Below are 278759 nucleotides of genomic sequence, written 5' to 3'. Positions count from 1 at the left end.
GGGAGGGGCGTGGCCCAGAGAGGGAGCATCTGGCCAGAGGGCTTCCCGGAGGAGGTGGGCTGGAGGGTGGCTGTGAGCCAATGAGAGGCAGGTGCAGCCGGCTGGCTGCCGGCAGGAGGGGGCGGCTAAGGCCGCCAGGGCCCAGAGCCCCCCTCTGGATGCCCACCCTACCCCCAGCCATCCAGACTCCCACCCACTCAAGCACAGAGGGTTGCCGTGGCAACCGCAGGCTAGGGCAGGCGAAGGCTCCTCCCCGCCTCCTGTCACCCTCCCGCCCCACCCCAGGGCACCCGAGGACAGGCCCCGGGCCCACCCTGCACTCAGACACACGCCCCGAGGCAGATGTGCGGCCCAGGTCGCATGGACCTGGGACCTCGTTCCCACTGCCGCAGGACAGCAGCTGGACCTCTGTCCACGGGTGAAGTGGGGCCGCCTGGGACCGTCAGGGTGCAGGGCAGGGCAGGCGCGGCCTGCAGCTGTCTGACGTCACTTATGTGGAGCCAGGGTGAGCCCCGTGGGGTGCACGCCTGTGATCACAGCACCTGGGAGGCAGAGGCGAGGGGTTCGCAAGTTCAAGATCAGCTTCAGCAACTTAGTGAGCCTCTCTGACTTAGCAAGACCCTGCTCAAAACAGAAAATAAGCCGGGCATCGTGGCGCACGCTTGTCATCCCAGCATTCGGGAGGCTGAGACAAGAGGTTCGCGGACAGCCTCAGCTACTTAGGCCCTCTGCGACTCGTGAGACCCTGTTTCAAAATAAAGAATAAAAAATAGGGCTGGGGGTGTAGGTTTGAGGTCGAATTCCTCTGAGTTCCATCCTCAGACCCGCAAAAAAAAAAAAAAAAAGAAAGAAAGAAAGAAAGAAAGAAAGAGGGCTGGAGATAGAGCTTGGAGGTAGAATGCCCCTGGGGCCAATCCCTGGTAAACAAACAAACAAACAAACAAACACAGCCACAGCCTGGGAGAGGGGTGCTCCTCCAGGTCCCTGGTGTCCCTAGCTCGCTGGGCCCGGCCTGTGAGGCCGCCAGGTGGGTACCCCAGGTAGATATTTTCAATACCAAAGCCTTGCCTTCCTCCTCTGTAAAGCGTAGGTACAGGTAACACTCCTAATAAATTGTTATGGGGGTTAAATGAGATACGTATGTCAGGGGCTCCGCCGATGCCCCGGGCATGGACAACAGTGCCTCCATGGAGAGCCTAGCTGGAGCCCCCAGGACTGGTTCCCCAATTCATACTTCCCAGGGCCTGGTTCTGCCCCCTACCCCACAATGTGTGCTGAGCTTGCTAAGACCAGTGACCAAACATCCCAGCCAGGACCGCTACGACAGTGGATACAGAAACGCACAACGCGCGTCTCCCAGTGCTGGAGGCCACAGTCCGAGATCCAGGTGCGGCAGGGCGGACTCCTGCTAAGGGTCCGGGAAGCGAATCCCGCCCGAGCCTCTCCCCCGGTTCTGCTGGTTTGCTGGCCATCTCTGACGTGCCTTGGCTTCTGGAAGCATCACCCGACACCTCTGCCTTTATCTTTCCAGGGCCCGGTGTGTGTGTGTGCAAAGCCCTTCCTCTTTTTTTTTCCTCTTGGTGGTGCTGGGGATAGAACCCAGGGGCATTCTACCTCCAAGCAACACCTCCAGCCCTTTCTATTTTTTTTATTTTGAAACAGGCTTTGCTAACTTGCTGAGGCTGACCTCAAACCTAGGATCCCCTGGTCTCTCTCCTATATGCCAGGATTACAAGAGTGCCACCATGCCCAGCACAAAGTGCCTTTTTTTTTTTTCAGTACTAGGGATGGAACCCAGGGGCATTCTACCTCTCAGCTCCTCCCCCAGCACTGATTTTTTATCCTTTATTTTAAAATACGGCCTCACTAAGTAGCTGAGGCTGGTTGTGAACCTGCGATCCTCCTGTCTCAGCCTCCCAAGTACTGGGATTACAAACGTGTGTGCCACCACGCCCGGCTCAGGTTCCTCTTTTTGTAAGGACACCTGTCCTGTTTGATCAGGACCCACAAGCAGACCTCACTTTAGTTTGGTCACCATTGTAAAGATTGTCTGGAGATAAGACCACATTCTGAGATGCTTAAACACAGCTTAATGTAGACCACCGCCACACCCCAGGGTCTCCGGCGTCCGGCTGGGTCTTTCAGAGGGAGCAGCCTCGACCCCTGAGGCCCAGCTGGGTGCACAGTCTCTGGGAGGAGAGGACAAGCAGAGTTCCCTTAACAATCACAACCCCCCCCCCCGGAGCTGGGGCCACTTCCGGGGTACTCTGAAGGCCCTGGGTGGGCCTCCCTGGGGAGAGGACCCCAGGCTTGGCTCCCAGGACGCAGGGCAGACGCCTCCGTCTCAGTCATCCAATCTGTATTCGCACAGGAAATGGTTCTGGGGGACCCGTTTGCATGTTCTGGAGCCCCAGAGGCAGCAGTCGGGAAAGCTGTGTCCCAGCCTCAGGAGCCGCCCTTGTAGCTGGGAGCAGTGGCGCATGCCTGTCGTCCCAGAACCTGGGAGGTTGAGACAAGAGGACTGCGGGTTTGAGGCCCGCCTGGGCAGCTTGGCAAGGCGCTCAGCGACCAAGTGAGACCTGGTTTCCAAACAAGAAAATAAAAAGAGCTGAGGGTGTAGCGTGGAGGTAGGAAACCCCTGGGTTGGAGCCCTAGTGCCAGAGGGGAGGAAGGGAGGGAGGGAAGGAGAAAGAGACAGAGGGGGGGTGTTTACATCCTCCTGAGGGTAGAAATAAAATGTAAGTGGGGGCAAATGGAAGACCTCATCAGTGGTGTTCAGTACTGAAATGGTTCCTCTCCAAATTCATACTTTGAAGCCCTAAACCCCCAAGGGGCTGTATTTGCAGGTGGGGCCTGCAGGGCCTTTGGGGAGGTAGCTAAGGTCAAGCGAGGTCACAAGGGTGGCTGTAACTCCAGGAGCATGGGCGTCCTCACCAGGGGCCGGAGGCTGCCCAGGGCGCAGGGGAGAGGCCGGCCAGGGACCCGAGGAGGCCGCCTGGGAGTCTGGGAGGGGCCTCAGCAGAAAGCGAAGCCGCCGCCACCTTGCGTGGATTTCTGGCATGATCTTTGCACAGGACCTACTCGCATCTTCCTGTAGACTTTCAACCATCTCCAGATGACTTAGAAGGCTGGGCGCAGGGGCACAGGCCGTCCCAGCGCAGGGGAGGCTGGGAAAAGGGGCGGGGCGTGGTGGCCGCACTTCTAAGTAATTCCAGCATTCGGGAGGCGGAGACCGGAGGATTGCGGTTTGCAGACAGCCTCAGCTCCTTACGAGGCCCTTCAAGACTCAGTGAGACCCTGTTTCAAAAAAGTAGGGCTGGGGGTATAGCTCGGAAATAGAATGCCCCTGGGTTCCATCCCCAGTACCACAAAAAATAAAAAATACAAAGAGGATTGCAGGTTCCAGGCCATCCTCAGCAACTTAGACCCCATTTGAAATAAAAAAAAAAAATACAAGGGATGGGGTTATAACTCAGAGATAGAATGCCCCTGGTTTCAACCTCAGTGTCCCCTCAAAATGTATCTAATAATATAGTGTGTACTTGAGGGGTGCTGGGGTTTGAACCCACGGGACTATACCTGTAGGACCCCAGTCCAATTTAATTTTTTTTTTTTTTTTTATTTTGAAACAGAGTCTCACTAACTTGCTGAGGCTGGCCACAAACCTGCAGTCCTCCTATCTCAGCCTCCCAAGAATTCAAGTGTCCCTACCACTCATGAACACACGTGAAATCGTAACCAGGTGAAGCGCTGGATCTGTTGTTAGTTTGATTGTGATGGATGATTGTGTGTGTGTGTGTGTGTGTGTGTGTGTGTGTGTGTGTGTTACCAAGAATGGAACCCAGGAGCTTTCTACCTCCGGCTATACTCCTAGACCTATTTTGTATTTTATTTGGACACAGGGTCTCACTGCGTTGCTGAGAGCCTCACTAAGTAGCTGAGGCTGGCCTTGAACCTGAGCGATCCTCCTGTCTCAACCTCCCAAGCCACCACGCCCAGATGTCTTTTTATTTTTTTGCAACAGGGTCTCACTGAGTTGCAGAGGGCCTCGCTAAGTAGCTGAGGCTGTCCGTGAACCACGATCCTCCGGTCTCAGCTTCCCGAATGCCGGGATTACAAGCGTGCGCCACCACACCCGGCCCTAAATGTACATAATTTTTATTTGTCAACGGTGCTTTAATGGCACGGGAAGGGAGAAAGAAACCCTTCCATGGGAACAATTCAGAGGTCCATCAGCAATGAACAGATGAAAGTGTCCATTCACACAGTGGAATATTATTCAGCCATTAAAAGGGATGAAGTAGCCGGGCGCGGTGGCGCACGCTTGTAATCCCAGCATTTGGGAGGCTGAGACCGGAAGATCGCGGTTCGCAGACAGCCTCATCTACTTAGTGAGGCCCTCTGCAACTTAGTGAGACCCTGTTTCAAAATAAAGAATAAAAAAAAATAGGGCAAGGGGTGTAGCTTGGAGGTCATATATCCCTGGGTTCCATTCCCAGACCCACCAAAAAAAAAAAAAGGATGAAGGACCTCTTGCTGGAACCCAGAAAACACGTTGCTGAAATAAGCCAGAAATAAAAGGCCAGATGGTGGCGGATCCCACTGTATGAAATATCCTAACTGGCAAATCCACAGGCAGACCGGCTGAGTGGCCGGAGGGCGAGGGCGGGCCGGGAGTTATGCTTCATGGGTGGGGTTCTGTTTGGGGTGATAAGACAGCAGTGGTTGAGAATTTAAACACTGAAGATGTTATGCTGCTTATTTTGTGGCCCTGGGGATTGAACCTGGGGCATTCTATTTTCCAGCCCTATTTTGTTTTATTTTGAAACAGAGTCTCTCTAGGTCATTGAGAGTCTCACTAACTTGCTGAGGCTGTCCTCAAACCTGCAGTCCTCTTGTCTCAGCCTCCCAAGTACTGGGGTCACAAGCGTGCACCATCCTGCTCAGTGAATGCCACTGATTGTACAAGTAAAAGTAGCTTAGAGCCGGGCGCGGTGGGCACGCTTGTAACTCCAGCACTTGGGAGGTTGAGACGGGAGGATCGCGGTTCGCGGACGGCCTCAGCTACTTAGGCCCTTCGCAACTTAGCGAGACCCTATTTCAAAATAAAGAATAAAAAATAGGGCAGGGGATGTAGCTCCGAGGTCAAATGCCCCGGTATTCCATCTCAAGACCCGCAAAAAAATAATAAAAATAAATAAATAACAGGGCTGGGGGGGTAGCTTAGAGGATGCCCCAGAATGCCCCTGGGTTTCATCCCCAGTACAAAAAAAAAAAAAAAAAAAGGCTTAGGAGTCGAGCAGGGTAGTTCACACCTGCAATCCCAATACTTGGGAGGCTGAGACAGGAGGATTGCAGGTTTGAGGACAGCCTCAGCAAGTAGTGAGACTCAACCTTGCAAGACCCTGTTTCCAAATTTAAAAAAAATAATAATAAAATGGGCTGAGGGTGTAGCTTGGAGGTAGAATGCCCCTGGGTTCCATCCCTAGCACCAAAAAAAGAAAAAGGTAGTTTAAATGGCAAAGATTGTATTTAACCAGGCTCCACCTCCAGCCCTATTTTACTTTTATTTGGAGACAGGACCTTACTGAGTTGCAGAGGGCGTCACTAAGTTGCTGAAGTTGGCTGTAAACCTGCGATCCTCCTTCCTCAGCCTCCTCAGTACTGGGATTACAGATGTGCGCCATCACACCCAGCTCAGATACACGTGGTACTGGAAACTGAACCAAGGGGCTTTTTAGCGCCAAGATACAGCCCAAGCCCTATTTTTTAAATTTTGAAATAGGGTCTCCCTAAGTTTCTGAGTGTCACTAGATTGCTGAGGCTGTCCTCAAACCTGCAATCCTCCTGTCTCAGCCTCCCAGGTACTAGGATGACAGGCGTGTGCCATCATACCCACCAGCTCATTTAAATTTTATCTAGCCTGCAGTCCTCTTGCCTCAGTCTCCCGAGAGGCTGGCATGACAGGCCTGTGCCACGGGGCCCACTCACCTTCCTGAATTTAAAAACGAAATGCAGCCGGGCGTGGTGGCGCACGCTTGTCATCCCAGCACTCGGGAGGCTGAGACAGGAGGATCGCAGGTTCACGGCCAACCTCAACTACTTAGTGAGGCCCTCTGCAACTTAGTGAGACCCTGTTTCAAAATAAAGAATGAAAAATAGGGCTGGGGGTGTAGCTCGGAGGAAGAATGCCCCTGGGTACCATCCCCAGTACCAAAAGACAGCTGGGCATGGTGGCACAGGCTTGCCGTCCTAGTACTTGGGAGGCGGAGTCAGGAGGATCGCAGGTTCAAAGCCAGCCCCAGCAACCTAGTGAGACCCTGTTTAAGAGAAGAAAGGGGGAGGGGCTAGGTACAGCTTAGAGACAGAACGCTCCTGGATTCAATTTCTAGCACCACCACCTAAAAAGGAAAAAAAAGTCCCTCTGTCCTCTGGGGAAGTCTGGTGTTTGGGGGCTAATGGATGGGGTGTGACCCGGGCGTGGTGGTGCACGCTTGTGATCCCAGCATTCGGGAGGCTGAGACAGGAGGATCGGGGTTCACGGACAGCCTCGGCCACTTAGGCCCTCTGCAACTCAGTGAGACCCGGTTTCAAAATAAAGAATAAAAAAGCAATAGGGCTGGGGGTGTAGCTCAGAGGTAGAATGCCCCTGGGTTCCATCTGCAGTACCAAAAAAAAAAAAACCCATAAAAAAAATAAAGGGTGGGGTACGGGACAGCTGCTGTGGCTAAATGGGTAGACAGATGGGGCTTACACCCGAACTGGGTCTAGGGGTGAAGAAATGGAGTCAAGGATTTCGCGTTCTAGAGTTTTGAGGGTTTGGGTTTTGTTATTGGTACCAGGGATTGAATCTAGGGGCTTTCTATCACTGAGCCTAGCCTCAGTCCTCTTTTATTTTTTATTTTTATTTTTTTGGTGGTACTGGGGTTCCTGGAAGCCCTTCTACCTCCGGGCTACACTCCCAGACCTATTTTATACTTTTTTATTTTTGGAAATAGGGTCTCTTAAGCCAGAGGGGCTGGCTTCGAACCAGCGCGATCCTCCTGTCTCCGCCTCCCAAGTGCGGGGATGACAAGCGTGCGCCACCACGCCCGGCTTAGTTTTTATTTTGCAACAGGGTCTCGCTAAGTTGCCGAGGCTGTCCTCGAACCTGCGATCCTCTTGTCTCAGCCTCCCCAGTAGCTGGGATGACAGGTGTGCGCCACCTCGCTGGGCGCCAGGGTTTCGGCCAGAGGACCCTGGAGGTGGGGCACTGGCGACGGAGGAGCGGGGCTTTGTTTGGGTCTGGCTGCAGAGCTGTAGACTGAGAGGGGAGCAGCAGGACTGGGGTGCGGTGCACACCTCCTGCTCTGTTGCATTCGAAGCTGTAAGACTGGAGGGGGCAGGGGCTGGGGACCCCGCTGGGGTCTCTGCATTCTGGGGTGCCCTGGCAGGAGGAGAGGCACCACCATCTGTGATCTGTGCGCTGGCGCCCAGGTCCACACGTGGGCATGGACCGACGTCCGTAGCAGCACCCTCAGCGGAGCCACCCCAAGGGCACCGAGCAGGGAGCTGAGCCAGGAGGTGCAGAGAACCAGACCCAGGCGGGGGGCTGCCCCGGACCCCCTTCCCCTGAACCTGTCCGGACCCGATTAGCTTCAGACACCTAGGGCCGCAGACAGGACGCTCGTGAGCCAGGCAGAGGGGTGCCACCTGAAGGTCAAGGTGGCTGGGAAGGGGGGACGAGCCCTAAGGAGCTACCTCTCCTCTGTGAAGACTGACCTGCGCGCACCCTGCAATCCCAGCACTCGGGAGGCCGACGCAGGAGGATCGCGGGTTCCAGGCCAGCCTCAGCTACTTAGCAAGGACAGGGAAGCTCAGAAGGTAGAACACCCCTGAGTTCAATCCCTAGTGACACGCACACGTACGCACGCGCACACACTTTAGGTTCTTGAGAGCTGTGAATTAAAAGCAAAGAGAAGCTAGCCTGGCCTAGTGATGCAGTCCTGTCACCCCAGTGACTCGGGGAGGCCGGGGCAGGAGGATCACAAAGTGGAGGCCCTCCTCCGCAACTGAGTGATACCCTCTCTCAAGAAAAAGGAAAGAGGGCTGGGGTTGTAGCTCAGACGTAGCGCGCACCTGGGTTCAATCCCAGCACCACAAGCAAACACACTAGGAACGCCAAAACAACAGCAGGGCCACGCAAGGGTGTGGAGGCCGCGAGAGGGGCCGTCTTGGGGGGCCTTGGAGTGGAGCCCTGAGAGATGAGGGGGCGCTGCCGCCGAGGAGCAGGGCTTCTGGGGAAGCTTGAAGGCTTGGGATTCTGGAAGGTTCCGGGAGCAAGAGGGCGGGGGAAGCGGATCGGCAGGCTGCACAGGGCCGGGGTGCGCAGCCCCGGCCACGGGGAAGGTGGGTGCTGGGATCAGAGCCCACCCTGATCCCTCAGCTCCACATGGGGGACGGAGGCCAACAGGCCAGGAGGCCGGGGCGGTGTCTGGGGATGGCAGGGCGGTGGCAGAGCTTACGAGGAAGATGGCGGAGATTCTGAATAAGGTCTGAAGTTCGTTCAACAAGTAATTCATTGCTGAGTACCAGGCCTATTCTGAGAGCTGAAGGATGAGGCGGGTGCAGTGGCTTAGAGGTGAGAGAGAGAGAGGGAGGGAGGGAGAGAGGGAGGGAGGGAGAGAGGGAGAGAGGGAGGGAGGGAGGGAGGGAGGGAGGGAGGGAGGAAGAAGAAGACAAAGGAGCAGGAAGAGGAGGAGGAGGAGGAGCCAGGTGCGGTGATGCTCACCTTCTTATAATTACAACTACTCTGGAGGCTGCTGAGACAGGTGGATCGCAGGTTCCCACTCAGTCTGGACAATTAGCAAGACCCTGTCTAGAAGGAAGGAAGGAAGGAAAGAAGGAAGGGAGGGAGGGAGGGAATAAAGGAACTGGGGACACTCACACAATGAGTTGAACCTGTGGGTCAAGGGGAACAAAGGTTTCGCCAGCGTGGGGCGCACACCTGCAATCCCAGGACTTGGGAGGCTGAGACAGGAGGATCACAGGCTCGGGGCCAACTCGGGCAGTTTAGTGAGGCCCTCTGCAACATAGTAAGAACCTGCTCAAAATAAAAAATAAGATAGAGCCAGGGGTGTAGCTCAGAAGTAGAAGGCCCCAGGATTCCACCCCTAGTACTACAAAAACAAACAAAAAAAAAGAAAAGGCCAGCCGGGCGTGGTGGCGCACGCTTGTAATCCCAGCGCTTGGGAGGCGGAGACAGGAGGATCGCGCAGGTTCGAAGCCAGCCACGCTGTCTTAAGAGACCCTGTTTCCAAATAAAAAAATATATAAAAATAGGTCTGGGAGTGTAGCCCGGAGGTAGAAGGTCTTCCAGGAACCCCAGTACCACCAAAAAAAAAAAAAAGGCTAAGAGAGATTTTAAGTGTTCCCACCACAGAAAAGTAAGTAGAGTATGTATAGGGGCCCTCACCTGTAATCGCAGCAGGGGGAGGCTGAGGCAGGAGGATCTCAGGTTTGCAGCCAGCCTCAGCTGCCTAGGCCCTCCGCAACTCTGACCCTGTTTCACAATACTAGAACAGCCTGGGGTGGTGGTGCTTGCCTGTAATCCCAGTACTTGGGAGACAGAGACAAGAGGATGACAGGTTCTCAGCCAGCCTCAACTCGCAGCAACTTAGTGGAACCCTGTTTCCAAATAAAAAATAAAATAGGGCTGGGGGTAAAAGCCAGAGGTAGAAGGCCCCTGGGTTCCACCCCTAGTATGAAAATTTAATTAATTAATTAATTAATTAAACGGCTGAGAGTGTGGCTCAGAGGAAGAGCCCCCTAGGTTCTATCTTCAGTACCACAAAAATAATAAATAAAAATAAACACTGGGGATAAAACAGTCCAGTGATTCCTGCCGGGGACTTTCTGTACATGGGAACCAATACCCAGAGCAGCCAGTCACGTGGGCAACTTGTGGCCACATGGTCGCATGCAGGCCTGCACAGTGACACCCACCTGTAATCCCAGTTCTTGGGAGGCTGAGACAGGAGGATTGCAGGTTGGAGGCCAGCCTCAGCTACTTAGGTCCTTCAGTAACTTAGTGAGACCCTGTTTTAAAATAATAAAAAGGTCTAGGAGTGTAGCTGGGAGGTAGAAGTGCTCTGGGTTCAACCTTCAAAGGTACAAAAAAAAAAAAAATTGTTGCTTGCAGAGAAAAAGTACACAGGCCCTGGGGCAGGGCCTGGGTGGCGCAGAAATGGCGTTGGGATCTAACTGGGCAGATAAGTGGGCTTTGCAGAGGCTTTGAGGGGAGGCAGCAGTTAGGGGTGTGTTGAGAAATTCCACACCGGAGAGGAGAGATTGGGAGCGTGTGGTGTTGAGTGGGCGAGGACAGAGCCTGGGGTCCCGCTCAGCGGCGCCCTCCGGCTCTCTCCAGCAATTGAGCTTTAGCGAGCTTTGGGCCAGGCCCACGGAAGTAAAGCAAAAAGCTGAGGACAGAGACCTGGCTACGCAGCCCCGAGAGCATCCGCGGGGGGACTGGGGCAGCGCGGAGGGGGAAGACATGGTCAGAACACAACTCCGCCCAGGGAAAGACACCCTCGTCCCGACCCTGCATCCCCCAGGGAGCACCCCCTCCGCCCGCCCGCCTGCCCGTCTCCAGCATGCCCCGAGGGTCCCCTGGAGGGAAAGAGGGGACTCGGGCATCCTGGTCCCTGATCTGTGGCGCCAGCCAGCTGGATTCTAATTAGCTGCCAGGGTGCGGGAGACAGGAAGCAGGGGGCTGGGGCGGGGCGTGGGTCCTCCCTGGAAGAGGTCCCCTCCCCTCCCTCCATCCCTCCCCATGGGTCCTCCCTGGAAGAGGTCCCCTCCCCTCCCTCCATCCCTCCCGTGGGTCCTCCCTGGAAGAGGTCCCCTCCCTCCCTCCCTCCCTCCCTCCCTCCCCATCGGCAGGGATGCTGGGTCTTATGAACCCAAGCGGTCAGTCTTAGGGACTCGGAAGGGCTTCGGGTACAGGTAGGCACCGGCGGTGACGTCTCACCGAGCTGGCCTCTGGCGCTTCTGGTGGGGAAGAGGCGGAGGGCTGTTTGGTTGGAGGCCCCGACCCGGTGGGTGCCGGGATGCACAGATGGGCAGCTTCTGTCTGCTACGGGAGGCCCAGGAGGTGCTGGGCGTGAGGCGGGAGCCCCCAGGCATCGGCAGGGATGAGGGGCGCGGCCGGCCCGGCTCACGCCTGTGTCCTCCTCTAGGCTGGTGGGCCAGGCCGCGGTGTCTGCTGGGTGATGCGAGGAGCGGCCTTTCACACAGGCCACTGAGAGCCCCGGACGCTCTCCGGACGCCGCCATGGCCCGCCTGGCTGCAGTTCTCTGGAGTTTCTGTGTCACGGCTGTCCTGGTCACCTCGGCCACACAAGGTAGGTATTGCTGGAGTCGGGTATTGCTCTGGCCGTGTCTCCAAAACCCAGCCAGAGGTGGGATGAAATTGGAGATCCCTTCTGACGGCTTGGTAAGGATCCACAGCCCCGTCCCAGTCCCTGTTCCCAGGCCTCTGCTGGATCAGGGTGGGGGCACACCGGGATTTCGTCCCCAACCCAGGCCTTCCTACACCCCCAGCAAGTCAGCCAGGCCAGGGTGACGGAGGCTGGCGCACGAGGCCCTCTAGGACCAGGACGGGCCTTCCTGGGGGGCTGGTTCTCCCTCCCTCCCTCCCTCCCTTTCCGTCTGATTACATCTCCAAGACTCTCACTGGGAGGAAAGCTTAATTAAAGCATGCCCGCTGACGTTTATTTAAAAACAACTAATTACCCGGCTCGGCCCTATGCCGGCCCCGGGATCCTGCACACGCCACAATTAGTGCCCAGAGCTTGCCCGCCCACCCTCGCCGATTACCAATTACGATGCCCACGGTGGCCCCAGGCGGGCGTGAGGGCAGGCTGGGAGACGGGCCTGTGAAGGGGGCTCTCGTCTCGCCCCTCACTCCTGGAGGTGCCCCCCGCCTGCCCCGTCTAGAGGCTGTTGCCCATGGAGCTGACAAGCCGGGGCCTCTGCCGCCAGCCCTGACCTTGGGAAAGTACAAAGGCGGACGCTGTCCAGCTGTGCCCGGGGCCTCGGCTCCCCTGGCCCCCCCAAGTTCTCTGCCCATCTGGGTCCTGCCCCACAGCCCCAGCTGGGCTGGGAGGGGCCGCCTCCACCCCCAGACCCGTCTGAGCCAGCCCTCCACCCCCGGCCTCCCTTCCAGGCCTGAGGAGGCTAAATTTAGATGGGAAAGCAGATGGTGTTAGAGGAACACATGTAAAACTTTTTCCCAACTGAGACTCAATTCACCCCAAAAAACCCCGGGGCCTAGCTGTCATAACCCCGTGGGGACTGGGCAGGCAGCAGGGGGACCAGATCTCTGCAAAGGGGCTGCACGGCTCTGCTGCCGTCACGCCCCTGAGCCCTACCTGGAGCTGCAGCCCCACCCCGGGCCTCTGGAGGGTGACATAGATGAGCCGCCAGCCAGGCGGTGGCTGAGCCCGTCTCCAGCTGGCATCTTGATCCGGGCTGTCTGGCTCCCAGGTCCGAGCTCCATGTCCCGGATGCGGCATGATGTCTGGGAATCAAGTCTGTCACAGCAGCCCCGAGATGTGTCCCCCAGATAAAATACCGAGGAGGCCTTTTCCTGGGCAGGCCCCAGGCTCACAGCTGCCTTCTAGACCATTCTCTAGGAGGGCCTGGGCTCCCTGCAGTACAATCCTGGGCTGTGGGGCCCATTTTGCAGATTGGCAGACTGATTCCCCGGGAGTTCGGACTATCTCATCATGAGCAGGCCTCAGAATCGCCGCCTGTTCGCCTAACTCGCAGGCTTCTGGTTTCAGGCTCGGGTTTGGGGGGCCTGGGGTGGGGCGCCTGCAGCTGGGAAGCAGTAAAGCCAGTCTTATATGGTCTCATCTGGAAACATGGGCACACATTTGGAAGCCCCGACACACTCAGGCTCGGGGATCCGCTGTGGGGACTGGCAGAACTTCACCAGAAGCCGTTATGCTTGGACACAGAGTCGCCAGCAAATGAAGATGCACAGGGAAGTGAGGGCCGTCCGGGCACGGGCTTCCGGCTGTCCTCTTCCGGTGGATCGTAAATAGCACCAGCTCCAGCACCAGGCGGCAGGCACGCGGAGCGCACCGCCAACCTGTCGTCTCCGACTTTTTTTTTTTTTTTTGGTGATACTGGAGACAGAAAAGGGCAGTCTGTTTCCGGGCTACACCCCCAGCCCTATTTTTATTTTTTATTTTGAAACAGGGTCTCACTAAGTGGCCAGGGCCGGCTTTGAACCTGTGATCCTTCTGGCTCAGCCTGGGATTACAGGTGTGTGTCCTCGCGCCTGGCTGGTGTCCAGGGTCTTCGCTGGCGCTCCATCGTGTACACGTGGCTGAGCCTCCAGGGGTCGGCTGATGTCCTGCCTCCAGGGCCCCCACCACGGTTAGGAGGCCCATTTGCTAAGGCTGTGTGATAAAGCACCACAGTCTGCATGGCTTCGACAACAGAATTTATTTATTTTTGGTGCACTAGAGATTGAACCCAGGAGCATTCTACTTCTGATCTACTGCCCAACTCTTTTTTTTTTTTTTGAGACAGGATCCCACTAAATTGCTGAGACTGACCTCAATCCTGTGACCTCAATCCTCCTTTCTCAGCCTCCGAACTCTTAGTATTATAGGGGAACATCAGCCCGGCGCGGTGGCGCCCACCTGTAATCCCGGTACTCGGGAGGCTGAAACAGGAGGGTTGTAGGTTCGAGGACAGCCTCAGAAAGTAGTGAGACTCTTCTCAACCTAGTGAGACCTTGTTTCTAAATAAAAATAAAGTAGGGCTGGGGGTATAGCTCAGAGGTAGAATGCCCATGGGTTCAATCCTCAGTCCCAAAAAATAAAAAGAGAGAGAAGAAGAAAAGAAAGTTAGGAGAATATCACCAGGCTGGGCTCTCTATTTACTTTTTGTGGTGAGAACACTTAAAATCTCTCTTAGGAGCCAGGCATGGTGGCTCAGCTCGAAATCCCAGCATTCAGGAGGCGAAGACCGGAGGATCGCAGTTCGCGGACAGCCTCAGCTACTTAGCGCGGCCCTTCGCAACTCACTGAGACCCTGTTTCGAAAATAAAAAAAGACTAAGGCGGGCGTGGTGATGCACGCTTGTAATCCCCGCACTTGGGAGGCTGAGACAGGAGGATCGCATGGGCTCGAAGCCAGCCTCAGCTACTTAGTGAGACCCTGTTTCCAAATAAAATATAAAATAAATCTGGGAGCTGGGTGTGGTGGCACACACTTGTAGTCCCAGCATTCGGGAGGCTGAGACAGGAGGATTGTGGTTTATAGACAGCCTCAGCTACTTAGTGAGGCCCTCCGCAACTCAGTGAGACCCTGTTTCAAAATAAAGAATAAAAAATAGGGCAGGGGGTGTAGCTCAGAGGTCGAATGCTCCTGGGTTCCATCCCCAGACCTGCAAAAAAATTTTAAAAATAAAAAAATAAAATAAAGTAGGTCTGGGAGTATAGCCGGGGGGTAGAAAAGCCCCTAGATTCCACCCCTAGTACCACCATAAATAAATAAGTAAATACATACATACATACATACATACATACTAGCTGGGCGTGGTGGTGCACACTTGTAATCCCAGCATTTGGGAGGCTGAAACAGGAGGATCCAGGTTCAGGGACAGCCTCAGCTGCTTAGTGAGGCTCTTTGCCATTCAGTGAGATCCTGTTTCAAAATAAAGAATAAGCTGGGCTTAGTGGCGCGCGCTTGTAATCCCCGCGCTTGGGAGGCTGACACAGGAGGATGGTGCAGGTTCGAAGCCAGCCTCAGCTACTTAGTGAGGCTCTCAGCAACTCAGTGAGACCCTGTTTCCAAATAAAATAGAAAATACATCGGGGAGCATAGCCCAGAGGTAGAAAGCCTCTGGGTTCTACCCCCAGTACCAATAGATAAATAAATAAACAAAGAATAAAAAATAGGTCTGGGGGTGTCGTTCGGAGGTAGAATGTCCCTGAGTTCCATCCCCAGTACTGCAATAATTAATTAATTAAAAAACAGGGCTGGAGGTGTAGCTCGGAGGTGCAATGCCCCTGGGTTCCATCCCCAGTACCACACACAAAAAACCCCACCTTGTAGCCATTTCCAAGTTACCGCACTGTCACTAACTGTAGTTTGCTATGTTGCCTAATGTATCTCTTGAACTGCCATCTCTGTAACTTTGTATCCCAGACCCACATTGTACCAATGCCTCCAGTTTGTTTATTTATTTATAGTACGGGTCCGAGCTATGGCCCCAGCCCTAGTTTTTATTCTTTTTTTTTGGGGGGGTTACTAGGGGTGGAACCCAGAAGCTTTCTACCTCCGGGCTATACTCCCAGACCTTTTTTTCATACTTTATTTGGAAACAGGGTCTCACTAAGTTGCCGAGAGCCTCACTAAGCAGCTGAGGCTGGCTTCGAACCCGCGCGATCCTCCTGTCTCAGCCTCCCAAGCGCGGGGATTACAAGGGTGCGCCACCACGCCCGGCTTATTCTTTATTTTGAAACAGGGTTTCACTGAGTTGCGGAGGGCCCCACTAAGTAGCTGAGGTTGGCCCTGAACTTGAGATCTTCCTGTCTCAGCCTCCCAAGTATTAAGATTACAAGGGCGCGCCACCACACCCAGCCCACATTTATTTTTTTATTTTGAGACAATCTGGCTAAATTGCCTAGACTGAGCTCAGACTTGAGGTTCCCCTGCCTCCGCCTCCCGAGTAGCTGGGATCACCAGAGTACACCGCTGAACCTGGCTCATGCTCTTTCTCTTTTGTGTGGCACGGGGATTGAACCCAGGGGTACTCTACCCCTGAGCCACACCCCTATCCCTTTTTACTTTTTTCTTTTGAGACAGGGTCTTGCTAAATTGCTAAGGCTGGCTTGAAACTGTGATCTTCCTGCCTCAGCCTCCCAAGTCCTGGGATTACAGGTCCTATCAGGCAGGACGGGGATGGGTGCCCGGGAGCCCGGGGAAGGGCGGCTCTCTTGGGGCTGGGGATCATCTTTTCCATTCAAGCAGCCGCACCAAGAAGCCATTTTACCGCTGCATAGGCTGATGCTCACGCAGCCGGCTTCCCCGGCCTGCTGACACCACCCATCCTCCCTGCAGGCCTGAGCCGTGCCGGGCTCCCTTTTGGGCTGATGCGGCGGGAGCTGGCCTGCGAAGGCTACCCCATCGAGCTGCGGTGCCCGGGCAGCGACGTCATCATGGTGGAGAACGCCAACTACGGGCGCACCGACGACAAGATCTGCGACGCGGACCCTTTCCAGATGGAGAACGTGCAGTGCTACCTGCCCGACGCGTTCAAGATCATGTCGCAGAGGTGAGGCTCCGTGCGCCCGGCCCCGTGGCTGCCGCTTCCCATCCACGTGTCTCCTCTGCAGAGACTAGGACCTGGCTCGTCTCCCTAAGCTGACCTGCACCCACAGGGGCCCTCGCCCACCCTACCCTGCCCCATCACCTCAAGGGCTTGTTCCCGCGGGGCAGGTAGGGGCAGCAAGACAGCCGGGCGGGGTGGCGCACGCTTGTCATCCCAGCATCTGGGAGGCTGAGACAGGAGGATCGCTGTTCACCGACAATCTCAGCTACTACTTAGGCCCTTTGCAACTCAGTGAGATCCTGTTTCAAAATAAAGAATACAAAATAGGGCTGGGAGTGTAGCTCGGAGGTGGAATGCCCCTGGGTTCCATCTCCAGGACCGCAAAAAATAAAAGAAAGAGGGCACCAGGCACAGCGGGGTCCATGCCTGTAATCCCAGTGCTTGGGAGTCTGAGACAGGAGGATTGCAGGTTCGAGGCCAGTGTCAGCAACTTAGAAAGACTCTCAACAACCTAGCAAGATTCTTTTTCAAACAAACAATAAAAAGCACAGGGGACATAGCTCAGAGGTAGAATCCCCCAGGCTCAATCTCTAGTTTCCCCCTATACCTGCCCCCCAAAAAAACAGGGGCAGCCAGGGCCAGGGGAGAGTGCCGTGCGAGGCTGAGCTGTCCTGCACGCCCAGAGGATGGGAAGACTGTGTAGCTGTGAGTGTGTCTACGTAGTAGTGTTGCTGCGTGTACCTACGACTGCCTGTGTTAATATCGGGTGTGTATTTGTGCCTATGAGTGTTTGAGCGTTTGTCTTTCAAAGTGTGTACTTATGAGTGGCTCTGGGTCCCCATGTCTGAGTGTGTGTGTGTGTGTGTGTGTGTGTGTGTGTGTGTGTGTGTGTATGCAGGTGTGTTTGTGTTGGGGATGTGTGCTTGGAACTGAGTGTGCTGGCATGTGTTTGCTGGTATGTGTGTATGAGTTTGGGTGTGAATGTGTGTGGCTGTGCTTTGGAGGGCTGTTTGCTGGTATGACTTGTTTGTGAGCAGGTGTGTGGCTCAGTGTGCCTGTGGCCAGCTGTAGGCTGTAGGGGTGCTGGCACGACTAGGCCCCAGCCAGCCCATCTGGGACTGCTAGCATTTCCTTCCGGCCACACCCAGCACCTGGCCACAGCCACCTCCGCCCTGGATGCCGCGGCATCCTCCCTCGACCGCCCTCATTCCTGCTACGATCCAGTCTCCCCTCAGCAGCCAGCAGGTGCCTGTGAACACCGCCTTCCACCCAACCCTTCTCTGCTCAGAACTCTCCACACTCCCCCTCTCTGGGCAGAGGCCTTGCACAGCCAGCCCATCCGGCCGCGCCTGCCTGCCCTCACACAGCAAGCAGCTCAGGCCCTCCTCTGGTGGTGCTGGGACTGAGGCCAGGAGCATTCTACCTCCGAGCCACACCCCCAGCCCTATTTCATTTTTATTTTTTTATTTTATTGTTTTTTATTTTGGGTGGTACTGGGGTTTCTGAAGCCCTTCTACCTCCGGGCTACACTCCCAGACCTATTTTATACTTTTTATTTGGAAACAGGGTCTCTTAAGCCAGCGCGGCTGGCTTCAAACCTGCGCGATCCTCCTGTCTCCGCCTCCCAGGCACGGGATGACAAGCGTGCCCACCGCGCCCGGCTTTCATTTTTATTTTGAAACAAGGTCTCAGGTTGATGAGTCTCGCTCCTTGCTGAGGCTGTCCTTGAACCTGCCATCTTCCCGCCTCAGCCTCCCCAGTGCTGGGACGACAGGTGAGGCCACTGCTGCCGGCAGCAGGACTTCCTGTGGGTCTCAGCACGAACTGTTCACTCTGCCTGGATTCTGCTCCCTGGCGTCCAGATGGCCCTTCTTGATCCTTACTTGTGACTTCTGTTTTTTGGTGGTACTGGGGATGGAACCCGGGAACGCTCTACCTCCGAGCTACATCCCAGCCTTTTTTTTTTTATCTGAAACAGGGCCTTGTTGAGTTGCCAGTGCTGGCCTCAAACCTGCAGCCCTCTTGTCTGAGCCTCACCCCTGTAATCCCGCACCTGGGTCGCAGGTGTGGGCCCCGGCAGCCGGCCTGGCTACTTGTGGCTTTCTTTGCCTGACTTCAGGGGGCTCTTTCTGAACTCTGAGATTGCCAGCGCCCCTCCCATTTCCTCTTCCCTTCCCGGCTGGTCTCTGAGCCCTGCCATCCACCATGTTTCCACCCAGTACTCTGCCCCCATGTGGTGTCCGCTCATAGGTCTTCCTGCCTTGGGCCATCAGCCCACGGGGACAGGGGCGACTCCCCATGGTGCTGAGGTCAGGTGCCTGGCAGGCACTCCCCGAATGGCCTGACAGCTCTGGGGCGCTCCGGGCCCTTGGCAGAGAATGGGAAAGGGGAGGGGGGCTGGGGCCAGCGGCTAGGAAAGGAGGCCACCAAGACCCTCGGGAGTGGCAGCAGGGCCTGCATCCTCTCTTCAGACTCCACCCCGACGCCCCACTCAGGGGCCTCCTACTTCTCCAGACCCCCCAGGGCCTCCCCACACCTAGGACAGCAGCTGCCTTGGCTCCGCACCCCTGGGAGGCGTGGTGAGGCCTCTGGAGCGGCGCAGCAGGACCTGGGGCCTGTGTCCCAGCCCAGTGCTCCACCACCAAAACCTGGAAGCCCCCAGTGTGACGCGCACCTGGAATCCCAGGACTGGGGAGGCTGAGACAGGACGATTGCCTCAGCCACCTAGTGAGACCCTGTTTCAAAATAAAAAGGGCTAGGGTGGGGTGTAGCTCAGGCAGAATGCCCCTGGGTTCCATACCCAGTACTGCCACACACACACACACAAAAAAATAGCCATTTTATTTATTTATTTTTGTTTTGTTTTGTTTTTGGTGGTACTGGGGTTCCTAGAAGCCCTTCTACCTCTGGGCTACACTCCCAGACCTATTTTATATTTTTATATTTGGAAACAGGGTCTCTTAAGCCAGCGAGGCTGGCTCCGAACCAGCGTGATCCTCCTGTCTCCTCCTCCCAAGTGCGGGGACGACAAGCGTGCACCACCGCGCCCGGCTAAAAATAGCCATTTTAAAGTGAACACAGAGGAGTGCGGTGGCACACACCTGTATTCCCAGTACTTGAGAGGCTGAGACAGGAGGATCCCAGGTTCGAGGACAGCCTCAGTAAATGGTGAGATTCTCATCAACTGAGTGAGACCCTGTTTCAAAATAAAAATAAAAGTCAGGTTGGGGATGTAGCGTGGAGGTAGAATGACCCTGGGTTCCTTCCCCAGTTCCCCCAAATAAAATAAAGTGGACATATTCCATGACATTTAGTATATTCACAGTGTTTGCATTTATAATGCGAGGCTCTCAGCCCTCTCTGCTTAGTTCCGGAGCATCCCGTCACCCCAGAAAGCCACATCCCCACCAGCAGTTGCTCCCCACTCCCCTTACACCAGCCCGATGGCCGCTCCGCTGCTCCTGTCCCTTGGGCTGGTCTGTCGGGACCTGCCCTGTAACTGCGCCAGACACTGGCTCTTTCAGGCCTGGCTTCTTTGACTTGCATCTCTGTCCAGGGTTAGCCCTGCTGTAGCAGGGACCTGCGCGCCGTTCCTCTGTGTGGCCGAGTGTTACACACAAACACACACACACACACACACACACACACACACACACACCTGGGGAGCGCCAGGAGTTGAACCCAGGCCGCTACACCCCAGCCCCTTTGGGTCTTGGTAAGTTGCTGAGACTGGCCTCGAACCTGTGATCCTCCTGTCTCAGCCTCCCAAACTGGGATCACAGGCTGCACCACCACACCAAGTAATATTTTATTGTATGGATGGCCCCCGTTTTGTTCATCCGACGGTGAACATTTGGGCCGTCGCCCCCTTGGGTGGATGAAGGTTGTACAGTCGTGAACACGGGCGCAGGATTTGCTTGACCACCAGGCCACTGGCCCCTAACTAGGAGTGGGATTGCTGGGTCGTGCGGTCGCTCTGTTTCATCTTTTGAGGCCAGTTTTCTGCTTTTCAAGAAGGGGGTGACATGGGTGGATATGGTCAGAGCCTCTGACCAGCTCTTTTCCGTGTTGGAAACCAGGGCCTTTCACACACTACCCACGAAGTACATCCCCAGCCACAGGATTCAGCCATCATTTTTTGGTACTAGGAATAGAAGTGTGTGTGTGTGTGTGTGTGTGTGTGTGTGTGTGTGTGTGTGTGTACTGGGGATTGAACTCGCGCATTCTACCTCCAAGCTACACCTCCACACCTATTCTTTTTTTATTTGAAACAGGGTCTCAGTAAGTTTTGGACAGCCTCACCAACTTGCTGGGGCTGGTCTCAAACCATCAATCCTCCTGTTTCAGCCTCTTCAGTACTGGGGTTACAGGCATGTGCCATCACACCTGGTTGGGACTGGGAATCGAACTCAGGGGGATTCTACCTCTGAGCTATATCCCCACACTTTTTTTATTTAATTTAATTTATTTATTTTTGTGCCTGTGTGTAGGGGTGGGTCTGGGGATGGAACCCAGGGGCACTTGACCTCTGAGCTACACCCCCTGCCCTATTTTTTATTCTTTATTTTGAAACAGGGTCTCACTAAGTTACGGAGGGCCTCACTAAGTAACTTAGGCTGTCTGCGAACTGTGATCCTCCAGTCCCAGCCTCCCAAATGCTGGAATTACAAGCCTGCGCCACCACGCCCGGCTCTAATTTTTTATTTCAAAACAGGGTCTCACTAGGTTGCTGAGGACCTTGCTAAGTTGCCGAGGCTGGCCTCGAACCTGCAATCCTCCTGCCTCAGCCTCCTAAGAACTGGAATGACAGGCGTGCACCATTTGCGCTCAACACCATCTTTCTCCTTGTCCCCCTGCAAGACTCTGGGACCTCTGTTGAGTTTCTGCTTTGCACTAGCACTCCATAGTTAAGGGCCGGGCCGAAGAAGATACAAGGGCTTCTGATACCCCAGGCTGTCGAGACCGTGGGAGGCCTCTCCAGTTCTTTCCCGCACGCCCTGTCCTGCGGGCCTGTCCTGTTGTCTATGGGGATGAACGGCAGTGAGAAGCATCTTTTAGACCCTGCTAAGCAGGCCCACCTGAGAAGCCGGAGGAGACTGGGGGTGGGGCTTCCTGCAAGAAACAAAAACATCAGCCAGGTACATGCCTGTAAATTCCAGAATTTGGGAGGTTGAGGGAAGAGCATGGCACATTTGAAGCCAGCCTCAGTAGTTTATGATAAGAAAATAAAACAGGGCTGGGGTTGTAGCTAGGAGGTAGAATGTCCCAGGGGTCAATCATCATTACAGAAAAGAGAAAGGGAAGGAAAGAAGGGAGGGGAAGAGAAGGAAGGGCGCTAGGGCACCACAGGACCCCGGCTCAGGCTGACAGCGGCAGGTGTGGGGCGTGGGAGGGCTCTTCCATCCCATTCCCAAGTGTGAGGCTGTGCGGGGCCAGAAGCAGAAGCAGCGGCGGGCGTGGTGGCGCGGCCTCCAGTCCCAGTACTTGGGAGGCCAGAGGCTCTCAGGTCAAAGTCCAGCCTCGGCAACTTAGCAAGGCCCTCTGCAACTTACCAAGACCTTGTTTCAAAATAAAATTAGAATAGAGCTATGGACAGAGCTCAGAAGTAGAATGCCCTTGAGATCAATTCCCAGTACCCTCCCCCGCAAAAGAAAAGTAGAAAAAAGTTTCCATGTGGTAGGAATCGGAAAACAGTGCGGATCTGAGAGCTCTGGGCTGGCCCCCAGCTCCAGCCGCCTCCCACTGACGGCGTCCTCCCCCTGGCCCGGAGCTGCTCCCCGCGGCCCTCTCTAGCGCCTCCTCTCTCCCGCAGGTGTAACAACCGCACGCAGTGTGTGGTGGTCGCCGGCTCGGACGCCTTTCCCGACCCCTGTCCCGGGACCTACAAGTACCTGGAGGTGCAGTACGACTGTGTCCCCTACAGTGAGTCATCTTGTTCCTCCTGCGCACGCGGCCCCCACCGAGTGAGCGAGGAGGAGACACCTTGACCCAACACACTCGTGTGCTCTCACGGGGAAGCCAGGCCCGCTCCCTCCCTCCCTCCCTCGCACGCTCCCAGACACGACATGCATCCACACTGATGCCCGCTGCCCTCGGCCCCTCCCCACGGCACGGTCACGTGGCCGCCGCCCTCACCTGCCCTCACCTGCCCTCACCTGGGGATACCCAGGCCGCGTCCTGGCAGGGTTGCACCTCTCCCCACCTGGACCAGCCGCCTCCCGCCTTCCCTCACACCACTGACCACACCCACCTGTTCCTCCCCCACCCCCTCCCTTGAGCGCTCACACCAGAGGGCCGCTGCCACCCCCCCCCTTCCCAATCACTGAAGCTGGACTCCATCCCGCGGAGGGGCGCACCACCTCTGAGGCCCCCTGGCAGAGCTGATGTGAAGGGCTGGGGACATTCTGAATGGCTCCTATCGCCTGGTGGGTTTGCCCATTACCACAAGAGCACTTCCTGTCTGTAAAGAAAGTGCCACCATGTTGGATTGAGAGGGCCCCCAGGAAGCCTGAGGAAGGCCATCTGGGGAGCAGGAACCTGGCCATCTTGCACCTGGCCAAGGGAAGCAGACAAAGACAGGGTCTCTCCTCCTCAGCACCCGCCCTCAACATCACCCTTCTTTCCCGCCACCCTCTCCTCCCTCACCTGGCTCCCAGAGCCAGCCTGGAGGGGAGGAGGCAGGGCCACCAGGGTGTGTGAGTGAGGGGCGGGGAGCAGGAGGCCCTGTGACTCTTCCCTCCTCTCCCCTCCCGCCCTCCCTCCCGGCCTCCCCACCTTTGGTTTCTCCTGCAGGTGACACAGCGCTGCGGGGGACGCAGGACCGCTCTGTGCTTCTGTAACTTTCTCCTTTTAGCCCTCGCCTTTCCTTTCAGCACCTGAGGACTTCAGCCCAGGTCCGAGGGGACGCCCACGTGCTCCCTGAAGCCTCCCCACAGCACTGGGGACACCGCCCACCTCGCGGCTGGGGCGGCGGGGAGGGGAGGCCGAGTCAGTGAGAGTAGACTCAGGGTGCAGGGAGGACCTGGAGCCAAGGCTTTCATCCCCCTCCACTGAGGGGCGGGGCCTGGGAGATCCCGGGTGTCAGTGTGTCCCGAGCCCGTCTGCACCCAGTGCCCGCCCTGTGCCTGGCCCATGATGTGCTCAGTAAGGGAACCAACGATGCCCCCGTTCCCTCCAGCTGAGCCGCAGTCATCTGCTGGGGGGTGGGGGTCCCAAACCTCTCCTGGATGTTCTGAGGAAAAGAACAGGAAGGGAAGGAGCCCGGGTGTGCCCAGGCCATAGCTACCCACTGCTGCTTCGGCCACCCGGCTTCGCTTCCTTGAGCCTCAGTTTCCCCGCAAGTGGACGGGGCGCTGGGAAGACTGCCTGCGAGGCGCCTCCCAACACCTGGCTGCCGGACACTGCTCGGACACTGCTCGCAGCTCTGGTGGTGACTGCTCTTTACCGCCCCCCAATGGCTGTCATGGCTTTGGTGATCAAAATAAAAACAGCAGTAGATGGCAAACCCAGCTCCTCCCAGGCAGGCAAGGCAGAGGGCAGGTACAGCCCCTGGGCCAGGGAGATGCCACTCGGGTCCGGAAAAGAAACAGCGCCCAGGGCAGAGGAGCTTAGAAAGGCCTGGAGCCAGGCGCTCCGAGTGCAGTCCTGGAGACAGCCCAGGATCTGGGCCCGAGGCAGAACAGTACCCTAGGGAGACGGACGCCTTGTGTGTGCTTAAGGAAGTCAGGGACAGGGCTGATGGGCTGAGCTAAGCTGGCTCCCGGTCCTCCAGAAGAAGGGGCTAGAGTTTAGGGCGGTAGAATCTAGAAGCCAGGCAGGCTGGACATATTCCCTGAGCATGTCCTGAGTGCCAGGCCCCGGGCAAGCGCTGGGAAGGGAGCCAGAGCCCAGGCCTTCAGAGGGGCCAGGAGCACACCCCTCCTGGCCACGCAGCCGGCTTCAGAGGCCGGGGTGGCCCCAGTGCTGGAGAGGGTGGGTCGGGGAGGGGAGGTAGGGGTCCCGCAGGGAGGGGCACGGGACGTGGGGACCCCGACACTGTACTAACGCCTGATTTGCTTTGCAGCTGAGCACAGTCTAACCGCCCCTTCCTCCCCAGGTGCCGCCCGCCCACCGAGGGCCGCGGGCTGGCCGAGCTCTGCTCCTGGGCCCTGGGTGGGCGGGCTGGGAAGCCCCAGGCGTGTCCCTGGGGGAGCGGGGAGCAGTGTGCCATCCCGCCCGCCGCTCCTGCGCCCACCCGACTTCCCCGTCTCCCCCCGGGGGCGTTGCCTGCCCACCTCTGTCGTGTCGCTCTGCCGCCCTCTCTGTGTTTGCGTTTTCTGGGTCAAGGGTTTGGGGGGGCACAGCCCGACCTGGGTGAGGCCAGCCAGCACCGGGTTAGGAAGCCAGCCCCTCCTCCTGGCTGGGAGGAGGTGCCAGGCCACGGGAGACACTGAAACCCTTCTCTGGCCCCAGTTCCAGCAGGAGGGCAGGAGGGCAGCCCCGGTGTCCCCCTACCAGAGCCGCCTCCCAGCTGGGGCCCACCCCTCCCGCCCAGGGCTCTGTGCACCCACTGGCCCGCCCCGCCCCGCGTCTCTCTGTCTCTGTGCCCCCCGCCCCATGTGTCCTCCCTGTCCCCTCTGACTGTCTCCCCAGCACCCCACCCCCACCCCACAGGAAGGGACTTGGGGGCGGGGGCTAAACAGATGCCTCGGAAGGGGTTGGGAAGCAGGAGCGAGGAGAGGAAAGGAAAGGGGCGTGTGGCCAGGAAAGGAACGAAAGCAATTTAATCTCTTTTTTTTCTCTTTTTTTCTTGCACATTTTTTTTCAATTTGTTTTCTCTCTCTCTTCCGATGCTTAAAGTAGAAGTGGAGCAGAAAGGTAAACGCACTGGCACCAATGCCCACCCTGACTCAGCTCTGTTCCGCTGTCATTCTCCTGTGACCTCCCTCCCGCCCGTCTTCTCCCCTGGTGGTCGCGGCCCCACGCGGGCGCCCGGCGGCTCCGCCCTCCAGATCCCCCGTGCTCTCCCGGGCGGACTCTGCCTCCCTCTCTTCCTGTCCCCCTTCCTGGTTGCCCTCGGGGACCTGACCTGTCTCACTGCTTTTGCCTCCTTCAGGAGAAGTGTGTAAGCCTCAGGGCGGTGGGGAGGGAGGGAGGGACTCCCTTCTCCAGCCCCGGGCACTGGGTGAGCTCTCTCCATCTCTGCCCTCTCCCTCCTTTCCCCCTCCTCTTTCTCTTCTCTCTCTCTGTTCTCTATCCTCTCTCCTTCTTTCTCTCCCCCTGCACCTTTTGCAACGGAGTCTGGTTTCTGGGGGAGGCGGGATGGAGGGGCCTCCTTTGTTTTCCTCTCGGGGAGCAGATTCCTCCTCTCTGGGCTGCTGGTGGCTAAGTTCTTCTGGTTGGCGGTTCCAAGGCCCAGAGCTGTTTGTGGTGGACCACCGAGCACCGTCCTCCTGCCCGCCCAGCCCCCGCCTGACCCGGGGGCCCAGCCCTGGGAGGGTGTCAGCGGTCCCCAGCCCCGGGAGGGTGCGGGCGGGCCTGGGGGGCTCGGGCGGGCACATGTGGTTTCTCTCGCACTTGCAAAGCTGCAGTCAGGGTTCCTTCTGGGCTGTGGGGCAGGACCAGGGAGGGGGGCACGGATGCTCCGGGGACCTCCACAGGCACCATAATTTCTTGCAGAGCTCCATTGTGGACTGGGCTATGCCTTATGAGGGTGGCGGGTGTCACGGCTGAAGGGCTTCGGGGGTGGCAAATTGGGGGTGGTTATTTCCTCCCCAGGAAGTTTCTGGAAACTGACAGATCTAGGGCAGGGGCAGGGATGGAGTGGCTCTTCCAGGATCCCTTCGGCCTTGAAATTACGGTGGTCTGTGGAGCATCCCCTGCGTGGGAGGTGGGGATCCCTCTGAGCTGCTTCCCTCCCACCCCATCTCCCCATCTCAGAGAGGCCCCCCACTCCCTGCTCTCCCCTGGAGTCTGTCCCCCGCACCAGCCACTCTTCTTTCAGGCCTGTGGTTTGGAAACCGGCGCACGGATCTCTCCTCGGGTGGGCTGGGGCAGGGAGGGAAGAGGAGGTGCTGGGAGCTTGGTGCTGGGGAGGGGTCCTTGCCAGCCGAGGCCCCAGGCAGACCCGCATTTCTCCCATTCCCTTGGGATGACCTCTAACTGTGCTTTTCCTCCCCTGACACCCTCTGACCAGCTCGGGCTCTCAGACCCTCCACCCCCTTCTCACACACAAACCCTTGGGCTTACTTGTCACACCTGGGGGGGGCCCGACTGGGCAGCGGGGAGACCATGAGGCTCAGAGGGAAAGGGTAGAGGCCAGATGTGCTGGACAGAGGGTTCAGGCCAACCCCAAAGGGCCCCAGGGACAGGGAGATGGCCGTCCCCCAAGCCCAAGCCAGGATGGGTCTGGCTCCAGTCCCACTCCATGTACCAGGCACCCCTCCTCCTGCAAAAAGGGTCTGTGCTCCTGCCTGCTCTGGGCCTGGAGACCCTGGAGCCAGGCTGTCCCCGTCCTGGTCCTGGCCCCACCCCTCGCCACACACAATTGCTGGAGTGGAGACTGAGGGGTGCCTCCTGCCCAAGCCCCTCTGGCCACGGGGCTGGTGCCAAGTCCCAGCCCTCCCTGTCCCTTTAGGGCCAGCTGCTTTGGTGACAGACCAAGCAGGAGCAGAGAATTCACGCAGACCCCACCCCAGCCTGAGCCCTGGTTTGCCTGTGGGTTCTGCTGGCACAGAGGCCAGAGGGAGAGGGAGACTGAGAAAGGCGCAGTCGGCCCTCTGGGGAGGAGGGGAGGGGAGGATCCCGAAGGGACAGGCCAGGAGCAGGTGGCGCTGGGACATGAGGGCTGAGGGCGGGCAGGCCAGCGGCGGCCAACGAGATGCAGTTGAGGTTTTCCTCTTTTCAGGGAATGGGGGGGTGGGGCGGGGCCCCCCACCTTTCTGACATCAGCGCTGCCTTGGTCCCTCCTCCCGAGCCGGGGATGGTCGCAGGTAAATCGGGGTCCGGGGCAGGGGAGGTGGGGGCGGGCTGGGGTGGGCTGGGTCTTTATCCTAGCACCTGGTTCCCTCCCTTGCCCCCTCCGAGCTGGACCTGGGACTGCCCCCGGAGGGACCCCAGGCGGGCCTGGGCCTTGGAGTGAATTCTCTGCTCACCCCTCTCTCCTCCGCCAGCACTAACCCTTTCTTCCCAGGTGGTCTCCGGCGTGCCTCCCTCGAGCCAGGACTTCGCAGAGCCCCACCCCCACCCCCACCCCGTCTCTCTTCCCTCGGTGCAGCTCTCCTCTGCCCTCCCCCAGCTCTCCTGGGCACCCCACCACTCCATGCCCCCTCCCCGTGCACCAGTGTCAGTGTCTGCTGCCGAGTCCAACTCCGAGACCCTGCTGGCTGGGGCGGGGCCGGGCCCCCTAGCCTCGCTGGGGGCCCTCTGGGAGGCCCTGACTAGTTTAGGGGTGCCAGTGGGTGAGGGGCACAGGATGTACTGGGAGTGCCAGCAGAGCGGGCGCCCCTTTGCCTCTCGCGTCCTGCGCTGGGGTTGCCCCGACACCCACAGTGGCTGTGGGCACATCATAACCTTGCAGTATCTGCAGGAGGAAGAAATTTGAAATAAACCGGACCCCTCTGTCCTGGTGTGGTTGGTGAAGGGCCCTGGACTGGTAGTTCTTCCACAGGGCCAGAGAGGAAGGACAGGAGCCAGGTGCTGAGCCTGGACTTGGAGGCCCCGGAGGCTCACTGTCCTCCGGCACGCCGGCACTGGCTCTGGGAGGGATCTTGCCAAGCCCCCAGCCTGTGGGGTCTCTAGCAGCCAGGGAAGGGAAGAGGGGTACCATCTCCCCACTAACCCTGATCTTGATGGCCTCCAGGGTGGACAGCTCCAGGGAGAGGGGCAGCTGGGGGGCGGGGGAAACCCCCTTCCCATCACCAGCCCTACCAAGCAACCGTGACTGCAGCAGCGGGAGGGGACAGCCCGGCTCCCCGGCTGCTCGGCCAACTTGCCTCTCTCTCCCCTCTCTCCCGCCGCCCGCCCGCCCGCCCGCCCGGCCCAGTCTTCGTGTGCCCCGGGACCCTGCAGAAGGTGCTGGAGCCCACCTCGACGCACGAGTCGGAGCACCAGTCGGGCGCGTGGTGCAAGGACCCGCTGCAGGCAGGCGACCGCATCTACGTGATGCCCTGGATCCCCTACCGCACCGACACGCTGACCGAGTACGCCTCGTGGGAGGACTACGTGGCCGCGCGCCACACCACCACCTACCGGCTGCCCAACCGCGTGGACGGCACCGGCTTCGTGGTGTACGACGGCGCCGTCTTCTACAACAAGGAGCGCACACGCAACATCGTCAAGTACGACCTGCGGACGCGCATCAAGAGCGGGGAGACGGTCATCAACACGGCCAACTACCACGACACCTCGCCCTACCGCTGGGGGGGCAAGACGGACATCGACCTGGCGGTGGACGAGAACGGGCTGTGGGTCATCTACGCCACCGAGGGCAACAACGGGCGGCTGGTGGTGAGCCAGCTCAACCCCTACACGCTGCGCTTCGAGGGCACGTGGGAGACCGGCTACGACAAGCGCTCGGCGTCCAACGCCTTCATGGTGTGCGGCGTGCTCTACGTGCTGCGCTCCGTCTACGTGGACGACGACAGCGAGGCGGCCGGCAACCGCGTAGACTACGCCTTCAACACCAATGCCAACCGCGAGGAGCCCGTCAGCCTGGCCTTCCCCAACCCCTACCAGTTCGTTTCCTCGGTCGACTACAACCCGCGCGACAACCAGCTCTACGTCTGGAACAACTATTTCGTGGTGCGCTATGGGCTGGAGTTTGGGCCGCCCGACCCCAGTGCCGGTGAGGAGGGCTCGCGTCCGCTGGTACCCGCGGCCCCCGGGGTCTCAGGATGGGGTGCCCACTGCAGCTCTTGGGGACCTGGAGGTGGGTTCGGGGCCGAGCGGTGGAAGGAAAACAAAGGCAACGCTTCCTGGTTGACTCACCCGGTGCTCACTGTACGTGAGACACCAAGCCCGTTTTACAGAGGAGAAAACAGGCCCTGGGTGACTAGAGGGTTCTCTTATCTAAGGCTTTGAGCCCAGAACTCTGAATTCCTGATGGCTGAGCTGCATGCCTGTGCCAGGGTCTCGGAACCCTTGAATCCAGCAGAGTCCAGGGCGGGAGCCTGGTATCTTTAGCGCAGGGAACGCTGAACTGCGGGTGGGAACGGAATGGAGCCCCGTGCTATCTCAGTGCACGGCCTGACGCCAGCCCTGAGCAGCCCCAGGGCTCCAGCGAGCTTCAGTCCAATTTCCTTTGCAAATGGGGAAACCAAGGCTCCCAGAGGGGAGGAGTGCTGCCAGGTAACAGACCAGGTAGAACTCAAATGGGGCTGAGCTGTGTTCACAGCCAGGCACACCCGTCCTCGCCGGATCTCCCTTGACCCCAGGGTGCGTGTGTGTGTACTTTTACCACTTTTGACACTCCACATGGCCCCTTGGGCGTGGGGCCTTCTGTGGGTACATAGGCTTGGGCAGACCAGCACCCGGACTGAGCAGGGCCAGCACACCTCCCCCTCCAGGAGGGAAGAAAGATGCCAGGATGGCCATTGGCATACCCGGCATTGTTTCATGCTGTGCCTGGGTATACCACGGTGGAGCCCCTTGTGGGTGACCTTGCCTTGTGTCCCCTCTCCCTCCAGGCCCAGCCACTTCCCCACCCCTCAGCACCACCACGACAGCCCGGCCCACACCCCTCACCAGCACAGCCTCACCTGCGGCCACCACCCCACTCCGCCGGGCACCCCTCACCACGCACCCAGTGGGCGCCATCAACCAGCTGGGTCCCGACCTGCCTCCAGCCACGGCCCCAGCACCCAGCACCCGGCGGCCTCCAGCCCCCAATCTGCACGTGTCCCCTGAGCTCTTCTGCGAGCCCCGAGAGGTACGGCGGGTCCAGTGGCCGGCTACCCAGCAGGGCATGCTGGTGGAGAGGCCGTGCCCCAAGGGAACTCGAGGTGAGTGCAGAGGTTATAGCCGCCGCCGCTGGGCTGGCCTGGGGAGGGACGGGACACCTGGCTTAGCACAGACAGCTCACCCATCCTCCCGCTGCAGCTGGCGGGTTGAGGGCAGGCTCAGGGCCCACCTGCGTGTAGCTGGGTCCTCAGCGCAGGGCACGGCGCAGCTCAGTCAGCGCAGGGGCTGCGCCCAGGGCGGGGCCTGGCTCCAGCACAGCTGGGCAGCAGCCGCCAGATGTCCTGACGCAACGCGCAGCTGGAGGGCCAGAGGAGGCAAGGCCAGGTGCTCTGGGACCTGAGGGCAGGGTGGGAGAGGTTTGTGGAGAGGGTTTGCGGAATGGGCTTTGCTGAAAGCTAGGCAGAGTCAGAAGAGGGTCCACGGGCACGCAGGGAGTGAGGGCTCGCCCTGCCACCTCTGGAGCCTCCGTTCGCTGTCCGGCCCGCTTCAGGTCTTCCTTTCCATGTCCCCCACCCTCTCTCCTGGCCCGCTCATCCCCACTTTCTGTTGCCTCTGGCCCATCCTCCTCTCCTTCCCTCTGGCTCCCTGTCTGTCCCGTCTGTCTGTCCCTACAGGAATTGCCTCCTTCCAGTGTCTACCAGCCCTGGGGCTCTGGAATCCCCGGGGCCCTGACCTCAGCAACTGCACCTCCCCCTGGGTCAACCAGGTGGCCCAGAAGGTACCAGCAACCGCTGCCCTTCGAAGGCAGGCGCGTTTACTTGGTCCTGGGCCCTGGACGGCTGGGCCCCACAGGGATAGTGGGAGCAATGGGGGCGCCTAGGGGCTGGCAGGTCCGGAAGGCCGGACTGTGGGGGTCCCTCCCACAGGAGAAGGAGAAGCAGAGGGAGGAACGGGAGGGGCCGTGCAGGCCAGGCGTGTGGCGGGAACGTGGGAGCAGGCAGGACAGTCCCTGACCGACATGGGGACCCTCTTCCTCCCCACCTTGTACAGATCAAGAGCGGAGAGAATGCGGCCAACATTGCCAGTGAGCTGGCCCGCCACACCCGGGGCTCCATCTATGCAGGGGACGTCTCCTCCTCTGTGAAGCTCATGGAGCAGCTGCTGGACATCCTGGACGCCCAGCTGCAGGCCCTGCGGCCCATTGAGCGCGAGTCAGCCGGCAAGAACTACAACAAGGTGGGCCACTTGGTGGTGGGGGGTGTGCCCGGCTGGGGCGCCCGGCTGGTGGGGAGTGCGCCCGGCTGGGTGGGGGCTGACTGGTGGGGAGTGCACCCGGCTTGGGGGCCCAACTGGTGTGCCTGAGCCAGGCAGGCAGGGAGGAGGACCTGTGGGGCTGCTGGCTTTGACTCCAGGTCTGCCCTCGACGGCCCAGGGTATCCAGAATGTTGGGGTTTGAAGCACGGCCGCAGCCCAGGCCTCAACCACCTCTCTCTCTTTGCCTAGATGCACAAGCGAGAGAGAACCTGCAAGGATTATATCAAGGTGAGACCCAGAGGCCTGCCGCCTGAGGGGAGAGGGGCTGGGGTCGAGAGGAGAGACACAGAGCACACCCCAAGGGCCTGGAGGATGGGGACTCAGCACTGTCCCCACTGCCGGTGCAGGCTGTGGTGGAAACGGTGGACAACCTGCTCCGGCCAGAGGCGCTGGAGTCCTGGAAGGACATGAACGCCACAGAACAGGTGCACACGGCCACCATGCTTCTGGACGTCCTGGAAGAGGGCGCCTTCCTGCTGGCGGACAATGTCAGGGAGCCCGCCCGCTTCCTAGCAGCCAAGCAGAATGTGGGTGAGTGCTGCAGCCGCCCGAGGGCCAGTCGGGAGTGCCTCAAATCCATGGCCTGCCTAGCCCGGGCGCCACGGGCCTCACGTTGTAGCCCGAGCCCGTGTGGGGCAGACCCTAATGGGATGTGTCCTGCCGTACCTGTCCCCACAGTGTTGGAAGTCACAGTCTTGAACACGGAGGGCCAGGTGCAGGAGCTGGTGTTCCCCCAGGAGTATCCCAGCGAGAACTCCATCCAGCTGTCTGCCAACACCATCAAGCAGAACAGCCGCAATGGTGAGCGTCCCCACGAGGCCACGGCCAGTGCCCAGCCCCCGGCCCACCGCCATCTCGGCCCCATTCATGCAGGGTAGCGGTTCTGAACTTCTGCCATGTTTTACCTGCTCAACTAGTATAAAATATCAGGGGACACGTGGATCCCCCAAAGACCTGTGGAGCCCTGGGTGTGCAGAGCTGTCTCAAAGATGATAGGGATTCGCCCAGGTCACACAGGAGGGAGGGACCAGTGAGGAACCCGCCCCCTGTGTCCTGGCCACTTGGCTGCTGCCCCGAACTGCCCATAGCCGAGGGGTGGACTCATGGGAAGGCGCCGGCCTGGCCTGGACTTGGGGTGCTGGTGACTGCAGCGCTGGGCACTGGGTCGCTGGGCAGGGTGTGCCAGCAGAGGCATCAGCATGTCCCCTTGTGCCTGTGCTCCTCAGGGGTGGTCAAAGTCGTTTTCATCCTGTACAACAACCTGGGCCTCTTCCTGTCCACGGAGAACGCCACGGTGAAGCTGGCAGGCGAGGCAGGCGCGGGGGGCCCAGGTGGTGCCTCCCTGGTGGTAAACTCGCAAGTCATCGCGGCCTCCATCAACAAGGAGTCCAGCCGCGTGTTCCTCATGGACCCCGTCCTCTTCACCGTGGCCCACCTGGAGGTGAGCGAGGCGCCCTCTGCGGTGGGGGTCCAGTACCCTCCTGTTTCTGGACTGTGCGCCCCACTGTGTGATCACCCGCTCCAAGAGCAAGTTGCCTTCCTGCCTTGGGTCACCCGCCCTAGACCCTTGGTCCCCGAGATGCGGCCATCTTACAGGGCCTGTCATGCCTGTCACTGTCCATAGCCAGGCATGGGGGCTAAGATGGCGTTGCCCAGTTCTGACCCCATCCATGACCACATAACAGGCCAAGAACCACTTCAATGCCAACTGCTCCTTCTGGAACTACTCTGAGCGCTCTATGCTGGGCTACTGGTCAACCCAGGGCTGCCGCCTGGTGGAGTCCAACAAGACACACACCACCTGTGCCTGCAGCCACCTCACCAACTTTGCTGTGCTCATGGCTCACCGAGAGATTGTAAGCTGGCTGGCGCTCTGCCCTGCCGGGCGGGCCGTGTTGGTAGCCCGGCTTTGCATGGCAACCTAGAGAGCTCAGCATGGGCAGAGCCAGGGAAGGCCGTGTGGGCGTGGGGGCTGGCAGTCCTTCCTGCAGCGAGGCCTTGCGGCTCTCTGGTCCCAGTCCCACCCTCTCCCAAGGCATTCTGGAAAAGCACACCAGTGTTGATATCTCTCCACGGGCCTTCCAGAGCATGAGGAGGAGAGCGTGCCGCCTGCAGCGGGTGGGGGCCGGCCAGCTGGCAGGGTGGACAGCGCTGGAGGTCCCTGTGGCCCCAGCTGAGCCCTGAGCATGCCTGGCTGTGTGCAAAGCCAGGGCCTGAGTGTGCCCTGCTCCCATCCCCAGTACCAGGGCCGCATCAATGAGCTGCTGCTGTCAGTCATCACCTGGGTGGGCATCGTGATCTCTCTGGTGTGCCTGGCCATCTGCATCTCCACCTTCTGCTTCCTGCGGGGCCTGCAGACCGACCGCAACACCATCCACAAGAACCTGTGTATCAACCTCTTCCTGGCCGAGCTGCTCTTCCTGGTCGGCATAGACAAGACTCAGTATGAGGTGGGCTGGGGCTGGGCAGGGGGGCCCAGGGTGGGTGCGGCCGGCGTGGGCCTTACCCTGCTGCCCCCGCAGATCGCCTGCCCCATCTTTGCCGGCTTGCTGCATTACTTCTTCCTGGCTGCCTTCTCCTGGTTGTGCCTGGAGGGCGTGCACCTCTACCTGCTGCTGGTGGAGGTGTTTGAGAGCGAGTATTCCCGCACCAAGTATTACTACCTGGGCGGCTACTGCTTCCCGGCCCTGGTGGTAGGCATCGCTGCAGCCATCGACTACCGCAGCTACGGCACCGAGAAGGCGTGAGTATTCGCCCCACCTTCCCTAGGGCCCTCCTGCCTGGCTATGCTCATCAGCACTCTCTGGGCCAGGACTCTCGGGTCACCAGCCTCTCTCCTGATCCCAGAGGCTATAGCCAGCAAAGTCTCTGGCCTCCTGGGGTCAGAAGAAGTGCCCCTGGCTTCTCTTTACCTGGTCCTGTTTCTTTTCCAGCTGCTGGCTTCGAGTGGACAATTATTTCATCTGGAGCTTCATAGGGCCTGTCTCCTTTGTTATCGTGGTAAGTTTTGGAAGGCGGCCGCTCTGAGCACTTCCTTCCACCAGGCTGCCCTCGGCCCCAAGCCCCCAGCCCTGAGGCAGCCAGGTCCCCAGCCACAGTGATTGGAGCCCCTCCTGTGTGCCGGGCTGCAGCCCTGTCCTCCCGGCAGCGCCTCATGCATCTGAGGCTCTCCCAGCAGAGGAGGCTATGAGGAAGGGAGTTGGGAGCTGAGACCTGGCCCCACAGCTGGGAACGGGACCGGGAAGGACTCAGCCTCGCCTCCCCTTGCTCGGTCCCCAGGTGAACCTGGTGTTCCTCATGGTGACCCTGCACAAGATGATCCGGAGCTCATCTGTGCTCAAGCCCGACTCCAGTCGCCTGGACAACATTAAGTGAGTTTCGCCCCAGCCCCGGCCCCAGGAACCCCACGCTGGGCCTAGCCTCTGCAGGTTTCCCAAAATGTGGTCCTGTAACTGTGCCATCATTAAGTATCCAACCGGGGTTTGATTATGCTCACTGGGTACCTATTTACCAGTACTGGGAAACATCACCAGCGACCTGGCCTGGGGTTTTAGGGATGTAAGTGCAGAGAGTGAGGCCAACAAAATGGGAGCCTGGTTCCAGTCAACTTCAAGGAAAGCAGCAGTGTGCAGCTAGTGGAAGAGTGTGTGCCTAGCACGCATGGTTCCCTGGGTTCCATCCCCGGCACCAGGAAGGAAGGGAGGGAGGGAGGGCGGGCGGGCAGGCAGGCAGGCGGGCTGCAATGTGTAGTTTGACTCAGGAATATGGCAGAACGATAAAACTCGCCAGGGAATGACTGATGTTCACAGAACCCTGGCTGCCAGCCGGGCCCCTCTGCTTCCAATACCCCTGGTTGGAGATGTCACCACGAAAGCCCCTCCTGCAGCCTGCCTGGCCCAGCTGGGTCTCTGAGGATGGCACCAGCTGCCTGAGTGCCCCTCTTGGCATGGGGGTGCAGGGCATGGCCAGGGCCGGGACCACCTCTGGTAGTGCCCTGATCTGGGTGTGCCCACGCCCCAGGTCCTGGGCCCTGGGGGCCATCGCGCTGCTCTTCCTGCTGGGGCTCACCTGGGCTTTCGGCCTCCTCTTCATCAACAAGGAGTCTGTGGTCATGGCCTATCTCTTCACTACCTTCAACGCCTTCCAGGGGGTCTTCATCTTCGTCTTTCACTGCGCCTTACAGAAGAAGGTGAGGTGGGGCAGGGTGCCCAGGGACTAGGCACCCAGGGGATCCCCACACATGCCACAGGCCCCTGCACTCTCCGGCACAACCTGTGTCCCCTGGGAGGGGAGAAGAGGCTCTGAAGGAGGATTCAGCCAGGGATGAGAGGATCCTAGAAAAAACAGCAAGAGCAGGGTACAGTGGCGCACGCTTGTAGTCCCAGTACTTGGGAGCAGAGACAGAAGGATCACAGGTTCAAGCCAGCCTTGGTAACTTAGTAAGACCCTCAGTGACTTAGCGAGACCCTGTTTCCAAATTAAAACAAAAAAGCAAGCTACAGCCGGGTGTGGTAGCACACACTTGTAATCCCAGCACTTGGGAGGCTGAGACATGAGGATCGCACAGGTTCAAAGTCAGCCTCAGCTACTTAGTGAGGCTCTCAGCAACCTAGTGAGACCCTGTTTCCAAATAAAATATAAAATAGGGCTGGGAGTGTAGCCCAGAGGTAGAAAGCCCCTGGGTGCCATCCCCAGTAACACACACACACATACACACACACACACACACACACACACACACACACACACACACACACAAACAAGCTACAAGTTGGGCATGGTAGCGCATGCTTATAATCTCAGTACGTGGGAAGCTGAGACAGGAGGACCCAGGTTCACGTCCAGCCTCAGATACTTAGCGAAGCCCTCCTTAACTTAGTGGAACCCTGTTTCAAAATAAAGAATTTTTTAAAAATCGCACTGGGGCCGGGCGTGGTGGTGCACGCTTGTAATCCCCACGCTTGGGAGGCAGAGACAGGAGGATCACGCAGGTTCGAAGCCAGCCCCACGCACTGGCTTGAAGCCAGCCGCACGCACTGGCATAGGAGACCCTGTTTCCAAATAAAAATGTAAAATAGGTCTGGGAGTGTAGCCCGGAGGTAGAAGGGCTTCCAGGAACCCCAGTACCACCAAAAAAAAAAAAAAAAAATTCGCGCTGGGGGTGTAGCTCGGAGATAGAATGCCCCTGGGTTCGATTCCCAGCACCACACATACACACACACACACACACACACACACACACACACAGCCAGCTCCAGCTGCTCAATGGAGCACAAAAGCAGAACAGATGTAGTCATGAGCGCTCACTGTCACCACAGCACGGGGCGCGACTCTGGCCTGCCGCTGGGAGGTGACAGGGCACCATTGTGATGGAACATTTTCCCCCATAGTATTTCTGGAAAGAACTGTAAATTCTGGGGTGACAGAAAAGTCCTTTCTGAAATAAACGTGTTAAAGTCAGGATCTCAAAAAGAAACAGGAGACAGCAGCAGAGGCGCGCGAGGGAATACAGCCTGAGACTCTAGTCGTGGGAGTGGGCTGGGGCGTTTGTAGCATCGGCGTAGGGCTACAGGGCTGCCAGGCTGGGGGACTGTGGGGGCCAGGCCACAAGAATCCCTTTGGCAAGGGACACTGACCTTGCACCTGCTTTGCCCCAAACCCTCTTATGTGAGGCCCTCGGTTTCATCCCCAGCATGGCAAGGAAGTGCATAAATATATAGGAGAATGTGCGTGTATTCTATGCCGAGTGTGCCATTTTATGGTTTTTTTTTTTGGGTTTTTTGGTTTTTTTGTTTTTTTTGGTGGTACTGGGGATGGAACCCAGAGGCTTTCTACCTCCGGGCTATACTCCCAGACCTTTTTTATATTTTATTTGGAAACAGGGTCTCGCTAAGTTGCTGAAAACCTCACTCAGTAGCTGAGGCTGGCTTTGAACCCCTGTGATCCTCCTGTCTCAGCCTCCCAAGCGCGGGGATTACAAGCGTGCGCCACCACGCCCGGCTTGTGCGCCATTTTATGTAAGGGAGTTGAGGCCCATTCTCCCTGGGCCTGACCTACGTGCCTGGTACATAGTGGATGCTCACTGAGGATCTGCTGAGCCTGTGAGTGAATGTCTGAGAAGTGGCTAGCCGAGGCAGAGAAAAGAAGACAGGCCCCAGTGAGACGAGGGTGAGCTCGAACAGCTGACCTTTGGGGGACAGAAGAGAGCCAGGTTTCTGTGGCTGCCAGGCGATGCCCGGAGGCCACCCGTGCCGGGAGCGGGGGCTCTGGTCCCGGCCAGCTAACCGTGCCCTCGCCCCCAGGTGCACAAGGAGTACAGCAAGTGCCTGCGTCACTCCTACTGCTGCATTCGCTCCCCGCCCGGGGGCGCGCACGGCTCCCTCAAGACCTCGGCCATGCGGAGCAACACCCGATACTACACGGGCACCCAGGTACCGGCGGCCGGGGAGCACGCAGCCTGGGTCTCTAAGGGTCCGTCAGGAGCACAGGCTCAGAGAGATGCCAGAGGGTGGTGGCCCCTGGACCCCCTCACATCTGGGCTGTGTCTGCAGAGCCGAATTCGGAGGATGTGGAATGACACCGTGAGGAAACAGACAGAATCCTCCTTCATGGCGGGCGACATCAACAGCACCCCTACCCTGAACCGAGGTGAGAAGGCACCCCTGTACCCTGTTCCTGTCCCTTAGGAACTTTGGGCAGGTACCATGGGGACCCCCTGCTAACCTCTGAACTTTGGGCAGGTACCATGGGGAACCACCTGCTAACCAACCCCGTGCTGCAGCCCCGGGGGGGCACCAGCCCCTACAACACTCTCATCGCCGAGTCGGTGGGCTTCAATCCCTCTTCACCCCCTGTCTTCAATTCTCCAGGTGAGGGTGCTCTGGGGGGCTGGCCCTAGGGGCCTCCACTTGGGGCACCTCCACCCTCAGCTGGAGCGCGGGCTCTGCACTCTAAACTCACCTGTTCTCTCTCCTCTCCTCTCTCCTCCCCCTCTCCTGTCCTGTCCTGTCCTCTCCTGTCCTGGCTGGAACCTGCAGGGAGCTACCGGGAACCCAGTAAGTAGGACTGCTTCCTGGTAGTGTTTCCAGAGCTGGGAGGAACACTGGCTTTCTCGGGTGGGCTCACATGGGAACAAGCTCAGGATGTGCCCCCGACAGCCTCTGGCCTGGCAGCAGGGCGGGTGGAGCCACTGAGTTGGTGATGGGAATGGGGTGGTGACGGCCAAGCACGGGCAGTTGGTCCAGACGCCCAGGCTTCCAGCTGCTGAGATTCCGAGACCCCTGATGCCCCCCACCCCCAATGCACACTGCTTGGCTGCTCTCCCCACAGCAGGTAAGGAAAGAGAGGAATGTCAAACCAGAGTGCGCAGCAGCCAGTCCCCGCCTCTCCTCCTGACCTGCCCTCTGCCCGCAGAGCATACCTTGGGTGGCCGGGAGGCCTGTGGCATGGACACCCTGCCCCTCAACGGCAACTTCAACAACAGCTACTCCTTGCGAAGCGGGGATTTCCCCCCGGGGGACGGGGGCCCGGAGCCGCCCCGTGGCCGGAACCTGGCCGATGCAGCCGCCTTTGAGAAGATGATCATCTCGGAGCTGGTGCACAATAACCTGCGGGGTGGCGGCGGCACCAAGGGTCCCCCGCCCCCCGAGCCCCCTGTGCCCCCCGTGCCAGGGGGCAGCGGCGAGGAGGAGGCCGGCGGGCCCGGAAGCGCTGACCGGGCGGAGATCGAACTTCTCTACAAGGCCCTGGAGGAGCCGCTGCTGCTGCCCCGGGCCCAGTCGGTGCTGTACCAGAGCGACCTGGACGAGTCGGAGAGCTGCGCTGCCGAGGACGGTGCCGCCAGCCGGCCCCTCTCCTCCCCTCCGGGCCGGGACTCCCTCTATGCCAGCGGGGCCAACCTGCGGGACTCGCCCTCCTACCCGGACAGCAGCCCCGAGGGGCCCAGTGAGGCCCTGCCCCCGCCCCCACCCGCACCCCCTGGGCCCCCCGAAATCTACTACACCTCGCGCCCGCCGGCCCTGGTGGCCCGGAACCCCCTGCAGGGCTACTACCAGGTGCGGCGGCCTAGCCACGAGGGCTACCTGGCAGCCCCGGGCCTCGAGGGGCCAGGGCCTGACGGGGACGGGCAGATGCAGCTGGTCACCAGTCTTTGAGGCGACCCCATGGACCAGGGGCTGGTGGCCCGGGCCAGGGAAGGACCTCTGGGCAGGCTCTGGTGGGAGAGGGAGATGGACAGAGGCTGGTGGGCCACTCTCCCCAGGCACCTCTGCCCCGGGCCTGTGGTACCCACGGGAGCTCTGCGTGGGGCCAAGGAGCCGGGTCACAGGGTTTCCCACCAGCCACATGCACCAGCTCTAGCTCTACTTGGGAACTTGCAGTGAGGAGGAGCCCAGAGCCTCCAGGGGAGGGATGACTGGCAGGGCACAGCCCACTTCCGGACTCGCCTGCCCACTCCGGCCCCTGGAGGGAGGGAGGGAGGGAGGGAGGGACCCCTCTCCTGGGCATAGAGGCTGCTAAAGGCCCCACGGGCCCACCGTCAGCTGCTCTTCTCTGGCTGCACCAGAAGGGAGCAGTGGGCAGGACAGACAGGTTCCTGCTCCTGGGAGACGGGGTCTCTGGCCCGGGAGCAGGCCCAGGCCCAGGGAGCGGCCATGGTGGCTGATGGTTTAGAGGTGGGACTCTCAGAAGCTCCTTTCCCCTTGCTGTTGTCCCTGCCTCCCAAACAAGCCTGTCCCCTCGGCCTCCCAAGAGTGCACCCCACGACCCCTCCCTTGGGGTGACTCCTGACGAAGCACAACTCCCCACAGGCCCACGGGGGCCACACTCGGGCAGTTCCCGGTCCTGTGGGCTCAGCTGTCTGGGGAGCAGATTTGGGTCTGGATCTCCCTGGGGAGTGGGTCCCGGGCTTGGATCTTTCCCTAGGGAGGCCCTCTCACCCTTTCCTCTCTCGTCCTCCTCCTCCCCCATTGCTGTAAATATTTCAACGAAATGGAAAAGAAAAAAAAAAGACAAAAAAAAAAAAAAAGAAAGAAAAGAAAATCTCATCACTTGAAGCCACCGGGCACCCGTGGCCCAGGCCAGCCCGGACTCTCCGGAGCAGAGCGGCGCCGCCGGCCCCGGCAGCCAGGACTTCTCCGTGTACGTGTGCATCCCCAGCCAGGGCGGGCGGGCCGCCAGAGCAGCTTTTTACAATCCAGAGACAGAAAACAAAATCTAGAAGCAACAGCGAAACAAAGAACCCGTCTCCTTCCCAGCACCTGGCACCCAGCACCCGTCATGGCCTCCCTTCCTGCTCTGCCTGCCCTCCTGGGGCGTGTACCTCACTGCCTGCCCCAGGACCAAAGGCCTGCCCCTCTCCACTCCCACTGGCCCAGGGGAGGCACCCTCACACCCAAAGATGCTTCTGCCAAGATGGCTGGCCACCCCTCAGAGTTCCTACTCCTTGTACATTGCTTCTGGGACTCTGCAGGTGGGAAGAGGCTGGCTTCCCATCTGGAGAGGGAGCTGGGGAAGGAAGGTGGGCGAGAGCAGCAGCGGGCGTGGCGTCCCAGGCTGGTGGCAGTGGTGATGTCCTCTCTGGGGGAGGAAGGGACTGAGGTGAGAGGTCACCTTCCCTCTTCATCCTCCACAGGGGAGGCAAAGCCAGGTACCAGGCCTGGGCCAGGATGCCCATGTCTTGGGGTGTCTCCGGCAAAGCCTCAGGCCTTGGGATGTCTCAGTACCCCTGCTCCTCTCCAGCCCTGCAGCCCAGCCTTCCCAGACCCCACCCATCTCGGGGTGGTGCAGCCCCTCATTGCCATTTCCCCAGAGGCACCCCCTCTGCTCTGACCTCTCCTGTCTCTTGTCCTCCCTCTTTTCTCACAAGTGCCATGAGTTCTCAAACATCTTCGGGTCTCAGCCTGCTGCTGCCATGAACTTCTTTGGGTTAAGGGGGAGGGGCTCTAGGAAGGAATTGGGGGGAAGGGGACAGGCAGGTGGCTGGAGGGACCCTTTTTGCTGCTAGAAAGCCCCCTCCCTCCTAGGGAGCTGGGGCTGGCTTGTCCCCACCAATCAGGGGAGGAGGGGTCAGACCAAAGACGGTGGTTTGTCCCATGGAGGGGAACAGGTGCAGGAAGGCGAGGTTGAGTTCCATCTCTAGCTCTTCCTGGTGGGAAGTCACCCGGTTCACCAGGAGAGTAGGGGGAGATGAAGGGAGAGGAAGGCTAGGGACAGGCCTGCCAGGTGACTCCAGGGGGCAGCGACGGTCCCGCGGGCCTGTCTGTCTTGGCTGGGCCTGGAGCTCCGCTGTGGGGGTCTGGAGGTCTGTGAAGGGTTGGCCTAGGGGGATGGAGGAGCTGGCCCAGAGCGGCCCACTTCTCTCCCCTGCCTGGCCCTCCATCTCTCCAGACACGGACAATCACGGGGAGAGAGGGTGTAGCTGGGCACTTGGCTCCAGTAGAATTGATAACCAAGGTGGACTCCCAGGCCTCAGAGCTGCATGGCAGGGTCCCCTGGTGGGGCTGCACACCCCTGTAGCCTAGCGCAAAGCCACCCAGAGAGCCCAGGTGTCCCCCACCCCAACCAGACCTGGTGCCTTGATGCCCCACCCCTGCTGGGACGGCGCAGAGAAGGGTCTTGGCTTCCTCTCCTACTCCCTTCCTTGGGCTCCTGAATTCATTTGCTCCTAAATCTTGGTTCCTTTTCTCTGGATCTATTTTCTTTTGGGTCTCCTCCCTTTCCTCCCATTCTGTCTCCACCTCTCACCTGGTGTCTTTCTCGCTGTCTGTCTCTCTCCCACTCATCCTTGATCTCTGTTCATTGGGCCTCCGCCCCGCCCCACCCTGCCCCACCCTCCGTCTCCTTTTCGATATGCCAAACCAATTTTGGGTCGAGTGCATTTAACGAGAACAAAACAAAAGGCTCATAACAAGAACGTTTCAGAAAAAAACAAAAAGTTTAAAAAAAATTGTTGAGTCAAAAAGTCAAACAATAAAGAAATTAAGATTTCTTGGAATGACGAGTGGTGTGACTCAATGGGAGCTGAGACGGAGTGAGTCTGCACAGGGCGCCTGGGCCTGAGCCACAAGACGTGCCACTCGGCACCCCGGACTCGCGGGCCTGGCCACTTGCGGCACTGAGCGCTCGTGTGCTTGGGCCTGGCAGAGCCTTTTGGGTCCCCTTGGAGTACCCACACGTGCTCTGCGGTGGCTGTTCTTGGGGCCACAGATTGCACCCTCAGGTCTCGATGGCCAGGATGTGCCATAGCCTGGATGTCTGTCCCTAGGCTGCTGGAGACCACGGCATGGGCATGGCACTGCTAATCTCAACTGCCCACCCTGGTCTTGTGTGTGCTGCCACACGGGGAAATTCCAAGCTCAACCACACGGTGGAATCTCATGTCTGTGTCACTTCACCCAAACATAACCGATGCGAGTGCTCTCAGAAGTGACGTTCAAACACTGAGGCGCTCTGTGTCCTCAGCTTTAAAGACCAGTGTCCAGGACACCTGGCTTCTCTGAGTCTTTTTGTCCCCATCCCAACTATTCCTGGAAGCTCTCTACCCATCTCACTATTTATTTATTATTTATTTATTTATTTATTTATTTATTTATTTATTTATTACGGTACTAGAGATGGAGCCCTGGGACGTTCTACCTCCAAGCTACACCCTCTGCCCTATTTTTTGTTATTATTATTATTTTTTTTTTTTTTGCAGGTCTGGAGGTGGAACCCAGGGTCATTTGACCTCCAAGCTATGCCCCCTGCCCTATTTTTTTTTATTCTTTATTTTGAAACCGGGTCTCACTGAGTTGCAGAGGGCCTCACTAACTAGCTGAGGCTGTCCGTGAACCGCAATCCTCCGGTCTCAGCCTCCTGAATGCTGGGGATTACAAGCGCATCTCAGTTTCAAAAACCACCTGCAAGCTGGGCATGATGGTGCACACTTGTAATCCCAGCACTTGGGAGGCTGAGACAGGAGGACTGTGTAGGTTCAAAGCCAGCCTCAGCTACTTAGTGAGGTTCTCAGCAACTTAGTGAGACCCTGTTTCCAAATAAAGTATAATATAGGTCTGGGAGTATAGCCCAGAGGTAGAAAGCCCCTGGGTTCCACCCACAGTACCACAAAAAAAGAAGAAAAACCACCTGCAGCCGGGCATGGTGGTGCACACTTGTAACCCCAGCATTCAGGAGGCTGAGACCAGAAGATGGAGGCTCGCAGACAGCCTCAGCTGTTTAGTGAAGCTCTCTGCAACTTAGTGAGACCCTGTTTCAGAATAAAGAATAAAAAAAGGGGAGGCAGGGGTGTAGCTTAGAGGTAGACTACCCCTGAGTTCTATCCCCAGACCCGCCAAAAACAACACCTGCAGGCTGATGACTCCCAAGTTCAATCTCCCACTTGACCCTGGAGCTCGATTTACACATACCCCCCTCCTCCTCCAGACACCAGCTCCTCCACAGGCTTCCTACCTTAGTCGCTGAGTCCCTTTGTCCCCATATACACATCTGATCTGACAGTAAAGGCACCAGTCACCCTAACTTCAAACTGCCAGAGTTAACTAGCTCTCACCTCTTTGCCTCACCAGGACCACTGCGACCAACTCCTAAGTTGTCTCCCCCACCCTCCCTCCTCAGGCTTTTCTCTACAAAGAAACCACAGTGACCTCGGTAAACAAATATATTTTGTCCTTGCTCTGCTCAGAATCTCCAATGGTCTCTCGCCCTGACAAAAGACCCAAGTCAGCCCAAGGGCCTACAAGGCCCACAGTGTCGAGCCTGGTTTCCCATGACTCCCTCCGGCCTCACCAGCCTCAAACGTGCAGGACCCTCCTGCCCGCCCCGGGCTTTGCAGGGGCTGGTCTCCACCCACAGCCCCTTTTCTGCTCTACATCCATGGGAGTCACTTCCCGTCTAACAGGCTAATGAAAAGCACGTTCCACTTAAATCACAGCCCGAAGCCAGGCTTGGTGGCATACGTCGGTAATCATCCCTCTACTCGGGAAGCTGAGAAAGGAGGCTCTCAGGCGCCAGGCCAGCTTCAGCAACTTAGACCTTGTTTCAAAATACAAAATAAAAGAGGCTGGGCGTGTTGCTCAGAGGTAGAATGCCCTGGGTTCAGTCTCAAGTACCCCCCCAAGAAAAAGAAAATAGAATTTTCATATTGACCCCAGAGTAGAATTTCTTGCCTCAGGATAGTTAAGTCACAAACCCCACAGACCATATATTAAGTCTGATTGGCATTAAAAATAATAATTTTGTTCGAAGCCAGCCACGCTGGCTTACGAGACCCTGTTTCCACATAAAAAAAGTATAAAAATAGGTCTGGGAGTGTAGCCTGGAGGTAGGAGGGTTTCCAAGAACCCCAGTACCACCAAAAATTAAAAATAAAAAAATAAAAATAATAATTTTTGAGCCGGGCGTGGTGGCGCACGTTTGTAATCCCTGTGCTTGGGAGGCTGAGACAGGAGGATCACGCAGGTTCGAAGCCAGCCTCGGCTACTTAGTGAGGCTCTCAGCAACTTAGTGAGACCCTGTTTCCAAATAAAAAATATAAAATGGGTCTGGGAGTATAGCCTGGAGGTAGAAAGCCTCTGGGTTCCACCCCAGTAACACTAATAATAATAATAATAATTTTTTATAACTCTGAACATCAAGACACTATAAAAATGAAAAGGCAGTGATGTGAGAATTCCCATACTCAATAAACTAAAGGCGATCTCCAAGAACACCAAGGACATGGAAACTTTGCTCCCGGAAAAAAGGCCAGCGATGAATAAACATGAAAAAAAGCACAGCCTCACTAACGCACACCCATCAGAACAAAAATGTCAAACTCCTAAAAGCAAGTGCTGATGACACGAATGAGAAGAACACTGCTGGGGGAGAGCTGGGGCTAATTCTGAAGAGCAAATTGCCAGTACCTACAGAGGTGAGTACTCCCGGGCGGGCCCATCATCCTGCAATTCAAGCCCTAGGTATAAATCCAAGAGACAGTCCTGATCATCGACGCCAGGAGACTCCACAACGGATGTAACAGTAGAAAACGACGAACATCCTGAATAGCAACCTAGCGGGGACTGGACAAGGGAATCCTACCCAGCAAAGCTTTGTGTGGTCGTGCAGTGCTCTGTCTGTGGTGTCTGACATGGTAGCCACCAGCCGCAGGCACCTACTGAACACGTGAAAGGTGGCTATTGCGACTGGGGAACCGAATTCTTCATTTGGATTTTAGCTACTTGAAATCTAAATAGTCAAGCCGGGCGTGGTGGCGCACGCTTGTCATCCCAGCATTCGGGAGGCTGAGACCAGAGGATCGCGGTTCGCGGACAGCCTCAGCTACTTAGTGAGGCCCTCCGCAACTCAGTAAGACCCGGTTTCAAAATAAAGAATAAAAAATAAGGCAGGGGGTGTAGCTCAGAGGTTGAATGCTCCTGGGTTCCAGCCCCAGACCTGCAAAAAAAAAAAAAAAAAATCTAAATAGTCACATATGGCTACCCTGTCAGATCACACAGCTATGTAGCAGTAAAACTAACTTCCAGTTTCAACATAGATAAATCTCAAAAGTATACCACCTCCTTAAACTCCAAGCCCCAGCACCTTGCCTGCCTCATCCCAGCACCAGCTCTGTCAAAAAAAAACCCAGCATGATACTGTCCCACAGGCCTACTGCCAGGCTGAATGATTCAATCCCAGATTCAATGATTTGCAAGGATTCCTGCGGTTTAGCATACAAATGTATGCACAGCTATGTAGAGAAAGGCTACAGAGCACAAAGCGTGGGGTGAAGTCCAGAGGAAACCGGGCACAGGCTCCTCTCTAGTGGAGTCACATGTGACATTCCCGCTGCAAAATTACCACAAAACGTATAACATGCTACAGGGAAGCGCAGCAGGGTCTCAGTGGCCAGGGTATTTACTGGGGGCTGATCAAATACCAAAATCAGACCCCAGAAGGAAAGCAGGTGTTCAACAGAAACCACATGGCTTGCACAAACATTTTAGGCAATCCTTTTTTTTTTTTTTTTTTTTTTGGAACCCAGAGGCTTTCTACCTCCAGGCTATACTCCCAGACCTATTTTATACTTTATTTGGAAACAGGGTCTCACTAAGTTGCTGAGAGCCTAAGTAGCCGAGGCTGGCTTCGAACCCGTGCGATCCGCCTGTCTCAGCCTCCCAAGCGTGGGGATTACAAGCGTGTGCCACCACGCCCGGTTTAGGCAATCATTTACAGAAGAGTAGGGAGCCCCTGAAATCCAGGTTCCTAGATGGCAGCCAATGGCCAACCTGGTCAACTAGACGCTTCTTAGAACGGCAACCTCAGGCCTGCGGTGTTAAGTGTCTGCACAGATACTGTTTATACAAAAATTATAGAACACGATGTCATATATTGTTTGAAGACATCCATATAAAGATATACCAATATGTAAGGATTTATGTAATCCCAGTGGCTCGGGAGGCTGAGGTGGCTTAGCAAGACCCTGTCTCAAAATGCAAACTAAAAAGGGCTGGGGGATCCGGGCATGGTGGCGCACGCTTGTAATCCCAGCATTTGGGAGGCTGAGACCATGGGGGAGACTGGGGGTGTGGCTCAGTGATAGAGCAGCCCTGGGTTCAGGCCCAAGTACTGAAGAAGGAAAAAAGAAAGAAAACTGAGCTGAATAAAAGAGGAAAATGAGGCAGCCATGATGCAGTTACCCGGGGAAGCACATCTCAGGCAGAGGCACAGCAAGTGCGAAGCCCTGCAGCAGGAGTCAGCTAAGTGTGTTGAAAGACAGAAAGCACGCCAGCAGGGCTTGGTGTGCCGACGACAGGCCTGGGAGGTTAGCTGAGGCCACCGTGCAAGGCCTCCGGAGCCACAGTGAAGATCTCAGGTCGGATTCTAAGTCAGATACGCTTTGAAGGTTTTAAACTGAGTAAAGACACAATCTGCTTTAACGTTGAAGATCATTTAGCTCGCTGAATGAAGAATGTGATATGGACGGGCCTGAGCTTTTTGGGGGGTATGAAAAGCTTGAGGCCAGGGAAAAAAGGAAGAAGAGTTCCATGATGCAAAAGGGAACTACAAAGTTGGAATGAAAACATGTTTAACTGAACATCTAGAAAAAATACCACAGCAGCTTCATTCACCAATAAATTTGGTATGCATAAGCTCTCACATTACACTTGGGAGTCAGGCATGGTGTATGTGCCTGTAATCCCAGTACTTGGGAGGGTGAGACAGGGGATCACAAGTTTGAAGCCAGCCTCAGCAAATTAGTGAGACCCTGATTTCAAATATAAAATAAGATAGGCTTGGGGTGTAGCTCGAGGGTGGAACACTCCTAGGTTTGCCAGGTGTGGTGGCCCACGCTTGTAATTCCAGCATTTGGGAGGCTGAAAAAGGAGGATCTCAGTTCGTCTACAGCCTCAGCTACTACTTAGTGAGGCCCTTTGCAACTCAGTGAGACCCTGTTTCAAAATAAAGAATAAAAAATAAGGCTGGGGTGTAGCTTGGAGGTAGAATGCCCCTGGGTTCCATCCCCAGTACTGCAAAGAAAAAGTAAAAACAAAAACAAAAAAAAAAAACCTCCTAGATTCAATCCCTATAACTAAAACAAACAAACAAAAAACTACATTTGAATTTTTTCTTGTGTGTGGTGTGTGGGTCTGTGGAGGGAACCCAGGGACATTCAACCTCGGAGCTACACACCCTGCCCTATTTTTTTTATTCTTTATTTCATTTTATTTTATTTGTGGTACTGGAGGTAGAGCCCAGGGGCTATCTCTAGGCTATACTCCCAGACCTATTTCATACTTTTTATTTGGAAACAGGGTCTCACTAAGTTGCTGAGAGCCTCACTCAGTAGCTGAGGCTGGCTTCGAACCTGCGCGATCCTCCTGTCTCAGCCTCCCAAGCGCTGGGATTACAAGCGTGCGCCACCACTCCCGGATTATTCTTTATTTTGAAACAGGGTCTTACTAAATTGCAGAAGGCCTCACTAAGTAGCTGAGGCTGTCCGCGAACGGCGATCCTTCAGTCTCTGCCTCCCAAATGCTGGGATTACAAGTGTGCGCCACCACACCCAGCTTACATTTGAAAAAATTTTGAAAGAGATTGTCTCAAGTCATAGATTCCCAAGTATGCCCAAGATTATCAAGAAACAAGCCAATTGCAAATATGAGTTTTCCTTTAGCCAACTTTTTTTTTTTTTTGGTACTGAGGATTAAACTCTTGGGCACTAGTATGTGTATGTGTAGTTATAGGAATTGATCTTAGGGGCATTCTTCTCCGAGCTACACCCCCATCCCTACTTTATTTTTATTTTGAAACAGTCTTGCTAGGTTGCAGAAAGCCTCAAACCTGCTGTCTTCAAACCTGTGATCCTCCTGTCTCGGCATCCCAAGTACTGAGATTACAAGTGTGTACCATCATGCCTGGCTCTCATCCCTATTTTTTATTTTGAAACAGGGTCTAAGTTAATGAGAATGTCACTACTTGCTGAGGCTGTCCTTGAACCTGTGATCCTCCTGTCTCAGCCTCCCAAGTATTGGAATTATAGGGGCATACCACCACACCTGGATCTCAGCCCTATTTCTTATTTTTATTTTTTATAATGTAATGGAGTATCAAATCCATGACTTTATTTAAAAATTATTCTGAAATAATAATACTTATTCTGAAATAATACAATTTTCAAATATAGTAATTTTATTTGAAAATTATTCTGTCCACTAAAAAGTAATATTTGAAAACATAATAGTAATTGAACTTAATTTAAGAGAAGATCAACTTCCATTTGTTTAGACCTTAATACTGGGCATTAGTAAAGGAGACACTCAATATAATTATGGTCAAAATTATTCTGTCAAACCCGTCGTAATGGCACACGCTTATAATCCCAGCATTCAGGAGGCTGGGACACAAGAATCGTGGTTCATGGTCAGCCTCAGCTACTTAGTGAGACCTTGCTTCAAAATAAAGAATTAAAAATTATAGCCAGGCATGGTGGTACACGCTTGTAATCCCAGCATTCAGGAGGCAGAGACGGAAGGATTGCGGTTCGCGGACAGCCTCAGCTACTTAAGCCCTTCACAACTTAGTGAGGCCCTGTTTCGAAATAAAGAATAAAAAATTGGGTAGGGGGTGTAGCTCAGAAGTCAAATACCTCTGGGTTCCATCCCCAGACCCGCAAAAAAAAAAAAAAAAAAAAAAGAATAAAAAATAGGACTGGGGGTATAGCTCAGAGGTAGAATGCCCCTGGATTCTATTCCCACTACTGCAAAAATAAATAAATAGCCGGGTGTGGTGGCACACGCTTGTAATCCCCACACTTGGGAGGCAGAGACAGGAGGATCGCGCAGGTTCGAAGCCAGCCGCTCTGGCTTAAGAGACCCTGTTTCCAAAAATAAAAAAATAGGTCTGGGAGTGTAGTCCGGTTATAGAAGGGCTTCCAGGAACCCCAGTACCACCAAATAAATAAATAAATAAATAAATAAATAAATAAATAATTATTCTGTCAAAAACTTATCAATAGGGCTGAGACAGAAGGACTGGTTTGTGGACAGCCTCAGCAACTGTAACTCAGTGAGGCCCTTTGCAACTCTGTGAGACCCTGTTTCAAAATAAAGAATAAAAGGCCAGGTGTGGTGGCGCACGCTTGTAATCCCCGCGCTTGGGAGGCTGAGACAGGAGGATCGCACAGATTCGAAGCCAGCCTCAGCTACTTAGTGAGGCTCTCAGCAACTCAGTGAGCCCCTGTTTCCAAATAAAGTATAAAAGATATCTGGGAGTGTAGCCCAAGGCCTCTTCCGGGAAACTGGACTCATGGTGGGGGGGCTTTTGAGGTAAGAACTTAATCCATCTAACAGAACCCAGGGGCATTGTACTTCTGAGCTACACCCCCAGCCCAAATTTTTTTCAGTCTTTTTTTGAAACAGGGTCTCACTGAATTGCAAAGGGCCTAAGTAGCTGAGGCTGTCCGCAAACCACAATCCTCTAGTCTCTGCCTCCCAAATGCTCTCATTACAAGCGTGCGCCACCACGCCTGGTTCCTTATTTTTATTTTGAAACAGAGTCTCACTAAATTGGAGAGTTTCACCACTTGCTGAGGTTGTCTTAGAATCTGTGATCCTCGGCCGGGCGTGGTGGCGCATGCTTGTAATCTCCGCTTGGGAGGCAGAGACAGGAGGATTGCAGGTTCGAAGCCAGCAGCGCACGCTGGCTTAAGAGACCCTGTTTCTAAATTAAGAAAAATGTAAAAATAGGTCTGGGGGAGTATCCCGGAGGTAGAAGGGCTTCCAGGAACCCCAGTACCACCAAAAAAAAAAAAAAAAAAAAAGGAATCTGTGATCCTCCTGTCTCACCCTCCCAAATACTAGGATTATAGACGTACACACAATGCCTGCCTCAGCCAACATATTTCAAAATAAAAAATTATATATTTTTTATTCTTTATTTTGAAACAGGATCTCACTGAGTTGCAAAGGGCCTCACTAAGTCGGTGGCTGGAACCTGCAATCCTCCTGTCTCAGCCTCCAAATGCTAGGATTACAAGCATTTGTCACCAGGCCCAGCTAAAACTTAATTTTTTCACAGCAAAAAAAAAACCCAAGCCGGGCGTGGTGGTGCACGCTTGTAATCCCCGCCCTTGGGAGGCGGAGACAGGAGGATCACACAGGTTCAAAGACAGCCTTTCTGGTTTAAGAGACTCGTTTCCAAATTAAAAAAAAAAAATTGTGTGTGTGTGTGTGTGTGTGTGTGTGTGTGTGTGTGTGTGTGTGTGTCTGGGAGTGTAGTCCAGAGGTAGAAGGGTTTCCAGGAACCCCAGTACCACCAAAAAAAATTTTTTTTTTCATTGTGATACTGGGGATGGGGCCCAGGGGCATTTTACTTCCAAGCTGCAACTCCAGCCCTATTTTATTATTTTATTTTGAAACGGTCTAAGTTGCCGTGGGTCTCATAATTGCTGAGGCTGACCTGGAAACTGCAATCCTCCTGTCTTAGCTTCCCACGTACTGGGATCACAAGCATGCACCACCACACCCAGATGAAAAAATACTTTTAAGTTAAAATGACATGTAAAAGCCAGGTGTGGTGGCACACACTTGTAATTCCAGTGCTTGGGAGGCTGAGACAGGAGGATCGCACAGGTTTGAAGCCAGCCTCAGCTACTTAGTGAGGCTCTCAGCAATTTAGTGAGACCATGTTTCCAAATAAAGTATAAAATAGATATGTAGTATAGCCCAGAGGTAGAAAAACCCCTGGGTTCCACCCCCAGTACTAAAAAAAAAAAAAAAAAAAAAAAAAAAAAAGACATGTAAAACTGGGCGGGGTAGCATATACTTGTAATCCTAGCAGTTGGGAGGCTGAGACAGGAGGATCGTGGTTCACGAACAGCCTCAGCTACTGTAACTCAGTGAGGCCCTTTGCAACTCAGTGAGACCCTGTTTGAAGATAAAAAAATAAAAAATAGGGCTGGGGGTGTAGCTCGGAGGTCAAATGCCCCTGGGTTCCATTCCCAGTACCGCAAAAAAAAAAAAAAAAAAAAGGATATGTTGATAAAATAGAAAAAAAAAAAAAAAAAAAAAAAAAACCTAGCAGTATAAGGTGTTAAAATTCCAGGAAGGCCACAGAGGTAGCCAGATGAGAGGTGCCAGTGACTTGGATAATACTATGCAGGCTTACACTCTGTAGAAAATATGGTACAGGATGCCCATTTGATCTTTGATAGAGTCCTCTGAGGACCTTTGAACAGAGAGGCCGAAATGTTATTTATAAGGCAGCAGCCATGCCAAGAGCTGGGAGAAGAAATTTTAGGTAGAGACTTCACACTGGGAATGGTTTGTCTCATTGTTATTTTTTTTTTTTTTTTTAAGAGGGTTCAGCTGTTTTGAAGCTGGGGCTGAGTGGGCAGTAGGAAGCGAAGCATGTAGGGTCCCTTGAAGACAATGTTCTCATTCTGGGAGTGACCTGAATCTCTTCCAGATCTGCACTGTCCAGTAATACAGTAGCCATTCCTCAAAGGGGTTTGTAAGCACCTGACTCTGGCTAGCGCAACTGTAAAATGGAAATTTTGATTATACTTAACTCCGATTAATTAAAAGTTAAATTAAGCCAGGCGTGGTGGCACACGCTTGTAATCCCAGCCTTCGGGAGGCTGAGACCGGAGGATTGTGGTTTGCGGAAACCTCAGCTCCTTAGTGAGGCCCTCCACAACTTAGTGAGACCGTTTCAAAATAAAGAATTAAAAATAGGGCAGGGGGTGTAGCTCCAAGGTAGAATGACCCTGGGTTCAATCCCCAAACCCGTCAAAAAAAAAAAAAAAAAGTTAAATTATAGCTGGGCATGATAGAGCATGCTTGTAATCCCATTATTTGGGAGGTTGAGCTAGGAGGATCGCAGGTTTGAAGCCAGCCTCAGGAGGCTCTCAGCAACTTAGAGAGACCCTGTTTCCAAATAAAATATAAAATAGGTCTGAGGGTGTAGCCTGGAGGTAGAAGGCCCCTGGGTTCCATTTCCATTACCACACACACACACACACACACACACACACACACACACACACACACACGTTCAATTATAATACCTATACCCTATTTGAGCTTTCTTTTTGCTGGTACAGGGGATTGAACCCATGAGTATCCTAACCCCTGAGCTACACCCCCAGCCTTTTTTTTTTTTTTTTAATTTTGAAACAAGCTCTTACTAAGATGCTAAAGGTCTCACTAAATTAAGGCTGCAACTTTGAAACTGCAGCCTTCCTGTCTCAGCATCCCAAATACTGGGACTGCAGGTGTGTACCACCTTGCCTGGCAGTGAATCTACATTTTTTTTTAAGGTACTGGGGATGGAACCCAGGGGCATTCTAACTCCGAGCTATACTCCCAGCCCTATTTTTTATTCTTTATTTTGAAACAGGGTCTCACTGAGTTGCAAAGGGTCTAAGTAGCTGAGGCGGTCCGCGAACCGGGATCCTCCTGTCCCAGCCTCGCAATGCTGGGATTACAAGCGTGCGCCACCACGCCCAGTTCGTGAATCTGTATTTTTTGGGTGTCATTTTTGAGTGTCAATCTTATGAAACTCAACAACCCAGATTAACTATTTCCAGTGAAAATGGTTATTCGAATGCCTGATAACAGCAGCGCTGAAACGGTAAGACACACACAGGACCTTGAAGACTTCGCCCTGGGTAAAATGTGTGTGTGTGTGTGTGTGTGTGTGTGTGTGTGTGTGTGTGTGTGTGTGTGTTACACTGCTCACATGTTAAAACATTTTGGTTACATTGGATTAATTATATTAAATATATTTCACCTGATCACCTATTTTTAACTTTTCTAACACATGCTATTACTGAAGACGGTAAGCCTAAGTGGCTCGGTTATCTTTCCACTGGAGGGAAGATGGCAGGGCGACGGTGGCCAGCCACACAGGCGAGGGGCCAGAGCAGTGGCAGGTCGCATTATGGAGTCATGAATCAGCCCGCGATCTGCACGGCCCCTGCAGTGGGCCAGGAGATGCTCCTCGGGGCCGAGTGGCAGGGCCGGGTCTCGAACCCTCGTGCATCCCAGAACCCGCGCTGCCGTCTTCCGCTCTGTGCGGCGGGGCGAGCGCGGGGTTCCCGGCGGGCCGCCTCCGAGGCCGCAGCCCAGGCGCCGCGTCACCGCCGCTCCCCTCGGGGCGGCGCCGAACGTTCGCAACGTTCACAACCGTCTTCCGGGCCGCTGGGCCTCACGGCTTGGGACACCCAGCAACGGCCGCCCGCAGACAAACGCCGGCGACGCCAACACCGCTGCTCCTCCCTCACGCCCCCGGCGCCACCGCGCAAGCCCACAACTTCCGTGGCCCGCCGGCGAATCCCTAGCGCAGTCGCCCACTGCTCCCGCCTCCGTAGCCAATCCAGCCAATCACCTCTCAGAAACCTGCTTCAGTCCCGCTCACTTCCCCCTTGTCAATCACCGCGGGCGCGAGCGCCTTCCTTCCCGCTCTCTTAAGCTAGCGCCGCGCGCCACCGCTCGGCCGTTGGCAGAGCTGCCCTCCGCGAGTTGCGTCTTCCGGAAGAGCCGGGCGAGAGGCGGTCCACGTTGATGCGGCAAGCCTCGGGATTGGCCCAGAGGAGCTTCGCGTTCTGCCTCCACCCACCCCCGCCCGCGACATCCGAGTCGGAGACGCTAAGGATTGGTTCCCAGTTGAGACTCTCAGAAGCCGAGAGATGATCCCGCCCCCTCCGCAAGACGCGGAGAGGGAGCTCCTCTCATTGGCCTGGGAAGTCTGAGCGCGCTCCCGCCGGCGCACCAGGATTGGCTGACCGGTGCTCGCGCCGCCGGGGAACGTGGGCAATGATTGGTCAGAGGGTGGGGCCCGCTATTTGAAGGCGGCGCGCGGACAAGGTGCGCACTTCAGTCGGCGGAGAGAGGCTGCGGGAGCGGCTGCAGGCGGCGCTGCCTGGCTGAGTACCCGCCCCCCGCTGGACGTGGGCTCCGCCGCAGCTGTCGCCGCGGCCCGACTAGGCGATGGCCAAGGTGTCGGTGCTGAACGTGGCGGTGCTGGAAAACCCGAGCCCTTTCCACAGTCCTTTCCGGTTCGAGATCAGCTTCGAGTGCAACGAGGCCCTGGCGGATGGTGAGGCTGGGCCGGTGCGGGGACCCCCCTCCCCACCCTCTTCCCTACCTCGCCGGGAGACCCGCCCTAATGGCCAGCCGAGGCTACCCAGGAAACCCTCCTGTCTCCCGCTTCTGTCAGCCCCAGTCTTCCCACGACCCTCCCCCGCCATGGCCATCCCAACCTCCCCGAGGAGACCACACGCCACCTCCCCACCAGCCTCCCAGTGACCACCTCTTACCTCATTGTCCGCCCAGACCTTCCTATAGAAACGGCCCCAGTTACTCTTGAGTCTTCCCAACCCCACTCCCCGCCCTATGGCATCCTTCTCTTCCCCTCTCCCTCTCTTCCTCTCTCCCCCTCTCCCTCTCTCTCTCTTTGTACTGGGGATTGAACCCAGGAGTATTCTACCTCCAAGCTACACCTCAAGCCCAATTTTATTTTTCTTTGGAAACAGTCTCACTTTTGAGGCCGTCCTCCACCTGTGATCTTCCTGTCTCAGCCTCTTAAGTACTGGGATTGTAGGCTTGCACCACCGCCCGGCTAGGTACTGAGGATTAAACCCAGGGGCACTTTACCTTTGAGCTACACCTCCCTCTTTTTTTATTTGGAGACAGGCTCTTACAGAATTTTTGAGGCTGGCCTCCAACTTTTGATCCTCCAGTCTCAACCTCTAAAGTTTTAGAATTACAGGAGTTGGCCACCATGCCCAGCTTTAGGCACTTCCTTTTTTTTTTTTTTTTTTTCCATTTTTGTGGTAGTGGGGATTGAACCCACTACCTTTGAGCTACCCCAGCCCTATTTTTTCCTTCTTTACTTTGAAACAGGTTCTCAATAAGTTGTGGAGGGCCTCACAAGTTGCTGAGGCTGGCCCTAAACCTGTGATCTTTCCTGTCTCCGCCTCCCAAGTACTGGGATTACAAGTGTGTGCCACTACGCCAAGTTTAGGCACCTGTTTTCTACTGAGAGACATTCTTACCCTCCTTTTTCTATTTTTTTCTCTTTTTGTACTGGAGATTGAACCTCAGGTTTTTCTACCTCTGAGCTACACCCCCAGCCCTATTTTATTTATTGCGGGGCTGGGGAGGGAACCTAGGGGCATTGGACCTCCGAGCTATCCCTCCGCCCTAGTTTTTATTCCTTATTTTGAAACAGGGTCTCACTAAGTTGCGGAGCGCCTCACTAAGTAGCTGAGGCTGTCCGCGAACTGTGATCCTCTGGTCTCAGCCTCCCAAATGCTGGAATTAAAAGCCTGTGCCACCACTCCCGGCTTTTATTTTTTGAAGTACTGGGGATTAAACTCAAGGGCATTCTACCTCTGAACTACACTCCCAGCTCTATTTTTTATTTTTATTTGAAACAGGGTCTCATGAAATTGTAGAGGACTTCACAGGTAGCTGAGGCTGGCTGCGAACCTGTGACCCTCCTCTCTTAGCCTCCCAGGTACAGGTATTACTGTAAGTGCGCCACCATGCCCAGCTCTTGGCCTTCATTCTTTTTTTTTTTTTTTTTTTGTGGTACAGGGGATGGAACTCAGGGGCATTCTACCTCTGAGCTACACCCCCAGCCCTACTTATTTATTTATTTATTTATTTATTTGTTTGTTTGTTTGTTTATTTGTTTATTTATTTATTGGTGGGTCTGGGGATGGAACCCAGGAGCATTCAACCTCCGAGCTACATCCCCTGCCTTATATTTTATTCTTTATTTTGAAACAGGGTTTCATTGAGTTACAGAGGGCTTCACTAAGTAGCTGAGGCTGCCTGTGAACTGCGATCCTCCTGTCTCAGCCTCCCAAATTCTGGCATTACAAGTATGTGCCACCATGCCCAGCTTTTTTCTTTCTTTCTTTTTTATTTTTGTGGTACTGGCTTTTTTTTTTTTAACCTCTGGGCTATACTCTCAGACCTATTTTATACTTTATTTGGAAATAGGGTCTCACTAAGTTGCTGAGAGCCTCACTAAGTAGCTGAGGCTGGCTTTGAACATGTGCAATCCTCCTGTCTCAGCCTCCCAAGTGCTGGTATTACAAGTATGGCCACCACACCCAGCCTTATTCTTTTTTTTTATTCTCTCTGGCTATGGGCTTGGATGGACAAACTCCAGTCTGAGTGGCAGCATAGCCAGGCAGCCATGAGCCAGTTCCCAGGGGTTTTCCCCAGGTTCCAGCAAGCAATTCTTCTTTTTTGCAGTACCAGGGACTGAACCCAGGGCATTCTACCTCTGAGCTACACTTCTAGCCCTATTTTTATTATTTTCAAACAGGGTCTCACTAAGTTGTGGAGGGCCTCACTAAGTAGTTGAGGCTGGCTTCAAACCTTCAATTCTCCTGTCTCAGCCTCCCAAGTAGTTTATTACAGGCGTGCGCCACCATGCTCGGCTTAAGTGTTTTTGATGGTCTGGGCAGGCTGAGGGCTGGGCTAAGCTGTGATGGAATACAGCTTCAAACAGTTACCTGGAAGGTCACAGCCTTTTGTGCATCTTTCCCAAGGTGCTTTCACAGAGGGACCTATTCATCTGTGCACCACAGAGGCAGACAGGGCTCTCATCTCACAGATGAGAGGACAGGAGCCACCAGAGCAAAAGACCTTTCAAATAAAGGTCTGTGCACATCTGAGAGCTAAGTCACCCGGGGAGCCTTGGCACAACTATAAGGCGAGTCCTGCTTTTAGGAAGAAGTACTCCATTAGACCATTTCTCTACTCGTAGCTAAAAGAGAAGGGGTAGCGGGTGAGGAGGTGATCTACAGCTGAGGTGTGCCAACTAGTGCCTCTCAGTGACAGGTGGGTGGTTTGTGGGGCAAGCCAGGCACTGGGCTCGGCTCGGAGCCGGTGCAGTAGTGAACTGTGTGTGCCTGCGGGTAGGCCAGTAGGTCAGCCTCTCGCTCTGTCACTCCTTTTAAAACTCAGGAGTCTACTTGTGACTAGCTGTAGAATGAGCCAAGTTAAATCCTTTCCGGAACGAGGCAGGGTGTAAATAAATAAATAAAGTGTAGAATGACACTGTGTAATAAGATTTAATTTAAAAGCCAGGAGGAGATGTAAGGAGCTAATAGGTTAAGGGAGCCACAGTTAAGGGATTCGCAGTTCCCAGATGGCAGGAGATCAGGTTCCAGTCAGCCCACTTGTGCTCCTGGCTTTTAAAAATGGTTGCACAGTCATTACCAAGTACGTCTATTCCTTATTTATAGAACCAGAGCAGGAAAGGCTACGGTCAGCCTGCTGGTCATGTTTTAATAGAAACAGGCAGTTGGTAGGCATGTTGCACTAGAGCTTCTCTGAGTTCTGAGTACAGGTTCTTTCTGTTCTACACCTGAAAAGGAAAGAAAACATTCTCTTTTATTATACATACATACATACATACATACATACATACATATATATATATATATATTTTTTTTTTTTTTGGTGGTGGTACTGGGGTTCCTGGAAGCCCTTCTACCTCTGGGCTACACTCCCAGACCCATTTTTACATTTTTATTTGGAAACAGGGTCTCCTAAGCCAGCGCGCGCGGCTGGCTTCGAACGTGCGCGATCCTCCTGTCTCTGCCTCGCAAGCGCGGGGATTACAGGCGTGCGCCACCACGCCCGGCCAATTTTTTTTTTTTTTAATCTGTATTTGTTATGTATGGGTACTGGGAAATTGGACCCAGGAGTATTCTGCCACTGAGCTACCCTCCCAGCCTTTTTTTTTTTTTTTTTTTAATGGTCTAAGTTACTGTGTGCTGGCCTTGAACCTTCCATCCTCCTGTCTCAGCCTCACAAGTATGTGACACTGTGCCTAGCTATTTATTTATTTAGTGGGACTGGCGATTGAACTCAGGGGCATTTACCTCTGAGCTATACCCTCAGTGTTTTATTTTTATTATTTATTATTTTTTAATATTTACTTTTATTATTTATTTATTGCGGTACTGGGGATGGAACCCAGAGGCATTCTACCTTCTAGCTACACCCCTAGCCCTATTTTTTTTATTTTTTATTTGATACAGGCTCTCACTAAGTTGCAAAAAGCCTCACTAAGTAGATGAGGCTGTCCACGAACCACGATCCTCCTGTCTCAGCCTCCCAAATGCTGGGATTACAAGTGTGTGACGCCATGCCCGGCCTATTTTTATTTTGAAACAGGGTGTCATTGGGTTGATGAGAGTCTCTACTTGTGGACACTGTCCTCAAACCTGAAATCTGCCTGTTTCGGCCTTCTAAGTACTGGGATTGTAGGCATGTGCCACCACACCTAGCTTTCTATTTATTTGTTTATTGGTACTAGAAATTGAACCCAGGGCATTCGTCCTCCAAGCTACACCCATAACCCTATTTTTTATTCTTTGTTTTGGAGCAGAGTCTCACTGAGTTGCACTAAGTAGCTGAGGCTGTCTGCCAACCACGATCCTCCTGTCTCAGCCTCCCAAATGCTTGGATTACAAGCGTGCGCCACCACGCTTGGCTTTTCTATTTTTATTTATTTTTGTCCCAGGGCCAAATGCATGCTAATCATGTGCTTTATCACTGTTGCATCCCTAATTCAGCATTTCCTCCTTTATTTTTTTTATTATTTTTTTGCGGCTATGGGGATGGAACCCAGGGGCATTTGACCTCCGAGCTACACCCCCTGCCCTATTTTTTATTCTTTATTTTGAAACATGGTCTCACTGAGTTGCGGAGGACCTCACTAAGTAGCTGAGGCTGTCCGCGAACCGCGATCCTCGGGTCTCAGCCTCCCAAATGCTGGGATGACAAGCGTGCGCCACCACTCCCGGCTTCAGCATTTCCTCCTTTAGAGGTAGAGCATAAGTAACAATGAACATAGGATTTCTTGCCAAATCGTGATTCTCAAAAGAAACAGAATGAGCGTGGTGTGGTGATGCATACCTGTAATCTCAATACTTAGGAGGCTGAGACAGGACGGTCACAAGTTCTTAGCCAGCCTCAGCAACGGAGTGAGGCTCTCAACAGCGTAGGGAGGCCCTATTTCCAAATAAAAAACAGGGTGGGGGTGTAGCTCAGAGGTAGAACACCCCTGAGTTCAATCCCCAGTACCAGAAAAAGAGAGAGAATGATGTGCTGTTACTAATTAATTTCAGACACAAAATAGCTTTTCTTCAAAGAACTTTCATTTGGAAATACAATTTGACTTTGTATAGATGGTGCTGGGGATAAAACTAAGAGCTTTGCTTTGTGCGTGCTGGTCAAGCGCTGTAGCACTAAACTGCATTCCCAGCCCCCCCCCCCCAGTACTGGGGATGGAACCCAGGGGCATTCTACCTCTGAGCTACACCCTCAGTCCTGTTTTTATTCTTTATTTTGAAACAGGATCTCACTGAGTTGCAAAGGGCCTCACTAAGTAGCTGAGGCTGTCCGCAAACTGCGATCCTCCTGTTTCAGCGTCCCAAGTGCTGGGATTACAAGTGTGCACCACCACGCCCAGCTTCACAGTCCTTTTTATTTTGAGACAAGGTCTCACTGAGTTGCCCAGGCTGGCCTTCAACTTTGAATCCTCTTGCCTGGGCCTCCTGAGTAATCTCCTGAGATTATAGGTGTGTGCTACTTTGAGCTTCAAAATCCACACTTGATTGCACATGCAGGTGTACGTGTTGAGGAGGAGTGCTCTGGAGATTGAACTGAGGGGCATTCTACCTCTGAGCTTGACCCCCAGCCCTGATTTTTTTATTTTGAAACAGGGTCTCACTAAATTAGTGGGTGCTGGCCTTGAACCTGTGATCCTCCTGTCTCAACCTCCCAAGTACTGGGATTACAGGCGTGCACCATTACACCCTGCTGAAATCCAGACTGCACTTCTGTTCCTTGGGCTCTCCGTTATTTAACTGCCAGATTGCTTTCTTCCTTCTGTGGCCTTCCTAAGAAGCACAGAGAATTCTGTTCCTGCCTCCTTGTCAGTACCACCAAATAAAATCTGACAAAATCCCCAACCCTCAGTCAGGTGACTCCCATTTCCCAAGGGCTTCCGGCCCTTTGTGTTCTCTCCAACATCTGGAGTGGATGGTTCCAAGGCCCAAGTCTATGTTTAACATATTAGGTGTGCTTTTTGCACATTTTAGTTGAGAAATTCAATAGAACCAGCTGAATAAGTCATAGAATCCAGATGTCCTGACCCAGAGCCAATATGCTGTGGTAAGACCAAGATTCATCTATGTATTTAAGAACAAAGGCAAAGCAATAAACAGAAAAAGGTCCTGCTGCATATGTTAAAAAGAAAGCAAGCTGGGCATGGTGGCTCGTGCCTGTGATACCAGTTCCTTGGGAGGGTGAGGAAGGAGGCTCGCAGGTTTGAGGCCAGCCTGGGCAACTTAGTGAGACCCTTTCTCAAAATAAAAAACTGCTGGTGGTGCTTGCTTGTAATCCTAGCACTTGGGAGGCTGAGCCAGGAGGATCAGTCACAGGTTTATAGCCAACCTCAGCAACCTAGCAAGACCCTGTTTCTAAACAAAGTAAAAAGGACTAGGGATATAGCTCAGAGGTAGAATGCCCCTAGATTCAATCCTCAGTGCCACACACAACACAAATTTTTGTTGTTGCAGAACTGGGGATGGAGCCCAGAGGCATTCTACTTTCAATATCCCCAAAGAGAGAGAAAGAAAAAGAGAAAGCAGGCTGGGGTGTGGGAGGCCCTGGGTCCCATCCCCAGCACTGCAAATAGAAAACAGAAAACGGGCTCTCCAGCTAGTGATGGTAGTCATTGTTGACTTTGGGTTTGTCTTCATACGTGATGGAGGTATCTCGTGTGGGGGTCAGCTTGAAAAGTTAGGGCACCAAGACAGTGTAGTGCTGTCAGGGTGGCCTTGGCATTGCCCAGCTTAGGTGCATGTGTCACATTTACAGTCGTAGCCTATATTTGATGAGAGTTTACACTGTCTGGCAGTCAGTATCTCATATGTAAAAGTTATACAGTCTTCCCTTGGAATTGATTCCAGGACACACACACACACACACACACACACACACACACACACACACACACACAATGGTATAATATTGCATAGAACATCCTCCATATGCTTTGTGTGTGTGTGCGCGCGCACATGCTGAGGATGAAACCCAGGGGGGTTGTACCTCTGAGAAACACCCCCAGGTCTATTTATTTTAAACAAGGTGTCACTAAGTTGTGAAGGCCTCAGGAGATTGCAGCTGCCCACTAATCTGCAATCCTTCTGTCTCAGCCTCCCAAGTACTGGGTTCCACGCACACACCACCACACCTGGCCCTTTCGTAAACTTTCTATCATCCCTAGACGACTTAAAATATTTAATATGATCTACATGGTATGGAAATAACTGTTATACTGTATTGTTTAGGAAATAATGACAAGAAAGGAAAGCCTGTTTTGTGTTTAATGAAAACGTTTTGTTTCTGTTTTGTGCGTATGCTACTGGGGATAGGACCTGGGGCCTCTTACATGCTAGATAAGTGCTCTGCCACTGAGCTCTGCTCCCAGATCTCCCCCCCCCCATATTTCTCATCCATGGTTGGCTGAATCTATTGCTATAGAACTGGCAGGTATGGAGGGCTAGATATATTTAGAAATGAAATCGTTTAGTGTGCCCCTGCTTGAACTACTTAAGCAAACTTAAGACAATTGCAGTTTGTAGGCCTCCTTGTCAGTCATCCTTCGTCTCCTCCCGGTGGTTTTATCAGCTCCTCTAACTTTGTGTGTATGTGTAGTACTCATTGAGCCGTGGAGCATTCTCCCTTCAAGCCACACCCCCAGTCCTTTTTTATTTAGAAACAGGGTCTCACTAAGTTACTAAGGCTGACCTTGAACCTATGGTCCTCCCATCAGCCTCCCAGGTACTGGGATTTTGGGTATGTACCGCCACACCTGGCTTTCTCTTGTGTCACTGTTTCTCTGTGGTCCCAGTTGGTTCTCTAGTTCCTCTCTGGCCTGTGTCAGGACAGCCATTGCGTCCAGTTTGCCTCCACCACACGGGCTCTATTTGCTCTCTGGATCAGCAGCCACCATTCTTCGTTTAGGTTTTGCCAATAAGTACTGACTAGGAAGTCAGGTGTGGTGGCACACACCTCAGTGCCAGTACTCGGGAGTCTGAGGTGAGGATCTCAGGTTCAAGGCCAGCCTCAGCAATTTAGCAAGGCCTTCAGCAACTTAGTCTGTTTCAAAATAAACAATAAAAAGGGTTGGGGGTTAGGCCAGGCGTGGTGGCACTTGCTTGGGAGGCTGAGACAGGAGGATCGCACAGGTTCAAAGCCAGCCTCAGCAACTTAGTGAGGCCCTCAGCAATTTAGTGAGACCCTGTTTCCAAATAAAGTATAAAATAGGTCTGGGAGTATAGCCTGGAGGTAGAAAAGCCCCTGGGTTCCACCCCCAGTACCACTAAAAAAAAGGGGTTGAGGTTGTGTCACGTGCCTTGGGTTCACTGGGGGTGGCTCTGCTTCAGGCTCTTTTATCCATCCCATGCCCATGTATCATTAAGTGCACAAATACATGACTCCACTGGTCATGGAGGCCTGAAGCAATGCCACGTGACAGAGCCATGTTAGGACAGTAAGAGCTAGGCTTGCTTGTTTTTCTGTCCTTCCAAGAAATGTGTGTGTGTGATACTGGGGATGGAACCCAGGGGCGTTCTACCTCCGAGCTACACCCCATCCCACGTTGTTTATTTTGAAGCAGGATCTCATTAAGTTGCAGAGTCTCAACTGAGTAGCTCAGACTGAACGCGAACCTTGGATCCTCCTGTCTCCGCCTCCCAAGTACTAGGGTTAAAGCGTGCACTACCACACCCGGCAAGAAATTGGATCTACTTATTTTGTGCTGGGGATTGAACCCAGGAATGTTCTACCTCCGAGCTACACCCCCAGCCCTATATATTTGGAAATAGGGCCTCACTAAGCTGCTGAAAGTCTTGCTGAATTGCTGTGGCTGGCCTCGGGCCTGTGATTCTCCTGTCTCGGCCTCTGAAGTACTGGGACTACAGGCAAGATTCATCACGCCTGGCTGTGTCGCTGCTTTTACCAAAAAGAAACCCCAGAGCTGGGGTGCAGCTCAGTGGTAGAGGCCTTGCCTGGTATGGATGAGGGCCTGGGTTCTGTCACCGGCACCACAAAAAATAAATCTATAAATATATAAATCTTACCTTCCCCCAGTAAGCCAGGTGGTTGCCCGTGTCACACAGACCTGGGGTTTCTGAGCAGAAGGGCCTGGGCGGAACTGCAGAGACAGGAAGCAGGTGTGTCAAGGAAGGGTCTGGGGCTCCGGTGACAAACCTCCATCGTCATGGCCCAGCATCAGAGCAATTCCAAAGTTGGATGATTATGCTTGTGTGATGCTGGACCAAGGGACAGGGCAGCTTCCAAGAGTTTGCTTCCTGTGAAAATCACAGCTTGTGAAACTTCCCCCAGCTGCTGGAGCTGTGGGTTGTGTAATTTCAAAGAACCTAAAATAAGCTTTTCGTCCCCTGCCAAGCTTCCCTGTACTAGCATGACCTTGCCCCTGATACACTTGGCCCTCCTGCAAGAGGCAAGAGTCACTGGAGTTTCCTGTGATTGGCAGGTAGGGTCTCTGTACACGTTTTTTTTCTTTTCTTTTTTTTTTTTTTTTGGTACTAGGGATTGAAGTCAGAGGCATCCTACTTCTAAGCTACACCCTAAGACTGATTTTATTTTTTATTTTGAAATGGTCTCGCTAAGTTCTTGAGGTTAGCCTTGAACCTGGGATCCTCCCGTTTCACTCTCCAAAGTGCTGGGATTACAGACATGTGCCACTGCCACTGAATGTCCATACATAGGCGTGACATGGCCCAGTTTGGAGGGCCCGTGGACAGGCTGGTCCCCCCGCCTCCTCGCCTTGCCCCTCCTGCCCCTGGCGTTCCTGCCCAGTTGGAATCTGTGGCCCAGCCCCAGTTGTCGAGGGATCCGTTTGGTGGCACCAGTCCCTGTGTGTGAAAGAGGATGCTGCTTCCTATCCCAGCACCCAGTGGGCAGGGCCCAGGGTGGCCGAGCTCCCTGCCGTCCGTCCTCGGCACGCCTGTGTCATGTGGCTCTTGATTCAGCCTCTGCCATGCCGTTCACTCCCAGGCTCTGAGAGGCCAGAGTCAAGGTCGCCTGGCAAAGCCAGGCCCACGGGTGAAAGTAGAGCGTCATGCCTGTCCTGAGACTTGGACTCTGGCACCCGGACTTGGTGCCCACTAAACATCAGTTCACAGAATCTTTTACTGTATTAAGGATCTGTCCTAAACTGCACAAGAAGACCCTCCCCCTGCCTGGCATAGTGGTGCCACCTGTAATCCCAGTACTTGACTGGGACAGAAAAATGGCAGATTTAAGGCTGGACTCAGCAATTTATCCAGATCCTTTTTTTTTTTTTTTTTTTTTTTTTTTTTTTTGGCGGGTCTGGGGATGTAACCCAGGGGCATTCGACCTCTGAGCTACACTCCCTGCCCTATTTTTTATTCTTTATTTCGAAACCGGGTCTCACTGAGTTGCAGAGGGCCTCACTAAGTAGCTGAGGCTGTCCGCGAACCGCAATCCTCCAGGTCTCAGCCTCCCGAATGCTGGGATTACAAGTGTGCGCCACCATGCCTGGCTTAAGATCCTGTTTCAAAATGAAAAATAAAAGCTGGGCATGGTTGTAATCCAAGGATTTGGGAGGCCATGACAGGAAGATTGCAGTTCACAGCCAGCTTCAGCAATTTAGCGAGACTCTGTTTCAAAATAAAAAAACACAATAGGGAGCCGGGCGTGGTGGTGCGCTTGTAATCCCAGCATTTGGGGCTGGACAGGAGACAGGAAGATCGCGGTTCACAGCCAGCCTCAGCTACTTAGTGAGGCCTTTTGTGACTCAGTGAGACCCTGTTTCAAAATAAGAAATAAAAAATAGGGCTGGGAGTGTAGCTCGAAGGTAGAATGTCCCTGGGTTCCATTCCCAGTACTGGAAAAAAAAATAGGGCTAGGAGTGTAGCTCAGAGGTAGAATGTCCCTGGGTTCCATCCCTGTTTGTGCAAAAAATAAATAAAAATAATATAAAATAGGGGTGTGGGTGTGAGACAAAACACCTCTGGATTCAATCCTGTGTACCACAAAAGACCCTCTCCCTCCCTGTCATCGTGCAACCTGTTGAGCTATCTCAGTCCCTAAACCCTTGCGTCCTTGCAGATCTGGAGTGGAAGATCATTTACGTGGGTTCCGCGGAGAGTGAGGAGTTCGACCAGATCCTGGACTCCGTTCTGGTGGGCCCTGTCCCGGCGGGAAGGCACATGTTTGTCTTTCAGGTAAGAAAGATGCTACCTTAGCCCTTGACTTCTAGAGATAACCTCTGCTTTTGCAGTGCTAAGGATGAAACCCAGGGACCTGTACATGTTAGAGAGGCACTAACCACTCAGCTCTGCCCTCAGACTAGAAACATCTTCTTTTAAACCAAAGGACGCATTGTAATTCAGCAGTCAAAAGTTCAAGTCGGGCGTGGTGGCACACGCTTGTCATCCCCGCGATTGGGAGGCAGAGACAGGAGGATCGCGCAGGTTCAAAGCCAGCCGCGCGCGCTGGCTTAGGAGACCCTGTTTCCAAATAAAAATGTAAAAATAGGTCTGGGAGTGTAGCCCGGAGGTAGAAGGGCCTCCAGGAACCCCAGTACCACCAAAAAAAAAAAAAAAGTTCAAGTCGGGCGTGGTGGCACATGCTTATAATCCCCGCGCTTGGGAGGCTGAGACAGGAGGATCGCACAGGTTCGAAGCCATCCTCAGCTACTGAATGAGGCTCTCAGCAACTTAGTGAGACCCTGTTTCCAAATAAAATATAAAATAGGTCTGGGAGTATAGCCCGGAGGTAGAAAGCCTCTGGGTTCCACCCCCAGTACCACCAAATATATATATATAAAATATGGGAGGGGGTATAGCCCAGAGGTAGGGTAGAATGCCCCTGGGTTTCACCCCCAGTACCACCAAAAAAAAGTTCAAATCCTGCCAGGTATGGTGGTGCATGCCTATAATCCCAGTCCTATAATCCATGCCTATAATCCCAGTGATTCTCCTGTCTCAGCCTTCCAAGTTTGGAGGGCAACCTCAGCAACTTAGCAAGACCTTGATTTTTTTTTTTTTTTTTTTTATAGTACTGGGGATGGGATCCAGGGACATTCTATCTCCAAGCTACACCCCCAGCCCTATTATTCTTTATTTTTTATTTTATTTATTTATTTATTTATTTATTTGTTTATTTATTTATTTATTTTTGCAGGTCTGGGGATGGAACCCAGGGGCATTTGACCTCCAAGCTACACCCCTTGCCCAATTTTTTTATTCTTTTTATTTTGAAGCAGGGTCTCACTGAGTTGCAGAGGTCCTCACTAAGTAGCTAAGGCTGTCTGCGAACCTTGATCCTCAGGTCTCAGCCTCCCAAATGTTGGGATTACAAGCGTGCGCCACCATGCCCGGCTTTCTTATTCTTTATTTTGAAACAGGATCTCACTGAGTTTCAAAGGGCCTCACTAAGTAGTAGCTAAGCCTGGCTATGAACCACAAGCTTCCTGTCTCAGCCTCCCAAGTACTGGGATTACAAACATGCACCACCACTCCCAGTTTGCAAGACCCTGTTTTAATGTAAAAAACGAGTAAGGCATGATTCCTATAATCCCGGTATTTAGGAGGCTGAGACAGGAGGCTCACAGGTTTGAGGAAAGATTCTCATCTATCTAGCAAGACCTTGTTTCAAAAGTAAAAAACTAAGCTGGGCTGGAGGTGTAGCACAGGGGTAGAATACCCATGGGTTTGTCCCCAGTACCACAAAAATTAAGCCATCCTGGTAGTACACATTTATAATTCCAGTACTTGGGAGACTGAGACAGGAAGATCGCATTTGGCGGATAGCCTCAGCTACTGAGTGAGGCTCTTAGCAACTCAGTGAGACCCTGTTTCCAAATAAAGTATGAAAATAGGTATGGGAGTATAGCCTGGAGGTAGAAAAGCTGCTGGGTTCCACCCCCAGGACCACACACACACAAAAAAAAATTCAAAACCCAGCTCAGCTCTCAGGAGGTGTCTGACCTCTCAAATGTTCTTCAGACACCTCTTACCCTTCTCTGCATCTCAGTTGTTATCAGGAGCTACCAACTTACAGTCATTTCTCCATCTATCTCCCACCACCCCCCCTCTCCCTCTCTCTCTTTTCTTTGCAGTACTGGGGATGGAACCCAAGGGCATTCTACCTCTGAGCTACACTCCCAGCCCTATTTTTTTAATTCTTTATTTTGAAACAAGGTCTCACTGAGTTGCAAAGGGCCTCATTAAGCAGCTGAGGCCGTCTGCTAACCCAGATTCTCCTGTCTCAGCCTCCCAAATGCTGGGATTACAAGTATGGGCCACCATGCCCCGGCTCATTTCTCATTGTTCACAGGAGTCATGTTGTACAAAGTTGCCATGAACACTGAATTACTAAATATCAAAGTATTACCCCTAAAGGAAATACAGAGTTAGGTTCTTGCAAGTCACTTTTTTTTTTTTCTTCAGAACTAGATATTGAACCCCCAAGGGCATTCTACCTCCAAGCTCTACTCCCAATGCTATTTTTTTTTTTTTTTTTTTGAAAAAGGGTCTCACTAAATTGCAAAGGAACTCACTAAGTAGCTGAGGCTGGCCATAAATCTGTTAGCCTCCCAAGTACTGGGATTACAAGCGTGCACCACCACGCCTGGCCAAATCACACTTTTATCAACAAATCAACACATAACCTTGTTTTGAGTCAGATTTGGTGGTAAACACTTGTAATTCCAGTACTTGGGAGGCTGAAACAGGAGAATCTCAGGTTAAAAGCCAGCCTTGGCAACTTAAGGCATACTGTGGAGGTAGAATGCCTCTGGGTTCAATCCCCAGTACTAAAAAACAGCCTTGTTTTATGTGTTTCTGTTTAAAAATACTGTGTTAGGCTGGGCATGGTGGCACACACCTGTAATCCCAGCTACCAGCTACATAGGAAGTTGAGGCAGGAGGATTACAAATTTGATGAGGCCAGCCTGGACAGCTTAGTGAAACCAGCTCAAAACAAAATAAAAAGGGCTGCTTACGTATTTTGGAGGTAGAATGCCCCTGGGCTGATTTCCCAGTACCGCACACACACACACAAAATAAAAAACACCTTACTTAATATCTTAATACCACACCTAATCATCTAAGTACCGGGAGGCTGAGCCAGGAGGATCTCAGGTTTGAGGACAGCCATAGCAACTTAGTGAGACTCAGCAACCTAGCAAGACATGGTTTCAAGAATAAAAAGGCCTGGGGGTGTATCTTGGAAGTAGAATGCCCCTGGCTTCAATCGCCATAATACAAGAAATAAGTCAATAAGATTCTTTGTTGATTCATTCACCTTAACTCACAGCCTACATTACTATAGCCTTTGCCTGAGCAGGTCCCCTAACGGTTTCTCCTTAGGCCCTCCTTCACCCAGGGGCTCTGTAGCACTGTGCTCAGGACTGGGGAGGGCAGTTTTGTGGTGCCAGGAATGGAAGCCAGAGCCCGTGCAAGCTGGCCAAGCACACTTCCCTAAAACTTGGTTTGTTTTTTATGTTACTGGTGATGGAACCCAGGGGCGTTCTACGTCTCAGCTACATCTCCAGCTCTTTTTTTATTTCCTACTTTGAAACGGGGTCTCACTAGGTTGCTGAACTTGTGATCCTCCTATCTTAGCCTCCCAAGTACTGGGATTACAGGCTAAGCCCTGCCCAAACCCTTTTTTATATTTTGTTCAGAGACAGGGTCTCACTAGATGGCCCAGGCTGGCCTTAAACTTTGGTCCTCCTGCCTTAGCCTCCCAAGGAGCTGGGATTATAAGCATGTGCCACAATGCCTAGCCTTGGGGGTTCTTTTTTGTGTGTGTGGGTGTGGGGATGGAACCCAGGGGCATTTGACCTCTAAGCTATACCCCTTGCCCTATTTTTTAATTCATTATTCTGAAACTGGGTCTCACTGAGTTGCGGAGGGCTTAAGTAGCTGAGGCTGTCCGCGAACCGCAATCCTCCTGTCTCAGCCTCCCGAATGCTGAGATTACAAGTGTGCGCCACCACGCCCGGCTGGGGGTCATTTTTAAATGGCCAGCTTGCCAACTAAAAGCAGAAAATGTGACACCAAAGGACCGGTTTTCTGTAAAAGAAGTACAACACAAAGGGAATGTTCCTTTATTTGGCCCCAGGGTGACTTCAGTTTTTCCCTATTATGTGTGAGTCTGCAAATGACCTATAATCCCAGTACTTAGGAGGCTGAGGCAGGAAGATGGCACATTTGAGGCCAGCCTCAGCAAATTTAATGAGACTCTGTTTCAGAATAAAAAGAACTGGGGAGCCAGGCACAGTGGCACACACCTGTGATCCCAGTACTTGAGAGGCTGAGACAGGAGGATCACAAGTTTAAGGACAGCCTCAACCACTAGTGAGACTCATCAGGCTAGCAAGATTCTGGGTTTTTTTGTTTGTTTGTTTCTTTTGTTTTGTTTACGGGTCTGGGGATGGAACCTAGGGGCATTTGACCTCCGAGCTACACCCCCTGCCCTATATTTTATTTTATTTTATTTTATTTTATTTTATTTTATTTTATTTGGTGGTACTGGGGTTCCTGGAAACCCTTCTACTTCCGAGTTACACTCCCAGACCTATTTTATACTTTTTTATTTGGAAACAGGGTCTCCTAAGCCAGCGCAGCTGGCAGGCTTCGAACCTGCACGATCCTCCTGTCTCTACCTCCCAAGCACGGGGATTACGAGCATGTGCCACCACGCCCAGCTACTTTTTATTTATTTTGAAACTGGATCTCACTGAGTTGCAGAGGGCCTCACTAAGTAGCTACGGCTGTTCACAAACCTCCCGAATGCTGGGATTACAAGCATGCGCCACCACGTCCAGCTTGATTCTGTTTAAAAAAAAAAAAAAGCGTATGATTGTAATATCAGTACTTGGGAGGCTGAGACGGGAGGATCTGTTAAAAAATAAGAGCTGGGTGTGGTGGCACACACTTGTAATTCCATTACTTGGAAGGCTGAGACAGGATTGTGGTCTTCAGCAGCCTCAGCTACTTAATGAGACCTTCTGCAATTTAGTGAGATCCTGTTTCAAAATAAAGAATAAAAAATAGGGCTGGGGGTGTAGCTGAGAGGGAGGTAGAACGCCCCAGTACCAAAAAAAAAAAAAAAAAAAGGAGCTGGCATGGTGGTGCATGCTTGTAATCCTAGTGTTTGGCGGGCTGAGATAAGAGGATCGCAGGTTCACAGCTAGCCTGAGCTACTTAATGAGGCCCTCTGCAACTTAGACCCTGTTTCAGAATAAAGAATAAAAAATAGGGCTGGGGCTATAGCTTGGAGGTAGAATGCCATTGGGTTCCACTCTCAGTACCGAAAAAAAAAAAAAAAAAAAAAAAAACCAGGTGTGGTGGCGCACACTTGTAATCCTCACGCTTGGGAGGCGGAGACAGGAGGATGGCACAGGTTCATAGCCAGGCTCCACTGGCTTAGGAGACCCTGTTTCCAAATAAAAATATTAAAAAATAGGTCTGGGAGCGTAGCCCGGAGGTAGAAGGGTTTCCAGGAACCCCAGTACCACCAAAAAAAAAAAAAATAGGGATGTGGGTGGGGCTCAGAGGTAGAATGCCCCTCAGTTCTCTAGTATAAAAGAAAAGGAACTGGGTGTGCTGGCCCATGCCTCTAATCCCAGTACTTGGGAAGCTGAGACAGGAGGATCGCAGGTTTGAGGAAAAAAGACCCTCAGCAACTTAGACCCTGTTTCAGAGTAAAACAGGTTTGGGGCTATCGCTCAGGTGCAGCGCCTCGCGTCCAACCCCAGCACCACAAATGAGTCTTTTTTTTTTTTTTTTAATTTTTGCAGTACTGAGGATGGAACCCAGGGGCATTCTACCTCTGAGCTACTCCCCAAGCCTACTTTTTATTCTTTATTTTGAAACATGGTCTCACTGAGATGCAAAGGGAAATATATTTTTTTAAAGTACTTGGGGCCGCGCGTGGTGGCACACGCCTGTAATCCCGGGATTTGGGAAGCTGAGACCGGAGGATCACGGTTCACGGACAGCCTCTGCTACTAAGTGAAGCCCTCCGCAACTCAGTGAGACCCTGTTTCAAAATAAAGAATAAAGCCGGACGTGGTGGCACATGCTTGTAATCCCTGTGCTTGGGAGGCGGAGACAGGAGGATCACGCAGGTTCGAAGCTAGCTGGCTTAAGAGACCCTGTTTCCAAATTTAAAAAATATAAAAATAGGTCTGGGAGTGTAGCCCAGAGACAGAAGGGTTTCTAGGAAGGAACCCCAGTACCACACACACACAAAAAAAAGAATAAAAAATTGGGCAGGGGGTGTAGCTCGGAGGTCAAATGCCTCTGGGTTCTATCCCCAGACACCCCCCCCCCCAAAATAAAAAGTACTTGGGGCTTGTCGGTGGTACACACCTGTAATCCTAGTGCTTGGGAGGCTGAGACAGGAGGATCAAGGCGAAGACCTTCGGCAACTTAGTGAAACTCTTTAAAATAAAGCCGGGCGTGGTGATGCACACTTGTAATCCCATGCTTGGGAGGCTGAAACAGGAGGATCGCACAGGTTCAAAGCCAGCCTCAGCTACTGAGTGAAGCTTTCAGCAACTTAGTGACACCCTGTTTTCAAATAAAATATTTAAAAAAAAATAGGTCTGGGAGTATAGCCTGGAGGTAGAAAGCCCCCCCCACACACACACACACAAAATCCTTGGGCTGGCTGTGGTGGTGTACACTTGTAATCCCAGCATTTGGGAGGCTGAGACAGGAGGATTGCTGTTCGCAGACAGCCTCAGCTACTTAGTGAGGCCCTTTGCAACCCAGTGAGACCCTGTTTCAAAAATAAAGAATAGCCAGGCGTGGTGGCGCACGCTTGTAATCCCAGCGCTTGGGAGGCTGAGAGAGGAGGATCGCACAGGTTCGAAGCCAGTCTCAGCTGGCTTAAGAGCCCCTGCTTCCAAATATAAAATATATTCCAAATATAAAATAGGTCTGGGAGTGTAGCCCGGAGGTAGAAGGCCCCTGGGTTCCATCCCCAGTACCACCAAAAAAAAAGAATAAAAATAGGGCTAGGAGGTGTACCTCAGAGGTAGAATAATGCCCCTTGGTTCCATCTCCAATACCACTAAAAAAAAGTACTCAGTACTAAGTAGCTTAGGCTGTCCATGAACTGTGATTCTCTTGTCTCAGCCTCCCAAATGCTGGGATTACAAGTGTGTACCACCATGCCCGGCTCCTAAGAGAGATTTTAAGTGTTCTCACCACAGTACCAAGAGAGGAAGAAAGACTGAGTCAGAGCTCTCCAGATAATTCTTAGGAAAACTGATGCTTGGGCATCTCTCCTCAAATCCATTTACTTACTCCCCTCTCCTATTACCCCAGCCCTAATCCAAGCCACCACAGTTTGAACCTTTCACCTCACCCTGCCAAATCCACCAGCCGGCTCCACCCACTCTACTCCAGACCAGGGCCGGCCAGCTTCAGCGGCTGTGTAACCCAGGCAGTGGCACCGGGCCTTGTTTGTAATGTTCGGTTGATGTCTGAAACGTAATAGCTTTTTAATAAAGGGCCCTTGTGTTTTCATTTTGTGTGTACCGGTTTCATTTTGCACCAGTATAGATGGTCCTGGCCGCAGAAGCACACCAAGATCTGTCCTCCACTGCTAGGTCTAGGCTCCCCGCCTCTCCAGGGCGACTCCGGCCTGGCCTCAGCCTCTGGCCTCCACCTATCACTACTCCATGCTGCCAGTCTTCTTTGAACCACAAGGACTCTGTGACGCTTACCTCCTCCCAAACATTCCTCCTTCCCAAGCCCTGCCCGGCCCAGCCGCCATGGGCAGCCTCCACCTGCCCTCCTGTCAACCTCATTGAGCGCCACGTTCCTCCAGGACTCTGCACTTCTGCTTGCCCTTTTTTTTTTTTTTTTTTTCCAGTATTGTGGATGAAACCCAGGGGCATTCTTCCTCTGAGCTACACCTCCAGCACTATGTTTTATTCTTTATTTTGAAACAGGGTCTCACTAAGTAGTTGAAGCTGACTGCAAACCTGCGATCCTCCTTTCTCAGCCTCCCAAGTATTGGAATTACAGGTATGTGCCGCCACACCTGGCTTCTTGTCATTTTCACCATTTAAAAAGTTATTTTTGTAGCCGGGCATGATGGCACACGCTTGTAATCCCAGCATTCGGGAGGCGAAGACCAGAGGATCGCTGTTCATAGACAGCCTCAGCTACTTAATGAGGCTCTTCGCAACTCAGTGAGACCCTGTTTCAAAAATAAAGAGGCGGACGTGGTGGAGCACGCTTGTAATCCCCCTGGGCTTAAGAGACCCTGTTTCCAAATTTTAAAAATAATATAAAATAGGTCTGGGAGTATAGCCCAGAGGTAGAAGGGTTCCATCCCCAGTACCACCAAAAAAAAAAAAAAAAAAAAAAAAAGACTAAAAAATAGGCTTGGGGATGTAGCTCAGACATAGAATGCCCCTGAGTTCCATCCTTGGTACCACAAAAAAATAAAAATAAATAAATAAAATTAAAAGTTATTTTTGAGTCGGGTATATGGCACACACTTGTAATCTCAGTACTTGGGAGGCTGAGACAGGAGGATCGCAGGTTCGCAGTCAGCCTCACTTGGTGAGACCTTGTTTCAAACTACAGAATAAAAGCTGGGTGTGGTGGTTCACACTTATAATCCCCGGGCTTGGGAGGCGGAGACAGGATCACACAGGTTTGAAGCCAGCCGCACTGGCTTAAGAGACCCTGTTTCCAAATAAAGTATAAAAATAGGTCTGGGAGTGTAGCCTGGAGGTAGAAGGGTTTCCAGGAACCCCAGTACCACACACACACATACACACAAATAAAATAAAAATAAAGAATAAAAAAAATAGGGCTGGGAGTGTAGCTCGGTGGTAGAATGCCCCTGGATTCAATCCCTAGTACTGAAAAATAATAAAATTATTTTTGTGGTACTAAGGGTGGAACCCAGATCCATGCAGGCCAGGCCAGCACTGACCCCTGAGCTAAGCCCTGAGCCCAGGCTCGCCATTTTATAGTCATTTGTATGATCAGCTCTGTCTAATCCACATTCTACTGAAAACCCCTGAGGACAGAGAACATACTCTGTGCTCTTGTTACCTGTGACAGACTGTAACCCGCGAGTCTTTGTGTCAGTGATTGGTAGTGTTAATGCCAGCGTGTGTCTCCCCCAGGCCGATGCCCCCAACCCATCCCTCATCCCGGAGACTGATGCTGTGGGCGTGACCGTGGTCCTTATCACCTGCACCTACCATGGACAGGAGTTCATCCGTGTGGGCTATTACGTCAACAATGAGTACCCCAACCCTGAGCTGCGGGAGAACCCACCCTTGAAGCCAGACTTCTCTCAGGTGGGTTCTCGCTACACTTCCTGCCCCAGACTCCAGTTCTCATGCACCAGTGGGCGTCGAGCCATTAGCATTGGGAGCCAGGAGCTTGGTGTGGTGGCTCACTCCTGTAACCCCAGTTCTTGGGAGGCCAAGACCAAAGGATTGCAAGTTTAAGGACAGCCTCGGCAAGTAGTGAGATTTTCAGCAACCTAGAACTTGTTTCAAAACAAAAAATAAAAAGGGTCTGAGGGTATTGCTCAGAGGTAGAATGCTCCTGGCTTTCTCCAGAACCACAAAACAGAAGAATCTCGGGAGCCAGGATCACTTAGGTTTCTAAGAAGTGCTTTCCTCTTCAGTGCAAAGCTACAAGGGAAGAGAGGAATGCCCGTCTTTGCAGTTCCGAGGCATGTGTGACAGGATTAACGCGGGGAGGGGGCCTGCGCCTGAGCCTGGCGCATAGGGGTCCCTGGACTTCCGCAGGTGGTTGTCGGTGGGGTGGAATAAGCTACGTTCGCGCTTCTGGGCTCCAAGCAGAGCCAAGGGGCCTGACTACAACTAACAAGAGGGCGTGGTGACAAAGATTGACGTTCCTTTTCCTGCCCCAGCTCCAGCGGAACATCTTGGCCTCCAATCCCCGGGTGACCCGCTTCCACATCAACTGGGACAGCTGCGCAGACAGGCTGGAGGCCGTGGAGAGCCAGGAGCCCGCCCTGAGCTGCGGCCTGCCCCTCGGCTGCGCTCCTCTCAAGGGCCTGGGCCTCCCGGGCTGCATCCCTGGCCTCCTCCCCGAGAACTCCATGGACTGCATCTAACTGGGCAGCCAGGCCCCCCAGAGAGTTGTGCAGGGCACCTGGAGGACTTAGGGCCACCAGCTGCATCCAGGCCTGTCCCACGGAGCTCTGAGGAAGGAGGGGAGTCAGGTCTCCGCCTGCCTCTGCTGGAAGGAGCACCCGCCTCCACTGCACAGGTCTAAAAGAAGCAGGCACTTCCCTCAGTTCTTTCTGCCTCGTGTCACGATTTTCCTACACTATGAATTCACGTGCAGGCCATTGTGCCACCCAGCTCCTGTGGTGCTGTGGACCCAAAGCTCTTCCACTGGCCTTCCTGCCGTGCGGCTCTTTGGGTCCCTGCCTGGCAAGGCTGTTGGCCAGGGGCTCTGTCGTTCCTTTCCTTCTTCCAATATCTGAGCAGATCCACCACCTCCTAGCACTGCGGGCTGGGCATCCTGGTTAGGAGGTAGTCTCAGATACAGTTTCTGCCCCTTCCCCAGTTGGGCATCTCCCCGTTTGACTTTTCAGCCCAACAATTCCTAGAAAACTTCCCCAAGTGTGATCAGCAGGATGCTGAGGAACATGGGTGCCTGTTGAGTCTCGGCCACCTTGTCATCTAACTAGGTTTGGCTGGCCCTGGAGGCAGCCCTGGGAGAAGGTGGCATGCTGGGGGCCTGCTGTGCTTGGGCCAGCTCAGTGTCACCATCAGGGGCTGCCTCTGTCTGCCCTCTGCTGAGACACAGGCTTTCCTAGGCCACGGTGATTTGGGGCACGGGAACCATTCAGCACCCTGAAAATCCTCCTCAATCTGCTCCCTTCTGTGCCCGTCTCCTCGCTGCTATGCAGATGCTGTTGTGATTACAGTTTGTATATTAAAGGGTTTTTATATTAAAGTGTTTGGTTGCTCAAAAAATAAAAAGCACTTCGCCTAGACTCTGTTTCCACTTGTGTCTCGGGTGGGCCGCGGTAGCTCCCTGCCCTCATCTGCGCGGGACCTCTCGTGCGTCCCCTTGCTCCGCGCTCCGGGGCTGAGAAGCTTGCACTGCAGACTGAAGGCCAGGGAGAGGTTTTCTTTGTCAAAACTTAAGCAAACGGGCTGTTCTGTAGATAGATCAAAACAAGTGCTTTTTCAGAGTTTGACCTTGATCTGCAAAGAGAGACAAGCGTGGTAGTATATGCCTGTAATCCCAGTACTTGGGAGGCTAAGACAGGAGGATCACAGGTTCTAGGGCAGCCTTAGCAAGTAGTGAGACTCTCATTAACCCAGTGAGACCCTGTTGCAAAATTAAAATTAAAATATTGGACTGGGGGTGTAGCTCAGAGGTAGAATGTCCCCAGGTTCAGTCCCTGGTACCAAAAAAAAAAAAAAAAGTGGTGACCCAAGTGCACAGACATCCAGACCCGCTGCTGTTAACTTTTACTTGCTGTACTATGTAACTCCTTGGCGGGGCTGTGGGCACTGGTATAAACACTGCTGGGTAGACAGCAGGCGCTGCAGTTCTGAGGGGAGGGGCAGTGGTGGGCTTATCTGAGACCAGCTAGCCTGCGGAGTCCTGGAGAGCTGGCTCATCCCGGCTGTTCCCACCTCCCTGACTTCCGTGGTCTCCCCCCCCCCCGTCCCCGCAGGGGGGCCATGGCTGCTCCACACAGCAGCTCAGCGCTGTCTGGAGGTGGTTTTGGTCGCCACAGGTAGCAGGAGGATACAGGCACTCAGAAGATGGGGGTTGGGGTGTGGCTGACCATCCCACTGTGCACAAGACAGCTCAGCACAGAGCGATCCAGCCCCGGAGGTCAGTAGCGTGGCTCCCCTGGGGGAGGGGTCCAATGCCTTTCCCAGCTCCCTTAGGGCAGGTCTCCGGGGATTCCATCAGCCTGGTTGTGCTTCAGATCCCTGTCTGAAAAGTGGTAGTAATGGTATTGTACCTGCCCGACAGGACTAAGTGTTACTAAGTAATGTATTGAGTGACTTTTACCAGCAAAGGGGTGGATGCTGAGCGCCCCCCCCCCCAGCCATCCCGCCTTCCGAGGGCCAGCATCCCCGTGAGGCTCCTGCTGTGGGAGGACCCTGGCCCGGACCCCAAGCTGGCCGGGCCACTTGTGCCCAGCACCAAGCCTTTATGAATGATGACGATCGGTGGCCGACGACCTCTGACCCGTGGCGCCGGCCGCACCCCTCCCCCGCTGGCAGGTGGACAGCGGCTGCGCCAGGCGGGCAGTGGCGTCAACCTCGGCTGGCCGGCCTCCTCTGCCGCACTGGGCGGGGGCGGGGGACTGCGGCGCGCACGGGGCCTGCCGGGCGCCCGCCGGGGCCGCCTCTTGGGCCTCGGAGCCCGGCGCGGCTGCCCGCCAGCCTCCACCGCCCCGCCCGGCCGGCCCGGGGCCGCAGTCTGCGCCTCGGCCCCGCCCTCTCACCCCGGGATTGACACTGAACATTCTGCTGGGGGCCTGCCGGACCTTGCACCTCCGCCAATCGGCAGCCTTGCAGAGTGAGCCCCGGGCCCTGTCGGGCGCCTCAGCCAATCAGGAGCGTCTGCCCACCCAGCTGAGGCCTCGCGACTCTGTGAGTGGCCAGGCGTCCGCGGAGCGCGTCACGGGGCTAGGAGCCTATAGTAGCGCGGGAGGGTTTCAGTGGGCCAATGGGCAGCGGCGTGGTGCCGTCAGTCAGGAAGGCCCCGGCCAATGATCAGCGAGCTGCGGGGGCGTCACGGGCAGCAGCAGCGGACTTGGGCTGAGGTTCCCGGGCGGGCGGGCGCGGAGAGACGCGGGAAGCAGGGGCTGGGCGGGGGTCGCGGCGCCGCAGCCAGCGCAGCCAGCCCGAGGGGCCGCCGCCGCCGCCGCCCAGGGCGCTCCGGGGCCGCCGGCCGCCTCTAGCACCCGCCGCACCGCAGCTCCGGGACCGGCCCCGGCCGCCGCCGCCGCGATGGGCAACGCCGCCGCCGCCAAGAAGGGCAGCGAGCAGGAGAGCGGTGAGTGCTCGGGCCCTGGCCCTGATTGCGGCCTCGCGCTGCCAGCCCCAGCCCTGTCCATCACTGCCTGGCCCCTCCCCCCGCGAGGCCCCCCCATTGCTCTCTGCGTACCCCCACCAGCGCCTCTCCCCTCTGCCTGTGCAAGGCTAGGGCCCAAGATCCCGCAAAGAGGCTCTACCCTCCTTCCATAGGGGCCCTTTTCCAAAGGCCGGGCAACCCCACTGCAAAGCCGATGACCCCCCCCCTCAGCTGTCACTGCCAACCATGGCACGTATGACCGCTGGGGCCCCACCTGGGGCCCTGTCACCCCCTCCTTTTCTGGCCCTACTCTCAGATTCCAGTCCCCCCGCTTCCTCACTCACCGTCACTGCATGTGGGAGCCACGGCCTGACGCTGACCCAGGCTTCCACCAGCCTAGTTGTGCTGTGGGGTCTGCCTCCGACCCCGAGACCTGGGCACTTGGCGACCACGCCCCTCCCCCTCTGGCCCCCGCCATCTTTTTCCTGCCCTTCCCTCTTCACCTCAGCCCCCTCCAAGCCCACCGACCCTCCTCCCTTGGTCGTTTCCCAGAGCCACCTCCAGCCTGTGTTCCCTTTCTGAGTCACTTGGCCTGGGGACCAGACCGTCCTGGGCCCCTCTGCCCCTCTCATCCCGCCACTCTGCCTTTCTGCTTGTACTCCTCCAAGCTTGCGTCTGTCCCTGGCTGGAGTAGCAGACTGTTTATGAACCTAGAGAACTGCTTCAGTACTTCCAAAGTCAAGTTTGAGCTGGTTTTGCTGGGATCCCTCCATCCTCTCTCCGGGGCTTGGGGGACTGCAGATCCCCCTCCCTTCGCCCTCCGGTGAGCTCTAGGCTCCTTGGAGGACCTCTCAATACATGGTTGTTTCACAACTGAGGCTCTGTCATTTACCCGGCCCTCCCGGCTGCTGCTGCTGCTCCTGGCTCCTGGCCGGGGACCAAGGGTCTGGGGCTAGCAAGGCTCATTTGGCTTGAACCGGGATGGTTAAAAGAGGACTTGGGAGTGGGGGGGGGCAGTCAAGGAAAGTAATGGGTGACATCTAGTGATTTGTTTTGCCAGGGGACAAATGAATTCTGGACATTCCCAGCCAGAGGGAGGTTTGTTCTACTCCTAGATAGTTGGCCTTTTCCAGGGTGAGAGAAAAAGACTGTTTTTGGAAATGCGTTCAGAAATGGTCTGAGCCCATCCCCAATTCATCCAGCTCTTACACTGTTGACTTCAGGCCCAAAGCCGGGCCTCAGCTGGCAGTCCTCATCTAGAAAACCCAGAAAGCACTGAGAACTGAAGCTGGTCGTGGTGGTGCGCACCTGTATCCCAGGTTCAAGGCCAGCCTCAGCAACTTAGCAAAACAGAGCAGAAGAGCAGCCCCGACGCGGCCTGCCGTGTCACCGGTGGGCGGGGGACAGGCAAGTGCCCACAGTTGAGTGCTTGATGACAGAGAAGCAGGTGGGTAGTGTCCAAAAAAGGCCTGGGCATGAGCTTGGAGGGGACCAGGCTGGGAGGGAGGGCCTGGCCCCCAGCAGGTGAGGCCTGAGGGGGCTGGAAGGTGGAGGCCACCAGCTATATATCGCAGTGGCTCGTTGAGAGTTGGAGAGATGACACAGTCCTGGAAAATCTTCAAGGCATACCGAACACATGCGGCGGGGGGTGGGAAGCCGCATAGGGAAAAAGATACCAAGAAAGAGATCAGAGGCTCCGGAAGGAACTGCTGATTCTCTCAGTGCGCAAGCAGACACTCGGGAGTGAGCGGTGAACTCGAGCTTCTCTTTAGTGGGCATCTCGGATGTGCCAGGCTAAGTGGTCCCCGTAGACGTGTCTGCTCCAGTGATTTTCATAACAGCTGTTACCCAAAATTTCCAAATGAGCCATCCGAGTTTGACATACATGATGTCACGGAGGTACTGTTCAGACCCAGACCCAGCTACAAGCAAACTTCCCCATCCCAAATTTCCCAACTCAGATGTCCTGAAGCTGCTCCCCAAATTTTTACTCCATTCATTTACATTTTCTTAATCTAAAATAATAAAAGCCAGCCGGGCTCAGCGGCAAACGCCTGCAGTCCCAGTACTTGGGAGGCTGAGGACAGGAGGATCGCAAGTCAGAGGTCAGCCTGGGCAACTTAGCAAGACCTTCCTCAAAAGGAAAAATATAAAGGGCTGTGGAGGTATAGCTTGGTGGTAGAGCACCACTGGGTTAAGTCCTCAGTGCTGCAAAAATATAACAAGTAATAACTAATTTTATAAACAATACATTAATAACAAAATACATTTTTTTTGTGGTGTTGGAGATGGAACCCAGGGGCATTCTACCTTTGAGCTACACCCCTATTTTTTTTTTTTTTTAATTTGGAAACAGGATCTCACTGAGTTGTGGAAGCTGTAAGTTGATGAGGCTGGCCGCAAACCTGCAATCCTCCTATCTCAGCCTCCCAAGCACTGGGATTAAAGGTATGCACCATTACACCCAGCTAATAATAAAGTAACAAAAGCCAAGCCAGGTACAGTGGTACACCCCTATAATCCCAGCAACTTGGGCGGCTGAGACAGGAGGATAACGGGTTCAAGGTTAGCATGCAGTAACTTAGTGAGAACTTATTTCAAAATAAAAAATAAAATGGGTTGGAGATGTAGCTCAGTGGTAGAATGCCCCTGAGTTCGACCCCCAGTAACACAAAACAAGAATAATAATGATAATAATAAAACCCACGTGCAGCCGGGCGTGGTGGCGCACGCTTGTAATCCCCGCGCTTGGGAGGCTGAGACAGGAGGATCGCACGGGTTCGAAGCCAGCCTCAGCTGCTTAGTGAGGCTCTCAGCAACTTAATGAGACCCTGTTTCCAAATAAAATATATTAAAAAAAAAGGTCTGAGAGTATAACCCGAAGGTAGAAAGCTTCTGGGTTCCACCCCCAGTACCACCAAAAATAAATAAATAAATAAATAAAAAACAGGTGCAGTGGTAACTGCCTCTCGTCCCAGCTAATGGTCGGGCTAAGGCAAGAGGATCTGTTGAGCCCATGAGTTCAAGACCAGCTTGGGCGAGATGGTGAGACCTCATCTCAAATAATGAAAACTTTGCTCATTTCTGTCCAGAAGTAAGCTATGATCCCAACTTAAGCAGTAATATAAATGAAATCATAGGATTGCCAGGCCGGTTTCAGTCTCTCTGATACACATTCAAATAAAGCGTAACTAAGCTAGACATCTCGAATACTCAGGAGAATAACAGGAGAATTACAGGTTTGCGGCCAGCCTCAGCAAGTCATTGAGGCTCTCAGCAACTTAGTGAAACCTTAGTTTCCTAAAAAGAAATAAAATAGAGCTGGGGGTATAGCTCAGGGCTGGAATGCCCCTGGGTTCAATCTCCAGCGAAGGGAGGGAGATAGGAGAAAAGGAAAGAAAAAAAGAAACATCCCTGAAATGACATGCATCTTTCAGTGGCCCATGGCACTCACTGCAAAACGGGCTGAAGCTATAGTTCTTCCTAGAGGAGGAAAGAGGATGAGAGGGAAGCCCCTCCTGCGTCCACGCTCTGTGATCCTCAAAGGATGGACCAGACCGGTTGTCCTCCTGGCCAGGGTGGGGCAGGCCTGGGGCAGTGGCCATACCTGCCTGCAGGGGGCATCTGTATTTCTTCTACCACCTGCCACCCAGCTGGGGTCAGGAAAGTGCCCACGCCTGAGTAGGCAACAGTTAAACGTCCTGCGTTCCCCTGAGCTGCCATGTCTGTGCCAAGGCAGGTCCCCGTCCAAGAGTGCAGGGACGGAGAATCGGCACAGGATGAGGTTGGAGAGGGGAAATCTGCACCCAGAGATGGCGAAGCCATTGGCAGGGGCCAGGGCAGGAACCCGGGGCGGGGATAAAGGAGAAAGATCAGCCTGGCTCAGGCCCGGCTGGAGGCACTGAAAGAGGGCTGTGGCCCCAGGAGGCTCCCAGGACACAGAGCCAAGTGGGGCTCAGGTCCTGCCTGGCACTGACCGAAACCCACTCCTGGGAGTTGGCTTGCAGGAAAAAGGCAGGACTGGCCAGAGGGAGCCCCCAAGCCCCATAGACAAGCAGATCCAGGCAGCAAAAGATGCCCCTGGAGCTCCCGATGGGGAGAACTGTAGTCCTCTGACACCCTACGGAGGCTCAAGAGGGTCAAGCTCCCTCCGAGCTTTGGCAGTTGTATGGGTACCAGGAGGGTCCTGTCAGCACAGCTTTGCTTTAGCTCAGTCACGCTAGGAATGATTCTGAGGGTCCTTTCTCCCCTTCCTCTGCACCAGCGGGAGTCCAGATAGGCTATTTCTTCCTGCTCCCACCCCACAACTCCCTGGCTCCCCCTGCAGGCAGGGCTCTAGGGATGGGCAGCCAGGCTGGGGTGCCAGGTCTCTTGAGCCTTCCCAGCCACCGTAGCCCAGCTGCCCAGAGAGGAAGACAGTGATGGCTTCCAACTACGATGGTGAGGCTGAGCCCTGTTGCTATAGCAACTTCCCAGGCACTCTGTGCCCCTGAGTCAGAAGGGGCTGCAGTAGAGTTTTGGGGGGAGTCTGCAGACCTCTGGGTGTGGGGCTTGGGGGAGAGCAGGGAGGAGGCATGAATGTTCTGGTTCAGACAAAAAGGGGCATGGTCCAGCCCCTTGTTGGGGTCCAGCTCAAACTGAGGCAGTGGGACAGTCCCACCCAGGCTACGGAATGGTCAGCTCAGTGTTGGAGTTCAGCTCAGACTCGGGAATCTTCTAGTCAGAATGGAGACCCGGTTCAGAAAGGAGAACAGCTCAGTTCGGTGTTGGGGCCCCTTTCAGCCTGGAGAGTGTCATGGCTCAGAGAATGGGATCCAGGCTAGACGGATCAACAGGGTGAGGGCTCCCGGCTGAGGTCTGGCATGCCCGCCTAGGATCTCTAGGACTGCCAGGCTTCAGAGGGTCAGAAACTACTGTCTCGGAGACCCCTTCTGAGGAGTACCCCATGCTCTTGCTTAGCCGGTACTCTGCTGTTGCAGTCCCTCCTTGAAACCCAAGGTGAACTTGTAGATTTCTGCTTCCTGCTATGGTCCTGGCTTTTCAAGGGGTGTCCAGGGTGTTCTCCGAGCCCAAAGCAGATCCAGACCAGAGTGGAGGCTGGTGGCACCCGCCGCCCCCCATGGACAGCAGGCCCCTCTGGCCAGCCATTTCCTGTTGCCAGCAGGGACCGCTGGTGCCCGGGGCTCTCGGGGAGGCTGCTGCTGACCCTCTGCTGCTTTGGAGATCTGGAAAGAAGGAGGAAGAGGGTCAAGGTTGCCTTCCCCTCCCCCAGCCCTGGGCTTAGCCATCCGTTTCCGGTTTAGACTTTCATGGCCGAGAGCAGAGCCAAGCACTGGGCAAGGTTTGACAGAGGCCAAGGACATCGCAGGACACTGTCCCCTCCGCCCCCACGTGGGAGACAGAACTAGATGTGCGCATTTGTCTCCCCCAGTAGCAGAACTCGGGGCTCCCCTCGTTGGAAGGGACCTCGGGGAAGGAGCTGGGTGGCACTTGTCCCCACTGCTCCCCAACTGTTGTCTCCAGCTGTTCCTCCAGCTAATTAACAAGCTCTGGGGCTTCTTCACTCCCCAGGGAGTCTCTGGCTGTGGCCTCAGCCTGGGCCTTAACTCTTTCCCCTCTCTCCAGTGGGCAGTGCCCTGGGCACGTAAATCACCATCCGCTGGACAGGCCAGCACCCTCTAAGGGCGGCAGAGACTGGCATCCTGGGAGCAGCTGAAGTCCTTGAAGGGGAAGTTAGCTTTAGTGCCCCACCCCGGGCCAGGCCAGCCAGCCAGCCAGCCAGCCAGCCGGGGGACACCCTCGTGAGAGAATCTTCCCATCTCCTGGTGCCAAGCAGCGCCTCTGTAAACATCGGCCAGCCGGGAGCAGGTACCTTTAAGTGCTTCCATGGCAACCAGCTCCTCCCTCTCAGTCCCGGAGGCCTTCCCAAGGAAGCCAGCTCAGAGGCTCTGCATCTTCCTGGTCCCCCAGCCAAGGGAGAGCCCAGGGCAGTCTGGGATGGATCTGGGGTCTGGCAGCGGCCAGGGTGGGGACTCGGAGATCACCTTCCAGCTGTGGCTGCAGCTGTTCCTCTGGGCCCACCTGGTTCTCCGTTTCCTGGGCTACCTGCGCCACACCTTCCGGAGACCTAAGCTGCAGCTGGCACTCTGAGCCTCCCTGGCCAGGGTGAGCAGGCCCCAGATCACCCCACCCAGCCCCCAAACCATCCTGTGGGGAGCAGGAAGCAGAGGTGAGTGGGGGAGGGGCTCCTGGCTGAAATACCCCCCCTCATGCGTCCTGCGTGTATGTGCGCGTGTGTTAGGGGATTGAACTCAGGGGCGTTATACTTCTGAGCTATGCACACTCCCAGCCCTTTTTTAACTTTATGTACTTCCCCACGTGCTGCTCGTTATCCACCTTTTATTTGCCTACCCCCATGCTCCATCCCCTAATCTGACAGGCAGATGCTGCAGTTCCCCCCCCCCCCCCCCCCGCCCGTGCTCGGGCAGCCTGAAGGACTGAGCCAGGGACAGGGAGCCTGGAACCACTCCGCGGGGCCCTGGAGGACCAGACCCAGGAGTCAGGGGAGCGTGGCCATGGCTGAGGGCTGATGCAGGCCCGGGCCTTCTTGTGGATCCCTCCAGACCCAGCTTCTGTCTGCCTTCTCAAGTAGCCAGGGTCCCAAGATGGCACCCCCGGCCCCTCATCCCGGTCCAGAAGTCAGCGTGAGTGGCTCTGAGCTTGCCGAGAACGGTGTTATCCCTCAGAAAGGCTCTGCTCGTGACAGTGTTGGGCGTGTGCGGCCCCCAGGCTCAGAGCAGTCTCGTGGCCGTTGGTGGCCCAGTCAGGGCTACTGGCCATTCAGCGCCCACCTCTCTCCGCTCTGCGCCCCTTGGCAGGGTCTTCCTGGCCCGCAGTCTCTGCCCACTCTTCTCATCCCAGGGAGGGAAGGTCTTTGTCTTTGAAAGTCACGGGAGTGGCTTGGGGACAGCGGGCAGTGGTGCCCACCCGTGAGGCTCCTGGCCGCCGTCCAGGTACGTCGGGCGGAGGACAGCCCTGTCCACAGGCCACCCTGCTACTGCACACGACTGGTGCGGAGCCATTAATCTCCTGGGTAGTGGGGCCGGGCAGGCAGCCGCAGGCCAGAGCGGTGTCCCATCTGTACAAGAAATGGGGGGAACAGCAGCCCCCACCTGGTGGAGGCAGAGCGCCAGCCTTGAAAGCACACTCAGCATGAGGCCTGAACTGTGGTTACAAGGACGGATCCCGGTCAGAACTCACCAAGCTGCGCGGTTCAGATCTGAGCGCCCAGCCAGGCGCGGCACCACCGGCCCGTGGTCCCAGCAACCTGGGAATCAAAGGCAGGAGGATCACAAGTTCAAGGCCGGCCTGGGCAACTTAGCAAGACCATATTTCAAAATCAGAAAGTATTTTAAGAACTGGGGGTGTCGCTCAGTGGTAAAAGCTGGGCACATTGGTGCCCACCTGCAATCCCAGTGCTTGGGAGGCTGAGACAAGAAGATCTCAGGTTCAAGGCCAGCCTCAGCAACATAGTGAGGCTGTCAGCAACCTAGCAAGACCCTGTTTCAAAACAAGAAATAAAAGAGGCTGGGACTGAAGCTCGGAAGTAGAATGTCCCTTAGCTCAATCCCCAGCACCAAAGAGGGATTTAAAAAAAAAATCCCCAGCCGGGCGTGGTGGCGCACGCTTGTCATCCCAGCATTCGGGAGGCTGAGACTGGAGGATCGCGGTTCGCGGACAGCCTCAGCTATTTAGTGAGGCCCTCTGCAACTCAGTGAGACCTGGTTTCAAAATAAAGAACAAAAAATAGGGCAGAGGATGTAGCTCGGAGGTCGAATGCCCCTGGATTCCATCCCCAGACCCGCAAAAACAAAAACAAAGAACTCAAAAAAAAAAAAAATCCCCATCTCCTTGGCAGTAAAGTGCCCCTGGGTTCAGTTCTTAGTACCAGAAATAAAAAAGCATAAACATAAACATATAATTGTAGCTGATATACGACATGAACCCACCGAGCCAGCCAGTGTCCAGCCACCTTTGCCCAGGTGAACCCATTCACTCCGCGACAACTGCCCCGCCGGGTCATCGCTCTGCTATTCCCATTTGGCAGATAAGGAAACTGAGGCCAGCAGAGGTAGCCAGTTCGCCAAAGCCGCACAGCTCTTCGGAGACCAGACAAGGATCTGGACTCAGTCTCATACCCAGGTCCTGCCCTGGGCTCTGTCTCTGTGAGCGACCTCAGCTCAAGCCTCAGTTTCTTGGGCTGTTAAGCAGAGAAGATGGATAGAGGGCAGGGTGCAGGGTAGACGGAGCAGCTCCCGGCAGTCCGCCAGGGAAGCTCCTGTGCTGGCCCGTGTGGTACTGGCCTGGCTGCTGTGGGGCCGGAGCCGGCTTTGGACTTGGCTTCCTCTTACCCAGCTCTGAAGCAAAGGCACCCACAACTGGCAAAGACAGGCAGAGGGCCAGCTGGGGGCCAAGGTGACAGCTGACCCCCCCAAGGACGCCTGCTGCGAGAGCCCCAGAGGCCTCCACCCCAGGCCCGCTCCCCAGAGAAGGGGCCGGAGGAGGAGCCGTGGGATCCCAAGGCTATAAATACCTCTGCTGGCTGGCGCTGTCCCTGGCCAAAGAATGTTGGTCAGAACTGGGGCGAGTGGGGGTGGGCTGGGCTGGGCATCTCTCTCCATCCCCCCGGGGCAACCCTAAGGCTCCCCATGGTGGAGGCTGGATCCCCCTCTCTGTAGTTAGTGGTACCTAGGCCTCAGTCTAGATCAGGATCCCCCAAGGAAGAAAGGCACAAGGAAGAAGAGGTCAGGCTCTGGGTCAAGGCATGTGCACCCCACTTTCTGGGCATCACCCCAGAAAGGACCTAAACCCACCCTGCTGAAACGGGCCTCCATTTAATCCTTCCCCTCTCTTCCTTTCAGTGAAAGAGTTCTTAGCCAAAGCCAAAGAAGATTTTCTTAAAAAATGGGAAAATCCTGCTCAGGTAAGCTCCTGGGGTACCGAGTCCTGGGAGGGCGGGCTCCTTTTCCAGGCCTGTGCCCCGCCACAGAGCTAAAACTTCAGGACGCTGTGGGGGTCCCGGGCCACTTGCCCTGGGCCCCACCTGCCCGTACCACCGGGATCCCCAACCCCCTTGCAGGCGGCCCTGCCCCACACACAGCTGCCAGAAGGCCTGGGCCCCTGGCCAGGGCCAGATCTGCCCTCACGGCCCGGAGGAATGCGCCCTCCACCATCTTGTCCAGCCCTGGCCCGGCTCTACCCACTGCCCAGGGCCCCCTCTGTGGGGGCCCAGGGGACACCCCGGCCCTGTCTGACTTCCCCTCCACCCACAGAACACAGCCCAGTTGGATCATTTTGAGCGGATCAAGACCCTCGGCACGGGCTCCTTCGGCCGAGTCATGCTGGTGAAACACAAGGAGACCGGGAACCACTACGCCATGAAGATCCTCGACAAACAGAAGGTGAGCCCCGCTGCCAAGCTGGCCCCGGCCCCCCAGCCGGCTCTGCACATGCGCATGCAACCAACCACAAAGTGGGCCTGGCCCCTCGGCCGGCCCGCGGTCCGCCTGTGCTGGGGCATCTGGCATCAATACTTGGGAGGCTGAGACAGGATTGCGGGTTCAAGGCCAGCCTCGGTAACTTAGAGAGACTCAGCAACTTAGCAAGAACACTGTTACAACTTTAAAAAGAGCTGGGGGTGTCGCTTGGAGGTGGAATGTTCTTGGATTAAATCCCCAGTACAAAAAAAAAAAAAAAATTCTAGAAAGTTCCAAAGGTGAAACAGGAACTTGCCCCATGCAGGTACTGTACCGACTTCATGTGAATATGTAATATGCAGACATCACATCAGATATTCTAAGTACCAAGAGGTGATTTAAAATACACAAGCACTGGGCGTGGTGGCGCACACTTGTAACCCAGCGCTTGGGAGGCTGAGACAGGAGGATCGCACAGGTTCAAAGCCAGCCTCAGCTACTTAGCGAGGCTCTCAGCAACTTAGTGAGACCCTGTTTCCAAATAAAGTATAAAATAGGTCTGGGAGTGTAGCCCGGAGGTAGAAAAGCCCCTGGGTTCCACCTCCAGTACCCCCCCCCACACACACACAAAACCAACCAAACAAACAAACAAAAACCACAGGCTGCCAGGCGTGGTGGCACACACTTGTAATCCCAGCATTTGGGAGGCTGCGATAGGAGGATCTGGGTTCGAGGACAGCATCAGCTATTTAGGCCCTTTGCAACTCGGTGAGACCCTGTTTCAAAATAAAGAATAAGAAAAAATAGGGCTGAATGTTTGGCTTGGAGGTAGAATGCCCCTGGGTTTCATCGCTAGTACCTAAAATAAAATATGATAACACAAACAGGCTAAGAGCTAAGCACAGTGGTGCACACTGGGGATCACGGTGCTTGGGAGGCTGAGACAGGAGGATCAGGGGTTTATGGCCAGCCTCAGAAACTTAGTGAGACCCTCTTTTAAAATACAAAATAAAGCTGGGCGTGGTGGCGCACGCTTGTAATCCCCGCGCTTGGGAGGCTGAGACAGGAGGATCGCACAGGTTCGAAGCCAGCCTCAGCTACTGAGTGAGGCTCTCAGCAACTTAGTGAGACCCTGTTTCCAAATAAAGTATAAAATAGGTTTGGGAGTGTAGCCCAGAGGTAGAAAGCCCCTGGGTTCCACCCCCAGTACCACCAAAAAATAAAATACAAATAACATAGGGCTGGGAGTAGAGCTCAGAGGTAGAATGATCCTGGGTTCAATCCCCAGCACCACTAAAAAAACAAAAAGAGCCAGGACTATAGCTCAGCGATAGTGCCCCTGAGATCAATCCCCAGGACTGCAACAAATTAATTCATTAATTATTTAATTAATGCCACTTCCTCCGGGAAGACTTCTGGTGTCTTTTCCACAAGCTGGGTGTCCAGCTCCGGGTCCTTGTACTGGGATTACGGGCTTGCACCACAGTGCCCGGCTCCGGCCCTTTTTTTATTTTTATTTTTTAATTCGAAACCATCTCGCTAAGTCTCCCAGTCCAACGTGCCATCCTCTGGCCTCGGGCTCCTGCGCGGCTGAGATGACAGGCGCGCACCATGCCACCATGTCTGGCTAGGAAGTGGGTGTCCTTGGGTTGACTGTCCGTGGGCTGGCTTTTGCTGCCCTGGGGGTTGACTCCAGGGGTGTTCTGTCTCTGAGCTGTACCTCAGCACTATTTTATTTTTTTTATTTTGAGACAGGGTCTTGCTAAGTTGAGGCTGCCCTCAAATCTGCAGTCTTCCTGTCTCTGTTTCTCAAGACATAGAATTATAAGCGTGCTCAGCCACACCCAGCTAGCTTGATTTACCACTTTATTTTATTGTTTATTTATTTGTGGTACTGGGGGTGGAACCCAGGGGCATTCTACCTCCAAGCCACACACCCCCCCCCCAGCCCTATTTTTTATTCTTTCTCTTGAAACAGGGTCTTACTGAATTTTGAAATGGTCTAAGTTTTGGAGGGCCTAAGTTAATGAGGCTGGCAGTGAACTTGTCATCCTCCTGTCTCAGCCTCCAGGTCCTAGGATTACAACCGTGTGCCACTATACTCATCTTAGCCACATTTTAATTAAGTCAGGAAATACACAGTATTATCGTTTCCCTATGTTAGCAATAGAAAGATTTGTGGAGCCGGGTGTGGTGGCGCACGCTTGTCATCCCAGCATTCGGGAGGCTGAGACCGGAGGATCGCGGTTCCAGGACAGCCTCAGCTACTGTAGTGAGGGCCTCTGCAACTCAGTGAGATTCGGTTTTAAAATAAAGAATAAAAAACAGGGCAGGGGGTGTGGCTCGGAGGTCAAATGCCCCTGGGTTCCATCCCCAGACCCAGGGGGAAAAAAAAAATTTTTTTTGTGGGCTTTTTGGAAAGCTAAGAAAAAGTAGAGAAGTTGAAAAGCAGATTCACCTACCAGAGTTGTTCTAAACATCCTTAAAAGTTTTCCAAGCCAGGCGTGGGGCACAGACCTACAGTCCCAGCAACTAGGCCCATGTCCCGAGGTAAATCAAAAGGGCCGGGGATGTAGCCCAGGGGTCGAGCGCTCGCCCAGCACAAGCTATGGAAGGTTCGACCCTCAATCCTGCCAAGAAGAGCTCTGCAGAGAGGGTGGGGTGCGGCTCGGACAGCTCGGACAGCAGCGCCAGCGTCAGGTTCCCTCCCCAGCACCACAAAGGAGAAAAATCACCAGTGCCCAGATCAGGTGTCAGTGTTGACATTTTCACTGTCTAGGGCTGGGGTGCAGCTCAGGGGTCAGACACTTGCGCAGCTTGTTCGAGGTCCTGGGTTTAATCTCTAGCACTTAGAAAGACAAACCAAAGTGAAATTTTCATTCTAGACACTTGATTTTTTGTGGGGGAGGGTATTGAGGATTGAGCCCTGAGTAGTTCTACCTCTGAGCCACACCTCCAGTCCTCTTTTTTGTTTGTTTGAAACAGAGTTCACACTAGGTTACTGAGTCTTGCTACATTGTTATCGAAGCTGATTTGTTTTGTTTGTTTTTTTGGTGGTACTGGGGTTCCTTGAAGACCTTCTGCCTCCCGCTACACTCCCAGACCTATTTTATACTTTTTTATGTGGAAACAGGGTCTCTTAAGCCAGCGAGGCTGGCATTGAACCTGTGCGATCCTCCTGTCTCCACCTCCCAAGCGCCGGGATTATAAACCTGCACCATCACTCCGCCCCCGAAGCTGTCCTTGAACCTGCAGATCCTCCCATCTCAGGCTCCCAAGTACTGGGATTACAAGTGGGCCACACCCTGCCAGGCTAACCCAGGGGCATTCTATCTCCAAGCTACAGTGTAGCCTGATTTTATTTCTTATTTGGAAACAGGTTCTCACTAGGTTGCCGAGAGCCTCACTAAGTTGCCAAGGCTGGCTTTGAACTCTGTGATCCTCTTGTCTCAGCCTCTCAAGTATTGGGATTACAAGCATGTGCCACTATGCCCGACTTTTTATTGATTGATTGATTGATTGATTGATTGATTGTGGTACTGGTGATTGAACTCAGAGGCATTCTACCTCCAAGGTCTACCTCCAGCTTGTCTTTTTGTTTTTTTTTTTAAATAGAGTTCTCCTAGATTGAGGAGAGTCTCTCTACTTGATGAGGCTGTCCTCGAAAACCTGCAATCCTCCTGTCTCAGGCTCACAAATACTGTGATTACAGGCATATGCCACCACGACTCCTGGCTTATTTTGTGTTTTATTTTATTATTTTATACTTATATTATATTTATTAAATATATATTATATTTTTGCAGAACTGGAGATTGAACTCAGGGCCATTCTACCTCTGAGCTCCACCCCAAGTCCTATTTTTTATTCTTTATTTGAAGCAGAGTATAAGTTGCAGAGGGCCTAAGTAGCTGAGGCTGGTCACGAACCTGTAATCCTCCGTCTCAGCCTCCCAAGTACTGGGGATACAAACATGCGCCACCACACCCGGCTTCTTTTTTATTTTTGAAACAGAGTCTCACTAAGTTACTGAGGCTGGTCTTGAACCTGCAATCCTGTCTCAGCTGCCCAAGTACTAGGATTCCAGGCCGTGCGCCACCACACCTGGCTCAGGTACTTGACATTTTAAATGTAGCTCCTTAGCTGACCGACCGCATTCCCAGGCTCAGCAGCCTCCATGGCTCAGGGCCGCGGTGCCTAGCACAGGCGTGAAGCCTGAGGGTACAGCTGTGTGAGCAAAGAGGAAGACCCCCCAGGACGACGGCAGCTCAGAGTTGACGGAGAAGCCAGGCTGCTCTGTCTGTGTGCCACACTGACTGGCCTTGATTTTATTTAATTAATTAATTAATTTGTTTATTTATTTATTTATTTTGTTTTGCGGGTCTGGGATGGAACCCAGAGGCATTTGATCTCTGAGCTACACCCCCTGCCCGATTTTTTTTTTCCGGGTCTGGGGATGGAACCCAGGGGCATTCGACCTCCGAGCTACACCCCCTGCCCTATTTTGTATTCTTTCTTTTGAAACCGGGTCTCACCGAGTTGCAGAGGGCCTCACTAAGTAGCTGAGGCTGTCCTGGAACCGCGATCCTCCGGTCTCAGCCTCCCGAATGCTGGGATGACAAGCGTGCGCCGCACCCGGCTATTTTTGGTACTGGAGATCCAACCTCGAGGTGGTCTACTACTGAACTCTACCCCCAGACCTTTCAGTTTTTCATTTTGAGACGGGGTCTCACTAAATTGCCAGGGCTGGCCTCAAACTATGGTCCTCCTGCCTCAACCCCCCAGAGGAGCTGAGATGGCCTGCGCGCCTGGAGACACTGGCCGGACGCTGGTCAGCTCGGAGGCCCTACGCGCGTCTCTCCCGCTGTGCGCCTGCTGCCTGCCGGTGCGCTCCCATCGTGATTAGAACGAGAGGCCGTAGGAGCCAGGTATGGTGGCGCATACCTATAACCCAGCCACTCAGGAGGCCGAGGCAGGAAGAACAGCCTGGGCAAATCAGTGAACCTCGGTATCAAAAAGGAGCCAGTCAGGGTGACAAATGTCTGTAATACTCCTATTTTGGGAGGCTGAGACAGAAGGATCGATCAAGATCTGCAGCAAGTAGCGAGTCTCTGAGCAACCTAGTAAGACCTTGTTTCAAAACAAAAAAATAGCCGGGCGTGGTGGCGCACGCTTGTAATCCCCGCGCTTGGGAGGCGGAGACAGGAGGATCGCGCTGGTTCAGAGCCAGCCTCACTGGCTTAAGAGACCCTGTTTCCAAAAATATATATAAAATAGGTCTGGGAGTGTAGCCCGGAGGTAGAAGGGTTTCCAGGAACCCCAGTACCACCGGGGGGGGGGGGGGGGAGCCAGGCGTGGTGGCACACGCTTGGAATCCCAGCATTCGGGAGGCTGAGACAGGAGGATCATGGTTCTCGGACAGCCTCAGCTACTTAGTGAGGCCCTTTGCAGCTCACTGAGACCCTGTTTGAAAATAAAGAATAAAAAACAGGGCTGGGGGTTTAGCTTGGAGGTAGAATGCCCCTGGGTTCCATCCCCAGTACTGCAAGAAAAAAAAAAATTGGATTAGGGTATAGTATATAGCTTAGAGGTAGACTGCCCCTGGGTTCAATCCCCAGCATCAGAAAAAATAAGTAAGTAATATATAAATAAAAGCCGAGCACAGCACACACCTGTCATCCCAGTACTCGGGACACTAAGAGAGGAGGACCGTAGGTTAGAAACCAGCCTCGGCAATGCAGCGAGGCCTCGGCAACTTAGCAAGACTCTCTTTCTTCTTTCTTTCCTTTTTTTTTTTTTTAAACAGGGTCTAAGTTGCTGGGGGAGGTGTTGGGGTGTGTGTGTGTGTTTGTTTTGAAGTATTGGGTTTGAATCCAGGGATATTCTACCTCTGATCTACATTCCAGACCTATTTTTTATTTTGAAATAGTCAAGTTGTGGAGGGACTTACTAAGTAGCTGAGGTTGCCTGTGAACCTGTGATCCTCCTGGCAAAAACCCCCTTTCAGGTAAGGTGAGCGCCGGGCATGGGGGCCACACTTGCGATCCCAGTGCCTGGGAGCCCGAGACTGGAGGCTCCCAAGCCTCAGCTACTTAGGCCCTTGCAACTTAATGAGACCCTGATTCAAAACAAGAAATTAAAAAATAGAGCCAGGGGCATAGCTTAGAGTAGAATGCCCCTGGATTCAGTCCCAAGTATCAAAAGAGAAACATGAGTGAATGAATGAGTGGAAGAGAGAAAGAAAGAAGGAAAATGTCCAGCTGGGCCATGGTAGCACACACCTGTAATCCTCATGTTTGGGAGCTAAAATAGGAGGGTCACAAGTTTGAGACCAACCTAGGTAATGTAGCAAGACTCCCAGGAACTTAGCGAGACCCTGATTCAAAATAAAATAAGGTTAGGAGCTTAAGTTGGAGGTAGAATGCCTCTGGGTTCAATTTCTAGTACCAAAAAAATTAAATTAAATTAAATTAAATTAAATTAAATGGGCTAATCCCAGCACTGGGGAGGCTGAGACTGGAGGATTGCACAGGCTTGAAGCCAGCCTCAGCTCTTTAGTGAGGCTCTTTGCAACTCAGTGAGACCCTATTTCAAAATAAAGAATAAAAAATAGGGCAGAGGGTGTAGCTCAGAGGTCGAATGCCCCCTGGGTTCCATCCCCAGACCCGCAAAAAAAAAAAAAGTAAATGGGCTAGGAGTATATCTCAGATAGAGCACCCCTGGGTTCAGTCACCAGTATCATCATATACACACACACATACATACGTATATACACACACACACACACATATATTCATACATACACACATATACACATACACACACATACACACACATATGGCTATATGGCTGGGGATGGTGCTTCCCCCCCAGTCCTATTTAATTTTTGAAACAGGGTTTGCTAGGTTGCTGACAGTCTCACTAAGTTGCTGAGGGTAGTTGTGAACCCCTAGTCCTCCTGTCTCAGCCTACCAAGTATGGGGATTACAGGCATCACCATGCCTGGCTTCATGGCTTTTTAAAAAATTTTTGTTTGGGGGAGGGTACCGTGGATTGAACCCAGGATCATTCTCAGGTGTGTGTGTGTGTGTGTGTGTGTGTGTGTGTGTGTGTGTGTGTGTTACTAGGGATGGAACCCAGGGGCATTCTACCTCCAAGCTACACCCACCCCAGCCCTATTTTTTATTCTTTATTTTGAAACAGGGTCTCACTAAGTAGCTGAGGCTGTCCGCAAACCGTGATCCTCTGGTCTCAGCCTCTCTAATGCTGGGATGACAAGTGTGCACCCCCACGCCCTGCCATAGCACTTTTTTTTTTCTTGGTGGTGGTACTGGGGATAGAACCCAGAGGCTTTATACCTCTGGGGTATCCTTCCCAGACCTATTTTATATTTTATTTTTTATTTACTTTTTTGGTGGTACTGGGGGTGGAACCCAGGGGCTTTTCTACCTCCGGGCTATATTCCCAGACCTATTTTATATTTTATTTGGAAACAGGGTCTCACTAAGTTGCTGAGAGCCTCACTAAGTAGCTGAGGCTGGCTTCGAACCTGCGCGATCTCCTGTCTCAGCCTTCCAAGCGCGGGGATGACAAGCGTGCGCCACCACGCCCGGCTTGCACTTTCTTAACATGTGTGAAGCAGCCCTGGGTTGCGGCTCCAGCATTGTCAAAATGAGAGTGAGACTGCACTGAGGGCAGCTCCGGGTGCCGGGCAGTGAGCAGCCCAGGATGAGAGCGATCGGCTTGTGGCCGGGTCAGTGCAGGGTGTTCAGGACAAAGGGAAGGCAGTCTCTAGGCCCCTCCTGCTCCGGCGGCTACGCCGGCCTGTTTATCCAGTTCCCCCAAGCTGTCCCTTCCTCCAGGAAGCCTTCTCCATTCCTTCTCCCGGAGGCCCCACAACAGCTGGCCACTGGGCCCGAGGCTCAGTGACTCATGCCCCTTTGTCCTGGCCTCTGTGGACACGTAAGGACAGGCAGTCTCTGGCTGCCCCTTTCCTGCGTCCTCAGCACCATGCGGGGGGAGGGGGGGTGCTGCCACACACAGCGTGTGTGTGTGTGTGTGTGTGTGTGTGTGTGTGTGTGTGTGTGTGTGTGTTACTGGGGATTGAACCCAGGGGCATTCTACTTTTGAGCTACACCCCCTGCCCTGTTTTTTATTTTGAAACAGAGTCTCACTAAGTAGCTGAGGCTGTCCTGGAACCTGCAGTCCTCCTGTCTCCGCCTCCCAAGTACTGGGATGACAGGTGTGTGCCATCAGGCCCAGCCAGGCCACAGCACATGGGGCCTGCTCAGCCCAGGCCCCCCGTCCACTCACACCCCGCTCCCCCCACAGGTGGTGAAGCTGAAACAGATTGAACACACCCTGAATGAAAAGCGCATCCTGCAAGCGGTCAACTTCCCGTTCCTGGTCAAGCTCGAGTTCTCCTTCAAGGTGGGTGCCCCAGCCAGGACTGGGGTGCTCGGCGGTGGGTCCCGGTCATCGGGGACAGCGGGGGTCAAGGACAGTATCTGCCCGCTTCTGGGAGGAAAAGCCCCTGGAGATGAGGTGCCGGGGATAGGGCCGGGCCGGGAGCCGGCAGCCCCAAGCTTAGCTCCCAGGCCGGCCAGTTTGTAGCAACCCTGAGCCCGTCTCTCAACCTCGAGGACATGCCTGGGAATCGCCACCCTGACACTCGGCCAGCCAGGAGCACACACTGCCACAGGCAGCCTGGGACCGGCCGCCCCTACGTGGCCCCGACACGCAGGCCTGCGAGGAGGCTGGTGGCCCGAGTCGAGGTGTCTTATCTGCCGTGGGAGCCAGGGCGGCCCCGCCTGGCAGGGCCCTGGGGACAGCTCGGGGCACATCGTGGGCCCTGTGAGCTGTGTGGTGCCACTGAAGCCATGACTGCGGGGTCCTGGAAAGGCCTCTGGGCCCTAGTGTTGTGGGCCTGAGTCACAGGCCAGAGGGTCACAAGATCTTGTACCTTGTGTGTTAAAAACGGACCCAGAGCCTGATGTGGTGGGCACGCTTGTGATCCCCGCGCTTGGGAGGCGGAGACAGGAGGATCGCGCAGGTTCAAAGCCAGCCTCAGCTACTTAGTGAGCCTCTCAGCAACTTAGTGAGACCCTGTTTCCAAGTAAAGCATTAAAAAAAAAAAAGGTCTGGGACTACGGCCTGGAGGTAGAAAAGCCCCTGGGTTCCACCCCAAGTGCCACAAAAATAAATAAATAAATAAATAAATAAATAAATAAATAAATAAATAAATAAATGGAGCCAGAGCCCGGCGTGGTGGCGCACGCTTGTAACCCCAGTAGTACTTGGGAGGCTGAGACAGGAGGACCCAGGTTCACGGCCAGCCTCGGCTACTTAGTAAAGCCCTCTACAACTTAGTGAAACCCTGTTTCAAAATAAAGAATTAAAAAAAAGAAAATCGGACTAGGGGTATAGCTCAGAGGTAGAATACCCCTGGGTTTCATCCCAGCACACACACACACACACAAAAACAGAGCCCGTACTCAGAGGGGCCCTGGCTTAACGCTGTGTTTCTGTCTTAAAATTCATAACCAGTTGCCGGGCGTGGTGGCGCACACTGTAATCCCAACATTCGGGAGGCTGAGACCGGAGGATTACAGTCCGCAGACAGCCTCAGCTACTACTTAGTGAGGCCCTCTGCAACTCAGTGAGACCCTGTTTCAAAATAAAGAGTAAAAAACAGGGCTGGGGTGGAGCTCAGAGTACAGTGCCCCTGAGTTCCATCCGCAGTACCGCAAAAAAAAAAAAAAAAAAATCATAATAAGTTGCTTTTTTTGTTTTGTTGGGTTTCTTTTCTTTTTTTTCTTATAGTACTGGGAATTGAACACAGGGGCATTCTACCTCTGAGCTGGCCTTTTATTCTTTGTCTTTGTCTTTTTTTGTTTGTTTGTTTGAGTACTGGGGATGGAACCCCAGGGGCTTTCTACCTCCAGGCTACACCCCCAGCCCTATTTCTTATTCTTTATTTTGAAACACGGTCTCACTGAGTGGTGTGTGAAGGCATCGCTGAGTAGCTGGAGCTGGCTGCGATCCTCTTGTCTACAAGTCCCAAATGCTGGGATTACAAGCGTGCGCCACCACACGCAGCTTCATGTTTTGTCTTTTGAAGCAGGGTCTTGCTAGATTGCTAAGTCTCACTGCGCCTCTGAGGCTGGCCTCGAACCTGCAATCCTCCTGTCTCAGCCTCCCAAGCGCTGGGATTACAGGCATGTACCGCCACACCTGGAGACAGGGTCTCACTATGGTGCCCAGGTTTGGACTCAAAATTCCTAGTGATCCTCCTGTCTTCGCCTCCTACTAACTAGCTGAGGCAACAGGAGTGGGGCACTGCATCCCACTCCTTTTCATTTTGGGCAAATACTCCAGGGATTGAACTCAGGTGTATGTTCTACCTCCAAGCTCTACCCTTCAAAACTGTGTGTGTGTGTGTGGGGGGGGTGTCTGGGGATGGAACCCAGGGGCATTGGACCTCCGAGCTACACACCCCCTGCCCTATTTTTTATTCTTTATTTTGAAACCGGGTCTCACTAAGTTGTGGAGGGCCTAAGTAGCTGAGGCTGTCCGCGAATCGTGATCCTCCAGTCTCAGCCTCCCGAATGCTGGGATTACAAGTGTGCGCCACTGCGCCCAGTGAGAACTTTTTTTTTTTTTCCTTTTTGTGGTACTGGGGATGGAACTCAGGGGCATTCTACCTCCAGGCTACACTTCCAGCCCTATTTTTTATTCTTTATTTTTATTTTATAATTTTTTTTGCGGGTCTGGGGATGGAATCCAGGGGCATTCGACCTCCGAGCTACACCCCCTGCCCTATTTTTTTATTCTTTATTTTGAAACCGAGTCTCACTGAGTTGCAGAGGGCCTCACTTAGTAGCTGAGGCTGTCCACGAACCGCAGTCCTTGGGTCTCAGCCTCCCAAATGCTGGGATTACAAGCGTGCGCCACCACGCCCAGCTTATTCTTTTTGTGTGTGTGTGTGTGTGTGTGTGTGTGTGTGTGTGTGTGTGTGTGTGTGTGGTACTGGGGTTTCTGGAAGCCCTTCTACCTCCGGGCTACACTCCCAGACCTATTTTTACATTTTTATTTGGAAACAGGATCTCCTAAGCCAGCGCGCACAGCACAGCTGGCTTCGAACCTGCGCGATCCTCCTGTCTCCGCCTACCAAGCGAGGGGATGACAAGCGTGAGCCACCACGCCCGGCTTATTCTTTATTTTGAAACAGGGTCTGAGTTGTGAAGGGCCTTGCCCTTCATTCTGTCTCCAAGCTATACTACCGGCCCATTTTTTTTTATTTTTTGTTTTGAAACGGTCTTGCTGAGAGTTGCTGAGGCTGGTCTTGAGCCTGCAATCCTCCTGTCCCAGCCTCCCAAGTACTGAGACATGCCGTGTGCTCACCACACCCAGCCCCAGCACTTTTTATTTAGTTTTCATTTTCTGGTGGTACTGGGGATTGAAGCCAGGAGCTCCACTCCCGGCCCTTTTACGTGTTTTGTATTTCAAAACAGGGTCTCACTAAGTCCCTGAGGGCCTCACTAAGTTGCTGAGCGTGGCCTTGAACCTGTGATCCTTTTATACCATGCCCAGCTACCAACCTTCTTACTTAGAGACAGTCTCCCCACGTTGTCGACGCTGGCCTCCAACTCTTCATCCTCCCGCCTCAGCCTCCCCGGGAGCCAGGATGACAGGCATGCACCGCTGTACCCAGCTCTGGTCCCATTTGCAGACCAGAGAGCTGTAGCCTGGAAGCGTTCCTCAAGCTCCCAGCTTCCCTCTTCCCCTGGGGCAGGTGCCTCACACGCCTTTGAGACGGCCCCCATTTCTGCCCCCACCCCACCGCCCCTTGACCTCGTGGGCAGAACGAATTTCTCCACGTAGCTGAGGCCATGTGGCGCCTGGTGTGTGGAGCTTCCAGCTAGTGTCGTCCCGTCAGGTCTCAAGCCCTGCCCTCCTCTGCCTCCGCAGGACAATTCAAACCTCTACATGGTCATGGAGTACGTGCCTGGCGGGGAGATGTTCTCTCACTTACGGAGGATCGGGAGGTTCAGGTAAGCAGCCCCCCCACCCCGGGACGGGACATGGCGGCATCCAGCTCGTGAGGATGTGGAAAGGGTCCCTCTCGGCCCCTGGGGGGGTTTCTTTCTGCTGTGCTGAGGAATCTGTGATGTTTCAACCTCCACAGAGAAAAACAAGCGGACCAGTCATAGTGACTCAGATGTCAAAATTTAGGCTAGCTTCAGGTGGGACTGGTGGCACAGGACTCTCAGCCCCCAGCAACTCAGGGGGCTGAGGCAAGAGGATTCACAAATTTGAGGCCAGCCTGTCTCGTAGTAACAGAAGAAGCCAGCCGTGTGGCACAGGCCTGCATCCCAGTACTTGGAAAGCTGGGACAGGAGGATTGCGGGTTCCAGAACAGCCTCAGAAATTTAGTGATACAGATAGACCTCACATACAGAAAGTACAGACCTTCGCGCCGGGCGTGGTGGCGCGCGCTTGTCATCCCCGCGCTCGGGAGGCGGGGACAGGAGGATCGCGCAGGTTCGAAGCCAGCCACGCTGCCTTAAGAGACCCTGTTTCCAAAAATAAAATAGGTCTGGGAGTGTAGCCCAGAGGTAGAAGGGCTTCCAGGAACCCCAGTACCACCAAACAAACAAAAAAGTACAGATCTTCAATATTTCATTTTATGTGTTTTCACAATTGTATGTATTCTGGTAACTTCCACCCAAAACACCGTCACTCGTCTTTGATCCCAGAAAATTTTCCCATATTTCTTTCTTTTTTCTTTTTAGTGGCCCTGGGAGCTGAACCAAGAGTTGTTCTGACACTGAGCTACACCCCAGTCCTTTTTGCTTATTTATTGTTGTTTTATTTTGCTTTTGGTTCTGGGGATTCAATCCAGAGGAATTCTACCTTCAAGCTATGCCCCTAGCCCTTTTTCTTATTTATGTATTTATGTATTTATTTATTTTCTTTATTTTACGGTACTGGGGATTAAACCCAGGGCATCCCACCTCTGAGCTACAACCCCGGCCCTAATTTTTATTCTTTCTTTTGAAACAAAGTGTCATTGAGTTGAAGAGGGCCTCACCAAGTAGCTGAGGTTATCCAGTCTAAGATCCTCCAGTCTCAGCCTCCCAAGTACTGGGATTAAAGACATCAACCACCACTTCCCTTTTGTTTTGAAGCGGGCTCTCACTAAATTGCTGAACCTGTGACTTCCTGTCTCAGCCTCTGAAGTGCTGGGAGCACAGGTGCACACGCCATGTCTGCTGCTTCCTGCCTGCGTGGCCGTCCTGCAGACTGCACCCAGGGCCCGCGCATGCCAGGCCGGCCCGGCCTTCCTGACCCTTTCCTGCCGGAGCCTCTCCTCCCACCCAGGAGTCGTCCTTTCTGGCTACAGGCTCCACTGTTCGTTTTGTCTGGGTTTGAACTCTGTGGAAATGGAGCCCTGCAGTTCAGACTCTTCTGTGCCCGTCTCCCTTTGCTTGACATAACGGGCCTTGTGTTGCAAGGGATGGAGTGCGTTCAGAGCTGATCCCGGTGAGCCAGGCGTGGTGCACTCTTGTGAGCCCATGCTTATTAGGCTGAGACAGGAGGATTGCAGGTTCAAGGATAGACTCGGCAATTTAAAGAGACAAAAAGCCAGGCTTAGACATGTAGGCCAGAGGTGGAATGTCTGTGAGTTCAGAAGTTAACCTGGTGCCGGGCGTGGTGGCGCACGCTTGTAATCCCCGCGCTTGGGAGGCGGAGACAGGAGGATCGCGCTGGTTCGGAGCCAGCCGCGCTGGCTTAAGAGACCCTGTTTCCAAATAAAAAAAAAATATGTAAAATAGGTCTGGGAGTGGAGCCCGTGGGAGTGTATCCTGGAGGTAGAAGGGCTTCCAGGAACCCCAGTACCACCAAAAAAAAAAAAAGAAGTTAACCTGGTGCCGGTGGGGTACTACGCGGGCCAGTCCCACCGTGTGGCCTTACCCCAGTCCACTCCCGTGAGATCCCAGTGCCTGTTCTCCTTGGGATACTGGGGATTGAACATAGGAGCATTCTGCCTCCGAGCTACATACACCCCTTGCCCTATTTCATTTTTCCTTTTGAAGTTGGGCACGGTGGTAACACGCTTGTAATCCCAGTACTTGGGAGGCTGAGACAGGAGGATCATGGGTTCGCAACCAGTCTCAGCAACCTAGTGAGACCCTGTTTCCAAATAAATTATAAAATAGGTCTTGGAGTATAGCCTGGAGGTAGAAAAGCCCCTGGGTTCCATCCCCAGTACCACAATAAATAAATAAATACATAAACAAACAAATAAATAAACGGGGTCGCATAGCCTCACTAGGTTGCTAAAGCTGGCCTCAAACCTGGAATCCTCCTGTCTTTGCCTCCCAAATCCTGGGATTAGAGGCATCGTCTCCACGCTCAGCTACTTGTTTTGTTTTGTGTTTTGTTTGTGGTTGTTGCGGGTCTGGGGATGGAACCCAGGGGCATTCTACCTCTGAGCTACACTCCCAGCCCTATGGTCTCACCTCCAGAATGCAGGGAATGCAGGGACTACAAGGGTGCGCCACCTTGCCGGCTTTGTGTTTTTGCTTCTGTTTGCTGTACTGTTAGTGGAACCATGCTAGGCGAGCCTAACCACTGGACCTCCTTCCCCTCCACTCCCTCCCTTCAGTTTTGGTACCACAGACTGAACCCAGGAGCATTCTGCCTCCAAGCTACACCCCCAGCCCTTCCCACATATGCTGGGGATTGAAGTGGGGGCATTCTACCCCCTAGCTCCACCCACCACAGCCCTTTTACTTTTTATTCAGAAACAGGGTCTTTAGGCTAAATTGCTGAGGCTGGCCTTAAACCTGCAAGCCTCCTTCTCAGCGTCCCAAGGACTGGGATTATCAGTGTGCACCAACACGCCCGTCTCCCAGCTCTTTTCTCTTTCTTTCTTTTTAATTTTTTTTTCTTATTTATTTATTTATTTTTTTGGCGGTACTGGGGATGGAACTCAGGGGCATTCTACCTCCAAGCCACCCCCCCCCCCAGCTCTATTGTTTATTCTTATTTTGAAACAGTCTCACTAGGTTGCAAAGGGCCTTATTAATTAGTAGCTGAGAGCTGGGCCTGGTGGCGCAAGCTTGTCATCCCAGCATTTTAGAGGATAAGAACAGAGAATCGCAGTTGAGGGCCAGCCTCAGCTACTTAGTGAGACACTGTTTCAAAATAAAGAATAAAAAACAAGCCGGTCGTGGTGCTGCACACTTGTAATCCCAGCTTTCCGGAGGTTGAGACCAGAGGATCAGGGTTCAGGGACAGCCTCAGTTACTTAGTGAGGCCCTCTGCAACTCAGTGAAACCGGTTTCAAAATAAATAAAAAATAGGGCAAGGGGTGTAGCTCGGAGGTCAAATGCCCCTGGGTTCCATCCCCAGACCCCCACAAACAAAAAAAAAGAATAAAAAAAAAAGGGGGCAGGGGTGTAGCTTGTATTCCCCTGGGTCCATCCTGAAACCCACAAATAAATTAGTGGATGAGGCTGTCTGTGAACCCCAGTCCTTCCTGTCTTAGCCTCTTAAATGTTGAGATTACAAGCATGTGCCACCACGCCCGTCTAAAGCCCTGTTTCAAAATAAAGAATAAAAAATAGGGCTGGGGCTGTAGCTCAGAGGTAGAATAGTCCTGGATTCCATCCCTAGTACCAAAAAAAAAAAAAAAAAAAAAAGATTGAGGTAGGATCTGGCTTTGCTGCCCAGGCTGCTCCTGCGCCCCTGGCCTCAGCCCCCACCCACCCCCCGCGCGCCTCTGTGCACAGTAGCGGGGACCACAGGCCTGCGCCTCTTTGTCTGGCCTCACCGCTTTGTTTTCCCCTCCAGCGAGCCCCACGCCCGCTTCTACGCGGCCCAGATCGTCCTGACGTTTGAGTACCTACACTCCCTGGACCTCATCTACCGGGACCTGAAGCCCGAGAACCTCCTCATCGACCAGCAGGGCTACATTCAGGTGCTGCGGGGTGGAGGAGGGCAGCCCGGGCGGCCAGGCCAGGCCCGCCCCCGGCCAACCGCCCCCTTCTCATGTCTGCAGGTGACAGACTTCGGTTTCGCCAAGCGTGTCAAAGGCCGCACCTGGACCTTGTGTGGAACCCCCGAATACCTGGCCCCCGAGATCATCCTGAGCAAAGTAGGTGCCGCCCTGGCCCCCCGCCCTCACCCCGGACGGCGCCCCTTGGCACCTGCCTCACTCCCGCCCCCATCCCCTCCAGGGCTACAACAAGGCGGTGGACTGGTGGGCTCTCGGAGTCCTCATCTATGAGATGGCCGCTGGGTACCCTCCCTTCTTCGCTGACCAGCCCATCCAGATCTATGAGAAAATCGTCTCTGGGAAGGTGAGGCTCGGGTGGGGTCAGACCCGGAGGGATGGGAGCCGGCGCTCCTGGAGCCCTGCTTGTTGTCAGAATAGCCTAGAAGCTCAGTAATCAGGCTGGGCTTAGTGGCACACGCGGGGGGCTAAGACAGGGATGGCAGGTTCGAGGCTGGCCTCGGCAACTTAGCGAGCCCCTCAGCAATTTAGCAAGACCCTGTTTCAAAATAAAAGAATAAAAGAGAGCTAGGGGTGTAACTCAGAGGTAGAGCACCCCTGGGTTCATTCACCAGTAAAAATAAAAGAGTGCCAGTGCCTGGAACAGCTGCCCAATTCAGGGTGTCGGATTCCACGGGCCCCCAGGACCCTCCAGCTGGGCTGAACTCTGGCCACAGGAAGCGCCCGCCCTGACACTGGGCGCTTCCGCGCTCCCTGCTGACCTTGAGGGGCTTTGCACCCGTGTCCGTGCGGGAAAGCAGAGTGATTTGGTTGACAGGTGCCGCCCTCCCGACCTGCTAGGGAGCCCCGTCCTGGTGTGCCGGGACACACGGGTCCCTTCCCGAATGCAGGCACGGTCGTTCACTTTGCAGGTTCTCCTAAGGGTGCTGGCCACTTGAGCAGCAGTCTGTGGGTTTGTTGCCCACCGGCCTCCAGACCCCAGGTTCTCCCCCTCAGTCATACCTTGAGAGCGAGAGGAAACCCGGTCCAGAAGGGGGCATGTCAGCCAGGCAGGTGGCACACGCCTGTCCTCCCAGGACTTGGGAGGCTGAGACAGGAGGAACACAGGTTCGAATCCAGCCTCAGCAACTTAGTAAGGCCTTGTTTCAAAATAATCAGTCAGAGCTGAAGGTACAGCCTGGAGGTAGAGTGCCCGTTTCCAATCCTGTTCCACACGCACACAAAAATAAGCGCACACAGGCTGCTGTTGGCTCAAGAGCCCCATGGAATGGCTCCACCAGCCAGGAGCAGCCCAACTGCCTCCTCTCCTGCTCCCCCTGCTGCCTTCCCACCCTCCTGGGAACTGGGGCTCTGCCACACGCCCCTCGGCGAGGCTGAAGGGGTGACCAGCCCTAGTGCAGGCTGCTCTGGCCGGCCACAGAGTCGCACAGAAAGATGAGGCGTCTGTCACCGACAGGGCAGAAACCGCTGAGAGGGTGTCCAGAAGAGATTGCGAGGGGGAAGATGAACATAATTCCCTTCTTTGTAGCATTTCACGGTTCCCACGCACCCTCCGCGGTGTTACCCCCTCACAGAACCCTGGATGCCTGCCCCAAGGGGAGGCAGGGAGGCAGGCAGGCAGGCACAAGCCCAGAGAGGTGAAGGCTGTGCCAAGGTCAGTTCCTGTGGCTAAAAACCTAGTGGCTATTTGCATACCAGGGAGCAGGCTCGTATTTGCCGGTGTTTCCAGAGAACTGAACTGGGCCTTAGAAGATGGAAAAGCCAGGGAAAAGCCAGTTGGGCGTGGTGGCACACACCTGTAACCCAGGACTCAGAGGCTGAGAGAGCAGGTTCAAGGCCATCCTCAGCAATTTAGTGAGAACCTCTTTTGAAATAAAAATAAAATAGGCTGGGGGCATACCTCAGAGGTAGAATGTCCCTAGGTTCAATCCTTAGTACTGCAGAGAGAGAGAGAAAGAGGGACAGAGAGAAAAGAAAGAAAATAGAAAGGCCATCACTGTGCTGCATGTGTTGGTGCATGCCTGTAATCCCAGAACTTAGGAGGCCGAGACAGGAGGATCGCAGGCACAAGGCCAGTCTCAGCAATGCAGTGAGAGCCGTAAAATGCTGTGGGTTCAAATCCAAAGCACCAAAAGAAAAACCGTAGCTCTGCAGAGATGGAGCTTGCTCACACACACAAGCATGTCGGAAGTCCTGCAGTCCTAGCAGACCTGCCTTCGGCAGCAGCAGCTGGGCTGGGCATGGTGGCCAGTGCCTCCAGTCCCAGTAATTGGGAGACTGAGACAGGACGATCACAGGTTCCCAGCCAGCCTTAGCACCGGAGACCCAGTTTTTTGGTTTTTGTTTGTTTCTCTGGTTGGTTGGTTCATTGGTGGTTGGTTTTGGTACTGGATTGAACCCAGAGGCAGTCTACCCCCAACCAAACACCCGTAGCCCGATTTTATTTCTTATTTGGAAACAGGGTCTCACTAGGTTTCTGAGCCTTCACTAAGTTGCCAAGGCGAGCCTGCGATCCTCCTGTCTCAGCCTCCCAAGTACTGGGATTACAAGTGTGCACCACCACTCCCAGCGAGAAACCCTATTTTAAGATAAAATAGGGCTGGGTATATAGTTGAGAGGTAGAGTGCTCCTGGGTTCAGTGTCCAGAACCACACAAAAAAGCAATAGCTAAGAACACAAGTTCAACAGACCTGGGCAGGAAGTCACCCTGGCCTGCAGTCCCCTGTGACCTTGGGGTGGCTATTTAATCCTCCCAGGCCTCATTTCCCCCCCCTTTTTTTTTTGTGGCACTGGGGATTGGACCCAGGGGCATTCTACCTTAGAGCTACACCCCCAGCCAGATTTTTTACTCTTTATTTTGAAACAGGGTCTCACTAAGTTGCAGAGGGCCTCACTAAGTAGCTGAGGCTGGCCATGGACCTGCAATCCTCCTGTCTCAGCCTCTCAAGTACTGGGATTACAAGCGTGCGCCCCACCATGCCAGGTTTCCCTTTCTTTTGCCTCAGGACAGTGGCTCTCCAGGGAGTCCCCCCTGCAGCAGCTCAGTGGGGGAACCTCTTAGTGACCACAGTACTCAGGCCTCCCCGGCCCCAGGCCTGCACCGCCGAAGCCGGCCCAGTGTGCCGCGTTAAGATTCCAGCGGGCGCTCGAGCTCAGGGACCTCTGCCCAGCAGAACTGCCGGGTGGAGAGGGCGGCATGCTGGGCCTTCCAGGCTCCCGACCAGCGCCCAACTCCGTCCGCATGCCCCTCCTCCCCAGGTGCGGTTCCCGTCGCACTTTAGCTCTGACCTGAAGGACCTGCTGCGGAACCTCCTGCAGGTGGACCTCACCAAGCGCTTCGGGAACCTCAAGAATGGGGTCAACGACATCAAGAACCACAAGTGGTTTGCCACGACCGACTGGATTGCCATCTACCAGAGGAAGGTGGGCCTCCCCCTCCCCGGGTGTGCAGAGAGCTTGAGCAGAGGCGAGGGTGGGGGACAGCAGCCCATGGAAACGGGAGCAGGTGCGGTGGCCCAGGCCCGAAATCCCAGTTCTTGGGAGGCTGACAAAAGTGGAGTGAATGTTCAGGGCCAGCCTCACCAGCTTAGTGAGACCCTCAGCAACTCAGTGAGACCCTGTTGTGAAATAAAATATTTAGCCGGGCACGGTGGCACATCCGTGTAGTCCCAATACTCAGGAGGCTGAGACAGGAGGATCACAGTTCGCAAACCTCAGCTACTTAGTGAGGTCCACCACAACTTAGTGAGAGACACCCTTTTTCAAAAAATAAAGACAGGCTGGGCGTGGTGGCGCACGCTTGTAATCCCAGCATTCGGGAGGCTGAGACAGGAGGATCGCGGTTCACAGACAGCCTCAGCTACTACTTAGTGAGGCCCTTTGCAACTCAGTGAGAAGCTGTTTCAAAATAAAGAATAAAAAATCGGGCTGGGGGTGTAGCTCAGAGGTAGAAAGTCCCTGGGTTCCATCCTCAGTACTGCAAATAAATAAGAAATAATAAAGTAGCCGGGCATGGTGGCACACGCTTGTAATCCCAGCGTTAGGGAGGCTGAGACAGGAGGTCTCAGACAGCCTCAGCTACTTAGTGAGGCCCTCTTGCAACTCAGTGAGACCCAGTTTCAAAATAAAGAATAAGAAATAGGGCAGGAGGTGTAGCTCGGAGGTTGAATGCCCCTGGGTTCCACCCCCAGACACACACACACACAAAAAAAAGAAGAAATAATAAAGACAGCCGGGCGTGGTGGTGCACGCTTGTAATCCCAGCATTTGGGAGGCTGAGACAAGAGGATTTGGGATGGTAGACAGCCTCAGCTACTTAGTGAGGCACTTTGCAACTCAGTGAGACTATGTTTCAAAATAAAGAGTAAAAAGTCAGGCTGGGGTGTAACTTGGAGGTAGAATGCCCCCCCCCCCGTTCCATCCCCAATACTGCAAGGAAAGAAAGAAAGGAAGGAAGGATGGATAGATAGATGGATGAACCTGGCAGGGGGTATAGCTCAGAGGTTGAATGCTCCTGGGTTCCAACCCCAGTACCACAAACAACAATAACAATAATAATAATAATAATAATAAGATGATGATGATGGAAAAAGGGGTATAGGGGTAGAACACCCTGGGTTAAAGTCTCCAGTACCCCCCTAAAAAAAATTCTAAACCCTAACCCTCACCACACAGACCTAGTCAATTATTTCACTGATGTTAAGCCATTCACATTTGTTGTTGTAATAGTGATGCTTATGGCCACTGAGGTCCACATGGTTCTCAATTCCTCTCCAGGTGGAAGCTCCCTTCATACCAAAGTTTAAAGGCCCTGGGGATACAAGTAACTTTGACGACTACGAGGAAGAAGAGATCCGGGTGTCCGTCAATGAGAAGTGTGGCAAGGAGTTTGCTGAGTTTTAGGGGTGTGCCTGTACCCCCATGGGTTTTCTTTTCTTTCTTTTCCTTTTTTCTTTACTTTTTTTTGGGGGGTGGGAGGGTTGGATTGAACAGCCAGAGGGCCCCAGAGTTCCTTGCATCTAGTTTCACCCCCACCCCCGCCCTCCAGGGAAGGGGGAACAGGAAGCCCAGATATCTGGAGGGACAGAAACACCGAATGCTCCCTCTTACTCCCTGAGCACCTCCCCCTCTCCAACCCCAGACCTCTTCTGCCTGTTTTAAATGAGTTTCTCGGCTCTGGTCAGACCAGGTCTTGCTGGCAGAACCAGGGATGGGGTGAGGAAAGGGCGGCCCAGACGGAATCCCAGCCCCACCCCTGGCACCGGGTACTAAGGGCAACTGAATGAAAGGCCAACCTCCCCCCAGTGCTGTACTGCCCAGGAAGGAGAGATTTTAGCAACATTTTCAGTAAGCTGCTTGCTATAATTTTTTTAAAACAATTTAAAATCTTAAGGTCCACCAGTGCCTCCCGCTCCTTCCTGCGCCCCCCCATCCCTCTTGTGCACCCCTACTCCCCACGTCCATTTTAACAAGGCTGAGCAGCAGACTGACCCTGTACAGGAAGGAACTGGGGTTTGAACCTCGGCCCTGAGCTGCTAAACCTCCTGGTCCTCCTCCTCAGGGGGGTCCTCTGCCAATCCTGCCGGGTATCAGCCCCCACCCTCTCCCGCAATGCACCGTTCTCCACCCATGGGCTTCAGGAGCCAGACAAAGCAGTTGCCCTCTCCCTGCTGAAGAGGAGATGCCCCCAAAATAGAGGGGGACTGTACTCCCAGCAGCCATGCCCCCCAGTACTTAATTTTATTCTCAGCGAGATTTTAAAGCCCAGCCTCCTTTCAGCAAAGCTGGGAGGAGGGCACTACCACAGGACGAGGAAGCGGCCAGGTCCCCCACCCCAGGGTCCAAGGCCAGCGTCGCCCGCCTGCCCTGCGGGGAGGCCCTGCGGTCCCCACCCAGCAGCTGCAGGGCCTCCGACCTGGCGCCCTTCCTCTAGGTGACCCGGCAGCCTTCTCTCCCCCCTTCTCCGCTCTCCTGTCTGATTTGTGCCCTTTTATCTCTTCTTGGAAAGATGGGGAGCCCGCCCCCCCAGTTCCCGTATCTGTCCTTGTCATGACTTCTCCCCAACCCCGGAGGAGTTCTCAGGTCTGGGGTGGGGCCCCGGGTGGGCGCGGGGGCCATTCTACCTGTGTGCTGCGAAGGACGAGACTTCCTCTTGGAACAGTGTGCTGTTGTAAACATATTTGAAAACTATTACCAATAAAGTTTTGTTTAAAAAAAAAGTGTCTCCGGTGTTCCCGACTTCGGTCACCCACCCGCACACCCCCAGGGGGCTGGGAAGGGAAATCGGGACCTGCCCGTCCAGGCCGGTGAGGCCGGGGTCCCCGGCACGCCCCGGGCCGCCGAGCTGCCCCCCGACCCCGCCCCGGAGGGCTCCCCAAATCCGTGGCGCCCCCCCTCCGGCCGGCCGGGCCGCCAGGGCGCCCTCGGGGGACGCGGGGCGGCGGGGGCGGCCTGGCGGGGAGCCCGCGCGCCCCCCGCCCGCATCCTCGGCGCGGGCCCGGGCGCGCCGCAGGGGCGCGGGGCGGCGGCGGCGGCGGCGGCGGCGGCGGCGGCCGGGGGTCCCCGCGCGCCCCGGCAGCGCGGCCCGAGTTCCCGGCCGGTGCGGTCCCGGAGCCGGCGCGCCGGGAGGCGTGCGGAGGGGGCTGGGCGCCGGGACGGCTGGGTCCCGCGCCCAATGGCTGGAGGGCGGCCGAGCGCCGCCCGCCGCCCCGCCCGCCGCGCCCCTCCCCCCGCCCCGCCCCCGCGCCGCGCGCCCGCCCCCGCCCCGGCGCCAACTCCGCGGCGCCTCCTTAAAAAGCGCGCGGGAGTTGTAGGGGGGGCCGAGCGAGCCGGAGTGAGCGCGAGCGCGGGGTAAAGGGGCGCGGCGGGGGGCGGCCCCGGGGGCCGGGCGCGGGGGGGCGGCGGCGGCGGCGGCGGCGGGCCCGTCCCGGGCGCAGGGCGCGTGCGGCGGCGGCGGCGGCGGCGGCGGCGGCGGCGGCGGGGAGGGGCCGGCCGCGCTCCCTCCTCCCGCCCGCATCCCCGGCCCCGCGCGCGCCCAGCGGAGCGGGCTGTGTGTGCGTGCGTGCGAGTGAGTGAGTGTGTGCCGATCTTCTCCTCTTTTCTTTCTCTCTCACTGTTTTTCCTCTCTCTCTCTCTTCTCGCAAAGAAACAGCAGCGCCGCCGCCGCCGCCGAGGCGCTGCGCCCCCGGGGGAGGCGGAGGAGGCGGGCCCGGCGAGGGCGGCGAGCCGGGGAGGGGGCGCCGCGCTGGGAGGGAGGCGGCGCGCGCGGTGCAGCCGGGCCGGGCGGGAGGCATGGCGGGGCCCCCGGCCCTACCCCCGCCGGAGACGGCGGCGGCCGCCACCACGGCTGCCGCCGCCTCGTCGTCCGCCGCCTCGCCGCACTACCAGGAGTGGATCCTGGACACCATCGACTCGCTGCGCTCGCGCAAGGCGCGGCCGGACCTGGAGCGCATCTGCCGGATGGTGCGGCGGCGGCACGGCCCGGAGCCGGAGCGCACGCGCGCCGAGCTCGAGAAACTGATCCAGCAGCGCGCCGTGCTCCGGGTCAGCTACAAGGGGAGCATCTCGTACCGCAACGCGGCGCGCGTCCAGCCGCCCCGCCGCGGGGCCACCCCGCCCGCCCCGCCGCGCGCCCCCCGCGGGGGCCCCGCCGCGCCGCCGCCGCCGCCGCCCGCGCCCGCCCCGCCGCCGCCGCCCGCGCCCGCCGCCGCCGCCCCGGCCCGGCGCCCCGCGCGCCGCGCGGCCGCCGCCGCCGCCACAGCGCCCCCCGCGCCCGGCCCCGCGCCGCCCGGGCCCCGCGCGCCGCGGGCCGCGCCCCTGGCCGCGCCGCCGCCCGCGCCCGCCGCGCCCCCGGCGGTGGCGCCCCCGGCCGGCCCGCGCCGCGCCCCGCCGCCCGCCGCCGCCGCCGCCGCCGCCCGGGAGCCGCCGCAGCCACAGCCGCCGCCGCAGCCACAGCCGCCGCCGGAGGGGGGCGCGGCGCGGGCGGGCGGCCCGGCGCGGCCCGTGAGCCTGCGGGAAGTCGTGCGCTACCTCGGGGGCGGCGGCGGCGGCGGCGCGGGCGGGCGCCTGACCCGCGGCCGCGTGCAGGGGCTGCTCGAGGAGGAGGCGGCGCGGGCCCGGCCGGAGCGCACCCGCCTCGGAGCGCTCGCGCCGCCCCGCGGGGACAGGCCCGGACGGGCGCCGCCGTCCGCCAGCGCCCGCGCGGCCCGGAGCAAGGTGAGCGGCCGGGCGCGCCGCGCGGGGCAGGTGCGGGCCGGGGGCCGCGCGCGGTGACCTTGGCCGGCGGCCGGCCTCCCGAGCCTCAGTTTCCTGGGCCGCGAGCGCCCTCGCCGACGCAGCGACCCCTTGGGGCTGCGCGGCGACTTTGGCGAGCGCGGCCGCCGAGGGCCGACACCGAGCCTGGCACGCCGCGGAGACGTAAAAAGTTAGTCCGGATGGTTGCCGAGGGCGGCCCCGGCACGCGGCTCAGCCCGGGACTGCGGGGCCCCGGCCAGGACCAGGACGGCCGCTCGACTCCCCGGCTTCTCTCCCCGGCCCCAGAGAGGTGGAGAAGAGCCCGTGCTGGAGAAGGAGGAGGAGGAGGAGGAGGAGGATGACGACGAAGACGAGGAAGACGACGTGTCGGAGGGCTCAGAAGTGCCCGAGAGCGACCGCCCCGCCGGTGCCCCGCACCACCAGGTCAACGGGGAGCGCGGCCCTCCGGGCGCCAAGGAGTGGACGCCCTGCGGCCCCCACCAGGGCCAGGACGAAAGCCGGGGGCCCGCACCTGGCAGCGGCACTCGCCAGGTGTTTTCTATGGCCGCCATGAATAAGGAGGGGGGTTCTGGTAAGGACGCCTCTGCCTCCCGTGCGGTGCCGAGTCGGGCAGGACCGCAGCTCCACAGTGATGCCACGGGCTGCTGTCTTTCTTTGCCAGCCTCTGTTGCCACCGGACCGGATTCCCCGTCCCCTGTGCCTTTACCCCCGGGAAAACCAGCCCTACCTGGGGTCGACGGGACCCCCTTTGGCTGCCCGTAAGTCGGGGCGCCTGAGCCACGGGGATACTGCTCTGGTGCGCGTGACCACCGGATAGGCCCGGTGTTGACTGGTGCCTTCTGTTTGCAAGCAGTCCGGGACGCAAGGAGAAGCCGGCGGACCCTGTGGAGTGGACCGTGATGGACGTGGTAGAGTACTTCACCGAGGCGGGCTTCCCCGAGCAGGCCACCGCTTTCCAGGAACAGGTGAGTTCCGGGCCCGGGTTCCGCACGTGCTCGGCACCCGCAGGGCGGCGCTCTCATCCAGCCCTCTGTCTGTCCCGCCCAGGAAATCGACGGCAAGTCCTTACTGCTCATGCAGCGCACAGACGTGCTGACGGGCCTGTCCATCCGCCTGGGCCCCGCCCTGAAAATCTATGAGCATCACATCAAGGTGCTTCAGCAAGGCCACTTTGAGGAGGACCCCGATGACTTTCTGGGCTGAGCACCCAGCCTTGCTCCTGCCCCGGCCCATCCACCCCCAGATCGCCCCCAGAGACTCTAAGAGCTGCTTGGGGACACCCTGACCCCTCCTGACAGATTCTGGGGAGGGGGCGCCCTTCTCCCCTCCCCCTTCCCTTTGTCTCCCACACCTGCCCCCCACAGGCCTCCTCCGCAGCAGTGGAGTGGGGCAGGACTCGGCCTGCTCGTCCACCCTAGAAAGCCAATAGCCCCCCAGCCCGGGACATTTAAAAAAAAATAGGGGAGCTTTCTTTGTCCCCAAAATCTTCAGTCCAGCCAGGTGTTTCCTATATAAATGTTTTGTTCTGCCTTCTTCATTTTAGGGGGTGGCCTTTCTTTCCCCCCCACCACCACCCATGACCCTTTCTAGCCTTCTGCCCCTTGGGGAGCAGTTGGGGTGGGGAGGTCCCTGGGTCTCTTCTCCCCTCCTCTCTCTGTCAAGTCCTCGCTCCAGCTGGCTGTATTGCTTTTTAATATTGCACCGGAGGTTTTTTAAATAAAATTTTAAAAAAAGGAAAAGAAAAATACAGAGTCCATTTGATGAATGGAGCGCGGAAGGGGTGTCGGAGGGCTTGAAGGTTAGGACCCAGTTGTTTCCGGAGGGAGAAAGGGTAGCGATCCCAGCGTCTCGCAGCTAGACATAGTAGCCTCACGGTGGCCAGGCACTGGGTTTTGATTCCCGGCGCTGGAGAAAGAGAAAGAAAAAGGGTTGGGGGGGCGGGGCTGAGGAAGGAAATATTTGCTTTATTTTTTGCCGTTTCTCCTGACATACACAGTAGGTGCCCAGATATTTGTTGAGTGACTAACAGTTAATTCCGAGATTTATGAGCATTTTCTTGGTTGTCCAGTCTGGAGCTCCAAGAAGATCTCATAAAACCCACTTTATAGCGGAGCCAACGAGCTGAGCGCAGCAACGCTCTTCTGGTGGGGCAGAGTCGGACGCCTGTCCACTCTGTTTCTAGAACCTTCAGTGTACTTACGGCAGGCACGCTTGCAATTCCAGCACTTGGGAGGCTGAGACGGGACGACTGCAGGTTCACTACCAGCCTCGGTGACTTGGGAGGGGCTCCACAATTTAGACCCTGTTTCAAAATAAAATAGGGCTGGAGGTAGAGCCCAGAGGTAGAATTCCTCTGGATTCAATCCCCAGTGCCACACACACCCAAAAAAAGATCAGTGTGCTTGGTTTTATACCTGTTGCTGTAAACCTGTCATACTGCTCAGAATCCAGGCTACAAGTGTTGGAGGTAGAGAGCTGTCTTGGGACCAGGGCAGTGTCGTCCATTAAAGAAGCTGGGGGCCATCAACTACACCACTCCTATATTACAGGTCCCTACTTTCTGGGTTTTTTTTTTGTTTGGTTGGTTTTGGTACCAGGGATGGAACCCAGAGCTACACCCCCAGCCCTATTTTATATTCTTTATTTGGAAACAGGGTCTCATTAAGCTTTGGAGGGCCTCGCCAAGTAGCTGAGGCTGGCCACGAACCTGTGATCCTCTTGTCTCAGCCTCCAAAGTACTGGGGTTTCAAGTCTAGCCACCACCCCAGGCTACCCCGGGGCATTCTACCTCGGAGCCACACCCCCTTCTCCAGCCCTATTTTATGGGTGTGTATGTGTATGTGTGCATGGTACTGGAGATTGAACTCAGGGGTCATTCAACCTCTGAGTTACACCCCCAGCCTTTTTATATCTTAGAAACAAGATCTCACTAAAGTTACTGAGGGCCTTGCTGAATTGCAGAGGCTGGCCTAGAATTTGCCATCCTCCTGTCTCAGCCCCACAAGTACTGAGGTTACGGATGTTTGCCACTGCGCGGGCCTGAGGATTTGTCTGTGGGGAGGGGGGCTGCCGGGGAAGTGGAACCCAGGGGCTTTTCTACCTCCGAGCTATACTCCCAGACCTTTTTTATACTTTATTTGGAAACAGGGTCTTACTAAGCTGAGGCGGGCTTTGAACCTGTGTGATCCTCCTGTCTCGGCCTCCCAAGGGCTGGGATTACAAGCGTTCGCCACCACGCCCAGCTAGCCCGACAAATGTAAATAAGTGGGGTGGGTGGAGTGGGAGGCCCCGGGTCACAGATGGGGATTGGGTGTGGACGCCCTGGTCTATAACTCCGCTCTTCTCCCGTTTGGGGCTCACATTAGGGACCCCCTCCTCCCTAGGAAACTTCCTGGAAGAGGAAAAGGCGCTGGCCCCCGACTGCACCCCTAGGATCCCCGGCCCCTGCCCGGGCCTGGGTCTCGCCCTCCGCCCCTCGCCCCTTCCTCGCGCCGGGTCCCCGAGCTCGCGGGCGCACGGGCCGCAGGTGCGCGGCGCCGTCGGAGCGGCACGCCCTTCGCGGGTGTTGAGATTCAAAAGAGGCGGATTCCCCCGGCGCTGCGCGGCGCCCGCGGAGAGGTCGAGGCAGGGGCGAGTCGGGGGGCCGCGGACCCGGCCCCAGCCAGCCCGAGGCCTCCCGGGATCCTGGGGCGGGGTCGACCCTCGGCCTACGAGAGCGGCGGAGACTTACGGAACGCGGACCCCCGGCCCCAGCCCCTCCATGGCCACCGAGCCGTGGTTCATGGGGCCGCTCCCGCTGGGCCCGGGAGAGGCGCCGCCGCTGGACGCCCTGGAGCCCGGGCCGCAGCCCTGCGGGGACCCGGCCTGGTCGACGCCACCGGACCGGCCTGAGGACTCGCCGGAGCTGGAGCCCAAGGACTCCCAGGGGCAGCTGCTGGAGGCCCCCGCCGCCGCCGCGCTGGCCCCGGAGCCGCTGGCCCCCGAGCGCGGGCCAGCCCCGGCTCGCCTGCCCCTGGATGCCATGTTCAGCCCCCTCACGGAGCAGCTGCGCTACCTGCTCAAAAAGGCGGACGACTTCCAAAGCTACCTTCTTTACAGGTGCTCCTGGAGGGGCCCAGGCCCCCACAGCCTCGGCGGCCACAGCAGGGTCGCAGACTTAGAAGCATCAGGGGCCGGCCGGAAAATGAAAATTATTTAGGAACCCAGTTTCTTTTTTTTTTTTTTTAACTTTTTTTTAGTACTGGAAATTGAACTCGGGCATCCTACCTCGAAGCTACTCCTTTTTGTTTCTTATTTTGAAACAGCCTTGCTAAATTGCTGAGGCTGGCCATGAATCTGCCATCTTCCTGTCTCAGCCTTCCAAGTGAGATTACAGGCGTGCCTCACCGCTCCTGGCTGCGAACCCAGTCTCTGAGGGTGATGGGGACGGTGGACTTGGGGTGGGGTGGGACACAAATGCTAGGCCTGCCCAAAGCAGTGCAGGCCGGGGGCTGGCAAGTGTCTGGGACTTTTTCTCCCGGCTTTTAAATGCTGGCTTAATTTTGAACCTCATGCCAACAGAATAAAACCCATCTGAGGCCGATTAGGCCTGCCAGTTTGAGACCCCAGCGGACAAGCAATTCCCAGACCAGGAGAAAAGGCACTCTGATCTCAAATTTCATTGTCCATTGGAATCCTCTGAGAGGTTCCTTTAATCCCAGGTTTCTGAGCTTCACCCTGCAAAAGTCAGTTGTCAGGTGTCAGAATATTTTTTCTTTGCCGGGCGTGGTGGCGCACGCTAGTAATCCCCGCACTTGGGAGGATGAGACAGGAGGATCGCACAGGTTCAAAGCCAGCCTCAGCTACTCAGTGAGGCTCTCAGCAACTTAGTGAGACCCTGTTTCCAAATAAAGTATAAAATAGGTCTGGGAGTATAACACAGAGGTAGAAGGCCCTGGGTTCCACCCCCAGTTCCACACACACAAAAATATATTTTTTTTTATTTTAGTGCCAGGGGCCATTCTACCTCCAAGCTACACCCTCAGTCCTATTTTTTTATTCTTTATTTTGAAACAGGGTCTCGCTAATTTGTGGAGGCCTCACTAAGTAGCTGAGGCTGTCCTGAAACCTGCGATCCTCCTGTCTCAGCCTCCCAAGTACTGAGATTACAAGCCTGCGCCACCACGCCCGGCTTCAGGTGTCAGAACTGACAGGTGTTCCAAATAGGTGTGATGTAGGGCGGGCCTGAAAGAGCTCTGAGAAAGGCCTGGCACAGGATTTTTTGGTTTTGCCCCCTCCCACCTCATTTGAGGAATAAACTCCCGGGTGTTCCACCACTGACCTACACTCCCAGTTCTTTTTCTTTTTCTTTTATTTTCTTTTATTTATTTTATTTTGCAGTACTGGGGATGGAACCCAGGAGCATTCTACCTCTGAGAGACACCCTCAGGCCTGTTTTTTATTCTTTATTTTGAAACAGGGTCTCAGTGAGTTGCAAAGGGCCTCACTAAGTAGCTGAGGCTGTCTGCAAACAGCAATCCTCCTGTCTCAGCCTCCCGAATGCTGAGATTACAAGCGTGCGCCACCACGCCGGGCTCCCATTTTACTTTTTGAGACAGCGTCTCCCTAACTTTCCCAGGATAGCCTCCAACTTTCGATCCTCCTACCTCAGCCTCCCGACTGGCCAGGATCGCGAGCGTGCACCACCAGGCCTGGCAAACACTCAGGGACTTCTGTAATGGGAGTTGAGGCCACGGATAGAGGTGGGGGGTGAGCAGAGTGAGAAACCAGGGCTGGGGTGTGAGGGGGTCCCGGGTAAAGGCCCCCTTCTCCCTTTAGCAGGGACAGAGTACAGAAGGAACAACTGGCCAAGGCCATGCCCACCTTCTTAAAGATGTGCGAGCCTTACTTCCTGTACCTGGAGGCCGCCGCGCGGAGTGTCCCCCACATCTATGGAGCCCTGCAGGAGCTGGTTCGAAAGGGGGTGTGTGGAGTTTCGCAGACCCCATGCCCCGTCTCTGCTCTGGGCTCAGGCAGGCCTGGGGGTTGGGGAGGGGCTGCCTGCAGGCCGATCTCACCGTGCCCCCCCCTTTCCCCGCAGCTGTTGGAGATCTCCCAGCAGCTGACCCTGCGCCTGGAACAGTTGGTGCTCATGTATGCCTCTTTCGGCTTCGTGGACCTAGAGGAGACAGACCCCTTGAGGTAGAAGCATGGGAGGTGGGATGGGAGCGGTACCAAAGTCTGGGCCCCGGTCTCATCTTCTGTCCCCCTGTCTCCTGCAGCATCTCCTGCTTCTTCTGTGGGAGGTTTTCCATCAGCCCATCCCACCAAGTGTCCATCTTCAGGTACTGCACCCCAGCCGCCTACACGGCCAGCCGCTTCCCCCGATACCTGTACAAGAAAATGCGCTGGAACCTGGAGACCAGCCCAGAGCCCGGCAACCCCGGACAGGACACCCGTGTGGAGTAGTGAGTCCCCTTCCCCAAATCGAGCCCTCCCCGGCCCATGTTGAATGCTAATATGGGCCTCTGAACTGCCACCAAAGAGTATAGGAAACCAAGGGTTTGTTGTTTTGGTTTGGTTTGGTTTTTGTTTTTGCTACAATGGGGATTGAACTCAAGGGCATTTTTATCTCCAAGCTATACCCCCAGCTCGCTTGCTCGCGCGCGTGCGCTATCTCTCTCTCTCTCTCTCTCTCTCTCTCTATATATATATATATATATATATAATATATATATATATTATATATATATATAATTTTTTTTTTTGGTAGTACCATGGATAGAACCCAGGGGCATTCTACATCTGAGCCCCACTCCCAGCCCAATATATATATTTTTTTCAATACTGGGGATGGAACCCAGGAAGCATTCTCTGAGCTACACCTCTGAGCTACACCCCCAGACCTATTTTTTATTCTTTTTTTTTTTTTTTTTTTTTTGCGGGTCTGGGGATGGAACCCAAATAGGGTCTCACTAAGTTACAGAGAGCCTCACAAGCTGCTAAGGTTAGCCAACCTACGATCCTCCTGTCATAGCCTCCAAGTACTAGGATTACAAGGGTGTACCACCATGGCCTGGCTTCTTATTTTTATTTTGAAACAGGGTCTTGCTGCAACCTGTGATCTTCCTGTTTCAGCCTCCTAAGTACTTGGGTTATAGGCCTGCACCACCATGCCCAGCTACGTTTTTTATTTTATTTTATTTATTTATTTTTGGTGGTACTGGGGTTCCTGGAAGCCCTTCTACCTCCAGGATACACTCCCACAGGCTACACTCCTATTTTTTAACTTTTTTATGTGGAAACAGGATCTCTTAAGCCAGCGAGGCTGGCTCCGAACCAGCGCGATCCTCCTGTCTCCGCCTCCCAAGCAGGGGATTACAAGCGTGCGCCACCACGCCCGGCTACGTTTTTTATTTTTTTGTGATACTAGGGATGGAACCTAGGGGCTTTCTACCTCCAGGCTATGCACCCAGACCTATTTTTATATTTTATTTGGAAACAGGGTCTCACTAAGTTGCTGAGAGCCTCACTAAGTAGCAAACCTGAGTAATCCTCCTGTCTCAGCCTCCCAAGTACTGGGATTACAGTATGCATCACCACGCCCGGCTACCTTTTTATCTTAATGAGAGGGTGGAATTTATTTTTATTTATTTATTTTGTTTATTTTTTGGTGATACTGGGGTTCCTGGGAACACTTCTATCTCCAGGCTACACTCCCAGACCTATTTTATATTTTTATTTGGAAACAGCGTCTCTTAAGCCAGTGAGGCTGGCTTTGAACCAGTGTGATCATCCTGTCTCCGCCTCCCAAGCGCAGGCATTACAAGCGTGTGCCACCATGCCTGGCTGAGAGGGTGTGATTTAAAAAAAGAGTCCTTGTGTTGGGCTGGTGGTACATGAACACTGTAATCCCAGCATTCAGGAGGCAGAGACTGGAGGAGGATCACGGTTTCTAGACAGCCTCAGCTACTTAGGCCCTTTGCAACTCAATGAGACCCTGTTTCAAAAATAAAAAGACAAAAAAATAGGGCTGGGGGCGTGACTTGGAGGTACAATGCCCCTGGGTTCCATCCCCAGTACTGCAAAAAAAAAAAAAAAAAAAATCCTTGTGCCAGGCGTGGTGGCGCACGCTTGTAATCCCAGCATTCAGGAGGCTGAGACTGGAGGATCACGGTTTCTAGACAGCCTCAGCTACTTAGTGAGGCCCTTTGCAACTCAGTGACACCCTGTTTCAAAATAAAGAGTAAAAAATAGGCCGGGTATGGTGGCGCATGCTTGTAATCCCAGCATTTGGGAGGCAGAGAGGAGGATCGCGCAGGTTCGAAGCCAGCCTCACTGGCTTGGGAGACCCTGTTTCCAAATTTTAAAAAAGTATAAAATAGGTCTGGGAGTGTAGCCCAGAGGCAGAAGGGTTTCTAGGAACCCCAGTACCACCAAAAAAAAAAAAAAAAAAAAAAAAAGGGCTGTGCCAGGGATGGTGGTGCATGCTTGTAATCCCAGTATTTAGGAGACTGAGACAGGAGGATCGCAGATTTGTGGCTAGCCTCGGGTACTTAGTGAGGCCCTTTGCAACTCAGACCCTGTTTCAAAATGAAGAATAAAAAATAGGGTTGGAGATGTAGCTTGGAAGTAGAATGCCCCTAGGTTCAATTCCCAGTGCCACAAAGCCACAAAGAAAAAGAAAAAAAAAGGCAGGCTGTCACCGGGTATAGTATATACCTGTAATCCCAGTACTTGGGAGGCTGAGACAGAGGATCTTGGGTCCATAGCCAGTGTCAACTTAGGCCCTCTGCCACTTAGACCCTGTTTCAAAATAAAGAATAAAAAAATAGGGCCTCCCTGGCATGGTGGCGCATGCTTGTAATCCCAGCATTTGGGAGGCTGAGACCGAAGGATCGCGGTTCGCGGACAGCTTCAGCTACTAAGTGAGGCCCTCTACAACTCAGTGAGACCCGGTTTCAAAAAAAAAAAAAAAAATAGGGCAGGGGGTGTAGCTTGGAGGTCGAATGCCCCTGGGTTCCATCCCCAGACCCACAAAAAATAAAATAAAATAAATAAAATAAAAATAGGGCCTGGGGTGCCGCACACTTGTCATCCCAGCCTTCAGAGGTAGAGACCAGAGGATCGCAGTTCTCGGACAGCCTCAGGTGTTTAGCGAGGCCCTTCTTAACTTAGTGAGACCCTGTTTCAAAAGATAAAAAAAAAAAAAGACTAAAAAAAATAGGACTGAGGGTGAAGCTCGGAGGAAGAATGCCCCTGAATTCCATCCCGGTACCACAAAAATAAATAAATAAATAAATAAATAAATAAATAAATAAATAAATAAATAAATAAAAATAGGGCTGGAAGCTGGGTGTGGTGGCGCACCTTGTAACCCCAGCATTTGGGAGGCTGAGATAGGAGGATCACGGTTTGCAGACAGCTTCAGCTACTTAGTGAGGAGGCCTTTTGCAACTTAGTGAGACCCTATTTCAAAATAAAGAACAAAAAGTAGGACTGGGGATGTAACTTGGAGGTAGAAGGCCCCTGGGTTCAATCCTCAGTACCACCAAAAAACCAAGGCAAGCTGTTCGGGAGAGACGGGTGTCACATCTTTACCTGGGAGCTTCAGGGCGACTTCTGATGATACCTTATTCCTAAAATTGAATCTCTCAACTCAATAGCTAGGAAACTAATCACTTTGTATGTGGGGGGCAGAGGATGACAGGGCTATTGAGGACTGAACCTAGGGGTGTTCTACCTCTGAGCTACACCCCAAGATTCTTTTTGCGGTGCTGGGGATGAGACCCAGGGGCATTCTACCTCTGAGCAACACCCCCAGTCCTATTTTTTTTATTCTTTATTTTGAAACAGGGTCTCACTGAGTTGCAAATGGCCTCACTCAGTAGCTGAGGCTGGCTTCGAACCTGCGCTATCCTCCTGTCTCAGCCTCCCAAATGCTGAGATTATAAGCGTGTACCACCAGGCCAGGCTTCTGATCGCTCTTAATGGCCGCTCTCTCCCCTCGCAGCTACTTCCTGTGCTACCGAGATACTTGGGAGGACACAGGCCAGAGTCCAGCCAATTCGTGCCCCCAGATCCAGAAGCTGTGGTCCATTGGTCGATGGGTGCCCTTGGGACCAGCTGAGGATGATCTGTACTCATGGTAGGAGCCAGGGCGAGGGCAACGTGAGCTTGGGCTCGTGAGGGAGGAGGCAGAAACCCACCCAGTGCTTTGCTCCCCTTGGTAAGAATACCAGTTTATCGTGTTAGGATAACATTTTATTGTGCCTTGAATGTGCTTTATGCAAACTCATGTAACAAACCACTGAGGTCTAGAACCAAGGCCCCATTTTACAAAGGAAACAGGTGGTCAGAGAAGTTAAGTTACCTGCCCAAGGGCATTGCAGCCAGCCCAGTGGCCGGATTAAGACCAATGCGTCCACTTCTCGGAGACATCACTAAGTTTCTCACCGATAGCAAGGAAAGAACTTCTCTTAACCCAAGAAAGCCTCTTTCAGCAGCCACAGCGTCTCACTCGGGGCAGGGGCTCCCGAGGGGCAGGGGGCCTCTCACGTACGGGCCTGCCTGTCCCCGGCCCCCAGGATTTTGTGCCCGCAGCCGCCTGGGGACTACCAACAGCTACTGACTATTGGCTTCGAGGAACCATCGCACATGCTAGCCACCGACCTGCTGGTGCAGATTCTGATCGGCCAGGCAGGCCCGGCCCGGCCCCCGAGCGCTGCCGGACCCTCGGCGTGGGCCTCGCAGGGGCCTTGAACGGGAGGAAGGAAGAAGGCGGGGGCCGGGCTTGACAGTTCCAAACTCCAAGACAGAGGCCCGGGGAAGGGTCCAACGATCTTCCAGCGCAGCCCGGCCTCGCCTTCCAGGGATGGACCGAGCTCTCCTGTCTGCACCGAGTCCCGCCAGGCCGACAGTGCAACCCCGAGGGCGGACTCACACACCCGTTTTGTGTTAAATAAAAGAAAAGGTCACAGGCTCAGCGTCCGCTCGGAGCGCCGCGCCCCGCCCCTTGGGGGAAGGCCACGCCCACCCGCGCCGTCTTCTGGGAAAGGTAGTCGCCGGGCTCCGGCCTCTAGCCCGCTGATAGGCTAGGGCCCGCGCATGCGCAGAGGGCGCGTGAAGCAAAAGGGGAAGTAGCGGCGCCGGTCGACAACCGGAACCCAGAAACCCTCAAGTTTTGGGTAGCAGGGAAATTCAACGCCCCCGAAGGAAGAGGCTCGGTGTCACGCCCACGCGCCCCGGTCCTAACCCGGAAGTGGTTCCTTTCTCATGTAAAAGACTACATTTCCCGACGGGCACGGGAGAAAGTGCGGGCGAGCCGTTTCCGAAGGGCCGGGCGGGGCAGGGCGGGGAGCGGGAGGTTCGCGCGGGGCCGCGGTCTGGAGCGGGGCGCCCGGCCGGTCTCGCTGTCCTTCGGTGGGGTGTCCGGGGCGCGGGCGGGACAGGGCAGTTCCAGGAAGCTCCAGCTTGGGATCGGTCGGACTCCATGCTGGGACCGGAGAGGAGGCTCCGGTGAACTGAGAAGCGAACTCACCTGTCCACGCCGCGCCACCCGGGACTCGAATCGGCCCTCCGCGGCCACACGCTCTTCGAGGAAGCGTGTCTTCTTTCCTGGCGTCGTCATTTCGCTGTCTTTTCTTTGGGGGAGCAGGCACCTTGGGTTGAACCAGGGGCATTCTGCCTCCCAGCTACACCCCAGCCCTTTATTTTGAATGTTTTATTTTACTTTATTTGGGGGTACTAGGGATTGAACCCGGAGGAATTCTATTACTGAGCCACACCTCTAGCCCTTTTATTATTGGTATACTTTTTCAGTGCATTATATCACATAATGTAGTTGTCACAGAATTCAGTCCATAGTCAAGGACACGCGCACCGCACCCGGTGGGCGCCCCTCACTCCCCGCGCTTCCCAGGCAGCATACTGAGGTCGACACTGGTCCCCTCACATCTGTACATTATGTCCATGGGTGTGACCCCTTCCTCTGGACCGCCGTCCCGCTCCACGGAGGTCCCCCATTATCTGGAGGCCCTGTGGTCTCCCAGTGACTCTAGTTTCCCCGTATGAGAGAAAACCTAGGACCCAGCTGATTGCATTTAATGTCATGTTCTCCAGGTCCACCCACTTTCCTGCAAATGACATTATTTTGCTCTTCTCAGTAGAATTCCACTGTGTGTATATCCCATAATTTTGTAATCCATTCATCTGTTGAACACCTACCTTGGTTCCATAGTTTGTATTTTCTTTTTTTCTTTTGGCGGGTCTGGGGATGGAACCCAGGGGCATTCGACCTCTGAGCTACTTTTTATTCTTTATTTTGAAATCGGGCCTCACTGAGTTGCAGAGGGCCTAAGTAGCTGAGGCTGTCCTCCAACCGCGATCCTCCAGTCTCTGCCTCCCAAGTGTGGGGATTACAAGCGTGCGCCACCACGCCCGGCTTAGTTTGGATTTTATGAATTGTGCTGCTATAAACATGGATATGCACATATTACTATAATTTCCTGATTTCAGTCCCTTTGGAAAAATACTCGAGTAGTACAAATGGATTTTATATGTGTGTGTGTGTGTGTGTGTAGTGTGTGTGTGTGTGGTGCTGGGGACAGAACCCAGGGGCATTCTACCTCCTAGCTACACCCCCAGACCAGTTTTTTATTCTTTATTTTGAAACAGGGTCTCACCAAGTTGCAAAAGGCCTCACTAAATAGTTGAGGCTGTCCACGAACCCCTCCCAGGTACTGGGATTACAAGCGTGCGCCACCATGCCCGGCATGGATTATATTTTTTATTTTTGTTTTTAATTAATTAAAAAAAATTTTTTTTGGTACTGGGGATTGAACCCAGGGGCTTTCTACCTCCGGGCTATACTCCCAGATATATTGTATTTGGAAACAGGGTCTCACTCAGTTGCTGAGAGCCTCACTAAGTAGCCGAGGCTGGCTTCAAACCTGTGTGATCCTCCTGTCTCAGCCTCCCAAGCTCGGGATTACAAACCTGCGCCACCACACCTGTCTTTTCTCACTGAGTTTTGAATGGCCTTGTTAAGTAGCTAAGGCTGTCTTCGAAATATGATCCTCTGGTATCCGCCTCCTGGATGCTGGAATTACAAGTGTGGGTCACCACACTCCGCATTTTTTTTTTTTTAAGTAGTCTTGCTAGGTTGCTGAGGCTGGCTTTGAACCTGTGATCCACGTGTCTTCAGCCTCCCACATCCTGGGATTTAGAGGCATGTGCCGCCACATCTGGCTCATTTTGTGTCTCTTTACACTGAGGGACAGCTTTTAGTCCCATCCCCAGTAAAAAAAAATGAAAAGTAAAAAAGAGCCAAGGCCAGGCATGGTGGCACATGTTTGTAATCCCAGGACTTGGGACCCAGGAGACGGGAGGACCACAGGTTCGCAGCCAGCCTCAGCAACTTAGACGCTGTTTCTCATATGCAGAAGCTAGGGAGTATTCAGAATACAAGAGGTCTTCATCTAATGGAGGAGAAACTCCAGTGGAGTCAGGGAGGTGGACTGGGGAAGTGGAGAGGGGAAAGGTCAAGGAAAATGACTTCCATTGACATAATGTAATACGTCAGAATACCAGTGTCAATCTCAATACCAGGCGTGGGGAGGGGGTCAGGAGTGGTGTCCACGTATGTCCCTGGCATTCTGAGCCACATTATGAAGTAAGTCTCTAATGCCCCAATAGAAGCATAGAAACAAAGCCGGGCGTGGTGGCGCACACTTGTAATCCCAGCATTTGGGAGGATCGCGGTTCGAGGACAGCCTCAGCTACTAGTGAGGCCCTCTGCAACTCAGTGAGACCCTGTTTCAGAATAAGAAAAAATAGGGCAGGGGGTGTCGCTGGGAGGTAGAATGCCCCTGGGTTCCATCCCCGGTACAGAAAAATAAATAAATAAAATATAAGGCTGAAGGCGTAGCTCAGAGGTATAACGCCCGAGTTCAGTACTCAGTACCACAAAAATAACCTGATGTCCACATCCCCGGTCCTACTTGGCAGAGACCTCAGTTGAATGTAATATGCAAGGAAATTAGAGAATCTCCAGTCTATACATAAACAACCCTCTTCACTTTCTCCATACGGGGTTCCTACCTCTCCCTGAGAATTCACACAGGCTTTTTTTTTTTTGTATTGGGGATTGAACCCAGGGGCATTCTACGAAATACACCTCCAGTCTTATTTTTTTTTTTTTTCAGGTCTGAGGATGGAACCCAGGGGCATTGAACCTCCAAGCTACATCCCCTGCCCTATTTTTTTTTCCTTTATTTTGAAACCGGGTCTCACTGAGTTGTGGAGGGCCTAAGTAGCTGAGGCTGTCCGCGAACCGCGCTCCTCCAGGTCTCAGCCTCCCAAATGCTGGGATTACAAGCGTGCGCCACCACGCCCGTCTCCAGCCTTATTTTAATTTTTATTTTGAAACAGGGTCTCACTAAGTTGTTGGCAGACTTAGTTGCTGAGGGTAGCTTCAAACCCAAGATCCTCCTGTCTCAGCCTCCCAAGTATTGGGGATTACAAGTGTGTATCACCACACCCAGTATTATTTTTATTAATTTTTTTGTGGTACTGGGGATGGAACCCAGGGGCCTTCTACCACGAGGCTACACTCCGGAAACAGGGTCTCACTAAATTGCTGAAAGCCTCACTAAGTAGCTGAGTTGAGGCTGGCTTCAAACCTGTGTGATCCTCCTGTCTCAGCCTCCCAAGTGCTGGGATTACAAGCGTGAGCCACCATGCCTGGCCTTATTTTTATTTTTGAAAGAGGGTCTCATTTGGTTGATAAGAGTCTCTCTACTTGCTGAGGCTGTTTTTTTGTTTGTTTGTTTGTGGTGCTGGGGACTGAACCCAAGGAGATTCTATATGTAAGCTATATGTAAGATTCCATATGTAAGAGACTCTTATCACTAAGTTGAGGGCCTCACTATGTTGCTGAGCCTGGCCTTGAACCTGCGATCCTCCTGTCTCAGCCTCCCATGTACTGGATGGCAGGCATGTGCCACCACGCCCCACTCAGAACAGGCTCTGAGTGTGTCCACCCCCCATCTAGCAGCCGTGGCTCTTTCCTGCCTTTGTCTGCAGACTTCCAGGGTCACCCTCAAGCCTGCAGCCAACCACAAGCCTGGAAGGCCCCCTCAGGAGGCAGGCCCTTCTTGGACTAAGTAGCTCTGGCGTGCAAAGCCTACAGATCTGTCCGCTCTCGCTTTCATCATTTGTGTTTCACTAGACACTTGCTGTTTCGACGTATAGGACAGAATTGAAAGCTCAAGGGGTTTAAACAACAGTTCTAAAATGTTACCGGGTCTCACCTTCTCTGATCTTGGTGCCCTTTTCTTTTTTCCAGTATTGGGGATTGAACCCAGGGCCATTCTACCTCTGAGCTATACCCTGCGACCCATTTTTTATTCTTTTTCTTTCCTTTTTTTTTTTTTTTTCTTTGCGGTACTGGGGATGGTACCCAGGGGCAGTCTGCCTCTGAGCTCCACTCCAGCCCTATTTTTTATTCTTTATTTTGAAACAGGGTCTCACTGAGTTGCAAAGGGCCTCAATAGGTAGCTGAGGCTGTCCTCAAACCGCAATCCTCCTGTCTCAGCCTCCCAAATGCTAGGATTACAAGTGTGCACCACCGTGCCTGGTTCTTATTCTTTATTTTGAAACAAGGTCTCACTGAGTTGCAGAGGGCCTCACTAAGTAGCTGAGGCTGTCCGCGAACCTCAAACCTTGATCATCCTGTCCAAGCCTCCCAAATGCTGGGATTACAAGCATGTGCCAAACATCCAGCTTCTTGCTGCACTTCTGAGAAGCTGTAAAAGTATAACCACAAGCCCAGGATGCTGGCCCAGGCCTGTAATCCCAGTACAGTGGAAGCTGAGACAGGAATATTGCAGGTTCGAAGCCAGCCTCAGCAATTTAGCGCAGCTCTCAGCAACTTAGTGAGATCCTTCTTCCAAATAAAAATTAAAATACAGCTGGGGGGTAAAGCACCAAAAATAGTAAAAAAGTAGAGCCACAGAATGTGAACTGCATAGATTCAGTTTGGCAGACAACTAGGGTGTTTACTGAACCCCACGTCGGGGAGAGAAAATAACCAGGGTTGCTGGCGTGGTGGCGCACGCTTGTAATCCCATTGGGAGGCTGAGACCGGAGGATCGCGGTTCGCGGACAGCCTCAGCTACTTAGTGAGGCCCTCTGCAACTCAGTGAGACCCGGTTTCAAAATAAAGAGTAAAAAATAGGGCAGGGGGTGCAGCTCGGAGGTCAAATGCCCCTGGGTTCCAATCCCAGACCTGCAACAAAAAAAAGAAAGAGCCGGGTGTGGCAGCGCAAGCTTGTAATCCCCGCGCTTGGGAGGGAGGCTGAGACAGGAGGATCGCTCAGCTACTTAGTGAAGCTCTCAGCAACTTAGTGAGACCCTGTTTCCAAATAAAATATAAAAAAAGGTCTGGGAGTATAGCCCGGAGGTAGAAAGCCTCTGGGTTCCACCCCAGTACCACAAAAAAAAAAAAAAAAAAAAAAAAGAACTAGGGTTGGAAAACTGACAGCTACAGGCCCGATTACAGATAAGTGATATTGCCACCCTTCCTCCGGCCCTCCTGAACACCACTTGTGCACTACTTAATTACTTATTGGCAGTACTGGGGACTGAATCCAGGGGTGCTCTGCCACTGAGCGACATCCCCAGCCCATTTATTTATTTATTATTTATTTATTTATTTATTTATTTATTTATTTATTTATGGTACTAGGGATTGAACTCAGGAGTTTACCTCTGAGCTATACCCCCAGCCCTATTTTTTATTCTCTATTTTGAAACAGGCTCTCACTAAGTCGCTTAGAGCCTCATTACTAAGTCGCTGATGCCGGCCACAAACCTGCGATCCTCCTGTCTCAGCCTCCCAAGTACTGGGGTTACAGGTCTATGCCAGCACACCTGCGTATTAATTTATTTTCATGATACTGGGGATTGAACCTAGGCGAATTCTACCTCCAAGCTACACCCGCTGCCCTTTTTAATTTTTCTCTTGAAACAAGGTTTCATTAGGTTTCTGAAAGTCTCACTGAATTTCTGAGGCTGTCCTTGAACTGGGGATTTTTCCCGTTTCAACCTGTCAAGTACTGGGATTCCAAGTCTGTACCACGGCATCCATTTATTTGGGAACGCGGTCTTGCCAAGTTGCTGAGGCTGACCTCCAAACATCCACCTTCCTGTCTCAGCCTCCCATGTACTAGGGTGAAGTGTGTACCACCATGGCTCCTTTTTTATTTTGAGACAGGGTCTTGCTAACTTTCTAGGCTGGCTTCAAACTTTCAATCCTTCTGCCCTGGCCTCCCGAATAGCTGGGAGTGCAGGCATAGGCCACTGCCTCCTCCTCAAAACTGACCCCACACAATGACCTGGTCCCAGGGAGGAAGGAGGTGGAGAAGGACGGCCAGGAGCTGCAGACATCCAGGAGGGGCTTGCATCCCTCACTACTACTTTTATTTTCCAATTATTGTTCACATATCTCAAGCAGGAACGGCCTCACATCATCGCCTCTGTCTAGCCAATGTGCCGGACGGGGCAGCCGTTGTCCCTAGTAAAAGTCTAGAAAAGAAGCTGGGCGTGGTGGCACAAGCTTGCAATCCTGGCACTTGGGAGGCTGAGACAGAAGGATCGCAGGTTCAAGAACGGCCTCGGCAAGTAGTAAGACTCTGATCAACGTAGAAAGACCCTGTTTCTAAAGTAAAAAATAAAATAGGGCTGAGGATGTAACTCGGAGAATGCTCCCGAGTTCAGTCCTGTACCAAAAAAAGTCAGAATCTGAGTGCCGCGTTTCGCGCCTGTGCCGCCAGGGGGCAGTAGGACCCGGGCCGGTGGGCTTGGCTCCAGCCAGGCGGGCAGGCTGGCCGCCGGGCCACGAGCAGATAAGGGCGCATTCCGGCATTCCGGCCGGCGCCCCTAGTGGCTTTCTTAGCCCTCTCTCCACCCTCCTCGTTCCTGCCCACCTCAGACAAAGTGGACCGAGAAAAAACAACAAAACAAAACAAAACAAAACCCAGCTTGCACTGCCCAGAAAAAGAAAGAGGCTTTATTGTGTGTGTGCCGGGGCGGGGGCGCATCCCTCCAACAGTCCAGGGAAGGTTAGTTCAATTAGGCTGAACCGGGCAGGTCACTCACGGGCTTGTGGGTGCTGGTCAACTACGGGCTTGTGGGTGCTGGTCAGTTTCCCCGTTTCGGAGAGGGCACTGGTGAGTTTCAGAAAGTCGACGTCGAGGATGGGCCTGGTCGATTTCGAGGTCCCCAGGGCAGAGGCCGCACCCCTCTCCAGGCCTCCCGCCGATCCGGGCGGGGGCACTGCGGGGCGTCCCCACCCGGTGCTTGCACAGGTATGCAGATGAGCCCAGCCTACTCGAACCTCAAGGTTTGCGCTCCTCCTGAGAAGAGGGAGACGGAGTGCGAGGCCGCCCTCAGGGACCCACGCGTGGCATCCAGGGAATCTGGGCACCGGGGCCCCTCCGCACCCCGGGCTGCAGCCGGCCAGGGCAGCGCTCCTGGGGCGCAGGGAGGCACCTTTCCCTCCCGGGGCGCCCGCAGGGAGGGGTGCGAGGAGCTCTGGGGAGGGGACTCGCACCTGCTCCAGGCCGTTCTCCGAAGCCTTTCCGCGGGGGGGCCATATCACTGCCAACTTCCCGTCGCCCCTGCTCGCTGCGGGGGAGGGCACCCTCAGCCGGGCTGTCTCTGCTCTCACCAGCTGGAGGCAGCCCAGGCGGAGGCCGGCCGCACCCCCTAAATACATACAGGTGTTCACCCTCCCTTTCTGCTCCCCGGGGAGGCCTCCACCCGGTACCGGGGATGCGGGAACACGAGGGAGGCGGACTCGGAGTGGAGAGACAGGACCCGAAAACCAGGAGGAGTGCAGGGTCGGGGTTCGCAAGAAAGGCTCCCGAGAGCCACGGAGGGCGGACCCGCGGATCCATCGCGGCCCGCGGGACGGAGCTCGGGGACTAGCCCGGGGGGAGGGGCGGGGCGGAGCGCCAGCGGCGACCCCGGGCCGGAGGGCGGCGCGGGCTTACCCGCGAGGCTGGGCGCGGGCTCGGGGGGCTCGCTGGCGCCGTAGACGCAGAGCCGCTGGCGCCGCAGCTCCTGCTCGCGCGCGCGCACCTCGCGCACCTCCTGCTCCAGCAGCGACGGCGCGGGGGGCGGCGGGGCGCGGCCGGGCGGCGGGGCGCGGCCGGGCGCCGGCCCCTCGAAGAGCCGCCGGAGCTCGCCCAGCCGCGGCGGCCGCTCGGGGGGCGCCAGCGCCGCCTGCCGGTGCGCCTCGCGCGCGATGTCGCGCTGCATCTGGGCGCCCGCCCGTGCGCGCTCCCGGGCGCGCGGGAGCGCGGGCCCCGGGCCGGGCCGGCCGAGCACCGGCCGCACGCGCAGCTGCACCAGCTCCTGGCCCGCGCCCCGGCTCAGGCCCCGGCTGCGGCGCAGGCTCTCCTCGCGCTCGCAGCTGCGGCGGATCTCGCGCTCGATGGGCGTCTCCATGCGCAGCTCCGCCTCGGGACGCGGTGGGGAGCCGGGCTGGGGGGCTTCCGAGCCTGCCCCGGAGGAGGAGGGGGTCTCAGGGCCGGGGGACGGGCGCTGCCCCGGGCCCTCCGCGCCTCCCGCTGCAGGCAGCGCAGGGGCGTCGCTACCTGGCCAGGGGCGCCCGGTGCCCAGCTCCGCTGACCGCTGCGCGACTTCGCCCTCTCGCTCCGGGGTCTCCGCTCGCTGCCCCGACGGGGGCCCCGCGACCTCGCCTTCCAGCCCGGGGCCCTGGGTGTCCCGCTCCGGGGCTTCGCTGTCCGGCCCGGAGGGCGCGAGGCCCTGAGCCTCAAACGACCCCAGGGCTCCGCTGTCCGGGGTCTAGGCGCAGGAGCAGCGTGGAAGCCTCGGCCCCCAGACCTAGGCTTTTGATGCCCAGAGACAGGACGCCGCGCCCAGCCCGGCACCTGTGGCTCTAAGGCGTCGCCCGAGCGCCCGGCTCTGACCCGCCTCTGGCCTCCAGGAACGGCCCCGGGGGGCCGGGCTGGGCGCCGCCCCCGGCACCTGCCCGAGCACTCCGGCCCCGCCCCGGCCCGCCCTCGCGGCGGGGGCACCCTGCCCGGGCACCGAGTTTCGTCCACCGGTGCCCTGGGTCAGCCCAGGGCACAGAACTTCTGGGGAAAACGTTTCCCTAAGCCCTGCTGGCCACCTAGAGGACCACGCTGAACTCGGGGTCCTCCCGCCGGCCGCACCTGGGCACCTGCTGGGGCCAGCGTCCCTAGCATCGCCCAGGAGACCTGGCCGGGAAGCGCAGCACGGGGCCTCTGAGTCACGGGGCCTCAGGGGAAAGGGTGTCCCCCGAGGGGTCCCCAGCCTGCCCCTCCCCGCCCAGTCCGTGTCCGCGGCGGCGGGCGGCGCCCATGGCCTCCGCGCCCTCCGCGCTGCACCGCACAGCTCGGCCCGAGGGGGCGCCCGGAGCCGCCTCTCCTGGGCTCCCCGACCCCCCCCCCCGGAAAAGTGTGCGAGGGATCCGCCGCCAGGCTCGCTCCCTCGCTGAGGAAGGAGAGAGGACTCGGAGTGGACACGGTTGGAAGAGGGTCACCTCCGGCCGCGCCGCCGGCTGGAGAAGCCCCGGCAAGGGGAGCAGAAAGCATCCGGGCCAGAGCGCTGTGTGGCCGGAGCCACCCGCGGGGACATTTTCCCCTCGAACTTCGGCCGACTTCCACCTGTTAGAAGCAGGTTTCCCTCAGAACCCGCCCCACCCCAACATGCTATCCGGGATGGCCCGGAAACAAGACAGATACCTAAAGAATACGCGTGGCACCCGCCTGTCATCCTAGTACGTGGGAGGCTGAGGCAGGAGGATCGCAGATTCCAGGCCGGTCTCACCAACTTAGTGAGACTGTCAGCAACCTAGTGAGACCCTGTTTCAAAGTAAAAATTAAAGCTAGGCGTGGTGGCAAATGCCTGTAATCCCAGTATTTGAAAGGTTGAAATGGGAAGATCACAGGTTCGGGGTCTGCCTCGGCAATTTAGTGAGGTCTTTTCAAAGAAAAACATAAAATAGGGCTGTGGGTATAGCTCAGAGATAGAATGCCCCTGGGTTCAATCTTCAGTACCACACACACAAAAAATAAATAAATAAAAATAAAAAATAAAAAAGGCTAGGATGTAGCTCAGATATAGAATATCCTTGGGTTCCTTCCCCAGTACCTAAAAAAATAAAAAAAATAAGAGGAAGCCCTAAGTGGTGGCGCAGGCCTGTGATCCCAGTACTTAGGAGGCTGAATCAGGAAGATCTTGGGTTAGAGGCCTGGCTCAGCAATTTAGGGAGATTCTCCGCAACTTTGTAAAGACCCTGTTTCAAAAAAGGGAGAACCCAGGTGTGGATGGCACATGCTTGTAATCCCAGCATTTGGGAGGCTGAGACAGGAGGATGGCGGTTTCTGAACAGCCTCAGCTACTTAGGCTCTTTGCAACTCAATAAGACTCAGGTTCAAAATAAAGAATAAAAAAAATAGGGCTGGGGTGTAGCTTGGAGATAGAAAGCCCCTGGGTTCCATCCCAGTATGGCAAAAAAATGGGGGGAGGGAGCAGGGCAGGACATAGAATTCCTCTGGGTTCACTCTCCAATACCAAAATTACTTAAGTAATTAATTTTTAAAAATAAAAAGGGCTGAGCCGGGTGTGGTGGCGCACGCTTGTAATCCTCACTCTTGGGAGGCTGAGACAGGAGGATCCCACAGGTTCGAAGCCAGCCTCAGCTACTTAGTGAGGCTCTCAGCGACTTAGTGAGACCCTGTTTCCAAATAAAATATAAAATAGGTCTGGGAGTGTAGCTCAGAGGTACAAAGCCTCTGGGTTCCACCCCCAGTACCACCAAAATAAATAAATAATAAAAAACAATAAAAATAAAAAGGGCTGAGGGCTAGCTCAGAGGTGCAATCTCCCTGGGTTCAATCCCCAGTATCACAAAATAAAGAATTAAATTAAAAATAGAAAGGTCTGGTGGGTGTAATTCAGAGATAGAATGCCCCTAAGTTCAATCCCTAGTACCAAACAAATAGAAATAAAAGGAAGATCATGCTGGGCGTGGTGGCGCACGCTTGTCATCCCCGCGCTTGGGAGGCGGAGACAGGAGGATCGCACAGGTTCGAAGCCAGCTTCGCTGGCTTAAGAGACCCTGTTTCTAAATAAAAATATAAAAATGGGTCTGTGTAGCCCGGAAGTATAAGGGTTTCCAAGAACCCCACCCAGTACCACCAAAAACAAAAAAAAGATCACATACTGTGCATCTATTTAAAAGTTATAAAATCAAACTATGAACAATAAAATAAAATGTGTTATCTGATGAAAACATCCCAAATTCCCAACCAAATCAGACAGGATGTTGCATACCTGTAATCCCAGTCCTTGAAAGGCTGAGACAGGAGGATCACAAGTTTAAGGCCAGCCTTAGCATTTAGCGAGATCTAGTTTTAAAACAATGAAAAATAATGTCAGGCTTGGTGGCGCACGCTTGGCAACCCAGTACTTGGGAGGATGAGACAGAAGGATTGCCCAGGTTCAAAGCCAGCCTCAGCTACTTAGTGAGGCTCTCAGAAATTTAATGAGAGCCTGTTTCCAAATAAAATATAAAATAGGCTGAGGGTGTAACCCGGAGGTAGAAGGCCCCTGGGTTCCATCCCCAGTACTACAAAAAAAAAAAAAAAAAAGAAAAGAAAAGAAAGAAGGAAGGAAGGAAAGGAAGAAAGAAAGAAAGAAGAAAAGAAAGAAAGAAAGAAAGAAGAAAATAAAAAGGCCTGGGCCGAGCGTGGTGGCCCACGCTTGTAATCCCAGCATTTGGGAGGCTGAGGGCTGAGACAGGAGAATTGCGGTTCCTGGACAGCCTCAGCTACTTAGTGAGGCCCTCTGCAACTCAGTGAGACCCAGTTTCAAAATAAAGAATAAAAAAATTGGGCAGGGGGTGTAGCTCAGAGGTCAAATGCCTCTGGGTTCCATCCCCAAACCCGCAAAAAAAATAAATAAATAAAATAAAATAAAATAAAAAGACTAAAAGATAGGACCGGGGTATAGCACAGAGGTAGAATGTCCCTGGGTTCCATCCCCAGTACTGCAAAATAAATAATAAATAAATAAATAAATAAATAAATAAATAAATAAGGAAAAAATTGGGCTGGGGGTTTAGCTTAGAGGTAGAATGCCTCTGAGTTTAATCCTCAATGCCACACACACACACACACACACACACACACACACACACACGTGAGCCGGTATGTAAAGGGCAAACCGGTAATCTCAGTGTTTAGGAAGCTGAGAAGGATTGCAGGTTTGCAGTCAATTTCCTCAATTTAGTAAAGCTCTCAGCAATTTAGTGAGATCCTGTTTCCAAATGAAAAATAAAAGGGTCAGGGGTATAGTTCAGAGGTAGAACAGCCCTGGGCTCAATCTCTAATACTAAAAAAAAAAAAAAAATCCAGGTGTGGTGGTACACACTTATAATCCCAACTAAAGGCTGAGACAGGAGGATTGCAGGTTCAAATCCAGCCTCAGCAACATAGTAAGACTCTCAAAAAATAAAAAGGCCCGGAACATGGTGGGATTACACTTGTAATCCCAGTACTTGGGTGGCTGAGACAAGAGGATTGTAGCCTCATGGCCAGCCTCAGCTATTTAAGGAGGCCCTTTGCAATTTAGTGAGACCCTATTTCAAAATAAATAATAAAAAATGGGCTGGGGATGTAGCTTGAAGGTAAAATGCTCTGGGTTCAATCCCCAGTACTGCAAAAAAGAAAGAAAGAATAAAAAATTAAAGCTGGAGATGTAGCTTAGAGGTAGAATGCCCTGGGTTCAATCCCCAGTTCCAAAAATATAATATGAACAAATAAACAAATAAGATAAAAATGAAAAGCATTGGGGTATATCTCGGATTTAGAATGCCCCTGGGTTCAATCCCTGTTACCCCCCCCCAAAAAAAAAGACAAACAAAAGACAGGCATGGCTGGGCATAGTTTCCCCCACCTATAAGCAATTTATCAACACACTGTTTCAACATAAAAAATAAAAAGGAAGCCGGGCATGGTAGCGCATACTTATAATTCCAGCATTTGGGAGGCTGAGACAGGAGGATTAGGGTTTGCAGACAGCCTCAGCTACTTAGTGAGGCTCTTTGTAACTCAATGAGACCCTATTTCAAAAATAAAGAATAGAGCTGGACATGGTGACACGAGCTTGTAATCCCCGTGCTTGGGAGGCTGAGACAGGAGGATCACGCAGGTTCGAAGCCAGCCTCAGCTACTTAGTGAGGCTCTCAGCTACTTAGTGAGATCCTGTTTCCAAATAAAGTATAAAATAGGTCTGGGAGTATAGCTCGGAGGTAGAAAGCCTCTGGGTTCCACCACAAGAAAGAAAGAAAGGAAGATAGGAAAGAGGAAGGAAGGAAGCAAGCAAGCAAGCAAGCAAGCAAGCAAGCAAGCAAGCAAGCAAGCTGGGCATGGTGGCACAGGCTTGTAATCCCAGCATTCAGGAGGCTGAGCTCAGAAGATGGCAGTTCGCGGACAGCCTCAGCTACTTAGTGAGGCCCTCTGCAACTTAGACCCTGTTTCAAATAAAAAAGAATAAAAAATTGGGCAGGAGGTGTAGCTCAGAGGTTGAATGCTCCTGGGTTTCATCCCCAGACAGACCCGCAAAAAAAAAAAAAAAAAAAAAAGAAATAAAGAGTAAAAAATTAAGGCTTAGGTTGTCATTCAGAGGTAGCCCCTGGGTTCTATCCCCAGTACCTAAATAAATAAATAAATAAATAGTACTGTGGGTATAAAAATTAATAATAATAATAGTAATAGTAAATAGTGCTGGGGGTGTAGCTCAGAAGTAGAATACCCCTGGGTTCTATCTCTAGTACCACAATGAATGAATGAATGAATGAATGAATGAATGAATGAGTATAAAATGGAGCTGACTGCTGGGTGTGGTGGTGCATGCTTGTAATCCCAGCATTTGGGAGGCTGAGACTGGAGGATCGGATCGTAGTTTGCGGACAGCCTCAGCTACTTAGTTAGGCCCTCTGCAACTCAGTGAGACCCTGTTTCAAAATAAAAAATAAGGCCGGGCGTGCTGGCGCATGCTTGTAATCCCCGTGCTTGGGAGGCTGAGACAGGAGGATCGCACGGGTTTGAAGCCAGCCTCAGCTACTTAGTGAGGCTCTCAGCAACTTAGTGAGACCCTGTTTCCAAATAAAATATAAAAAAGGTCTGGGAGTATAGCCCGGAGGTAGAAAGCCTCTGGGTTCCACCCCCAGTACCACCAAAAAAATAAATAAATAAACAAAATAAATAATAAGGCTGAGCATGGTGACGCACACTTGTAATCCCCATGCTTGGGAGGTGGAGACAGGAGGATAGCACAGGTTCGAAGCCAGCCTCGCTGGCTTGAGACCCTGTTTCCAAATAAAATATAAAAAATAGGTCTGGTAGTGTAGCCTGGAGGTAGAAGGGTTCCATCCTCAGTACCACCAAAAAAATAAATAAATAAATAATAAAAAATAGGGCAGGGGGTGTAGCTCGGAAGTCAAATGCTCCTGAGTTCCATCCCCAGACTGTGGGAAGCCATTAAGGTTTTACCCTAAAAGAATATTTCTGATTCAGCTGACTGTCCTTTGCCCAGAGTTAACAAGGTTTGGGGTTATGGAAAGTTCAAAGTAAAAGGCCTGAGAGAAGATCCGGTGGTGCTGGCACGATGGTACTGATTACCCTACTGTAATGTATGTGCTTTGGATTGGTCTTTATTGTATCCTGGTGGCGATAGCACAAGGATGTTGATTGACCTGTAACTCTAAATACCCAGGAGTGGAGAGGTCGGCCAAGAGAGATGATATTGACCCAGAAGTAGGCGTCGGCCAGTAGGTCGGCCAGTAGAGATACTGACCCAGGAGCAGGGGTCGGCCAGTAGACATAGTAGGCTGGCGGACCCCCACGTTAGAATTTAAAAATTCTTGGAATCAAATTCTTAAGAGTTTAATTCTTCATCCCCATGCCTCTCTTCGGAACCCGTACTTTTGCTGGCTGGCTCCGGCACCAGACCCACAAAAAAGTAAATGAATAAATATAAATAAATAAATAAATAAAACAGGGCTGAGGATTGTGGCTGGGAGGTAGAATATCCCTGGATCTCATCCCCAGTAACCTCCCCAACTGTGGGATGTGTGTGTGTTTGAGAGAGAGAGAGAGAGAGAGAGAGAGAGAGAGAGAGAGAGAGAGAGAGGAGAGAGAGAGAGAGAAGAAAAGAAAAGAAAAGAGAAGAGAAGAGGAGAGAAGGGTGGGGAGATTTCTAAGCTGGGCATGGTGGTGCGTGCCTATAGTACAGCTACAGCTACTCAGGAGACTGAGGCAGGAAAAAAACTTTAGCCCAAGGCCAACCTGGGCAATTTAGAAAGATCCTGCCTCAAAATAAAATTGATAAGAGCTGGGATTGCAGTTTAGTGGTAGAGCGTGTGCCTAGCATGTTCGAGGTTTGGGTTCAATCCCAGTACTTCAACAAAAACTGGGCGCAGTGGTGCAGGCCAGTGATCTCAGAGTCCTTGAGAGACTGAGACAGGAGGATTGCAGGATGGGGAACAGCCCCAGCAACTTAGCCGGGCCCTCACACAACAAGTCACCAACACCTTATTTCAAAATAAAAAGGGCCAAGGGCATAGCTCAGGAATAGAACACCCCTGACTTCAACCCCCAGTACCACAAAAATACTTTATACATACATTCGCACGCACATGCTGGGCCTGGCGGTGCACATGTGTCAACCCAGTTCTTGGGAGGTTGAGGCAGGAGGATCACAAGTTTAAGGCCAACCTGGGCAATTTAGCAAGACCTTATCTCATAATAAATTAAAAAAAATTTTTTGGTGGTATTGGGAATTAAATCCAGGGGCATTCTACCCCCAGGCTATATCCCCAATCATTTTTATTTTTGTTTATTGATTGATTGATACTGGGGATGGAACCCAGGGGCATTCTACCTCCAAGCTACAATCCAGCCCTATTTTTTATTCTTTATTTTGAAACAGGGTCTCACTGAGTTGCTAAGGGTCTCACTAAGTATCTGAGGCTGTCTGCGAACCATGATCCTCCTGTCTCAGCCTCCCAAATGCTGGGATTTCAAGCATGCGCCACCACGCCTGGCTCAGGACCACTTGTTATGTAGCATAACCTCAGCTAGTTAGTGAAGTGAGGTCCTTTGCAACTCAGTGAGATCTGGTTTCAAAATAATGAATAAAAATAGGGCCAGGTGTGGTGGCGCACGCTTGTAATCCCCGTGCTTGGGAGGCGGAGACAGGAGGATCACGCAGGTTCGAAGCCAGCCGCACTGCCTTAAGAGACCCTGTTTCCAAAAATAAAAATATAAAAAGATAGGTCTGGGAGTGTAGCCCAGAGGTAGAAGGGCTTCCAGGAACCCCAGTACCACCAAAAAAAAAAAAAAAAAAAGAATAAAAATAGGGGGGGTGCAGCTCGGAGGTAGAATGCCCCTGGGTTCCATCTCTACTACTGCAAAAAATTAAAAAATAAAAAACTGCTAAGGCCGGGCTCAAACCGGGCATGCACCACCACGCCTGGCTCTGCCACCCCCAACTAACCAGTATTTTGAGAAGCCTGTGTCTGTACCAAGGAACCCTCCATCATGTATGCCTATGCCCTTTGCATGCCCTTCACAGCTGACCCCAACCCCCAAAGTAGGGTCCAGACAAGGGAGGTGTAGGGTGTGGGTGGGTCTGCTCCCCTTGCTTGGGGGGAGCCTGGGGTCCATGGCAGGAAGGGCCTTTCTTGTCTAGGCCAAGGTCAGAGTGGCACAGCGTGAGTGCCGGGAATGTGACAGGTCAGCACCAAGCACCGTGGACACCAGGGCGACTCCTGCCGGGTCCTAGAAGTGACTGCCCAAGAGGGAAAAAGAAGCATGCGGTCGGAAGCCGGGCGTGGTGGCGCACGCTTGTAATCCCCACGCTTGGGAGGCTGAGACAGGAGGATCGCGCAGGTTCGAAGCCAGCCACAGCTGCTTAGTGAGGCTCTCAGCAGCTTAGTGAGACCCTGTTTCCAAATAAAATATATGGGAGTATAGATTCTCTCTGATCTTAATTTATCAGGCAAGCAATCTCCGAACAAAGATGCTTCCAAATACATATGTATATATGTATGACCTGGAGGTAGAAAGCCCCTGGGTTCCACCCCCAGTACCACCAAAATAAATTTAAAAAGAAAGAATAAAAAGAATTTAAAAATAGAAGAAGAAAAAAGAAAGATGCCTTCAGCTAATGAAGGGGTGCTGGCCCTTTAAGAATGGGCTGGGGGTGAAGCGCAGGGATCTCAGGTCTGGGCGAGGGGTGCTCCAGGCCTCCCTTTTCAGCATCCTGCCTCTAACCCTTGCTCCATCTAAAGAGTGTCCAGTCCTGGCGGCCACTGGAACCCAATCTTCCCATTTCACAGGAGGGGAGACCGGGGCCTTGAAACCAGACACAAGACGCAGTTAGCTCTGGCTGTGGTGCGGGCCCTGGGCTGGCGCCCCTCTCCCCCAGGGAGCCTGGGTGCTGGCAGGACGCGGTGCCAGGTGCTGCGGTGAAAACAGAGGTGCCCAGAGGCCCGCACGGCGGGGTCAGCGACTCCCCACCGTCCTCAGCGCACGCGTGTGACTGTGTTTGCCGGGAGGCAGCCGAGTGCAGCCAGGAGGCCGGTGGCTGGTAAATAATTTATCCAGATAGCTGATAGTGCCTCCCCAGACAGGCCGCCAGCCCCCCCCCCACCCCCTCCGTGCACCTCCCACCTCCCAGCCCAAACCAGCTGGACCTGCTCTCCCAGTGCCGCCCCGCAGCCCCCCCACTGCCCGCCAGCCAAGTCACAGCCTCCAGGGCTCCTCCAGGAAAGCAGGTAGTGGGTCTCGAACTCGGAGACCTCAAAGTGGGCTTCCGGGCAGAGATGGCCCTGCAGAGCCAGGCATGGTCCCCGGCCACACCCATGTAAGTGCGGGGTCTGCAGGGCTGGTGGGCAGGGCTTGGAGGGGCTGGGGGGACGCTGGCCTTGCCTGGGAGCCAAGAGCCCTGCCGGGGCTCCTCTAAAGAGACCAGGGCAGCAGAAAACTTGGGGGTCGTGGTGGTACACACCTGTGATCCTCAATCTTGGGAGGCTGACAAAGGAGGATCACAGGTTCAAAGCCAGCCTCGGCAACTTAGCAAGACTCTGTTTCAAAATAAAAAATAAAGTAGGGCTGAGGGTATAGCTCAGAGGTAGAACACCCCTGGGTTCAACCCCAGCACTAAAAAAAAGGGGGCCAGCCTCACAGGCTGCTTAGAGTCCCCCCCCCCCGCCCCACAGCCTGGGTGGGCGGCATCACTCTCCCTGAAAACCCCTCTTCTTCTTCTTCAGGGAGGTTCAGCTGGCAGCCTGGGAGCCCGAAGTCCAGCCTGGGGGTGGAGCTATTACAGGGCTGAGGGGCGCAGAGAACGATGGAGTCCCTGGTCTCCACACCTGCCCCTGGAGTCACCCTCCCTCTTCAAGTGTTCAAAGTAGGAGGGGGCGTCCGCCATCGGACACAAGAAATGACAGCTCCCAAACTTGGAAAGGAAAACGGAAAATGAGAATCCACCTACATAAATGGCCACCAAGTGTCCCGGTGACCAGGGGCAGGCTGTGGCCCCCCCAGTGACCTTGTAGTCAGAGAGAAGCCAGACTGGAAGGGGTATGTGAGGTACTTTGATATTCCATTGGGGGGGCTTTTTAATGCAGGAGGGTAAGGAGCTCTGGGGTTTGTGAAAAGCTCTGCAAAGGGGGCTCCCCCACTGAGGACCCCAATTTGGTTGCCCAGCCTTCTGGGTCCTTCATTATTCACCAACTACAAACCTGGCTGCCTAGCAACGGCAATCTGATCCTCCCCCCCCCCCAGTAAGGGAGAGGCACAGAGATATCATCTTGGGGGTAGGAGATTGCTGGGGACTTGAGCCCTCCCCCAGAGACAAACTCATAAGCAGGGACTGTGGGCTCCTCAGGGGTACCCAGCAAAGCATCAGTCCAGTCCCCTGCCCCGAGCGGGGTCAGGACCCCCAGGCTGGCCTCCCCGCTGCCAAGGTGAAGCTTCCTGGCCCTCTCCCAAACAGTGTGTGTTCCCGACAGGTCTGAGCCCCTCAGGCTCTCCCCTCCTGGGTTCACGGCTTTAGGCAAGTCTTTTCACCATGCTCAGAGCCCTGGTTCCCCAATCTGTAAAATGGGGACAAGGCTGCAGCAATCTCCTAGGACCCCTGGCAGGATTAAGTACAATGAATTGATAAAGCTGTGTGTGTGCCCGTGTGAGTGCTGCCGGGGATGGGACCCAGGGGCGTTCTTCCTCTGAGCTACACCTCCAGCCCTACTTTTTATTTTTTCTTTGGAAACAGAGTATTTTGAGGTGACGGAGAGTCCCACTAAGTTGCCGAGGCCGGTCCAAACCTGCGATCTTCCCGTCTCAGCATCCCAAGTGCTGGGACCACAGGCGCGCGCCCCTGTGCGCAGCTCGGGACAAGCACAAGCTTTGTGCCCGGGTGGGCCGATCTGTTCTCTGTAGGAATGTCTGCCAGCTGGCAGCCAGTGAGGGGGAGGTGGAGAGGTGGCGAGCGGAAACCCAGGACACTTAGGTGCAGGAGGTCCTGGCTGGAGTGTGGGCAGTGGGGTCCCGATTCTCCCCAAAAGATTACTATTCCAACCAATACGTTTGAGGGTCTCTGCACCTTCTTCTGGCTAGGAGTCCCAGGGGCAGACGTCACTTTCTAGACATTGGCCAACAGAGCATGCCCAGGTGCCGCTTGGTGCCTGTCCACGAGGCTAAAAGGTCGATGTGCTGGGCATAGTGGCACACGCCTGTCATCCCAGTCCTTGGGAGCCTGACACGGGAGCATCACAGGTTTGAGGCCAGCCTTAGCAACTTAGTGAGACCCTGTTTAAAAAAAAAAAAGCTGATGTGACTGTGACTGTACTGCAGTTGTCTCCAGCACCAGCCAGCCTCCAGTTTCTAGTGTGGGGGCCAAGCAGGGGCTCAGGGCTGGGAAGCAGAGGTGCTCAAGGGAGAACAGACTGAGGAATCTCAGGTTAAACCTTAAACCAGCAGTCCCACTCCTGGGAGCGCAGAGTCCAGTGCTAGGCATCTTGACCCAGTGACCCTTGCCCCAGGGAGGGGGTGGCAGGTGGAGGAGGCAGCTCTGTAGTTACCATGGTGATGGTGGGTGGCCACCCACCCCCATTCCCTCATCTCCAGCGCTCAGGGGACCCTGGCTAGAAGCTGAGGTTCAAAGAGGGTGTAAGACAAAGACACACAGCATTCAAGGGGAGGATATGAGGAGTCTGTAGGACATCCTGGGAGTGGAATTATAATTCATCATAAATAGCATTAATCCTGGGGATTATTTAAATTATGATAAAGAATAGCCGGGCGTGGTGGCGCACACTTGTAATCCCCGCGCTTGGGAAGCGGAGACAGGAGGATCGCGCTGGTTCGAAGCCAGCCGGGCTGGCTTAAGAGACCCTGTTTCCAAATAAAAAGTATAAAAATAGGTCTGGGAGTGTAGCCCGGAGGTAGAAGGGCTTCCAGGAACCCCAGTACCACCAAATAAATAAATAAATAAATAATAAATAAAAATGAAAAATAAACCACAGTGCTCTTTTCAGAGCTCCATGCCCACATTTTTCCCTGTATGAATACTATCTTGCATGATGACCCCTACCCAGCTGTCTCTGGCCATTTGATAGATGAGAACACTGAAGCCAAAAAAGATGAGCTCAGACCCAGGGAGGGTTTTAGCTTAACCTTCATGGTCTCTACGAGACGCTCTGTTGCCATCCGCCAAGGCTCCTACCAGGTGCAGAGGGGAAACCCTGGGCTCTCTGTGGGCAGCACCGGGGTCTTGGCCAAGAAAAGCGAATCCAGGCCGGACATAATGGCACATGCCTGCAACCCCAGGACTTGGGAGGCCAAGAGGGTAAGTTCTCAGGTTTGAGGACAGCCTCAGTAACTTAGCAAGATCCTATTTCAAAATAGAGAATAGGGGCCAGGATGTCACTCAGTGGCAAAGCGCCTGCTTTTCGGGTGCGCTGCTCTGGGTTTGATCCTCAGTTCCAAAAAGACAAAAATAAATAAATAAATAAATAAATAAATAAATAAATAAATAAATAAAACTCCTTTAAAATAAAGAATAAGCCAGGCGTGGTGGCGCACGCTTGTAATCCCAGCATTCGGGAGGCTGAGACCGGAGGATCACAGTTCACAAACAGCCTCAGCTACTTAGTGAGGCCCTCCGTAACTTAGTAAGACCCTGTTTCAAAATAAAGAATAAGCTGGGCGAGGTGGCGCACGCTTGTAATCCCCGCGCTTGGGAGGCAGAGACAGGAGGATCACGCTGGTTCGGAGCCAGCCTCGCTGGCTTAAGAAACCCTGTTTCCACATAAAAATGTTAAAAAAATAGGTCTGGGAGTGTAGCCCGTGGGAGTATATCCCGGAGGTAGAAGGACTTCCAGGAACCCCAGTGCCACCAAAAAGAAAGAAAGAAAGAAAGAAAGAAAGAAAGAATAAAAAGGAGGGAGGGGGTGTAGCTTGGAGGTCGAATGTCCCTGGGTTCCATCACCAGACACACACACACAAAAAAAAAAAAGAGAATAAAAAATAGGGCTGGGGGTGTAGCTCAGAGATAGAATGTCCCTGGGTCCAGCCACAGTACCAGAAAAAAAAAAAATAGTGCTGGGGGTATAGCTCAGAAGTAGAATTCCCCTGGGTTCCAGCCTCAGTACCACAAAAATAAATTAATTAAAAGCTGGGCGTGGTGGCGCACGCTTGTAATCCCCACGCTTAGGAAGCAGAGACAGGAGGATTGCGCAGGTTCGAAGCCAGCCGCGCTGGCTTAAGAGACCCTGTTTTGAAATAAAAATATAAAATAGGTCTGGGAGTGTAGCCCGGAAGTAGAAGGGCTTCCAGAAACCCCAGTACCACAAATAAATAAATAAATAAATAAATAAATAAATAAATAAATAAATAAATAAATTTTTAAAATAAAGACAAAGCCAGACATGGTGTCACACACTTGTAATACCAGTACTTGGGAAGCTGAGACAGGAGGATCACAGGTTCAAACCCAGCCTTGACAACTTAGTGAGGCCCTCCACAACTTACAGAGACTCTGTTTCCAAATAAGAAATAAAATCAGGCTGGGGGTTTAGCTCAGAGGTAAAATGCCTTTGAGTTCAATCCCTGGTTCCACAAAAAAAAAAAAAAAAAAAAGAAAGAAAGAAAGGAAGGAAGGAAGGAAGGAAGAATAAAGTAGGGCTGGGAGCTGGGAGTGTAGCTCAGAAGTAAAATGCTCCTGGGTTCATTCTCTAGTACCAAAAAACAAAAACAAAAAACACAAGCAAGAAAGGAAGAGGTTCAGGCTGCTGGCTGGGCGCCGTGGTGCCTGCCTGTCCTCCCAGTGCTTGAGAGGTTTGAGAGGTGGAGACAGGAGGATCACAGGTTAGAGGCCAGCTTCAGCAACTTAGCAAGACCCTGTTTCAAAATAAAAGGGCTGAGCCGGGCGTGGTGGCGCACGCTTGTAATCCCTGCGCTTGGGAGGCTGAGACAGGACGATCACACAGGGTCAAAGCCAGCCTCAGCTACTTAGTGAGGCTCTCAGCAACTTAGTGAGACCCTGTTTCCAAATAAAATATAAAATAGGTCTGGGGGTATAGCCCGGAGATAGAAAGCTCCTGGGTTCCACCCCCAGTACCATAATAAATAAGTAAATAAATAAATAAATAAATAAATAGGCAAGCTGCACATGGTGCTTGTAATCACAGCATTTGGGAGGCTGAGACAGGAGGATCATGGTTTGCAGACAGCCTCAGCTACCTAGTGAGGCTTTAAGACCCTGTTTCAGAATAATAAAAAATTGGGCTGGAGTGTAGGACGTAGAATGCCTCTGAGTTCAATTCCCAGTTCTGCAAAAAATAAAAGGGGAACTGGAGGTATAGCTCAGAGGTAAAATGCCCCCCAGGGCGGGGGAAGAGATAGAGAGGAGATAAGAGAAAAGAGGGGGTGGTGGGGAGAGGAGAGAGAGAGAGAGAGAGAGAGAGAGAGAGAGAGAGAGAGAGAGAGAGAGAGAGAGAGAGAGAGAGAGAGAGAGAGAGAGAGTGTCAGATGAGGAATTGAGGAATGTGGGCCCTGGAAGCCCCCTCAGTTCCTCCCTCTCCCACAGGCCCATGGTGGAGAGCTCCCTCTACCGGCAGCGGCTGGAGGTCATCGCTGTAAGTGACCCCTGCCACTGTGCCCCCGGAATCCCCAGTTGTTCCCCAGACTCCCCTTTGGCCTCCCCATCCCTAGGAGCAAGTCTCGCAAGTCTCGCACTGTGAAAGGGGGCAGCGTCCTCGGCTCCAGCCCTGCTCAGGGTGCTGCACACAAATGCCCAGCCCCACCCAGTTCCCCTGCTCAGTCACTGGCACCCCCAGAACAGTGAGGCTGTGGCCCGGCACCCCCAGACCCAGCATCGTCTGAAGCCCCCTGATCCCAGGTTCCAGAACACCCGCATCTGAGCCTCATCGCAGACCCTGTCTTGGATCCCATTCCTGGAATTTCTTTATGGGCCTCTGTTTCCGCCCCCTCTCTGGACCTCCATCATCGCACCCTATCTGGGTTCCTGATATTATGACTCATTTTTCTGACCTTTTCTGCACCCCATATCTCAACATCCCAGTTTTCTGTAGTTCACCTCTGCACCCCATCTCCGCATCCCCATCTCCTAATCTCAGCCTCTGCACCCACCGCTCTGTACCCCTGCGCATCTCCGCCTCTACATCCCCGGCACCCCTGTACCACTTACCTGGCCTTCACCTAGCATCTTCATCCCTGCCTCCTCTTATGCACCCCGATATTCCACACCCCATCTCTGCAGCTCCAACTCCGAACCCCACACCCCTGACCTCTCATCTCCCCCTGTGCACCCCAATTCTCTGACTCCACCCTTGCACCCCCTCTGTGCACCCCACCTTTGTACCGCGTGTCCCGGCCACCTCTCAGCACCTCACCTCTGACCTTCACCTCTGCATCCCACCTCTGTACCCGTCTCTCTGCACCCCAACATCCTGTACCCCACCTCTGCCTCTCCGCCTCTGTATTCCATGTCTGTCCACACCTCTGCACCCCATTATCTGACCCCACCCTTCCACTCCCGTCTCCTCTGCACCCACTCTGATTCCCGCCTGTGTACCCCGTCTCCAACTCCCACCTCTGATTCCAGACTCTGCACCCCATCTCCCTAACCTTCCCACCGAACGCGCCCCATCCCTCTCTGGACCCCACCTCCACGGGGGTTTCTCAGAGCCCGGTGGCAGCACCTCCATTTCCGACCCTCGTCTCCCTCGGATGCCCATCTCTGCACCCTCCCATCTTGGACCCCCGCGGCTCTGACCCGGCTCCCGCGTCCCAGCCAAGGCCCCGCCCCCGAGACCCCATCCCCCGACCCCCATTGGGCGCGGGCGCGGCCTCCGCAGCATCCCGGGCGCGGCCGGCCCCGCCCCGCGCCCCGCCCTCGCCCGCCCCCGGCCGGCTGCTGAGTCAGCGCGCCGCAGCCCCCCGCGCCGCCGGGTCCCCAGCCCGGAGCCCCGGCTCCCCGCGGAGGAGGCGCGGGGGGCGCAGGCCGCGCCCCTCCCGGGCCGCGGGCGCAGCTGCGGGTCCTCTGTGCGCAGGAGAAGCGGCGGCTGCAGGAGCTGATCCGCGCCGCGCACCGGGAGCTGGAGGAGGAGAAACTCCGCGTGGAGCGGCTCAAGGTTGGGGGCGCCCGCTGGACCCTGGAGGGAAGTGGGGTGGCCGTGCCCGACGCTCCGCGGGACAATAGGAGCTCCTGTCCGATAGGGGAGGGCGTCGGGAGGCGCTGGTCCCAGCTCGGAGGGTGTCATCCCCGGTCTGGGAGGGAATGGGGACATTTGTCCCCAAGAAGAATTTGGGAACCGAGGAGGTCGGTCTTTGCCCCAGTTTGGGGAGAAGAGGGGACCCTCAGTCCAGCCGTGGGGCAGGGAGGGGCCGGTAGGGCCCTCAGGGCGGGGCGGGAATTCCACCTTTGGGAGTGTCTGTCCCGTTTTGGAAGGGTCGTGTGGGCCCGGGGTGTCTGCCCCAGTTGGGCGGTGGAGGGGACCGGTGGTGTGTGTTCCCGCCGGGAAGAGCTCTGGGCCAGCCACCCGGGGCTGGGTACCCACGTGGGCACGGATACCAGCCTGATGCGTGTCCCAGCTGGGTGGGTGTGGGGCAATGGGAAACCTGCCCAGCTGGGCGTGGTGTCGCACACCTGTAATCCCAGTATTTGGGAGGCTGAGACGAGAGGATCAAAGATTGGAGGATCAGCCTAAGCAATTTAGTGAGATTCTCGGGGACCCTGTTTCAAAAATAAATAATAAAAAGGACAAGGGGTAGAGATTGGAGATAGAATGCCCCTGAGTTCAATCCAGTGCCCCTCCCACACGCACTCACACACAAAAGAAAGAAAGAAAGAAAGACCCCAGCCTGGGGTGTCAGGAGGGGTTCTGCCCAGGGCTGGCTGTGTATGCTCAGCCCCCGGCTCCCTCCCCATGTCTAGAGGAAGTCTCTCCGGGAGCGCTGGCTAATGGATGGGACAGCTGAGCAGCCTCAAAACCCCGCCTCCAGGGACTCCCAGTCACCCGAGGGCCAGGCTCAGACGCGCATCAGAAACCTGGAAGATAGTCTGTTCACGTGAGTTCCGCTCACTTGTCACTCCTGCCCCAGCCCTACGGGATTCTTGATTCACCTTGGGGAGGGCTCCGACTGAGCCTGGGGGCCAGCTCCCAGTAGCCCCATCTCTTCCTCAGACTCCAATCCCAACTGCAGCTGTTGCAAAGTGCGTCCACAGGTGCCCAGCACAAGCCCCCTGGCAGGCCCAGCTGGCGCAGGCAGGTGAGGAGCTGGGCAGTGGGCGGGTAGAGAAGGGGGAGTGGGGGGGTTGAAAATAGAGTACTGACCTCAGCTCTCCCCAAGGGCCACTGGCCCACTGCTCAGCAGGCTTTTCCTGCCCAAGCCTCAGCTTCCCTATGTCTAAAATGGTAATTAGTAGCCTGGCATGGTGGCACACACCTGAAATCCCAGTATTCAGGAGGCAGAGACGGGGCATCGCGCCTTGAAGGCCAGCCTCGGCAGCACAGGGAGGCTCTCAGCAACCTAGTAAGACCCTGTTTCAAAACAAAAAATAAAACGGGCTGGGGTGTAGCTCAGAGGTGGGCTGCCTGTGGTTCAGTCCTCAGTGCCATAATAAAAGGGGGGTTGGTGCAGCAGGCACCTGGAGGAGCCATTAGAGAGGGTCAGAAGATTCGTTTAGTACCAGTAAGAGGCCCAGGGAAGTTTTGATTTGTGGTTGTTTTTTGTTTTTGGTACTGGAGATTGAACCCAGAGGTGTTCTACTTCCAAGTTATGTTTCCTTCCTTCCTTCCTTCCTTCCTTCCTTTTTGTGGTACTGGGGATGGAAACCAGGGGCATTCTACCCCCTAGCTACACCCTCAGCCCTATTTTATTTTTTTATTCTTAAGTTTGAGACACTGAGTTACGAAGGGCCTCGCTAAGTAGCTGAGGCTGTCCGGGAACCGCCATCTTCCTGTCTCAGCCCCCAAATGCTGGGATTGCAAGTGTGCGTCACCACGCCCGGCTAAACCCTTGCTTATTTGTGTGTGCGTGTACGCAGTGCTGGGGCTGGAACCTAGGGACATTCTACCTCCTAACTATACCCCAGCCCTATTTTTTAGTCTTTATTTTTGTTGTTTTGTTTTGTTTTATGTTTTATTGTGGGTCTGGGGATGGAACCCAGGGGTATTCGACCTCTGAGCTACACCCTCTGCCTTTTTTTTTTTTTTTTTTTTTTGGTGGTACTGGGGTTCCTGGAAACCCTTTTACCTCCAGGTTAAACTCCCAGACCTATTTTTATTCTTTTTATTTGGAAACAGGGTCTCTTAAACTGGCGCAGCTGGCTTCGAACCTGTGCAATCCTCCTGTCTCTGCCTCCCAAGCACAGGGATTACAAACGTGCGCCACCACTCCCGGCTTCCTCTGCCCTATTATTTATTCCTGAAACAGGGTCTCACTGAGTTGCAGAGGGCCTCAGTACATAGCTGAGGCTGTCAGTGAACCGCAATCCTCCTGTCTCAGCCTCCCAAATACTGGGATTACAAGTGTGTGCCACCATGCCCAGCCTGAGTCAGATTTTTTTTTTTTTTTTTTTTTTTGGTGGTACTGGGGTTCCTGGAAACCCTTCTACCTTCAGGCTACACTCCCAGACCCATTTTTATATTTTAATTGGAAACAGGGTTTCTTAAGCCGGCTAGGCTGGCTTCAAACCTGCGCGATCCTCCTGTCTCCGCCTCCCAAGCGCGGGGATTACAAGCGTGCCCACCGCGCCCGGCCTGAGTCATATTTTAAGATGAGGTGTTTTGCTTTTCAAAAGTCTGTATATAGCCAAGTGTGGGCCTGGCTTTTGAGTAAAAACTGAGCAGAGCATGGTGGCGCACGCTTGTCATAACAGCACTTGGGAAACTGAGACGGGAGGATCACGGTTCGAGGACAGCCTCAGTTACTTAGTGAGGCCCTTTGCAAGTCAGTGAGACCCTGTTTCAAAATAAAGAATAAAAAATAGGGCTGGGGGTGTCACTTGCAGGTAGAATGCCCCTGGGTTCTATCCCCAAAACTGCAAAAAAAAAAAAAAAAAAGAATAAAAAACTAGGCTAAGGGTGTAGCTAGGAGTAGCTAGGAGGTAGAATGTTCCTGGGTGCAATCCCCAACACCACAAAATAAATAAAGAAAAAAGAAAGGAAGAAGAAAGGAAGAACGAGCGAGCCAGGAGTGGTGGCCACACTGTGATCCTGTAATCTCAGTACTTGGGAGGCTGAGACAGGAGGATTGCAGGTTTGAGGACAGCCTCAGCAAGTAGTGAGACTCACATCAACATACTGAGACCCTGTTTCAAAAATAAAATAGGGCTGGGCCGGGCGTGGTGGCGCACACTTGTAATCCCCACGCTTGGGAGGCAGAGACAGGAGGATCGCGCAGATTGGAAGCCAGCCGCCCGCGCTGGTTTAGGAGACCCTGTTTCCAAATTTAAAAAATGTAAAAATAGGTCTGGGAGTGTAGCCCGGAGGTAGAAGGGCTTCCAGGAACCCCAGTACCACAATAAATAAATAAATAAATAAATAAATAAATAAATAAATAAATAAATAAAATAAGGTTGGGGGTAGCCTGCCTCTGGGTTCAACCTTCAGAAAAAAAAGTTCTGTGAGAAGGTGGGCCTGGCTGGGCATGGTGGCACAGGTTCTCGGCCAGCCTCAGCTACTTAGTGAGGCCCTCCGCAACTTAGTGAGACCCTGTTTCAAAATAAAGAACAAAAAATAGGGCTGAGGGTGTAGCTCGGAGGTAAAATGCCCCTGAGTTCCATCCCCAGCACCAGAAAGAAAACAAGCAAGTAGGCCCGGTGAAGTGCCTGCAATTCCTGCCCTCCCACCAGCCCTCCCAGCCCCTGCTGCTGTGCTAACATTATAACATGTGGTACTGACATTATAACATTGTGGTACTGGGTATGGAAACCAGGGGCATGCTACCCCCTAGCTACACCCTCAGCCCTATTTTTTTTTTTATTCTTAAGTTTGAGACACTGAGTTACGAAGGGCCTCGCTAAGTAGCTGAGGCTGTCCGGGAACCGCCATCTTCCTGTCTCAGCCCCCAAATGCTGGGATTGCAAGTGTGCGCCACCACGTCCGGCTAAACCCTTGCTTATTTGTGTGTGCGTGTGCACAGTGCTGGGGCTAACATTATACATATAATATAACATTATTACTAACTATATATATATATATTCTTAAATTTTTTCCCGTACTAAGGATGGAACCCAGGGGCATTCTACCTCCCAGCTATACCCACAGACCTACTTCTTCTTATTCTTCTCCTTTTTTTTTTTTTTTTTTTTGGTGGTACTGGGGGTGGAACCCAGGGATTTTTCTATCTCCAGCTATACTCCCAGACCTATTTTATACTTTATTTGGAAACAGGGTCTCACTAAGTTCCTGAGAGCCTCACCAAGTAGCCAAGGCTGGCTTCCAACCTGTGCGATCCTCCTGTCTCAGCCTCCCAAGCGCAGGGATTACAAGCGTGCGCCACCACGCCCAGCGTTATTCTTTATTTTGAAACAGGGTCTCACTGAGTTGCAAAGGGCCTAAGTAGGTGAGGCTGTCCACAAACCGAGATCCTCTGGTCTCCTCCTCCTGAATGCTGGGATTGCAAGCATGTGCCACCATGCCTGGCTCTAACATTATATATTTTGTTTATGACTTGCCCCTCCACACATACACACTCTGGAACCTAAGTTACAGTTACAAAACACTCAAGGTTTCCTCTGTAGCCCAGTGTGGTGGCACACGCTTGTAATCCCAGCATTCTGGAGGCTGAGACTGGAGGATCGCGGTTTGTGGACAGCCTCAGCTACTTAGTGAGGCCATCCGCAACTCAGTGAGACCCTGTTTCAAAATAAAGAATAAAAAGTAGGGCTGGGGTTTGGTTCAGAGGTCGAATACTCCTGGATTCCATCCCCAGACCAGCAAAAACACACACACACAAAAGTTCCTGTATACAGTAACTTAGAAGGGTGGGCCCCTAACGTGGAGATTGGCTGCATGGTTGCAGTATTGATTAAGGACCAACTGTGTGCAAGGCTCCAGAGCAGAGGGAGATGAGAGGTGTTGAAGGCCAAGGTGCAATGTGGAGTTCGGTGTTCCAGGTAATGGGGAGCCATGGAAGGTGTTTGAGCAGGGGGTGGGCACTGGCATGCAGGGGCCAGAGGTGGGCATGTGAGCCAATCCAGACATGTCCCTGTTATCTCTGCAGGGTCACCGTCCTCTCTCCCAGCCCACCATGGAGGCAGGTCCTGCAGGTGGGTGTTGGAGTGGGTGGGTCACTCCCAGATCCCAGGCCAGCAGGGAGTGGGGACCAGGGTCCCCTCGGTCCTTCCTCACTCCAAAACCTTCTTTCCTCTCCTTCCCTCTCTCCCCAGGCCAGCCCGATCTGGACAAGAGAACTTCCCTGCCAGCTGGACTCGTGGACAAGTCCCCAGAGGTGCCCTCTGAGCCTGGGGAGGCCCTGGGCCAGGACCCTGGGGCGGCAGAGGCCTCTGAAGCCAATGGCCCCTGCCCGGGGCCCAGCCCCCCTCCAGAGCAGGAGCCTAGGGAGACAGGGACAGAGAAGGGCAGGGTGGAGGCCACCCGAGGGGACCTGGTGGAGGTGGTGTGGGAGGGGCTGAGGGCCTCGGAGGACTGTGTGGGCCCCCCAGGCCTGGATCTGGAGGCCAGGGTGGAAGAGGCCGTGCTGGAGGCCACTGGGGCCAGGCGGGCGGCTGGCAGCCCCGAGCTCCCGGCCTGGGTGAAGGAGGGCCCAGCTGTGGTGGAGGTGGTGTGGGAGGGGCTGGGGGGCAGTGACTCGGAGGTCGTGGGGGAGTCCGGCAGGGGGCCAGAGCCCGCCCAGACCCCCTCCCCGAGGCCCCAAGAGCGACTGCAGGGAGAAACTGCCACCGAAAGGGAAGGTGCCCCCACTGGGGATGGACAGAGCGGGTCTGGGGGGGAGGAGGGCTCCTTCATCTGGGTGGAGAGAGTGGCCCTGGGCGAGGACTGGGAAGAGCTGCTGATGGAGGGCTTGGAGGGGCCTCGGGGGAGCGAGGGGGCACAGGAGGCTGCTCCCGGGGCTGAGGCCTGGGAGCTGGAGGAGAGGAGAGCCGAGGAGGCCCAGGGAGCAGCCAGGGGGGAAGAGGCGAAGCCAGGGACGGAGAGGAAAGGAGGGGAGGCGCCCCAGGAGGCCGAGAGCAGCTGCTTGGAGAGAGTAAGAGCGGGAAAGGAGGGGAGGGGGCCTCTGGGAGGAGAGGGAGAGGCCGAGGGACCCGTGAGGGAAGCCGGGGAGAGGGACGAGGAAACGCCAGGGGAGGAGAGGGAAGGGGCAGACGCCCTGGATGGGAGAGGAGGCCCGGAGCCCCCGGGGGAGGGCAGAGGAGACCTGGAGGCAGAGGGGGTGAGGAGGAAAGAGGAAGAGACCGGTGACAGGAACGGAGGGGAGGCTGAGGGGGACAGGAACGGAGGGGAGGCTGAGGGGGAGAGGAGAGAAGTGGAAGAGATGAAGGGAGAGAGGAAAGGAGAGGAGGGAGAGACAGAGGGGGAGAGGAGAGAAGAGGAGGCCGAGGGAGGGAGGGAAGGAGGCCTGGAGGCCGAGGGCGAGAGGGAAGGAGGCCTGGAGGCCGAGGGGGAGAGGAGCCGAGGAGAGGAGACCGAGGGAGGGACGGAAGGAGGCCCGGAGGCCAAGGGGGAGAGGGAAAGAGAGGAAGAGGATGGAGGCAGGAGAGGAGAGGAGGAGGGAGAGAGGAGAGGAGTGGAAGAGAGGGATGGAGAGAGGAAAGGAGAGGAGGGAGAGACAGAGGGGGAGAGGAGAGAAGAGGAGGCCGAGGGAGGGAGGGAAGGGGGCCGGGAGGCCGAGGGGGCGAGGAGAGGGGAGGAGGAGACTGCGGAGGTCCAGGAGCCCTCGGGGAGGAAGCAAGAACCGAGTCCCGAAGCGCAGAGAGGGTCAGGGGTGAAGGCGGCGGCGGAGGACCAGGGCCCCCCGGCGGCCCCCGCGCAGCCCGCCGAGCGCCAGCCGCTGCTCCCGCACCCCGCGCCCACCTACGCGCCCGCCCCGCAGCCCGAGCCCGCCGAGGGCGGGGCGGCCGGCGGCCCCAAGCAGAAGACGTGCCAGTGCTGCGCGGTGATGTGACCGCCGGCGCCCAGCCCCTCTCAGCTACCTCGCCCTGCCGGCCCCTCCAGCCGCTGCCTGCGACCCTGGCGCCCTTCTGCGACCAAGCCTTTATACTTGAAAATAAAATGTTAACGCTCTCGGACAGTGTGTGTGTGTGTGTGTGTGTGTGTGTGTGTGTGTGTGTGTGTGTGTGTGTGTGTGTGTTCATCAGCTCTTCTGGTGGGAAGTTAAGGGCTCAGGTCTGCTTGAATTGAGAGTAGAGATTCCGCCTAGAACAAAAAGACCAAGTCGCAATCGTCATGAAAACAAAGTTTATTTTCAGCCAGGCGCACACCTACAATGTCAGTACTTGGGAGGCTGAGACAGGAGGATTCCAGGTTGGAGACCAGGCTCAGCAACATGTTTCAAAATAAAAAATAAAATAGGGCTAGGGCGTAGCTCGGAGTTAGTCCCCTGAGTTCAATCCCCGGCACCACACACACAAAAGTTTATCTCTAACCCATGGAGCCACGCAGAGTCAGGCTCTGTCCACGGGGACACGGAACTCGGGCTCCATCCCACGCTGTCGCTCGGGGACGCCGCTGTGATCCACAGGCGCACAGGGCTTGGCTCCGGCCCATGCGGTCAGAGAGTCAGGCTCTGATCAGCGCAGCAACCGGTGATCCTTGCTCTGATCCGCACGGCATTCTGGGATGCAGTTTCCATCCCCCCCCCCCCCGCCCCCATCCTGCCTTTCGAGTATGGCCAGGCTGGATCTGGGCCCTGGGCACCCGGCCTGGATGGGTGCCCCCACCATGCTAGTTTCTGCTCTCCGTCCTCCTGCCCACGTTCTGAGGCTGAGAACTCTGTTCCTGGCTGTTGTAGCTGCAAGGGAGGCTGGGAGTGTGCCCAAACACGGCTCTGTTCCAGCAGAAAGACAGGCTTCAGGAAACAGCTGCTGCTCGGTTTCAGATGCATTCCCTTGTCTGTCAACCATGGCCTATGAGGCCAGACCTTGCCTCTAGGGGTCCTTCAATCTCAGCTCTTCCTGGCTGGACATTCAAAGGCAAGTGATTCCGCCTCTCTGAGCCTCCGTATAGTATCGTGGTCCATCAAGCCAAGGGCTGCCTTGGGGCAAGGCTCAGGCCAGAATCTGGGGCCTGGGGGGCACTCAGAAGGCCCAGCTCCTCCGGTGTGGGCAGGAAGTGTTTCTCATACCCAGAGTGAGGCGGGGCGGAGGCCTGGGGGGGCTCCATCTCCTCCACCTCCAGGAAGGGCAATTCCCCCAGGGGCTGAGCCTGGCTCACTTCCTGGGGAGAGAGGAGGCTGAAATCAGCCTCTACGGTCCATCCTGCCCACATCCCCCCCTTCCAGGATCTCCTAACCCCCCAGAAGGCTCCTCTGGGCCTTTTTTTTCTTCCTCACCGCTATGTGGGGCTGGCCAGAAATGCTGTTGGCAGGATCGGGAACCTTCTCCCAGACCCAGCGGGGCAACACCTTGTGCTGCAGGTGGACGCACCTGCAAACAGGTAAGACTCAGGCAGGGAATCCAGGTGGCCAGACGCCGCGTCCAGGCTGCACAGGTGCCCCAAGTTACAGACCCCTGGGCCTCGCCTTAATCGCCGTGCACCTGACAGCCTCACCTACACGCCATGGCTAGGTGCAGTCCACAGCCCATCAGGAGCAAAGCCCACAGGGTCAGGATGCCCGGCAGAACCTTCCACTTCAGGGTGTTGTCTGGTGGGGCAGAGAGCAGAGAACTTTTGGGGAGGAGGTAGGTAGGACTCACAGGAAGCGGGCCTTGGTGAGGGAGGTGGGTGGGGCTTTGAGTGGGTGGGGCTAAGAGTGTGGGCGGGGCTTGTGAGTCTTCAGGGTGAAACCGCCCTGGACACAATTTGCCTGAAAAGATGCAGCAGATTCATCTTTGATTTAGAAGAATCAAAATGTCACTCAGGCGTCAGCAGCGGCCACCTCCCCTGTGGGCTGGGGAGGCAGCTCTGGTACAGCACTTGTCTGGCATGCACCAGGCTCTGGGTTCATCTCCAGCGCCCCTCTCAATAATAATCCTTCCCCTAAATCAGAAGCCCAAGTAATGACTCCAGATGCCCTCTTCCCTAAAACAGAGAGGGCACGCCCACCCTAACCTCCTACCTGGTAGGTGCAGCCAGAGGCTGGGCCCGGGTGGACCCTGTCCCGCGGCAGTGGATGCGGTCACCCACAGCTCACAAGGACCCCAATGAAGGCCAGGCAGAGTGACAGTCCGGGTGCTGCTGCTTACTGAAGGACACACCAGAGAGGTTGGGAGATGACACCGACCCCACGGCCTTTGCACATGGTCTTTCCTCTGCAACTTTCTTCCCCAGGAACCCACATGGCTCTCTACATGTCTCTTTCAGGTCTTAGATTAAATGTCACCTCCTCTACTAGCCGGGCATGGTGTCACAGGCCTGTAATCCCAGCACTTGGGGGAGGCTGAGACAGAAAGACTGCAGGTTTGAGGCCAGCCCTGGCAACTTATGAAACCCTGTTTCAAAATTAAAAAAGGGCTAGGGCCAGGTGTCATGGCACACACTTGTAATCCCAGTACTTGGAAGGCGGAGACAGGAGGATCTCAGGTTCAAAGCCAGCTTCGGCAATGTAGGGGGGCTCTCAGGAACCTAATGAGACCCTGTTTCAAAATAAAGAAAGTGCCAGGCATGGTAGCGCACCCTTGTCATCCCAGTACTTGGGAGGCTGAGATAGGAGTACCTCAGGTTTGCGGACGGCCTCAGCTACCTGGTGAGGCCCTCCACAACTGAGACCCTGTTTCAAAATTGAGAATAAAAAATAGGGCCGGGAGCCAGGCGTGGTGGCGCACGCTTGTAATCCCAGCATTCGGGAGGCTGAGACAGGAGGATCGCGGTTCACGGACAGCCTCAGCTACTTAGTGAGGCCCTCTGCAACTCAATGAGACCCTGTTTCAAAATAAAGAATACAAAATTGGGCAGGGGGTGTAGCTCAGAGGTCAAATGCCTCTGGGTTCCATCCCAGACCCGCAAAAAAAAAAAAAAAAAAAAAATAGGGCTGGGGATGTAGCTCGGAGGTACAATGCCCCGGGGTTCCATCCCCAGTACCGCAAAAATAAATAAATAAAATAAAAAATAAAAATAGGGCTGAGGATGGAGCTTAGAGGTAGAATGCCCCTGGGTTCAATCTCCAGTACCAATAAGTAAATAAATAAATAAATAAATAATAGAAATGAGAGGGCTGGGGTTAGTAGTAGAAAAAAAAAAAAAGCCCTGCCACAGAACTTTGTAATCCTCTCATTTTCTGTCCCTAATTGAATGTGACAGGCATCTTTCAATGTCAATAAATATAGACTGCAGTCTTCACTTTTAATGGCCCACTGAGAGCCCATTCCAACTACAGCCACGATGGTTACTGTCCTCCGGGGAACGAATGGACGGCATGTCTCCATGGGCTGGGGTCAGGCTGGGGTGATGCCCGCTGGGACCCAGGACAGGAGGAGGCGGGAGGCGGAGCTCACCGTTCCTGCAGGCCAAGGGGCTGCTCCGGCTCAGAGCACACACAGTGTAGTGGGTCAGGTGGCCCCGGAGTTGCTGTCTTGGGACCTCTCCCCACGCTATGGCGGGGGTTCCTGGGGGTTCATCCTGGAGTCGCCAGAGTTCTGGTCCTGCAAGGGGCACTGGGGAGAAATCCCAGTGTGTCGAGGTCTGCGGGGCTCCCGGAAGCTGCTTTCCCCATCCTCCGGCCCTGTTTCTTACCTAGTTCCTCTTGAAAGCCCCAGACTGAAGTAGCAGGAGCCACGCCCCACGGAAAGACCGCTGTCACTGTGATCCGATAGGGAACCCCTCCTTCGAAACTGTCTGCATGGCAAAGGAACAGAAATCCCTTATTTATTTTATTTTTTGAGGGTCTGGGGTTGGAACCCAGGGGCATATGACCTCCCAGCTACACCCCCTGCCCTGTTTTTTTATTATTTGAGACAGGGTCTCACTAAGTTGCGGAGGACCTCACTAAGTAGCTGAGGCTGTCCACGAACCGCGATCCTCCTGTCTCAGCCTCCCGAATGCTGGGATTACAAGCGTGCGCCAGCCACCACGCCCGGCTAACAGAAACCCTTTAAATTTGACTCTCAGCCGGGCGTGGTGGTGCACGCTTGTAATCACAGTACTCGAGAGGCTGAAGCAGGAGGATTGCAGGTTCTTGGCCAGCCTCAGCTACTTAGTGAGGCTCTCCACAACTTAGTGAGACCCTGTTTCAAAATAAAGAATAAAAAATAGGACTGGGGGTATAGCTCAGAGGTAGAAGGCCTCTGGGTTTAATCCCTGTCACTTCACACACACACAAAATAGGGCTGGGGGTGTAGTTCAGAGGTAGAATGCTCTGGGTTCAATCCCCAGTACCAATAAATAAATATAAATTTATATTTTTTTGAAATAGCTATTTACTGTTTCAAAATAAAGAATAAAAATAGGGCTACAGGTGTAGCTTGGCGGTAGACTGCCCCTGGGCTCAATCTTCAGCACAGAAAAAATATTAATAATAGCCAGGCGTGGTGGCGCATGCTTGTAATTTCAGCATTTGGGAGGCTGAGACTGGAGGATCGCGGTTCGCGGACAGCCTCAGCTACTTAGTGAGGCCCTCTGCAACTCAGTGAGACCCGGTTTCAAAATAATGAATAAAAAATAGAAGCTGGGCATGGTGGCACACGCTTGTAGAGTTCCTCTGGGTTCCATCCCCAGTACCAAAAAAAAAAAGAATAAAAAATAGGGCAGGGATGGAGCTTGGAGGTTGAATGCCCCTGAGTTCCATCCCCAGACCTGAACACACACAAAATAATAATAATGATAATAATAATAACAACAATAATAAAATAAGACCGGGCGTGGTGGCACACGTTTGTAATCCCAGCATTTGGAATGGCTGAGACAGGAGGATCATGGTGGACAGCCTCAGCTCCTACTTAGTGAGGCCCTTTGCAACTCAGTGAGACGCTGTTTCAAAATAAAGAATAAAGCTGAGCGTGGTGGCGCAAGCTTGTAGTCCCAGCATTTGGGAGGCTGAGACCTGAGGATCGCGGTTCGCGGACAGCCTCAGCTACTTAGTGAGGCCCTCTGCAACTCCGTTAAGACTCGGTTTCAAAATAAAGAATAAAAAATAGGGAAATGGGGTGTGGCTCAGAGGTCGAATGTCCCTGGGTTCCATCCCCAGACTCCCAAAAAAAAAAAAAAAAAAAAAAGAATAAAAGATACGGCTGGGGGTGTAGTTTGGAGGTAGAATTCCCCTGGATTCCAGCCCCAGTACTGCAAAATAAAGGGGGACTGGGAGTAACTCAGAGGTGGAATGCCTCTGGGTTCAATTTCCAGTACTCTCCCAAGACAAACAAATAAACAAGACCAGAATGTTCTCTGGCCCTGGGTTAGATAGATCCCAAGATCACCACCAAAAAAAAAAAAAAAAGTTTCTCACGATGAACAATTGAGTTCAGTTCCGCTGCAAAACTCTGGGGGCAGCAGAGAGCACAGCAAAGGCACTTTCCCGCAGGGCCTGAGCCAGAGGAGCTGAATAAACCTCTTTTTTTCCAGGTGGGGGCACACTGGGAATTGAACTCAGGGACATTCTACCTCTGAGCTACATACCCAGCCGTATTTTATATTTTTATTTTGAAATAGGGTCTTTCCAGGTGAGGTGGTACGTGACTGTTATCCCGGTACTTGGGAGGCTGAGACAGGAGGATCGCAGATTCAAAGCCAGCCTCAGCAACTTAGTGAGGCTCTCAGCAACCTAGTAAGATCCTGTTTCTAAACAAAAAAATAAAAGCCAGGTGTGGTGGCCCACGCTTGTAATCCCAGCATTTGGGAGGCTGAGACCGGAGGATAGAGGTTCGGGGACAGCCTCAGCTACTTAGTGAGGTCCTAGGCAACTTAGTGAGACCCTGTCTCAAAATAAAGAATAAAAAATAGGGCAGGGGGGTATATCTCAGAAGTAGAATGCCCCTGGGTTTGATCCTCAGTAACACACACACACACACACACACACACACACACACAAAGTAAATAAATAAAAAATAAAAAATAAAAATAAGGTTGAGGGTGTAGCTCAAAGGTAGAATGCTCCTGGGTTTAATCCTCACTCAGTACCACGAGGAGGAGGAGGAGGAGGAGGAGGAGGAGGAGGAGGAGGAGGAGGAGGAGGAGGAGGAGGAAAGGTCTCACTGAGTTCCTGAGAGTCTCACAAAGTCGCTGAGGCTGGCCTCAAACCTGTAATTCTCCTATCTCGGCCTCCCAAGTACTGGGATTACAGGTGTGCACCACTACACCCAGCATAAGTCTCTTTTCTTTCTAGGTACCCAGCCTCTGGTGTTCTGTTGAAACAGCAGAAACTGGACGAATACAGAAGGGGCGCAGGCCCGGGGCCTCACCTGGCAACAGGGCGCTAAGGTTCCCTGGCGGAAGCCGCACCCAGCTGAGGTCCTCCGGGCGCTGTCCGTCCGGAGCCCAGTCCACCACGTACGCCCAGGGCTCCGCGTCCCCCCGCTGCCAGGCCACCCGCAGCGCGGTGCTCCCGGCCACGCTGCGGACCTCGGGGTGGCGGGGCGCAGAGTCCGGAGCTAGGGGTTGGGGAGGAGTCTTGGCTACTCAGGAAGCCGAGTGGGGGCAGCTCGGAGGGCAGGCGGCTCGTGATCTCTTACCCACGCAGACCAAAGAGAAGTTAGCCGGCGGCTCCCAGCTCGTGGCGTGGACGGCAGACACCCCGGCCCACTCTGCCCAGGCGGGGACGGGGCACGAGCAGCAGGGCACCCCGGCCCGCAGCAGGCGCCTCTCTCCAGCCCAGAACCGCACGCCGTAGCTCACGGGCACGCAGGACGCGGGGGCCTGGGCGACAGGGAGGGGGTTAATGCCTCCCTGTACCGGGCACCTACTATGCTTTATTTATTTATTTATTTATTTATTTATTTATTTATTTATTTTTGTGGGTCTGGGGATGGAACCCAGGGGCATTTGACTTCCGAGCTACACACCCTGACCTGTTTTTTTAATTCTTTATTTTGAAACAGGGCCTCACTAAGTAGCTGAGGCTGTCTGTGAATCGCCATCCTCTGGTTTCAGCCTCCCAAATGCTGGGATTACAAGCGTGCGTCACCACGCCCGGCTTCTATGCTTTATTTATTTATTTTTATTTTTTTTTGGTACTGGGGATGGAACCTAGGGACATTCTACCTCAAAGCTACACCTCCAGACCTTTTTTTTTTTTTTTTTTTTTTTTGGCACAATACTAGGGATAAAACCCAGGGGTAAGCCGGGCGTGGTGGCACACGCCTGTAATCCCTGCGCATGGGAGGCTGAGACAGGAGGATCGCACAGGTTCGAAGCCAGCCTCGGCTACTTAGTGAGGCTCTCAGCAACTTTGTGAGACTCTGTTTCCAAATAAAATATTAAAAAAGGGCTGGGAGTATAGCCCAGAGGTGGAAAGCCCCTGGGTTCCACCCCCAGTACCACCAAAAAAAAAAAAAGAAACCCAGGGGGTATTCTTCCTCCGAGCTACACCCTCAGCCCAATTTTATTTTTATTTTGAAACAGAGTCTTGCTATAATGAGAGGCTCACTACCACGCCTGGCCAGAATGTGTGTTCTGAAGCCTCCTATGTCCATTAGGTTAGGCTTGTTCAAATGTTCAAATGTAGAACTCCACTTGTGTTTAATCTTACAGAATTATTGAGAAAAGGAAGTGTTAAAATCTCCCACAATATAGCCGGGTGTGGCGGCACACACCTACAATCCCAGTACTTGGAAGGCTGAGACAGGAGGACCACAGGTCTGAGGCCATCCTGGGCAATGTAATGAGATTCTCAGCAAACTAGCAAGATCCTGTTTCAAAACAAAAAAATAAGTTGGGTCAGTGGTATTCACTTTAGTCTCAATATTTGGGAGGCTGAGACAGAGGATTACAGGTTTGTGGCCAGCCTCAGCTACTCAGTGAGGCCCTCTATAGCTTAGTGAAAGCTTGTTTTAAAATAAAATAATAGCCATGCGTGAGTGGTGCAACTTGTAATCCCAGCACTTGGGAGGCTGAGACAGGAGGATCGCACGGGTTCGAAGCCAGCCTCAGCTACTTAGTGAGGCTCTCAGCAACTTAGTGAAACCCTGTTTCCAAATAAAGTATAAACCATAGGTCTGGTAGTATATCCCGGAGGTGGTAGACGCCTGTAATTCCAGTACTTGGAAGGCTGAGACAGGAAGATCAAAGGTTCAAGGACAACCTCAGCAAGTAGTGAGACTCACATCAACCCAGCAAGACCCTGTTTCAAAATAAAAATTAAATAGGGTTAGGGAGCCGGGGCTGGTGGTGCATGCTCCTAATCTCAGTTTAGGAGGCTGAGACAGGAGGATCGCAGTTCGCAGACAGCCTTAGCTACTTAGTGAGGCCCTTTGCAACACAGTGGGACCCTGTTTCAAAAATAAAGAATAGCCAGGTGTGGTGGCGCAGGATTGTCATCCCCGCGCTTGGGAGGCGGAGACAGGAGGATCGCGCAGGTTCGAAGCCAGCCTCACTGGCTTAAGAGACCCTGTTTCCAAATAAAAATATAAAATAGCTCTGGGAGTGTAGCCCAGAGGTAGAAGGGTTCCATCCCCAGTACCATAAAAAAAAAAAAAAGAATTAAAAATAGGGCTGGGAGTGTAGCTCGGAGGTAGGATGCCCCTGGGTTCCATCCTCAGTACCGCAAAAAATAAAAGAAAAAATAAAAATAAGCCGGGTGTGGTGGCACACGCTTGTAATCCCCGTGCTTGGGAGGTGGAGACAGGAGGGCTGTGCTGGCTTAAGAGACCCCGTTTCCAAAATTAAAAAAAAAAGGATCTGGGAGTGTAGCCCAGAGGTAGAAGGGCTTCCAGGAACCCCAGTACCACCAAATAAATAAATAAATAATAAATAAATAAAAATAAAATAAAATAGGAGGCAATCCCAGCGCTTGGGAGGCTAAGACAGGAGGATTGCAGGTTTGCAGCCAGCCTCAGCAACTTAGTGAGACCCTTTTTAAAAATAAAGAATAAAAGAGGGCTGGAGGTGTAACTCAGAGGTTGAATGTCCCTGGGTTAATTCCCCAGACTTAAAAAAAAAAAAAAAAAGCAACAGTAGCCACCCTGCCCAGAACAGGGCAGGACCCTCTGAGCATCTTTTCCCTGCGTCTTCCAAGGAACCTGAAGGGGGCAGCAGAGGGAAGTCTGTGCGGTTCCCAGCACTGTTACTTGGAGGCTTCCTGACCCCCACTCCCACCCCCGCCCGCTTACCTTCCACAGAAGCAGGAGATCCTGCCTGGCCCCCGACTCACAGAAGTTCCCGGACACCCACACATCTTTAGGAGCTGGCAAAGAGGAGGCAAAGAGACAGGTGGGAGACAACGAAGGGATGTGATTGGCCAGATTTCCAGGAAGGGCCAAGTGTGGGGCCACTCACCAGGGGCCACTGTCTGGAAGGACAGAATGGGGCTCCATTCCCCCCACAGATCTTCCTCAGCCTCCACTCGGCAGTGACCCCGCAGCTTATAGCGAGTGGCTGGCTCCAGGTCCTGCATCACAATTGGGCTCAAGGGCACGGTCTTTAGCGCGGGCTCCAGCTGGAGGAGAGACGTCAGCCGTGGGTCAGGGACTGAGTTGGGCACATCTGAATATGTATCAGCCTGAACAGTCCCGTGTGGGCTCTTCAGTTTTAACACTGATAAAAGTACTTCCCAGTAAGAAAAGGCTGAGGCAGGAGGATTGCAGGTTCAAGGCCAGCCTCGGCAACTTAGCGAGACCCTTAGTAAGACTTTATTTCAAAATAAAAAATAGCCGGGCTTGTAATCCCCGCGCCTGGGAGGCTGAGACAGGAGGATCGCACAGGTTGGAAGCCAGCCTCAGCTACTTAGTGAGGCTCTCAGCAACTTAGAGACCCTGTTTCCAAATAAAGTATAAAAATAGGTCTGGGAGGATAGCCTGGAGGTAGAAAAGCCCCTGGGTTCCATCTCCAGTAGCACAAAAATAATAAATAAATAATTAACAAATGAGTGCTGGGGTGTAGCTCAGAGACAGAAGGTTCCTAGGTTCAACCCCAAGCCCCCCCCCAAAAAAAAATCTGTATAGTCTAAGACAGAAAAGTTAGTCATTCTGTGTGCTAGGTGTAGTTGGAGTTCTAGTGTTATCCCCCACACCTGTGTGTGTGGAGGGGGTGCTGGAGATTGAACCCAGGAGCGTTCTATCTGATCTCTCAGCCTTACTTATTTTTTAGGAGCAGGGTCTTGCTGAGTTCCTGAGGCTGATCTCGAAATGATCTTCCTGTCTCAGCCTCCCAAGTACTGGGATTCCAGGAGTGCTCCACCAAGTACTGGGATTCCAGGAGTGCTCCACCAAGAACTGGGATTCCAGGAGTGCTCCACCAAGTACTGGGTTTCCAGGAGTGCTCCACCAAGAACTGGGATTCCAGGAGTGCTCCACCAAGTACTGGGTTTCCAGGAGTGCTCCACCAAGAACTGGGATTCCAGGAGTGCTCCACCAAGTACTGGGATTCCAGGAGTGCTCCACCAAGTACTGGGATTCCAGGAGTGCTCCACCAAGTACTGGGATTCCAGGAGTGCTCCACCACGCCCAGCTTGTATTATCCTCATTGTATAGGTGAGAAGATTGAGACCCAGAAGGGGAAAGTGACTTGCCCAAGATCACAGACGTAGCTAAACGCTGGGGCTGAGGTTGGCACTCAGGCTGTCAGACTGCAAAGTCTACGTTGCATAGTTGCTCTGAATCACATGAAAAATCGCAAAGGGTGTGGTGGCGCACGCTTGTAATCCTAGTACCTGGGAGGCTGAGACCGGAGGATCTGGGTTCACAGCCAGCCTCAGCGACTCGGTGAGGCCCTGTTTCAAAATAAAGAATAAAAAGTCAGGCTGGGGGACTTCCAGGAAGATGGCGACGGAGAAAAGCGGGGCTTATGAGCCCCGCTAACAACCAATCTCTATTACCACAAAATCAGCGCCTTTCATTGCCAGAAAACACCATCAGCAGAGAAACAAAAAATGTAATTACAAGGGACAGAGAAAAAGAGGGCTGGAAAAATGAGACACCAGAAAGAAACCAGATCGCAGTGCTGCGGCCAGAGCCGCGGCGCGAAGCGGCGGGCGCCATCTTCCCTTGCAGCACCAGGCTCCAGAGAGGAGGGGGACTCAGAACGGAGCTCAGAGCCACAGAGGAGACACGCTGGCCTCACGCCCGAGAACGCAGCAACAGCGCCTTACTGCCGGTGGCAGCGCCGAGTTCACCTGACGGCACCAGACCAACGCACTCAACAGCCCACCAGGGTCCAGAGAGGAGCAGCAGACAGCGAGCTGAGGTGAGCCGCTGCAGATCAGCCGGGCGGAATTCGGCAGATTTTTCGGTGCAGGGAGCGTCTAAAGCTCCCAGGAGTTGGGTTCAGCGCACCCTGCAGGGACTCAGAGCAGAGCTCAAAAACAGAGAAGAAACACGCCAGGCTGAGGGCGAGGGCGTGGCAGCGGCGCCATATTGCCACTGGAGGCAGCAGCAGCGAATTCACCGAGTCCACTACAGCTCCATCTGCGCACTCAACAACATGCACCAATAAAAAAAAAGAGGAAAAAAAAAAAAGTCAGGCTGGGCATGTAGCTTGGAGATAGAATGTCCCTGGGTTCAATCCCCAGGACCACAAAAAAGAAAAAGAGAAAAAGAAAAATTGCAAATGTAGGAACTCTGCTGTGTGTGTGTGGAGGGGGGGGGGTACTAAGGATTGAACCCAAGGGCCTTCTACCTCCAAGCTACACCTCCAGCCCTATTTTTTTTTTTTTTTTTTTTTTTTTGCGGGTCTGGGAATGGAACCCAGGGTCATTCGACCTCTGAGCTACACCCCCTGCTCTATTTTTTTTTTCTTTATTTTGAAACCGGGTCTCACTGAGTTGCAGAGGGCCTCACTAAGTAGCTAAGGCTGTCCGTGAACCGCGATTCTCCGGTCTCAGCCTCCCAAAGGCTGCAATTACAAGTGTGTGCCACCACGCCCAGCTAAGAAAAAAGGAAATATTTTGTGTAAGGACATCCATGCAGGCTTTCCTGCAGGACTCAGGGAGTCCTGGGCCAAGGCTTCAATCGGAACGACAGCCCAGATCTGGCTCTGGACAGGGCAGGGAGAAAGCACCCTCCCCCCGCTACTCACTGGGGTCCAGGAGGCCTCCTGGCATCTCTGATAGTAGAACTGGCAGATCAGAACTTTATGGGGCGGCCACGTGGGTGGTGACCACTCGACCGTGGCCTCCAGCGGCTCGTCTTCTGGTAAGTCCACATCAGGGTGCAGCCTGGGGGCATCCGGCTTCACTGGGGGGAGTGGGAGGGCCGTGAGCAGGGTTCCCCAGGACCACCCCCCTCACAGAGCGGCCCGCTCTCCCACCACAGTACTTCGAGTTTCCAGATTCACAGAGACAGGAGGCCAGAGGAGGCAGCCCGCTGTGGTCCCCCAGATGAGGAGTCTGTCAAACACGGTGAGCCTTTCTCGAGAGATCACCACCCAGCTCTGCCCGGCAGGCACCTCCACGGTCTGGATTCTGTCGGAACGGCTGCGAAGAGAGATGGAGCCTGAGGACGCGGGCACATGCCCAGAACCCCGTGTCCAACAGCCCTCTACAGGGACAGTGGCTGCGGCCGCTCTGCGCGGGTTCAAAGCCCGGCTCCGCGGCTTCAGAGCTGTGTCCTAGAGGAACTGACTGAACGTCTCTGTGCCTCAGCTGAAGGCGATCAAAGTACATGATGAGCGGGGTGCCGTGGTGCATGCCTGTAACTCAGATGTTCCAGAGGCTCAGGCAGGAAGATCGCAGGTTCAAGGCCAGCCTGAGTCACTTAGTGAGGCCCTGCCTCTAAATAAATAAATAAATAAATAAATAAATAAATAAATAAATAAATAAATAAGGTGGTATTATACAGTGGTAGAGCCCCTGGATTAAATCCCCAGTACCACCAAAAAAGGGGGGGCATACACCACAAGAGTAACACAGGAGGGAACGAAGGAGACCGTGAATAATTATAAACAGGGCTGGGTACATGATACACACAGCCCCAATTATGATGGTTCATTTTTTTTCCAATTTTTCCAATTATTTTGTGTAGTACTGAGGATTAAACCCAGGAGCCTCCTACCTCTGGCCTACACTTCCAGCCATATTTTATTCTTTATTTCGAAACAGGGCCTCACTGAGTTTTACAGGGCCTCCCATGTTGCTGAGGCTGGCTATGAACCGTGATCCTCCTGGCTCAGCCTCCCAGGTACTAGGATTACAAGCGTGTGCCGCCCCGCCTGATGTGATTTTCCAATTTTATGATACTGAAGAAGTTATTTGCATTAATAGGAGAAGCTGTATTTTAAGCTGGGCACACGCTTGTCATCCCAGCATTTGGGAGGCTGAGACGGGAGGATCGTGGTTCGCGGCCAGCCTCAGCTACTTAGTGAGGCTCTTTGCAACTCAGTGAGACCCTGTTTCAAAATAAAGAATAAAAAATAGGGCTAGGGGTAGAATAGCTCGGAGGTAGAATGCCCCTGAGTTCTATCCCTAGTACACCAAAAAAAAAAAAAAAAAAAAAGAAAAGGAAAAAAGCTGGGCATGGGGCGTGGTGGCGCATGCTTGTAATCCCCGCACTTGGGAGGCTGAGACAGGAGGTTCGAAGCCAGCCTCAGCTACTTAGTGAGGCTCTCAGCAACATAGTGAGACCCTGTTTCCAAATAAAAATATAAAAAATAGGTATCTGGGGGTGTAGCCCGGAGATAGAAGGGCTTCCAGAAACCTCAGTACCACCAAAAAAAAAAAAAAGAGAATGGTCCCATTCCTGTTACACACACACACACACACACACACACACACACACACACTCCAGACCCTTTTTTACTCTTCCCTCAGCCCAGGTGAAATTAAGAGTGTCCAGGTGTGATTATCATGAAGGAACATAGGTATTTCCTTTGTACCCTGGGTCCCATGAGGGCTGGGCTTTTGACTCACACACATCTCTCTCTGTCTCTGTCTCCTCTTTTCTCTCTCTCTCTTTCTGTGTGTGTGTAGTACTGCTGATGGAACCCAGGAGCATTCTACTTTTGAGTTACACCCCAGCACTACTTTATTTATTTATTTATTTATTTATTTATTTATTTATTGCAGTCCTGGGGATGGAACCCAGAGGCGTTCTACCTCCCATGTACACCCCCAGTCCTACTTCTTTTATTCACTAAGTAGCTGAGGCCTTTGGCAAACCTGCAATCCACTCTTCTCAGCTTCCCAGGTTTGGGGACTACAAGTGTGAGCCACCAAGTCCAGTTTTATTTTATTTTTCCTTTTGAAATAGGATTTGTTTGTTCGTTTGATTTTTGCGTTACCAGGGATGGAACCCAGGGGCATTGTACTTCTGAGCTATACCCCGAGCCCTATTTTTTAGTCTTTTTATTTTATTTTATTTTTTAAATTTTATTTATTTATTTATTTGGTGGTACTGGGGTTCCTGGAAACCCTTCTACCGCTGGGCTACACTCCCAGACCTATTTTACATATATTTTTTAAAATTTGGAAACAGGGTCTCTTAAGCCAGTGAGGCTGGCTTCAAACCAGCATGATCCTCCTGTCTCTGCCTCCCAAGCGCGGGGATTACAAGCGTGTGCCACCATGCCCGGGCTATTTTTTTATTTTTTATATTTATTTATTTATTTATTTTTGCGGTACTGGGAATGAAACCCAGGGGCATTCTATCTCCAAGCTACAGTCCCTGCCCTTTTTTTTTTATTCCTTATTTATTTATTTATTTTTGCGGGTCTGGGGATGGAAGCCAGGGGCATTTGACCTCCGAGCTACACCCCCTACCCTGTTTTTTATTCTTTATTTTGAAACAGGGTCTCACTAAGTTGTGGAGGGCCTCACTAAGTAGCTGAGGCTGTCCGCGAACCGCGATCCTCTAGTCTCAGCCTCCCGTATGCTGGGATTACAAGCGTGCGCCACCACGCCCGGCTTTGTCTTTGAACCTTTGATTCTTCTGCCTCAGCTTCCCAAATTTTGGGATTATAAACTTGTGCCACCGAGCCTGATTTTGGTTTATCTCTTTACTGGGGCAATTTGGAGCACCAGATGTGTGTGTGCATGTGTGCGTGCGTGCGTGCGTGTGCGTGCGTGTGTGTGTGACTGGGGATGAAACCCAGGTGCGTTCTACCTCCAAACTACACCTCCAGCCCTATTTTTTATTCTTTATTTTGAAACAGGGTCTCACTGAGTTGCAAAGGTCCTCACTATCTCCTGGATCTGTGGGCCTCACCTTGTAGCTGAGGTCGACTGCAAACCACAGTCCTCCATCTCAGCCTCCCAACTGCGGGATTACAAGCGTGTGTCACCTCGCCCAGCTACCTTGGACATTTTCTTTTCTTTCTTTCTTTTTTCTTTCCCTCTTTCTCTTTTTCTTTCTTTCTTTTCTTTTTTCTTGTGTGTGTGGTACTGGGGATGGAACCCAAGGGCATTCTAACTCTGAGTTACACCCCAGCCCTACTTTTTATTTTTTAGTTTGAAACAAGGTCTCCTGAGTTACAAAGGGCCTCAAGGGCCTCACTATCCCCTGCATCTTTTCCTTTCTTTCTTTTTTTTTTTTTTTTTTTTTTTTTTTGTGGTCCTAGGGATGGAACCCAGGGGCTTTCTACCTCTGGGCTACACTCCCAGACCTATTTTATATTTTATTTGGAAACAGGGTCTCACTAAGTTGCTGAGAGCCTCACTAAGTAGCTGAGGCTGGCTTCGAACCTGCGCGATCCTCCTGTCTCAGCCTCCCAAGCGCGGGATTACAAGCGTGCCCACCACGCCCGGCATCCCCTGGACCTTTTCAATCAGAGCAGGCTGGGACTCGCCGGTGAGCACCTCCGACCACCCCGGTGCCTCAGTTTCCCCAACCAGCCCAGGGTACTTACTACTTCTGACTCTGGAAGTGAAGCACAGAGGGAGGTTCCAGGTCCCCAAGAAGTGTCCACGAGCAGTTCAAGTTCCCCAAAGGTCCAGCTCCGTGGCATTGCAGCAGCCCCGGGCTGCCTGCAGAGGGGCAGAGGGTCCCAAGGAGGGTCCCAAGGAGGGGTCAGGCTCGAGCCACCTGCACACCCCACACTGAACTCTCCCAGACTTTTTTGTATTTTTTTATTTGTGTGTGGGTAAGTTTGGGGATGGAACCCAGGGCCATTCGACCTCCGAGCTACACCCCCTGTCCTATTTTTTATTCTTTATTTTGAAACAGGGTCTCACTGAGTTGCAGAGGGCCTCACTAAGTAGCTGAGGCTGTCCGCAAACCGCAATTCTCCTGTCTCAGCCTCCCGAATGCTGGGACTACAAGCGTGTGCCACCACGCCCGGCTCATGTATTTCTTTTTGAATTCATGGTAATTCTGTATCTGAGTGACACCCTGCCCTATTTTATTTATTTATTTATTTACTTACTTACTCTTTTTTGTGGTACTAGGGGTAGAACCCAGGGGCATTCTACCTCTGAGCTACACTCCCAGCCCTATTTTATTTTTTATTCTTTATTTCAAAACAATGTCTCACTAAGTTGAATTCGGCCTCAGTAAGTAGCTGAGGCTGGCCGTGAACCTGGGATCCTTCTGTCTCAGCCTCCCAAGTACTGGGATTACAAGCGTGCGCCACCACGCCTGGCCTCCTATTTTAATTTTTCTGTCTCGCTAAGTTGCTGGGGCTGGTCTTGAACATGCCATCCTCCTGTCTCAGCTTCCCTTGTACTGGGATGACAGCCACGCGCCACCACGCCTGGCTCTCCCAGATTTCTGACCAGGTCCCTAACGTTTGGGGGTCCCTAACGGAAACGAGTGTCCGCCAGGGGACGCTGGGCACCAGCCCAGGCTCTGGGCACAGGCTTCTGGGCACATCCTCTGGCAACCACATCCTGTCGTCACCCCAAGAGCTGGGAGCCCGGCCCGGCCGCGTTCCCGCCCGTCGCGCCCCCTCCCCAACGGCAGCCTGCGGTGACCCGGCGCCCACGCCCTGCTCACCCTGGGGACAGCTCCGGGGCGCCGGCAGGAACAGCGCGGACAGCAGGAGGGCCAGCTCCGGCCCAGGCCAGAAGGGGACAGCCCGGGCCCCCCGCATGCTCCCCTGGGGCCGCGCGGCTGGCTCTGGGCTGGGGCGGCCACCCCGCGGGAGGCGGGACGGAAGCCGCCGCCCCCGCGCCCGGCTGGGCACGCCCCTCCCCCGCGGAAAGTCCCTGCTCGAGCAGCTCAGGGGCTGGAGGAGGGGGTGGGGCGGCAGGGGCTTCTAGGGGGCGAGCTCCGTGGTCACCTGCACCCCCCGCCCCGGCCAGGTCCCCCTCTGGCAATGAGACACACGCAAGTCCTTTGGACCTTTTATTCCTGGGGTTGTGGAAGGCTCCGATGGCTCGCAGGCCTCCCATCCAGCTTCGGAGGGAGCCTGCCCCCCCACCCCTTCCCACGCCAGGCTCCCTGGGGTCGGCCCTGGAGCTGGGCCCCGAGAGGGGCTGAGAGGCAGAGAAAGGGCGCGGGCAAAGCTTGCAAAGGTCCAGGACACCCTTTGAACTGGTCAGGAACCAGCCTCAGTGAGTGGAGCAGGGGGCTCCAGTGCCCAGTTCCCTAGGGCAGGGACACAGTCTTGTGGCTAGGGGCATGGTTTGAGCCAGGGGTGGCCAGGAAGGAAGGCTGGGGGTGTCCGTGCAGGCCAGGCAGGGCCACAGCTGCTTGGTGACACAGGTCAGGATAGGCTGGTCAGAGTGCGTTTGAGGGTGGGGCAAGGGCGCCATGCCTGGGGAGCGGAGGGCAGGTGGCCAGTCGGAAGCAGGCTTAACAGAGGCTGCTGATTTCGCTTTTGCTGCAGCCCCACCTGCAGCAGTTGCTGGAGAGGCCAGCCAGCACATCCCGTCGGCCCCTGAGAGCCCCAGAGCTGCCCTGCCAGCTGGGTTGTCCCCCGTAGTATGCCTGAGGGGACTTGGTCAGGGCCAGCCAGTCGCTGGAGCCCCCGGCTTCATCCAGCTCGCCAGCCAGCTGGGCGTCCGCATCTGCATCTGGGAAGGCCTCCCCTGTGAAAGGCCAAGCGTGTTAGGACCCCGGCTGGGGTGCTGCCACACCCGAGATGTGGACCCTTGGCCCTGCTACTTCTGGGGCCTGGTGGGTCCACTGTGTGGTTCAGGGCTTTGAATCCACTCAGCTCCGGGTTTGTGTTCTGGCTCTGTGACCAGCGTCCATGGGCGACTCGTTCAACTTGACTAAGCCTGACGTTCCTCTCACTTATTTTCCCCGACTCTTTATTTATCGAGGGCGTGATGGCTTGGCGCACACTTCCGGGAGCTAGCCTCCCCACGCTAGAATTGTCACGATGAAAGCTTGCTCTTTGGGGTCTCAGTTTCCTTCTCTGCCAAGTGGGGGGGATAATCCCCATTTTCATGAGTTTTATACTTATGATTTAATAGCCACAAAAAAAATATATCAGGCACATGATAAGCACTCAAAGTAGCCCTAACCCTATACTGAGCGCTTCTAGTACATCAGATGCGGTTTCAAGCGCGTTTGCGGGTTAACTCTTTATCCTTCTCAATGAGGACCTATGAGGGGCTGCTGCTCATCACCCCTATTTTCCAGAGGAGACCGCCAAGACGACTCCTTAGAGAACTGTCACAAGAACACAGCTAGTAACAGGGCTACCATGGGGGCTACTACGGGTTGAACCTAGGGACATTCTACCCTAAGCTACACCCCAGCCCTTATTATTATTTTTTTTAATTTGGCAGCAGGGTCTTGCTCAGTTGCTGAGGCTGGCCGAATTTTCAACCCCCCTGTCTCAGTCTCCTGAGTACTGGCATTACAGGTATGTACCACCATGCCCAGAAAGAGTCACTATTTCAACCCAGGCCATGTATATCACAGGCCCATCTATCCATCCAGCACGCATGCATCCATCCTCCAGCCTCTTCTCCATCGCCAGCAGCAGAAGCATTTCTTTTCTTGCCAGCCCCCTACCCACCATTATACTAGGGCTCCTGGCTTCCCCTCCTGCTGGAGCCTAGACTGAGCCCCCTGCCCTGCTTAGACTGTCTTGACTTAATCACACCATTGAAGAATCCTGCTAGATTCTGACTGTACCTGAGGTGAATGTCCTTGGGTTCAATCCCTGGTGCCACCTACACAAAGAAGAGCTTAGGAAATACGGGCTGCTCTGGACCTCCTGCCTCTGCGCGGCCAGCCTGCTGTGGCTTCCAGCTGGACGCTGGGAGGGAGGGCCTGCTCCTCTGCCCATCTCACCTTTCCGTCCTGGGTCCCTCGCGCTCATCGGTCCTCGGTGCCACCCCACACTATACCCCTCCCCTCTCCCGGCCTCACCTATGGCTTCGTGGGCCAGGATGTCGCGTCTCCATCGGGAGCCCCCGCAGGTGAAGATGACCGCCCTGATGAATTCCCGGCCGCACAGCTTCACCCCATAGGGCGCGGTCCCGGCCTCCGCCCACAGCCGCAGGTCTCCAGCCAGCAGCCAGGCCGTCAGCAGCAGCAGCAGGAGCGCAGGCTTGGCCATGCTGAACGGACGCCTGGCAGGGGCCCAGTGTGTCCCCCATGACGCCTCCTGCTCCCCATTTATGCGCCACTGCTCCCCCGCCCAGTCCGAAGGAAGCCGAGTGACCTCCTTTATCTCTCGCAGCAGAGGGGAGGCTGCCATGCCCCTCTCAACCCGACCTTTCCAGGTTCCCTCACCAAGAGATAACCTTTAGCCAGGGACGCAGTGATGCTGCCCTTTGGGGCATCTTGGCTCTGGCAGGCAGGAAGGGCGAGAAGGTCTCTCTCTCTCTTTTTTTTTCTCTTTCTCTTTTGTTTTTCTTTCTTTTTTCTTCCTTTCTTTGTGATACTGGGGATTCTTTTCTTTTACTTTTCTTTCTTTTTTATGGTACTGGAGATTGAACCCAGAGGTGTTCTACCTCTGAGCCCTATTTTTATTTTGAAGCAGGGTCTCACTTAGTTGCTGAGAGCCTCACTAAGTAGCTGAGGCTGGTTTCAAACCTGCGATCCTCCTGTCTCAGCCTCCCAAGTACTGGGATTACATGCGTGTGCCACCTGCGATCCTCCTGTCTCAGCCTCCCAAGTACTGGGATTACATGCGTGTGCCACCACGCCCTGTTGGTACTGGAGATTGAACCAGTGGCATCCTACCTCTTAGCTACACCCCAGCTCTTATTTATTTATTTATTTATTTATTTATTTATTTATTTATTTATTGCGGTACTGGGGATGGAACCCAGGGACATTTTACCTCCAAGCTACGCCCCCGCCCTATTTTTAATTCTTCCTTTCCTTTCCTTTCCCTTTCTTTCTTTCCTTCCTTCTTTCTTTCTTCTCTTTCTTTCTTTCTTTCGGTGGTACTGGGGTTCCTGGAAGCCCCTCTACCTCCGGGCTACACTCCCAGACCTATTTTATACTTTTTTTATTTGGAAACAGGGTCTCTTAAGCCAGCGCGGCTGGCTTCGAACCTGTGCGATCCTCCTGTCTCTGCCTCCCAAGCACGGGGATTAGAAGCCTGCGCCACACCAGGCTCTATTCTTTATTTTTGAAACAGGGTCTCACTGAGTTGCAAAGGGCCTCAGTAAGTAGCTGAGGATGTCTGTGAACCGGGATCCTCCAGTCTCAGCCTCTCGAATGCTGAGGTTACAAGCGTGGCCACCACGCCCGGCTGGAACTGTTGTTTTTGCTGGACACGGTCCCTGTCCTTTCCTGTGTCACTGACTCCTGGCCTGCGTGGCCCTGGTGGGTGTCATGGGCCAAGGGCACCAGCCAGACGGCAGGGTCGGGTGTGACTGTACTGCTTCTAAAGGACCAATGAATAATTCCCTCTTCCGGTCAGCCTCTTCTCTCGGTGACTCAGTGACTCCTTGTGCCTGGCTGGGGGCCCGGGAAGGGCACACCCACAGGAGGGATTTGCTGTCACACTAACCTGATCAGCCCAGAGCCAAACTTCTCCTTTATGTCTCACATAGAACCAGAAAACTGGAGAGTCAGGCATGGCGATGCACACTTGTAACCCCAGGACTTGGGATGCTCAGTCAGGAGGATCACAGGTTCAAGGCTAGCCTCAGCAAGTAATGAAACTCTTATCAATCTAGTGAGACCTTGTTTCAAAATAAAAATAAAACAGGGCTTGGGTATCTGGGCGTGGTGGCACACACATGTAATCCATGTACCACAATCAATCAATCAGTAAATAAATAAGGCTTGGAGATAGAATGATCCTGGGTTCAATCTCTGGTACCAAAACAAATAACACTTAGCTTGAGTTCAAATTTGGTGGTACTGGGGTTCCTGGAAGCCCTTCTACCTCCAGGCTACACTCCCAGATCTATTTTATATTTTATTTGGAAACAAGGTCTCTTAAGCCAGCGCGGCTGGCTTCGAACCTGCGCGATCCTCCTGTCTCCGCCTCCCAAGCTGGGATTACAAGCGTGCGCCACCACGCCCGGCTTGAGTCCAAATTTCTAATTTTTTTTGTTGTTTGTTTTTTGTGTGTATGTGTGTGTGAGTATATGTGTACCCAGGGGAATTCTACCCCTGAGCTACACCTTCAACTCTTTGTGTGTGTGTGTGGTGCTGGGGATTGAACCCAGGGGCCTCTACCTCCAAGCTACACTCCCAATCCTGTTTTCTTTTTTATTTGGAAACAGGGTCTCACAACTTAGTGAAAGTTGATGCGAGTCTCACTGAGATGCTGAGGCTGGCTTCGAACCCGTGATCCTCCTTCAATCTCAGCCTTCCCTGCAAGCACTGGGATTCTAGAATTGTGCTGCACGCCTGCCTGAAATTCTACCCCTGCCCAGCAGAGCTCTCCACCTGCCCCTCCCAACCCTGACGCCGGTTCTCCTTTCTGTCTCACCCCGCCACCCCCTGGCCCTGCGGGGCGGAGTCCTGCAGTTTGTGGTCTGGGCTCCTCTCACTGAGCTTGTGGTCAAGACTCGCCCTGGTGGAGAATTTCACTTCCAGGTGTCGTGTTTCATGTATTCTTCTGCACCTTGCTCCCCCACCCAATCAAAACTCTTCTTATGCATTTTTTTTAAAACTGGAGATTGAACCCAGAGGCATTGTACCTTCGAATTACACCCCCAGTCCTATTTATTTATTTATTTATTTATTTATTTATTTATTTATTTATTTTTGTGGTACTGGGGATGGAACCCAGGGGCATTCTACCTCTGAGCTATAGCCCCAGCCCTATTTTTTTTTTTTTTTATTCTTTATTTTGAAACAGGGTCTCACCGAGTTGCAGAGGGCCTCACTAAGTAGTAGCCGAGGCTGTCCGTGAACCGCGATCCTCCCATCTCAGCCTGCGGAATGCTGGGATGACAAGCGCGCGCCCCCACGCCCGGCCAGACCGGGCATCTTTAATTTGCGCACGTGTTGGCAGACTTTCCCGTTGTGAGGGTTAAATCAGTCCTGGTCTGTGATGGATGCAGGCTGTTTCCTTCCCTCAGTGGCAGAGTGTATCCAACTCTGGATTTTGGCCAACATGACAGGTGAAATGGGATCTCGGAGTGGAGCAAATCTGCATTCATCTAACCTGATGCCAGGAAGAGCAAAGACGTCAGTGCTCCCCAGCTATTTATAGCTTTCTCTTTGCTAGCCAGGTCCTCCTCTGCCCATTATTCTTTTGGGCTGTAGATCTTCTTCTTGACTTCTAGGAGGACTTTATGTATTAAATAGGGTTGCTATCTAATCATTGAATGAGTTAGAAATATTTCTTCCCATTTGGCCATTTCTCCAAACTTTATTTTCCCCTCCCTCCTTCCCTGGGATGGAACTCAGAGGCCTGCTACATCTCAGCTACACCCTCAACCCTTTTTTTTTTTTTTTTTTTTGGTTTATTTTGAAACAGGGTCTCACTAATTTGCTGAGGTTTTGCTGGGTTGCTGAGACTGACCTCACACCTCCTATCCTCCTGTCTCAGCCTTCCAAGCACTGGGATTCGCGGTGTGCGCCACCACACCCAGCTTCCAAATCTCTATAATAATGATCACTTACTGAAGAATTGAGACATGCCTTGTTTTGGTTTGGGGCTGTGATTTATGCAAATATTACTTTTTTTTTTTTTTTGCAAGTCTGGAGATGAAACCCAGGGGCATTTGACCTGTGAGCTACACCCCCTGTCCTATTTTTTATTTTTATTTTGAAACACGGTCTCACTAAGTTGTGGAGGGTCTCACTAAATAGCTGAGGCTGGCCTCAAACCACAGTCCTCCTGTCTCAGCCTCTGGAATGCTGAGATTACAAGCCTGTACCACCGCGCCTGGCTTGCAAATGTTATCTTATTTAAACTTGTTGATTTTAGTTTTCAACTTCACGCATCTCTGAAAGAAAAGGACATTTTCCTTTGTAATCACAAGACTGCGTTTTATGACTGACAAGTTGCAAAATCATTCCACAGTATATCATTTTATACCAAGTTCATGCTCAGATTTCCCTGGACCAGCCAGGCATGGTGGCACAAGCTTGTAATCCCCGAGGATCCACAGGTTCGAAGCCAGCCTCAGCTACTCAGTGAGGCTCTCAGCAATTTAGTGAGACCCTGTTTCCAAATAAAGTTTAAAATAGGTCTGGGAGTATAGCCCGGAGGTAGAAAGCCCCTGGGTTCCACCCTCAGTACCACAAAAAATAAAATAAAATAAAATAGACCTGGGAGTGTAACTTGGAGGTAGAATGCCCTGGGTTCAATCCCCAGTACTGCAAAAACAAAACAAAACAACCCTGGGTCTCTAAAATTGCCTCCTCCTCCTTTTTTTTCTTTTCCTTCTTTCTCTCTCTGAAGATTGAGCTCAGGGGCATTCTATCTGTGAGCCAATCCCCCAGCCATTTTTACTTTTTTTATTTTAATTTTGAAACAGGGTCTTGCTAAGTAGCTGAGGCTGGCCTTGAACCTGTGACCTTCTTGTCTCAGCCTCCCAAGTACTGGGATTACAGGCATGTATCATCATTCCCAACTGGCATTCTACTTTTTTTTTTTTTTTTAATTGTGGTACTTGGGATGGAGCCCAGGGGCATTCTACCTCCAAGGTACAGCCCAGCCATGTTTTTCATTCTTTATTTTGAAGCAGGGTCTCACTAAGTTGCAGAGGTCCTCACTAAGTAGCTGAGGCTGGCCGTGAACCGCGAGCCTCCTCTCAGCCTCCCAGTATGTGCCACCACGCCCGGCTTTTTATTTTTACTCTGTGTGTGTGTGTGGTACTGGGGATGGAACCCAGGGGCATTGTACCTCTGAGCTACACCCGTAACCTTATCCTTTATTTTTATTCTTTATTTTGGAACAGGGTCTCAGTGAGTTGTAGAGGGCCTCACTAAGTACCTGAGGTTGTCCATGAATTACAATCCTGCTGTCTCAGCCTCCTGATTACAAGCATGCACCGCCGCGCCCGGCTACATTCTGCCTCTGTCAGAGCTGCCACCTGGCCTGGGGTCCCCCATTCCTTTCCTTCCACAATGGACTCGTGGAAGACACAGGGGTGATGGTCCCGTGTCCCTCGGCCCTGGGTGTGCTGTGGCTTCCCACATCGTCACATAACCCGTTGGTCTATCCTTCCATCGGCTGGACGGACTGCACCGGGCTCATGTTTAACACTGCACAGATGAGTCCAAGAGGAAGCTGTGAACTTCCTTTTTTTGTGTGTGGTACTGGAGGCTGAACCCCGGAGCGTTCTGAAAGTTAGCTACATCCCATCCCAGACTCATTTTTTTCTGCCTCCGGGCTACACTCCCAGACCTATTTTATATTTTTATTTTGGAAACAGGGTCTCTTAAGCCAGCGAGGCTGGCTTCGAACCAGCGCGATCCACCTGTCTCTGCCTCCCAAGCGTGGGGATTACAAGTGTGCGCCACCACGTCCAGCTCTTTATTCTTTATTTTGTTTTGTTTTTATTTTGGTGGCACTGGGGATGGAACCCTGGCTACACTCCCATACCTATTTATATTTTTATTTTGGAAACAGGGTCTCTTAAACCAGCGAGGCTGGCTTCGAACCTGTGCAATCAACTGTCTCTGCCTCCCAAGCTTGAGGATTACAAGAGTGCGCCACCATGCCTGGCTATATTCTTTATTTTGAAACAGGGTCTCACTGAGTTGTAGAGCGCCTAAGTAGCTGAGGCTGTCCCCAAACCACAATCCTCCAGTCTCAGCCTCCCAAATGCTGGGATTACAAGTATGCGCCACCACACCCGGCTCCAGGCTCATTTTTACTTTATTTATTTGTGGTACTGGGGATTGAACCTGAGAGCATTCTACCTCCAAGTGACATCCACAGCCTTTTTTTTTTTTTTTTTTGTAGTACTGGGGGTGGAACCCAGGGGCATTCTACCTCCGAGTTATATACCCCCAGCCCTATTTTTTATCTTTATTTTGAAACAGGGTCTCACCAAATTGCAAAGGGCCTCACTAAGTACCTGAGGCTAGCTTCCAACCACAATCTTCCTATTTCAGCCTCCCGAATGCTGGGATTACAAGTGTGCGCCACCACGCCCAGCTTGCTAGGAATCTTTTTTTTTTTTTTTTTTTTGGTGGTACTGGGGTTCCTGGAAACCCTTCTACCTGAGGGCTATACTCCCAGACCTATTTTATACTTTTAAAATTTGGAAACAGGGTCTCTTAAGCCACGATCCCCCTGTCTCCACCTCCCAAGCACAGGGATTACAAGCATGCGCCACCGCGCCCGGTGTGCTTGCTATGATCTTTGGGATGGAAAAAGTGCTCTCGTGCTGGGTTGATCTTGGTTTCAGTTACTTCTGGAAGTGGAGAAACTGGCTTCTCAGTTCCCTCTGACCGCCAAGGCCCTGTGGCCAGGCCTGGGACCCCAGATCTGTCTCTTGGACGATGGTGGGAGGGCTGATCCACTGCCTTGCCGGCTGGGGTCTACTCCTGAGTGCCTCTTGCCTGGAAGGGTATTAGTTCTGGGGGACACTTGTCAAGGCTAGGGACGTCTTTTTTTTTCCTTACTGAGGTTCACACCCTGGGCATTGGGAAGTCCCAAGACAGGAGTCCGCCGGGCTCTGCTGCCTCCAGCTGCCTGGTGCTGGGGTGAGGCTTTTCCTCCGCTGAGCTCCTAGTCTGCTTCTCTGCCCAGTGTGTGTGTGTGTGTGGGGGGGGAATTTTAACCCCCCCCATTTTTGGTATTAAGGATGGAACCCAGGGGCATTTTACCTTCGAGTTATACTCCCAGTCCCCCGACCCCCTTTTTAAATTTTTCAGTACTGGAGATGAAACCCAGAGGCATTCGACCTCCGAGCTACACCCCCAGCCCTATTTTTTATTCTTCATTTTGAAACAGGGTCTCACTGAGTTGCAAAGGGCCTCACTAAGTAGCTGAGGCTGTCCGCGAACCGGGATCCTCCAGTCTCAGCCTCCCGAATGCTGGGATCACAAGCGTGCACCACCACACCCGGCTAGGGCCAGTACTTCTACCCCAGGGCTACGCAGGGCCGTCCCCGCCTGCTGGGCTCAGTTCTTCTCACCACTCAGTGTCATTTCCAGAGACACTGGCTGCGGAATCCTCTCCCAGCCTCCCGGGTCCCTCCCGTGGCCTGTATGAACCCGTTTTACCACTCTCACTGCCTCCCGTGTCTCTGGGCTAGACCGCAAAGTCAAGGGACTTCTCTTTGTTTTCTTCACTTTCACCACAAGGGGCCTTCCACCGAAGGGGGTGGAATATTGATTACCTCACGGCACAGACGCTCAGAGACGCAGAACGGCTTTCCCAATGTCACACAGCAGAGCTGGACGCAGAATCTCCGAGCTGTCAGACTCTGTCCTTTTCCTCCCCACTCTGGCTCCCTGGAGATGAGGGTAAAAAATTAACAGGATGCCCAAAACAACAAAACAAACAAAAACTCAAGCCGGGCGTGGTGGCGCACGCTTGTAATCCCCGCACGGAGGCAGAGACAGGAAGATCACGCTGGTTCAAAGCCAGCCGTGCTGGCTTAAGAAACCCTGTTTCCCAAAAAAAAAAAAAAAAGTATAGAATAGGTCTGGGAGTATAGCCCAGAGGTAGAAGGGCTTCCAGGAACCCCAGTACCACCACCACCACCACCACCAACAACAACAACAACAACACTCAAGACTTCAAGATAATTAGTGTTAAGAAAACAAATGTAATTCACCACGGTGGCACATGCCTATGCTCACAGCACTTTGGAGGCTGAGGCAGGAGGATCTCAGGTTCAAGGTCAGCCTCAGCTACTTAGTGACACCCTGTTTTAAAATGAGAATCCAGAGCCAGGTGTGGTGGCGCCAGCCTCAGCTACTTAGTAATGGAAGCTCTCAGCAATGTAGTGAGACCCTGTTTCCAAATAAAATATAAAATAGGTCTGGGAGTATAGTCCAGAGGTAGAAAGCTCCTGGGTTCCACTCCCAGTACCACAAAAAAGTAAATAGATAAATAAATAATAAAATGAGAATCCGGGCATGGCGGCACAGCTTGCAATACCAGCATTTGGGAGGCTGAGACAGGAGGATCCCTGCTGCAAGCACTACTACTTAGTGAGGCCCTTTGCAACTCAGTGACATCTTGTTTCAAAATAAAGAATAAAATGTAGGGCTGGGAGTGTGGCTCAAAGAAAGAATGTCCCTGGGTTTCATCTCCAGTATCGAAAAAATAAAAAAGAGAGAGAGAAATAAAATAGGACTGGGAGTTACAGCTCAGAGGTAGCCCAGTACCACAATAAGTAAGTAAGTAAGTAAGTAAGTAAATAAGTAAATAAATAAATAAATAAATAAAGCCAGGAGTGGTGGTGCACACTATAATCCTAGTACTTGGGACGCTGGGACTGGAGGATCAGAGGTTTGAGGACAGCCTCAGCAAGTAGTGAGATTTTCATCAACCTGACTGAGACCTTGTTTCAAAATAAAAAAATAAGCTGGGCATGGTGGCACACCCTTGTAATCCCAATACTTGGGAGGCTGAGACAGGAGGATCTCTGACTCATGGCAAACCTCAGCTTAGTGAGGCCCTCTGCAACTTAGTGAGACCCTGTTTCCAAATAAAATATAAAATAGGTCTGGGAGTATAGCCTGGAGGTAGAAAAGCCCCTGGGTTCCACCCCCAGTACCACAAAAAATTAAATAAATAAATAAATAAAATGAGAAGCTGGGTGTAGCCCAGAGGTAGAAAGCCTCTGGGTACTACCCCCAGCACCACCAAAATAAGAAAGAAAAAAGAAAGGAAGAAAGAAAGAAAGAAAGAAAGAAAGAAAGAAAGAAAGAAAGCCAGACCTGGTGGAGCACCCTTATAATCCCAGCATTTGGGAGGCTGAGACAAGAGAATCACAGTACAGGGACAGTCTTGGCTATTTAGTGAGGCCATTTGCAACTCAGTGAGACCCTGTTTCAAAATAAAGAGGAGAAAATAGGGCTGGGAAGCCAGGCGTGGTGGCGCATGCTTGTAATCTCAGCATTCGGGAGGCTGAGACCAGAGGTTTGCAGACAGCCTCAGCTACTTAGTGAGGCCCTCCACAATTTATGAAACCCTATTTCAAGATAAAGAAAAAAAAAATAGGGCAGGGGGTGTAACTCAAAGGTCGAATGCCCCTGGGTTCCATCCCTAGACCTACAAAAAGAAAAAAAAAAAAAAAAAAAGGAATAAAAAAAGGAATAAAAAATAGCGCTGGAGGTGTGGTTTGGAGGTAGAATGCCACTGGGTTCCAACCCCAGCACCCCCCCCCCCGCAAAATAAAATAAAAATAAATAGGACTGAGGGTGTAGCTCAGAGGTACAGTCCCTTGGGTTCAGTCATCAGCACCACAAAATAGATAGACAGATATAGATAGATTGATAGATACACATAGATTGATTGATAGACAAGTCCAGGTGATGGCACATGCTTTTTTTTTTTTTTTTTTTGGTGGTACTGGGGGTGGAACTCAGAGGCTTTCTACCTCCGGGGTATACTCCCAGACCTTTTTTATATTTTATTTGGAAACAGGGTCTCACTAAGTTGCTGAGAGCCTCACTAAGTAGCTGAGGCTGGCTTCAAACCTGAGTGATCCTCCTGTCTCAGCCTCCCAAGCGCAGGGATTACAAGCGGGCGCCACCACGCCCGGCATGGCACATGCTTTTAATCCCAGCATTCGGGAGGCAAGACCCTGTTTCAAAAATAAAGAATAAAAAATAGGGCTGGGGTGTAGCTTGGAGGTAGAATGCCCCTGGGTTCCTTCCCCAGTACAAAAAAAAAAAAAAAAAAAAAAAAAAAAAGAGGGAGGGAGGGAGAGAGCAGAGGCTGGGGATGTAGGGCAGAGGTAGAATAACTCTGGGTTCAATACTCTGTAGGAAAAAAACTAAAAGGCTGGAAATTTAGCTCAGTGGTAGACAGCCATTCTGTTCAGACTCCTGTATTGAAAAAAATTTAAAAAGTATAAGATACATATATAGTATAGTAAAATAGTTACTATAGAGGAACAAATTAACATATTCATTATCTCACAGTTTACTCCTTCCCCGCCTCCACGGTTAGAGCAGCTACAATATATTCATATAGAAAAATCCTGAGTAGCCTGGAACCGTGGCACAAGCTTGTAATCCCAGCATTTGGGAGGCTGAGGCAGGAGGATCTGGGTTCACCATGAGCCTCAGCTACTTAGGCCCTCCGCAATTTAGCGAGACCCTGTTTCCAAATAAAGAATAAAAAATTGGGTTTGGCTGGGAGTGTAGTTTGGAGGTAGAATGCCCCTGGGTTCAATCCTCAGCAACACACACACACATACACACAAGCTGGGCGTGGTAGCACACACTTGTAATCCCCGCACTTGGGAGGCTGACAGGAGGATCGCAAGGGTTCGAAGCCAGCCTCAGCTACTGAGTGAGGCTCTCAGCAACTTAGTGAGACCCTGTTTCCAAATAAAGTATAAAATAGGTCTGGGAGTATAGCCCTGAGGTAGAAAGCCCCTGGGTTCCATCCTCAGTACCACACACACAACAACAAATCCTGAGTAAAACAGGGGGAGAGGGACCCCTTGACCCCTTGTGATATAACTCACTAGTAGAGCTCTTACCTAGCATGAGTGAGGCCCTGGGTTCAATCTTCAGCATTTGGGTAAAAACAACAAAGATATTTCAAGACAAGATCTCATTCTATCCTAGCAAGACTCACCTAAGCCTAATCCAAGCTGGAGGATCCTTAACATTTTTTTGTTCTGCTACTGGGTATGTAACCAAGGGGCATTCTACCTCTGAACTATACCCCCAGCCCGATTTTGTATTTATTATTACATTATATTTTTATTTATTTATTTATTTATTTTTGGTCTGGGGATGGAACCCAGGGGCATTCTACCTCCGAGCTACACCCCTGCCCTATTTTTTATTCTTTATTTTGAAACAGGGTCTCACTAAGTGCAGAGGGCCTCACTTAGTAGCTGAGGCTGTCCTAGAACCGCGATCCTCCCGTCTCACTCAGCCTCCCGAATGCTGGGATTCCAAGCGTGTACCACCACGCCCAGCAACATTTTGATATTTTAGCAAGTTTATTTTTCCCATTAATTCTGCAAAAAAATATATCACTGGACTATGATTTATCTTTCGACAAGGTGTTTGCACCGGAGGCTCTTCCTCTGTCTCGTGTTCTCCCGCTGCACTCGGCCAGTCCTGGGGAAACTGAGGCCCTGGCAGGGAGCGTGTCCAGGCGGGCCGCGGCGGGGCTTTGACCTTTGCTTATCGCCCTCGCAGGAGGCAGCTAATTAAGTCCCCCCCTTCGGAGACCTTTCCGGGGCGGCCGGGCCGCCTGCGTGGCGGAGATAGCCGCGGTGGCCGGGAAGCGGTGACCTTTTCCGGCCCGAGGCGGCGGGAGGCGGGAGGGGAGTCAGGCCGACCCCGGCGGGGGGTGGGTCGCTCGGTGGCCGGGACCAGGAATCGAACCCCGCCTAGCGGTAATGGGCCAGACAGTGGGAAGAGCGCCCGTGACGTCATCGAACCCCGTCCCGGCTCCACCGCTGACGTCACAGAGGGGCCGGGTGTCACCGCATTCCTCCCGTGACATCAGTGCAGGAGGGGGACACCGGACTGCCGAGGGAGACCTTTAGAGAGATCTTTTCCTTTCTCGACTTGCTTGTTTTTTTGGTAAGTCGTTTAAAGTAGTAGGACCAAACTACAATTCCCAAGCGGCCTTGCGTACTGCGTGTGAGCGCGACCTCCCACCAGAGAGCGCGGCAAACCTTCGGGCTGGATCGACGTCTCTTTAGTCGAACCAGAAGGCAAGGTTTACAGCGCAAACCAATCCCCGCCTCACAGACCCCGTCCCTTTACTCTCAGCCCGACGCTTCCTGGCGAGAGTGACGGGCTCCGCGGCCTTTAAGGGTTCAGCTTTCTTTGATCGACATTCTTACCGACAAATCAAATTGTTGGGAAGTGGAGAGGGCGTTGAATAGCGGGGCCGGCTGCCAATGGCGTGCCGCGATGGCCGGGTGCTGTCCAATCGCTTCTCCCCGCGCCGCCAATCACTCCGAGCCCCGCCCCTACGCGTGACGTAAGTAGGGTGGGTAGCAACAGTTGCCCCGGTGAGGGAAACGGAGGCGCCATAGCCACGGTAGTCGTGGCGACCAAGCAACCCGGCAACGCGAGTCAACAACAACAACCGCCCGGCCGACCCCCACCCCCACCCCCCCGGCGCGGCCCGGGGACCCTGGCACGATCTGTCCCCCTCCTAACATCGCCTCCAAGACCTCCGAAAAGCCCTTCCGCGGACGGAAGTGGGGAGAAGCCGAGGTAACCGGGACAGCCCCGAGTCGCTGGCCGGGCTGGAGCGGGCGACGGGGCCTTGGCGGCGAGTGTCGCTGTGCTCTTAGTTCAGGGGGAAGGGGCGAGCGGTCAAAATGGCGGCGGCGACTGTCGGGACTGTGGGGGAGGGGGCCGGGCCCGGCTGGGGCGACACCACCCGCCCCCCAGCCCCGCGGCCCGTCCCTTGCAAGGGGCGGGCACTCGCAGGCCAGCGGCGAGTGGAGGTCCGTCGTGCGGGGCGGGGGGCTTTTATATATCGGGAGGCGCGAAGAGGCGGGCCTGGAGGGCCCGAGCCAATGGGAGCAAGAGATGGGCGGGGCCTAGGTGGCTGGGCGGGGCCACCGCACGCTGGGGAACCGGGTGGGGCCGCCACCGCCCGGGCTGTCCGGATCTCAGAAGCCACGTGAGGCCGCCAGTGTGTCGTCCCCTTGAAAGCTCTGTGGTTGTCTCTGAGATTTAGAGCTTGGACAAGTGCCTGTCACCTCGAAGGCCTCAGTTTTCCATCCTGAAAAATGGGGAGAATCGTTGTCATTTCCTGTTTTCGACATCATGAGATTTCGTAATGTCAGGAATTTCTCTAAAGCTCATTTTATTTTGTGTGCGTTCTGGGAATTGGAACCTAGGGGCATTCTACCTCTGAGCTACACTCCCAGTCCTATTTTTTCTTCTTTATTTTTTCGAAACAGGGTTTCACTAAGTTGCGGGAGACCTCAGTAAGTAGCTGAGGCCGGCCGCCATCCTGTGATCCATCCTCCTGTTTTAGCCTCCTAAGGACTGCGATTACAAGCATACGCCACCACTCCTGGCTAACGCTCATTTCGTATTTTCCTATTTTACTTTACTCTTTCTTTACTCTTATTTCGTGTGTGGTACTGGGTACGGAACGCAGGGGCATCCTGTCTCCCAGCTACATCCTCAAAATATTTTTTACTTTGAAACGGGGTTTCACTCATCTGAGAGCCTTGCTAAATAGCTGAGGATATTTCAGCTTTTCCTCCAACCTGGAACCTCCCCGTCTCAGCCTCCAAGTACCAGGATTAGAGGCATGGGCTACCGCGCCTGACTTCTCTACTTTTTCAATCTGCTCTGACAGGTTGACTGTTAGCTAGTCTTGGTTTCCGCAGTGCCCTCCATTTCTACACCTTCCTTCTCTCTGGGAGAAGGGGAGGGGCCAATCAAGTTTCAAGGAAAAGGTGTTGGGCTAGAAGTTGACTGGCCTTTAGCCTGGGGGACCTAGTTTGCAGAAAGCCTGCGGTGGGGAGGCTGGATTGTGAGAGGCAGATTTATATGATCTGAAACTTGCTTGCTTCTCTCTGGGTTGCTGTCTCAGTCCTGGTGTGGTACCTGGTCTGGGGGGGGGGGAGGTGTTGTTCCTGAAGATGGGACTTTTCGTAGCTGTTGTACCCATCAAGGTCTCTCCTGGAAATGTCAAGCAAATGGCGTCTGGAGAAGTATCTTAGATTCCTTGGGCCACTTCTCTGGGCCAGACACATGTTTTTGTGTCGAGTTCGAATCAACAGGGTCACATGTCATGAGGAGGTACCAGCTCCAGCAGCACGTGGGCAGGAGCAGGCGGTCAGGGAAAGGGGAAGTGTCTGCCTTTGTGTGGAGAATCTGCAGATGTTTTGGGGACAACCCGATCTACCGGCTCAAGGAGAGTTTTTTTTTTTTTCTTTTTTAGACAGCCAGCCAAGCTGAGTCTGCCTTATTCTCTGTCTTGCTTTTGAGCTTGGTATCAGTGTGAACTGCAGGCCTTTTCTTTGAAATCAGTCAGTAAACCCCAAGGAAAAGGATTTTTCAGACTTTCCCCCAAGAATTTGAGACTATTCTTGTGGATATGGGGGGGGGGGATCTCACATCTCCCTGGGGTTTTTCTGAGCCAGGTCCTTTTAGAGGAAGGCAGGCCTCCTGAAGGATCAAGATGAGTGCTAGCAGAGAGCAGTGGTGCACGCTTGTAATTCGAGTGCTTAGGAGGCTGAGAGAGTAGTATTACAGGTTCGAGGCCAGTCTCAGCAACTTAGCCATACCCTGTTTCAAAATTTAAAAAGTGCTGGGAGTATAGCTAAGAGGTAGGGCACCCCTGGGTTTAATCCCCAGTACCAGGAAACAAAACAAAATGCTAACATAGATAGACATTAATTTTCAGTAGAAATCTAAAGATACCAAGTTGATAAGAAAAATCACCAGTACCTACTAGGAAGGTTGCTCTGAACAGAAAGTGTTAGTGCTGGAGACCTGGTCTTACTGACTGCCTCCGCCTTCTCTTCCTACTGAGAATCGTGTGTGTGTGTGTGTGTGTGTGTGTGTGTGTGTGTGTGTGTGTTGAACCCAGGGGTGCTCCTCTGAGCCAAACCCCAGCCCTTTTTATTATTTGTTTATTCATTTTATTTTGTTTTAGTGATGCTGGGGATTGAACTGAGGGGCATTCTACCTCAGCCCTTTTCTTCTCCTTCTTCTCCTCCTCCTCCTCCTCCTCCTCCTCCTCCTCCTCCTTCTTCTTCTTCTTCTTCTTCTTCTTCTCTGTCTTTCTTTTTTTTTTTTTATATACTGGGGATGGAACCCAGGGGCATTCTACCTTTGAGCTACACCCCCAGCCTTATTTTTTATTCTTTACTTGAAACAGAGTCTCGCTGAGTTGCAAAGTCCTCACTAAGTAGCTGAGGTTGGTCTTTGATCCTCCTCTCAGCCTCCCAAATGCTGAGATTACAAGCATGTGCCACCACGCCCAGCTTAGCCCTTTTTATTTTGAAACAATATCACACTTAGATTGCTAAAAGTCTCACTAAGTTGCTGAGGCTGTCTTTGAACCTGGGATCCTGGCTTATTTTTTACTTTTATTTTTATTTTATTTAATTAATTTATTTATGGCACTGGAGGTTGAACCTCAGGGCATTCTACTTCTGAGCTATACCCCTAGCTCAATTTTATTTATTTGGAAACAGGGTCTCACTATATAGCTGAGAGCCTTACTTAGTTGCTGAGGCTGGCTTTGAACCTGGGATCCTCCTGTCTCAGCCTCTCAAGTACTGGGATTACAAGCATGCGCCACCATGCTTGGTATTTTTTATTTTTTAAACAGTATCTTGCTTTGTTACCAGGAGCTCCTGGCCTCTAACCCAAGAGCCTCCTTTTTTTGGCCTCCCGAGTGTTGGATTCTCAGGTGTCCGACACCGTGCACCCTCCCTACAATTTTATAAGTGAAGGCTGTGAGCCAGAAGAGGGTCATTTGGTTAGGGAAGAGAGCTCTGGCTTGGTTTACTTATTCTTGAAATAATTGTTTTCTAGCTGTGTGCTCTTGGGTGAGTTAATTTCTCTCTTGGGCGAGTTACTTAATTTCTCTGAGTCTCTGTTCTCATCTAAACTTGGGGCCGTGATCATTTGAATCTCACGTTTTTATGTCACAGATCCCATAAAAGAATATAATAAATATGTTGACCATCAAACGCTTAGCAGTTGCCGGAACAGCCACTGAGCTGACTGTCACTTCCTGCCCAGCCCTCAGAACCAACCGTAAGGATTTATTTTGATCGTTTTGACTTGCGGGAGAGCCTTGCGGTTGTGAAGGCTGGCCGGCTTGCGGACTGTGTGCGTTTGCAGCGGGGATCCGGGGAGCTGGGTACTAGGACTGCAGTTTCCAGTGGGAAGTGTGACTTCCCTTGCTGCTGAGTGGCTTTTTTAGAAGAGTAGCCAGGCCGGGCGTGGTGGCGCATGCTTGTAATCCCCACGCTTGGGAGGCTGAGACAGGAGGATCGTGCGGGTTCGAAGCCAGCCTCAGCTACTTAGTGAGACCCTGTTTCCAAATAAAACATAAAATAGGTCTGGGAGTATAGCAATAGGTCTGGGAGTATAGCAATAGGTCTGGGAGTATAGCCCAGAGGTAGAAAGTCTCTGGGTTCCACCCCAGTACCACCAAAAAAAAAAAAAAAAAAAGTAGAGTAGCCAGAGCCAGGAGTGGTGGCGCATGCCTGTCTATCCCAACACTTGGGAGGCGGAGACAGAATCACAGGTTCGAGGCCAGCCTCAGCAACTTAGCAAGACCCTGTTTCAAATTCAAAATAAAAGGTTGGGGCCAGGCGTGGCGGTGCATGCTTGTATTCCTAGTACTAGGGAGGCTGAGGCAGGAGGATCACAGGTTCGAGGACAGTGTCAAAAAGTAATGAGGCGAGCCGGGCGTGGTGGCGCACACTTGTAATCCCAGCATTCAGGAGGCTGAGACCAGAGGATGGCAGTTTGAAGACAGCCTCAGCTGCTTAGTGAGGCCCTCTGCAACTCAGTGAGACCCTGTTTCAAAATAAAGAAAAAACACAGGGCTGGGGGTGTAGCTCAGAGGTCAAATGCCTCTGGGTTCCATCCCCAGACCCACAAAGAAAAAGAAAAAAGAGGCTCTCAGCAATCTAAATAAAAAATAAATGATTGTTTCAAAATAAAAATAAAATAGGGCTGAGAGTGTAGCTCAGAAGTATGGTTCAGAGGTGGAATGCCCCTGGGTTTAACCTCCAGTACTAGAAAAAAAGGAGGAGGAGGAGGAGCCAGAAAGGAAGCCCGTGCTGGGCTTGGGCCTGGCTCCACTGGGCATCAGGGTCTCCAGGCTGGGCGGGCAGAGGTGTGGGCATCGTGGGCGGGGCAGGAGCCTGGGGACGGCGGCTCTGGAGGTGAGATGACCCCTTTCCCCATCATGCGGCAGGCAGACCCCCTACCCAGGTCGGGCGGCGGGTAGCAGCTGCACAGCATGGCTTCAGGATGAGGGAGGGCTCCTCTTGGGCACCTGGAGCAGCACCCAACCTTTAGCCCAGCCGCGGGCGGGGCGCGGTCACCTTCTTACAAAGTCTCACCAGTCTGTAGACTGGAATGGGCCGCTCAGAACCTGGGAGGTGGAGCCAGGGGGCGCACAGGTTCAAAGACCAGGAGCATATAACATGTAGCAAGACACTATTTCAAAAATAAAACATGGCCGGGCGTGGTGGCGCACGCTTGTAATCTCCGCGCTTGGGAGGCGGAGACAGGAGGATCGCGCAGGTTCGAAGCCAACCGCGTTGGCTTAAGAGACCCTGTTTCCAAATAAAAATATAAAAAAATAGGTCTGGGAGTGTAGCCCGGAGGTAGAAGGGTTTCTAGGAACCCCAGTACCAAGAAAGAAAAGAAAGAAAGAAAGAAAGAAAGAAAGAAAGAAAGAAAGAAAGAAAGAAAGAAAGAAAATGGAGTGTAGCTCAGAGATAGAATGCCCTTGGTTCAATCTCTAGTTCCCAGCTGGCCCATCTCTGCTCATCAGGGAGGAAGAGCTGAGCCCGCTGGGCCCTGTGCCGTCGGAGCGTGTTTGCCTATCATGCACAAGGCCCTAGGTTCAAGTATTAGCAACATGCCAAAAACAAAGTTTGACCCCAGAGTATGGCCATCAGCGTTCTAGGACCTGCAGAATGGAGAGAGGGGCATGGCCGGCCAGGTCCCGCCCTTGGGGAGCTCACCTTTCCAGTTGCAGAGGGAAGTGCAAAGGCCCTGAGGCAGGGAAGCCAACACTACTTTTGGACGGAGCCAGTGTGGCTGGATTATCCAGAATGAGAAAAACTGGGACAGGAGGAACTGGAGCCCGCAGAGGCTTGGCGCTCATGAAGCGCTCTGGGTTCTTACTCTAGAGGGGGAGCTTTGCTGGCTTTCAAGCAGAGGCGTGACGTGATAGGATCTGTGTTTCAAGGGATCTGTGGACTACAGAGGTGAGAGGAGGGCAGAGGCTCTGGAGCTCTGGGCCAGCATGAAGGCAGCTGAGTGTGTTGCTGCCTGCCTGGTTCAAGGACACCTCAGCAAGGAGTTGGACTCTCATCAACCTTGTGAGATCCTGTTTAAAAATAAAATAGGGCTGGAGTGTAGCTTGGAGGTAGAAGGCCCGGGGTCGATCCCCAGTGCCGCACACACACAGTGATGGCGCCTGGGTTCGCCCAGTGACAGGGCCGAGGAGGGGAGAAGCCTGCCTTAACGCGCGCCGGAGCAAGATGGACGGGCTTACCAGGGCGGCCCGCGCTGCGCTCCTCTCCCATTCCTCTGCCAGTTCGTGGTTGGAGCCACCCTTCAGATGCAGTTTCCTCTCCATTTCCTCGGGAGGCCTCATCCAGATGTGAACCATTTGCTTATAAAATGTGGCATCTATAACAGGGCTCTGAAAACTATGACCTGCTGCCTGGGATAGTCAGGGAGTTAAGAATGGTTTTTACATTTTTCTTTCTTTTTTCTTTCTTTTCTTTTTTTTTCTTTTTCTTTTCTTTCTTTCTTTCTTTTCTTTTCTTTTCTTTTCTTTCTTTCTTTTTTTTTTTTTGTACTAGGAATAGAACCCAGGGGCATTCTACCTCTTAGCTGTACCCTCAGTCCGATTTTTTTATTCTTTTATTTTGAAACAGGGCCTCCCTGGGTTGTAAAGGGCCTCACTAAGTAGCTGAGGCTGGCCTCGAGCCTGCAGTCCTCCTGTCTCAACTTCCCAAGTACTGGGATTATAAGCATGTGCCACCATGCCTGGATTCCAAAAATCTTTACTGTCCAGCCCTTTAGAGAAGTTTGCCAACCCCTGATCTAACGTAATGGGTTCACACAGTCTCCAAAATTAGCCATTGGCAGCCAGGCGTGGTGGTATACGCTTGTTATCCCAGCATTTGGGAGGCTGAGATAGGAAGATCACCTCAGCTACTTAGTGAGGCCCTTTGCAACTCAGTGAGACCCTATTTCAAAATAAAGAATAAAGAGCCAGGTGTGGTGGTGCATGCTTGTAATCTCAGCATTTGGGAGGCTGAGGTTCATGGACAGCCTCAGCTACTTAGTGAGGCCCTCTGCAACTCAGTGAGACCCTGTTTCAAAATAAAAAATAAGGCCGGGCGTGCTGGCGCATGCTTGTAATCCCCGTGCTTGGGAGGCTGAGACAGGAGGATCGCACGGGTTCGAAGCCAGCCTCAGCTACTTAGTGAGGCCCTCTGCAACTCAGTGAGACCCTGTTTCAAAGTAAAGAATATAAAAAGTAGGGCTGAGGGTATAGCTCAGAAGCAGAATGACCCTGGGTTCATCCCCAGTACCTAAATTTAAAAAAAAAAATTATCTATTGGCTTTAATGATACACGTAGCTCCTAGTGCTTTTTTTTTTTTTTTTCCCTGCCAAGGTGCAGATTGTTTAGCAAGTCCCTCATTTAATGTGCCGTAAGAACCAGGCGTGGTGGCGCACTCTTGTAATCCCAGCATTCAGGAGGCTGAGACTTGAGGATCGCAATTCGCAAAAAGCCTCATCTACTTAGTGAGGCCCTCTGCAACTTAGTGAGGCCCTGTTTCAAAATAAAGAATAAAAAATAGGGCAGGGAGTGTAGCTTGGAGGTCGAATGCCCCTGGATTCCATCCCTAGACCCGCCCACCCCCCCCAAAAAAAATGAGTCATTAAGGAGAGAGATCTTAAGCGCAGCATGTGATGGCGCAGGCTTGGAATCCCAGTACTTGGGAAGATGAAACTGGAGGGTAGCAGCTCTGTAGCCAGCCTCAGAAACGTAACGAGGCCCGCTGCAGCTTAGTGAGACCCTATTTCAAAATAAGAAATAAAATAGGGCTGGGGGGGGTGTAGCTCAGAGGTTGTAGCTCAGAGGTTGAATGCCCCTGGGTTCAAAACTAGTAACACACACACACACACACACACACACACACACACACACACGAAAGGGGTCTTAGCTGAGCATAGTGGCACATGTCTATAATCATAGCCTTGGGAGGCAAGACAAAAGGACCATAGGTTTGAGACCTACCTCAGCAACTTTGCCAGACTCTCGGCAACCTAGTGAGACCCTGTTTCAAAACAAAAAATAAAAATAGGGCTGGGGGGTGTAGCTTGGAGGTAGAATGGCTTTGGGTTCAATCCCCAGTACCACATTAAAAAAAAAAAAAAAAACCAGTCATGGTAGCACACACTTGTAATCCCAGTACTTGGGAGGCTGAGACAGAAGGATCACAGGTTCACAGCCAGCCTCAGCCGCTTAGTGAGGCCCTCCTCAACTTAGTGAGACCCTGTCTAAAATTAAGAATAAAAAATAGGACTCAGGGTATAGCTAGGAGGCGGAATGCCCCTGCGTTCCATCCTCAGCACTGCAAACAAATACATAAAAAGGACGGGAGGGTAGCTCAGTGGTAGCGCCCTGTCTAGCATGCTCTGGGCGTAGTCTCAGGCATTGGGGAAAAGGCCCTGGACGATGACTGGGCGAAAGCACTTCGTAAGAATCTCAGTCTCTCTGTCTGTCTCTTTCTTTCTCTCTCTCTCTTTGGTGTGTGTGGCACGGGGATTGAAGAGCATTATACCTCCCTTCCTTCTTACATTTTGAAATGGTGTCACTAAGCTGCTGAGGCTGACCTTGAAGCTGCCATCCTCCTGTCTCAGCTTCCCAAACACTGGGATTACAGGCCTGCAGCGCCATACCTGGTTTCTTTTTCCACTTTTTAAAGTTTCTTTTCTTACTGCTTGGGCAGGTATTCTGCTCTTTCTGGGCACTGGGGCAGGTGGGCTGACCTCCAGGGTAGGGTTCAAGTCACTGTGGGAGAGACAGGGAGGAGCGTCCTGAGCGGGCCGTGGGCCGAGAGCCTGCCAGGCTTGGGTGCTCGCCAGGCCTCGCTGGTCAGCGAGCAGCGGCTTTCTCTCTTTGGAAGTCCTGGCGCAGGTCGCCCTGCAGCTGGAGGGCTGCCTCGTGGCACTGTCAGCTCAGCAGGGCAGGCAGGAGCTCCAGTGTCCCTGCAGAAGAGTCCAGGGTCATGTCAGCTGCACGCAGGGTACACTCAAAGCTCCTAGGAAGCTCAGGCGCTGGTTTGGGGCCCAAACCTTTTGCCCATTCCCTGCCGGGGTGGGGCTCTGCAGGAGAGAGGCCAGGCCTGGGAGCACACTTGGGAGCGACACCTCGGCCTTTTTAGCAGCCAGAAGAGCTGCTGCTGCAGCCCAGCCAGACCAGCCCCTCTGAGGTCCGCCTGTGCCTTTGAGGGCACTGTCCCCCCACAGACCCCTGAGCACCCTGAGCAGAGGGCCCTAAAGCTCTGTGGCCGCAAGCAGCTCAGGGGGCAAACACCTTCCTGAGCCTGGCACCCCACAGGGCATGGACACTCGGCCAAGGATCCGCGTCCAGATGGCAGCCTGTGGAGCTGGTGCCTGCTTGCTGGGACAGCCTTCTCCTACGGAGGCCTTCCCACAGTGAGCAGGCTAGCCAAGGGCTCAGACTTGGCCTGCCATTTCCCTGCTGCGAGGCTGGGCCCAAGTGCCTGGCCCTCTTTGACTCAGTAGAGGAACTGGAATGCATACTTGGTTGTTGCAAAGTTGAAAGTATAACAATGTAAAGAAAGTTAAACATGTTAAACAATGTAAGCAAAGCTCTCAGCAGTGTTAGCCCAGGTTCTTTCCCTGGGGGGTCGCGGGGGAGGCCTGGCAGGGAGCAGCCCTGGCCTTTGGAAGCCCTGCCTAGTGAAAACGGTAGCACTTGTCTCTGGGCAGGGACCACCAGGCGGCCCAGCTGCCCCTTGGCACATGGAGGCATGCGTGGAGTGGATGTGGGCTCCCCCAGGTTCCCCAGGGCTAAGAAGCAAGAGTGCCGGCCAGGGGTTGTAGAGGAGTGCTGGGAGGATCCAGCCTCCGCCTGTACCCGGTGCCCCCGCAGCTGTGGGTCGGTTATATCCGGCCATCAGCCTCAGGACCTAATTAAGTTGGTGATGAACCCAAAGCATCTCTGGAGAGCTGGGAGCTATGCCTGCTTCCCTCTGCCTGCAGATTAATTCTTGTTTTTTCTTTTTTTCTCCCCCCCCCTTCTTTCTTCTCAAGGAAAAGAGAAAAAAAGCCTTATTTATTATCATTTTCCCCCACTGTTGGCATGGCAACACAGGCGTACGTTACTGAGCTCCAGGCAGCCCCACAAGCATCCCAGCCACCACAGGCTCCACCCCAGCCCCAGCAACCACCCCAGGCGGCACCCCAGCCCCCCCAGCCCCCCACCACTGCCACCCCCCAGCCCCAGTATGTCACAGAGCTGCAGAGCCCCCAGCCCCAGGCGCAGCCACCAGGCAGCCAGAAACAGTACGTGACGGACCTGCCAGCCACTCCCACACCCTCGCAGCCGGCCGGCACGCCCGCCCAGACTCCAGCGTCCCAGCAGTACATTGTGGTCACCGTCGCCGGTAAGTCTGTACACGCACGCTTCACCAGGGCTCCTGGAACAGCTTTAGGAGGAGTTTCTAGGAGCTGGGCATCCTGGGCTTGAGGGTTGGGGGGCCCCCAGTGTTTCTGGTGGGATTTGGGGGTCCCACCGGGGAGACAGCAGTCAGCAAGCAGGGCAGCCTCTGACCGCCCCCAAACTCCATCCCAGCAGGCAGCTCTTAGACCTGTTTCTCTTTCTGTCCCAAGTAAGAGTGACCAGGAGAGAGGCCAGGCTGGCAGAGTTTGGTTTGCTCACACCCATGGGCTGCCTGGCTCTCAGTCTCAGCCTCAGTGTCCGCTGTGAGGGGCTCACCATGGCGCCCCCCTTGGGAGGTGTGTACAAGGTGGGCCTGGCCCAGAGCCTAGCCTGGAGGGATACTGGCTGGGAAGCCCGGATGTTCCACCTTCTCCTGCAGGAGGAGAACCCCGTCCTTCCCGGCAGGATTTAGCGGCCTGGGTCATGACTGGCCAGCCCCGTGGCCGAGGGTCTCTGTTCCCACTTGGCCAGCCCCCGTGGCTTTGGAGAAGAGGACCAGGGCCGTGGGCCGTGATGCGCACAGGGTGTGGCCTGCCGCCTCTGTTTCCTCCCAGGGCCTGAGTGGGGAGCAGCGGGTTGGGAAGGGCAAGGCTCTGAAGGACGAGGGAGGGGCGGCCTAGCTTGCTGGTCTCCCCTTAAGCCTTTTGTGGCAGAGGGCCTCACAAGTAGTTGAGGCTGGCCTGGGCCCGACATTCTCCTCTTATCAGCCTCCCAAGTACTGGAGTACAAGTGTGCGCCCGCCGGCTCTGGAGCCTTTCCTGGGTGTCCGTGTTCTCTTGCCTTTTGCTTTCATTCCACGGCGCTGGGCCTGGCTTTAGAGCTGGGCCCTCGGGTGAGCCTGCTGCCCACAGGAAGCCGTGGCCCTTCCCCAGGGAGCTGCCAGCACTTGGCCCTGTCTCCCTGACTCAGAGCCCCTCTGGAGAGTGGCTAACCAGGCTACGGCTGCATCCCAGGTGTTTGGAGTATGCTGGGTAGGAAGAGGCAGACACTGCGGAAGCCCGAGTCCGAGGCAGCCCCAGTCCTTCCCAGAGTGGAGAAAAGCGTGGTGGAACTTCCGGGAATCCTGCGAGGTCATGAAAGGAGTTGGTCCAGAGAGGGTTTGGGAGCCCGGTGTGGTGCTGCAGGCCTGTAACCTCAGTGCTTGGGAGGCTGAAATAGGAGGATCACAGATTTGAGGATAGGCTCAGTGATATAGCAAGGCGCTCAGCAATCTAGTTGGGAAGTTGTTTCAAAGCAAACTAACAGTTGGGCTGGGAGTGTAGTTCAGAGGTAAAATACCTCTGGATTCATTCTCCAGCACCAAAAAATATGATTGGTTTGGAGACCGTAGGACCATGGAGATCAAATTATGTGGCAATTGATATCGCCTTGTGGGACCAGAACAGACGGGCCGAACCCTGGGCAGTGCTCTGCGGGAGTCCAGGGGCCCCAGGCAGGGCCGGGCTGGGCGCGGACAGGGCCAGGGTCTTCAGGCTGCAGACCTCCAGCGGGCTCTCAGCGCCCCCAGGTGAGCTGTGCTGTTCTCTTGCCGGTGCACGCCCCCCTCCAGAGCTCTGTGCTCCCTGCCCCCGACCTGCAGCTGTGGCCACCCTTACTGGGTACAGGGCCACCACGTGACATGGCCGGTCCTCAGAGGTAAAGCAGGAGCCAGCAGTTCCACAACTGTCCTGGGCCACGCCCCCAGGACCTGGTCCTGCTGCTCGGTCATCTTGTCCCTCAATAGCAGGTCTTTCTTTCCGGCCAGTAAGGAGGAGCAGCCCTGCCTAAGCCAGGAAGCCTCATCCCTACCCAGGAGGCTGCCCCTGTCGCCGCGTGTCCCTTTAAGCCGAGTCCCTTGAGGCCGTCTCCTTGGGCTCCCTGCCCTCTCCTCGCCCCGTGTCCCCGTCACTCCCAGCTCGGTCCCTCACCCTCATCTTGGCATCCCTGCCCCCAGGTGCCTAACAGCTGGTGCCCTCCCCGGGCAGCTCCCAGGCCACGCTGTGCGGTCCCCTCCCCACCCCGGCCTCTCTTGGTCCCTCCGCTCCTGCCACCCTCTAGTCTCCCCAAGCTTGGGAGCCGTGAACACGGAGTCCGGGGCTCGGGCCCAGAGCCCCCTCTGCTCCGGATTTTCCTTTCACAATGGCTGCATCCGGGGACCCCACTTTGAGTTGCCACCCTGGCCTTGGCCTGAACCCAGGATCCCATGTCCAGGCACTGTTGGCCCGTCTACTCAGGGCTGAACTGGCCTCTAGCAGGATGGCCAGGCAGGATTCTGGTGTTTTCCCCTTTTTTTACGCTTGTTTGTTTTGTGGTACTGAAGATGGAACCCAGGGGCCCCTATTCCTATTTTTTTATTCTTTATTTTGAAACAGGGTGTCACTAAGTTGCAAAAGGCCTCACTAAGTAGCTGAGGCTCAACCTGGATCCTCCTGTCTCTGCCTCCCAAATGCTGGGCTTATGTGCACCACCACACCCTATTCTTTATTCTTTATTTTGAAACCATCTCACTGAGTTGCAGAGGACCTCACGAAGTAGCTGGGGCTGGCTGCGAACCTCTGATCCTCCTAAGCCTCCCAAGTACTGGGATTACAAGTGTGAGCCACCACACCCGGCTTGATTTGTTCTCCCTTTTAATATTTATTTATTTATTTATTTATTTATTTATTTTTGCGGTACTGGGGATGGAACCCAGGGGCATTCTACCTCTGAGTGACACCCCCAGCCCTATTTTTTATTCTTTATTTTGAAACAGGGTCTCGCTGAGATGCAGAGGGCCTCACTAAGCAGTAGCTGAGGCTGTCCGCGAACCTCGGTCCTCTAGTGTCAGCCTCCCGAATGCTGGGATTACAGTGCGCGCCCCCACGCCCGGCTGGGTGGGCCCGTTTTGAGAAGCCCTGGTCTCAGCTCTCTCAGCTCACAGAGAGCTGACTCCTTACTCCCTGAATCCCCCCAAGGGGCTTTAAAGCTCCACAGGAGCCGGCTGGGGGCGCACACCTTTGATCCCAGCATCTTGGGGGGCTAAGACAGGAGGATCACAGGTTCCAGGACAGCTTTGATGGCTTAGTGAGGCCCTGTTTCAAAATAAAGAATAAAAAATAGAGCCGGGCATGGTGGCACACGCTTGTCATCTCAGCATTTGGGAGACTGAGACAGGAGGATCGAGGTTCAAGGCCAGCCTCAGCTTCTACTTAGTGAGGCCATTTGCAACTCGGTGAGACTGTTTCTAAATAAAGAATAAAAAGATGGGGCTGGAGATGTCGCTCAGAGGTAGAAGGCTACTGGAAAAAAAAAAAAAAGGAATAAAAAGTAGGGCTAGGGATATAGCTTGGAGGTAGAATGCTCCTGGGTTCAATTCCCAGTACTGCAAATAATTAATTAATTTAAAAGGGCTGGGGTGCCGGACGTGGTGGCGCACGCTTGTAATCCCCGCGCTTGGGAGGCTGAGACAGGAGGATCGCACGGGTTCGAAGCCAGCCTCAGCTACTTAGTGAGGCTCTCAGCAACTTAGTGAGACCCTGTTTCCAAATAAAATATAAAAAAAAAGGTCTGGGAATATAGCCCAGAGGTAGAAAGCCTCTGGGTTCCACCCCCAGTACCACCAAAAAAAAAAAAAAAAAAAAAAAAAAAAAACAACAACAACAAAAACCCAGGCTTGGCAACGTAGGGCTCTCAGAAACCTAGTGAGACCCTGTTTCCAAATGAAATAAAATTGGGCTGGGAACATAGCTTGGAGGTAGAATGCCTGTAGATTCAGTCCTCAGTACCAAAAAAATAAAAAGCTCCACATGCCCTGTGGCCAAGCCAAGATGCCATGCCCCTGGCCCAGCCTCCCAGGCCCCCTTCCCATCGGCCCCCGGCCCTTGCTGCGGCCCCACTGCCTTTCCAGGCTCTGTGGACTCCCAGCCTCACTCTTCCCAACCTTTGCGCTCCAAGTACCCTCTGCCTGGAGCGCCTGGCCCCCGGCCAGCTGGCCCCTTCAGGTCTCCGATGGGAGCCATCTCCCTGACACCCCACCCCACCCCACCCCCGCTCACTGCCTCTTCTTTGAATGTATCCCCAAAGCGACAATGACAGCAATACTGTAGTGCCGACACCTCATCCCATCGCCTTGCTGCCCTTTGTGCAGTCCAGGGTCTGGAGGAGGGCGCCTTGTAGCCATCATGCCCGCCAGCCCAGGGCGTGGTCCTGCCCAGCGCCCCAGGGCCCCTGACTGCCCTTAGTCGTCCTCCTGGGCGTGGGTCTTTCTTGAGTTTGGGATCCCCAAGAGCAAGGTCTCCAGGCCCCAGGACACCCCCGGCCTTCCTCTGGCTGCCTCAGCCTCTCCAGGCCCTCTCGCATTCTGGGTAGGGGGCGGTGCTTCGAGGTCCAGGCCTTGGTGTGGTCTTCGGGTCAGCTTTGGAGCTGAGGCTGGACTCTGTCCCTGCCACCTTGGTGGCGTGCTGTGGCTGAGTCCACACCCATGGGCAGGTAGCAGGCGACCAGCTGCGGTCACCCTGACCCAGGCCCTGGGAGCCGCGGTGGCTCCGGAGCTCTCGCCACAGTTGAGGGGATTTTGATTCCCCTGCCAGTGCCGGTTCCGGCAGGAGCAGCCTGTCTCCTTGGTTTGTTCTGAGAAAGAGCAGTAGCTGATGCCCTGCCCGCAGCCCCACGCGCGTGGGCCCCTCTGTGACCCCCTCCAAGGTCAGCATCCCTTCCAGGCTCAGGCAGCCTGGGCCACGTGAGGAGCGTGGACCTGGCGGGGAAGCCGACACCTGCAGAGGCCGCGGGGCGGTGCCTGGGACCTCTCCAGAGCCAGGCGCAACCTGAGCTGACCGGGAGCCCTGGGAGCCAGCGGGAGGGGCAGTGGGACCCCTCCAGGGAGGAGGCAAGTGGGATGGCAGGGCGCTGGTCCAGCCGGCCCGTAGCTCTGCCCTACGGTGTCTCCAAGGCAAGGGCAGAAGTGCGAGTTTTTCTGGTCTGGAGCAGGAGTCTTGCATTCCCATCCTCTGAGCCCACCAGACCCACCCACACCCCAAGGCAGGAGGAGGGTGCTGGGGCCCTGGCAGCCACCCCCAGGGAGGTGAGACCTAGCCTTCCCCAAGGGGATACGCCCAGCCTCCCTTCCCACTTCTCTCTCTTGGGCCTTTCAGGAGTCCAAGAAGGCTTGTGTCTGGACTAGGGAAATGGAGGGTGCCTGTCAGCATCCCCAAAGGCAGATGGGGAAACTGAGGTCAGAGCAGACCAGGGGACTCAAGGCCCTGAGAACACAGATCTGCTCCCCAACCCCTGTGTGAAACCACCCTTGGGAGGCAGGCACCCCCTGCCTGGCGGCTGGGGGCCCAGTCCCCTGAGACTTCCTTCATCTCCTGTCTCCATGAGGGGAGCCTTTGTCAGACGCAGACAGGAAGTCAGTTTCCACTTCCTGGCTGGAGGCGGCAGGGACCACCCTGGCCCACACCCATGCCCAGGGTAGAGATGGCAGACTCCCTGCTGTGCCACACCCCTCTGCCCCTTCCCAAGAGAGGGTGGGACACAGAGGAGGGCCATGTGTGGCCACGGGGGGGGGGGCAGGGTGCTCACTGGGAGCACCTCTTCTGAATAGCAGACTCACCTGCTGGGCCTCATATGGCACCCTCTGCCCTGCTAGCCAGGTGAAGGGGGGCAGCCCTGAGGGCCACTCAGAGGCAGGACATGGACAGGACTGCTCCCTGGGACACATCTCAGCGTGTCCCAGGCCTGCAGGGGCAGAAGGTGCCACCCCAGGTCCTGCCCGGTGTTGGGGAGTGGCAGGGGCAGCCACCCCTTTGCTGCCATTCTGAGCCACACAAAGCCTCCGCAGGCCCCGTGCGTGGGCCTGGTTGGGGCTGGAGCTGCGGCAGCAGCATACCAGGTGTGCCGGCCTCTCACGTGACACAGACTGTGTTGTGTTTCTCCCTGGGGGCCGACTCAGCCAGGACCTCCCCCACACTCGGGAATTCTAAAGCAGGCATGGTCAGTCCCACCTGGGACTGGCAGCTACAGGTAGCCAGTCCTCAGGTAGCCACAGGGAGGCCTCCTCGATACCCCGTGACCAGCAGCCCCGCCCAACACACGTGCCCGGGCCGGGCCTAGACATGCTTGCATCTAAACCAGGAGCAATGGCACAACCCTGTAATCCCTGTACTTGGGAGGCTCAAACAGGAGGCTTACAGGTTCAAAGCCAGCCTCAGCAATTTAGTGAAAATATGTTTCAAAATAAAAAATAAAAAGCTAGGTGTAGTGGGCACACTTGTAATCCCAGGATTTGGGAGGCTGAGACAGGAGGATTGCGGGTTCGCAACTAGCCTTAGCTACTTCATGAGGCCCTCTGCAATTTAGTGAGACTCTGTTTCAAAATAAAGCCCCAAGTACTGCAAAATATAAAATAAAAATAAAAGAATAACCTGGCCGGGCGTGGTGGATTGGGAGGTGGAGGCAGGAGGATCGCGCAGGTTCGAAGCCAGCCGCGCTGTCTTAAGAGACCCTGTTTCCAAATAAAAATATAAAAAATGGGTGTCTGGGAGTGTAGCCCAGAGGTGGAAGGGTTTTCAGGAACCCCAGTACCACAAAAAAAAAAAAAAAAAAAAAGCTGGGTATGGTGGCACATGCTTGTAATCTCAGCATTTGGGAGGCTGAGACAGGAGGATTGCGGTTCATGGCTAACCTTAGCTATTTGTTGAGGCCCTCTGTAACTCAGTGAGACCCTGTTTCCAAAAAAAAAAAATATATATATATATATATATTATATATATATATATATATATATATATATATATATATATATATATAAACTGGGAGCTGGGCCTGGTGGCACACACTTGTAATCCCGCACTTGGGAGGCTGAGACAGGTGCATCGGACAGGTTCGAAGCCAGCCTCAGCTACTTAGTGAGACCCTGTTTCCAAATAAAATATAAAAAATAGGTCTGGGAGTATAGCCTGGAGGCAGAAAGCCTCTGGGTTCCACCCCCAGTACCTCCAAAAAAAGGACTGGGGATATAGTTCAGAGGTAGAATGCCCTTGGGTTTAATCCTAGGTACCACAATAAATAAGTAAATAAATAAAATCGGACTGGGAGTGTAGCTCAGAGGTAGACTTCACCTATGTCAATTGCTGATACTAAAAAAAATAAATAAAAAGAGGTGCTTGCATCTGCCTGGAATAGCCCTCCCGCCCTGGCCAGGCCCTTCTGTGTCCACTGCTTAGCTGAATCCCTGAGCAGGGTGGGGCTTGGTCTAAGGGATTCAGCTATGCCCCGGCCTGAACTTGCACCACCCTCTTGGGGCCTTGCCCAACCAGGACCCGAGACCCCAGGGTCTGCACACACTGGGAGGTCCAACGGGAGGTCCGTGCAGGCACAGAGTGAGCCTATGGCCTTGACTGCCAGTCCCTAGCTCGGTGACCTTGAGCAAGTCTCCTGGTCTCTGTTGCTTTACCTGACAATTAGGTAGGAAAAGTGCTCACAGCCTCTGGCCTCTCAGAAGAGCCTGCAATAGTATTATTCTTTTTAAAGTACTGAGGATTGAATTTAGGGCATTCAACCTCTGTGTTATACCCCAGCCCTATTTTTATTTACTTTTTAAATTGTGTTTGTGTGGGTGTGGGTGTGAGTGGTACTAGGGATTGAACTCAGGAGTGTTCTATCTTTGAGCTATGCCCCCAGTCTGGTTTTATTTTTTATTTGGAAACAGGGTCTCACTAAGTTGCTGAGGCTGGTCTCAAACCTGAGATCTTCCTGTTTCAGCCTCCCAAGTGCTGGGATTACAATCATGTGTCACCATACCCGGCTTTATTTTTTATTTTGAAACAGGGTCTCACTAGGTTGTGGAGAGCCTGAGTTCCTGAGGCTGTTCTTGAACCTGTGAACCTCCCGTCTCAGCCTCCCCAAGTATTGGTATTACAAGCCTGCACCACCACATCTGACAAAACTGTGACATTAGTGTCTGTTAGCCAATCTTGCAGGGGTTGAATACCACCTGCACCCACAAGCAGGTCCCCCAGGAGATTGGGGCTCCGTACTCAGTTCCTCCCAGCCATACAATGGGGAGAGGGTGGGCACGTGCCTGCCCCCATCTGACCTCTGCCTCCAGAGCCGCTGAGGGCCAGGCCACACGGGGGTGGGGGGCAGGACAAGCGGCATCCCAGCTGAGGTGAGGGTCTCCCAGCCACTGCCTTCCAGGGACACTGTCCCTCTCTGACCCCTCACTGCCCCTGTTAATCACGCCACAAGGTGCGCCTGCAATTTGACCCACACTGCCTAGATAGCATCTCTGGGTACCAGCCTCCCCCCGCCCTGTGAGGGCCCTGCCCAGGGAGGGAGCGTTTATCCAGGAAGGCACGCAGGAGCCCTGTATCCACCAGGGGATTAGCTCCCCAAGGTTGTGGGTATAAAGCCACCCGCGCATCCCGCTGTTCTCACAGAGGCAGGCTAGGAGGAGAGGGCCCCGCAGGCCCCTGGGACTGACGGCCAGCAGCAGGGGGCAGGGGGCAGGGCGCCATGTTCTATGATTGCCTTTTCCTGACCGCCTGTCAGCGTGAGTACTGCCTGCCCAGCTGCAAGCTGCCCCCAAGGGCAGGGAGACACTGTGGGCCCTGCCCTGAGCAGCCGCTTCCCTGGGAAGCCAGGCGTCCTGCTGGGGAAGGCGGCTCCAGCCCTATGGCCACTCCAGAGCTGCCAGGACCCTGGGGCAGGAGGCTGCCAGTTTGTTCTATGTACAGGTCCTGATTGTTGGGACAAGGGGCCCAGCCCTCAGCTTCTGTGTGCCGTGGCTCCTCCGTCCCCTGTCTGGTTCAGCTTCAGGACATGGAGGTCTAAGGAAGTCCTTTGCAGATAGATGTTAAGGGTCCTGGGTGAAGCCAGCCCCACCCTGCTGTGATGGACACTGTCAGGGCTGGCTGGAGGGTCTGCAAAGCTCTTAACACAGGCCTGGTCGGGATCAGCCCTGGGTTGCGCCATCTCCCCAGGTGGGCTCGGGCTGAGCTGACTGATGCCCCCGCCCCATGCAGAAGGTGCCATGCGGGCCAGCGAGACAGTGTCGGAGGCCAGCCCAGGCTCCACGGCCAGCCAGACCGGTGTCCCCACCCAGGTGGTTCAGCAGGTGCAGGGCACCCAGCAGGTAGGATGTGGCCCTCCCTGGGGGTGGTGCAGACCAGCTTTGGGGGGCTCCCCTTGCTCCCTACAGAACCAGCTGCTCACCGGCCTCGTGGGGGTGCGCATGTCAGCGCCTGCCCCTCTCCAGGAGGCTGGCTAAGTCCTCACACCTTGCCCCCGCAGCGCTTGCTGGTCCAAGCCAGTGTGCAGGCCAAGCCAGGTCACGTGTCGCCCCTCCAGCTCTCCAGCATCCAGGTGCCCCAGCAGGTAAGCCTTCCTAGCACCAGCCCTGGGCCTCCTGGATCTGTCCTTGCCCTCGGCTCTGGGCAGTGGCCTCCTTAGGGAGAGACTGTATCTGTCAGGCCACTGGCGTTGCTGAAGATGGACATGCAGGTAGTGTGTGGCGCCCGCTCTAGTGTCCCAAAGCAGTGCACCCAAGGAGCCAAGAGCCTGCAGCCAGCACGGGAGCTCAGATCCCAGGCCACAGCTGGGTGCCAGGGCGACGCCCATTCCGAGCTGACCAACACAGAGTGGACAAAGTACTGTTGGCTTGTATTGCAGCACTGGGGATGGAACCCAGGGTCTCAGGCATGCTGGTCAGTGCTGGCCCCCGGGCCACAGCCCAGCCCAGTACATCTGACGTGACCTGTGGAGCCAGGCTCTCCAGGGACCACTCCAGCTCTGCCAGTTCCTGGCCCTAAGGCCGCAGGCAGGTGCTGGCACCATCCTGAGCTTTGATGCCCCCAGGAAATGGGACAAAAATGGGACAGTAACTGCCACATGGGCTGCTCAGTGGTCCCGTGAGCCAGCAGGCACTAAGTAGGCACTCGGGAAGCCACACACTGTCGGGGTGATAGTGATCGCTCCTCCCTCTCCCTCCCTGTCTCTAGGCCCTCCCTGCACAGCGTCTGGTGGTGCAGAGCGCAGCGCCGGGCGGCAAGGGCAGCCAGGTCTCCTTGACGGTGCACGGCTCCCAGCAGGTGCACTCGCCCCCCGAGGTAGGTGGCAGCCGTACACCCACCCGCACATCTGGGGTCCCCCGCCTCCTTCACCAACCCCACGTGGCTGGTCACTCCCAGTTCTTGGCATCGCCAGCTCTGAGCTGAGCAGCCACGGGTTTGGGAGGAAGGAAGAGGTGGTTTCCTCCCGAGTAAGGTGGGCCTTGCAGTCCTAGTTCAGGGAGTTGCACCCGGGGATACAGGTGCTTCCTCTCACACCTGCAGGGTGGGCAGAGTCTCCTCTGGGAGTGTGAGACCATGTGGCAAATTCATATACGCAGACACCAGCGAGGGTGTTGGGGTAGAGTCCAGGGTGCAGGCATCAGGAGCTTAGTGTGAGGCCCAGCTCTGCCGTGGACTCTGGCCCAGGGCAGTCCTTTGGCCCTTCTGAGCCCGGGTTTCCCTGTGGGTAGGAGAACTGATGAGCTGGGCAGGGTGACGACCTGCAATCGCAGTGATCAGGAGTCTGAGGCAGGAAGATACCAGGTTCTAGCCAGCCTGCATCCTGCAGCCTCAGACTCCCAAGTACTGGGATTACAAGTGTGTGTCACCACGCCTGACCCAATATTTAAAAACTTCAAATTAAAAAAGAAGTGAAGCCGGGCGTGGTGGCGCACGCTTGTAATCCCCGCGCTTGGGAGGCAGAGACAGGTGGATCGCGCTGATTCGGAGCCAGCCTCGCTGGCTTAAGAGACCCTGTTTCCACATAAAAAAGTTAGAAAAAAAATAGGTCTGGGAGTGTAGCCCGTGGGAGTGTATCCCGGAGATAGAAGGGCTTCCAGGAACCCCAGTAAAAAAGAAGTGAAAAGGGCTGGAGCTGTGTGTGTGAGAGAGACTAGGATTAAACCCAGGGGCATTCTACTTCTGATCTCCATTCCCAGCCCTATTGTATTTATTTATTTTGAAACAAATTAAGTTGTGGAGAGCCTTACTAAGTTACCAAGGCTGGCCTTGAATCTTCGATCCTCCTGTCTCAGCCTCCCAAATACTAAAATTATAGGTGTGCCCCACCACACTGGGCCTGGCTGGGGATGTAGCTCAGTGGTCCAGTGACCCTGGGTTCAGTCAGTACTTTGAATAATAATAATGGAGCTAATGATACCCCTGCCCGTTAGCTCACTGTGAGAACTACAGCCCAGGCCTGGGCCAGCATAGCCCGGAGGGAACACAGCTCTGTAGCAGCTTGCCTGCGCGGCCCTGGGTACATCCCCCTCCCCCCGGGCCCAGCGGGAACCTGGATGCTGTGGGATCCAGGGAGTCAGCCTGAAGTGCTGCGGGCAGTGCCCGGTTGCAGTGGCGTGGTGGCACTGGATGCTACTGCTGTCCTTACTGTACCCTTTGAGGACCTGCCCTCCTCTCTGGGGGTCCCCTGGGGCCACCCAAGCTCCTGGGCCTACCCTTGCCCACCTCAGGGCTGCAGCTCTTCTGATTACAGAGGCAGCAGGTGGCCCCAGAGCGACCGCTGGAGCCCAGCCCTCCTCATGGGGTAGGATGGGTCCCCCCACTAGCACCTCTGGGCTCAAGTTCCCCCCAAGGTGACCAGGGTCCAAGCAGGAAGTAGGCATTTGGATGCGGGGGTGCGGCCTCCCCCGAGCCTGGGTGGGGCCTTGGTCCGCCTGCTGCTGGCCTGGCGTGGGGCCTCCTGAGAAGGGCATCTGTTGGGCAAGCCACCGGGGACCTGACTTCACTCTGTCCTCTTCCCTGCAGCGGCCACCGGCGCAGGCCAACTCCACCAGCAAGACAGCCGGGGCCCCCGCAGGCCCGGTGCCACAGCAGCTGCAGGTCCACGGCGTCCAGAGCGTCCCCGTCAGCCAAGAGGTGCCTGGCCAAGGCGGGCAGCAGCTGGGGCGAGGGGCGCGCCAGGTGGCCTCTGCAGACACCCTCAGCTGTGCCTCTGGCCTGGCAGAGCCAAGCAGGCAGGCGGCCAGCCCCAACCTGCCGCTTGGGCCTTGGGCACACGCCACCTCATTCTCCAGATTGAGGGTCCCTGCGGGGAAGTATAGGGCGCCGTGAGAACGGAGGCCCGGCCGGCCTTCCAGAGGAGGCTGCCCGAGCTCATGGCTGGAGTGGTCAGAGCAGGCTCAGGAGCGAGCAGTGCCTGCCACCTGGCTGCTATTGCTGAGTGAGGGGCTTGATGAGGGCCCTCACAAAAGCAGCTGCTAAGGCCGGTGCAGAGGCTCAAGCCTGGAGTCCCAGCTGAGGCAGAAGAATCACTGAGGTCCAGGAGTTCGAGGCCTGCCTGCAAGACGCATCTCTTAAACTAAAACAGGGGGGGGGGGGTTGTGTGTGTGACACAGATGGATCTCATAGATGTCCAGAGAAAAGCAGAAACCTCACCCCAGAGAATTTGCAAATGGTTTACTGCCCAGTGTCAGAGTCTCTCTGAACCCCCAGATGTGGGTCCAAGTCCCAGCCACAAGTGCTGAGGATAACACCAGCTCCCCCTTGGGGTGGGCAGGCATAGGAGCCCTGCGAAGATAGCCCCGGAGGCAGCGAAGGGGAAGGGGTGAAGAGCAGACCCCCAGCCAGTCCCGGCTTCGGCTCTTAGCTCTGCTACTGCTGAGCAGGCTGCCTAGCTGGGCGTCCCAAGTCGCAGCTGAAACCGGTGCCCTGAATGGAGGCAGCAAAAGGCCGGGAGGGCCCTCGGTGCCGGCGCTGGGGCCAAGAACTGCTCTCCTTTCTTATCTGGAGAACAGCTGCTGGGGCTTACCTAAGTTCATGAGCACTAAGCAGGATGTCTGCACGCCATCGTTGTCATGGTTACCAGAGTCAGGCTCGCCCTTTCCTTCTTTTCCCAGAGGTCTGTTGTCCAGGCCACCCCGCAGGCGCCCAAAGCTGGTCCCGTGCAACAGCTGACCGTGCAGGGGCTCCAGCCAGTTCACGTGGCTCAAGAGGTGTGTGTCCTTTGCGCCTACCCCAGGGGCACGCTGGGGCTGGGGGATTCAGGCCCTAGACCCGAGGGAGGGACTGGTGTCACCCTGAGCCCCGCAGGCCCCGTCCCGGATCCTCTTCCCCTTCCCGGCAGCTCGGAGCCCAGGTTTCGCTAAGGGAGATCCTGTCGCAGCCCTCTGGCAGCCTGGGTCAGTTCCTCCCCTCCCTCCCCGAAAAACCGGGCGGGAATCTTTGGGCCTGGAGCCCCGCCCGCGGCGGCCTGGTGACCCCCCAGTGTCTCTGTTTGTCCTCCAGAGCTCAGACAGTCAGTTTCCCGCTAGGAAGGCAGAGCGGCGAGAGCCCCGGCCCGCGCCGCCGCCGGAGCTGCTCCCGCCGATGTGCGGCGAGGCCCTGCGGCTAGGCAGCCCCGAGCCGCCACCGCCTCCTTACGAGCCGGGCCTGGAGCAGTGGGTGGAGCTGGTGGGCGTGCTGCCCCCCCACCTGCTCCTGCCGCAGCAGGGCGTAGTCCTCGAGCCACTGCCCGGGCTCTCGGCCCGAGCCAGCCCCAACCAGAGGGTCAGGATCCAGAGGCTCTCCCAGGTGCTAGTGCTCGGCACGGCCGCCACGGCCCTCAAAGTAGGTGGCGGACGCACGGGCGGGGTCCGAGGGGGGCGGGGCGCCCTGCCCGGCTGCCCACCAAGCCCTGCAGACCCCACCTCCGCCGCGGGTCGGTCTAGGGGTCCGCCTCTGTCCCCCAGCACAGCCCCTAGAGGTCCTAGGCTCTGCCCCATGGACAGGGGTGGGGGTGGGGTGGGTGCTCAGACTCCCCCCCAGGCGCTGTCAGTGGCCCAGGTTCTGCCCCGGTTTCCGGGCTCTTCAGCGAGACCTGTCCCGTGCTGGGCTCATCCCCGCCTCAGGCCCACTGTGGCGCACTGTCTGGGGCCCCTTCCACTGCCCAAAGGCCCGGCCCCTGCTGTCCCCACCTGCATCCAGGAACCCGGGATCTCCACCTGATACCGCTTTTCCTAATTAACATTTCCAGCCAGGCGGGAGCACGGAGATTCAGACCCCTGCTCCCCACTGGGCATTCTATGGAGAACCCCGACGTGCGCCCTCCCAGGTGGGGGTCTGGACCTCTAGGAGTCCCTAAGCCGTGAAAGGCCGAGGGAGAATGGTCCGCCTGGCCTCACACACCCCTCCTTCTGTCCAGGTGCAGCAGCTGCAGCAGGTGCCAGTGCCGCATGTGTACCCCAGCCAGGTGCAGTATGTGGAGGGCGGCGACGCCAGCTACGCAGCCAGTGCCATGTGAGTGTGGGTGGGGGGCAAAGCGCAGGGTACTCCTGCAGGTTGGGAGGCTGAGGAGGCACCCCAGCATAGGTCAGTGCTTTCGAGTCAGACTGGCTTGGCTTTTATTTTATTTTATTTTATTTTTATTTTGGTGGTACTGGGGATGGAACCCAGGGGCCTTCTACCTCCGGGCTACACTCCCAGACCTATTTTTTATATTTTTATTTGGAAACAGGGTCTCTTAAACCAGCAAGTATTTAACCAGTGAGGCATGGTGGTACTTGACTGTAATCCCAATACTTGGGAGGCCTAGACAGGAGGATGGCAGGTTTAAGGCCAGCCTCAGCAATTTAGCAATACCCTGATTCCAAGTAAGAATAAAATATGACTAGGGGAGCTGGGCATGGTGGTGCACACTTGTAAACCCAGCATTCAGGAGGCTGAGACTGGAGGATCATGGTTCATGGACAGCAAAAAAAAAAAAAGAGTAGGGCAGGGGGTGTAGCTCAGAGGTCAAATGTCCTTGGGTTCCATCCCCAAACCTGCAAAGTTAAATAAAAAGAATCAAAAAGAGTAGGGCAGCCAGGCGTGGTGGCACACTCTTGTAATCCCAGCATTCGGGAGGCTGAGACTGGAGGATTGTGGTTTGTGGACAGCCTCAGCTACTTAGGCCCTCTGCAACTCAGTGAGACCGTGTTTTAAAAATAAAGAATAAAAAATGGGGCAGGAGGTGTAGCTTGGAGGTCGAATGCCCCTGGGTTCCATCCCCAGACCCGCAAAAAAATAAATAAATAAATAAAAATAATAACTAAAAGGCTAAAAAGTAGGGCTGGGGGTGTAGCTCAGAGGTACAATGCCCCTGGGTTCCATCCCCAGTACCGCAAAAAAAAAAAAAAAAAAAAAAAAAAATACACACACACATACACATATATATGGCTGGGGTTTAGCTCAGAGATAGAGTGCCCATGGGTCCAGTCCCTAGCATCCCCACACAGTGAACATACACCTCCTGCTGACCCCAAAGAGGGCCCATACTCAGCATATAGAAGCCGTCCCCTTTACTAACAGAGGCCGCACGTTCCGTCCCTCATTCCTCCCCTGGCCTGGCATCCGCAGCGCTTTCCCTGTTTGTCTGTGTCCCGCCGAGGCCGCGGAGCCCGGCCGGCTTGACACGCGGTGGTCTGTCGTTGGCCCCCCAGCCGTGCAGGCCACACCAAGGCCGCATCCCAGGCTGCTTGACCAGGGCGCAGGCTCCCGGCAGCACCCTTCCCAGGCCCCTCTCCCTCTCCCGTCCTCCATATAGAAACTCCAGGACTGTCGTTGTCTTTGTTGTTTTGGTTTCTAGGATTTCCGCGGGTTTTCTTTGCATCTGTCTGGCTGTTTTCCCTCCCCTAGTCCTTGCCACCTGTCCTTGTAGGCACAGCACCGGGACTAGGTGAGCCCGGAGGGCTCAGCCCTGGGGTCATGGTGCTCTGGCCGACCTGGGGATTTTGGTCCTCAGGTCCCATCGATGTGTCCAGTACCGTGACCCTGCTGCGCAGGTGACCCTAGCTGGCAGGGCAGAGAGAGCCACTAAGGACCGCCTAGCCTCAGGGGCGGATCTTGCTGGCAGCTGTATCTGCTCTCTCTCCGTCCTGGTGACTGCTACGGCTGCCCAGCCTTTGCAGCCTGGACCCTCAGCCTGGCCAGAGCCACAGTCCCTTCGCTCCCATCCCTGATGCTGTCCAGGCTGCCTCCAGACACACACCCCTTCACTGATACGGTCACTCAGCACATACCTGCAAAAGAACCTTTTATTTTTATTTATTTTTTATTTTTTGCGGTACTGGGGATGGAACCCAGGAACATTCTACCTCCGAGCTACACTCTCAGCCCAATTTTTTAGTCTTTTTATTTTTGAAACAATCTCACTGGGTTGCAAAGGGCCTCACTAAGTAGTACCTGAGGCTGTCTGAACCACGATTCTCCTGTCTCAGCCTCCCAAATGCTGGGATTACAAGCGTGCACCACCACGCCCGGCTTTTCAAAATACCTTGTGTGTAGCATTGGGGGTTGAACCCCAGGGGTGCTCTGTCTCCAAGCTATACCCCTGGTCCTTTTCATTTTTTATTTTGAAATGAGTTCCTGAGGCTGGCCTCGACCGTGCATCCTCCTGTCTCCGCCTCCCAAGTACTGGGATTACAGATGTGTGCCGCTTGACCCCTGCCTTTGCAAAAGCACCTTTTGTGTGTGGTACTGGGCACCAGAGTTTCATACGTGATAGCCAGAGCTGCTCAGTCACACCCCTGACCCTGCCCTGAGACAGTTTGCGGCACAGATGTCACATGCCAGGTGTGGGGCTGGACCGCAGCCCGGGAGGGCGAGCTGGCGGGTCTTGGGGAGGGAAGCCCTCGCTGAGGTCGCATTCTTGCTGACCAGTGCAGGCCTAGTGACCCACGGCTGACGCCTGGCGTCCAGTGAGGGGCCACTGCCTCTGTGCACACCAAGCCCTTAAACTACCTCCCCCTTTTTTTGATACTGGACATTGCACCTAGGGGTATTCTACCCCTGAGCTACACCCCCAGCCCTATTTTTATTTCTTATTTGGAAACGGGGCCTCATTCAGTTGCTGAGGCTGGCTTTGAACCTGCAATCCTCCTGTCCTCAGCCTCCCAAGTACTGGGATTTCAGACATACACCACTATGCCCAGCTCTCCCTCCCCCTTTTTAAGAATCTGCTTCAGGCATACAGTGGGCGCTCAATATGTGCACAGCACGGTGCCGCCAGTAGTAGGCCAGTGCCGGCTGCTCCGGCGGCTGCTCGGTCACACCTCTGACCTGCACCCCCTGTCCTCCTGCAGCCGCTCCAGCACCTACCCCTACCCCGAGACGCCACTGTACACACAGACACCGGGCCCCGGCTACTACGAGGCGGCAGGCACGGCCGCCCAGGTCAGCACGCCGCCCACCTCGCAGACGGTGGCCAGCAGTGGCTCGGTGCCCATGTACGTGTCCGGCAGCCCTGTGGTCGCCAGCTCCACCAGTAGCGGAGGCGGCGCCAGCAACAGCAGCGGCGGAGGCGGTGGCGGAGGTGGCGGCGGAGGCAGCGGCGGCAGCGGCGGCGGGGGCGGCGGCGGCGGGGGCGGCGGGGGCGGCGGTGGAGCGGGCACCTACGTGATCCAAGGTGGATACATGCTGGGCAGCGCCAGCCAGTCTTATTCCCACACCACCCGTGCCTCGCCAGCCACGGTAAGTGCCCAGCTGGGCCCCAGAGGGGGAGGAGCGCTCCTGCGGAGATGGTGCCCTGAGCCCTGGAGGCCAGTCGGGGCAGTGGCCTGTATTGCCTGCTACTTATGCATAGGGCCTAGTATTGAATTTTGCTGTGTGACCATGGACAAGTTCCTAGTCCTCTCTGGTCCTATGTGACACTCCTGGGAAAAGTCCAAAAGAAGTGCCACGTATTCTGGCTCTAACTGACACAGAAGGTCGTTGTGAAAGGAGACGGGCGGCACCATGGCCCTGGAAGGCGAGCCGCCCTACACCAACTCTGCGCCTGCAGGTGGCCGCGCACGCCTTCCCAGGTGGCTCTGCATGGGGGCAGCATGGCTCCCAATCTTTTCTTTTAAGTCCTTTTCATTATTTTATTTATTTGGCTGGGTATGGAACCCCGGGGCCTTCCACCTATGAGCTATATCCCCAGGCCTTTTTATTTTTTGTTTGATACAGGGTCTGACTAGGTTGCCGGGAGTCTCACCAAGCTGTTAAGGCTGTGCAGTGCAGAAGCCTCTGGCGCCTTGTGGCTTTTGAGCTTGGAATGTGTCTGCACTCACCTAGAACTGTGCTATTTTGAGGGTTAGGGATTGAACTCAGGGGCCTTCCACCTCTGAGCTAGCTGTTTTATTTTTAATTTTGAAACGCAGTCTCTCTAAGTTCTGAGGGTCGTGCTAACTTACTCAGACTGTCCTCAAAAAGGACTGGGATGAGAGGCGTGAGCCACTACTCCCACCTTAAGTTTTAAGCTGTTTACTTTGATTGTAGCTTTGCACAGAGTTGCAAAGTGCTACAGCGATGCGCCTGTGGGCTCTTCCCGCAGGTTCCCGTGTGGTTCACATTTTCTATTACTATCGCATACGATCCAATCTGGGAGACCGCGATCCTCCCGTCTCAGCCTCCCGAATGCTGGGATTACAAGCGTGCGCCACCACGCCCGGCCTCATTTTTTACTTATTTTTTGTGTTTAAAGCAGGGTCTTGCTAGGTTCCTGAGAGTCTTGCTAAACTGTTAAGGCTGGACTCCACCCTGTGCCCGTCTCAGCCTCCCAAGTGCTAGGATTATAGGCATACACCACCACGCCCAGGACATAAATTTGTATCTAAATAGCCTGTGGCCAGTGGCAACTGTATTGGCCAGTGTGGTTCTAAGAGGATCCCGGAGTCGCCATCTGGGAGGGCTGGGCTGGGATATGTGCCCAACGGGGCAGGAGTAGCTGCCGGGAATCACCGGGGAAGTCTGAGGCGCGCTCGGCCACAGCACTGAAGAGAGGGGCTTATCTTAGTAGCCACCTCCCGTCCTCCGGCTTCAGGTCCAGTGGCTCCTGGACAACTACGAGACCGCGGAGGGCGTGAGCCTGCCCAGGAGCACCCTCTACTGCCACTACCTGCTGCACTGCCAGGAGCAGAAGCTGGAGCCAGTCAACGCCGCCTCCTTCGGCAAACTCATCCGCTCTGTCTTCATGGGGCTGCGCACCCGCCGGCTTGGCACCAGGTGGGCCGCCCAGCAGCCTGGCCGCTCAGAGGCGCACCCCAGCCCTCGCCGCGTGCGGCCTCGGCTCTGCTCCCGTAACCTGCTCTCTCCACGCCAGGCCCCGCGACCTCCCTCGTATCTCCTTTGTTATTGCTGCTTGCTTCCATCCTAGGGCCTTTGCACAGGCCGAGCCTGCTGCCTCACGCACCCGCCTCCTCCTCAGCCCAGCATCTCCTGGTGCCAGGTGCCACCGCGTGCACCTGCGATCCCAGCGATTGGGGAGGCTGAGGCATGACGATCGCAGGCTTAAGGCCAGACTGGGCAACTCAGCGAGACCCTACCCCAGAAAGCAAGAGGGCTCGGAGTACAGCTCAGTGGTAGAACACCTCTGTGCTCCAGCCCCAATACCAAAAGAAAAGAAAAGCCGGCCCTGGCCCCTGCGCTAGGCTGCAGCTCCCTCCATCGCTGACACCTCCACCTCCTTCCACTAAGCCTTTCTCCTTAGCTAAACATTACCACCCTCCGCAATCTCTCTGGTTTTGGACCCATCTAAAACACAGACCCTGACGCCGTGGGGCCTGCACGCAGTCGGTGCCAGTACTGCCCGAGTTGGTGCTTTTACAGGGAGAAGCGAGGAGCCGCCCGCAGACCTGGCCTCGGCCCGTGCTTGTACCCCCACGCCTCATCCTCATCTTTTGGTTCCAGCTTAGGCTTTGCCTACTCCATCCCTTCCCGCTTGTGTCACCCTGGGCAAGGCACAGGATCTCTGGGCCTCGGTTTCCCCATCTGTCCATCGGGGCTCGTAGGCGCACATTTCACCAGGCAGGGACAAGGTGGCGTGGGTTTCTGTGCTGGGGCTGCTGCGCCACACCTCATCATGCCAACAGTCAGCAAAGGCTTGGCTGCCCCGCGTCAGAACTGGGGGTGAACCATGCGAGGTGGCACACACCCGATGTCCGAGTACTTGGGAGGCTGAGACAGGATCACAGGTTCAAAGCCAGCCTCAGCAACTTAGCAAGCCCCTATTTCCAAATAAACAAAATAAGACTGGAGGTGTAGCTTGGAGGTTGAGTGCCCCTAGGTCCAATCCCCAGCACCAAAACAAAGGGAAGAACGAGAGGGGTGAGCGCTGACCCAGATACTGTCCCTGTCTACACAGGGCTCAGGCAGCAGGCGGGGGCCATCTCCAGCGCCCCACACCCCTGCTCCCGGGAGCAGGAGTGTGGTGTGGACCCCCAGCCGACACTCAACCACCCGCCTCCCTCACAGGGGCAACTCTAAGTACCACTACTACGGCCTGCGCATCAAAGCCAACTCGCCGCTGCTGCGGCTGATGGAGGACCAGCAGCACACAGCCATGCGGGGACAGCCCTTCTCCCAGAAGCAGAGGTAGGAGGGCGGCCGGGCGCGAAGGGCAGGCCTCCACAGCCGGCCGGCCCCCGCCGGCCCGCCTCTCACCCACCGCTCTCGTCCAGACTCAAGCCCATCCAGAAGATGGAGGGCATGAGCAACGGCGTGGCCGTGGGGCAGCAGCAGACCGCCGGGCTGTCTGACATCAGCGCCCAGGTGCAGCAGTACCAGCAGTTCCTGGGTGAGCGTGCCAGGCTGGGGAGGGCTGGCGGGCTCTGGGGAGGTGCAGAGGATGACAGGCCCACATTGGACGGCAGCTGCGTGCCATCACCGCGGGGACATGCTCACACTCCCCCCTCTCGGGTGGTCTGTCCCCAGAAACCTCCCCTAAGGGAGATGCCTCCTCTTTAGTTTTCTGTTTGTGAGACCCCAGCTCAGTCCCCCAAAAGGACATGGTGATGGAGGGTGTTAGACACTAGTGCATTAGCTGGGTGCGGTGGCCATGCCTGTAGTCTTAGTACTGAGGAGGCAGAGACAAGAGGATCACAGATTGGCGTAATTTAGTAAGACGCTGTTTCAGAGTAAAAACTAAAAAGGGAAGCCAGGCGTGGTGGCGCACACTTGAAACCCCAGCATTTGGGAGGCCGATTGCTGTTCGTGGCCAGCCTCAGCGGCTTAGTGAGGCCCTCTGCAACTTAGTGAGACCCTGTTTCAAAATAAAGAATAAAAAGTAGGTCAGGGGTGTAGCTTGGAGGTAGAATGCCCCTGGGTTCCATCCCCAGATCCGCAAAAATAAATAAATAATAAAAAGGGTGCCAGGCATAGTGGTGTATACCTGTAATCCCAGTATTTGGGAGGCTGAGACAGAAGGATCACAGGTTTGAGGCCATTCTCAGCAACTTAGCAAGACCTTATTTCAAAATAAATAAAGGGTTACGGGTATAGCTCAGAGGTAGAGCACCCCTGGGTTCAATGCCCAGTACCAAAGAACAAAAGACTAAGGTGAGGGAGGAACCCAATGAAAACAAGGTACAGTGGTACCAACAGAAGCTGGCAAACCTTTCAAACCCAACCCACGCCGGCCAAAGGTCCACGGCAGCAACCGCCTGGCTCTTTCCTGGTGTTCACTGCCTCTGGGGCCCAGGCATTCACTGTCCTGGAGAAGCCTTGGGAGCTGAGGGGCAGGTGGGAGTCTAGGCCCCTCGTGGGGTCGGGGCGGGTCTATGGCTGGCCACCACCTCTGCCCTCGGGCTCTTATCCCTGTAGTCTGCCCAGGATGTGGGAGCCTGGTCCTGGGTCAGGCAGGTACAGGAGCCAGGGTGGACTCGTGACTCACTGTCCCATCCAGGGCCACCACTTAGTAGACAGCTGGGGCCAGCGCCATATCCTGGCCTCGAGCAGTGGGGTATGGGCTCCCGAGGTCCTGGGCCAGGTGCTGACCCTGAGTCCTGTCACCCCCTGCTGTACATGAAGGCCCTGCAGGGTGGGAGAGAGCCAGGTCCTGGGGGAGCCTAAGGAGAAGGCTGACGGTGCCCCTGCCCCCAGATGCCTCTCGGAGCCTCCCTGACTTCAGTGAGCTGGATCTCCAGGGGAAGGCGCTGCCCGAGGGCATCGGGCTGGGGGACATCAAGACCTTCCAGCTCCTGTACCGGGAGCACTGTGAGGTAGGTAGGAGGCCGGCAGCCATCTCCCCTCAAAACTGCCGCCCTTGCCTCCTGCGGCACCCCGCCCCACGCCCCGTACACCCAGCCACGGGCCCGGCTTCTTGGGCTGCGGTGCTCCAATGGCATGTCTTCCTTCCGTTCCTCCTTGGCACGTCTAAAGGAGAAAGAGGACCACCGGAAGGAGGGCTGCCACCCCTTCCCGCGGCCTCTTTCCTGAGACCCTCAGTACTGACCCCGCTCCAACGCTGGGCTTGGGAGCGTCCGCTGACCGTGGTAGATGTGCTCGCGCCCCTTTCTGGAGCGCGCTGGCCACAGCCTTGGGACCGCGCTGGCCGCCCTGAGCTCCCGGCCTCCCCGCTCACAGGCTATCGTGGACGTCATGGTGAACCTGCAGTTCACGCTGGTGGAGACGCTGTGGAAGACCTTCTGGAGGTACAACCTCAGCCAGCCCAGCGAGGCGCCGGCCCTGGTCGTGTGAGTCCCCGGGCGGGAGGGGCTGCGGGGCCCGACGTGCGCCCCGTGTGACACCGCGCGTGTGGCCCGCAGGCACGACGAGGCCGAGAAGCGGCTGCCCAAGGCCAGCCTGGTGCTGCTCTCCAAGTTCGAGCCCGTGCTCCAGTGGACCAAGCACTGTGACAACGTGCTGTACCAGGGCCTGGTGGAAATCCTCATCCCGGACGTGCTGCGGCCCATCCCCAGTGAGTGCCCGGCCACGCGCGGCTCCCCGGGCGCTGCCCGCACGCCTGCCTGACCACCCTGCGTCCGCAGGTGCCTTGACCCAAGCGATCCGGAACTTCGCCAAGAGCCTGGAGAGCTGGCTCACCCACGCCATGGTGAACATCCCCGAGGAGATGCTGCGGGTGAAGGTGAGGGCGGCCCGCCACGGGCTCGCCAGCCTCTGCTCCTACAGAGACGTGTCCTCGGTGCTCCGGGAACGTCAGAGAGGCTCTGGGCGGTCACTACAGAGGAGCCTCCTCACCGGACCACTTTCTTTCTCTTTTTTATATTTTTAGGGGACATAGGGGGGCTTGAAACCAGGGACATTCTACTTCTAAGCTAGATCCTAAGCCTATTTTTTTTTTTCGGTAGTGGAGATGAAGCCCAGGGGAGTTTTACCTCAGAGCTACACCCCCAGTCCTGTTTTTTATTCATTATTATTTATTTATTTATTTTTGGTGGTACTGGGGGTGGAACCCAGAGGCCTTCTACCTCCGGGATATACTCCCAGACCTATTTTATATTTTTATTTGGAAACAGGGTCTCACTGAGTTGCTGAAAGCCTCACTAAGTAGCTGAGGCTGGCTTCGAACCTGTGCAATCCTCCTGTCTCAGCCTCCCAAGCGTAGGGATTACAAGCATGTGCCACCATGCCCAGCTTTTTATTCGGTATTTTGAAACAGGGTCTCACTAAGTTGCGGAAGGCCTCACTAAGTAGCTGAAGCTGGCCATGAACCTGTGATCCTCCTATCAGCCTCCAAAGTACTAAAATTGCAAGTGTGCGCCACCATGCCCAGTTTTATTTTTATTTTTTTAATTATTAAAACAGGGTTTCCGGTGTAGTGACGCACGCTTGTAATCCCAGCATTTGGGAGGCTGAGACAGGAGGATCGTGGTTCGCGAATAGTCTCAGCTACTTAGTGAGGCCCTTTGCAACTCATTGAGACCCTGTTTCAAAATAACGAATAAAAAATAGGGCCAGGAGCGGTGGTGCACCCTTGTAATCCCTGCACTTGGGAGGTGGAGACGGGAGGATTGCGCAGGTTTGAAGCCAGCCTCACTGGCTTAAGAGACCCTGTTTCCAAAAAAAAAAAAAAAAAAAATATATATATATATATATATATATATATATATATATATATATATATAATAGTTCTGGGAGTGTAGCCGAGAGGTATAAGGGTTTCCAGGAACCCCAGTATCACCAAAAAAAAAAAAAAAAAATAGGACTGGGGGTGTAGCTCAGAGGTAGAATGCCCCTGCGTTTCCATCTCCAGTACCACAAAACAAACAAAAAGTAGGGTCTTGCAAAGTTGCTGAGACTAACCTTGAACCTGCGATCCTCCTGTCTCAGCCTCCTAAGTACTAGAATTACAGGCATGCGCCTTCTAGCCCAGCTTTAGGTGCCCACTTCTTTTTATTTTTTCAGAACTGGATATGGAACCCAGGGGCATTCTACCTCTGAGCTACACCCCAGCCCTATTTATTTATTTATTTATTTATTTATTTATTTATGTATTTTGCAGTACTAGGGATGGAATCCAGGGGCAGAATATTACTACCCCTGAACTATACCCCTGGTCCTTTTTTTTAGTCTTTTTTATTTTTTGAAACAGGGTCTCACTTAGTTGCGAAGGGCCTCACTAAGTGGCTGAGGCTGTCCACGAACCGCGATCCTCCTGTCTCAGCCTCCCAGATGCTGGGATGACAAGCGTGCGCCACCATGCCCAGCTTATTCTTTATTTTGAAACAGGGTCTCAGTAAGTTGCAGAGGGCGTCACTAAGTAGCTGAGGCTGGCTGCGAATCTGCAATTCTCCAGTCTCAGCCTCCCAAGTACTAGGATTACAAGCGTGCACCACGACGCCCAGCAGAAATCTTTTTTAAAAGGCAACATCTCTACACTGTGAAAAAGAAGAAATATTAATTTGTGATTACTTAGAACATTGAGATGTAGAAGAGGCTATAGGTAGTAGTGACCAATAGGAGGCTTACAAGAATGACTTAAATACTCTTCTCTAAATTTAAAATGCATTCCCAGATCTAGGAATTAAAAGCTTGTATTAACTGAATTACATTTACTTGGTTTTACCATAGGCGTTGATTCAAGTATGTTGCTGTTCTATTTCTCTCTCTTTTTTTTTTTTTTTTTTCGGTGCTGGGGATGGAATCCAGGGCCTTGCACACGCTAGACAAGCACTTACCTTTAAACAACACCTCCAGTGCTGAACTGGTGTCAGAAAAATTGCCCCTGGGTGGGCTGGACACAGGGTGGGGGTGGCGAGGGCCGGCCCAGAGTAGAAGGGGCAGGTGGAAGCCCTGAGCACCTGTTGTGACCAGCAGGGTCCCCGGCGCTGGAGGGGCAGCAGAGAGCAAGCCGGACGGAAGCCCCTCCTTCCCGGCGCTGACATCCATGGGTACAGTGATGGAAGCAAAGTAAAAGTTAGCAGAGAAGAAGAGCTCACCCTTTCTGGGTGGTGCCCTCTACATGTTCTTTCATTAAAACTAATAGTCGCCAGGCGTGGTGGCGCGCGCTTGTAATCCCAGTACTTGGGAGGCTGAGACAAGAGGATCGCGGTTGGCAACCAGCCTCAGCTACTTAGGCTCTGTGCAACTTACTGAGACCCTGTTTCAAAATAAGAATAAAAAATAGGGCTGGGGGTGTAGTTCAGAGTTAGCATGCCCCTGGGTTCGACCCTCAGTACCACATCTCCCCCCAAAAAGAAAAAAATATATAATAGTTTGAGAGCCAGGTGCGGTGGTACACGCCTGCAATCCCAGGACTTGGGAGGCTGAGACAGGAGGATCGAAGGTTCGAAGCCAGCCTTAGCAATTTGATGAGGCCCTCAGCAACTTAGTGAAACTCTGTTCAAAATAAAAGGGCTGGGGCTGTATCTCAGGTTCAGTTCCCAGGACCAAGATGATGATGATGATGATGGGGGGGTGGGGGGCTGACCCCAGGCCCTGTAACCCCAGCCACCGCAGAGAAGGAAAGAGGACAGTGAGTTTGAGGCCAGCCTGGGCAATTGTCTCAAAAAAAAAAAAAAGACAATATATAGGTTTTTGCTTTTTTGGTACTGGGGACTGAACCCAGGGGCATTCTGCCTCTTCCTACACCCCAGCCCCCCCCTTTTTTTTTTAATGTTGAAACAGCCTCACTAAATTGCGGAGTCGAGTCTCGAACCCGTGATCCTCGTGTCTCAGCCTCCCCAATGCTGGGATTACAGGTGTGCACCGCCACACACACACTGGGTATTGAACCCAGGGACATTCTACCTCCAGTCTACACCCGGCCTCCCTTATTTTAAAAATGGGGCCTCGCTTCGTTCCCGAGAAGGGTCTCAAACCCGTGAGCTTCCCTTACCAAACACTGGGATAATGGGCGTAAACCACAACACCCGGCTACTATGTCGATCTTGGATGCACATCAGCAGACGGACGCCCCAACCTCAAAAACTGGGTCTCCGCACAAAAGCAGCAAGGCGCGCCCCTTTTCCAGCCCGGCGATCTGGGGGGCCGGCGGGGAGCCCGGCCCCGCTCAGCCCAGCCGCCCCTCTCGCAGGTGGCGGCGGCCGGCGCGTTCGCGCAGACCCTGCGGCGCTACACCTCGCTCAACCACCTGGCGCAGGCGGCGCGCGCGGTGCTGCAGAACACGGCGCAGATCAACCAGATGCTGAGCGACCTCAACCGCGTGGACTTCGCCAACGTGCAGGTGAGCGGGCGGGCCGGGGGCGCGGAGGGCCGGGGGGCGGCTGCCGCCCACAAGCCCGCTGTGCGCAGGAGCAGGCCTCGTGGGTGTGCCGCTGCGAGGACCGCGTGGTGCAGCGCCTGGAGCAGGACTTCAAGGTGACCCTGCAGCAGCAGAACTCGCTGGAGCAGTGGGCGGCCTGGCTGGACGGCGTCGTGAGCCGGGTGCTCAAGCCCTACCAGGGCAGCGCCGGCTTCCCCAAGGCCGCCAAGCTCTTCCTCCTCAAGTGGTCTTTCTACAGGTGCGTCTGCGAGGGAGCCGGGCTCCTCCTCCCTGGCCCCCTGCCCCTGGACAGGCGGGCGTGGTTGGTACTCTGAGTAGGTAAAGGAGGGGCAGGGTGCCGTGGTCCATGTCTGTAATCCCAGTATTCAGGAGGCTGAGACAAAGGATCAGCTCAGGTTCGAGCTCAGTCTCCGCAATTTAGTGAGACCCTGTTTAAAAAAAAAAAAAAAAAAGAGGGGGGTGATAGCTCAGAGGTAGAACGCCCCCGGATCTGGTACCACCAAAAAAAAAAAAAAAAAAAAAAGATGGAGCCAGGCTTGGTGGTGCACACCTGTATTTTCAGTACTTGGGAAACTGATACGGGAGGATGGAAAGTTTAAGACCAGTCTCAGCAATTGACCAAGTCCTTCAGCAACTTAGTGACACCCTCTTTCCAAATAAAAAAAATAAAGGACTGAGCCAGGCATTGTGGCGCACACTTGTAATACTTGGGAGGCTGAGACCGGAGGATCTCAGGTTTGCAGCCAGCCTCAGCTCTTTAGTGAGGACCTCCGCAACTTAGTGAGACCCTGTTTTGAAAAAAAGAATAAAATAGGGCTGGGTGTGTAGCTCAGAGGTAGAATGTCACGGGGTTCAATCCCTGGCAACATAATAAATAAATAAACAAATAAAATAAATAATAAACAGCTGGGTATGGTGGCTCTTGCTTGTAATCCCAGTGCTTGGGAGACTGAGACAAGAGGATCACAGATTTGGCCAGCCTCAGCAACTTAGGCCCTCTACAACTCAGACCCTGTTATTAAAATAAAACAGGGCTGGGGTGTAGCTTGAGGGTAGACTGCCCCTGAGTTCAATCTCCAGTACCACAAAAAGTAAAAAGAGTTGGGGCTGAAGCCCAGTAGCAGAAGGTCCCTGGGTCCAGTTCCTGGCCCAAAAAAAAGAACAGAAAAGAAAAAAGAAATCTCTAGGCCAGGTGTGGTGGTGCACGTTTGTAATCCCTACATTCGGGAGGCTGAGACAGGAGGATTGCGGTTCGTGGACAGCCTCAGCTACTTAGGCCCTTCACAACTCAGTGAGACCCTGTTTCAAAAAATAAGATAGCCGGGCGTGGTGGCACACACTTGTAATCCCCGCTCTTAGGAGGCAGAGACAGCAGGGTGGTGGCTCACGCTTGTAATCTCAGCTCTTGGGAGGCGGAGACAGCAGGATCGCACTGGTTCAGAGCCAGCCTTGCTGGCTTAAGAGACCCTGTTTCCAAATAAAAAATATAAAAAAAAAAATAGGTCTGGGAGTGTAGCCCGGAGGTAGAAGGGCTTCCAGGAACCCCAGTACCAAAAAAAAAAAAAAAAAAAGATTAAAAAAAAATAGGGCTGGGGGTGTAGCTCGGAGGTAGAAGGCCCCTCCCTGGGTTCCATCCCCAGTACTGAAAATAAAAAAAGAAAAAAATATTTGAAGGTAAGGGCCCTCGACTCTCATTGATGGTCACCTCGGGAAACTGGTCTGGGTGCTTGGCAGAGGGGTGCGGGCGGCAGGTGTCCGGACTTCGGCCTCTCTCTTGCACCCAGCTCCATGGTGATCCGGGACCTGACCCTGCGCAGCGCCGCCAGCTTCGGCTCCTTCCACCTCATCCGGCTGCTGTACGACGAGTACATGTACTACCTGATCGAGCACCGCGTGGCCCAGGCCAAAGGCGAGACCCCGATGGCCGTCATGGGCGAGGTGCGCACAGGCTCAGGGTGTGGGCCGGTGCCAGGCGGCGGGACCCTCACCCCTTCTTTCCTCTCCTCCCTCCAGTTCGCCAACCTGGCCACCTCGCTGAACCCCCTGGACCCGGACAAAGGTAGGCCAGGCGTGTCCCCAGCCAGGCGCGGCAGAGGGCAGGGAGATGGGTGGAGGGCGGGCCCTGGGCCGAGTCCGCCCTCGCTGAGCTGGTCCTGGTCCGTGTGCCCCAGATGAAGAGGAGGAGGAGGAAGAGGAGAGCGAGGACGAGCTGCAGCAGGACATCTCGCTGGCGGCCGGGGGCGAGTCGCCGGCGCTGGGCCCTGAGGCCCTGGAGCCGCCGGCCAAGCTGGCCAGGACAGAGGCGCGAGGCCTCTTCGTGCAGGCGCTGCCCTCCAGCTAAGCGCAGCCCCCGCCCCGCCCGCCCCTCCACCCCTCCGCGCCAGGGTCCCCCAGCCTCCGTGGCTTCCCCATCTCTCTCCAGTCCCCCACCCCCCGCCAGAGCGGGAGGGGCCTCTGAGATGGTGAGGGCAAGGGGCCACCCCGCCTGGGGCTGGCACAATCACAGGGCTGGGCTGGCCGCAACTGCAAACCCTGACCCCAACGACGTGCCTTAAGGAACCTGCCGCTGTGCCCAGGTGTCCCCGGGGCAGCCAGCTGGCCCTTTGCCTCCACCCTCCACCACCCAGGGGGCAGTGGGCAGGCCCCTCCCCTGCGGAACTGTTAACTTATTCTGCTCGCTGGCTTTGCACAGCCTGTCCTGGGCTCGGCCCCAGCCCCGGGCAGGCGCAGGCGGGTGGCTCCTGGGGACCCCCACTGTCAGCGGCAGCCCCGGGGCCCCTCCCCATCCACCCCACTGCTCCCCCATCCTTGGTATAAGTGCAATTAAAGCTATGGGTGTCGGATCTTCTCCAGAGCTGGGCCCTCCCTCGCCTGGCAGCCCGAAAGGCGAGGGCAGCCAGGGCCCCGGCTTCCAAAGAGCAGCAGGCTGCTGTGGGACCCAAGTGCCCGCGCCTGCCTGGCCAGGGCCGGTGCTCCCCAGAGATCCAGCGCCTGCGCCCTCCGCGCCGCCGGTTTGTAATGGAACCTTCCCGGAGACTCGCCTCTCCTCTGTGCGGTGGACCCCCGCCCCCACGACTTGTGCGATTTGTGAGCGCCGCCTGAGCGGAGTCGGTAACTTGTTGGGTTTTTTTCCAACCATCATGGCCTTATCTGTTCCGGTTTTCTCAGTGTTTTCAACCTGTGAGGTAGATGTTTATGGAAAAAAAAAAAAAAAAGGAAAAAAAAAAGGGAAAATCTGACCTAATGTATAAAAACCACTATTTTGTGTGCTCCGCGTGCTGCAGCTTTTGGGATGGCCCCGTCCGCGGCCCCGTCCGCGCCGATGCCACGGGCCACCCTCTCCCAGCGGTGAAAGTCCACGCGTGTGTAGTTTAGTGTGCCGAGCTGTTTTCTACCTTTTTGTAGTCTTTCTTAAAACAATAAACTGCGCTGTGATATTTGCTGCTGACTTGCTGGGCCTTGGGACAGGCAGGGGGCATGGGTGGATCCCAGAGTCCAGAAATAAAGCAGATGGGTTCAGAAATAAAGCATTTATTACATGAAGAGGACGGGAGGGGGGTGCGCAGCCTACGCCGCGGTGCGGGAGGCTGTGTGCGCGGGGCAGGAGGAGGGAGTGGCCTCCCTGCCTCCCACCACGATCACACTCACACCTGTGGCCAGGCCGGGCCAAGTGCACAGGAACTGGGCCTGGGCCTGCCCTGGGCGAAGGCAGGGGCTCCCTCCCTCAGCCCCTTCCCAGCTTAAATAGGCATAAATAAAAAAGGTCCAGACTCTCAGGCCGCCCGCCGCCCCGCCTTCCCTGCGGCCTAACACTAGTGCTGGTAGGTCGAGGGCAGTCACTGGCAGGTTGGCCGCTAGGAGGCCAGCCCGGGGAGGCGGCGGCTCCCAGGCCGGGAGGTAGTTGGAGTCAGTGTCCAGGATGGAGCGGCCTCAAAGGACGATCCACGTGTACCGCTCGCTATCGGCCAGGACCTTCAGGGAGCAGCCTGCAGGGGCGGCGGGCGCAGGGCTGACGCTGCCTGTTGGGGCCCACAGCCCCCTTCTCCTGACTAGTTAGGGCCCGGAAGGTTCTGAAGTCACACACCTTCCTGAGGCTGCCTCCTGCCCCCCAGTGAACACCTCTGGAGTGGAAGCTGGGGGCCCCCAGGCGCCCTCCCTGGCGGCCCTCCCTCCCCAGCTCCAGCCCAGCGCACCTTTGTGCAGTGCCTCGTTGGTCATCCTGTTGACGTAGCGGCCGCTGCTCTCGGGCACCAGCCACTTCATGACCATGTCCACACAGCTCTTGCGGTACGAGCTCCAGACGCTGCCGCTGGGGGCGGAGGGATGCATGAGCGGCTCGCGGGCCGGGCCCACCTCCCCGCCCTGCACCTGTGCCTCACCTGGTTTGCCCTTTGACCTCAGTGAGGTCGCCCACACTGACTGTCTCAAAGATGCCCGTGTTGAGGTCCCAGGCCACCTTGAGGCTAGTGTGATAGGTCTTTGGTCTGTTGAGGTGCAGAAACAAAATGGGTGACCGAGGCCAGGCCCCTGTGGCATTCCCGGGGGGGAGGGCCCGGGGGCCTGGGCTGCACTCACCGGAGCTGACCCTCCTCGGTGGGGGATGGGAAGGCCAGGAGCAGCAAGCCGATGTTGATGAGCACCTGGTTGGTCTCTGGGCACACCTGGGGGTGGACGGCGATAGCTGTGGCGGGTGCCCCAAAGAGGAAGGTCCGGGCCCACTGCCCCCGCCCCAGCCCACCTCCAGGATGACTATGTCATAGTCGCTGAAAGAGCAGAACTGGTGGCCCCAGGTGGCATCGTGGCGGATGACCTCATTGATGACATATTCGAAGTCCAGCGTGAGCTGCTCCACTGTCAGGTACTGGCCCTGGGGGTGGAGGAGGACCATGGGGGAGGGTGCCAAGATCCCCGCTGGCCCCCAGCCCACCCTGTGGTCCCCAGCCCCACCTGGACGGCAGTCCGGTCCCGCAGGGGCCGCAAGTTGCGCCCACGGAGGTCGGTCACCACGAAAGGCAGGGAGATCTTGTCGTCCTCCAGCTCTGGGGAGGCAGACGGGCAGGTGGGCGCTGAGGGCCGCTGGGGTGCCCGCCCCCGCCTGCCCACTGGGTGCCGCAGCTCACCTTCCTCGGGCTCTGCGCCCTCGCCAGACTCTAGCACATAGTACAGCTTGGTGTAGTTGACGTAGCCCGGCTCGGGAGCGGGCACCTCGGCAGCAAGGGGGCTGTCCCTGGGCGCAGCCTCCCCACCTGGGGCCGGAGGCTCCGAGGGTGGGCGGCCCCGGCTGCTGGAGGGCCCGGGGCAGGGGGCCGGCCGGGCTCCCTCTAAGGCCCCCCCCTTGGCCTCTTTGGCCCGGCGGAAGATGTCGGCCACAAACTCCTTGGCTTTGGTGATGGTGGGGGAGGGCTCCGGGGCCCCAGAGGCCCGGGCTGGGGCCACTTCAGGGCAAAGGCTGGGGGGGGTGGGGGGCACCTCTGGGCTCTGGGCCTCAGGGGGACGGGGAGGGGCTGGGGGGGAGGCTGTGTGGTCATATAAGATTTGGCAGAAACTGCTATCGCCTGCAATAAGAGAAATGACAGAGGTGGGATGGGGTTAGTACAGCAGGTGAGGGTCAGGGTGCACCTAACCCAGGTGTGTGTGTGTGTGTGTGTGTGTACCAGCCCTTTTTTATTTTTTATTTATCTTGTGGAAATGGGGATTGAACCCAGGGACATTCTGCCTCCGAGGTACATACCCTGCCCTATTTTTTATTCTTTATATTTGAAACAGGGTTTAAGTTGTGGAGGGCTTCACTACATCACACTGTCCGTGAACCTGCGATCTTGTCTCAGCCTCCCAAGCACTGTGATTAGAAGCATACATTACACGCCCGGCTTATTTTTTTATTTTGAAACAAAGTCTTGCTAGGTTGCTGAGGGCCTCACCAAATTGCTGAGGCTACCTGCAAACCTGTGATCCTCCCATCTCAGCCTGCCGAGTACTGGGATTACAGGCATGTGCCCGGCCCCCTGAGGGCTTCCTAGAGATCCACCTTAAGGAAACCGCTAAACTCCTGCCAAGAGCTTGATATAACGCCGTAGGGAGATTTCACGCACGTGTGCACACACAGGCACAGTCGTTTGTTCATCCAGGCCCAATCCTTGCGCAGTTGTGCGCCACATAATGAAGACACAAGAGTTGACTGGGACACACTCGGCCCCTGCCCTTGGGGGCGGAGGGTCTGCAGCAAAGATGGGCAGAAGCCACATGCCTAAGGGAGATGGCTGCCCAGCCCGCACAGGCAGACTGCCACGGGAGTCCTGACCCCTCGCCGAAGACTGCAAGGTTGGCCTGGAGAACTGCAGCACAGTCACCACACAGCACCGTGGCCGGGCCCTGGGAGATGGGCCCGCCAGGGAAGGAAAATTGGAAATGGCTGGGAAAAGTATCCTGTGTCAATGCCCTCCGGGAGTCCAGGGAAGGGGAAACACGGGCTGTGACAGCGGAGTCCTGCCTGATGTGATCGTCCTAAGAGGACCCACAGGCAGGTGGCAGAGCCTGGGCGAGGGGCAGCACGTCACCCACAATGGCAAGGAATCTGGGAAAGGGTTGCGGGCCCTGGATGTGTCTGGGGACAGTGTCCCGCCCCTTCCTCTGCTGTGGGCTTGCCTCAACACTTCTGTTCCTGCCCCTACACTCTTCCTTAGAGGCAATCATTTAATGGGTATTTAATTTTTTTTTTTCTTCCCGGTACTGGGGATGGAACCCAGGGGCATTCTACCTCCAAGTGACACTCCCAGCCCTATTTTTATTCTTTATATTGACACAGGGTCTCACTGAGTTGCAAAAGGCCTTGCTACATAGCTGAGGCTATCTGCGAACTGCAAACCTCCTGTCTCAGCCTCCCAAATGCTGGGATTACAAGGGTGTGCCACCACGCCCAGCTCTTATTTTTTATTTGGAAACAGGTTCTCACTGAGTTTCAGAAGACCACAAACCTGCAATCCTCCTATCTCAGCCTTCAGAGTACTAGGATTACAAGTGTGCACTACCATGCCTGGCTAGATGTTTTTATTTTTTTATGGTTCTGGGGATGGAACCCAGGGGCATTCGACCTCCAAGCTACACCGTCTGCCCTATTTTGTATTCTTTATTTTGAAATAGGGCCTCACTAAGTCACAGAGGGCCTCATTAAGTAGCTGAGGCTGTCCATAAACCGTGATCCTCTGATCTCAGCCTCCAAAATGCTGGGATTACAAGTGTGTGCCACCACACCCAGCTGATGAATATGTTTTTATTTGACTGATTTTGGGTTTTTTTTAATCAAATTAAAACTTTTTTTTTTTTTTTTTTCAGTACTGGGGATGGAACCCAGGGTCATTCCACCTCCCAGCCCTATTTTTAATTCTTTCTTTTAAAACAGGGTCTCACTGAGTTGCAAAAGGCCTCAGTGAGTAGTAGCTGAAGCTGTCCACAAACAACCATTCTCTTCTCAGCCTCCCAAATGCTGGGATTACAAGCACTTACTGCCATGCTCAGCTAAGTTAAAATGTATTTTTAAGCCGGGTATGGTGGTGCGTCCCTGTTAATCCCAGTACTTGGGAGGCCGAGACAGGAGAAGCGAAAGTTCACAGCCAGCCTCGACAACTTAGTGAGGCCCCCTGCAACTTAGTAAGAACCTGTTTCAAAACAGAAAATAAAAGCTGGACATAGCAGTGCATGCGTGTAATCCTAGTACGTGGGAGGTGAAGGCAGGAGGATTGCAGGTTCCCAGACAGCCTCGGCTACTTAGGCCCTCTGCAACTTCAGTGAGATCTTGTTTCAAAATAAGAAGTAAAAATAGGGCCAGGGTAGCCGGGCGTGGTGGCGCACGCTTGTGATCCCCGCGCTTGGGAGGCAGAGACAGGAGGATCGCGCAGGTCTGAAGCCAGCCGCGCGCGCTGGCTTAGGAGACCCTGTTTCCAAATAAAAATGTAAAAATAGGTCTGGGAGTATAGCCCGGAGGTCGATGGGCTTCCAGGAACCCCAGTACCCCCCCAAAAAAGAATAGGGCCAGGGTATAACTGGGAGGGTAGAATGGGTTCAACCCCCAGTTCTGCAAAAATAAATAATCAGACTGGGAGTGTAGTTCAGAGATAAAATGCCCCTGGGTTCAATCCCCATTTCTGCAAAAAAGAAATTACTCAGCACCTACCTGGATCATTCTAGCGCCTCCCCCCCATCCCAGGGACATATCTGATGACCTACGGATTACCTGATGCCATGTACCAGACCCCGCACAGCCCTGGTGTGTAAGGAGATATCCACCTAGGTTTGCACAAACATGTGCTATAATGTGCGTATAACAAAGAAATCCCCCAGGGGCACACGGCTCAGAACAGGCCCTAACTACTAAGCAAAGCATGACTTTTTTTTTAGCATCTTTGTTTCGTTTTGGGGATGGAACCTGGAGAGCCACACCCCTGGCCCCCAACATCTCTTTTTCCAAAAGACGGTAGCGGTAGCGCTAGGCCGTCCAACCCGGTGGCTGCGCCTCTGGCTACTTAAAATAGCTTCAATTAAATCAAATCAGAACCTTGGCTCCCGGGCCTCATAGCCACAGGCCGAGTGGCAACTGGAGCCATGGCACATCCGAGCGGTGCGGAGAGTTCTAGAGGGAGTTGCAGGGGGAAGGGAGGGCAGAGCCGAGTTGGGATCCCAGGCTGACGCCTTGGACAAGAGACTCGGCCTCTCGGAGCCGCGTCCGCGGGACAGCTGAGCGGACCCACCCCGAGGCCGCACCGAGCACTCAGGCCGGGGGGCTTCGAGACCTACCTGCCGCGTGCGCAGAGACCGCGCAGGCCACCAGGGAGTAGCTGGTGTTGAGCAGCACCACCTGGTCCTTCTTGAGCTGGAAGGCGGGCTGGAAGGTGGGGAAGGGGTAGACCACCTGGTACTTGGTGTGCAGCATGAAGCCGTGCCGCAGGCACTGCGCGCTCGGGTCGCCTGCAACCACAGCACAGCGGCTCGCTCGCGGCCCCCAGGCGCCCGCGCACCTCGGGGGGCCCGAGCCCCCAGGACGCCCCGCGCACCTCGGCGGGCCCGGCTGGCGTCCCGGCAGGCGGCGCAGCGGCCGGGCGGCGGCGCGGCCACGGCGCTGACGTAGATGTCCCGGTGGTTCTCGTCGCTCATCACCATGTTCATGAGCATGCCGTTGGCCGAGCGCGTGCTGGGGGCAGCGCAGCCTCAGCCACCAGCGGCCTGGGGGGGGGGGTGCAGCCCCAACCCTGCCCGCGGCCTCCCCAGCCCCTCCCAGGTCTTACTTAAAGCCAAAGACGATGACCTTGGAGGCGTCGCTGGGCCACTCGCACACGGTCAGGTACAGGTCACTGTAGATCTCCTCATCCTGGAAGAGCCGCACCTGCCGGACCTGAGCGCCAGGCTGGCATCAGAGCGGGGCCGCGGGGAGGCCCGGAGCGCCCCGACAACAACCCCGTGCTGTGCCCCTAGCCTGAGGACAGGCTGGGATGTCTCCCTTCAAAAGTGGGGAAGGGGGGGGGCTGGGAGCCGAAGCCGGGTCTAAGGCTGCTGCCCAGCCTTGGCCCCTGAAGCCCCTGTGTAACTGAGACAGCAGCACCCTGACGGGGACCGGGGTCAAGGCCAAGGCCAGCGTGGCCGCCGACGGCTCACTGCCCACCTGGCCCAAGCAGAGGATGCTACTGCTTTACTTGCTAAGCTGAACCACACGATATTTGCTGCGATCCACCTAATTTTGTTGTCGTGGTGTTAGGGATTGAGCCCAGGGTTACTCTACCTCTGAGTTATACCCCCAGCCCTATTTATTTATTTATTAATTAATTAATTTGTTATTTGTTTATTGGTACAGGGGATTGAGCCCACAGGCATTCTACTGCTGAGCTAAAAACCTCTGGCCCTATTTTTTTTTTTTTTAATAAGGTCTCACTAAATTGCTAAGGCTGGCCACAAACCTATAATCTTTCTATCTTAGTCTCCCAAGAACCGGGATTATAAGCATGCACCACCAGCCTGGCCCAGCCTTCTTATTTTTTACTTTGAAACAGGGTCTCACTAGGTTGCTGAGGCTGGCCTCAAAGTCAAGATCCTCCTAGCTCAGCCTCCCAACTACTGGATTACTGGCTTATATACCTGTTTTGAACTATAAAAGCCCACAACTTCAGCTCCATCTGGCTCAGCCTAACGTGGCAGGTTTTACACATAGACTCCAGCTTAGAAGGGGCCATGACCCACCAGGTCAGGCTGTCTGGAGGCCGGCCTGGTGCTGGGCCTCCAGCGGGGGTGGGCCTGACCCTACCAGCTTGAGCTTGCTGTGAACGTTGAACTCCCACCAGTAGAGGTGGTAGATGTAGAAGGAGAAGTCGTCATCCCCGCTGCTGCTGGTGTAGGAGAGGACGTAGCGGCCGCACTTGGAAAAGCCCAGGAAGATGTGTCTGTGGGCGCAGAGGGGGTGCAGTGGCCCGGTCAGTCAGGCCCAGCCCACCAACCGGACCCTACTGCTCCCCGGTCCAATCCCAGCCTCACCCTGCATAAAGAAAGTCTTCGTCCACAATGCTCTTGAGGGATACACAGACCCTGGGCGGTAGCTTCCGGAAAAGGCGAGGGGAGAGCTGCCCGCTGATCTGGGGAAGGGACAGCACGCTGGTCAGGCATCACCTGGCTGACCGAGGCTGCCTGCAGCCCCCTAGCCCCCACACCCAAGGCAGGGAAGCAGAGCAGCACCCACGGGCCTCCCAGCCACACTGGCCCAACCCCTCGCCTGCGTACCGGTTCCGGGTGCTCTGAGTTCTGGGAGGTGGGAAAAACCAGGACAGACGGGACACTGAGGCCAGGTGCCCTCGCGCATACCTCCCATCTGCCAGGGACATGGCTACCTCCCGATTGCACCCCTGTCCAGCCTCAGGCCCTCCCGACCTGCCTCATAGAAGTTCCCCTCACCCGCCCACGCTTGGTCATCAGCTGCCATCCCAGAAGCAGCCCACAGGCACTAAGCCATGGGTGTTCCTTCCCACCCATGTCCTTGCCTCCACCAGTCTATAAGATGACCCCTGGGACAGCCCTGGCCTCGGCCAGGCCCCAGTCACAGCACCTAGAAGGCTGAGTCTAAGTTGCCAAGGCTAGCCTCAAACTGGGATCCTTCTGTCTGAGCCTCCCAAGCACTGGGGCGACAAGAGTGTGCCCCCAAACCTGGCAGGGCGAGTCTAACTGAACGTCTCATTCCCCAATTAACTACTACTGTTTGAACCAACTCTTCATCCTGAAAATGTCCACAGAAGGATTCGAGGGGGCAGATGAGCACGAGCCTGTGTTGCAGGTGGTCAGAGAACCCAGTCTTGCTGCCCAGGTGCATGGGGGCGGGGGACGACTCATCTAGCGGGAGCCCTGTCTGAAAAGATCTTTGCTGATGGCAGAGGCAGGCCTGCCCTCAGGGAACTCTCAGTCAGATGTTGGAAACGGGCCTATCAGCAAGGCCCAGATTGATGGAGACACAGTCCCTGGGCTCGGAGCTCCCAGGCTGAGGGCGGAGCCCTGCCCCCACAAGGCTCTCACAGGGGTAGCCCCTGTCCAAGCAGACACAGGTGGGCCTCAATTGCTGTTCACATCTCTGCCCCCCCAGAGCACCAGATCCGATGGGGGAGGTCCACCTCCGCCGTGGGTGTTTCCAGTCTGATGAGGGAGGCAGAGCTCTGATCAAGTAGCTTCCACCCTGCAGGGGAAAGACCAGGCCCTATACGGGGAGCCCCCTCCGGGGAGGCTGATCCAGGTATAGGAACTCCGGCTGAGGGGTGGCGGGAGCCGGGGCCAAGGAAGAACACCGGGAGGAGGAAGCTCAAAGGCGGCTGCAGGGGCTCTGCAGAGGGGCGGGAAAGCTCCGAGTCGCAAAGAACGGAGGATTGGGGCTTTGAACAACAGGTCTGAACCGGATCATCCTCTCCTGCGGGTTCCTTCGGCGGCCTTGAGGGTCCTCTCGCTTCAAGCCCCCTCCCCAAGGCCCCGACGCTAGCTCTCTCCATCCAAGCCCCGGTGCCGCAGATCTACCAGCGGAACCCCCGCCTCAACCCCCTCCGTCCGAGCCCTCCGCCCGGGCCCCGCCCAGCCCCCTCCCCAGCTCCCTCCCGGGCCCGCCCCCAACCCCTCACCCCGCGGACGCCCAGCCTCCCTCCCTCCGCCTCCCGCGCCCCTCATCCACACCCTCCGGCACGCTCCTCCCCAGGATCCCGGCCTCACCTTGACCCGCTCCAGCTGCTTGAGGACGTGCTCCCGCCGCCGCCCCGCTGTCCGCTTCCCCCCGGCTCCCCCGGGGCCGCCGCCGCCGCTCCCAGCCCCGCTGTTCCGCTCCGATTTCGAGCTGGGCGCCATTTTCACCCCCTCCCTCCACTTCCGGAGCAACCGGCCCCTCCGCCCCACCCCCGCCGCCTCCTGATTGGCCGGTGCTCCGGGCAGCGGCCCGAAGGTTGGGCGAAAGCCTGCACTCCGGGCCTCTTCCCGCTATGCCTGTCCATCAAAGTCTTCTCGGATCCTGATTGGTAGCTACAGTAGCAGCCCCGGCAACTCGTGTCTTTATTCCGCCCCTCCTCACAGGCAAGCCAATCAGGAGTCCCATTTGCCCTTCTTGGCTAGAAAACGCTAACCCGATAGGTGAATATTTCTATCCGTCCCGATGTCGTCACGCCCTCTGTGCTGGTGGGTTTCTATGGAAATCGCCGGCGGTCCAGGCCCTTGGGCGGGGCGAAGGGAACCTGTGGTCCAGAAGGGCCAGAATCCCCAGTCCAGAGCTGTCCGCACCTAGTCGGTGGGCGGAGGTCTGACGAGCATCCCTTGGACAGCTAGACTCTGACAAGGAAAGGGATTTGGAAAAAAAAAAAAGGCATTCCGTTAGAGCATCTTTTAGACAGATGGGCTGGAGGGATGAGGATAATAATAGCATCAATCACATATCACTTTTTGTAAACCAGATATGGTTTTGATTTACAATAATTCTATGTAGTAATGCTTGTTATTTCTCTTGTACTTTTTTTTTTTTTGCGATAATGGGGACGGAACCCAGAGGCATTCTACCTCTGAGCTGCACTCCCAGCCCTATTTTTTATTCTTTATTTATTGAAACAGGATCTCACTGAGTTGCAAAGGGCCTCGCTAAGTAGCTGAGGCTGTCTTCGAACCGCGATCCTCCTGTCTCAGCCTCCTAATGCTGGGATTATAAGCGTGCGCCACCATGCCTGGCTCTTGTGTTTTTTCTTTCTTTCTTTCTTCTTTCTTTCTTTTTAGTACTGGGGGTGGAACCTAGGGGCCTTCTACCTCTGGGCTACAGCCCCAACCTATTTTATATTTTATTTGGAAAGAGGGTCTCACTAAATTACTGAGAGCCTCACTAAGTGGCTGAAGCTGGCTTAGAACCTGCGCGATCCCCTTGTCTCAGCCTCCCAAGTACTGGGATTACAAGCATGCGCCACCACACCTGGGGATGGAACCCAGGGGCATTCAACCTCTGAGCTACACCCCTGCCCTATTTTTTATTCTTTATTTTGAAACAGGATCTCACTGAGTTGCAAAGGGCCTCACTAAGTAGTAGTTGAGGCTGTCCACGAACCATGGTCCTCCAGTCTCAGCCTCCCAAATGCTGGGATGACAAGCGTGTGCCACCACGCCCGGCTCTTTCTTTACTTTTTATTTGTGGTACTGGGGACTAAACCCAGAGGCCTTCTACATCTGAGTGACAAAACCTGGCCCTATTTTATTCTTTTATTCTTTGGGGGGTGGCATTGGGGATTAAACCCAGGGACATTCTACCTCTGAGCTACACCTCTAGTCTGATTCTTTATTTTTATTTATTTATTTATTTATTTATTTATTTATTTATTTTTGCAGGTCTGGGGATGGAACTCAGAGGCATTAGACCTCTGAGCTACACCCACTGGCCTATTTTTTATTCTTTATTTTGAAACAGGTCTCACTAAGTTACAGAGAGCCTTACTAAGTAGCTGAGGCTGTCCGCAAACCATGATTCTCCAGTCTCAGCCTCCTGAATGCTGGGATTATACATGTGCACCACCACGCCCGGCTTTTTTTTTTTTTTTTTTTTTTTTTGTACTGGGAATTGAGTTCAAGGGCATTCTACCTCTGAGCTACACTCCCAGCCCTTTTTTTTTTTTTTTTTTTTTTTTTTTTTTGCGGGTCTGGGGATGGAACCCAGGGGCATTTGACCTCCGAGCTATACCCCCTGCCCTATTTTTTATTCTTTATTTTGAAACCAGGTCTCACTGAGTTGCAGAGGGCCTCACTAAGTAGCTGAGGCTGTCCGCGAACCATGATCCTCCAGGTCTCAGCCTCCCGAATGCTGGGATTACAAGCGTGCGCCACCACGCCCGGCTTTTTTTTTTTTTTTTTTTTTGTACAGAACTGAACCCAGAGCATTTTACCTCCGAGCTAAATCGCCAGCCCGATTTTATTTCTTATTTGGAGACAGGGTCTCACTAAGTTGCAGAGGATCTCGCTAAGTTGTCAAGGCTGGCTTTGAACCTGCGATCCTCCTGTCTTAGCCTCCCAAGTACTGGGATTACAAGTATGCACCACCACACCCGGCTTTTTTTCCCCCCATACTGGGGATGGAACCCCAGGGCATTTTATGTCCAAGTGACACCCCCAGACCCATTTATGATTCTTTATTTTGAAACAGTGTCTCACTGAGTTGCAAAGGGCCTCACTAAGTAGTGGAGACTGACCATGAATGGCAATCCTCCTGTCTCAGCCTCCCAAGTACTGGGATTACAAGTGTATGCCGGGCGTGGTGGTGCACGCTTGTAATCCCTGCGCTTGGGAGGCAGAGACAGGAGGATCAAGCAGGTTCGAAGCCACCCGTGCTGGCTTAAGAGACCCTGTTTCCAAATAAAAATATAAAAAATAGGTGTCTGGGAGTGTAACCTGGAGGTAGAAGGGCTTCCAGGAACCCCAGTACCACCAAAAACAAACAAGTGTATGTCACCAAGCCCAGTTTATTCTTTATTTTGAAACAAGGTCTCACTAAATTGCAGAGGGCTCACTGAGTAGCTGAGGCTGGCTGGGAACCGGGATCCTCCTTTCTCAGCCTCCCAAGTATTGGGATTACAAGTGTGTGCCACCACACCTGGCTTTTTTTTTTTTTTTTTTTTTTTGCGGGTCTGGGGATGGAACCCAGGGTCATTTGACCTCCGAGCTACACCCCCTGCCCTATTTTTTATTCTTTATTTTGAAACCGGGTCTCACTGAGTTGCAGAGGGCCTCACTAAGTAGCTGAGGCTGTCCGCGAACCACGATCCTCTGGTCTCAGCCTCCCGAATGCTGGGATTACAAGCGTGTGCCACTACACCCAGCTCACACCTGGCTTCTTTTATTCTTTCTTTCTTTCTTTCTTTCTTTCTTTCTTTCTTTCTTTCTTTTTTCTTTCTTTCTTTCTTTTTTGTAGTACACGGGGTGGAACCCAGGGGCTTTTCTACCTCCGAGCTATACTCCCAGACCTATTTTATACTTTATTTGGAAACAGGGTCTCACTAAGTTCCTGAGAGCCTCACAAAGAGCTGAGTCTGGCTTTGAACCTGTGCGATCCTCCTGCCTCAGCCTCCCAAGCGCGGGGATTACAAGCGTGCGCCACCACGCCCGGCTATTCTTTATTCTGAAACAGGGTCTCACTAGGTTGTTGAGGGCATAAGATGCTGAGGCTGTGATCCTCCTGCATCAGCCTCCCAAGTGCTGGAATTATAGATGTGTGCCTTTGTGGCCGACTTGATATTTTTTTATTATATCATGGCATGCTAGAATTTCCTGAGCATAGGCTCCTGCTCCTCCTGTGGATGAACCCGTGCCAGGCAATTTCCCAACTGTCCATCTTCTGGAAGCCTGGGGTCCTCTTGGCCAATGGCCTCCTTAGCTAGAATGAGGACCCAGTGCTGGGCCCCACTTTCATCCCTGTCCAGAGCCCTACCACCACTTACCCCAGGAGAAGAGACTGCACCAGTTATCACTGTTGCAGACAAATAGCCCCAAATACAATAGCATAAAACAATGTACATGCTCCTCCACTTATATTAAGTTAGGTTCAGATAGACCTAACATCAGTTGAAAGCATTTTAAGCACAAAATGCATTAGAGCCAAGGGCAGTGACACAGGCCTGTAATCCAGTACTTGGGAGGCTGAGATAGGAGAATTGCAAGTTTGATGCCAGCCTCGACAATTTAGTGAGGCCGTCCGCAACTTAGTAAGACCCTGTTTCCAAATAAGAAATAAAATTGGAACCGGTGTGGTGGCACATGCTTGTAATCCCAGCATTTAGGAGGCTGAGACAGGAGGATCATGGTTCAAGGACAACCTCAGCTACTTAGTGAGACCCTTTGCAACTCAGTGAGACCCTGTTTCAAAATAAAGAATAAAATATAGGGCTGTGGGAATAGCTCAGAGGTAGAATGCCCCTGGGCCGGGACCGGGGCCTGCTCTACAGCGAGGCCGGAACCGGAGCCAGCGAGGCCAGGACCAGGGCCTGCCCACAGCAAAGGACTAGCAGATCCCTGCAATGGTGCGGTCAGGGAGCACCTGCAGCTGCTGCTGCTTCACCTCATCTCTCAGCAGATTCCCAGATCCAAGTGACCTCTATTTAAAAAAAAATTGGTTGTGAGTGGATCATCTCGTCAAAGTTACTCAGCTTCTGGCTTTCAGGATTTCAGTAAGTGGGAATCAGTGTGGAAAATAAAAGGAGGGCTTCCAAGGGAGAAAGAAGCTGTAATTGATCGGATGTGGGGAAGTAGAAACTCTGATACATTATTGGGATTGCAAATTAGTGCAACCACTTTGGAAAACACTATGGAAGATCCTCAGAAGAATGAAAACGAATTTACCATATGATCCAGCAATACCACCTCTGGGTATCTACCCAAAAGAATGAAAACCAAAATACCAGACTAATGCATGAACAACCATGTTCTTAGCTGCACAGTTCACCATTGCCAAACTATGAAACCAGCCAAGATGTCCTTCAACAGATGAATGGATTACAAAACTGTGGGATGTGGGACCTGGAGTGGTGGCACACACTTGTAATCCCCACGCTTGGGAGGCAGAGACAGGAGGATCGCACGGGTTCGAAGCTAGCCGCGCTGGTTTAAGAGATCCTGTTTTCAAATAAAAAGTATAAAAAAGTATAAAATAGGTCTGGGAGTATAACCCGGAGGTAGAAGGGTTTCCAGGAACCCCAGTACCACCAAAGGAAAAAAAAAAAAAAAAGGTTCAGCCAGCCAGTGAGGTAGCACACACTTTTAATCCCAGTACTTGGGAGACTGAGACCAGAAAATGGCAGGTTTGAAGCAAACCTCAGCAATGTAGGCCCTCTGCAACTTAGTGAGACCCTGTTTGCAAATAAAAAATAAAATAAAATAGGAGCCGAGTGTGTTGTGGTGGCGCACGCTTGTAATCCCAGCATTTGGGAGGCTGAGACGGGAGAATTGTGATTTGTGGACAGCCTCAGCTAATTACTGAGTCTCTTTGCAACTCAGTGAGACCCTGTTTCAAAATAAAGAATAAAAAATAGGGCTGGGAGTATAGCTTGGAAGTAGAATGCCTCTGGGTTCTGTCCCCAGTATTAAAAAAACAAAAAACAAAAAAACTGGGAAATGAAGATTGTGTGACATTATTAGCTAAATTGCACACTTTTGTGGTGCCAGGGATTGAATGCTGAGGCTGGTCTCAAAACTTCGATCCTCCCATCTCACCCTGCCGAGGACTGGGTGAGCCAACACGCCCAGTGTATTTTATTATTTGTAATACTGGAGGTTGAACCCAGGGATAGTCTACCTCAGTAACATATTCCAAACTCTAAAAGAAAACAACTTTTCTACCCAGCAAAACTTTCCTACCCAGCAAAACTTTCTATCAAATTAGATGGAGAAATAAGAAGCTTCCATGACAAACAGAAACTGAAGGAATTTATGTCTTCAAAACCAGCACTAGAGAAAATACTCAAAGAGATTAACTACAAAGAAGAAATAGGTAAGCCGGGCGTGGTGGCGCACGCTTGTAATCCCCGCGCTTGGGAGGCAGAGACAGGAGGATCGCGCAGGTTCGAAGCCAGCCGCGCGTGCTGGTTTAGGAGACCCTGTTTCCAAATAAAAATGTAAAAATAGGTCTGGGAGTGTAGCCCAGAGGTAGAAGGGCTTCCAGGAACCCCAGTACCACAAAAAAAAAAAAAAAAAAGAAAGAAGAAGAAATAGGTAACACACACCAGAACCAGAGAAACAAGATTTTCCATCCAACAGAAAACTAAGATTAGTTATCTATGGAGATTCATTACTTATGTTAATCTTTTACCTATCTCTAAATTGTATTGTTTGCTTTTATTGTTGTTAATTTTTAGGAATTCTAGTTGGAATATTAATATACCTTCAGATATAGCATTTAGAAATATTTTATCCCATTCAATCAGTAACTTTTAACTGTTTACATTGTCTTTGGATATACAATATTTTTTTTTATTTTTTAGGGAGTTTGTATACTCTTCTGTTGCCTGTGCCATTGAAATCATATCCAAGAAATCACTGCCAATTTCAATGTTGTGAGGTTTTATGACCCAGATTTTCTTCTAAAAGTTTATAGTCTTAAGATTTATATTTAGGTCTTTTATCTATTTTGAGTTAATATTTGTATATGGTGTTAGGTAAGGGTCCAATTTTATTCTTTTTCATGTAATTATTATTTTTCAACAATATTTAGTTAAAAGATTATTATTTCCCCCACCAAATGTTCGTGGAAACCTTGTCAAAAATAACTTGACAATATATGAAAGAATTTATCTCTAGGCTTTTATTTAACTCCAATGGTTTATATATCTGCCTTTAGAACAGTACTACACTGTTTCAAATATTGTAGCTTTATATGGTTTGAAATCAGAAAATATATATCTTCTAGCTTTGTTCTTTTTGGAGATCGTTTTGGGTATCTAGAGTCCATATTCTATATTAGGATAGATTTTTTTTGAAAAATAAATATATAAATATATGATAGTTTCACCTAAAAAAAAAGAAAAGAAAAAAATATTCTCTGGTAAGAAAGAAAGCAAAAAGAAATATTGAAATGTTATCTTTAAGTTATCAAAAGCTTGGTATCAGACAAATGAAACTGTTTTGTGAGATTATCGTTTTTAATTTTGGATAAATTGCTATAATACCAGATGTCAACCACTAAGCCAAGCATGGGAAGGAGGGATGGGGAGGAAATGGGGTGGGGATCGGGTGGGGCCTGACTGGGCGATGTGTGCATGTATGTCTACAAAAGTTTGTATCCCACTATGATGTATGAATACAGTGCACCAATAAAAAATTTAAAAAAAAATAGAACTGGGGGGTTAGCTCGTAGGTAAAAATATCCCTCAATTCTATCCCCAATACCACAAAAGGAAAAACAAAAAACTATCTAAGCTATGAAGCCAGGCATGGTGGTACGCACTGTAATCCCAATACTTGGGAGGCAAAGGCAGGAGGATTGCAGGTTGGGGGTCAGCCTCTGCAACTGAGGGGGATACCCCATTTTTCTGAACAAGCACCATGTTCCAGACGATTCTGAGCAGCCAGTCCTTTTCTGCACGTGCACTGGTTTGCTGTCACCCAAGCGAACATGTGCACTTAGACCACAGAGTTGTAAGTCAGATGAATCACAATTCACACATGGAAAATAATCACGAGACAGAATGAGCTAAGTCCATGGAACTAGAAATGAGAAAAGTTTTTCCCCCACACCCGACATTAGTGACCACTAGCTTGCTTGCTTTCTTTCTTTCTTTCTTTCTTTCTTTCTTTCTTTCTTTCTTTCTTTCTTTCTTTTTTTTTTTTTTTTTTTTGTGGTCCAGTGAACTAAACTGAGGGACATGCTACCACTGAGCTTAAGCCTCAGGCCTCTTTATTTTTTAATTTTTTTAAATTTTGGGGTACTGGGGATGAAATCCAGGAGCATTCTATCTCTTAGCTACACCCCAACCTTTTCTCTTTTTTTACTTTTTTCTTTTATTTATTTATTTGCATCTATTTTATGCTGAATTTATTCCCGTGCCATAAGTTTTTGTTTCTTCAGTGTCTTTGGGGATGTCTTTTTCTTCTGGGCCGCCTCCTCCTCTGGCTTAGGGACCCTTTGCTTCTTCTCAGCGAGGGTCTAGGGTCGTCTCCGTGTGTGTGTGGGTGGGGGGGGGGTCATGACTGAGCTCTGGAAGTGCAGCGGTGCATGCTGGGGCTTTGTTCACCTGGAGACGCTCAATGACCAGAAAACCGACATCCAAACCCTTGAGTTCAGGATTGTTTTCTGCATTTTTATATTTATTTATTTATTTATTTATTTATTTATTTATTTATTTTTGGGAGTACTGGGAGTGGAACCCAGAGGCATTCTACCTCTGAGCTACATCCCTAGCCCTAATTTTTATTCTTTATTTTGAAACAGGGTCTCACTGAGTTGCAAGGGACCTCACTAAGTAGCCGAGGCTGTCCTCGAATGGCGATCCTCCTGTCTCCCCTCCTGAATGCTGGGATTACAAGCGTGCGCCACACGCCTGGCTTCTTTCTGCATTTTTAAACATGTGCAGCAAAAAATTCAGCACACTTTTTGGGCCACTGACTCTGGGTTCAGCCCCACTGTTCGGCCTGGGCACACCTACAACTCTTTTGTAAGGCTGGAATGGCACACACCGCTTCTTTGAAGCAACACCCTTCAGACCCTTGGCGGCCTGGGCAAGATTCACGATTTTCTTAAAATGAAAGCGTGGATGTGAACCTTTTGATTTGCATGATTTTGTAGGAATTTCTGGATCGAGAGAGTAGCAGATCATTTTCACAGATCCACCTCAGGCCACTTACAGAAAGAGGGTTTTTTTTTTTTTTTTTAGGGGGTACTAGGGATGGAACCCAGGGGCATTCTACCTCCAAGCTCTATTCCCAGCCCTATTTTTTTGTGTGTGTGGGTCTGGGGATGAAACCCAGGGGCATTTGACCTCCGAGCTACACCCCCTGTCCTATTTTTTTATTCTTTATTTTGAAACGGGGTCTCACTGCATTGCAGAGGGCCTCACTAAGTAGCTGAAAAAGGGCCTGAGTTGCTAAAACTGGCTGCAAACTTGTGATTCTCCTGTCTCAGCCTCTGAGGTACTGAGGTTACGAGACACCATGCCCGGTTTATTTTTTATTTTGAAACAGGATCTTACATTAGGTCCTCTGTAAGTTAGTGAAACCTGTTTCAAAATAAAGAATAAACCGGGCATAATGGCACACGCTTGTAATCCCAGCATTTGGGAGGCTGAGACCAGATTGCGGTTCACGAACAGCCTCAGCTACTTAGGCCTTCCACAACTTAGTGAGACCCTGTTTCAAAATAAAGAATAAAACATATGGCAGGGGGTGTAGCTCAGAGGTTGAATGTCCCTGGATTCCATCCCCAGACCTGCAAAGAAAATAAAAAATAGGAGCCAGGCATGATGGCGAACGCTTGTAATCCCAGCATTTGGGAGGCTGAGGCCGGAGGAGCATGGTTCGTGGACAGCCTCAGCTACTTAGTGAGGCCCTTTGCAACTCAGAAAGACCCTGTTTCAAAATAAAGAATAGTCGGGCGTGGTGGCACACACTTGTAATCCCAGAGCTTAGGAGGCTGAGACAAGAGGATCGCACAGGTTCGAAGCCAGCCTCAGCTACTTAGTGAGGCTCTCAGCAACTTAGTGAGACCCTGTTTCCAAATAAAGTATAAAATACATCTGGGAGTATAGCCCGGAGGTAGAAAAGCCTCTGGGTTCCACCCCCAGTACCACACACACACACATACACACACACACACACACACACACACACACACACACACACACACAGAATTTAAAAATAGGGCTGGGGGTGTGGATTGGAGGTAATATTCCCCTGGGTTCCATCCCCAATATCACAAAAGAAAAAAATTAAATTTAGGCCGGGCGTGGTGGCGCACGCTTGTCATCCCAGCATTCGGGAGGCTGAGACCAGAGGATCGCGGTTCGCGGACAGCCTCAGCTACTTAGTGAGGCCCTCTGCGACTCAGTGAGACCCGGTTTCAAAATAAAGAATGAAAAATAGGGCATGGGGTATGGCTCGGAGGTTGAATGCCCCTGGGTTCCATCCCCATACCCTCAAAAAAAATTTTTTTTTAATTTAAAAAATAGGGCTGGGAGTGTAGCTCCAAGATAGAATGTCCTGGGTTTCATCCCCACTACCAAGAAACAAACAAAAACCCAGGGTCTCACTAAGTCGCAGAGGGTGGCCTCAACCGTGTGATCCTCTGGTCTCAGCCTCCCGAGTACTGTGATGACAGGCGCGCACCATCAGGCCGCGCTCCTTCCCGGCCTGTTGGTCGGCTCTCACTGGCAGGCCCGCTGTCCACCTGCCATTCCCCCTCAGGCCCAGGTGCCAGACACTCGGGGCTGTCCCTGCGTCCCAGAGCCAGCTGCCGTGATTCAAACCTGACAGGCCTCGGCCTGCTCATCATACCAGACACACATGTTTCTTCATTCCTTCCTGGAAAAACTGCAATAAAACCTCTGGTCCAGTCTCTTCTCTCCCTCTCCTCTGACTCTGGGCTTATGGGGTTCTCCAGGTGCCCCCTGCAGTGGAGAGTGGGGACAAGCTGTCTTGGCCATAGTCTGTGTAATGTTGAAATCGAGTTAGGGAGTCGTGAAGGAGGTAACCACCAGCCAAGTTATCAAAAGCTGCTTTAATCAACTGGCGCCTTTGCGTGATATCTACCGACCTTGGGGAAAGGGGCCATGAGACACGTGGTCAGCAGAGTTGCGTGGCAGAGCGGAAGTACCGATACTTTATAGCGGGTGGGGGTTTGGGTGGGGCTAGCAGTGTGGGAATGCCTATTTGAGGGACATCTGGATTCTGTCTCGTGATATCTGGAGTCTCCAGACATCTCCGCTATAGCTTCCGGGGTTCCGCCTCCTGTCCCTGCTGCGGGGTCCTGTCGGGGAAGGGAGGAACCCGACCTATCAGTCTGTCCTACCTGCACACTGGGGATGGAACCCAGGAGCATTCTACTTCCAAGCTACACCCACAGCCATATTTTTTAGTCTTTATTTTGAAACAAGGTCTCACTGAGTTGCAAAGGGCCTCACTAGATAGCTGAGACTGGCCACAGCTGTGATCCTTCTGTCTCAGCCTCCCAAATGCTGGGATTACAAATGAGCGCCACCACCCAGCCCCAGCCCTACGCTTTATTTTTTATTTTTTACTTATTTATTTTTTTGCGGGTCTAGGGATGGAACCCAGGGGCATTTGACCTCCGAGCTACACCCCCTGCCCTAGTTTTTATTCTTTATTTTGAAACTGGGTCTCACTGAGTTGCAGAGGGCCTCACTAAGTAGCTGATGTTGTCCGCGAACCGTGATCCTCCGGGTCTCAGCCTCCCGAATGCTGGGATTACAAGCATGCGCCACCACGCCCGGCTTTATTTTTTATTTTATTTTATTTTATTTTTTTGGTGGTACTGGGGTTCCTAGAAGCCCTTCTACCTCCGGGCTACACTCCCAGACCTATTTTATATTTTTTATTTATTTGGAAACATGGTCTCTTAGGCCAGGGAGGCTGACTATGAACCCGCGCGATCCTCCTGTCTCTGCCTCCCAAGCGCGGGGATTACAAGCGTGCGCCACCACGCCTGGCTGATTTTTATTTTGAAACAAGATCTCACTGAGTTGCAGAAGGCCTCACTAAGTGCAGAGGCTGGCCACAAACGTGCAATCCTCCTGTCTTAGCCTCCCAAGTCTGAGGTGACAGGCATGTGCCACCACACCTGGCTCTTCCCATAGACTATTTATTTATTTATTTATTTATTTATTTTCATTTATGTTGTGGTACTGGGGATGGAACCCAGGGGGATTCTACCTCTGAGCAATACCCTCAGTCCTATTTTTATTCTTTTTTTTTTTTTTTTTTTGGTGGTACTGGGGTTCCTGGAAGCCCGTCTATCTCCGGGCTACACTCCCAGACCTATTTTATTTTTGGAAACAGGGTCTCCTAAACCAGCGCGGCTGGCTTCGAACCTGCGCGATCCTCCTGTCTCTGCCTCCCAAGCGCGGGGATTACAAGCGTGCGCCACCACGCCTGGCTGATTTTTATTTTGAAACAAGATCTCACTGAGTTGCAGAAGGCCTCACTAAGTGCAGAGGCTGGCCACAAACGTGCAATCCTCCTGTCTTAGCCTCCCAAGTCTGAGGTGACAGGCATGTGCCACCACACCTGGCTCTTCCCATAGACTATTTATTTATTTATTTATTTATTTATTTTCATTTATGTTGTGGTACTGGGGATGGAACCCAGGGGGATTCTACCTCTGAGCAATACCCTCAGTCCTATTTTTATTCTTTTTTTTTTTTTTTTTTTGGTGGTACTGGGGTTCCTGGAAGCCCGTCTATCTCCGGGCTACACTCCCAGACCTATTTTATTTTTGGAAACAGGGTCTCCTAAACCAGCGCGGCTGGCTTCGAACCTGCGCGATCCTCCTGTCTCTGCCTCCCAAGCGCGGGGATTACAAGCGTGCGCCACCACACCCGGCCTATTTTTATTCTTTATTTTGAAACCGGATCTCACTAAGTTGCAGAGGGCCTCACTAAGTAGCTGAGGCTGCCCGTGAACCACAATCCTCCTGTCTCAGCCTCCCAAGTACTGGGATTACAAGCATGTGCCACCACGCTTGGCTTCCCTCTTCTGATTGGCTACTACAGTCTCCAACAGCCTCTTATTGGCCCTCACCTCTGGTAAGCAAAGTGAGATAGGCTGCTGTCCTACGCCCATGCTACCACAACTGTCCCCACAGCTCTCCCTGCCCAGAGCACAGAGCCTGTGGGACCCACTCCTGGTGCAGGTCTTCCCGTGCGTTCCATAAATACGCGTCCTCTGCTCCAGAGGCCGGGGTCAGGTCACTGGACCTGCCTTCCTCTTTGCTCCATAGAACTTCCTGCTGGATAGGGCCGTGCTGGGCTGGGCAGGAGGGCAGGGCTGGGCCAGGCAGCCCGGGGCAGAAGAGTTAGCCACAGGGAGATAAGGCCGGGGGATGTTCACGGAGGAGCAGCTGCTTCCTAGCTAGGCACACCTTCCACCCTCGGGATCGCAGCGACTGGTTCTGGGAGGACATGTGCTCTAAGTGAGATTCACACGGTCCCGTTTGCAGCCGACTGCTGAAGCAGGCGCCGTATGCATGTTGCTGCAGGGGAACCTCTGTCTCTGTCTCTGTCTCTCTCTCTCTGCATGCAGGCACGGCACTGGAGATTGAACCCAGGCTGAGCTACACACCAGCCCTTTTTTGAATTTTTTGATTTTGAAACACGGTCTCCTTCAATTGTGTGTTTCACTAAATCACTGAGGCTAGCCTTAAACTTCCCATTTCAGCCTTCAAAGTTCTAGGATTATAGGCCTGTGTGTGCCGCCACGCCCAGCCTGGGGGACCTCTAACACTGCACAGAGACTGCTGGTAGAGGCAGGAGGTGAGGAGAGAGTCCACATCTGGGCCCGTGGTACGCGCCCTGCCAACAGGCGTAGGCCGTGCGGTTTGGTTTGCGTTAGCTCCCTGCCGCTGGGTCCCTAGCACGCACCGATGGCGCCTGCCGCCCTACGGCCGCCCTACGGCCGCCCTCGGCCCCTCCCAGTCGAGCACCCAGGATGTGCACACCCTTCTTACAACCCTCTACGCATTACTTTGTTTCTGAACATAACAGCCCAACGTGGAGGGGGATTTCCTGTCTTTTTTGGTTCTGGGGATTTAACACAAAGGTACAGCCCCAGCCCCCACCCCCTTTATGTGTGTGAGTGTGTGTGTGTGTGTGTGTGTGTGTGTGTGTGTGTGGTACTGGGGGTGGAACCCAGGGGCTTTTCTACCTCCGGGCTATACTCCCAGACCTATTTTATACTTTATTTGGAAACAGGATCTCGCTAAGTAGCTGAGGCTGGCTTCGAACCTGTGCGATCCTCCTGTCTCAGCCTCCCAAGTGCTGGGCTTACAAGCGTGAGACACCATGCCAGGTCAGCCCCAGCCCTTTTTATTTTGAAACAGGGTCTCACTAAGTTGCAGGAGCTGGCTTTGAACCTGAAATCCTTCCATCTCAACCTCCCAAGTACTGATTATAGGCATGTGCCACCATACTTGGCCTCATCTCCACTTTTTTTTTGTTTGTTTGTTTGTTTTTGCAGTACTGGGGATGGAACCCAGGGGCATTCTACCTCTAAGCTACACCCCAGCTCTATTTTTCATTCTTTATTTTGAAACAGGGTCTCACTGAGCTGCAAATAGCCTCATGTAAGTAGCTGAGGGTGGCCTTGAACCTGCAATCCTCCGGTCTCAGCCTCACAAATGCTGGGATTACAAGCGTGAGCCGCCACCACACTAGGCTCCATTTTTTTTTTTTTTTCTTGTGGTACTGGGTATGGAACCCAAGGGACTTCTACCTCCAGGCTACACCCACCCCCGACTTATTTTATGTTTTATTTGGAAACAGGGTCTCACTAAGTTGCTGAGAGCCTCACTAAGTAGCTGAGGCTGGCTTCGAACATGTGCGATCCTCCTGTCTCAGCCTCCCAAGCGCTGGGATTACAAGTGTGGGTCACCATTACTCAGGATTTAGCCTGTGGCGTCCAGAATGACCTTCCATTCTCCCATTCTTAGCCACACCAGAAATTTCAGCTCCTCTGCTAACCCAGAGATATAATATCAGAAAACAAAAGTTTTTTTCTTTTGCTGGCTGCACTAAAGTTATTGCTCAAAGATTTTTTTAAATCTCAATCAGCCTTAGTTAACCTGGTAACTTCAGAAAAGTTGTCCAATTAGACCCCTGTGAGATGTAATTAAATAAATTTATTTTCAGCCGGGCGTGGTGGCGCACGCTTGTGATCCCCGCGCTTGGGAGGCTGAGACAGGAGGATCGCGCAGGTTCGAAGCCAGCCTCGCTGGCTTAGGAGATCCTGTTTCCAAATAAAAATGTAAAAATAGGTCTGGGAGTGTAGCCTGGAGGTAGAAGGGCTTCCAGGAACCCCAGTACCACCAAAATAAATAAATAAATAAAGTTATTTTCTTCTATTGACAAAATCGATATTTTAAGACACTATGGATGCTTTTATGATGTCATGGATTGCCGTGGTGATTTACGATACAGTTTTTAAGGTGTGTGGTCAGATAAGATATGCATTGTCTTTAATATTATTCCTTTTGCAAAATTAAGGTTTTAAGGCGCTAGAGTTCAGCAGGGGTGTACTATGGATAGACAGGCTAGAGGATTACTTTTGGCAGTGAAATCGGGAGACCCCAAAGTCTGCAATAATTCTTTAAAACTGGCTTCAAGGTTGTTTACCGGAAAAAAGTTACAGGAGACTAAGTCATATCATACAGGGATTCGAAATTTGCCTTAGAAATTAATTCTTTTTTTTTTTGTGGTACTGGGGTTCCTGGAAGCCCTTCTACCTCCGGGCTACACTCCCAGACCTATTTTTTTTTTTTTTGAAACAGGGTCTCATAAGCCAGCGCGCGCGGCTGGCTTCGAACCTGCGCGATCCTCCTGTCTCTGCCTCCCAAGCGCGGGGATTACAAGCGTGCGCCACCACGCCCAGCCTGCCTTAGAAATTAATTCTAAAAAATAGCTTGTTAAGTCCACCAGGCAGGCAATCTAGAGACACACGACCAGGTGAGGACTGGCAGCTTGGTTTCACTCATGGGGAAACTTTTAGATCTTTTTTCTCGCAACATCTATAGTCTCGTGATCTCAAGTATGTCTCCTGGTGCCTGGAGTCTTGTAATATCTCTGCTTCCAGGGTTCCGCCTCCTGTCCCTGCCGCCGTCACTTTCGGAGTGGGAGGGACCCGACCGATCAGAACCCAGGAAAATTCTATCTCCAAGCTACACCCCCAGCCCTATTTTTATTCTTTATTTGGAAACAGGGTCTTACTAAGTTGCAGGGTGGGGTGCTCACTAAGTAGCTGAGGCTGGCGATGAGCCTGCGATCCTCCTGTCTCAGTCTCCCAAGTACTAGGACTACAAGCGTGTGCCATCACACCCTCATGAAATTTTTAGGTATTTATTTATTTATTTATTTATTTATTTATTTATTTATTTTGCGGTACTGGGGATGGAACCCAGAGGCATTCTACCTCTGAGCGACATCCCCAGCCCTAATTTTTTGTTCTTTATTTTTGAAACAGGGTCTCACTAAGTTGCAAGGAGCCTTGCTAAGTCGCTAAGGCTGTACGTGAACCACAATCCTCCTGTCTCAGCCTCCCAAATGCTGGGATTACAAGCATGTGCCACCGTGCCAGGCTAAATTTTTAGTTTTGAAACAGAGTTTCACTAGGTTGCTGAGATTCTAACTATGTTGCTGAGACTGGCTTCAAACCTGTGATCCTCCTGTCTTAGCCTTCCAAATATCCAAATACTGAGATTCCTTTTTTTTTTTTTTTTTTTTTAGTACTGAGTATTGAACCCAGGGGCATTCTACCCCTGAGCTACACCCCCAGCCCTATTTTATTTTTATTTTGAAACAGGGTCTCATTAGGTTGGTGAGAGTCTCACTTCTTGCTGAAGCTGTCCTCAAACCTGTGATCTTCCTGTCTCAGCCTCCCAAGTACTGGGATTACAGCACATACTGCCATACCCAGCTTTCCATTTTTCTTTTCTTCTTCTCTCTCTCTCTCTCTCTCTCTCTCTCTCTCTCTCTCCCTCTTTTTTTTCCTGTGATACTAAGAAATGAACTCAGGGGCATTCTAACTCCAAGCTATACCCCAGCCCTCTTTATTTTTTATTTCGAAACAGGGTCTTGCAAAGTTGCTGAGAATCTCACTACACTGCTAAGGCTGGCCTTGAACCCGTGATCCTCCTGTCTTAGCCTTCTGAGGACAGGGATTCTTTGTATGTGGCACTGTGCCCAGCTGAGACCCCATTTCATCTCCATTTACTTGTGGGAAATCTGCAGTTTGGGCAGGAAAGTGAGTTGGCCAACATCATCATCCCCTGGGAGATGGAGCTACTGAGGGATTTGACCTTGGGCGGAGACCAGGCTCCTTAGCCTGGGACCGCACAGCCCGCTTCCTGAGCTATGTGGGCTGCGTCCTTCATGCACAGTCCTATGGTCTGGACCCCAAAGGCTCCTGTTTGAGGCTCGTCCCCAGGCAGCAGTGCTCAGGCCTTTGGGAGGTGACTGGGTTATTAATGGATTCTTTTTTTTTTTTTTTTTTTTTTTTTTTGCGGCACTGGGGATGGACCTAGGAGCATTCTACCTCTAAGCTATACCCCCAGCCATATTTTTTGTCTTTTTATTTTTTGAAACAGGGTCTCACCGAGTTGCGAACGGCCTCACTAAATAGCTGAGGCGGTCCGTGAACCACAATGATCCTCCAGTCTCCTCCTCCCAAGGGCTGGGATTACAAGGGTGCGCCGCCACGCCCGGCTTATCAATGGATCCTTGATTGAATGGGCCGAGCAGAGGTGGTGGAAACTGTAGCAGGTGGGGCTGACTCTCCTTTGCTTCCGGCTGCCGTGAGTGGAGCAGCTCTCCTGCACCACACCCTCCCCGTGCTGTTCTCCCTCCCCTGGGACCCTGAGCTGCGAGCCGCCGGCCAGCCAGGGACAGGCCTCCGCAGCCCCGGGCCTCCCTTAAGCCGACTTTCTCAGGTGTCTTCTCAGGGCAACGAAGACAGCATCATCGCACTGAACTCAACACTGAATGCTCCTGGCCGGCAAAACAGCCATCACCACACTTTACAGAGGGAAACTGAGGCCCAGGGATGTGGCAGAGTCCAGGGTCATACCCAGTGTGCCGGCCCTGGCTCCTGCCCATAACCACCAAGCTGGTTCCACCACACATATAATTTCCTTCCAGGCAGCTGTGGCCTTTTGGGGAGGGGGGGGGTCTGGCTGTCAACAAAACCAGCTGGCTCCTGGGGGGAGGTGTGGGCAGTGGACCTGATCAAGGCCCCCAGGCTGGCGTCTGGGCTGACAGGCTGCGCCAGGGCCTCCTCTGACCCCTGGCTGCCGGCCCCACCTCCTTGGGGACTGTCCTCAAGCTTCCCTCACCCCCTCCTCCCCAGCCCTGCTTCTGTGGTTGGCCCAAATACCAGACAAGGCGAATCTCAGCTTTTCCTCAAACATTCCTTGTCCGCAGCCCGGCCCAGCCTGGCTGAGGAGGTTATGAAAGCAGAGCTGGGGTGCTGGGGGGAAGGGGATGGCCGCCATCCCGCCACCATCCGGCCTCCTGCCCGCCCTCCCCAAGGCGGGGCAGGGTGGGCCGGCTCCCAGCCTCTCCTGAGAGAAGGCTGCCCTGTGCGTTAGGGGTGCGGCTTGTAAGAGATGGGGGCCCACAGTGATCACAGCAGTGGTTCCAGAAGGTGACTGCCTGGTTTACGTTAGGAAGCTCCGGCCACAGTTTGGGTGACGAGCCCCCGCTGGCCAGGCTGGCTATGGTAAGGCGTGTGGGGGTCTGAGTGTGGGCTGACCCGTGCCGCTGCCCACTGGTGACTGTGGTCCGTGCCTGCCACCCCCCTCCAGTCCTAACCAGGATGAGGGGATGCTCTGGTCGCTATGGCGACCCCTGCTCAAGGCCTGGGAACCACTGACAGCCCCCTCCATTCTCAGCGGCTGAGTTGGCTGCTGCTGCTGCTGCTGCTGCCGGGGCCCCCACCTGCCCCTGGCATGGAGGACCCAGCCTTCCCCCACCTGGGGGAGAGCTCGCAGCCCCCACCTCGGTTCTGTCCCTGGCGCTGCTCCTGTCCCCAGGCCGACACTGTGGACTGCGCTGGTCTGGACCTGCAGGTGTTCCCAGACAACATCACCAGGGCCGCTCGGCACCTCTCCTTGCAGGTGGGCAGGGGCTGGGCACCCGGGAGTGAGGGGAGCTGGGGGGCGTGGGAAGTGATGGGTGGGCCCACGTGACAGGCCGTGGCCTGGATGTCAGTGTGCAGGTGGGGGTGCGAGAGGTCCAGGCTAGAGACATGGGGAACGGGAGGAGCTGGGGGCTTGGAATGGACACCTCAGAGGTTACAGGGTTGCTTGGTCAGCATGATGGGGCATTGCTGGGTGCAGTGGCACACCCCTGTCATCCCAGTACTTGAGAGGAGGATCACAGGTTCAAAGCCAGCTTCAGAAACCTAGTGAGACTCTCAGTATCTTTTTTATTTATTTATTTTATTTTATTTTTTTTTTTTTGCAGTATTGGGGATGGAACCCAGGAGTGTTCTACTTCCGAGCTACACTCCCAGTCATATATATATATATATATATATATATATATATATATATATATATTTTTTTTTTTTTTTTTTTTTTTTTTTTGTGGTACTGGGGTTCCTGGAAGCCCTTCTACCTCTGGGCTACACTCCCAGACCTATTTTATACTTTTTAAATTTGGAAACCTATTTTATACTTTTTAAATTTATACTTTTTAAATTTAAATTCTCTTAATTAAGCCAGCGCTGGTGGCTTTGAACCTGCCTGATCCTCCTGTCTCTGCCTCCCAAGTGTGGGGATTACAGACGTGGGCCACCACGCCCGGCACTATTTTTTATCTTCTTTTCTTTTCTTTTCTTTTCTTTTCTTTTCTTTTCTTTTCTTTTTGTGGTACTGGGGTTCCTGGAAGCCCTTCTACCTCTAGGCTACACTCCCAGACCTATTTTATATTTTATTTGGAAACAGGGTCTCTTAAGCCAGCGAGGCTGGCTCCGAACCAGCACGATCCTCCTGTCCCCGCCTCCCAAGCGCAGGGATTACAAGCGTGGCGCCATGCCCGGTGTCTATTTTTTATTCCTTATTTTGAAACAGAGTCTGAGTTGTAAAGGGCCTCACTAAGTAGCTAGTAGGAACCGCGATCCTCCAGTCTCAGCCTCCCGAATGCTGGGATTACAAGCGTTCACCACCACGCTCAGTTTCTCAGTATCTTTAGAAACCCTTTTTCAAATTAGCTGGGCATGGTGGCTCACAGCTGGCTGAACAGGAGGATCACAGGTTTGAGGACAGCCTCGGCAACTTGGTGAGACCCTGTTTCAAAAAAATAAAAAGGGCTGGGGGTGTTGCTTGGAGGTAGAGCAGCCCTGGGTTCAAACCCCAGTATTAAAAAAAAAAAAGATAGGTATTTGGCAGCAATTTGGGGATGTTGTGGGGGTCAGTGCTTTGGTAGTTAGAGGATTGTTTAAGGTAGACTGTAGGGTAATGGATATTTGGGTCAAGATCCTGGTGGTTAGCTGGGAGTGGTGGTGCACACCAGCAATCTTAGTATTTGGGAGGCTGAAAGAGGAGGATCATAAGTTTGAGGCCAGCCTCAGTTAGTGAGACTTTCAGCAATCTAGCAAGACCCTGTTTCTAAATAAAAATAAAATAGGGCTGGGGGTGTACCTTGGAGGTAGAATGTTCCTGGGTTCCATCCCCAGTCACACACACACACACACACACACACACACACACACACACACACACGATTTTAGTGGTTGTGGGATTTGGGAGTGATGGGAACATTGGTACCCCAAAGAATTAAACTAAAATGTGGAGATGTAGCAGGGCGCAGGCTCGATCGGGGAGATTGGCAGAGAGCCCGCGGCAGTTTTGGGGATGAACATCTTGATGGTGACTGGGTGGTTTGTGGTTGCTTATGGGGCGATAGGTATTGCATTTGGGGTCTCAGATGTGACCCCACTGGGGTCAGGGCAACAGGGTGTCTGGGGTGGACTGCGGGTTCCTGGGGTGCCTGGGCTTGCTGGGCTGATGGAGAGCGGAGAACCCTGCGTTGAGGGCAAAGGGCCATCGGCTGAGGGTGTGAACACCCCCCCCCCCAGCACAACCAGCTTCAGGAACTGCCCTACAACGAGCTGTCGCGCCTCAGCGGCCTGAGGACCCTCGACCTCCGCAACAACCGCATCTCCTCGGGGGGTGAGGACGTGCCCCCCCCACCACCACCAGGCGCTGCAGCGCTCTGCGCATTTCCCACAAGTGTTCTTGGCTGAGCAAGATGGAAACGGGCCCAGGGCTGCGGGTTGTGGTTTTCAAGTAAGGGCAGGCAGGCAGGCAGGCAGGGGGCGCATGCCTGGGACCCCGGGACTTGGGAGGCTGAGACGGGAGGCTGGTGGATTCCAGGACGGGCTTCGCAAGGAGTGAGATTCTCATCAACCCAGGGAGGCCCTGTTTCCAAATAAAATAAAATATAAAATAAAACAATAAACTAAACTAAACTAAAAAGAGCTGGAGGTGTAGGTTGGAGGTAGAATGCCCCTGGGTCCAATCTCCAGTGGCACACACACACACACACACACACACACACACACGGGCCTGCCCCACCGGACCTGGGGTCCCCTCCTTGCTCCCCGCCCATGCAGGCCTGCCCGACGAGGCCTTCGAGTCCCTCAGCCAGCTCCAGATCATCTATCTGGCCCACAACGAGGTGAGCACCCAGCCCAAAGAGGGCTCAGCCCACCGGGGCTGCGCAGCACTGGGGGACAGGGCGGGAGAGTGGGAATGGGGGGCTCCTGGACCAGGGGCTCTACTCTCGCAGCTCACTGCGGCCCCCCAGTTCCTGCCCCGCTCCCTCCGCATCGCGGATCTGGCTGCCAACCAAGTAACGGAGATCTTCCCGCTCACCTTCGGGGAGAAGCCTGCACTCAGGTAGCCCAGGCGGCCCGGCCACAGCCAAGGGGCGGTGGGCACGCGCCTGCACCGGGGCCTGAGGGGGAGGACGGGGCCCGTGCGCTGTGGGGAGAACTCCAGACAGAGGGTGCGTGTGCGCATATACACACAGGCGCACGCTCGTACACGCCTGGGGCTGGGGTGTAGGGGTGGCCGCGGGTGGCAGGGTGGGCTGGTGGCCGAGCCTGGCTCCCCTCAGGTCCGTGTACCTCCACAACAACCAGCTGAGCAACGCCGGCCTGCCCCTCGACGCCTTCCGCGGCTCGGAGGCCGTGGCCACCCTCAGCTTCTCCAGCAACCAGCTCAGCTACCTGCCGCCCAGCCTGCCCGCCTCCCTCGAGCGGCTCCACCTGCAGGTGCCCCTGCTCTGTCCCTGTTGCCATCCGGGCCCCGGCACCTTCCAACCTTCTGACCGTCCCCCAGAGTTCCAGCAGTGAGCTTGTGGGCACTCCGTTACTCAAGAACCTTCTATGGCTCCCAGCTGTCCACACTCCCAGACCCTCTGTCTCAGTCTCATTCTCTTCTCCCTTCACCAGAACAACCGCATCACCAAAGTGCCCAGAGGAGCCCTGAGCCGCCAGACGCAGCTCCGGGAGCTCTACCTGCAGCATAATCTACTGACAGACAGTGGCCTGGACGCCACCACCTTCAGGTGGAGCCCAGAGGGTGGGACGGGTACAGCCTCGTGTCCCAGCAGGAGCTAGACGTTTAGTCTAGATCCCGGTCTCCAGAGCCCTCCCTGCATGACTTTCAGCCCAAGCTTTTAGTTAGCGCCTACAGTATACCAGGTTCAACTGAGTCCTGGCAGGTGCCTTGCTCCCTCCTCCCCTGCGCTGGCTGCTGTATTCTGCAGCGTCATGGCTGCCGCACGCACGTGTGCATTTCTACCTCAGTCCTACACGCCTGTCCTGGTCACCCTCGCAGCTAACCTTTGGACTGGAGCCCGTCCCAGCACCCCAAATTCATGCCACCCAACTTTCAACTTATCACCCGCAAGTTAGAATCCCCAGCTTAAGGTGGGTGTGGTGGCACATACCTGTAACCCCAGTACCTGGGAGGCTGAAAGAGGAGGAGCGCAGGTTTGAAGCCAGCCTCAGCAACTTACTGAGACCTTCAACTTTAGCAAGACGCTCAGCAACCCAGACTCAGGGCTGGGGTGTAGCTCGGAGGTAGAGAGCCCCTGGGTTCCATCTTCAGCGCCCCCTGCGATCTCGAGCTCACATCTGTCTGGGGCTGCTCCCCAAACTCCCCTGGGAGCCCCACCCGGCCTGACGTCCTCCCTCCCCAGCAGCAGGCTGCGCAGCCTGGAGTACTTGGACCTGTCTCACAACCAGCTGGCTGCGGTGCCTGCCGGGCTGCCCCGCACCCTGGCCGTCCTGCACCTGGGCCGCAACCGCATCCGGCAGGTGGAGGCGGCCCGGCTGCGGGGGGCCAAGGGGCTGCAGTACCTGCTGCTTCAGCACAACGCGCTGGGCGCCTCCGGACTGCACGCGGGGGCGCTGCGGCCTCTGCGGGCCCTGCACACGCTGCACCTGTACGGCAACGGGCTGGACCGCGTGCCCCTCGCGCTGCCCCGCCGCCTGCGGGCCCTGGTGATGCCGCACAACCACGTAGCCACGCTGGGCGCTGGGGATCTGGCCGCCACGCCGGGCCTGGCTGAGCTCAACCTGGCCTACAACCGCCTGGCCAGTGCCCGCCTGCACCGCCGGGCCTTCCGCCGTCTGCGCGCCCTGCGCAGCCTCGACCTGGCTGGCAACCAGCTGACCCGGCTGCCCGAGGGCCTGCCCGCCACCCTGCGGGCCCTGCGGCTGCAGCGGAACCAGCTGCGGGCTCTGGAGCCAGAGCGGCTGGCCGGCCTGGGCCAGCTCCGGGAGCTCGGCCTGGCGCACAATGGGCTGCGCATCAGCGACATCGGGCCTGGTGCCTGGCACGAGCTGCGGGCCCTCCAGGTCAGGACTGTTCCCAGGCTGCCCCCGGGGCCCACCACCCTCACGGCCTGCCCAGCCCCTGCCTCCCTCCCGTAATGCCACAGAAAGGGTCAGCTCAGGCCAGCCCTGGCTCAGATGAGACAGAATGAGGCCAGGCCTGTAGCACAAGCTGATGACTCGCGAGGCTGAGGCAGGAGGATTGCAAGTTCAAGGCTAGCCTGAATCACTTAGCAAGACCTTGTCTCAAAATAAAAAGGGCTGGAGCCGGGCGTGGTGGCGCACACCTGCAATCCCAGTGCTTGAGAAGCTGAGACGGGAGGGCCGCAGGCTCATAGCCAGCATCAGCAATTTAGTGAAGCCCTTGGCAACTTAGTGAGACTGTTTCAAACTAGAAAAAATAAAAAGGGATGGGGGGTGTGGCTCAGTGGTAGAGCAGCCCTGAGTTTGAGCCCTAGCACCATAAACACAAGAAACAGGAGCAGGAGAGGCCTGGGGGGGGAGTGACTGAAGGATGCCGTGCTGTGTCTGGGCCATCAGAGCACCGCCTGCCCCGCCTGCCAGGTGCTGGACCTGAGCCACAACCAGCTGTCCTTTGTGCCCCCCGACCTGCCTGGAGCCTTAGAGGAGCTTCACCTGCAGGGAAACCGCATCAGCCACGTGGGCCCCGAGGCCTTCCTCAGCACGCCCCGCCTGCGCGCCCTCTTCCTCAGGTGCTGGTCCAGGTCCAGGTGGGTGGGGCAGCCTGGCAGGGCGGCCACAGGGGGCTCCCCTGCCACTGTCCCGGCCCCTCTCTCCAGGGCCAACAGGCTCCACGTGACCAGCATCGCCGCAGAGGCATTCCTGGGCCTCCCTCACCTGCGCGTGGTAGACACGGCGGATAACCTGGAGCCTGTCCTGGTCCAGCTGCCATCTGCAACCCCGCGTCAGCCACGGGGAGGGGGCCCCTGAGCTGAGAGGGCCCGCAGAGCACTCTGGCCTCGGGGGCTCCCCGGGCCATGACCTACTCTGCCCAGAGCTGGCACAAGCATCCTGGGGGAGGGTGAGCACACACGCCCAAAGGTCCCCGAGTGGCAGGCCAGCGTCACTGCAAACGGAGTGGTGGCAACCGTCTGACCCTTCCCAGAGCGCCTCCGCCCACAACCCTGCCACGGGGCTCTCTCCATGCCCAGTCCACCTGGGGAAACTGAGGCCCTAGAATGCTGTGCAGGTCGGGGAGGTTGGGCCAGGGCCCTGGGCCAGCAGGGCCCTGAACAGCACGACTCATTGTGAAAATCCCAGAACGACAGAGGCTGCCCGCTGAAGACACAGGGTGACAGGCACGCGCCCTTAGGAGCACCCTCCTCGGGCTCCCTGGCCCCACCGCGCCTCCCAAGGTGCTGGCACGGGTGGGGAGACCCAGAGTGAGAAACAAATACTGAAAAAGCTGCGCTGGGTGTGCCCCTGGCTTTTTATTGTGTGTGTGGCCCGGCAGCCGGCTGGGCCAGTGCGACCCCCTGGGGTCGACAGGGCTCTTTGGGGTGTTAGGGGCTGTGAGGTCAAGGCCAGGGAGGGGCAGGAACTAAAGTGCTTGCAGGGGCCCCTGGGTTGGGCCCAGCCGCCCTCCTTGCTCCGGGCAGGCCGGAGGCCGGACGCCCTGGGATGTGCAAACGGGACTCGTGGCCAGCCGCCGGGCCTGAGCACGGGCAAGTCCAGGTTCCGCGGTCGCTGATTGTCTGCTCGTCCTCGGCCCGCTGTCCAGGGCCCCACCGGCCTCACCTGCGGAGCCGCTGCAGCTGGGGACAGGCTGGGGGTCAGGGGGTCGCCCCAGCCTCCGCAGCCCGCCCTGCCCGCCTGGAGCCCGGCTCACCTCGCTCTCCACCAGGTTCCGCCGGTACAGCGCCTCCTTCGCAGCCTCCTGGGGGAAGGGCAGTGAGCAGGGTGCCAGCCCCACCACCCTCAGGCCCACCCGCCACGCGGGCTCACCCGGCTGCCGTCCCCGCCCAGGCGCCGCGCGGCCTCCGTGTAGAACTGCAGCTGCCGCTCCAGCTGGGCTGCGTACTCTGCAGGCGCGGGGAGAGGCTGGCCAGTGTCTCCCAGCCCCCGCCTCCTGGATGCCAGAACCCAAGCCCCCATCCCACAAGATGCCCATCCCAAGCCCTCAATCTACCGGGCACCTGTCCCCAAGTCCCTAACCCACAGGTCACCATCCCCGAGCCCCAGCTCACAGGACGCCCAAACAAAGTTCCCAACCTACCAGATACCCATTCCTGTGTCCCCAACCCGCAGATGCCTGTCCCTGAGTCCTAAGCCCTTTGTATACCAGTCCCCGAGCCCCTAACCCACCAGTGCCCACCCTGAGCTCCCAATCTGCCAGAGGCTTGTGCCCAAGTCCCTAACCTGCTGGATGCCTGGGCCCCAATCCTCTGGATATCCATTCCCAAGGCCCTAACCCAGCAGATGCTGGGCCCCAGGCCCCAGCTCCTGGATGCCTGCCCCCAAGCCCTCACTTCATATGCCCGTCTCCACCTTCCCCACCAACCACCCTCCCCCGGCCCCTACCCCTGCGAATGGTGGCTCCCCCTTGCTCCAGCTGCGCCCTCTGCCACTGGCTGCGCTGCACGATGTCCTGGTACTGCTGGGCCACGTCCGGGGGCACTGGGCGCCGCGCCTGCCTCAGGGCCAGGATCTGGAGGACAGAGGAGCCGTGAGGGTCTCGCCTGGAAGTGCAGACCCCAATCCTGCCCCGTAGGACCCGCAGGGGGCACCCACCTTGCGCTCCAGTCGCTCCTGGTCGAAGGCCAGCACGCTGAGGCTGTGCAGGGGCCGGGCGGACCTGTGGGGAGAGGAACTGTGTGGCCTCCCCAGCCCTGTTCACCCAACGGATTGCTGGGCATGGGGCGCGGCGGCAGATGGGCAAGGCCACCCTGTGCTGCCGTGCGCAGCAGGGATGACAGCTGCACACCCAGGCCACCGTGACGCCTGGCAGTCAGGAGGGCTTCCCAGAGATGGTGGGACCGAGGAGCGAGTGGGGCAGAGGAACAGAGGCCAGGCCAGGCGCAGGGGCGCTAGAGGCGCCAGCAAAGGTGGAGTGAAAACTGCACGTGGCCACAAAGGGAAAGGGGAACCTGGGTACACCAACAAGTCACATCACCAAAGGTCTCAGACACCAAGCTGAGGAGTTCATTTACTTGTTTATTTTTTGTGGAACTAGAGATTGAACCCAGGGCAGTCTACCCCCAGAGTACACCCCCAGCCCTATTTTTTAATTTACTTTGAATCAGTGTCACTAAGTTGTGAGCACCTCTTTAAGTAGCTGAGGCCAGCCAAGAACCTGCAATCCTCCTGTCCCAGCCTCCCAAGTACCGGAATTACAGTGCGCACCAGCACGCCCGGCTTAGGCTGAGTTTATAAACTGGTCTTCCAGCAGGAGTGCCAGGAAAGGTTTAGCAGCAGAGCAGACACATGGTCTGATCTGTGCCTGAGGGAGACCATGCAGGAGGGGCTGAGAGGCAAAGGCGAGTTCCCGCCGCAGGGTCGGGCGGCCACCTACCTGTTCCCTGGCTCCCTGCAAAGGGCGGGAACGGGAGGGGCCTTTCCTTTGGGCCCAGAGACCTGTTTCAGAGGAGAGAGCCAGTCCTGGGAGTCACAGGTGCCCTGAGCTGGCCCTCCCTGAGCTGGCCTACGGGCAGGATCTCACCGTGGGCACGACCGCTGGCACTGGGTCGATCACCAGCCACCTCTCAGTTACCGTCTCCAGCTGTTGGGCGGTGAGTGGCTCCCGAATCCGGACCGTGACCTCTAGCCGCCCCCCTGTGGGCCGGCGGCCATCCAGGACCTGGGAAGGAGGCAGTGGCCAGAAGCCCGGGATCAGGACCAGAGTGAACCGGGGCCATTTATAAGATGGGAACCCCCGGGAGCAGCGGAGATGGGGGCCCGTCAAAGGAGCGGGGTGCTGGCAGGCTGGAGGCCTCCTCACCTCAAGGACCTCCCGGACCTCGCACGCCGTCTCCAGCGTGTCCAGCTTCAGCTGGGCCGTCCCCAGCACACGGTCGGTCTTGAACAGCCCACTGCCGGTGTGCCGGGATGGGATGGTTACATCTTGAGGTCCCCCTCCCCGAGCCCCTCAGCCCCCCCCCCCCCCCGTGGCCCTGGCTCACCCCTTATGGACCACTTCGAACTTGACACCTTTGGTCTGGATAGCCCTGCGGAAGCCGCGGTGGCTGCGGTTGATGCACAGTTTAAACTGCTCCTTGAATTCTACAGGGCAGGTGGGCAGGGTGTCAGGCCAGGGTCTGGGGCCCCTCTGCCACCGGGGCCCCCCGCCCGGCTTACCAGGGGAGTCTGTGTTCTTGACCACACTGGTCTTGTCCTTCTGCGCTTCCTCCTGTGTGAGAGGAGGCAGGAGAGGTGAGAGCCAGAGGAACTTCCGGCCACACTGGTCCCCAGCCGTGGTCCACCCCTGGGCCCCCTCCTCTGCTCCCCACCACGTACCACATTGGGGTAGGGGAAGTCGAACCGCACAAAGATATCCAGGTCCCCGGGGGACAGCCCTGTGGGAGACGAGGTCAGTGCTGGCAGAGGCATCCCCGCCCAGCCCCCAGCCCCAGCCGGAACCTCACCTGGGGGCGTCGGCAGGTTGGTGCCCTTCACGATGGACAGGAGCATATCGTTGCTGCTGAGGTCGGGAAAGATCCTTCCGGGCAGGAGGAAAACAGGTACCTCAGCCCTGAGCCTGCCTGCATCGCCCCCAGTGGGGGCCAGGGGCAAGCCCCAGCCCGGCCGTGTCTCAGCTCCAGAGCTCCAGCTTTCTCTCTCTCTCTCTCCCTCTCTTTCTTTTGGTGGAACTTGAGATGAAACATTGCACCTCTGAGCTACATCCCCAGCCCTATTATTATTAATTTTTTTGCGGGTCTGGGGATGAAGCCCTGGGACATTCGACCTCCGAGCTACACCCCCTGCCCTATTTTTTCTTCTTTATTTTGAAACAGGGTCTCACTGAGTTGCAGAGGGCCTAAGTAGCGAGGCTGTCCGCAAACTGTGATCCTCCTGTCTCCGCCTCCCGAATGCTGGGATTACAAGCGTGTGCCACCACGCCTGGCTGGGCACTTTTTGTTTTGTTCTGTTTGTTTGTTTGTTTGTTTTTGCGGTACCGGGGATGGAACCCAGGGCATTCTACCTCCAAGTGACACCCCCAGCCCTATCTTTTTTATTCTTTCTAATTTCGAGACAGGGTCTCACTCAGTTGCGAATGGCCTCGCTTAACAGCTGAGGCTGTCTGGGAAATGTGATCCTCCTCCTAGCCCCTCGAATGCTAGGATTACAAGTGTGCGCCACCACACCCGGCCACCAGCCTTAGTTTTTATTCATTATTGTGAAACAGTCTCACTAAGTTGCGGAGGGCCTCAATAAGTAGCTGAGGCTGGCTGCGAACCTGTGATTCTCCGGTCTCAGCCTCCCAAGTACTGAAATTACAAGCGTGCGCCACCACGCCCGGCCTGATTTTATTTATTTTTTGTTCTGTTTTTGCAGTACTTGGTATTGAATCCAGAGGCATTCTACCTATGAGCTACACTCCCAGCCCTATTTTTATTTATTTATTTATTTATTTATTTATTTATTTATTTATTTATTGTTGGTCTGAGGATGGAACCAGAGGCATTCTACCTCCAGGCTACAACCCCTGTCCTATTTTTTATTCTTTATTTAAAACTAAGTTGCGGAGGGCCTCAATGAGTAGCTGAGGTTGTCTGTGAACCGCGATCCTCCTGTCTCGGCCTCCCGAATGCTGGGATTACAAGGGTGCGCCACCACGCCCGGCTTCTTTTTTATTCTGAGAGTGTCACTAAGTTGCAGAGGGCTTCAGGAGATTGCTGAGGTTGGTCTGCAATCATCTTATCTCAGCCTCCCAAGTACTAAGATTATAAGCTTGTGCCACTGCATGAGGCTTTATTTTTATTTATTTTGCAGTACTGAGGATTGAACCTAAGGGCATTCTACTTCTGAGCTACACCCTGGCCCTACTTTCTATTCTTTATTTTTTTTTTTTCTATCCTTTTGCGGGTCTGGGGATGGAACCCAGGGGCATTCTACCTCCAAGCTACACCCCAGCCCTATTTTTTAGTTTATTTTGAAACAGTCTCACTGAGTTGCAGAGGGCCTCACTAAGTAGCCGAGGCTGTCTGCAAACTGCGATCCTCCTGCCTCAGCCCCCCAAATGTTGGGATTACAAGTGTGGGCCACCACGCCCGGCTTTTATTCTTTATTTTAAATAGGGCCTAAGTTGCGGAGGGCCTCACTAAGTAGCTGAAGCTGGCTGAGAACCTGTGATCCTCCTGTCTCAGCCTCCCGAGTACTGGGATTACACACACCTGGCTTTAAGTTTCTAGATTTTTCTTCTGGGGCTGGTCTTGAATCTATGTCCTCCTGCTTCGGCTTCCCAAGTGCCAGGATTACAGGCATGTGCCAATATGCCCAGATCACTAAATATTCCCTGAGTCCCACTATGTGCTAGGCAGTGCCCTGTCTCCTGGGGACAGACATGCAAACACCCATCCCTGCGCTCGCACACCGATGCAGCTGAGCGGACAGGTGCCCAGAGGGGACGTGAGCGGAGGCTGAAGCAGCTCTGCTGCGATTCTGACGGGCAGCACGGTGTGTGCGGGAGAGCTGCTCCACAGTGTGGTCAGGGAGGGCCTCGGGGAGGTGGCAGTGGAGGTGACACCCGGGGAGGAAGGGCCGAGGAAGCAGCCAGTGTGAAGCCTGGGGTAGGTGCAGGCCTGGCATGCAGGAGGGACCAGAATGTTTCAGGAGCGTCTGTTAATGGCCACTTGGTGCCCGTCACGTGCACCCCATGCCTTCCCCAGGGCCTTTGCATGTTCTGTGCTCCCACTGTCCACGCAGACTCTACCTCAGGGGCAAGTCTCACGGCGTTTCTGAGGAGCACAAGCCCTCCCAGGGGGCATCCCAGCTAGAAGGTACAGGGCCTTACTTGATGATACTAAAGGTTCTTTGTTCAAAGCGGGCTGCGGGTGTGGGGATGCCCCGGGCAAAGGCCTGCTTCAGGGACTCCATGCTCCGCTTACAGTCCTCGGCCAGCTTCTCGAACCTGCGGCGAGAGGCCCTGCTCAGGACCTGGCACAGGGGCGCCGGGGCGCGGGGCCTGGCGGGGTGCTTACTTGCTGGTCTCGGCGATGTTGCCCAGGTGGGTGAACTGGTTGGAGTGATTGAGGCACATCTGCGGGGAGGAAGGTGTGGCGGGCTGGGTGAGGATGCCGGAGCCCTGGAGGAGGATGCCGACCCTAGCAGGGGCCCTTACCTCATGCTGCTGCCTGATCAACTTGGTGAGCTCGCCGTAGCGCCGGGCGGCCTCCTGGGTCAGCCCTGGGCCAGGCCGCTGGATGAGGGCAAAGTCATCCTTGTTGACAGGGGCAGGTGGCACCTGCGGAGAGGAGGCTCGTGAGAAGCCAGGCCACAAGCACGGCCCGGAGACGTGGGAACTGCTCCTCTGTGGGGAGGCCGTCACTCCCTCCCACTCTGAGGCTTTCTTTTTCTATTTCTTTTTATTTTTTATTTATTTTTTTTTTTTTTGTACTAGGTATTGAGCTACATCCCCAGGCCCATTAAAAAAAAAAAAAGTGGCCCAGGCGTGGTGGCGCAAGCTTGTAATCCCAGCATTCGGGAGGCTGAGACCGGAGGATCGCGGTTCGCGGACAGCCTCAGCTACTTAGTGAGGCCCTCTGCAACTCAGTGAGACCCTGTTTCAAAATAAAGAATAAAAAATAGGGCAAGGGGTGTAGCTCGGAGGTTGAATGCCCCTGGGTTCCACCCCCAGACCCGCAAAAAAAAAAAAAAAAAAAGTGAAACAGGGTCTAAGTTGTAGAGGGCCTCACTAAGTTGCTGAGTTGCTGAGGCTGGTCACAAACCTGCAATCCTCCTACCTCAGCTTACACGTGTCCACCATACCCAGCCACAGCCCTATTTTCATTTTTTGTTCTGAAATGGTCTCACTGGGTTGCTGAGAGTCTCACTAAGTTGCTGAGGCTGTCCTCAAACCTGAGATTCTCCTGTTTCAGCCTCCAAAGTACTAGGGTTTCAGGCATGTGCCACCATACCCGGCTCCCCTAGAGTTTCCACTTGGTCTCTCCGCGGCATCCTTCAGTCCTCCAGTCCATCTTTCTGGAGCCCTGCTATGCGCAGTCCTGGGTAGAGGATGCGCAGTGAATTCGAGACCACAACCCCTGCCCCTGTAGAGTGGGTTTTAGGCAATACACAAACATAATCAGCAAGCTGCACTACACAGTGCCTGGGGCAAGTGCTACGGGAAAGACGAAGTTGGGAGCAGCAGAGGGTTCTGGGTTTGAGGGAGGGATTTCAAGCCAGGTATGGTGGCACAAGCCTGTGATCCCAGTACTTGGAAGGCTGAGGACCATTACAGGTTTGTGACCAGCCTCAGCAACTTACTGAGGCCCTCTGCAACTTAGTAAAGCCCTGTTTCAAACACAAAACAAAAGGGCTGGCGGTATAGCACGAAACATTCTTGGATTCAACCCCCAGTACAAAAAAGAAGAAAAAAAAAAAGAACCATAAATGTCTGCCTCATTTCAGCTGTTGCCTTAGGAGGGCCTATTTGTTACAGCAGGCTAGCCTGGACTTGACTAATACACTCTGGCTCAGGTGGCCGCTCAGGAGCTGGAGTGTGATTGGTGGATACCTGGCCAGTCCCCACAGGCTGAGAGGCTCACCTTGGCGATGTCCACGGGCAGCCCGTTGCGTGAGGCCTCCAGCATGGGTTCCAGCCCCTTGGCCTGGCGCAGGTGCATCTTGGCACCCTCCACGTCATTCTTCTGCTTGGCTCGTAGAGCGGCTTGCAAGAGCTGCTTCTTGCGGCCCTCCAGGAAGGCCAGCTGCTGCTGGGCTGTGAACAGAGGGGCCTCTGGGGGACTGCTGGGCCACAGCACGGCCAGTGTGCAGTTGGGGCGGGGAGGGGAAGCTTACCTCTGGTGGACGTGCCTTTGGGGGCTGCTTTGGCTGTTAGGGCTGATCCTGACTGGGGAGTCTTTGAGGCTGGGGCCTTGGTCTGGGCCACAGGGGCTGCAGGGCTATTCTGCTACAGAGAGACAGACAGAAGTCACTGATTTCTCAGTCTCTGCCAGGGGCTGGACGCCAATAAAAACCACCAGTCTGTGTCCTCGGCATTCAGCATGTGCATGTCCCATTCTCCTCGAATCTCTTCACAGCCCTGAAGGGAAGGCTCCTCACTGTGTCTACTTTGAGGACGAGGGGACTGAGGCTCAGGGAGCAAAGCCTCTTGCTCAGGGCCCATGGCCAGGAGGTGGGGCTGGAGGTGACAATCCAAGGCCCCTCTGCTCCTCCCCGCTCCGCGTAGGCCCCCGTGCCCCGCACCTTCCTGGGCGTCTCATCCTCTTCATCCTCCGCGCCTTCGTCCTGGTTGGCCAGCTTCATGGCGGTCTCCAGGACCCCTACTAGGCTCTGCGAGGCAGGCTCAGTGACCTCTAGGCCCTGGATGGGGGGAAAGCCTGTGTGGCCAGGCAGGAGGTATCAGGAGGAATAGCACCCTGTGACTAAACCCAGGGCATTCTACCTGTGAGCTACACACCCAGCACGATTTCACTGCTAATTTGGAAACAGGGTCTCAGTAGGTTGAGGAGGGCCTCGCTAAGTTGCTGAGGCTGGTTTCAAACCTGCGATCCTCTTGTCTCAGCCTCCTAAGTACTAGGATTACAAGCACGTGCCGCCACACTTGGCTTAAAGTTTTCATTTTGAAACTGTGTCTCACTAAGTCGCCAAGGCTGGCGTGGACCCTGTGCTCCTCCCCAGCACTGGCATGATAGACCTGTGCTCCTGTGCCTGCTCCTGCAGGCTCTGTGTGAGAGCCAGGCCATTCCCAACCTTCCTTGGGCCTCTGTGCTTCTCTCCCCAGACTCCAACAAGCAAGTGCTGGGGCATCCTCTGTGTGCAGAAGTGCGCTGGGCACTGGGGTGGTCCTGGACCCGGAGGGGTTTGGGGTACCAAGATGCACAGAAACAGGCAGGAAGCTCTAAACCTGGAGTAAGCTTCTAACGCACTGGCCTGAGAGAGGCCGAGCGCGTTTGCAGGGAGCCAAGCCTATCTAAGGAGGACTGGACCAGAGGCGAGGGAGCGAGAGAGACAAGCAGTGGCAGAGGGGCAGTGTCTCCAGAAACGACCCCCGATTCTGCATGCTCCCATTTCTGCAGCTTAAACACAAATTTGCACAGCTCCCTGCACCTGTGAGGGCCCGGAGGCTGGGGAGCCGCAGAGGGGCCTACCTGGGGGCACCGGCAGCTCGGCCACCTCCACGGCCCGGCCGGCCTTGTGGGCGCGGATGGCGTCTTGGTATTGCTGTGGGGTACAGGGGTGTCAAGGCCAGCAGGCAAGGCCCCCTGGGCTGCCCGCCCGACCCCCACACACCTTGACGATGCGCTGGTGCATGCGTGCCTTCCGCTGGTCGCCCTTGGCAGTGGCCTGGGCTGCAGCTGTGTGGTACCGCTCCATCCGCTGTTCTAGCGCCTCCAGGAGAGTCCGTGGGGCAGGGGGGGCCTCTGGCCATAGAGGCAGGGGTAGGGTTAAGGTCCGGGAAGAGAAGCCAGTATGGCCCTGCCAGCCCACCCCAGAGCATCCCCACGGCTCACCTGGTGTGGTGGGTGCCGTGGTGGAAACCAGAGGAGGCGGAGTTGGCGATGGTGGGTCAGGAGGCAGCTGGTCTGGGAACAGAGAACCAGTACAGTGAGGGGCTGGCTTGTCAGCACCCGCCCCTACCCATCTGGCCTGGCCAATGGGGACATCAGCATCAGAGAGATTTCAGTGGCGCCTCTAGCGGTCCCAGGACGTGGGCGGGGTGGGCTCCTCACCTGGCGGAGGGGGCAGGCGGGACAAGTCCACAGGCTCCCCTCGGCTCAGGGCCTCCAAGACGGCATCGAAGCTCTGGGAAGAGGAGGAGGGGTTCAGAGCCTCGAGGGGCACCCCACACCCTGCTGCTAGGTAGGGAACCCCCAGCCGCACCCTTCCCCTCGGGCCATCTTGCTGCAACCCTCTCCTGACACCTATGTCCGTTCACGGAGGCAGCGGACTGAGGCTCCTAGATTCTACGTATGACACATGGGAGCAAGGGAGGGATCCCGCCAGGCCGGCCTGACTCGTGCGGAAGCACCTGGCCTCTCTCCAGCCCCGTGATCAGACCCACCTTGGCCACCCGAAAGTGCCTGGTGGCGGCGGCCGTGTCTCCCTGCTGCTTGGCATGGAGGGCGGCCAGTTTGTACTCCCGCTGGCGACTCTGCAGCTGGGCCAGAGGGCCGGCGCTGCAGGGACCTGGATAGGAGAACGATGGACCAGAAGCCCCCAGCCTGGCTTCCCGCACAAACCATCTCCACTGGGTCCTCAGGACCAAGATGGCTGTAGTTTAGTCACTAAAGCTGAGGCTCAGCGGGAGAGCGCTGCCCGGCCACAGGGTCCGCAGCACGTGGTGGGATCCCGCCCCGGGCCTGCAGGCTGTAGGGCCTCTGAAGTTTCATCTCCAGGAGAGTTCCAGAAAGCTTTATGGATGTGCATGCATTTATGATGTCTGTCATGTTTACATCTTGTTTAAAAAAGTATTTGTACTGGGGATGGAACCCAGGGGCATTCTACCTCCAAGCTACACCCCTAGCCCTATTTTTTTATTCTTTATTTTAAAACAAAGTCTAAGTTGCAAAGGCCTCACTAAGTAGCTGAGGCTGCCTGTGAACCATGACCCTCCTGTCTCAGCCTCTCAATTACTGGGATTACAAGCGTGGGCCACTACATCTGGCTCGGACTTTTTTTTTATATTTGGAAACAGGGCCTCTTAAGCCAGCGCGGCTGGCTCCGAACCAGCGCAATCCTCCTGTCTCCGCCTCCCAAGCGCAGGGATGACAAGCGTGCGCCACCACGCCCGGCTTCCTCAGCCATTTTTAAGCGTGAGGTCTGGTGGTGTGCGCGGCCACACTGCTGTGCAGCCAAAGCCTCCGTCCAGCTCCATCCAGCTCATCTTCCAAACTGAAACCCGCCCCCACTGCTCACTCTCCAGCCCCCTCCCTCCCAGCCCCTGGCACCCACTCAACTTCCCCACCCGACTTCACGAAATGACAACTCCAGGAACCTCATCTAGTGGAGTCATATAGCATATATATTTGTCTCTGTTTCTGGCAGAGAGTGTGTGTGTGCATGTGTGTGTGTGCGCGTGTATATACACGCGCGCGTGAGCGTTGCTGGGAAATGAACCCGGGGCACTTTACCTCCAAGATACCCCCACAACCTATTTTTTTAATTATTTATTTTGAAACAGGGTCTCACTGAGTTGCAAAGGGCCTCACCAAGGAGCTGAGGCTGGCCATAAACTGCGATCCTCTCGTTTTAGCCTCCCAAATGCTGAGATTACAAGTGTGCGCCACCACGCCCGGCCTCTCTCAGTGATTTTATTTCTTTATTTGGAAATAGAGTCTCACCAAGTTGGTGAGGCTGGCTTCAAACTTATAATTTTATTGTCTCAGCCTCTCAAGGACTGTGATGACAGGTGTGCACGACCACACCTGGCTATCTGGCTTATTTTAACTAAGCATAATACTCAAGGTTCACCTACACCACAGCATGTACCAACATTTCTTTCCTTTTTTTTTTTGGTGGTACTGGGGTTCCTGGAAGCCCTTCTACCTCTGGTATACACTCCCACGGGCTATACTCCCAGACCTATTTTTTAACATTTTTATGTGGAAACAGAGTCTCTTAAGCCAGCAAGGCTGGCTCCAAACCAGCGCGATCCTCCTGTCTCCGCCTTCCAAGCGCGGGGATTACAAGCGTGCACCACCACGCTCGGCCCATTTCTTTCCTTTTTAAGGCTGTATAATATTTCACCATTTGGGTGGACCACACTGTGTCCACTCCACTCCACAAAGATGGCCTATCAATAGCCCACCCAGATCCCGTGTCCCCTGGACCTTCCCATGCCTACCTGGTGGCTGGGGCTTAGCTGAGGCTGGGAACGAGGCGGGGGTAGAGAGAGGAGGGCTCTCCAGGCTGAGCCTAGGCTCTGGGGCCGGCTGGGCGGGTGCCGCTGCGGGACCCTTCCCGACAGCCACGGGCGGTGGGATATCCCCTTCGTCAATGGTGTTGCCTTTCTGGACGGAGGCCAGCAGGTTTTCCAGTGTCTGGGATGAGGCATGAGCACAGCTTCAGAGGAAGCTGGCGCTCGGGGGCTGGTGCTAGGGTCCCAGCAACCTGTCCCCACCCACTCACCTTAAGTCCCCGGTCATAGCGCCGCATCTTGGTGCTGTCTCCAGCTTGCCTGGCGCTCTCGACTGCCGCCTGGTAGAGGGCCAGCCTCTCCTGCAAGGTGGCCTCCAGCCCCGGGTCGGGGGCTTCGGGCTTCGGCTGTGGGAGGGGCCAGGGCACGGTCTGGGTGGCAATCCCCCCTCAGGCTGCCCTCTCCAGCCCAGGGGGCAGAAAGTACGGTTTCCATGAAGCTGACACAAGATCACAGACCCTGGCACCTGCCTGGGGCTGCAGGGCCGAGAAGGACAGAGGGAGCCTTGGACCCAGCTGTCTACCGTGCTGTGGTCCAAGGGAGGCATACCGAGGCCACAGGTGGCGGGGGCTCCATCATCTTCTGGTCCTCTCCGAGGACCTCGTTCAGTTCTGCCTGCAGGGACACATGGCGGGTGGGATGTGACGGCCCGCTGGCTGGGGACGTGGGGGGCCCGCTCGTCCCGGTGCTCACCAGCAGGTCGTCATCGGCCTCCACATCATCCTCGTCTGTCCCCTCCTCCTCCTCCTCATCCGGGTCTCTCATGCACAACCTGGCCATCTTCTCAATGGCCTCCATGGGCAGGGGACCTGGCGGCACAGGGAGGCCCCAGCTAGACCAGGATCCCACAAGGGCCTCTGGCCTCCCACCCCAGACACCCGAGGCCCTGGAATGGAGCGGTGAGCGGTGGCCAGCTTGCCCCCTCCCCTGCCCTTCTGTGCCTCCCTGTCCTGAGGCTCCCTGTGTGCCTCCCCAGGCCTCCCCACCCTAATCCAGCCTCGGCTGGAATCCCAGCTCTGCAGTTTTCTTTTCTTTTCTTTTTTCTGGTGGTACTAAGGTTCCTGGAAACCCTTCTACCTCCGGGCTACGCTCCCAGACCTATTTTATATTTTCATTTGGAAACAGGGTCTCTTAAGCCAGCGCGGCTGGCTTCGAACCTGCGTGATCCTGCTGTTTCAGCCTCCCAAGCGCGGGGATTACAAGCGTGCACCACCGCGCCCGGTAGCTCTGCAGTTTTCCTATATGTGACCCAGGGCAAGTCGCTTGACCTCTCTAGGCCTCCGCTTCCTCACTGTCACATGAGGTAACAGTTCTTTCCTTATAGATTACGGGGACTACAGGTAAACACAGGTCTTAGAACAGCATAGAACAATCCCATCTTTTTTTTTTTTTTTTTTTGGTGGTACTGGGTATGGAACCCAGGGGCTTATCTTCCTCCAGGCCATATTCCCAGACTTATTTTCTATTTTATTTGGAAACAGGGTCTCACTAAGTTGCCGAGAGCTTCACTAAGTAGCTGAGGCTGGCCTTGAACCTGCGCGATCGTCCTGTCTCAGCCTCCCAAACGCGGGGATTACAAGTGTGCGCCACCACGCCCGGCTGAACAATCCCACCTTATTCATAGAAGAGAGGACGCGTCCCAAGACCCCCACGGGACACATGAAACCATGGATAACACCAGACTCTATTTACTCATTTTTTCCCTGTACACCTGAAGCTTTGCACACAGTTCGGAGTGCATTTGTCCCCTGTGCACCGTGCCCTCCTGCCTGCTGAGTGTGCTCCTCTTGTACTTCGAGGCCGTTGTTAAGTCCAGAAGGGTTATTGGAACACAAATCCTGTGATACTGAGACAACTGACCTGATGAACCTAGATGGCTATGGAGTAACTAGCGGGCAGGTAGCATACACAGTGTGGAAACTCTGAACAAGGGAACGGCTCACGTCCCAGACAGAGTGCCATGAGATTCCTCCATGCTACTCGGAACGGCCTGTGATCTCATTTACGAACTGCTCCTTTCTGGAGTTTTCTATTTCATATTTTCAGACTGTGGGAAACTGAAACCACTGACAGCAAAAGTGTGAAGAAGGGGGGATGGCTGAATCACTGACATCTTGTTATTTGCGTTATGCTGATTATCCATTGTAGCTCTGGTCTAGAAAGCTGCCTAGGAGACTGAATGAATGAATACTGAATAATTCCTGGAATATTTTTATCAAGTGATCTTTTTCTGGTTGTTGTTCTGCTGGGGATCGAACCCAGGGGAGTTCTATCTCCAAGTTACACCCTCATCCCTTTTTTGGGAAAGTGGGTCTCACCAAGTTGCTGAGGCTGGATTCGAACCTATGATCCTCCTGTCTCAGCCTCTCAAGTACTGGGATTACAGGCATTTGCCACCGTGCCTTGCCTGGCTTTTCTCGAGTGATCGTAATCCACAACCTCGCTTTATGTGTGTTTCTGTTTAAAGACACCTTGCTTAGAGCCGGGCGTGGTGGTGTACGCTTGTAATCCCCGCACTTGGGAGGCTGAGACAGGAGGATCGCACATGTTCAAAGCCAGCCTCAGCTACTTAGTGAGGATCTCAGCAACTTAGTGAGACCCTGTTTCCAAATAAAGTATAAAATAGGTCTGGGAGTATAGCCCGGAGGTAGAAAAGCCCCTGAGTTCCACCCCCAGCAACACACACACACACACACACACACACACACACACCCCTTGCTTAAAGGCATCTTGCTAATTTGTTAACACTGAACTTACGGCCAATAAAGCTAACTTGTGTTCAATACAGCTTGCCTAACATTTTCTCTGCACCATAGCCCCCTCATGCTTAGGGATGCTAAGAGCACTTTGAGTTTGAACAGTGAAATTATCAAAAGCTCAAAAACCTGGTTCTGGACCAGGATGAGGACCTGCCTGCAGTACGGGTGCTGAACGGGAGGCAGAGTGCCGCCTGTTATTTGCAAGTGGCTCAAATGTCTCACCACTCTTGGGCATTCATGAATGACCACCAAAGCACTGCTAGTGCTGATTTTGAGATTACAAACACATTTTTCTAAATAGATAAATTCCTAAGTATGGAATCTGCACATAACAAGTCTTGCGATATTAGCCAAAATGTTTAAACCATGACCTCTGAACTCCAACTTCATTTAACCAATATGGAGTCCTCTGCCTCCTCCCTACCCCAGGGCCTTTGTACCCGTTGTGGCTCCTGCTGGAAGTGCTCCCCAACTCCTCACCCAGCTGTCTCAAGACAGGTGCTTTCTGCAGAAACCCTGCCCCAGCTTACAGGTCTTTCCACAGCTCTGTGTTTCCCCCCATTCCAGCCCTGATCATAGGATGGCAGGTTAGGGGTTGGGGAAGATGACGACATGAATTTTTAATGTGTCAAGACAGCCCTTGGTAAGTGCTTTTTAGACCCTAAGAAGATTAACTCCAGTAATGTAAGTACAATTATTATTCCCATTTTAGAGATGAGAAAGTCAAGGCCACCACAGGTGACATGACCAGTAAGTGCCAGCCTCAGTCTGTGTGCAGAATGGATTGTTTACGCTCACTCAGACTGTGGGCTCCAGTCTTCTACCATCTACCCCGTGCCCAGCTCTGAGCCCCAAAAATGTCCAGAAGCATGCTGAGCAACTCACCTTTACCTCTAAGCTTCTCCAGGGAGGGGGGCTGGCCCCCCACCAAGGCCAAGAACTCGGCTTCTAGTTCGTCATCATGAACCCCGTCCTCAGGGATCACGAGGCCATCCGGTGAGAGGTCGACCAGCAGGCCAAGCTGTGAGAGGAGAGAAGGTCCAGCCAGCCTTTGGAATGCATTGTTTGGCCATGGTAAACCCAGCCAGGTTGAACCCAGAGTCCCCATGAAGGGAAGAAACCAAGATCTCCCACGGCAGGGAAGCGCCAGCTGGCTGAAACAGGCCCAGAATGCAACAGGTGTCCCCGGATGGACCAACTGAGGCAAAGGGCAGGGGGAGAGATCGTCTCTATCTTCTGAGCTCTCGCCTCAGATGCGATGCTGCTAGCCTGGTTCAGTGGAAAAAGCAGGCCTCATGCTTTGCCTGACACAAAGCCACTCTGCCCAATCTGACTTTTTCCTTCAACATCTGCAGAGGGCTGTGAGGGAGGGTGGGAGCCTGGAGAGCAATTAGAAGCCCTGACAACAGTGCAGAAGCTGGAAGTGGGTCTTTTGTAATGATATTATATTGAACTGTACGAAATAGCCCTTTGTATAGGCCCCAAATCGGCCAAATGTTGGCAATTACATATGACTCTGCGTAAGGATAATGATGATGTTTACTGAATGCTATCCGTGTACTAGCACTTTCCACAGATCACCTCAATGACCCTTCACCACTGTCCTATGATACAGGGCCCCTTTGGGGTCTCCATTTGACAGAGAAGACTGAGGCTGGGAGCTGTGGAGTTAGTGTTCCATCTGAAGGGGAGGGGTCTTTGAATCAGACAGTCTCTAATTTCAGCCCTAAACTATGCTCCGGGCTCCATCAAAAGCGGAGAAAACCCAAACTCCCAAGTGTGTCGGGAAGGGAAGAGGGTGCTCGCTGGAGTCCGGTAGAATAAAGGCGGTGACTCTGGATGCACAGCTAGCTCTGGCCAGGCTGCTAATCCTTGTGACCTTGGAAAGATGTCTTCACCTCTTTAGGTCTCTAAAACGTCCAGGTCTCTAAAATGGGACCTGAGCTAGGAGTCTGACCTGACCCGGCTGATGCAAGGCTTGGCGTGCCGCTTGGTTTGCCGCCCCTCCCTGACTACAGCTGCGGCGGCAACAGGTGGCCCTGAACCTGGGGCTGAAGCAAGAGACAAGAGTTGGGGGTGTCCACGCCCAGCAGGATGGGGGACAGGGACCCAGGTTCACCTAGGGGGCGGAGAACGGGCTTTGCTTAGGGGGGTGGGGCGCTCCCCTGAGCGTGCGGCGTGGATGGGGAGGGGTCTCCCGGTGGGCCCGTGGGGCACAGACTCACCTGGCGGGCGGCGGCCGCGCCTCGGCCCGGGGGTCCCGGGGGTCCCTTCTTCTTGTGCATCTCCCAGACTGGATGCCTGGACCACCGGCCCCGGCGCCTGGCCTTGCCCTGCCCCCTCCCCTGGGGAACGTCGCCGCGCACGCGCCCTTCCCAAACCCCGAGCCCGTCCTCGTCGCCCCGCGGCCACCCACCCCGCGCCCAAGCCTCCCGAGGTGGTCGCCCCACTTCCGCCTTGGCCTTTGGACGCCGCCTCACCGGAGCGCGGCCACTGGACGCACCGGGCCCGCCGCTCCGAAACTACGATTCCCGGCAGGCAGTGCGCGAGGACGCGCAGGCGCCCGGTGGGAGTGCGGTGGGCGGTGCCCCGGAGCCGCTCGGGAAGGAGGCGGAGCGTGCGCGGAGGCGCGCGGGCGCTGGTGCGCATGCGCGAGGCGGGCCTGCGGCGCGCGGGAAAGAGGCGAAGCGCGCGCGGGTGTGAAGGGAGCGAGCGGCCCTGTGGTTCGGAGGCCCGAGGCCGCCGACAGGCGCCTGCTCTGAGGAATCGACATTTTTTTGGAGGCCGGAGTAGTGCTGGAGCGCGGGGCGCGGGCCACAGAGCCAGGCCTCAGGCCTCCGGGTCCCTTCGCTCCACACGGCCAGCCTCCAAGTCTCCTTGAAGGCCAGGATTGCCATTTTCTCAAGAAAAAGTAACGCAAATAATTATTTTGTGTGTGTATGGTTCTGGGGAATTGAAACTAGGAGCATTCTGCCTCCGAAAACACCCCCAGTACTCTTTTAATTTTAAAAAAATTTTTAATTTAGGGCTGTGTGTGTGTGTGTGTGTGTGTGTGTGTTAGTTACCGGGAATGGAACCCCGGGGCATTCTACCTCCGAGCTACAGCCCCGGCCCTGTTTTATTTTTATTTGGAAACACGGCCTCACTAAGTTAGTTGCTGGGCCTGGCTGCGAACCTACAGCCCCGTCTCAGCCTCCCAAGTACTGGGATTACGAAGGTGCGCCACCAGGCCCCCGGCTAAATTTATTTTATTTTTTTTTTATTTTTTTATTTTTTGTGGTACTGGGGTTCCTGGAAGCCCTTCTACCTCCGGGCTAC

General features: G+C 54.4%; 14 protein-coding genes across 22 annotated transcripts; 9 read left to right on the top strand and 5 right to left on the bottom strand.

The window, feature by feature from the left end:
- Nucleotides 1-11221: 11221 nt before the first annotated feature.
- ADGRL1 (adhesion G protein-coupled receptor L1) lies at nucleotides 11222-39676 on the top strand (the record flags this gene model as incomplete). 2 transcript variants are annotated; one of them, XM_080715048.1, is made up of 23 exons in its annotated part: nucleotides 11311-11380; nucleotides 16121-16334; nucleotides 22144-22253; nucleotides 25173-25187; nucleotides 28354-29154; nucleotides 29996-30310; nucleotides 30884-30987; nucleotides 31260-31445; nucleotides 31713-31751; nucleotides 31871-32054; nucleotides 32202-32324; nucleotides 32750-32964; nucleotides 33209-33379; nucleotides 33764-33973; nucleotides 34046-34266; nucleotides 34457-34523; nucleotides 34803-34894; nucleotides 35544-35712; nucleotides 37826-37954; nucleotides 38075-38171; nucleotides 38264-38392; nucleotides 38561-38578; nucleotides 38937-39676. In XM_080715048.1, the coding sequence occupies 23 exons, from the start codon at nucleotides 11311-11313 to the stop codon at nucleotides 39674-39676; spliced, it is 4419 nt and encodes a 1472-aa protein (XP_080571174.1). The 2 variants fall into 2 exon arrangements, with proteins under 2 accessions (XP_080571175.1, XP_080571174.1); XM_080715049.1 differs by lacking the exon at nucleotides 25173-25187 and having other exon boundaries at nucleotides 11222-11380.
- A 15312-nt stretch (nucleotides 39677-54988) lies between these two features.
- On the top strand, nucleotides 54989-76231 carry ASF1B (anti-silencing function 1B histone chaperone; the record flags this gene model as incomplete). The annotated part of the gene is made up of 4 exons (XM_080715792.1): nucleotides 54989-55097; nucleotides 66200-66315; nucleotides 75264-75440; nucleotides 76025-76231. The coding sequence occupies 4 exons, from the start codon at nucleotides 54989-54991 to the stop codon at nucleotides 76229-76231; spliced, it is 609 nt and encodes a 202-aa protein (XP_080571918.1).
- Nucleotides 76232-79109: 2878 nt separating this feature from the next.
- On the top strand, nucleotides 79110-109575 carry PRKACA (protein kinase cAMP-activated catalytic subunit alpha; the record flags this gene model as incomplete). Its single annotated transcript, XM_080715244.1, has 10 exons — nucleotides 79110-79155; nucleotides 88095-88156; nucleotides 88506-88634; nucleotides 96981-97079; nucleotides 100620-100702; nucleotides 104511-104637; nucleotides 104719-104814; nucleotides 104897-105019; nucleotides 107932-108096; nucleotides 109450-109575. The coding sequence occupies 10 exons, from the start codon at nucleotides 79110-79112 to the stop codon at nucleotides 109573-109575; spliced, it is 1056 nt and encodes a 351-aa protein (XP_080571370.1).
- On the top strand, nucleotides 85171-85323 carry SMIM46 (small integral membrane protein 46; the record flags this gene model as incomplete). The annotated part of the gene is made up of 1 exon (XM_080715852.1): nucleotides 85171-85323. One exon carries the CDS (start codon nucleotides 85171-85173, stop codon nucleotides 85321-85323), a length of 153 nt encoding a protein of 50 aa, XP_080571978.1.
- A 2388-nt stretch (nucleotides 109576-111963) lies between the features above and the next one.
- Nucleotides 111964-114129, top strand: SAMD1 (sterile alpha motif domain containing 1; the record flags this gene model as incomplete). The annotated part of the gene is made up of 5 exons (XM_080715958.1): nucleotides 111964-112887; nucleotides 113212-113497; nucleotides 113588-113684; nucleotides 113780-113891; nucleotides 113974-114129. 5 exons carry the CDS (start codon nucleotides 111964-111966, stop codon nucleotides 114127-114129), a joined length of 1575 nt encoding a protein of 524 aa, XP_080572084.1.
- A 2557-nt stretch (nucleotides 114130-116686) lies between these two features.
- LOC308276853 (UPF0575 protein C19orf67 homolog) lies at nucleotides 116687-123666 on the top strand (the record flags this gene model as incomplete). The annotated part of the gene is made up of 6 exons (XM_080715791.1): nucleotides 116687-117024; nucleotides 118744-118888; nucleotides 119006-119106; nucleotides 119187-119372; nucleotides 122918-123052; nucleotides 123492-123666. The coding sequence occupies 6 exons, from the start codon at nucleotides 116687-116689 to the stop codon at nucleotides 123664-123666; spliced, it is 1080 nt and encodes a 359-aa protein (XP_080571917.1).
- Nucleotides 123667-131056: 7390 nt separating this feature from the next.
- MISP3 (MISP family member 3) lies at nucleotides 131057-132417 on the bottom strand (the record flags this gene model as incomplete). Its single annotated transcript, XM_080715392.1, has 3 exons — nucleotides 131057-131321; nucleotides 131409-131592; nucleotides 131961-132417. The coding sequence occupies 3 exons, from the start codon at nucleotides 132415-132417 to the stop codon at nucleotides 131057-131059; spliced, it is 906 nt and encodes a 301-aa protein (XP_080571518.1).
- A 9433-nt stretch (nucleotides 132418-141850) lies between these two features.
- On the top strand, nucleotides 141851-155684 carry PALM3 (paralemmin 3; the record flags this gene model as incomplete). The annotated part of the gene is made up of 8 exons (XM_080715390.1): nucleotides 141851-141891; nucleotides 147118-147166; nucleotides 148604-148684; nucleotides 149488-149621; nucleotides 149738-149822; nucleotides 153783-153828; nucleotides 153949-154952; nucleotides 155553-155684. The coding sequence occupies 8 exons, from the start codon at nucleotides 141851-141853 to the stop codon at nucleotides 155682-155684; spliced, it is 1572 nt and encodes a 523-aa protein (XP_080571516.1).
- A 499-nt stretch (nucleotides 155685-156183) lies between these two features.
- IL27RA (interleukin 27 receptor subunit alpha) lies at nucleotides 156184-172780 on the bottom strand (the record flags this gene model as incomplete). Its single annotated transcript, XM_080715389.1, is given in 17 exon segments — nucleotides 156184-156270; nucleotides 156774-156814; nucleotides 156817-156955; nucleotides 157071-157164; nucleotides 157289-157382; nucleotides 157797-157922; nucleotides 159172-159330; nucleotides 159410-159511; nucleotides 162070-162258; nucleotides 162340-162523; nucleotides 164935-165008; nucleotides 165101-165260; nucleotides 167837-167994; nucleotides 168076-168233; nucleotides 171599-171727; nucleotides 171729-171774; nucleotides 172684-172780. Coding segments are annotated over 17 exon segments (2037 nt in total).
- A 704-nt stretch (nucleotides 172781-173484) lies between these two features.
- Nucleotides 173485-175207, bottom strand: RLN3 (relaxin 3; the record flags this gene model as incomplete). Its single annotated transcript, XM_080715842.1, has 2 exons — nucleotides 173485-173720; nucleotides 175018-175207. 2 exons carry the CDS (start codon nucleotides 175205-175207, stop codon nucleotides 173485-173487), a joined length of 426 nt encoding a protein of 141 aa, XP_080571968.1.
- A 22060-nt stretch (nucleotides 175208-197267) lies between these two features.
- Nucleotides 197268-226392, top strand: RFX1 (regulatory factor X1; the record flags this gene model as incomplete). Its single annotated transcript, XM_080715599.1, has 20 exons — nucleotides 197268-197571; nucleotides 206609-206718; nucleotides 206877-206960; nucleotides 207584-207691; nucleotides 209399-209509; nucleotides 210490-210585; nucleotides 211773-211867; nucleotides 214690-215077; nucleotides 216411-216592; nucleotides 217841-217960; nucleotides 218047-218162; nucleotides 219467-219585; nucleotides 219950-220059; nucleotides 220132-220283; nucleotides 220354-220451; nucleotides 223863-224012; nucleotides 224081-224289; nucleotides 225836-225989; nucleotides 226065-226110; nucleotides 226223-226392. The coding sequence occupies 20 exons, from the start codon at nucleotides 197268-197270 to the stop codon at nucleotides 226390-226392; spliced, it is 2922 nt and encodes a 973-aa protein (XP_080571725.1).
- Nucleotides 226393-227981: 1589 nt separating this feature from the next.
- On the bottom strand, nucleotides 227982-236465 carry DCAF15 (DDB1 and CUL4 associated factor 15; the record flags this gene model as incomplete). Of its 8 annotated transcripts, none has more annotated exons than XM_080715607.1 (13): nucleotides 227982-228037; nucleotides 228245-228360; nucleotides 228431-228535; nucleotides 228627-228712; nucleotides 228790-228918; nucleotides 228999-229090; nucleotides 229172-229606; nucleotides 232842-233012; nucleotides 233099-233235; nucleotides 233330-233436; nucleotides 234340-234475; nucleotides 234567-234664; nucleotides 236271-236465. In XM_080715607.1, the coding sequence occupies 13 exons, from the start codon at nucleotides 236400-236402 to the stop codon at nucleotides 227982-227984; spliced, it is 1800 nt and encodes a 599-aa protein (XP_080571733.1). The 8 variants fall into 8 exon arrangements, with proteins under 8 accessions (XP_080571733.1, XP_080571727.1, XP_080571726.1 ...); XM_080715601.1 differs by having other exon boundaries at nucleotides 228245-228354; nucleotides 236271-236402; XM_080715600.1 differs by having other exon boundaries at nucleotides 228790-228912; nucleotides 236271-236402.
- An 18148-nt stretch (nucleotides 236466-254613) lies between these two features.
- On the top strand, nucleotides 254614-260576 carry PODNL1 (podocan like 1; the record flags this gene model as incomplete). Its single annotated transcript, XM_080715388.1, has 9 exons — nucleotides 254614-254892; nucleotides 256857-256950; nucleotides 257394-257458; nucleotides 257570-257679; nucleotides 257900-258056; nucleotides 258237-258352; nucleotides 258992-259649; nucleotides 260190-260338; nucleotides 260426-260576. 9 exons carry the CDS (start codon nucleotides 254614-254616, stop codon nucleotides 260574-260576), a joined length of 1779 nt encoding a protein of 592 aa, XP_080571514.1.
- An 803-nt stretch (nucleotides 260577-261379) lies between these two features.
- On the bottom strand, nucleotides 261380-277726 carry CC2D1A (coiled-coil and C2 domain containing 1A; the record flags this gene model as incomplete). The annotated part of the gene is made up of 29 exons (XM_080715387.1): nucleotides 261380-261400; nucleotides 261475-261522; nucleotides 261591-261667; nucleotides 262167-262293; nucleotides 262377-262440; nucleotides 263158-263219; nucleotides 263305-263442; nucleotides 263584-263674; nucleotides 263765-263864; nucleotides 263940-263991; nucleotides 264099-264178; nucleotides 264227-264300; nucleotides 266596-266712; nucleotides 266783-266841; nucleotides 266923-267045; nucleotides 268349-268521; nucleotides 268602-268713; nucleotides 269010-269143; nucleotides 269915-269987; nucleotides 270057-270187; nucleotides 270278-270349; nucleotides 270497-270569; nucleotides 270829-270953; nucleotides 272611-272806; nucleotides 272895-273029; nucleotides 273232-273297; nucleotides 273376-273491; nucleotides 276327-276462; nucleotides 277667-277726. 29 exons carry the CDS (start codon nucleotides 277724-277726, stop codon nucleotides 261380-261382), a joined length of 2835 nt encoding a protein of 944 aa, XP_080571513.1.
- Between the last annotated feature and the right edge of the window lie 1033 nt (nucleotides 277727-278759).

This window comes from Muscardinus avellanarius (genome assembly GCF_963383645.1).
Source record: "Muscardinus avellanarius genome assembly, chromosome: 18".
In the NCBI taxonomy this organism is placed as follows: domain Eukaryota; kingdom Metazoa; phylum Chordata; class Mammalia; order Rodentia; family Gliridae; genus Muscardinus; species Muscardinus avellanarius.
The sequence above is the reverse complement of the archived record's forward strand: the minus strand, read 5'-3'. Positions and strand labels throughout refer to the sequence as shown.